The sequence below is a fragment of the Strix uralensis genome, chromosome Z (assembly GCF_047716275.1).
Source record: "Strix uralensis isolate ZFMK-TIS-50842 chromosome Z, bStrUra1, whole genome shotgun sequence".
NCBI lineage: Eukaryota > Metazoa > Chordata > Aves > Strigiformes > Strigidae > Strix > Strix uralensis.
The window spans coordinates 87475485-87717506 of NC_134012.1; the positions used below are offsets into that span (position 1 = coordinate 87475485).

The 242022-nt window shown below is 39.3% G+C and overlaps 5 protein-coding genes and 2 long non-coding RNA genes across 14 annotated transcripts; 4 read left to right on the plus strand and 3 right to left on the minus strand.

Moving 5' to 3' along the window:
• Positions 1 to 9166: 9166 nt before the first annotated feature.
• LOC141938069 (uncharacterized) lies at positions 9167 to 14680 on the minus strand. 2 transcript variants are annotated; one of them, XR_012627149.1, is made up of 3 exons: positions 13937 to 14680; positions 12721 to 12819; positions 9167 to 10198 (listed from the first exon to the last, which is right to left on the minus strand). It is a non-coding gene; the product is annotated as an uncharacterized LOC141938069 (long non-coding RNA). The 2 variants fall into 2 exon arrangements; XR_012627150.1 differs by having other exon boundaries at positions 12721 to 12837.
• Positions 14681 to 14756: 76 nt separating this feature from the next.
• On the plus strand, positions 14757 to 26024 carry PTGER4 (prostaglandin E receptor 4). The gene is made up of 2 exons (XM_074856336.1): positions 14757 to 16280; positions 23886 to 26024. Exons 1-2 carry the CDS (start codon positions 15450 to 15452, stop codon positions 24477 to 24479), a joined length of 1425 nt encoding a protein of 474 aa, XP_074712437.1. The 5' UTR covers positions 14757 to 15449; the 3' UTR covers positions 24480 to 26024.
• A 3599-nt stretch (positions 26025 to 29623) lies between these two features.
• On the minus strand, positions 29624 to 85225 carry TTC33 (tetratricopeptide repeat domain 33). Its single transcript, XM_074857251.1, has 5 exons — positions 85117 to 85225; positions 84175 to 84403; positions 55964 to 56045; positions 42151 to 42282; positions 29624 to 32430 (listed from the first exon to the last, which is right to left on the minus strand). Exons 2-5 carry the CDS (start codon positions 84393 to 84395, stop codon positions 32080 to 32082), a joined length of 786 nt encoding a protein of 261 aa, XP_074713352.1. The 5' UTR covers positions 84396 to 84403; positions 85117 to 85225; the 3' UTR covers positions 29624 to 32079.
• A 932-nt stretch (positions 85226 to 86157) lies between these two features.
• PRKAA1 (protein kinase AMP-activated catalytic subunit alpha 1) lies at positions 86158 to 111392 on the minus strand. 4 transcript variants are annotated; one of them, XM_074854990.1, is made up of 9 exons: positions 111238 to 111392; positions 104582 to 104723; positions 100712 to 100805; positions 98845 to 98989; positions 96943 to 97030; positions 95854 to 96078; positions 92681 to 93167; positions 92196 to 92322; positions 86158 to 89308 (listed from the first exon to the last, which is right to left on the minus strand). In XM_074854990.1, the coding sequence occupies exons 1-9, from the start codon at positions 111365 to 111367 to the stop codon at positions 89064 to 89066; spliced, it is 1683 nt and encodes a 560-aa protein (XP_074711091.1). In that variant the 5' UTR covers positions 111368 to 111392; the 3' UTR covers positions 86158 to 89063. The 4 variants fall into 4 exon arrangements, with proteins under 4 accessions (XP_074711091.1, XP_074711093.1, XP_074711092.1 ...); XM_074854992.1 differs by lacking the exon at positions 111238 to 111392 and adding an exon at positions 110893 to 110910; XM_074854991.1 differs by lacking the exon at positions 111238 to 111392 and adding an exon at positions 107680 to 107846.
• Positions 111393 to 121871: 10479 nt separating this feature from the next.
• On the plus strand, positions 121872 to 124171 carry LOC141938112 (uncharacterized). The gene is made up of 2 exons (XR_012627167.1): positions 121872 to 122284; positions 123055 to 124171. It is a non-coding gene; the product is annotated as an uncharacterized LOC141938112 (long non-coding RNA).
• An 8108-nt stretch (positions 124172 to 132279) lies between these two features.
• On the plus strand, positions 132280 to 169318 carry NUP155 (nucleoporin 155). 4 transcript variants are annotated; one of them, XM_074855827.1, is made up of 36 exons: positions 132280 to 132482; positions 134812 to 134949; positions 135270 to 135366; positions 136585 to 136655; positions 137182 to 137274; positions 138057 to 138223; positions 138656 to 138761; positions 139296 to 139369; positions 140438 to 140529; positions 140654 to 140751; positions 140845 to 140997; positions 142219 to 142319; positions 144675 to 144845; positions 145830 to 145940; positions 146829 to 146923; positions 147819 to 147907; positions 149164 to 149226; positions 150295 to 150357; positions 150464 to 150608; positions 151467 to 151533; positions 151978 to 152096; positions 152298 to 152401; positions 154238 to 154371; positions 156788 to 156979; positions 157623 to 157761; positions 158423 to 158558; positions 158983 to 159136; positions 159409 to 159513; positions 159650 to 159804; positions 162958 to 163087; positions 163353 to 163466; positions 163935 to 164055; positions 164954 to 165064; positions 166310 to 166446; positions 167203 to 167303; positions 168544 to 169318. In XM_074855827.1, exons 1-36 carry the CDS (start codon positions 132347 to 132349, stop codon positions 168683 to 168685), a joined length of 4224 nt encoding a protein of 1407 aa, XP_074711928.1. In that variant the 5' UTR covers positions 132280 to 132346; the 3' UTR covers positions 168686 to 169318. The 4 variants fall into 4 exon arrangements, with proteins under 4 accessions (XP_074711928.1, XP_074711929.1, XP_074711931.1 ...); XM_074855828.1 differs by lacking the exon at positions 149164 to 149226; XM_074855830.1 differs by lacking the exon at positions 166310 to 166446 and having other exon boundaries at positions 168544 to 168683.
• Positions 169319 to 171305: 1987 nt separating this feature from the next.
• Positions 171306 to 230932, plus strand: CPLANE1 (ciliogenesis and planar polarity effector complex subunit 1). Its single transcript, XM_074856063.1, has 53 exons — positions 171306 to 171414; positions 172141 to 172278; positions 173125 to 173260; positions 173451 to 173570; positions 174173 to 174399; positions 174751 to 174857; positions 176446 to 176602; positions 177384 to 177487; positions 177645 to 177827; positions 179072 to 179321; positions 180384 to 180536; positions 181425 to 182182; positions 184412 to 184596; positions 186143 to 186223; positions 187086 to 187250; positions 187960 to 188133; positions 191550 to 191778; positions 192017 to 192150; positions 194177 to 194394; positions 194704 to 194868; positions 195927 to 196065; positions 196446 to 196555; positions 197692 to 197853; positions 198012 to 198120; positions 198496 to 198802; positions 199249 to 200182; positions 201340 to 201503; positions 202492 to 202628; positions 203180 to 203262; positions 204378 to 204460; positions 205909 to 205977; positions 207479 to 207671; positions 208260 to 208517; positions 208699 to 209442; positions 210311 to 210477; positions 212762 to 212891; positions 213864 to 213918; positions 215016 to 215120; positions 215599 to 215691; positions 216687 to 216799; positions 217056 to 217254; positions 217514 to 217758; positions 219404 to 219497; positions 220423 to 220584; positions 221992 to 222022; positions 223435 to 223566; positions 225408 to 225573; positions 226030 to 226091; positions 226526 to 226690; positions 227841 to 227953; positions 228294 to 228377; positions 229779 to 229948; positions 230362 to 230932. Exons 2-53 carry the CDS (start codon positions 172198 to 172200, stop codon positions 230503 to 230505), a joined length of 9549 nt encoding a protein of 3182 aa, XP_074712164.1. The 5' UTR covers positions 171306 to 171414; positions 172141 to 172197; the 3' UTR covers positions 230506 to 230932.
• Positions 230933 to 242022: the final 11090 nt, after the last annotated feature.

Sequence of the window (242022 nt, forward strand, 5' to 3'; positions counted from 1 at the left end):
GTATATACTCTCACAGAGAAGACAAATTCTACTAAAGTCTGAGCTTCCTTCTTAAAGACTAGCAGCAGCATCTTCAGTGTGCTTTTTAAACAGTTCATTAAAGCTCAAAACTGGCAAAAAGTTACACACCTTAGTAGTCCTCCAATCCTGAGGATATAATCTCCACAAGTAATCTGCTGAGTCTATTACATCTACTGGAAATAGAGCTGCTCGGTTGCTCATTTCCCTAAACTGTTCATCTGCTGTCAGTCTAAATCTCTTGTGCAATATTTGAGCCTTCCAGTTACTGTAACAGCAATTTCAGCTTTCAGAAGGCTTCCCCTTCCTCTTAAAGACTAAAATTTGTTTTGCAATTCAGTTCATTTTATTTATAAATATTTAATTTTCATTTCCCTCCTTAAAATTTGTTCTGAGCGGATAGTAACATGAATTTATTATGAAGTGTATTTATCTTTCTGTACCTCATTAGTGCTGAAGAGTTCTGTTGCCTCTACTAAGCATTCTGCTAAACAAACTTCTGGAGGACGAATTCAAACGCATGGAGGAAATGAAGCATAAATTTAGGATGCGGTTCTTCTTTTATGCCCCTCTGCAATCTTCCTCAAAACCACATGCCCCACTGCAGTTCAGAAATGGCATTAAGGCTGGTGATCAGAAGACAGGAGACATGATTCAGATTAGTTTTAATTCCCCTGCTCCCTACACAAATTGCATGAACATTATTTCCAGGAATAGCCCAAAGTGGCAGTTTCAGGGGTTATAAACACACACTCAACATGAGGAAAAGGGTGGGAAAAATGTCAATCTTTAAAATGAAACAAGAAACTCTGAGTCAGGGCCTGTAGTTGTTACCCAATATTACTTTATACTGGTTGCTATCCAATATTATTTTATATTAGGTTTTCTCACATTCAGAACACAATTGAATGAATCGGACAGCTCAAATTGAATTTAAGGCTGATTAAAAAAAAAACAGAAGAATGAAATTAAGAACACACAAAAAATTTTAAGATTAAAAAAGAAAAAAATATCAAATCTCTAACATCCAGCTTGCCCGTGAAGAAATAACTGACAAAGAAATAAGGGAACTTTTAGCCCACTTCTGCATCTCATCATGACAATGGCTGATGATATTTTCAATGTACCTTTCAATTCAGCCACAGTTATCAAATATTCTGATAACATAAATATCCTGAAAACACTAGCCAGGAACAGCACAGCATGATTTCAATCTGTTTTGACTTAGGTGCATCGCTACAATTTCATAGGAATAGGTCACAATTAATGGAATTTTATTTTTTATTTTAAAACACTTATGATGCAATTTTCTTGGCTGGCTATCAAAAACTCTCTTACCTCTTCCCTGTTAGGGGGAAATTAGAGAGAAGTTAGTAACTGGCAATTCCAAGCATATCTGCATACTTTTCCCCCTAAGACCAGCATCACAATTACTGTACGTTGTATTGGTAAATTCACAAAGGGAATCAGATTTTCTCATTAATACTAAATAATTTGGGAGCTGGAGAGTAAAAAATGTAGAAGTTGTTAATTCAGTTTTGAATTATGATATCAGAAATCATTGCAATGATTTGAGTACAGTAACTGAGTACCTCAGTCTGAATGAAAACCATAGATTATACTTACTTTCACTTAATGCAGCACAGAGAAAAAAATGAACACTAAACATTTAACAAAAGTATTAAAAGAATAAAGTGATTCCTACTCTGTCTCTGCACAGATAAAAGGGCTAGATAATGTATGTTGGGGCTGAATGAAAATGCATTACAATTTTAAGTCAGTGGGAAAGCATATAGTCAGAACTACCTCTACTGACGCTCTTGAATGTCATGATGATCCATTTTCTTTAAAATGGACTGATATTAATATCTGTGTGTGCTTCAGATAAAAAAAACTAGTATTTTGAAAAGTTCATGCTGGTCTACTAAAATAGGATCCCCTTATCACTAAAATACCCATTAACCTGCCACACTGTGATATTTCAGACATCTAAACAGGTTTCTGCTTACTATTATAATGGACTTTAGATCAGGTTTTATAGTTTATAAAAGATTAGGTATTGCTCTAACACATTCTCTTCTTATTCCCAGACAAAACACAATGCTTAGAACAGCCAGTAAGGTCCTACAACAGCATACACATTTTTTCAAAATACTGTTCACTACAGATGCCTCTGGAACTTTAAGTTCCTTAACTACCTGAAAGGAGGTTGCAGAGAGCTGGGGGTGAGTCTCTTTAACCAAGTAATAAGTGATAGCACAAGAGGGAATGGCCTCAAGTTGCGCCAGGGAAGGTTTAGACTGGATATTAGGAAGCATTTCTTTACAGAACGGGTTGTTAGGTGTTGGAATGGGCTGTCCAGGGAGGTGGTGGAGTCCCCATCCCTGGAGGTGTTTAAGAGGTGGGTTGACATAGCGCTGAGAGATCTGGTGTAGTTGGGATCTGTCAGTGTTAGGTTAACGGTTGGACTAGGTGATCTTCAAGGTCCTTTCCAACCTAGATGATTCTGTGATTCTGAGTAGGAACGATTCCAAAAAGTGATGTCTTCAACATCAGCTTTTGTATTAACAGTGTCTGGATACCAGACATTTAGAGAAATCACATATTTTATTACAGAAAGTTCTGGGTTTATGTGGGGTTTCCTTAGCTACTGGGAGAGTCTTACCAAGCACACTATTTATTAGAAAAGCCTTGTGACAGTGAAAGCAAACTACCATAACCAGTTTAGCCTTCTTGACTATATCTAGATTCTACTAAAAAATGTGGTTTGCAGTAAAGTGCTAACTTTAACACCCACCACAATTTTTAAGACTGAAGTCACTATTATATGCTTAGTACATTACAACTAAAGTCATATCAGATTACAGCTTGAAAATACAATTCAGTTCTCACAGTTCATTCTGAACCAGTAGTAAAACTGGAAAAAAAAAGTATTATTTTCTTGATGGTCATAATTATTATTAAAGAAACAGAGCAAAGTCCTATAATCTGTATAGTTGCCAAATGTTGGAAGAGATCAGATCACTGATAAAAATGTGACTGGTACAGATCATTTCTACTATTTAAATCTTTATAATTTGTATAGGATATTGGATGATCCATTAATCTTTCAAAAGGTGACTACCAATGACTATCCAGTAAAATAATCAACAAAACTAGGATAATAATTCAGATAAAATAGATTGATCAGTTCCTGTAGGAAACAAAAAATGAGCAGAAGCAACACTGATACTATCATTGTCATACATTCATCAAGTTGGTTAATATGGTATCAGAAGACACTCCAATAAGGAAGTGATGAAAGCTAAAAACAACCTACAGAAACTATTGGTAAAATAAGCTCTGAACAAACACATGACATGCATATTTGAAGGAACAATTTTAGACATGGAAGCTAGCAAAAAGGAACTGAGAGATTCTTGCAAGAATAAGTGGCAACATATATGGAAATGGGAAGCCACAAAAATAGGAGACACAAAGAGGAGGTTTGAGAGATGTGTACAACACAAAAAGGATCAAAGCAATGAGAGCAGCACAAGAGATTACATGGGACTTTAAAAATACCTTAAATTTTCAGCACTGACATGCATGGTTAGATCAGTATAAGTATACTATAGATAGGCTTTAGCTGCTGGATTTGGTGCTTAAATTCTGAAATTAGATACTCAGCATCATCACTGCTACTTAACCCTGAGTATCAGCACACTCAGCTGCTATTGCTCAAGATAGCTGACATCTCTAGTACCATCTTAATTTTCATCAGTTTCACTTCTGTTCGTATCTATGGATAGTTCCACATTCCTCAGCTTCCCTCAGCTGTGACACCCTAATCAAGCACATCCTCAGAAAACCAGGATGAAGACAGACAGCAAGACGAATGGCAAGCATTCCCTGGAGCTAGGGCTTAAAACCCTTGTCTCTCTACTCCCAGATGTGTGAGCTAATCCGTAAACTGATCTTTTGCACTCCCAATTAATATTTAATTATTCCACGCAAAGCAAAACACCTTCAAAAGCAGACACTGCAACCATCCCACCTCTGAGTATTTTATAGCCAGGATACTTTCCTGGAAGATAGGAGACGCTGATTAGAGCTCCCTCAGGCAGAGGAAGGAACCAAACGCAAGCCTGCTGCCTTTTAACTGCTGAGCTAGTACATAGCACACGTTGGGAGTGGCAGGCAAGGAACAGAACAGTAAGAGGTTTTGAACAAAAAAGGCTATATGGCTAACTTCAGGAAAGGGATCCTGCGCTGAAGGAGACTATGGTATCCCAGTCCCAGACAATGACACTGCTTAAGGCACTCCCCCCCGTGAAGTTCTTTTTAAGATCTCTCCCAAGCAGCTCTCCATTCAGCTTACTGGGATTTACCATATCACTCTCCTTTTCGTAGGGGCTGCCTAAGCAGCTAACCTTAATGATGTTAATCTAACACTGAGCACCTAGGTACTGCAAAGCTCAAAACTGCAGCAACTTGTGCTTTTCTTTGTGTAGTGCCCAGCAAGGTAGAGAAGAGATCAAGAAGCAAGGTGTCCCTGCCAGAGTGGGGAAATATGCTGATGACTTGGGTGGCAGCACAATTCTGGGTGGACACTAGGCAACAGAGCTTAAAAGTGAGCAGCCCAGTCTGAGAGCACTTACCGTAATTCAAGAAAAATTCACAAGGGAATGGAGTGGTGAAAACCTTTTGGATATACAAACAATGAAGTTCAGAGAAAAAGAAGTGCACCTACAAAACAAGTCTTCTCCAGCTCTACTTCTCAATATGCTCCCGTTGTACTCCTTTCTTCCATCATTTCCAGTCTTATCGCCAAACCTCCCACAATTTGTACACCACATCAGCTGTCTTCTTGAAAGCTACCATCCTTCCACAGCCTTACAGATAATACCCCTTCTGTCATCACACTAATAAAATTAACATGATTAACCATTAATCATTAAAATAAAACATTCTATGTGTATCTCTCTCCCCGAACACATATAAAATTATTTTAAGATTATTTGTAACACAGATTGTAATTTCCCCTAATTAGGGATACTGGGTTAGATTCTCAGTTGTGATATGAATCAGTACATTTCCAAGAAACTATGTGATTTACATCACATGAGTATCTCGCTTGTCTAATTAATATGCATCAGGACATTATGCAGGAATGCTTTCCACATGGCATACATGTCCATGAACTGAGTGATACATCATGCACATTCCTTCCAGATCTGAGATGTCAGAGAGGGTATCCCATAACACTGCTATACTTGCACCTGTTCAGGTAGGTGTGGCTGAAGCGTTACTGCAATAAGCATATTACAGATATACATGCGGGAAGAAATTACAAACGAGATGGCATAAACCTTTGAAATTTCCATAACCCATTAACATCCAACAAGAAACACTACTCCTTTGCACTGTTTTCCTTTTTCTTTCTTGTCACCACGTCTCAAGGTGTCTCCCATAACACAGAAATACTTGGTACAAAACTTAATACATCCAGAGCTATCATTTTTCTGAGAACTGCTCAGTCATTTCCAGGATTAGACAACATGTCATGCACGTGAAAGTCAGTTTATCTAAGAAAGGATGGGAAGCACACAGACACTTCATTTACCATACTAAAACAAACAGTCCTAAAGTGTAATCTTTCACATAACATGATGGCAGTTTCAATCTTCTTTCTTTCTTCCTCCTCAGATTAGATAAGGACTGCAGCCACTCCATTTCCTAAACCCATCCTCAAGTTCTTAAATAATTTTTCCAACTAAAACTAAATAAAAACCCACAACAGCAAAAAACCACCTGTGAAGCACTGTAGAGACACTGTAAAGCACTTGGGTTTTGTGCTACATAACTAGGAAAGAACCATGTGGAGTTCCTTGAAAATGTTCAGACCTCAGCAACCAACAACCTTTCTAAAATTAATACTAGGCTCAGCAGCACCGCACAAGATATCACAAGCCTGTATGATCACAGGTAAATTACTCATACTCAGTGCCATTTGAGCTTTCATCACAATACCAAAACTGTTACAGATGCATACAGTAGCTGTAGCAACTGAATGTTTAGTCAAGAATACTTACATTATCTTAATGTCTCATCTGAAACATGCACATGTGTAAAATTCAGCTACAATTTAGCAAAATACATACTGAAATTATACAGAAAAGAGCAGTAACAATGCCAAGGTACATAAAGCAAGGTTTGTCTTGCGAAAAGTTACGATTCCTGTTGACATGTAGAAGTTCAGGCTGTTGCAATCAAAAGGCGTGTTTGCAAGTCTAACATTTATAATTACACAAACATTCCCCCACCCTTAATGTCAAATACACTGAATGCCTTTCCGACAGTGAGAGGCTTTCCAGCTGGTGAAGAAAACAGCATCAGGAATTCAATTTGTATATTATTTAAAACTATTATCTATCTACATTTCTAAAGAGAATGGAGTTCATTTTTGTTCCAGTCTGCTACTCTCCCATAGTCAGATGCTATAATAATGGATAGGATATACAAATACCAGACATATGTATGAAGATTCATGTATTAACTTAGTAATATTTTTGAGCCATTTATACTTACCTGTAATAAATGGTGAACTGTTTATTATAGAATGCAGTGGTTCAAAGTTTACTTATGCCTATTTAAATATATTAATTGCTAACACATACATTCTCTGTCTGTGGCAAGTTTAAAGTCTCAGTTAACCAGAAAATAGCCCTTTGCAAGCTGCTTACCAGTGAAACAGTATAAAGTTCAAACTAAATACATTAAATGAACTATTAATAGGTCTGACTCCTCCAGACAAAAATATTTCCACTTTGGAAGGCAACAGAGTCAACTGAGATTGCAAGGGACAGGCAAGTAACAATTCTGGCACTAACACTTTGTGTGACTTCGGAAAAGCTGTCCTGGGTTCCTCCACCTTCGTCTGTCTGGTGTTTAGACAACAGCGATGTTGAATCAGTACTCAGGCCTGGAATCATCCCACATTAGTAAAATACCTAACCAAAGTGCCTGCCTTGAGAGATTAATTGTCTAGGCTTCTTGTGTCATCAGTGGAGAGCATGACATAAATCTTCTACTGATCCGTTAAAAAGCTTTTCTGTATTCCTTTTATCATGTAGAATATGGGTTTAAAAACAGAAACAAGATAATTGGCTATATCTGTATTGCTCCAAAATAAGGAATTCAGATTATTCATCCCTGATATAGTCTGGGGGTTTTTTTAATAAATAGAAAACAATAATGTATTATTTCTTAAAGCAAATTCAAAATAGAAGGGGGGTAAAAAGGGTATAACACAGAGGGATACAGCTAGATTTGACTTACAGGCCTCCCTGACTCAGATGTGTATTGAAAAAAAGAAAAAAACAAGTCACATACACCACAGGGAAAGATCCAAGTGATAGCAACACCAAGATCAAACTAGCCATGGAAGCATTTCCATGGACATGATTGACACTAACCATATTCACAGGTTTCTTAAAGGAGTAATGTCTTTTTTTTTTTTTTTTCAGAGCAAATGCTACAGATGTTCAAAATCAAAATATGCAGCATAGTACTGATTATATCAGACTTCTGACCAAGACAAATGAAATTATAATTAGTTGTTATTATTTACTATCCAGTTAGGTGGTTTATCAGTGGCTGTGTTCAAAATTTCACGTGCCAGCTGCAAGATCCACAGAGGCCCAGATCAGCCTGAAGTACAGACTCATACTTAAGTTGTCCTCGTGGGGCTCTCAGAGCACACCCTGCATTTTCTTTCCACGATCAGTGGACCAAACCACTCTTTCTAGAAATCAAGTAAAAAGGCATGAGGAGCTGAAATGCTGCTTAGAAAAGAAACAAGCTCTGAGTAATAGGGCTTCATTGAACCATGGCAACAGAATAGCTGTGGATCGGCACGTCCCTTTTGTTATCCTTTCAAAGGTTTGGTGGTCACTGCCCTCCCTTGTGCTCTCACATCAGAAGAGTTTCTGCTGCACTTGAGGACTGACAGCCACAGAAGCTTACTGGCAAGATGGTTCCCTGACAGCTGATTTAAAATAAAATATCAGAGGAGAATTGAGAAAGAGTATCCCCGTAGTGACCACACACTATCAATATAGCAGAGAGCAGATGCAGGCAGGTACTATCACAACAATCAACATGTATTCTCCTTAACATCAGCTGCTGTAGCAGTGGGTAGGTACAGTGGCAGGAAGAAGTGTGATAGATACCACCACTAGCAGAACTACTCCCAACTTTGTACCAGGCTTTACATGGTGTGTGTCTCACTACCACAGCTAAAACACCCTTGCCCTAGAGTAAAGCGCTAAAACCAGGCACAATTGCATCAGTCCAGACCTCAAAGGGTTTTTAAGCAACTATAAACAAGCTCAATACTCTTCAACTAGAGTGATTCTATGCATTCGGCATAAAAAATGTTTCATGCTGTATCTACTTTACTAGCTGACAAATGAAAGTCAAGTAGCTCTTAAGCATCAGGCTGATAATGCAACAGTCCTCAGCATAAGCAAACTGCAGTAATTCTTGAATGCCAAATGAAGCGCTTCGTAGCGGGACAGAAATGGGACTACTGTTGAATTTGGCTGCCTTTCCCAGTTACAGCCTAAGAACATACTGTAGCCTAACAGTATGTTTCAGCATTTGTTAATCTGATGAGGTCAGTCTGTTGAAGATAATTTTTATTGTCCTATCTCAAATAAAAGGAAATGGGAATCATTGTTACCTTTCCTGACCATTCCTTCAACACACCTAGCTTCCAAGAGGATAAACTACCCTCTGCTGGAATAACAGAGAATTTACAGGCAAGAAAACATTTCCTTAAAAACCTTGCAGACCTTCTTAAAAGCATTCAGCTACAAATATAGCTTATCATTTGCTGCAAGCTCACTAAAGCTGGGGTTTATTCCAACGACTTCGCAGCCAGTGCCCTCTTAGTGAAAAATAAATGACTCACCTAATACATGAATCATTCCCACAAAATTAGCCTTTTTTCAATGAGCTTAAGTAGATTTTTCTAAGAACCAAGTTGCTGATTTACAGATAGTATGCAGTAGCTTGTCAGTTTGTATTATTTTTCTTGGTATCTTTCAGAATTCAAAGCTGAATTCTGAATTCACCCCATTCAAGACTTGATTACATACAGTAGTTACATAGTACACAAAAACTTTCTGAATAATTGCAATAGCAAGCATTTATAAAAAGGAAAAATCTTTCCCAAAGAGTCCAGCCTCAGCATTTATTAGGAGAATTCTTCACCAGGTAATGAAAGAGCCATTGCATTGCACTACTACTTGTTAATCCATCCTGACAGCTGGAAATGCTTTCAAGCCCAGCCCCATAGTGGGCAGGATGGTACAAGAAGCAACTTCTATTAACCTTTCAGCTGATCATAACTTACATCTAGCCTCAAATCACATGCCCAAGCCAGCCTTCATGCTGCAACAGTAGCATACAGCCTCAGCATATACTATAAAGGATTCTGCCCTCTTTCCAAAGATGGTCCAGGTACCTTCACAGAAGAAAACAAATTTCACCTCAAAATTACTGACAATCTTCTCGGAGTGCTTCACCAGGATAGAAACAGAGAACTTAATTTGTACAGAGGTAGTATATTTTCCAGAGAAACTTTATTTTACAAGGAGATGCTGAAAAAAAAACAAAGCCAAGTATGACAACAAAGAAAGGAATGCTACAAAACCTTGTCATGAGTTAAACCACTTCCATGACTGTTAATCTGGCTGCAAAAATCACAGGTCCACTGATTTCATCACAGGTGCCTTTGGTACACAGCTTTTAACACTTGATAAAAGTTTCAACTTTCAAACACCAATGCACAGCTTCAGGTCCTTGTTCAAAGCTACAGAATATGGCTGTTTGACACACTCCCAGGTCCTGTTATCACACCTCAAGAAAAAAAAAGAAACAGAAGAAAGGCTGCCACTTTCTTCAAATTTCTGGCACGCAGATACCATCACAGAATTACAGTCAGGATCCTTGGAAAGAGTCTTCAGTCTTCAGATCTCTTATGGAAAATCTGCAGAACAACACGGCTCGAATAGGACCTGCCAGATAACTACTTCCTGTGCAATGTTGGGTTGTTTCTTCTTCCACTACAGCCATTGATTGCCATACCCTGTCACAACAAAATGAACCACCACACGCAGCCAACTGCAGAAAGCTAAAACAATACAAAAATTTCCAGTTACCAATATTTAATTCATAACATTTTTTTCTGCATAGGGTATGACTTAGGTGTCTACTTGTAATTCACCTGGTAAAACCTGAAATAGCCAAAATTATTTTAAGGGCTGTACAATAAGAAAATATGTTGACAGCTAATTATTAGTGCACTTCTATGAACTTCCCTTTTATGCTGTTGGCCTCTGAAAGGAAAGTAAGAACTGCCAAACTTAAAAAAAAAAAAACAACAAAAAAAAACACCAAACCAGAAAAAACAGTATAAACAACAGTTGAGGAAGAAGCTATTTTAATCTATACCGGTCCAAAGAAATGGATTGAAAAAAGTGTTTTAACTGTTAATGCAGACTTCATATGTGTTAAAACAGAACTAAAGTACCACTGCTGTGACAAATGTTATTACAGAGGAAAAAGTCATTCAGCGTACTATAAAGATTAACAGCATCATTTAAACAGGAAAAAAACCCCAAACTTCAGTAGCGTGATTGACTAATACAGAACACATGACTGTGGAGTAAATTATAGAGCTGTGTTTTTTGGCATGATAGAGTCCTGCTGGAGTGCAGAGGTGCCTCATGCGCCAGCGCACCATCAGATCCCCTGGCAGTGGCAGTTTGCAGCTCTCCTAGAGAGTCATGCAGCAAGAAGAGCCAGGGGGGACTGGGGACAGACTGCTCTCTCTCCCCAGAGAATTTCCCCACCCCTGGAAATCCCCCATTCATCAAGATGTTTTATCAGGTATAAACGAAATGTGCCAGAAGTGCTAGTAATATTGCTAGTTATACTAGTAATAACCAAACCTCCTAAAATAAATTTAATACTGTTACTATCTGTGATGATTTTATATGAAAATATGTGGGCAGGAAAATATTATATGCTTTAAAATATAAATTTTTTTATCTACTTACAATGTTATTTTTACTCAAATTACATTACAGAATTCCCCTCTTCCTTTTAAACATTTTTTCAACTTACTCCTTGTATAATTTTTCTTTTCTAATGATTTATTAAAGACTATTATGTAACATTTTGTTCAGTCTACTTCCATTGTCTATTAATAATGATTTTATTTTGGCATACAGAGAGTTTAGTCTAATAGTTGTTTTTTTCCTGAAAAACCTTATGTGCCACATGCTTATGTGTCAAAAGCATGACAGATGAAGAAAAATTACGTAAAAAAGCAACAGGAAAGTTTTCCCATAGCCTTATTTCCCACCAAAGGAGAAAGGTTGACAACTGTTGAGTAAGTCCAGAATGTTACTGAACTTCAGATAGTTAATGGGAGTTTAACATGCAAAACATTTTTCAGACCTGCAGCATATTAAGTGCAGTCCAAAGTTTCCAAAATTGGCTGTATATCCACTCTTACTGCCTGCTGAACACATAGCTCCTCTGGAAGCGGATCTCACAGAAGCACATCCAGAAAATACCCATCAACTCACATGCCTACATGGGCATTTTGGTATTAAAATCACAGTTACATACAGCAGGACATCTTTGTATAGTTTATTTGTCTATATTTCAGATGCCCCCGAGCAACACAGGTAAGGGTTTGGAACGATCAGCTGGCTAAAGTTGCTTTATAAGGGGTATCACGTGGCAGCTGAGACATGCTGAATAAATATGAGCCTCTTACCACACCACGGAAGAAGAAAAAAAAGGTCAAATATTTTAATTTAAATCTTTCACCAAGCTAGAAATATGACCACAGTTATACAGCTCAACTAATCAAGCTATAGTAGTTGACTGGTGTTTCAGAATTAACCTTCTAAAAACTGTAACAACGTTAACATCAGAAGTTTACTCTGAGGCAAGTAAAAGTTTATCCTAATCATTTTCAGAGTCCATGTTTTCTAATAAACTATTTTTTAAATGAACTGGGGGTTTTTCTGTACATGACTATCACTCAAAATATTTCATTTTTTCTTTGTGATATTTTCACTTCTCACCTAAGTGGCTTCCACACAAACAGAAGTTATTTGGTGGTTATGCAAAGCCACAACGTGTGACACTGCTGCTATGACAGCACGACTATTCATGTTGCAAGTGGTATTTCTTTAGCTTTTTAGTTCCACTTTAAGTCTCTTCTTTGCTCTGCAGACTAAGGCTCTTGTGTGATTATGCTTTTCATCTTGACTAGGAATTCTGGATATCAGAAACATTAGTTCAAAGGGAAACTCCCAGAAGTTACTGAATAATTTTTATAATAACTCTAAAAGTTTTACACAATGGGTAGATACAGTAAATTAACATGCAACTTGTCCCACAATTCAATGACTGATTTCTCTTATATTCTCTAATTAAAGAACTAACACTATTTCACAAAACTGATCTTATTGATCACTGATCCTTGCACTCAAAACTATACTTTTGTTGTTTTTTCATTGATTTTCCTAGCTTTCCTGCATTTTTAATTAGTTCTTTAGATTTATCTGTTATAAGACAGACCTTATAGAATAAAAAATAGCATTCACTCCTTCACACACACACACGTATACATACCCACAGAATCACAGAAGGACCTGAGCACCCTCTCCTATAGATTGAGGCTTCTGAAGACACAGCCTGTTATGAGAGTCAAAATATCTCATAAGACTGGATCTGCAGATAAGAAAAAAGCTGAAAAAAAGGCAGCAACACAGAAACACAATCATTTCCTCCACCTTTAGTCTTTAAAACCTTTGCACCACTTCAGGAAAACTAGGTAATTCTTTTCCCATACTAGTAATGACTGCTGCACCTGTGTTAACTTAATCCCACATTATGGCCTCTAATACCAGAGCACCAAAGTCTCAGTGTCAGAAAGAGGGACTATTGAGAAAGTATGTGCAATTATACAGCCTGAATTCAGAGCTTGCTCTGTACCTGGGTCAGCTTTCCTGGAGCAGCCAGAAAACTGTTTAAAAGGTAAGAAAAAAAACCCCACCTTTGTGCTATGCTTTCTTTTGAAAATATTTTGAAGAGCTTATGATTTGCTTCTGATAATTAGGGAAACCTAACTGAGCAACCTCTACTCCCACATATAGCTTTGTGCTTGTGATGGAATGATTTTTCAATTATGTAAAAGGTAAAGAGCTGTCAATACTAGCAAAAAACTTTTTAAAAGTTATTTTCTCTGAGCAGACCAGACCACCACCACTACTACTATTATTTCTTTACCTCTGTAGGTGTTATTTCAAAACCATTTTTTCTAAAACTGGGTTTTCATTTTCAAAGCAGTTAGATAACACTAAAAAGCTGATCAAATAAAAAAAATCACTTTTTTCTTTATGTCTGCTCATACAGGATTGAAAACTGAAACTCTTTTTTCTCTTTCCCACAGTACACACTTGTTCTCTCTCATATATTTTGTTCTGTCAGTACTTTTGCTGTCAGTATGTCATGATAGCATTGTGACTGAATACTAGTAAGTCCGCAGGCATCACTTTTACAGGCTTAAAAAAAAAGGGGGGGGGGGGAATAGTAAGACTGAAAAGAGATCATATTTTGATAATATATTTAATCTTGGTGTCAAAGAGGCACTCGTAAGGATATAGATGTGATGTTTCAGGGCACAGGTTTTGTGTCTTTTGTGGCAACTGATGTCACCTAATGTACAAGAAAGGGCATTAGACCAGCTGGATCCAGGTGTCTGATCCACTACGACAATGTAAAACTTCATCCCTGACCTAGCACGGGTCACTGGTACTTTCCGCTCCAGAAACACCCACGCGCGTACCTGTTGCAGTGGTAGGTTTTTGTGGACATTGCAGGACTAGGGACGCCACCACCACTCGGGCGAAATCTGCCACATGGGCGTTGCGTGCAAGCGACTGCTGTCCTCCATCAGCCCAGCTAAGGCTGAACTACAGCGGTGCAGCTCCGCCGGCAAGTGCCTATTTCCAATTCATGTGTGATCCGCTCACGGTCAAGACAAAACAAGTTCTTCAAACAAACATATAAACACTTCCCTCGAACGTACACACACCCTTCCTGTGTTTAGTCACCTCGCTAAGAGGCCAGGTACAGGCAGTACATCAGGAGATGTTCTCTTCGGCAGCGGGACACCCCAGTCGTGCTCGCCTGATGCGAAAGCGCCCGCTGCCAGCCGTCGTGCTCTGGGCTATCACCTCGCTGCACCTGCTTATCTTCGTGGCAAAGGGCCCACCCGCTGCCTGACCCCGTGAATCAGCAGTCGGTGAAACGGCTCCGGGACGCCCGCCCCTTCCTCCCCCGGGGCGCGTCCGGCGGGGCCCGGTCCCCTTCTAGGGCTCCGCGCTGGAATATGGCGGACCCGACCTGCATCAAGCCAGCTCCTCGGCCAGCACGGCTCCCTCAGGGCGCCCGCCCAGCAGCACTGCCCTTTAGGGGAAGGTGCGAGGAGCCCTCGCTCCCATCCATTACAACCGAGGGACGCGCCGAGCGGGCGCACGGGGCCCTTCGGCCGCGGGCGAGGAGACGCAGGTGCCACCGGGCCGGCCGGCGCCCGCCGTCCGCTCACACACGGGCCCGCCGGCGCCCCGCCTCGCCCCGCGGGCAGCCCCGGGCGGAGGTGCCCGCGCCCGGCCCCGCGCAACCTGCCCTCCGCGGGGCGGCCAATGGGGCGAGAGGGCGGGGAGGAGCGGCGGGAGCTGCCCCCGCCGCCTCCGCCCTCCGCGGCGAAACTCGGCGGGAGCGCCGCGGGGAGTGAGACGGCGCCCGCGCCCCGCACCGCTCCGCTCCGCACCGCTCCGCTCCACACCGCTCCGCACCGCCGCGCCGGCCGGCGGGAGGGGATGAGCGGCGGCCTCCGCGCTCCGGCACCTTCCCGCGCCGCCCCCGGGGCCACCTGGAGCCGCCGCCGCCCGCCCAGGGCCGCCCCAGCGCCGCGCTGAGCCCTCCTCGGCGTCGGTGCGAGAGGCGGTGAGGCGGCTCGGCTCGGCTCGGCTCGGCTCGGCTCCGCGCTCGGGCCGCCCCGATCCCCCTCCGGGCTGGGCGGCGGAGCGCTGCCGTCTGCGCGGGGAGAGCAGCGGCGGCAGTCGGTCGCTGCCGGACGGCACCGCGCTTTGGCTCCTTTTTTAAAAAGGACTTTTTTTTTTTTCTTTTTTTAACAAAACACGCCACACTTTTTCTTTTTTTTTTTTTTTTTTTAACTTCTCCCTCATTTGAATTTTTATTTTCACGCTAGAGTACCCCCTCCCCTCCCTTACTCTGCCTTTCCTTCTTGGACCGCTTTAGCCTTCACTCGACTCCCCAGCGGCAGCGTGGGCATCATGTCCTTCGACCCCACCATCATGCCACCTGCGAACAGCTCTGCCAACGGGACTGCCAGTGGGGCCGAGGGCGGCAAGCCCCCCACCATCCCCACCGTCATGTTCATCTTCGGCGTGGTGGGCAACCTCATAGCCATCGTGGTGCTCTGCAAGTCCAGGAAGGAGCAGAAGGAGACCACTTTCTACACACTGGTCTGCGGGCTGGCAGTCACCGATCTCTTGGGGACCTGCCTGGTGAGTCCAGTCACTATTGCCACTTACCTGCAGAACCGCTGGCCAGGAGGACCGGCACTGTGTGAGTACAGCTCCTTCATCCTCCTCTTCTTTGGACTCTCTGGCCTCAGCATTATCTGTGCCATGTCAATAGAAAGGTACCTGGCCATCAACCATGCCTATTTCTACAACCATTATGTAGACAAGAAGCTGGCAGGGCTCACGCTCTTTGCCATCTACGCTTCCAACGTGCTGTTCTGCGCCCTTCCCAGCATGGGACTCGGAAAATCCACCTTGCAGTACCCTTACACTTGGTGTTTCATAGACTGGCGAGCAAAGGAGGCCACCCATGCGGCATATTCCTACATGTACGCTGGCTTCAGCTCCTTCCTGATCATGGTCACCGTGATCTGCAACATCCTGGTGTGTGTGGCCCTCATTCGCATGCACCGCCAGTTCATGCGACGCACGTCCTTGGGGACAGACACCACCTCCAGCCGTTTATCTGACTTTCGCAGACGCCGGAGCTTCCGTCGTATGGCTGGAGCAGAGATCCAGATGGTTATTCTGCTCATTGCCACTTCCCTGGTGGTGGTCATCTGCTCCATTCCTCTGGTGGTGAGTAACTTTGTGCAACGCTTCTTCTTTTCCATCACCCGCACCGCTGAGTCTTTTCTCCTCCTAGTCCGTGCTTGTAGGACAGACTCTATTTAGCTGGTGCTGCAAACTGTTATAATAACTTAAAGGCTGTTAGCATACGTGCATGGTGAAAGGCAGTTGTGTTGATTTATATTTTAAAGAAAAGAAACATGCTTATCCCAAGTCCTGGGCTCCTTTGATTGGTTAAATACAGCGCCAAAAGTTCTCAATAATTTTTCCACTGTTCAGCTGGAATCCACACAAATCTTACTGAGAGCTAAAGGCACTTTAAAGTTCACTTCTAAAATTAATTTGTGATGAGTGAGGTTTGGGTCTGGCCTGCATTTCTGGATGTTTATTGTGTTTTAAAAATGTGTACTCTGTTGCTGAAGGGCACAGCGGTCCTTGATCTGCAGAAGGAGGACAGAGCTCTGTTCCCTTGGCACCAGCAACAGGCAGAGTGCTTCACACCCGAAACCTGAGCGAGCTTCCCCTCCTGAGTGATTCACCCATCTCTGGGGTAGATCCCAGGCAGACATCCCTCCAGCAGCACTTTGCTGTGGAAGGAGTAAACTCAGTGGAACCACCCGTAGGTGTAGTGCTCAAATGAGAGCTGGAGGAATCTGGCCCACATAAACCTGGAGATCATACGAAAATGTCAAACAACATTACTACTAACCATTTGCTAATTTTCTGAAATGGCTGATACAATTAGTGTTATTAAACTGAACATGCAGGATCCATGTATTTCTGTTCCTTCACCTTATCTCCAAGGAATACAAAAAAAAAAAGACTCAGTTCTTGCTTGCCACCCACCATAATAAAGCTTGGCAAACTTCTTTCTTCTCTTCTGGCTCAGAGACATTAAACAAATAGCTGGCTTGCCTTATTCGCCACCTTCCAAAATGCAGCGTAGGGAGCCAAGCAGTGGTTGTCAGAAATTGGTTTTAGAGGACTGTTTTAAGGGGGGTTATTGTCATTAGGGTGATCCCTCTGTCATAGAGGGGCTACCATGTGTGTAAAATACAGCTAGCCAGCTGGAGAAGAGAAATAAATAGTGTATACCACGGTAAAGGACTTTAGAGAAGTACATGTGAACAGGACTCAAGAGGTCAGCGAGTCCGTCCCCCTGCTTCAGAGGAGCTGTAATCGCAAGGGTCAGGCCAGTTTTACCACATTACTAACATAAACAGGAGCCAGTGAAGTGTGGCTGTGCTGGAGCACCAGCACCCCGGCTGTCACCATAGGACGGGAGATGGCCTTCGAGGTGGTCACTTTGCATTGCACGGTGGCATGACCAAGCACGGTGCTGTGTGTTCATTGCTTGACATCTGAAGGAAGTCAAGAGGTGCTCTCTGAGCTGCACGCAAGATGTTTCCGGGTGGTACACATCTGTTAGATGGGGGAACCACACACAACCTGCCGTGCAGTCCGGCTCCAGAAACTGCAGGGGTAAGCCAGCTTGCTGCACTGGGAGGCATCAGGTCATGGAGTGGCCAAAACCCTGACAGCACCATGGGTTGACAGTGCTTAATTTGATTAATCTTGCTACTTCATAAAAGAACAATATTGCGTTTTCAAAAGAGATGCTGGTAAATGTAGAGAGTGGGTTCTGGGAATTAAACACAGTGTCGTAACATGATACAGGGCATCAGCTGATGGGCTTCAGCAGTTTCAGAAAAAAGCCAAACCTTATCCTGTGGAGGAGCAGCTAGAGGAAGGCTGCAAAGTCTGAACGTAAAATGCAAAATTAAATTGTTCATATCGGTTTGGAGCTAAGTAGCCTTTTACACAATACTAAAAAAAAAAAAAAAAAGGGGGGGGGGGAATCAAGAGGGAGGTGTTACCAGAAAGGGAACTGGATTGTTGGCAGTTAAAATTAACGAACCTGGGTGGGGCAAAAGGTTTACTATTTAAACGGTAGCCAGTGAAAAACTTGTATGTAACAAAAGGTACGTGAAGGTGCAGGTGATGAAGTTGTGTAGCTCTATCGGGCCTTGATCTCACTACTTAGAAAGACTGTTACCTTGGGAGTGTTCATGTCAGTTAGCTTTCCCCTGCTAAAGCAGCACGTTTTCTGTATCTAATACGAGGTGAGAGACTGTCATTTCACTTAGATGGATGACTAAGAAAAAAAGGAAACTTTCTTCTAAAAAAAAATAACCACACATATACACATCATCACAGTGTCCAGTGTGGTTAAATTTCTTCCTTGTTAAGTAGCTTTTGTAAGTCATTTGCCTCCCCCTGCGGGAATAAGCTATAGCCATATATGCTTCTTTGTGCCATGATGTACTGCAGCGTACACTGCTGTATTAAGCCCTCTGATTGCCTATAGACAGAGAGTAAGATTTCAGAAACTCAGAGAAGTGACACTTTATGCTATAAATCCCTAGAAAGAGCCACTAGCAGAGACAGGTAAATCACTAATATAGATGTACATTTTCATGACGCGGAGGAGTTTTAGGGAGCCCTTACCAAGCAAGAGGCTCATCTGTAAGAGGACAGCCTGACAGTCATCAGGAACATGCAAGTGGTAAGGTGGTGGTGGCGGCATGATTCAGATACACAAAGCAGGCTCAGAGGGTGCTTTGTGACTGAACTTTTCTGATGAGCTGACTTCCTACTGATGATTTCAGCTGAATAAACCAGCACTTAAGTCAAAGGAAAGCAAATTCTGAAAGAGACATAAACCTCTAATATTTTAGGACGAACACTTTCACAACATAATAAAATAGCAGAGGCAGTCCAGCAGGCTACATTTATTAGGGTGTGACAAAAAATTTTCAAGTCTTAAAATACTAAATAGCCCTGAAGTAATAAGGAAAGGCTTGTCTTGATTTAAAAAGTGGTTAAAGAACAGCAAGCTGAGTCACAGAGAACAGCAGTTTTTAATAATGAGATGCTCCAGCACTCAGTTTACAAGTAGGGTTGTTTAGTGTCTTAATAATTTATTCATAAAATCAGCAAAATTTTACAGTGACAACAAGTGCTATAACAAAATTGTGGTGGATTGTGCAAAACGCTGGATGAACTTGACAGAACTGAAGGCTGTTAAAATTTATCAAGGAGAGAAAAGTTGAAGGAAAAAACATTAGTGAAAGGAAACTTTTGATACAATCTCATGTACTCTCAATGTGCAGAAAGTGATGTGAAAGCCATGAAGAAGAATCTGACAATAGTTTAAAAATGAATTAAAATACAGAAATTGTGTGTTGACTCTTGTCTGCACTCCACACTGGTTATCTCATCTTAAAATATTGTGAGGTTTTGGAAAGTACAATTGGATAGAGTTAAAAGTAGGGAATAATTTATATTAGGAGGAGTTTTGTCAAGAACAGAGTAGAAATTATTATCCAACCTTTAAAAAAAAAAAAAAACCCAAGCTGTTTCAAGAGTAAATAGACATACACTACTCAAAATCTGTAATTCACTCCAGCAGTCTGTCAGATACTCTTTTAAGATTTTTAAGTGCATGATCTTTTTCTAATCCTAACCACTGAACATTGTTGTTAAATTACAGTGAGGTGCAAAATAAAATACAATGTTTCAGAGTGTACATCTGGTTGATTGCATGGAATAATCAGGAGTTTTTAACTTAATGTTTAATTGATCTAGAAGTTGGATTTTCTTTTGGCTTGGTTGGTTTCAGCTTTTCTGTTTAAATATTAAGGACTGTCTTGCAGCCAGCAGCAAGGTGGCAGACATGATTTTTGAGCAATGGTGTAGACACCAAGCAGACAGCAAGACCTTTAAGGGGAAAGGTTATTGGCTTGTAGAGCTGAAAAACTTGTTCCTGCTTATTACTGTATGGTTTTTAAATTTATCCTATCAGTATGTGGGGAGATTTTGAGGGCAGGTAGAAGCTATGAAGACAATTACCAGTGTGACTGTAACTATACAAGTCACATTATAGTTCTTCATAGGATTATAAATCATGATTTGCATCTGTAGTTAGCAAAAAGGAAGAGCAGCAAACGGCACATGGAACTCTGATCCTAAAAGTACCTATCACTCCAGCATAAACTTAACATACCTCGGAGCTATGTACTTCTTAACACAATGGCAAACAAACTCCTAGTACTTTTAAGGTACCTTGCCTGAATTCTACAGCTACAAAGCTAACATACAAAATTCATTCTTTTGAGATACGACTTTTTCTAGTTTGTTTCTTTTTTTAATTAGGATTTCAAATTGTACAAATTCAAGCATCAGATTTGCTAACTTAGTAGAGGATTCCACTTACTCGGCACTTAGATGATGCAAGGCAACGTCCTTTATCATGCTACTTCCTGCAGCAGAAGACTTGTGGCCAAAACAGGATACATCTCTTGCTGTTTTTGTAGGTGATACATTAGTAACTGCTGTCTCACCAGTATGTAAAGAAATTATAAAACTGACATTCCAATGCTGATTAATTTTTACCTTATTGTGATTAAGATGTAATCCCGGCAATAGGTCTGAATTGATAAATGCATTTGACATTCTGGGGGGCTTCTAATAAAAGACGTGGGACGTTTCTGGGGAAGTAGAAACAGTTTTGTACAGTCCCAAGTTTTAACTAAATAGGTCCACGTTATGGATCTTTCACCTACGCATGCCGCATATCTGTCAAAAGGAAATGAAGCATACAGAGATAACATAAAGCAAGCTGCACTGTGCAGTTAGTGATTGTCGTCTTCAGCCACAGATGCAGCACTTAAAGACATTTTTGTCTTTCCTTCTGTAAAGTCTGCCAGGTAGACAGAGAAAGGTGAAATAGGTACCTCAGTTTCATGCGCGGCTTATCGAAAGAACAATCCCACCATGAAATCACTGATGTGTAACTATAGTTTCAAGTTTAAAAAAAAAAAAGTCAGGTCTCCAAAGTTGGATTGTGTACTTCTTCAGCTGACTTTGAAGTGTATCTTCTGTGATCTGGATGAATTTATCAGCAAATACCCCTCCCTGTCACACCTCTAATATTCCTAGTAATGACTGCATTTAGTTGTAGGAGCTGCTAGAAGTCCTCTACTCCCACACCATTGTCCTTTGGACTCCTGGCTCTCCAGGCAGGCACCTGTCCAATGATCAACTGCTCAAACATACAGGCCAGCATTTACGCACTTTCGGGGTGTATTCCCCTGCATACGGAAGTCTCAGTACAGAAAAAGAAAAGGAGCATTTGGAAAGAAACGTTGTGGCATAGGTTAAATCCCCTGGGGAAGTGTGACCTTTGTATCTTTATACATTTGACCTCCTATCATTTTGGAGGGGAAAAAAATCTCACAGAAATGGTCAAGTAGGTACGTCAAGAAGCTGCAGAGCCAACCAGTGGTTGCCCGTTTCCATTCGCCATCCTCCCGCGGGACGCGGCAGCGGCAGCCCGTCGGCGCAGGGCGGGTGGCGGGGCCGCGGGACACCCGCGGGACACGCGCGCCACCTCGCGGCGCGCTCGGGAGCGGTGTCGTCCGGTGGGGTCAGGGACTGGCTTCCCTGCGCGCCCCCCCCACCCCCCCCGCAAATGGCAAGAAAGTTTAATTAAGGGCATTTTTAAGGAATCATCAAAGAATACCAGCCAAACTGTAGGGATTTAAAAATCTTGGCCTCTGGAGGGGCTGGTCTTCTCTCAGCCAGTGATACGTGGAATCATGCAGTAGCGGGTAGGAGGCAAATATAAAATAAATGATGAAAAAATTTTAAGAGAGTAAGGCTTAAAAGAAAAACCGATAAAAATAAGTTCAATATGCGTAGGAATATTCTTTGAAGTACTTGAATTGCATATTTGGCTTAACAGAAAAATAAGGCCAATAAATTAGTTGTCAGACATCTGCAGTGTTAGAAATCATTAGGAAAATAACTGGGAATAAAAGTCAAATCATTATATTGCTGTATAAATTCAAGATTTTCCCATATTTTTAAGTCTCTGGGCAGGTTTTGTTGCCCATAAACCTAGAGAAAAGTACTCAGAAAGAAACTACAGGCAATCACGGATTTGACAGTCAGTTTGAAAGAGACTATAGGCATAGGACTAATGAAGAGGGACTCCACATTATTTTAAACATACCTCATTGACAGCTTTGGAGCACACTCAGTCTCTGGCTTCTGACAAGCCAAATGTCACCACATTGCCCTGCTGCAGGAATATTTCTCCAAACAGAATTGTGAAATTTTTCACCAGACTTGGAGAGCTTCACATGCAGAGTTTATAATAAAAATTACTTAAAGTCTGTTCTAGTTTGGCTCATCTATTTAAACGCTTGTCTGCCTCCTTGTCTGTAACTTCCTAGCTAGGCAAGACTTGATTCATTTCAGGAGTCAAGGATGAGACTTTAAAAACCTCATAATTTTGTTACTAGATTTTTACTGTAGCAGATAAGAAGATAACCAAGGGATTTATTTTTGACTTACCTTAAGCAAGCTGAAGAAAACAGCATCTTCCATTATCAGTTCTTTTCAGTGGCATTCCTAGGCCTTACTATAATTGGACACTGTGTAGGTCTTGCTAAAATGGAGAACAGCTATTTGAGACTGATCAACATAACAAACACATGATGCCATCCTGGCTAGTGACACTGAAAAGATACCAACTGATATCAAAGAGCTGGACTGTGCCTTTCAGTAGCGTTTACAAAAGTGGCATCTAAACCAGGAGACGGACAAAGTTACTGTTTTTTTCTTGGATCCAAAGGAATAAGCTGAAGAAGACATTTCTGTATAGAAGACAGAATCTTTTAGTCTTAAATTTTGTGCATGATAAACTAAAATTGATGATTAAATGGTCACTTCATGCAGCAGCTTTAACACCTTAAATTCTTGACCATCTGTATTTTTGTGCTTTTGTAAGTAGAACCAAAATTCTGGCTCATGTAGGAGAGCAGAGCACTCCAGTCCAGTGTTGCAATCATCTCATCATTCTGACCTATTAAAAATCCCCTAGCTGGAGGACCTTTCCTTTTTTATTTTTATTTTTTTACATTTCTTTTTTCCAAACCATGCTGCAGCAAGCAAACAGTTGAGGGTATACAAATAATGCGAGTAAGGACAGGTGCCAGCAAAATGCATTTCTGCACTTGGGAATTGAAAGCTCTGGACATGTTTCCAGATTCTAGGGTACTTGGATTATAATCTGTGTTTCAATTTGTTTCTAAACCAACATTTATTAGACCTTTGCTAGAGGAACTGATTGTCCAGGTCTCCTTTGTCAGATACCTCTTTGCAGGTAGCATAAGACTTGAGGTATATCAAGGAAGCAGGATACATATCTGCATCTTTGCTCCAGAGTTCTACAAGGAAAAAGGAATTTTTAGAAACATCAGCCAAAAGTCAGAGGTTCAAGGATTAATTATGATGGAAAGAAGAGAGAAAGAGCCATTACTTTCCTACCTGTAACAAAGAAGACCAATTTACAGCAGATTCATCTCTCTTGATTTTTTTGCTATTTCCAAAAATAAACTCACGGCTGCCAATCTGAGATGCCTGGCTTTGCCAGCCTCCTCTCTTGTCGTAGCTTGCAGTAGAAAATATAGATCCCTGCTTTGAAATGTAAACTTTGATTTCCTGGTGTATAATTGTGTCTTTCTCTTCCCCCATCTCCTTGGGTAGGTCCGTGTCTTCGTGAACCAGCTGTACCAGCCAGAATCAGTGAGGGATGTGAGGCAAAACCCTGACCTGCAAGCCATCCGCATTGCCTCAGTGAACCCCATTTTGGACCCATGGGTCTATATCCTCCTTCGCAAGACTGTGCTCAGCAAAGCCATTGAGAAGATCAAATGCCTCTTCTGCCGCATTGGAGGGGCTCGGAGGCAGCACTCGGGGGGCAATTTCAACTGCGTGGATGGCCGCAGGACCTCCTCTGCCATGTCAAGTCAGTCACCCTCCTTCATCTCCCGTGAGCTGAGGGAGATCAGCAGCACCTCACAAACGCTGCTCTACTCTCCAGAGTTAAGCGAAAGCAGCACTGGGGGTCGCGTGCTGCTTCCCGGCCCCAGCGCCAGCTTGGCTCAGTCTGACACTACGTCAGTAAGGACACTGCGTAGCTCGGAGACCTCAGACTCTTCACAGGGACAGGACTCCGAGAGTGTCCTCCTGGTGAGTGAAATCAGGTCTGGTGGCAGGGCCAGCTCTACATCCAAGGGCAGCCCTCTCCAGGTCACCTTCCCCACAGAGACATTGAATTTATCAGAAAAGTGTATATAGATAGCCATGAAAGGCATCAACCCTGGGGATACTTCCTGGTACATTGGAAAAACTGGTGCAATAGATAGGTGTTCTGCCTATTCGAGGGGAGAGGGGTTCAGCTGTGCTCCAAAGGGCTATTTTTCTCTTGCCATGTGGATGGGTACATTTCTTTTAGACTACTGAGGACTGCATGGAACAGACACTGCACTTGGGGCCTGTCCTCAGAAATGGTACAAGGCAGGTCTAATGGGACTGGAAACATGAACTGCTTTGTCTTGTTCTGGGACACAGGAGAGCTGCTGGGCCTCTGGAAATAGAAAGACCCATCATTTTATTTTTTCTTTCTTTCCCTTTTCAAATCTGGTAGAACTGTGTTTTCTCTCCCCATGGTTGCTCAGCTATCAAGAGTTTAAGCTTCTGGTACTAGAGCTGAATGTGAGGCAGCTGCTAGAACTGGACACAGCTACTCTGGGAGCTGCCTGGGGCAGGATTTTAAAGTGTCTCACTAAAGCATGAAAATGTGAATTTTTACCAGTGTATATATATCAGGATTGAAAATATTTAAAAGTCTATTCTTCTCTATGAGAAGGTTTTTTATTAATACAAGGTATAAATGATTGCCAGCCTTCTCTTCCCCCAGTATTTCCTGCTGATAAGACATTCTTTATTTGTTGTCCATGCTAGATTCACAGCTGATGAGGTAATTCTCTAGCTGAGAATAGATAAGCACTTTCTGAGTGAAATGGGAATATGTGCGCTATTAAGAGAGAAAAACACATCCTTTCAGTTAAGAATATTCTTTTCAGTATATGTACATACTAAAAAGCCAGATTTTATTTATGTGCTGAGAATGTTTCTCTGTGTAACACATCCGCACCTCTCCAAGTACTTTGGCCCACAGCCTGCACACACTTAGGCACACACTTAACATCGCCCATCGGAGTAGTCCCTCTGCTGCCAGGGAGACTCCTTACATGTAAAGTTAAGGATGTATAGAAGTGCTTTCAGTATCAGGGCCTAAAACTTTCAACCCCTGGTTCATAGTCTTAATATTCACTTTAGTTAAAGCATCACTGATGTAATAAAGGTATTTTTTCATAACATTTATCATTTTACTTTAAATAGTGAATAGAATTTTATGACTGTGTAATCTGATACTCCACCAAATAAATGTACAAAACCATGGAAGCAGAATCTTCATTTAAAAGTATAGGTTATATAGAACCATATCCTGGTCTTGAACCCCTCGAAAATCATTTGTTCCTAGAGTTTTAATGGCAAACACATCACCAAAACCAGCTGTTAACCACTGACAAAAAGGAGTTTTGTGTTTTATGTTACAAGGGTTAGATCTTGTTTCAGAAACACTGTTTATCAAAATAATTCTGTACAGATATTTGGAGGATGTTTCGTCAAATATTAAGCATGTTATGCTGCTTAAAGTGTTTTCATGTGAATGCTTTATTGTAATGAAAATCTTGAGCCTTATGTTGATATGTTTGAACAATTGTACTGACCAAAGTAATTTTGGGGATCGCAATTAAATGGAAATGTTCTGCTTGATCTCAAATGTTTATATGAGTCTGCCACTCAGTGCCAACTCCTCACCTTAACAAGCCTCCCATCTTGGAACACTTTGTGCTCAGCTACTGTCAAAACATACTTTGTCCTGTAAGTTTCCAAAACACCACAGCATGATCAACATCAGCAAGAGGCAGCCATCTTCAGAAAGGTCCCCAAAAGCACCAACATAAATCCATGAAAATTCTTTGTGCAAACAAACAAAAATCATTTTCCTTTAACAGGGGAGCAGTTGAGCTTACTTGCCTTGATACATGTAGAAAGTGAAGTTAAATCTCTACACAAATATTTGCAGCAGAAGCCACTTTTCCACCAGTTAAGCTGGAGAACAGTGTTACTCAAGTTCCTACTGCAACTACAGATAAAGATCTGCCTGAATTCTTTGCAATTAAACCATTTAACTATGGTTTGTTGATTACTAGTGACCAACAAATAGAATACACTCATCGTACTTCCCAAGGCAGGAAACAGTACCTGGCAGAGTGGAAGGTGGGACTGCCACCTGCAGATACACCGCCTGTACCAATACCGGACCACACCTTTGCAGCCAGCCCAAAGCAGCACACCAATGTTATTGGTACTGTATGCAATGACAGAATTAAATATCAACAGTGTATAATAAGTATTTAAATAACCAAGGGCATATTATTATTTTTAATTGGGTTTTTATTTTAGTATTTTATTAATATTATTATTACTACTCATCATTACTGATGAGAAATACATGTGGTCTGGAAGAGCTTTAAGCAAGAATAGACCATGTTCAGTAGCTGACCTTCTAGCTTCCCTTAGCAAACACGTACAATAAGCCTGAGGTGTTCCTCCTGCCCACAGGATTGCTGGTGTGTCAGTAGTGGACTGGACTTGCAGCACACAACATCATCAACACTAATTCCTTCTGTAATGAACTCAAGGATTCCCAACCACCCACAGATTACAAAGCCTTCTGAGCAATACTGGAATTGCCTGCCACAACTCAATGGCAGTGCACAATGACAAAATGGGAGCACCTCTACTGTACAGCTGCAAACACAGATGGGTGTTCAGAAGTAGCCTGGCTGAAAGGACTGACTGGGCAAGTGTGCCTTTTTTTAGGGGTGACAGACTATTACGTCTCCCTCACCTGCCCGACAGTCCTGCTCAGCTTTAGCACCCTCCTCCATGCTGACCACACACATTACTGAATTATCTTCCTCAGCCTCCCTAAGCATAACAAGTCTTGTAAAATAAAGCTGCAAGTTTGTAGAGGTTGATTTGCCACATAGAAGTTTAAAGGTTATTTTTCTGCTAGGTATTATGAGTAGTTTCCATATGTTCAAAGGGGCTTTTCATAGGTTTCCTTCCACTCCCGATCCCCAGAGATCCATATGCCCCCAAAGGCCTGGCTTCCACATCTGCATCTACCTTCCCCAGTCCTCTGTATTCACAGAAAATACACTAATTTGCCATTCAAAAATTTCTCTTACCAAAATTGTATCTTCCTGACTCCATCCTGCTAGTCCTGGCAGTCCTGCTTCCTCACTTCCAGCAGTCTGTCCCACCCACACGTCCCAGACTACACTTCACAGAAACCTTTCCATCCAGAGGCAGTGCTACACCTCCCACGCCCATACCATACCTCAAACCCCAGTCCTAACTCAAGTTTAAGGCCCTGTCCTGTGACACAGCTTGGAGAATCTAACCATCACAGGATGACAGCCAGTAGGAGACAGTGGTTTCTATGAAAATTTGTAGATTATATTATCAATCAGAGATTCAAATCAAGTTAGCATTATGACTGGGCCCAGGTTTAGGGTGTAGGATATACTGACAGAGGGTTTGGACTATAAGGGTGGGCTGTAGGATCCTGTTTTAAAGGAAGCTTGTACATCTCCGCTGCCTGCAACACTCATGCTGCCTAACCCAAATTGGTGCTACAGACACAACGCCAAAGCACGAGCAAAACCAATGGAATCCACTATCTTCAAACAGCACCAGCCATCATCATAACCGAGAAGCTTTGTCTACAAAGTTTTTATTTCTGCTCCTAGACGAAACTGCAAGTCTACTCTACTTAAGGCAGCTTTACTCTTAGAGCTACTAAAGACCACCTGACCTTTCCACTCTTAGGTCTTGTTCTAGACATGCTAGCTTTACTGGATCTGGAAACCAACTGAAGCCTAAATCACCTTCTTTCTGAACTCAGTCAACCCATTCCCCACCTCTGATCTTTGCCCTTTATCATTTACCCTCTACAACCCTTAGAGCTCTTAGAGTTGAAGCTCTTAGAAAATCAGCCCTCAAAACCAGGCCAGCGCATCTGCCAGGATCCAGCACTCATGCATGCTCATAAGCTCTTCCCGCTTCTAAACTATCCCTCTCTGGAGATACCACAGGCCAAGGACTCCAATCCATTTGAGAACATGATGTTAACATGACAACGACCTACAATGAACACATGGTGTCTGTAACCCGCCAATAAACCAAGCCCACATGCTTCTGCTTTCCTGTGTCCCCGTTCTAACTACACTTACTACAGTTTTATAGCTATTATATGATCTCAAAATAAATTAAGAGAGCACCTGCCCTCAACACTAGTTTTTACCTCCTTCCCCTTGGTTTTAGGATCTGGGGAGCACTTACCTTGTATGGCCAGTTAAGTTTCCAATGCTACCTCTCTAATCTTGATCCCCAACACCAACAGATACACAGACAACTTTCAGGAATTAGAACAGTAGAGGAAACTGTTACATTTCCTTTTTTTCTCCTCCATAACTACTTTTAAAATCCAATCTCTTACGGTATTATCAAATTAGACTCACTGTTATCTGATCCATTCTTCTATCCTCTACTATTGTCAGAAAGGATTTATTCTCTGTCAGTATAATCTATGTTTAAGTTTTTTAAAGGTACTTATCTCTAAGAGTAGAATTCATCTGCCCTGTTTCAGCATTTGACGTTAACTGCCAGTCAGTGTCCTTCAGCTTCCTTTGTACTCAGTGGAAATAATTAGGCACCTTGGGAGGCTGATTCAACTCATTCTAAGATACTTATCTAACACAAGGCATATGAATGGCCCTCTGAGGCTGTGCATTTCTTTCCACTGGATATAAAGGGATTCAAAAGGAAAAAAATATATTTAAATGTTTAATTGTATATACTAAGCAGAATTAATCCACCTAACCTACTGTTGTTGAGATTTCCTCTTCAACAACATCGCAAAACTTCAGCATTTTCATATATGATTCACATGGAAAGCAAACACATAGAAGCTACTGCAGTCACTGCCACTACTGATGATGAAGAACAAGAAAAGTAAATTCCTGATGGCAGAGTGGGAGTGTACTTCACAGATATTCTATTTTTGTTAACAAAGGCTTTCTCCTTTGGGTCCCTCTCATTTGAATACCCCTGAGAGGTTTAAAAGCACTGAGCACTACCTTTTTTATATATTTTTCCTGATGTCTTTTTTTTTTTTTTTACTAACATGATAATGTGTTCAGTAAAGACAGAAGAAGCCAACTGATTAAATGAGTAACATTCTAAAATGGTCAGTGATAGCCTTTATTCGTGTTATAACCAAAAGAATAAACAAGCACCACTAAGCAGCAAAGAAGTCAGTATTTTATTCAAACAGATCAAAAAAATCCCATACATGCAAAACATGGCATGCTGTACAAAAAACAATATTGAAACCATCTATTTTTTTAACTTCTTCCCAGTTTGAGAATAACAGGTCACAAGAACTTACCTGCTCTACAGAGCTCTACAAAACACTACAGTCCTGACAATACCTAGAATTCATAACCTAATTTAATCAGAAGGAAAACACATTTAGTACACTGGATGGACACAACCACCCCTTGAACCCAGCATAGCCATTATCCCTGATGGTGTAGATGCACACCCCTCCACTCGTTTGGCCCAGCAGTGCTGAAGTCAACAGGAATTTTGTGAATCATTTCAGTGGAAACAGATTCTGTGATAACATGGACCTCTGAAAGGAAGGAGGCAGTCCTTCCTCTATGAGTAAATACATAATGCTGACGCAAGTATGAAGCGCAAAGAAAGAAAAGATGCATTGGATTATAGCCGAGCTCCTTCAAAATGAAAACACACAGCTTCTCGCACATTTCCTTTACTAGCCAGAAAATGTCTCTTTGAAGAAATCTGTTCAAATCCTTCTCATACTAACTCTTCCTGTGGCTGAAGAGATTGTATTATTTCAGTTGTTAGGAAAAAAAAGATTAAGAAATTCTTCACCAGGAACAATTTAAACTATCAAACTATATCTTAATCAAATGCTTATTCAGTAAGCATTTAAGACCTATTTCTGAACTGAATGAACAAATAAAAATGCAGCATAGTGATGTTTTACATTTCTTAATATATTTTAGTCACTGTAATTATAATTATTTTGAATACTCAGGACATGTTAAGAAGTGTAAATTTTTTGTGTGTGCGTGCAAGCACAGATATAAAAATTCACATATACACAAAAATATATTCAGGAAGAATCTAGCAAAAATTAATGAAAACTTAGTAAGTACAACATGGCAATTAAGTATTTGAAATGGATAATTCATTTCTGCAAAGACTGCAAGTGTCCTCTTCAATAAAGATACTAACTGAAAGTATGATCTGAGATAAATATTTCTACAAGACACTTTGTATTGCAAAAATCACTGTGCTCCTTGAGCAACATTATTTCCTTTTAAAATGTGTTATTTTCAAAATAGAAATCAGATATGAAAAATGCAAAGATGACTGATTTCAAAAGGTTTCACTTGTCTACAGAACTATTATTCAAATGTTTTTATCATGCAATATGTTATCAAAATCAAGTAGAACTGATGTGTTCCCCATCCTGAATTCTCCAGGAATTCCTCAGTTGACCATTTTTTCCAGCCCAGTTAGGAGGTGACCATCTCTACCACATCTCCAAGACAACGAAAAGAGAGCAGTCTCAGCACAGAACACATCAAAGAAACAGCCTGACTTCATTTCTCTGAGCTGCCTGTGTGAGGAACCAACCCCCACCTTCCCCTAAAGAAAGATGAACATTAAAAAGTCTCCTATGTTATGCCTCTAAGTTAACACGATGTGAATACCCACCACAGCATCCAAAATCCAAAAAGAATAAAAAGGAAGACTCAAGCAATGCTGCCCTGAAAAACTGGCTCATTAAGAACATACTTTAAATGGCTGGTCATAAGAATTAGAAAAAACAAATTTACTCCCTTTATCAGATAAGCCTCACTAAGAAAGAAAAGACTAAAAGTAACACACTTCAGACATACGTATTTCCAACTGCCACCATTGTGCTTTTAGTGATGTCTGTAGCACAGCACTCAAGAAAAGGAAATGCCAGTTTCAGTCTCAGCTGAATGTTCTTTCTTCTGGTGAAACATTTAGTAAACATTCAGGGCCTGGTTTCGTACAGCATTACCTTTTATCTCATCAGAAAGTGTTTAACCCATTCACTTATGAAAGCAATATAAAGGTTTCTACTGATTTCATTTGGCTACAAATCAGATGTCAGATCTATCACACACACACAAGCAAAATAATAATCCATCTCTGCTTCATATGAAACTTCTTTATAGAAAAAGTAACCATAATGAAGATAGAGTTCTGATAACAGAGAACACCTTAACTGGAATAAAAATGTTAATGAATAAGGATTGAAACAGATTTTTTAAAAATCCCTTTTTCTTTTACTGTTTAAATAAAAGCTTATCAATTACTGGGAAAATGTAGACATGAACTTGTAAAATTATGAAACACATAAAGATGAAAGCAGTTGTTAGAATGCAGTTAAGCATTTTAACATTACATTTGTTCAGAAGATCTTTAGAATTAACGTTTGGGTTTCTTCTCCAAAAATATGGATGGAACAACAACTCTGGTCATTGCTTTTTCAACTTACAGAAGAAAAATAACTCCAATTCTTTAACTTTTGTAGGTTCTCCCACTGCTTAAAAAACAAAACTAAAGCAAGCCCCATATAATAAATAACACTAGTTCTTAAAACAGTATGGCAACCCATAAGGCTGCCCTATCGAGCTCTGATGAAAAGGGTTTCATCAGGAGTTGTAGGACAATTCTCCTCCTCAGTAACAGTCTCTACTGTGCCTGAAGCAGATACAATCACTACCGTTTTAGGGGCTGAAAGAGCTTTCTCCTTCTCTGCGATGGCAGCACAGACTGCCACAATTTCATCACTTTCAAAGTCATAGTCTGGAATTGGTTCTTGTGCAAGCTCTTTTTCTTTTGCCAGTGTTTGCACTGCCTCAGTCTTTGTTGCCTTCTGCTGTTCATGTAGTTTTCTTGCCCAGGAAAGGTCCTCTTTCCATACTTCAGGGTTCATTGGAAAGATGTGTAAGGACACCTGGAAACTTCGGATTGCCTATAAACAGAATAGGGAAGAAACAAGGATTGGACACTTTAAAGCCTACACATTTCATCATAGAAATTAACAAAAAAGAAAATATGTACATCATTCAAGCAAAGACAAAAGTGATTGTACTCCACTCTGTCTTTAGTGGAACAATCCTCCCTCAGCTCTAAGTTCAAGAGCAGCGTTACCCCCAAACAACTGTGCATACAAGTGTCTGAAAATACCAAGAATGCATGAACAAATCAGGTACCTGGCAACAAGGACAGAAATAAGAGCTCACATGTCAAAAATAATATTTTAATTAAAAATGTAAAAGCAAAAATAATTTTTGCTTTGATGGTTTTCTATCCCACTTTTCTCCTATCATCAGATGTGCAGGAAGGCAAATGCAGAGAGATACGGTTTAAAGAAATACAGAAAAGGGATGACTGGGATTTGAAGTATCACTAATATTGCTGGTTTTAAATTACCATGTAGTCATTTCACACACAGACCTAATACTACAGTAATCCTAGCCCCATGATAAGCAGTCTCTGTAACACATTTGTGGTTGCAAACACGCTTACCTAAACAGGTAAAAGTAGACAAGCAAACTCCCAACTTGGAGAGTTGCTCCAAGAAAGAACTCCTATAATCTTATAAAACATGCAATACTAATACAAGTAAGTATAGTTGATACTGTTTCTCCTGTCTTTCAGTTCAGTTGGGAGAAGTCTCACAAATACTCAACATGGAAGTTGTTAAATATAAAAAAAGTGACCATCTAATCCAGTAGATGTGATATTTGGCAATAAGAAGCGATTGCTACAATACTGGAAAAATGCTAGACCAAGAATTACAACTGTATTCTATTTATTTAACAGTGAAAAGTAAGACTAACCTTACCTACTCAGACTTAGGCATGTGTGTATTTCACGTTTATGACTGTATGGTCGGTTATGGACCTGAGCGACCAAACTCATGTGACAATGTACAAAAGCCTTCCTGTAAGGTGGGAAACAGTGACAATACGGATTTGGATATTTGGGAAGAGTTCTAGCAACTTGCATATAAAGACTTTAAGGACGTATAAACAACCATAGAATTTCATATTCTGTTATAATTTATAAATACTTAATACATGCAACTTAATTTGAAAAATCACAACTTTTCATCTGCATTGACAGAAACTGCCAATTCATCCTTCTGCTGGCACAGATTAATATACAAAATCCATATGACATGAACTCAGCAGACAAGAGATATAAATCAGATTTAAGAAATGCTGATTATGCTACCAGTATTACTGCTGTTGTAATAGGCAGCCTTTCAGTTCCAGGAAAAAACCCAAATACTTTATTATTGGTCCAGAGCCAGTTCTGAAGTGTAGGAGCATGCTGAACTTTAAACAGAAGGAAGAGTGCAGTTTAAGTCTTGCAAAAGTGTCATTTTATTCAACTTTGCTAGCTTTCAATTTCAAGAGACAGATGAGCTATAAGTAAACACTAAATGCTTTTTTGGTATTTCTGTCGAAAACAAAATATAAACAAACATCATCTGCTTTTAATCTTTCCATGAAAGAGGCCCCCTAATTAAAGCCTGTCTATATAGTTATGTTCATCCACAATAAACAACATTAAACACAGTAATCAAATATAAGGTAACATTCGATAACCTTAGAAGCTGTCTTGATGATATATACAATACAGCATAAAACAATCACCTTTGTAAATCTATTAGAAAAAAGATCTTGTGTGTGACATCTTTATAAATAAATAACATAATAATAATAAAATAATAACTTTTAAGTGCTGCAAAAGATCAGCGCGATTCATTTTAAAGCAGCAACGTAACACTGAAAAATACAGAATTGTCATCCACCTAAAATTTCATGTTGCCACTGTAACTGCTTCTAGAGTCATTAATTTCTGTTAAACAGAAGAAAATAACAGTGCTACTTCTGATTCTCCCCTGATGGAGATGTAAATCTCCTTCTCCAACTGCCTGTCTGGCATTATAGGAAAATGTGTTGGCACTAGATAAACTTGGTATTTCTAGCCTCATTTTAAACGTCAGCTGTGGTCTTGGAGACCCTGCTTGTAAGGACTAGGGGATTTTAAATCAGTACGTAGTCATATACCTGCTTTTGCTTCTGTAGGGAAGAGAACTATAAAATCCACTGCAAGATGTTCTCATTTGCTGAATTACAATATTTGAAGAATTTGTCTTTTTAAAATATTTTACATTTTTGTCTCACTATATATAGGGTATTCTGTAGCAAACAATCTTTCATTTGTCGCATGAACAGAATCTCTTCTGCTGGTTTGCAGAGTCTTTAAATGTGAAGGGCAGTTTTGATCAGACAACACTTTTTATAGCATGTTTTTATAACACATGGACCTAGAAATTGTCACAATACAGTGACCCATAAAAAAGGTAAGGGAGCATTTTAAGAAGTTATGCAGTTCATATCTGCCCCCAAGGTTTATATTAGGCCTTTATGTTACATCTAACAGACACTATCTGACCTATTTCAAAGGATGTCCACCAGTGAAGATACGTATACAACTGTAAGTAATCCTTCTGTGTTTAATGAGCCTTAAATATGTTGGTTTTTTTTTTTTTTACAGCATCCAACATAATAACTGGGGGTACTGATGGATGAAAAACTGAATATGAGTCAGCAATTTGCACCTGCAGCCCAGAAAGCCAGCCGTGTCCTGGGCTGCATCAGAAGTGTGGCCAGCAGGCAGAGGGAGGGGATTTTCTGCTCCTCTACTCTGCTCTTGTGAGTCCCCACCTGCAGTGCTGTGTTCAGCTCTGGGGCCCCCAGCGTAAGAAAGAGGGTCCAAAGGAGACCATGAAGATGATCAGGGGGCTGCAGCACCCCCCCTATGGAGACAGGCTGAGAGAGTTGGGGTTGTTCAGCCTGGAGAAGAGAAGGCTCTGGGGAGACCTTACAGTGGCCTTCCAGTACTTAAAGGGGGCTACAGGAAAGATGGGAGGGACTCTTTCTCAGGGAGTGTAGGGATAGGACAAGGAGTAATGGTTTTCAACTAAACTAGTGTAGATTCACACTAGGTATAAGGAAGAGATTTTTTACAATGAGAGTGCTGAAACACTGGCACAGGTTGCCCAGAGACGTGGTAGATGCCCCATCCCTGGAAACATTCAAGGCCAGGTTGGACGGGGCTCTGAGCAACCTGATCTAGTTGAAGATGTCCCTGCTCATTGCAGGGGGTTGGACTAGATGACCTTTAAAGGTCCCTTCCAACCCAAACTATTCTATGATTCTATGGTAGTATTTTATTGGAATTTAAGTCTTATTTTCTTGTACTACTCACCATGAACATAACTAATTTTTATAGAAACCTTTAGCATAGAGACACTTACGAAATTTTAGTACATTTAAAGACTCCTTATTACATTTCTCTTCTTTAAACAAAAAAAAAAATTAAATTCATTCAGATATTTTCACTCTAGTTTAATAGATTATATGATATAATCTGAATGGTAAATGTCTTACCTATTTTAACTTTAAGCTTTCAAGCTGAACTTTTCTATGCAACTTTTCTGTTCAGATTATTTCTTCTTTTCAATAAAAATTTTCTCTCTGGAAATTTCTTTTCAGCAAAAATAAGTATTCTTTCTTCAAAAATTAAGTGAACACTTAGTATTTTGCAGTTCTTATGTTTACTAAATCATTTTATTCAAAGGTTCTGGTGCTCTCACGTTTTGGAGAAAAGACTTGAAATATAGCAGATTTTTCCAGATGTGAAAGGCTATTTTTGCCTTACACCTATTGGAATTTGGTCAAGTTATAAACCCACAGAAGTCTTTGTTCCTGTTTGGTAGACATCTGTGAGACCATGTTAGCTTAACTCTCCTATGCTGGAGGTTCTCCACTGCAGTGAATTTATGCAGCACGGATGAAGATGCATCATCCCCAGAGGTGACTCAGCCCATGTCCTCCCTGGGCCACAGCGACTGATAACTGCCAAGAGAGGTCAGAGGACATGTGCCTGAGCTTGGAGGGATGAAAAGAGAACAGGAATGTAATGGCCTGTGGCAAGTGATAGAAAAGATCTCCTCAGTTTCTCTGGCCCCAGGCACACATCTCTGTGCAGACCAAAGTTTCAGAAAATTTCACTGACAGCCGCTATGCCCACTTCAAGTTTCTCTTCAGGGTGCCTCTTCCTCACTTCCACAGCTTCCTTCTTCCTCTTCTTTCGATGAAGTTTCCATCCTCTTTTTGTACACTCTTTTGTTTTGGTGTTGTACACCCATTTCCCCAATGTCCTTTTGCACCAACTCACTTCTTCCCAGCCCTCTTTCCTCACAACGCTTACTACCTGTCTGCCTTTACACCTCAGTGAGCATCCCCACAAGACACTGCAGGAGTCACTGTTTCAGGCTGTCTCTACTATAGAGATCTCTATGCTGTGCTCTACTGTATGCATGGACATAATCCAGGGTGATCGAGGGAACAAAAAAAAAAAAAATCTATCCCATTCTAGAAATTGACATATTTAGCCCAGGAAAATAAAACCTGAAGTGATACAAGTGTTCCTAATTTGTAAATCAGGGAAATCCAGGAGGATGGAAAACATTCACCTATCACCAAATTATCCTGCTAAAATTATTACAAGTAATTTTAAAATAATGGTAAAACAACTTTCTTCCCAATCCCAGTTTGTCATATATTCTGCATCTGTTTTAGCTAACACTTTTAATTACAACGTCAAAATGTTGAGAAGATGGACTTCATTACCATGGTTAAAGCCTCAAAATTTCTGAGCATTCGACAAGAATAATTAACAGGAGGTGGTCAGCTAAGTTAGTGGGTTACACTCAGAAGAACTGAGTACCCCTGCCAGAAATGTAGCAGAAAGGGCATTTAAACTTTTGGAGACTTACTTGCCCTTCTGCTTTCTTGACTGGAAGCAAAAATCACCTCTGAATAGAAGATATTTTCATGTCTTAAAAAAAAATCATTGGGTGGGTTATCAAAATATTTATGACTTCCAACAGTGGTTTAAAAAAAAAAAAAGATTACACTATAGTAGCTGGAGACTGCAGGACTAACACGGGACCTCTGTGGAAGCTAGTATTACTGGGCATTAACTGGTATTACCTGTAACTGGGAAGGACTGTTTAAAGCTGTTGAAAAGAATTTAACAGAACCTCACTGACAAAGCATTAACTGACAAAGCATTTTATTTTCTAAATTAATACTTCCCAAATACTATCTGATAGACTGTGTACATGGCTGGAGTGTAGTTCAAGATGGAGTCAGCAGGACAGAAATATACCCTGCCATGTTTTATTTTCAAAATAAATATCTTTTATCGAATCCAGATACGGAAAGCAGTACCATTTAAAGTGTGACACAAAAACTATAAATGGAATAACAAGAAATTCTAGGCCAAAATTACAAAACAAATAGCAATTTTTAAAATTGCATTGCCTCTTTTTCATTTATGCACATAAGAAGAGTAAGTTTCAACTACATTAATATAAAGTTAAATATTCACTATAAAATAATCCAAACATTCTGTTGTACTTAGAAGATTACCACAGCAGTATAATTAAATATTTTAATTTCATATAAACCTATAAAAATAAAATCTGAGTTATTTATCCCCTCACGTTGATGGAAACACAGTTCGAAGCACAGACTTGATTGCTTTTCAGTGGAAAGCCAACCATCAGTTTCCTTTTGATTACCAAATTCTTTATGTTTCTATATGCTTACATTAGTAACATTTTGAAAAACTCCCTCAAATTCAGAATTAGTTATGTTAATTAGCTGGATTCCAAGAAGATGCAGTAATTCCTCTCTTTGCTAGTACATAAATCCCATCATTATGTAAAAGGCCTAAAACTTATGTCTTTCAAGAGAAATAAAAGGTCTAATGTGAGGATTCATATTGTCAAAATTTGATTCCTTTTACAAAACATAGTATCATACTTAAAGACTGCTAAACCACTAACTACTTAGTAAAAAACCACATCCTTCAAAACAACAAAAAGCATGCACAAATGGTCCATATTTACACATCTGACCAAGTAACTTCGTAATCTTCAGAATTCCAGATTTGACACAGAGGCCCCAGCCCACAACAGGGTAAATTTAAGTCACAGATTCACAGAATGGTTGAGGTTGGCCATTGGCCGGGACCTTCCAAGGTCCTCTGTGCCAACCCCCTGCTCAAGCAGAGCCACCTGGAGCTGGTTACCCATGACCATGTCCAGATGGCTTATGAATATCTCCAAGGTGGGAGACTCAGTCACTTTCAGTTAAGTCTTTGGTTTTTTAAATGCTGCTTTTGGGTTTTTGTTTGCTTGTTTAGTCAAAGTGTGGGGCTTACTCTGTCGCATGGGAAGAAGTGTTCTAATGAAGATTATCAGTGTGAAATTGTTACTGCTTACATTGTCATCACCAATATAGTAAATACCATTTGTAAAAACAAACATTTACAATTAAATGAAAGAAATATTACAAGCCTGACTATACCTCTACAGTTTCTACATTCCTGTTGCTAAGTTTACTCAGGTGTGTTCTTGCAAACTGATTTGTAGAATTCATGGAATTTCTGTCTTTACAGCAATAAAGTTCTGCCTGCTCACATTTAAGTATTACTGTTGAACTACCCTATTTAGTAAATTCAGAAAAAAGAGCAAATAGCTTTTGTAAAAGATAAATAGAAAGGGCTAATTTATCTCACTCTTTCTGTCACAAGTTTGACAAAACCAAACCAAACCAAATCTTCCTTTGTTTGTAAGAAATTAATATGTTATGCAGCTCATAATATAGATTAGATTTGTCTGGAAGCTGTATTTTAGACCTGGGAAACTTGAAATTAAAATACCGTGAATTTTTTCCTAAGAAAAAATGCATCATTCATTGTGAACTAATAAAAATATTTACAACAGACCATTTGGCAGGATGTGGGTAGTGAAGACAGACATTGTTGGGGGAGAAGTGAAACAAAGAAACAGAAGAAGCTGCTCTTGAGAAGGGTAGTAATTCCCCAATCTCAAACATTACTAAAAAGCCATGACATTTATGCTTTATTAACTTCTCTTTCTAAAAAATATAATGCAGTGAAAAATTAGAGAATCATGGTAATGAAAGGCTAATGGAAAAAGGATAATTATGATTTTGATCACTCAGTCAAGAAGTCTCCACAGGTTTAACAAAGGTTAAACGAAACCACTTAACCTTTTAAGACTCCTCCAGTCTTAAGCCTTTAAGATTCCTTAAAAATGGATTGGTTCAAAAACAAATAGCAAACATTATCTGCACTTTAGAATAACTCCCCAAGTTCTTCTCTGTAGGTGAGAACATATTCATCAGAATTCAATATGCCTTAAAGACAGAAAGGCAAAATGTAGAAACACCCAGTACTAAAGCACTGGAGACACCAACAGGAGCTTACCTAGCCCTGGGCTCCCTACTCAGAGACAGACAAAAAAATTAAGAGGGCAAACTACCTGGTGATAACTCCTCCTCCCTCTCTCTTCACGACACTGAGGTCAATATAACAATTACAGGAGCACCTATAGTGTTTTGTTTCAGATGAATAATGTGCTTTGATGCAAATCTCTGATTGTTCCCACCTAAAATGCTTTGGTTTGCATCATGGAATAGTCTCAGACTACATAGATTCCTTTCTGATTAAACTTGACAATGCACTCCAAGAGAGCACCTGAAGTGCTGCTCTGAAGTAGAATAAAATTAATATCATGTTAACACTGTGTCACCAGCACTATTAACTCAGGATATATCCACTCCTATGGGTGTGATGTGACTTGCCAATGTAGACAAAGCTTATAGGATCTAGTGAGCAGACCTGGTGGTATAACCAGTATGGGTATATCAATATGTATCATTCACATTACAGTAACTGTAGGATTTTTTATAGAATAAGCAACATCAGTTACCTAGGATCCTTGCAGGAAATCAAACGTTGAATTTCCTGAGACATTTAAAAATCTCAGACATAATTTACAGGGACAATTTCAGACACTTAAAAAGAAAACAAGAAAATATTTATTGATTGTAGATCCAGACAGGACAGACCATCTACTCTTACTTTCTACATCACAAAAGCCATGGAATATGACCAGTTATGTGATGCAGATATGCATGGATTTATATTAAATATTTCTTATTATGATACTGCAACACAAGGTAGCACAATACACATCAGCAACACACAGCTTTTGTTTTATGTTATTCTCACCATTTGGGTTTTTTTTGTTTTGTGGGGTTTTTTTAATAGTGCTCCTTACTACATTTTTAAAAGAAACTGATTTTGCATGATCTGCTTCCCTCAAAAAAATAATATTTTTTTTTTTATTCTTGAAAATTTTCGGTCCAAACATTGTAACTTTGCAAAAACACTCTAAATTAATGACAAAATTATTTATATCAAACCAGCACACAGCTACTTCTATCAGAAAAAAAATAAAGCCACTATTTTTTTATCTGAGAGCTCACAATTTTTCTGAAGGTCTTTTGTGAACGTGTCTGAATTAAATGAGTTCACTTACTGTGTTTCCACGCTAATTAGCAGAAAACATTATTTAGAGGCCTACATCCTATATGCAGAGGCTGATCTGACATGGGGGAAGAGTCTCCCTTTGCATCACATTACATAGTCAACACAGCACCATGGCATGCAGCTGCAGCTAAAGAAAAGATGCACTTCAGCTACTGCACAGCATCCCAGCCTCTTAGCTGTCTTATTAAGAAAAGAAGCAACTTCAGCCATCATTTAGGGTCAAGGAGCCAGAAGAAAGCATGAACAAGCACACAAGATTTGCTGCACCTGAAGCAGGGGAGTAGGAGACAGGGAGAACAAGATTCTAGAATTTTATTAGCAGGCATGTATATATGCTGGAGTGAGTGCAGAGGAGGGCAACAAAGCTGGTGAAGGACCTGGAGAATAAATCTGATGAGGACCAACTGAAGTTTGAGGAAGAGAAGGCTGAGGGGAGACCTCATCACTCTCTACAGCTACCTGAAAGGACATTGTAGAGAGGTTCGTGCTGATCTCTTCTTAGAGGTAATTAGTGACAGAACAAGAGAGAATGGCTTTAAACTCCAACAGGGGAGGTTTAGACTGGACATTAGGAAAAAATTTTTCACAGAAAGGGTGGTCAGACAGTGGAATAGGCTGCCCAGGGAGGTGGTGGAGTCACCAAACCTGGATGTGTTTAAGGGTCGTTTAGATGAGATGTTGGGGGATATGGTGTAGGGGAGAACTTTGTAGAGTAGGGCTGATGGTTGGACTTGATGATCCCAAGGGTCTTTTCCAACCTGAATGATTCTGTGATTCTGTAAGGAATAACTGAGCCCAAGTATCAACTGGGACTTCACAGTACCTTCATCTTTAAACTATGGTGAGCTGTGCTATAGCAGTACCCAGAATGTAGTATGTGTAGTTATGTCAACATAATTATTCTATTGCATAAAGCCACCATGTAAATATAGTATATAACATAAAAGGCTTTGAGCTAGGCAGGTCCTCCACAAGCCCAGCAACAAAACCACACAGGAAGCATTTGTGAAAAACAACAAAGTAGAGTGGAGATAAATAACAACAACCTTTTGCCTTGCCTACTTTCAGATTACATAAGGGCATTCAGCTACCTTGATATTTCTCTACTTTCATTCTCTGACACACAATTCAGAGGATGTGGTTTACAAGTTTAGCATATTAATGTTGTTCGTTTTCCTACCAGTGCTATCTCTCCTAATCCAAGCTGGGCACGTCCCAAAGTCTGCCAGGCATCCCAGGAACGTGGGTTTCTCTGGACAGCCATTTCTGCTGCATGCACTGCTGGGAACATTTCATGTAAAGACATCAGGACCTATGACAGAAGAAGAAAGATAAGAGGAAAAAGAATAAGCAAAATTGAAAACAGATTTAAATTTTCTGGGATTAACGAGGCAACCACTATTGTTTCAATAACTAAGGACAGGTTCATTTTACCTATCTTTTTCTAGTTTAAAAGTTAGTTGCCTAATCTCAGATAGTCAACCAGATGCATTCCATAGCCCTCAGAGAGAAACAGGCATGTTAGAGGATGATTCACCTGAACTATTTAAGCAATTTTATTAGAAGTAGATTAATCGCTTCTGAAGGTGTGCCTCTTCTCCCTTCCTCCCTACAAACCCCACACTCTGTAAAAGCATAACAGAATACACTGAAGGACAAGCACATTGAGAATTAAACACAATAAATAAGCAAGTATTGTTAAAAAATTCCAGGTTGTATTTTTTCTGTTTAATAGAAGACTGGAATCTACTAAATACAGTTGCAGTGAACATGATATAATTACAGAAACAATCCCTGTAATTCAGCATGGAAACAGCCCTGAACAATGACTGTTGTATTTGAAGAGTAAGCATTCTGCAATAGCAAAGCCTTAGACATGAAGTCACCTACATTTAAAAAAAAAAATAAAGTGGTTTCTGAATGTGGTAATCTCTTTTACTCAGCAGTACAGGTTAGTGTCAGCCTGTTACCACAGTATTCTACTCCTTGCATTGAATCTCCATAACTAAGCCTATAAATCATAGTTAACGATACATAACATGGCTCAAAGCTTGCCTTATTTTTCCAAGACCACCGTGAGATTGGCACATTACCTGAAAACCTGCATCAGTCTGAGATCATGATTTCAGACACCCACATGCTATGGTGATAGATACCAGTATAAGAAACAAATGACAACTGCATTCCTAGAGTATGATGAGAATGTCAACCACAAGAGTAAGACTCATGTGTGGGCAACCACTTTCATCCCAACTGACCCGCAAGTATGATGAATAATATTAGAATATATTAGGACTATTGCTGCAGCGCAAAAAGCATTTATTTAACCTTACTGTTCTATGATATATTAAATAGATAAATATGAGTGTGGAGTAGAGGAGGATTCAAATGCAATAATCTTGCATATTTAATTAACATAAAGTACTTGCAGAGCACTTGGGTGAGTACAATTTAAAAAAATAGCTTTACTACAAAAAGTAATCTTGTACCCAAGAAACACAGGAAGTATAGCTTTCAATAAACCCCTTTGTATCCATATTCCTGCGGTTTTAATAAGACAATTCTTCTAAAGACTAGTCCTATGGCTTCTCTTTAATTCCATTTAAAAAGGCTGGACTCTGGAATTAGAAGCTCCTAGAAATCTTTAAAAAACCCCACAGCTGTATGTCATGCCATTCTCCCTTTCTTCCTCAACAGTTCTCAATGACTGTGCTTTGTAAGCGAAGTTTGTAATGAATACTATGTATTTTTCCAAAACCTTCAGTTCAACTGCATTTTTGTGTGCAGTTTCTCTTATCTGCAGCAGATCTGTAAACTGAATCAAACTTTTACTGGTGGATAGGTGTACGTCCAGTCAAGACTAAATGACTCTGCATCTATCAGCTAGCTTTTACATTAATCTCTTAACGTGTTTATTATCGTAAGAGAAAACAAATCCACGTGTACACTCACCTGAACACGCTGAGTATTCAGTGCTTCCTACCAGTACCTTCTACTGCAACACAACTTCAAAACATCTTTGTAAGTATTTAGAAAATCTTTTCTACTTAATTCGTTTTTCTGCTTTGTTTACTGAACTGTGACCTCACTAATAAAAGACAATTATTCCACTTCCATCTATTTATGACTGTTGTGTGTACTAATTTAGACAACTGCTTTAAAAATGCTCTTCCAGATCATGGTGGTAATTACTGTGCTCCTAGTAACTATGGCATCAGCTACTCAAGGTACATTCAAACAAATACAAATTTGAATGTATATACATTTTGTCTGGCACATGTGTGTTTTTTTCAGTTATTAATAAAAGGACTCAGCTAAACTTGTCAGTTAAAATAATAAATTTATTAATGCACACTATTTGCCTGCACTTTTGTTTTTCAAGTGAAGAGATCATCAAAATGAACATACGATACGTGAAGCCCTGTCTTGGGTTACTCTACCTGTGATATTATTATCACTTTAATAAAACACCTCTGCATGCTAGATACCATTGTTACTTGAAAACTGAACCAGCACCCACTGAGTTATTCTACAACTGCAAAGTCATGCTGAAAAAAGCAACAAAACCCACCACTAGCATAAAGGTATCTTCCGCACAGATTTGACAAGAGTTGCTCAGTCCTTTTACTGCGGCAGGTCACATGGCTAAGACAAAGCCAGACAGGACCCACATGTGCTGTAGCCCCCTTTGTCATACAACATGCCTGTCACACACTCAACATGCAGCCATATCAAGCACAAAATATATGTGTATATACATCATCCCCCAACAAGACACAGACCAGTGTGGCCTCCATTTCACTAATATGGTAAGTACCTCAAGGGTTACTGTCATGCCTTACGTATGTTCCCCTTAGACAGGGTGTGTCTAAAAAGGGGGAAGCCAGGCAGTAGATCATAGGAATTATCAGTAACAAAAAACCCACAATCATACTTCTAATTCCATAGATAGCATTTCATGCACAACATATACTTCAGTATTTATACATTCTTGGATGTGATGTGATATGCTATGATATGCAATGCTATGCTATAATATGCTATGCTACGATATGCTACGCCACAATATAATATGATATGATACAATTACGATATGATACCATACCATATGATATGATATGATAATCTTGAGTTCTGCATGACAATACAAGATGTGAGGCTTATTTTCACAGATGCAGCTACTTTGAAATACTTTTATAGCATTTCAGATCTTCTTGCGAACTCATCACTAGTTTAAACATACCTAGAACTGAACCCCTTGCCTCCTTCCCAAACCATCTTAGTTTGTTTTATCTGTAGTGCTGTCATTACCATGACAGTATCATTTTTAATTTTCTCTTCCTTCACATAAATTTAGTCTACATTTATGCCCCGTGTAAGAGCAAGGCCATTTTTCTATTTGCAAAACTCTTTTCATTGTCTTGACTATGTTCTTTACTGTTGGTTTCCTTGATCCCTACATATCACACCATAATGGGCCAAAGTCCATTTGACTTAATAAAGACTTAGACGCTCAATTAATGTCTTGTTCAAAGTCTTGCTCCCACCTTCTACCACATACAACTTGATTTTCTCCTCTCAAGGATCTATATTATTTGTTTCCTTTTATTTACCTCTTTTTGAATAAGTTACTCTTATTTGCTCCAACACGGCATCGGCATAATGGTCTATTTTTCTGCTTCTTACACAGATGCCCCCAGGTCTTCTTTCATTTCAGTCTATGTGCTTGAAATACTTGAGCTGATGAGAAAACTATTATCTTTTTGTTCAGATGCATGACTGAAACATGAATCTGAAAGCCAGTAGCAGTCCCTACACCCAGTTTTAGCAGAATGCTTGCTGCTACTCTTACCTTTGCTCAGTTTTATCTCATCATAGTCATTTACTATCTTTGTAAATTTGTTTACACGTAGACATTTAACTTCAGTAACTGTTTTGAAATAGTTATTCTGTAGAAAATAAATAGAACACATCCCCAAGGGCTCCCTCCAAAATAAGCACTTTCTTTGATTTGGTTGAATTCCTTTCACAAGAGTAAAGTGAAGTCCTCTGTGTGGAGAGTGTTTATTGTTGGGAGCTCCACTGTACTCTAATGCAACAAACTCTTGACAGACTTTTAATCCTTTATGGCTACTTCAGTACAATTGACTAAACTGAAAGCCATCACCAGCATTAATCCAGACCTGCATACAATTACATTACTTCATCGGTAACTTTGTGCAATCTCTTTTGATTCAAGTTACATTTACACCTATTTCGATGTGGTTTTGGTGGGGTTTGACAGCAGAGATAACTGTCACCCTTTGTTAGCTACTTCCTGCAAAACATTCAGATTACTAGTAAAGCAGGAACAAGCAAGCATGACTCTAAAAAGGTCACAAACCATTACAGTACTCAGACATAACATTTATTTTTTAAACAGATACTCACTTTTTAGATAAACTAATTCAGTTGCATTAGGGTATTTTTCAATGATCAGACAAGGTGCTTCCCACAGGAACTATGTATCACCGAAAACTCCACTTAAATCCCTCTTCCTCAATGTTTTAGCATCAACTTAAGGGTCTTTAGATAGCCGTGCATTCAGAAAAAATGCACAAATATAACCTTGTCATTTGAGAATATGAAGATACTAAACTTTTACTTATCAAGATTATGTTGGGGAAAACCTTCATAAAAGAGACAAATCTACCAGCAAAATAGGTCTTTAATCTACTGTGATTGATGACACAGAAGTGCTATTTTGCCAGAATCACCTAAGGTAAAGATGAGGATGTGTGTGTTTGCTTATAAACACCCTTCTAAGAGCTGACACATTAAGACTCTATTCCTTTCCTGTTGCTCTCAAACTCGTATGTCAGACAAATTTTCTTTTGCAAACTTTATTAGCAGGATGGCAGTCAAGTTTCACAGTTAAGTAATCTCCTTGCATATTTGATTTATTTTCCTATTATAGTGATAACACTTCATTAGAAAACATTCTTAAAACTAATCAAACAATTAGAAGAAAGGATCTTACAAAGCAGAAAAAACATCTCAAGACATTCATGTATATTAAAACATGACTGGAGGGAAATGTCTTATAAAGATGTTCAGTAGGTGGATTTTTAGAACTTACTTTATTCCAACACAGACTTACCATTATCACATGCACTAAAACAGAACATCCATGACACTACAGTGACTTAGTTTAATAGATCTAGCTTTAAAAAAAAAAAATATGAGACAGATTAGAAGAATTAGAAGAACTCAGTGGCAAAAAAACATTTAAACATAGCAACTGTCATAGGGAGACTGACCAACTATTAAAAATCCAGGCAGCAGAATGACCCATCCTGTCCTACCCACAATATTTTGGCAGCGTTATGAATCTGAGTAAGTCTTGATGTTAGATGAGCTCACTAGTTTGAAGCTGAATCACTATATATATAGATACATTCCAAGTGCAGTGAAATTGACCCAATTCCTTCTTCCATCCAGAAACCCATTTCAAAACACTGATGAATAAAATTCTTCCTACCCATAAGCAGTTTACATTTATCCATGCTGTAAAGCAATTACTGCTGCACCACACAGCAGTGCTTTTTGCTATGTAACTGTCTGGAGTTTACATCAATGTTTTGATGGTAAACTCTTCTCACTACATCCCAGTTTTAAACAAACAAACAAACATACATTTAAAAATAATCAGCAATTAGCTGATTTGTTATAAACTATATTTGGGATTGTGAGTCTGGTCATGTCTTAGGAACCTTAACATTCTTAAGCAGAAAGAGGAATGGCTGGAATTTGGTATTATTTCTTCACTGAGTTCAAGATTAAAAAAACCTTTAGAAGAGGGGAAATGGAATGATTTGAATATAAGTATGATGGGTTTGGCCTATTAAAAAAGAAAAAAAAGAGAGACATGTATGTGAAATCCCAGACCTGATCAATGAATGCAAATTGAGGATGCAGGGTTCTACAGAAACTAGACCCTCAGACAGCTGATCACAAACATCCAAAAAGCTTATTAAATGGAGATAAACCTGACTGTTTACATTTGTATTTACTTGTTTCTATAAATACATATAAACAACTGTATTGTGTACTTTAAAAATCCTATCATAGTTGCACAGCATGTCTGACAATGTTATCTGAGATCTGATGTGGAAGTTATCACTGGACGAGCAACATGAACCATGTAAATTCTCAGGAGTGGTATAGAACAGCAGTACGCCTGATTCGCAAGAGAGTTTGTTATATAGATCAAAATGTAGTAAGTCCTTTGATATCTCTCTTCATCCAAGAAAGAGTCCCACATGGTCCAGCATACAAACATTCAGACCCAACTTCAAATAATTTATCAAAGCCTGTTTCTTCATCTTTGTAATTCAAAGCAGCAATAAAATAATCCAGTCAATGTTTAAGAAACTTAGCCCACAATGAATTTCAAGCAGTCTTAGTGATACCATTAATATAGATAGTCTTCATACACTCCTTTCAATATACTTACAATACTACTTATCTAATACTAGAATCAACACTCGCCTGTTGTTGGGGTTTTTTTAAGGATTTTTTTTTTGAAACAAAAATATAGAAATAAGGTGCTTGCATAAACATTTACTTGCCACTCATTGTTCTTGCAATGGGGGAGCAGTTTAGGCTGGTAATGGAATATCAAGTATACACACTGAAAGATCTCACATGCAAAGAACAGTTTAAGTGCACCCCTAACCTCTCTACATACCGTATTAATCTGGTTTTAAACGGATCAAAGAGTAGCTGACAGCAATGGAAAAAATCTCATTAATGTTTATGGGGTTTTGAAGCAGTTGAGCAACTCCACAATTCCCGTATGTTTTTCTGGAAACACACTTACTGCATTGACAACTGGGAACTTTAAACACTATTTCCGCTCTTCAGAAATACTGAATGACATTTGTCCTACATCTGTTAGAACACAGATCTTTAAGAACTTACCATAAATATTTACAGATTCCTACTGTGTCATTAGCATATTTATCTGAGCTGCATATTAAACAACAGGGTATTTAAAATGTTAAATTTGCTGCTGAGAAAGGAAATGCTAACGAACTGGGAATCTGCTATATAACCCAACATAAGATTATCTTAATAAATGCAACAGGATATACAGATATTCAAGCCCACGCAAAACACTCCATCCAATGTTAATTCTCAAAAGAAATTATTTCATGAGGAGACTTTTCCTCACTGAAAGAAAATTAGTATAGACTGTAAAGAATCTTTGCATACCACACAAGGTCATTCGTAACATGAATCACCTCCTCTAGTATGTGACTCACACACCAAAACAGACAGATTTTCATAGGCTCAATGCTGATCAAGCCCTTGCTGAAGCTGGTGTACAAATCTTCCAAATCTGGAGCTACCAAAACTTTCTCATTTAGCTATACAATAACAGCTGCACTATTTGTGCTGGTATGCTGGATTGGAATAACACAGCTCCAAAATAGTATCATTTAAATATTAACCACAATAGGTTTGGAATGAATTACATATTCCTATTTTGGCAAAAATGGATTTTAACAGCTCGCATTGGTGACTTTAAAAGTAGAAAGGTATCAAATTACACATTCTACTAATCAGCTTCCAGTAAGCATAAGTCATACTGCAAAAAAATCTGTAATAATTATTTGCATGTACTAAAGACATGTTACCAATTTAAAGATCAAAGGTTTTGTTAAAAAGATTCAAGAAATCATTTTATAAATGCATATTTTGAACATAAACTTTTCTTGTGTTCTCATTCACAGTATAACAGAAGTGTTACACAATATCAGAAAGTGAAATCAAAGAGAAACAGTGTAGCTGCCCAGCACTGCTCTCTTCAGGAAAGGAAGCAAAGGCATGGTGGAAGCAGAGGCCTGGGTTCCTTTATTCTTTCAGGTTTCATTACTTGCCAATGGTTTCATTAGACAGATGAAGATATTTTACAAGATGAATCAGAGTCACACAGCTGGTTTCTCAGCTCCTCCTGGTCAGCAAGAAAGCCATGTGCCTATTCCTCCAACTCACGTTTGCCATTTAGCTGAAATACAGGGACTGGGGTGCCGAGTAAGCAACCACCCCTTGGTATTAGGTACTGCAGCTGGAACACTGACAGCAGGCTGTCATAGTAAGGACCCGTTTGCATATGTCACTTCATCATAGTTCAGATCCAGATAAACGGACATAATTCCCTGGTCTCCTGTTATTTCCACCGTGAAATTATTTAGTATAATTTCAATTAAATAGAGTACTTTTGGAGAGCTAGCTTAATTCCTGAATTCATATAAGACTATAATAAAAAACTGTTATAAGAGAGCCATTCACTAATTTGTCCCACTGAGTATAACTGTCCTTTTCAACAGCTTTCTCTTGACTTTAACTCAAAAAAAAAGAAATTCTAATTGCAAAATAAAGGCTACTTCAAAAATACCCTGTGTTAAGGATCCAGCATCAGAGCACATGAACCATTTCTCTCAAACCTAGAAGAAACCTACTAGGTCATCTGTTTAATTAAAAACAGCGTTAAATCTTTAAACAATAGTAAAAAAAAAAAGTATAGGAGGGATACCATTTTTGCAACTCAACGGAATTTCTTCACTAGTGTAGTTAAAAATTAACAGCTAAATAAGTTAACAACCTTTACAGCAACCTGGAAAGATGCTAATTAAAGCCTAATTATATTATTCTGTCTCTTCCAATAGTGCTTAATTAGTATTTGGAACTCCTTGGCACACACCTCTGCAGATGCTAAAAGTTTACATGACAGCAGAAACCAGTCAGACAAATTTGTTGAAGAAAAATCTTTCAAGCACTTTTAAACACAGAAAAGTCCCAGGGCCAAAACTTGCTGGAGGCTGGGAAAAGTATCATGGGGAAAGTACTGCTACATGCTTGTACCATTTGAATGACTCTTTTCCACCCATCCACTGATGGAACTTGTCAGGATACTAGGCTAGACAGATCTTTCTTTAAGTTAGCACTGATGTAAATGCATCCAAATACAAGTAAATATTCAATGGACGTTTACATTTTTAAGATGTTTTCTTAACACAAAACTCTAGAATTATGTAGGACTCAAGCACCTAAATCATATAGGAAATCTGTAAATACTAATATGCTAAATAACATATAGATCTGATCCTAACCATGCCCAAGTTAAGAGAAAGTACCACTACAGAATTTCTACAAGGTTTGAACAACATGCATGAAGAGATTTTTAGTTTTTCTAAAACGATATATGCCTCCTGTTTTAGAAGTAAGGAAGAAATAATTGAGTACAAATCTAGCCTGGTGAGAAAGTGGGTAGAACAAATGCCCACTTTTCAGCACCATGTAGCATGTAGAATGAGAGAACTGCACTAGAAAAATTCAGTGATTTAAAGTAAAAACAACTACTGCATCTTATTACCAACACCATTCAAATTAGCAAACCAAGTGAGAAATCAGTCCTTCAAATGCATACCTCCCCAAGTTCTTCCTAACACAGTTAATCTGGATCCATTATAGGCATATGATGTCAACAAAGCAATCCAGTTCCCCCAAAATAATTCAGGAAGAGAAACCTCTAAAGACATAAAGTATTTCTCAAACCAAATGCAAAACCAAGTAAGGTCTAAACCTTCTGCAGCTACATAAAACAAAAACCTCCATCAGCACTACTGTATAGAAACAAGCTTATGATTATTCTATTAATTCTTTTGCAGAATCAAGCTTTCTTCACTTCACAGACAACATGAATGTGAAAAGGAGATATGACGGCATCCAGGAAAAGAAAGAGGAGTCACTGCACCTTGGAAAATAGCCAGCTTTGCTTCTTGGGTTCTGCTGGGGTTTTATTGGGTTTGCGATTTTTCGTTGGGGTTTTGGGGGGGGGGGCAGTTATTCTTTTTCTTAATACAAGAAAGGAATTAGAGGAACAATAAAGATCTTAAAACTAAACAATATAGCAAGCTTCCTAAAAGTTATATAACACATACACTGACGTACCATGATTTTACTTTCTCTTTTCCTTTCTCCTATATTTAAACAATGTATTTTTCAGCCACATTTTGAGTAGCTACCTCCCTAAAAATATTTTCCCATTCTAATTTGTTCAGCTAGTTAAAAGAAGCCAAAGCCGTACATTTCTTGTTCTCATTCTCAATCCAAATTAAAATCATTTTTGCAGAAGAGCATTTTTATTTAATACAGAAAAAAAAATATTTTTGTACCCTTTGCATACATATGGAGACAAAAGCTTCCGAGTCCAAAAAGAATCCTGTCACTTTTTCCACCTAAGCCACGCAAAGACACACTGAAATTACAAGCTGAACTCATAACTTCAGTGAGGCATTGATGGTTGCTTTAAAATAAAGCCTCAGATGAATTGACATCGTAAGTATACTACATTTAATGCTCTTTTCCCAGACTAATTAGTCTATGTAATACTTCATATGAAAACAGACTGGACATATCTTTTGCATACTGTACCCCTGTTTAATGTCAACAGAATCGTACCATAGAATCATAGAATGATTTGGGTTGGAAGGGACCTTAAAGATCATCCAGTTCCAACCCCCTGCCATGGGCAGGGACACCTTCCACTAGACCAGGTTGCTCAGAGCTCTGTCCAGCCTTGTCTTGAACACTGCCAGGGAGGGGGCAGCCACAGCTTCTCTGGGCAACCTCTTCCAGTGTCTCACCGCTCTCACTTGTAAAGAATTTCTTCCTTACATCTAATCTAAATCTACCCTCTTTCAGTTTAAAACCATTACCCCTCATCCTATCCCTACACTCCCTGATAAAGAGTCCCTCCCCATCTTTCCTGTAGCCCCCTTTAAGTACTGGAAGGCTGCTATAAGGTCTCCCCAGAGCCTTCTCTTTTTCAGGCTGAACAATCCCAACTCTCTCAGCCTGTCCTCATGAGGGAGGTGCTGAAGCCCCCTGATCATCTTTGTGGCCTCCTCCAGACTCACTTGAGCAGATCCATGTCCTTTTTATGTTGGGGGCCCCAGAGCTCGACACAGTACTCCAGGTGGGGTCTCTCCCCTTTACTCTGCTCTCATGTATCACCTCTCTTGACCTGGTGGCCACACTTCACAGAATCACAGAATCATCTAGGTTGGAAAGGACCTTGAAGATCATTCAGTCCAACCATTAACCTAACATTAACAGTTCCCAACTACACAATATCCCTAAGCACTATGTCAACGCGACTCCAGGGATGGGGACTCCACCACTGCCCTGGGCAGCCTATTCCAACGCCTAACAACCCCTTCTGGAAAGAAATGCTTCCTAATATCTAGTCTAAACCTTCCCTGGTGCAACTTGAGGCCATCACCTCTTGCCCTATCGCTTATTACTTGGTTAAAGAGACTCATCCCCAGTTCTCTGCACCCTCCTTTCAGGTAGTTGTAGAGGGCAATGAGGTCTCCCCCCAGCCTCCTCTTCTCCAGACTAAACAACCCCAGTTCCCTCAGCCGCTTCTCGTACGACATGTGCTCCAGACCCTTCACCAGCTTTGCTGCCCTTCTCTGGACATGCTCAAGTCATTCAATGTCCTTTTTGTAGTGAGGGGCCCAAAACTGAACACAGGAATCGAGGTGCGGCCTCACCAGTACCGAGTACAGGGGTAAGATCACTTCCCTGTCCCTGCTGGCCACGCTATTTCTGATGCAAGCCAGGATACCATTGGCCTTCTTGGCCACCTGGGCACACTGCTGGCTCATGTTCAGCCAGCTGTCAATCAACACCCCCAGGTCCCTCTCTGACTGGCAGCTCTCCAGCCACTCCTCCCCAAGCCTGTAGCGCTGCTGGGGGTTGTTGTGGCCCAAGTGCAGCACCCGGCATTTGGCCTTATTGAAACTCCTACAGTTGGCCTCAGCCCATCGCTCCAGCCTGTCCAGGTCTCTCTGCAGAGCCTCCCTACCCTCGAGCAGATCAACACTCCCACCCAACTTGGTGTCATCTGCAAACTTACTGAGGGTGCACTCTATCCCCTTCTCTAGGTCATTAATAAAGATGTTAAACAGGAGTGGCCCCAAAATCGAGCCTTGGGGGACACCACTCGTGACCGGCCACCAACCATATTTAACTCCGTTCACTTCTTTTGATGCAGCCCAGAATATGGTTGGTTTTCTGGGTTGCAAACACACATTGCTGACTCCTGTTGAGCTTCTCGTCAACCAACATCTCACGTCCTGGTCCGCAGGGCTGCTCTCAATTCACTCATGACCCAGCCTGTATTTGTGCTTGGGACTGCCCCGACCCAGGTGCAGGACCTTGCACTTGGCCTTGTTGAACTTCATGAGGTTTGCATGGGTCCACCTCTCCAGCCTGTCCAGGTCCCTCTGGACGGCACATCCCTTCCCTCCAGCATGTCAACTGCACCACACAGCTTGGTATCACCAGCAAACTTGCTGAGGGTGCACTCAATACCACTATCCATGTCACTGACAAGGATGTTAAACAGCACTGGTCCCACCACCAAACCCTGAGGAACACCACTCATCACTGGTCTCCACTTGGACATCAAGCCATTTACTGCAACTGTTTGAGTGCAACCATCCAGCCAATTCCTTATCCACCAAGTGGCCCACCTGTCAAATCCATGTCTCTCCAATTTATAGACAAGGATGTCATGCAGGACATTGTCAAATGCTTTGCACAAGTCCAGCTGGATGACGTCAGTTGCTCTTCCCTTATCCACCAACGCTATAACCCTGTTGTAGAAGGCCACCAAATTCATCAGGCTCGATTTACCCTTAGTGAAGCCATGTTGGCTGTCACCAATCACCCTTATTTTCCATATGCCCTCACATAGTTTCCAGGGGGATCAGCTCCATGATCTTGCCCTGCACAGAGGTAAGACTGACTGCCTATAGTTCTCCAGGTCTTCTTTTTTAACTTTTTTAAAATTGGGGGTTGTTTCCCCTTTTCCAGTCAATGGGAACTTCACCAGACTGTCACAGCTTCTCAAATATGATGGATAGTGGCTCAGCCACTTCATCCGCCAGTTCCCTCAGGACCCACTGATGCATCTCATCAGGTCCCATGGACTTGTGCACCTTCAGGTTCCTTAGGTGTCTCAAACCTGATCTTCTCCTACAGAGGGCAGTTCTTCATTCTCCCAGTTCCCGCCTTTGCATTCTACATCTTGGGTGGTGTGGCTGGAGCCCTTGCTGGTGAAGACTGAGGCAAAATTCATTCAGTACCTCAGCCTTCTCCATGTCCCGGGTAACCAGGTCTCCCACTTCCTTCCATTTCCTTCCCTAGTCTTCCTTTTATTACTAGTGTATCTGTAAAAGCTTTTCTTGATGCCTTTGATGTCCCTGGCCAGATTAGTTCTATCAGGGCTTTGGCCTTCCTAACCTGATCCTGCGCTGCTTGGACAGTTTTTCTATATTCCTCCCTGGCTACCTGTCCTTGCTTCCAACCTCTGTAGGCTTCCTTTTTGTGTCTCAGCTTGTCCAGGTGATCCTTGTTCATCCATGCAGAGCTCCTGGCATTCTTACCTGACTTCCTCTTTGTTGGGATGCCTTGTTCCTGAGCTTGGAGGAGGTGATCCTTGAACATCAACCAGTTTTCTTGGGCCCCTCTTCCCTCTAGGGCTTTACCCCATGCTACTCTGCCAAGCAGATCCCTGATAGTATTGACAGTATAAAGCCAAATCTTTAGAAACAGCAGACAGATTTTTAATGGTCAAATTTGCTAATCTATCTCAGTAAGGCTCTCCTTACTCCTCCCAATACAATTTTTAAATACTTCAGTTGCTTTTTCCACATTGTAACATCCTAATTCATGTCCTAACAAGGATGTTGTTTATTGTGATTGGCTGAGATAATAGCATTATTTTAATTCCTGTTAAAGATACCCTGTTGTGTTGGGAAAAACAAAAAACCTGAAGGTGCATAACAACTACACAATATTGCACAGAATCTGTTCACAAACACAATGCTTTCTTTTTTTAAATTCTAAACTGATAGAGAATTGTCATGCTTTACCTGCGATTTCATCTCATAAAGCGTAGCATCCTCTGGAGTTAATTGCAGTGCTTCATCCCACTTGTGAATAGCCTCTCGGTACCTGTAGTTAAAACAATTTTACAGTTTCATTATATCTAAAGATATTAGATATTTCTGTTTATATCCAGACATTGTCCTAAATAAAGTGCCATGGCATCTCATTAGTATTAATGATTTTTCTAACCAATTCCCTATAAGACCTGATGAACTGTTTTCAGTAAGTGGCTATTTGTTCTTCTGACCAAATGAATGCTAAATACTACTGTACAACTGGCCTCAAGTAAATTTACAAGTCAATATAGGACACCTATGGCAAAGAAATTACTTAAAACTAGAAATCTTGAACTGAGTCAAATTTCTCTCATTGTCAAAATCATCCTTAGGCATAAAAAATTATAATCTGAATGCAACATGCCTTCCTACAGGCATAATTTAATACTTCTTTCCAGTCTAAAAAGGCTGAAACAGAGGAGTTGCCCTCCTGCATTTCTGTACTGTAAGATACTAAAGACATCTGAGTGACTTCAGTATATAAATATAAGAAGGAAGTTGAAAGTAAGCAGCTATACTGAAATCACTCAACTTTGGGAGGGTAGACAGTAGCTTCATAATATGTTGCGCTTCCCTAGAAAACAGACCAAAACAGAAGAGTTGACCAAAAACAATAAAAATTAGGTTTTTGTCTGGAACAAAGAGGTAAAACTTGGACAAATGCATACTAGGGTTTTGAACCATACTGAAGAACCGTAACAACATAATAAGACGCAGTAACAGGGGTGCAGTCTTTCAGCCCTGAAGGTAGCCTCAGATTAACATTAATGAGTCTGTGGGGGGCCACAAGTTCTCTGAATCTGTTTCAAAATCCACCTTTGTTACAGAACTGTGTAGGAACTCCTATATTTATATTAATTTCACTGCAAATGTATGAAAACAGTTACTCTTCACAGATACACACACCAATTTTAATATAGTATAGATAAAACTAAAGTAATTTCCACACACATTTCATATGGAAACATTTATCTTCCCCTACTCTCCATTTTTCCTTCCCTTCCCCATTTTTCAGTCCTCTGGCTTGTATTACACCTCCAGGTTTTCCAGAGCAGTCACATGAAGACTTCAGAAAGTTCTGAACCAATTGGAAACGGAAGAATAGATTGGGAAAGCAATGCAGCTAAAGTTAAACTTTCATTATGAATCAGGTATTTAGTTTGTAAACAACCCTGATCAGTATGATGTTTCATTTAAGTGCTAAGCAAAGGATGTTTCAATAATTTTTCACACTTCCTCAAAGTTTAGCCATCAGCTGTTCATTCCCCAGGGGCAGGTGTTCACACTAAAGCCAACATCACCACATTTTCTATGTATGTCAGCAGAAGCCTTAAGCTGTCCTTTAGTTAGCAAGAACTACTTTTTGAGTAGAAGATTACAATTTTGTTCAAGACCTAGCAGAGACATAGCACAAAAACCCTACACGAGTAAGGGAAGTCCTCAGCTCAGTTAGGTGGTGTCCTGGCCATGCAGCAAGGCACAATATTGTGAGTACAGCAAAAAAATTTAGAAAAAGACATTTGGAAAACAGAGCAAATACAGTAATGACATCAGTAACCAGAAGGGAAAGAACAACACTGGCATTATGCAAATAGAAAGATGTAAGATAAAACTTGAATTTCAGGAATCTTCATTTTTCCTTCTATGGAGGGGACATCATTGCTCAAAGTGTCAATCTGAATGGAATAAAAATTCACAGCAAGAACATGCTACCTTTGAAGGGAGCACCAATTATAAGCAAATATTCCCCCAAATCCTGTTTGGTTTTGTTGTCAGCAGTCTGCCAACAGAATAAAGGTGGGCAAGAGAAAAGAGGTTGTCCATTCATAGAAATGCTGTGCTACATTTGTTCTGTGCATGAACAGTAAGTTACTCAGCTCTGTCTGTGAGCCTCAGAAAGTGTGATCCAAGAGAAGTGACAACAGAATGGTGGAATCCCTTCCCAGGACTGAGAACACAATGGAAGAGGGCTGGAGAAAGATGTGTCTGTAGGAACATGCTGAACCACCTGCTCAAAAAGACTGACTGCTGATTACCAGTTTACAGTGTGGAGATATCCATGTGGCTGTGAAATATTGATCTTTTCAGTGCATATATTTCCTTAAGAAGGAAGTCTGGTAAAACTGGACTGTTTTGTTCTTTTAAATACTCAGAAAAACAGATGTTTCCATTCTTATTCCAGGAAAAACTAAGGACTCTATTCTTATTAAGAGAAATTGAGACATGTTGCTTGCTCTAGTAATGCAAATTTAGGAAAAAATTCCTTTCTATAAAGATAGTCCATTAATCAAAGAATTTTCTACCTCATTTTGAAGGAAAAGATTATATACTGTATTTAATATGAAACACTTTACTGAAAAAGTTGCCTGGAGATACAAGATACAGTTGTAAAGTGAGTGTTCCAGTAAATGTTTTATGAAAACCATAAACCTTGGCTGAAATAATAAGTGAGCTAACACAGGGGTCGTAAAATAAATAATTAAAACACAGATCATTTTACTGTCTCTCAGCGTCTTTTCTGAGCTGAACTGTATGGGACCTTTACCATCATAAGGAGGGAGAACTAGTTTTGAAAAGGAAAACTTCAGTATAAATATGGCATCTGCTTTGGGTTTAATTAACACAAATTTAATGAGTATTTCATTTGCTATTCCCGTTTCTTTTCTTAACAAGTAAATAAGCTCACATACAAGCTTGTATGCATCAGCTGAATCACAAAAACTGCTATGTCATGGCTGGCAAAATGAAGTAATGAATTTTAGCTTAATGCTGTTCCACTAAGGTCTACCTGAACTCCTTCCCATATGCCTGATACGGAAAGAAAGCACACATGTTCAGAACACACGCTATGGCATAGCTGATGCACAGTAAAATGCATTCAAATCTTATATCACTTCAGAAAAAGGTATATGAAACATAGCACTTCAATAATTAAAGTAACTTGTATCAAAAATAACATCTCAGAAACAAGACTGAGACTCTAAAATCACAGATCCATCCACTGGTGATGCTATAAACCTTCTTCAGAAGCCTCTGATATTTATCAAAGTGGAGATTAAACCCTAGCTCCAGGTGGCTGGGGACTACTAACTGGAAAGCAGCTTTGCAGATAAAAGACCTGGGGGCCCTGGGGGACAAGAAGTTGAGTACAAGCCAGCAACATGTCCTTGCCGCAAAGAAGCCCAAGTGCAGCCTGGGCTGCCTTAGCATCTGCAGCAGACCTCAGCTCTGTGTGACCACATGTGGAGTGCTGGGTTCAGTTCTGGGCTACCCAGTATGAGAGAGACATGACATACTGAAGTGAGTCCAGCAATGAGCCACAAAGATGATTAAGGGCTTGGAGCATCTGTCCTATAAGAGGCTGGGAGAGATGGGACTATGCAGCCTGGAGAAGGGAAGGCTCAAGGCGGACCTTATCAAAGTGTAAAAATACCCAGTTTGGAAGGGCGACAGGGAGTAAAGAAGAGGGAAGCAGACTCTTATCGGTCATGCCCAGTGACAGGACAAGAAGCAACAGGCACACGTTGAAGCACAAGAAATTCTGTTTAACCACATCGCCATCACTGGAGATATGCAAAACCCAACTGGACAACATCCTGAGCTAGTTGACCTTGCTTTGAGCAGGAGTTGGGAGTAGAAAATCTCCTAGGGTTCCTTAGGATTATATGATAGTAAAACATCAGCAACCTCAGTGATACATGGTTTAAGATGAAATATGATTATCTCTTTGCAAATTTTAAGCAAATATAATCTTAAAACAAATAAGACTCATTAACTTCAGATGTCTGGGATTACTATAAAAACTTACCTCATGTCACAGTTAAGAAGTCACAGAATATTAATAATGGTCATATCTTGATTTTATAGAATACCAAATTAATATTTCCAACAAAAGTAAAATCCTGATCTGTATATACACAGTGACTAAGCATCTAAATTCCAGTAATATAAAGCACTTTTAAGAAAATACTATTACATTCTGAAGTACTGAATTACTATTTCTGTGAGTTCACAAATATACAATTATAACCATAACTTAATTATAATTTTCTCTTCTTTACTGCAATGCCATAAAAAGGAATAAATTGTTGAGAACTGGATACATCTGGGATGGCTTCAGTGTAGAACACTTGATGGATCTTGCCAATTTTTATTTAACAGCATATGAAAACCCATAGCTCCCTTCAAGTACTAAAACTGCTCTCTTCAGTCGTGCTACTGACCATCTGGGAGCTACAGACTTGGCACTTACTACAGCTTGCTAAACTTCTGAAACAAAAATCTCAGGCTTACACTTCACTTCTTCAACACCACTTCTCGGAAAACAGGATCTCTTGAACTCTAAAACAAAATCATTAAAACAAATTCATATTTCCATAAAAAATATTTAATTGGAGGCTTTTCAGTAAAAAAAAAAAAACAACAGTTTTTTCCAGTTACACAAAGATCAGCTTTTGACTCATACATATATATTTTATATATATGTGTGTATATATATAATATATATAAAGCTAAAAACCATCACTGCGAGATCATGCAGGATCTAGAGTCCTGTAGCTTTACTCCGACAGGCTTGCCACAGTTGATGTTTCAGGGACAGACTAAGACAGGGCATGCTCAGAGTGACACTGAAAATATCTGAAGATATACTGAAGAGAAGAGATGGTATCAAACTCAGACAAAATGAGACAGGCCTGTGGGAGAGAGGCAGAGGACAGGAGCAGAGTGTCAGGAGAAGGGATGAGGCAACATAAATCCTGGGAATTGTTAGAGACTTGGAGGGACACTCCAACAATGAGATGTGGAAAAACACGGTCAGTTAAGGAAGGGAAGAGGAAAACAACATTTTAAAAAGAATACGGCTTATTGTCAAATACTCATCATATCAGAGAATGAACGTGAACGGTCTGTGGCCACCAGAAACACCAGCTAGAACAATTTTAATCTAGCACAGGGTCAAATTCAGACTTTGGTGGAAGCTAGAGAAAAACACTGGTCAGTAATTATACAGAGTACATGAAAAGGAAAGAGAAATTAAAAGTAAAGCAGAAGTTGATTACAGGAATAAACTTCCCTTTTTAAACTGTGAGATGACGCAGGACTGGACTGTGGGAGAAAAGAGTCAAAGAACACATGAAGGAGGAAACTAGAATGAACATAACATGGCTTTTTTGTGTTTAACACCTTCAGAGTCCTCCAAGCCAGCTAGGTTTTTACAGTAAAATACTTCCTCTGCTGGGAGTGGGGAGGGAGGTGTATGGCACTTTATAGAAGCAACTAAAGAAGAACAGTGTGCAGGAACAGGCGAAAGGAAATTGTTTGCTTAGGTGTGCACAGAAAATTCTTGTCCATAATTAGTGCCATAGAGCATGTTTAACCTCACTGGTAACCTTCACAAGATTGGTAGGTCTTTAAAAGCATGAAGTACCATAGTACATGTTCTTCTGAAGTCTTAGCAACTCTACAATTTCTATTTTTTTTTTTGATTGCAGGCAATTCTGACACTATCGATGAATCATCTTTACTGCAGCTAAAAACATAGCTATTTTATGGTAAATAAAGTGTCATATGTTACTTCTGACTATGCAGGGAGAAAGTTAAAACTGAGTGCTTTACTATCTACTAAAACTTCCAATAAAACATTTTAATTTAACAGGTTGATTTAGGTATGGCCACACTAATCACCACAGGTGAAGAGGTGCATGACAACTTTTCAATGGGACCTGACCATACACAAACTTGCTGTAACTGCCCTCTCAGTAGGTAAACTAAACTGAACTGACCATGGGGTAAAATGGCATGCACATAGCTAATGCAGATAACTTCAAAGCATAAGTATTCATCAGAGTTACTATTCTTGCACATATTATACCCCCTCAATATCAGGTCATTGACAGCTGGACACTAGTAGTGCACATAGTGAAAATAAATCCGATTTATACAGATTAATCTTTTCCTACGCAGCAAATACAAAGTTCTGTTACAAGTAAATCTGTCAAATATACAACAAAATTAGCTACACAAATAATTCAAAGAGACTTATCTCGCTTCAGAACCTCCACACAGGAACAGATGGAAAATACCATTTCATCACATGCCAAAAGCAGTTACGACCTATCATCACACTAAACCACAAGATCAAGTTTGTAACATAAGTTCCAGTCACCATCTTCTCAATTTTTATTTCAGCCATACATGTAAATATGGACACTTTTTATCATTGCATCTATTAGGCAAACACAGTTTTGAAACTACCTTTGTCAAAGAAAAGGTATGAAATCCAATACTGGTAAAAGATGATCTCGTAACTAATATCCAGAAGTGAAAGCCACAAAATCAGGATTCTGATACTGTCTCTGACAGAGACGTCCTCTCTCACATGGGAGTAACATTTAATTTCCTCATGTACAATATGAAAAACTAATCTCATAAAAAATCACTACTACTTCACAACTGTTTTATTGAGACCCAGGAATGGAATATACTGTAGTAAATAATTTTAACAAAAAACGACAGAGGAACTAATGCAGCAGAGTACTAGATAACGATGGGGTGTGAAGAGTGCCTACACTTGACAGTCTGCCATAAGATGTCTTTCACAAATACATTTTATTGAATTGTGAGCTGAGGGCCCTGCTGACTTTGACTTATTTTATACACTTTACAATCTGATGGATCACTGATTCATGGTCCACCTCCCTCAGATATTGCACTTATCTGTAAGGAGACAAGAAAATTTGCAAACAAATGCCACACATCCGGCCTCTACTCAATTCTCTCACTGCTAACTGAAGATCACTTTCGTTCCTGTGTCTCTTACACTGGTGCTATCAGTGTGCACAATTTCAGGGCTTTGTCCTCAAGAAGGGCTTTGGAAAGCATGTATATGTATATGCATATGGTTGTGCTCATTCTTCAGACATGAAATAATTACTTCAGCCCTGATGAATATAGAATTATACAGCTGATTGACAAACACTGGTTGAAGGAAGACCAAAGCATATATTTTTCTTTTTAAAAAAAATCTTTATGTTCAGAAAAAACCCGAACAAGTTGCATAGTGCTAAACAAAACCTTAGTCAAACATGCCAATCACATGCAAAATTCTAGAAACAGGGTGCTCTACAGTTTTGTTTCTGGCCTTGCTGTAGAATCTCCCTGGACCTGGCACTGCTACTTCATATTTTTCCCCTGAAAATATGGATTTGATACAAAACTTATATAACACAGAGGAATTTACTTACCTGAAGTAAGATTACATCATGAAGACTCAGAAGCTCAAAGAAATACACTGCTAACCACAAACACTTCCTTATCTTTGCAATGATCCTAGAAAAATGCTCAAAAGAGTCAAAATAACTGTAATTTTATTTGACAAGTTCAGGTTAATTTTAATTATTTGTGGTAGTATTGAGAACTTAGTAGTGTAATTTTTAAGTGAGAATGGTTAATAGCATTAACAGCAAAGTTCTCTCTACAAGCTGTTAACCTAGACAGCAGGATATTATTCAGAGTGGAGGAAAAAAATTGAAAGAATTTTTTATGCTTTCTTCAATTAAGTGGTCATTCTACCAGTTTAGTTTTGTCATGAAAACCACAAGACCCTACTGTCTCTGACTGCATACCTGATTAACTACAGAAATATTAACAGAGACTGCAGTGAGAAATATTTAGATTTTTACCATGTAAAAGTTAAAAACTACAGTATGGCTAAATGTTTGACCTTAAGGAGGAATCAAAAGAAATAAGCTATTTCTACCTGGACCCTATTAACACAAAAATGTCAAGTAATTATAAAACAGAACATAAAGAAGTGTGTAAAAAATACACCGGGAAAGATCTTAATTCACCAGACAGCGTGCAGTATTTGAGAACTTCTTGACAGACAGGCAAATCTTTTACCTGTACTTTTCCAGTATCTATAATTGCAAGTTATATAGCATACCTGTTTGTCTTAAACACATAGCAGAACAATCATTTTTCTATTTAAAAAGGCAGTGCTAACAACAGAGCTGTTGATACAAAGGAAATAAGTTATATTCACATATACTCTATGTCAAGACCTTCCACACCCCTGAGAAATATTCTCACACAAGAGAACACTTAGTATGTTGTAAAACTACCGTGTTCATTTAAGAGCATTAAAAAGAACAAATATTAATTATATAACTAAAAAAAAAAATTCATTTTCAAATGCTTTCATGTTCAGCATTAGTGTCAGGTAAGATGACGACTGGTAAAAAAGAAAACATCTAAGAAAATCTCTACAGGGTCCAGAAGCTGCTTTGAAACCATCTATAAATATGTGGAGTACTTTGCTAAATCCCAGCCTTGTAATTTAACATAACATAATGAAAATTTGGTATTGACTCTAATTTTATGAGCGAGAGGTCTGTAGGAAGCCAAAATAAACAGTGACAAATAGGAGCAGAACTGAGGTTTACACATGGAAATTCAAATCAGGAACAGGAATAAAAGTTTTGTTACTCCAGAACAGGCCATTTCATTATTTAAGCAGTAAGAACAGACCGTCCTAACATTATAAGTGTCAAATGAGAAGTAACTGTATAGTTTCAGTGAAATCAATCCACTATTTTAGTATCCTAAACAAAAGCTACAAATTAATGTAAATCAAGTATCAGATATTGCAATAGTTATAATATTTTAAGTATTCACAGAGAAGTAATGTATTTTTACTGCTGAAATGAAGTTTTAAATAAAAAGCTTTAGTTCCTCAAAATAGTTTCAACAGTAGTTCCTCTGAAAGCAGAAAGAAAAAGGTAGAAGAAAAACTGTTATGCTGCATTTGAAGCAGTTTTGAGGTTGCATTCCAGTCTTAAGAATTATTTGCTCAGATAGCCTTTAGAAACATAGTAGTAGACCTACAATGATAGGTACCATCTGTTTTCTTCTTAGATAAGTACTCATTTAATCCTTTAACCTTTCCATTATTTGTCCACAGGTGGCTGACCATTCTCACTCTCTTACCTCATGTTATGATCCCAGCAATTCTCAGAAATCAGTCATAGAAACTAGAACAAGAAGTGAAAAGCTGTCAACAGCACCAAAAAAAGCACCAAAAAAAGTTTCTGGGATTTACATATTAGTGTTTCTCTATCCTTCTCAAATGACATTGCCAAAATAAGATGCTCAAGGGTAGGGTATTAACAGGTCAAAACATTTTGGGAGAGATGATACACAAAAAGCAATAGTCCACTCACATTCTATTCTGAGCAGTTCCATTTCAGCTAGTTGACATGCTCTTGTTATCTGCACTAAATGTAATTCCCCTTCACTGTCTTTCCATTACTTCTGGCCTCTTTACAATATTTGCTGATGTAAACATCACAGAGTAATAGTGACAGACCTTACATACAAAAACAGAGAGGAAGAACTAAAGACAGAATCACAGAATCATCTAGGTTGGAAAGGACCTTGAAGATCATCTAGTCCAACCATTAACCTAATATTGACAGTTCCCAACTACACAGTATCTCTCAGCGCTGTGTCGACCCTACTCTTGAACACCTCCAGGGATGGGGACTCCACCACTGCCCTGGGCAGCCCATTCCAATGCCTAACAACCCCTTCTGGAAAGAAATGCTTCCTAATATCTAGTCTAAACCTTCCCTGGTGCAACTTGAGGCCATTCCCTCTTGTCCTATCCCTTATTACTTGGTTAAAGAGACTCATCCCCAGCTCTCTGCAACCTCCTTTCAGGTAATTGTAGAGGGCAATGAGGTCTCCCCTCAGCCTCCTCTTCTCCAGACTAAACAACCCCAGTTCCCTCAGCTGCTCCTCGTCCGACATGTGCTCCAGACCCTTCACCAGCTTCGTTGCCCTTCTCTGGACACGCTCGAGTAATTCAATGTACTTTTTGTAGTGAGGGGCCCAAAACTGAACACAGGAATCGAGGTGCGGCCTCACCAGTGCTGAGTACAGGGGTAAGATCACTTCCCTGTCCCTGCTGGCCACACTATTTCTGATACAAGCCAGGATGCCATTGGCCTTCTTGGCCACCTGGGCACACTGCTGGCTCATGTTCAGCCGGCTGTCAATCAACACCCCCAGGTCCCTCTCTGACTGGCAGCTCTCCAGCCACTCCTCCCCAAGCCTGTAGCGCTGCTGGGGGTTGTTGTGGCCCAAGTGCAGCACCCGGCATTTGGCCTTATTGAAACTCCTACAGTTGGCCTTAGCCCATCGCTCCAGCCTGTACAAGACAAAGGTGTAAGGAACTGAAAGAAGTAATGACTCACTCATCGACACAGCAAACCTCAAGGACAAGCTGTGGCCTTTGGATTAATCTAAGGAACGTCACTCAAGGAAGCAGGAGTGTATCAAAGGATGCACCCCCCACTCCTTTGCAGTTGCATTGACAAACTCCTTAAATAAGCCTCAGAGGGGGAGACATGGACTAAACCAGGTGTTTCCCCTCAAGCAAAAGTATCACTAAGCCCAATACTTTGTCGCTGTATTGTGCAAGCCAGACACCATGCTTGCCTTGCTAATGACTTCGCACCTTTACCACTGAAGTGGTCACAAGACCTGATAAGAGGTGATCACCTCTAGGATGACCAATAAGATCTCTGGGAACAGAGGAAAAACCAAAGCTGGGCCACGACCTCCGACTCAACTGGAACTCACGTTCCACCTTTTTCCTCATCTCTCATGGAAATGAATTTGTGGAATATCTGCCCCTCCTCATCTACCACCCAAGATTACCGGACCTGAGACAACGCTGGATCCAGGGGTGGTGATCCAGATTTCTTTGATTCTCTTTCTCTCCTTTCTTTTTCTTTCCTTTTCTTTCTTTTCTTTCTTATAGATTTATAAGAGACCTCACTGCTTATTATCCTGTTCCAAGTTTAAATTGTTCTCTACTGCAAGTAAAACATTTTAACCGGTCATTTGGTGTTGTTTCACCTTAATTTAACCCGAGGGGATCACAGAACCCTTGCGATTCTCTGGGCTTCCTGTCTGGACTGTTACTAGAGGAAACACGTAATTCTCAATGGCATTTTAAGACTTAAGGGGCAATTTTAATTTATTTTTCATGAAAGTACCAATAAATTAAGTAGACAGGTACCCTATAAACCTCCCCAGATAGCTGAAGCTATTAGAAAGTGCTGATGTAAACTAAAGTACCAATGCAAATACTAGTCAGCAAAAAACATGAAGTCTCCTGAAATAAGTGAAATATAAATGTGTAATAAACAGTGCAATCTACCTACAAGGACATAATATACACATATACAGACCGTACAGAGACTGGATGTCACCATCCAGAACTAAAGGAATGTATCAGACACTTCTAAATCCCAAAATGACTAACATGCAAATCATACACATGAAAGTGGCAAGAAGAGTGCGAACTCTCACTGCCAGCATTGCAGGGACAAGGACTGGCGAGCCTTGGTGTCACTAGGCAAAAATGTTCTGTAAAGGGACAGATGAGGAAAGTTTGTGCTCCAATTTCCATGACACTGCTGGTTAGTCAGTTACAATGCTGTTACATGTCTGCTGATAAGCAACCTTGCAAGAACCAATAGATTCAGACTGATGACTTTTGTTGGCAGGGTAATTTTGCATACACATAATAGTGCCTATCGAAAGAGAGTAACAGCAAGAACTGTTTGAACAATCTCCTTCAATACTTCACATAGCACAGCATGAGATGTAAAATGAAACATTAAAGATTCAACAGAAGATTAATAATTTTTTTACCTACATTAATTACTGGATAGGAATACTTTAAGTCATTTAGTCCACAGTATCCTATGCTTCTGAATCCTAACTTCTAAAATTAATTCCTCCTTTTATTTTGTAACTCAAATGCTATGCTCTACCTAGCACGGAACATCTACAAAGAATATTCTGAGCTCTGGAAGGACTCCATTTCCATTTAACCACCCACAGATTTACAACACACTTTCAGAAATGTAAACAGGACAACAGACACTTGTTTGTTGCAATAATGCACACAGCTGTAATGCCTCTGTGAACTGGAAGATCCCTTCTTCTGGAGAAAAAAAAAGGGAAGCAATCAAAGCTTTATCGCTTCAGTGTTGCATCTGAAGAAAGGATCCGTGTCTCAATTAATTATAAAAATATGCTCTTTAATGTATATTCCTTACTGCCTTCATTCTTTAAACATTAAGTTGATCCCACTGATTAGATAAACATAATTAAGTCTGACTCGCAAAAGTCTTATCTGTCTACAAATCCTTTTCCTGGATTTAACAAAACCTACCATCCACAAACTCTAAGAGCATCAATGAATTTTCTTTGACTGAGAAATATACACACCTTGGTGGGTTTTTTTCCAGTGTTCAATATTTAAAATTTCTCTCAATTTATTACCAAAATATGATGACCAAAACTAAGTAACTTGGGCACCCTCATAATCAGTTAAAATATATTAAAAAACTATAAATTACCAAGAAAAAAAAGCCAGGTTAAAAGATTTTCCCCATAGATATGCCATGCTCCATGTAATAGTTGTTTATACTACTACTTTACATAAAACTTCCTTTGTTCTGTAAATTAATTAGGGCATTTTAATATTTACAATTCTAATTTTAGTACTAATTTCTTTTATTCTGTATGTCCACAATACTTCTAAAATTTTTTGCACTGTTGTTTGGAATTGCTTTCTCACTTTGAATTCCACAAAAGAAATCAGCTACTAAAATAAATAATTTCTGAAACCTCATTCATTCAATTCCACCCACAATACAGAAGTACTGGAATTCTGCCACACTTTTGAAAGGCAAATACAAATGTCTTAAAGTTGTAGAGTCATTCTAAATGAGTCCTCAAAAGTCATTCTGTACTCTCCTCACCTCAGTCTACTTTCTTGCCCTGCTTTGCACCATTATAAAAGCTTTTGCTTCTTAAACCAAATTGAAAGTCTAATTGAGGTAATGACCTGTCCAAATATTAGTTTGTTTTAAAACATCAAGCAGCACCCCAGTGTAATTCTCCATTTAGCTGCACAAAACACAAAGAGAGCTTTTTTAGGCAGCAGTAACACTGCTATATTTTAACGGTTTCACATCTTAGCTTTAACACCTCAGGTATACGTTTGGCTGTTGGAGAAGTTCACAGTCCATGCTTTACTAAACAAAACAAATGTTGTGATGGTTGTGAAACTGAATGCATTATAAAAAAATGGCATCTTTAGCAAATCGCTTCCTACCACCTTCATACTGAGAGCTCTACAAACAGATTTTTCGATTTGGCAGTGAAAGATGGTCTAGCAAGGGCTCAATTAAAACTTATCTTCTATACTGGAAAACTTTTATTTCAATCTCAACATGTGATCCTACACCCCAGAATGCTTTATACAAACGTTTTCTTTATTAAGCCCCTATTTAAGTCCTTTTTGAAGTCTCAGTATATATTAATCAAATTCAGATCAGAAATGCTCATTGAAGACTGAAAGTTGAAATACTTCACTGAACTACAATTCTATTTTAGAACAGGCAATACTTAAAAAAATATGTCCAGGAAAGTAAGTTATCAGTGAGCAATATCAGGGAAAGTTAGCCTCTGACAAACAGAAGAGTTTCACTGACAGACTAGATAATTAAAAACATCTACGTCAACAACCAAAATCACTGAGGGTGAATTTATCACCACAAGAGCCAATTGCCAGGAAAAGGAAAGCTTGTATTAAAGCTTCCAGACAAATACAACTTCCTACAGAGAAGTCTAGGCTGCAGAACTCCTGTCAGTAAGTTTATGCTATTATTTAACAGGTGTTTTCCATTTTTAACAGTAAAATAGGATTGTGGAGCCAGCTGAATACAAGCCATTATTCATTGCCAACATCACTTCTCCAAAGAACCCAGTCTGAAAAAAATCTACAACTTTGAACTGCATTTTGTCTTAACTGTTATTTCTTAATTTTTTCAGGAGACAGAAAGCTTAAGCCACAGTCTACTACATTAGATTTCTATTACCAGCTGACAGGTCAAAGATAAAACAAACAAAGTTTTTTAAGACTTGCCATCTAGTTGCTAGAGCCAGTACAACTCCAGAAACCAGCATGAAAACACATCCAATACACAGTAAGAATGGCAGCCTGTAAAAATTATCAGTTTGAACTGGCTAAAAAATAGTCAACTTCAGTTCTTCATGAAAATAAAATTTATATGATTGGTCTTCAGGAAGTAAGAAAGAGGGGAGAGATGCATTATCTCTGTGAATATATATGGTACTAGTGAACCACGCACAATTCCGAGGCAGAAAGGTATGGTTCAGCAGAACATAAGCAATCCAGGAGGTTCCTGGAACGCATTAACTTCCTTCTCCAGGTGATACATGAGCCAGTGAGAAGTAGTGCTATGCTGGACCTTGTTCTCATCAACAAGGAGGGGCTGGTGGGGAGTGTGAAGTTCAAGGGCAGCCTTTGCTGCAGTGACCATGAAATGGTGGAGTTCAAGTTCCTTAGGGCGGTGAGGAGGGTGCACAGCAAGCTCGTTACCCTGGACTACAGGAGATCAGACTTTGGCCTCTCCAGGGATCTGCTTCGCAGAGAAGCATGGGATAAAGCCCTAGAGGGAAGAGGGGCCCAAGAAAGCTGGTTGATATTCAAGGATCACCTCCTCCAAGCTCAGGAACAAGGCATCCCAACAAAGAGGAAGTCAGGTAAGAATGCCAGGAGCTCTGCATGGATGAACAAGGATCACCTGGACAAGCTGAGACACAAAAAGGAAGCCTACAGAGGTTGGAAGCAAGGACAGGTAGCCAGGGAGGAATATAGAAAAACTGTCCAAGCAGTGCAGGATCAGGTTAGGAAGGCCAAAGCCCTGATAGAACTAATCTGGCCAGGGACATCAAAGGCAACAAGAAAAGCTTTTACAGATACACTAGTAATAAAAGGAAGACTAGAGAAAATGTGGGCCCTCTCTGGAAGGATACAGGAGACCTGGTTACCCAAGACATGGAAAAGGCTGAGGTACTCCGTGACTTCTTTGGGCAAAGGCTCCAGCCACACCACCCAAGATGTAGAATGCAAAGGCGGGAACTGGGAGAATGAAGAACTGCCCTCTGTAGGAGAAGATCAGGTTTGAGACACCTAAGGAACCTGAAGGTGCACAAGTCCATGGGACCTGATGAGATGCATCAGTGGGTCCTGAGGGAACTGGCGGATGAAGTGGCTGAGCCACTATCCATCATATTTGAGAAGCTGTGACAGTCTGGTGAAGTTCCCACTGACTGGAAAAGGGGAAACATAACCCTCAATTTTAAAAAAGTTAAAAAAGAAGACCTGGAGAACTATAGGCAGTCAGTCTTACCTCTGTGCAGGGCAAGATCATGGAGCTGATCCCCCTGGAAACTATGTGAGGGCATATGGAAAATAAGGGTGATTGGTGACAGCCAACATGGCTTCACTAAGGGTAAATCGAGCCTGATGAATTTGGTGGCCTTCTACAACAGGGTTATAGCGTTGGTGGATAAGGGAAGAGCAACTGACGTCATCCAGCTGGACTTGTGCAAAGCATTTGACAATGTCCTGCATGACATCCTTGTCTATAAATTGGAGAGACATGGATTTGACAGGTGGGCCACTTGGTGGATAAGGAATTGGCTGGATGGTTGCACTCAAACAGTTGCAGTAAATGGCTTGATGTCCAAGTGGAGACCAGTGATGAGTGGTGTTCCTCAGGGTTTGGTGGTGGGACCAGTGCTGTTTAACATCCTTGTCAGTGACATGGATAGTGGTATTGAGTGCACCCTCAGCAAGTTTGCTGGTGATACCAAGCTGTGTGGTGCAGTTGACATGCTGGAGGGAAGGGATGTGCCGTCCAGAGGGACCTGGACAGGCTGGAGAGGTGGACCCATGCAAACCTCATGAAGTTCAACAAGGCCAAGTGCAAGGTCCTGCAGATGGGTCGGGGCAGTCCCAAGCACAAACACAGGCTGGGTGATGAGTGGAATGAGAGCAGCCCTGAGGACCAGGACGTGAGATGCTGGTTGACAAGAAGCTCAACAGGAGCCAGCAATGTGTGTTTGCAACCCAGAAAACCAACCATATTCTGGGCTGCATCAAGAGAAGTGCGGCCACCAGGTCAAGAGACATGATTCCCCCCCTCTATTCCACTCTTGTGAGACCCCACCTGGAGTACTGTGTCCAGCTCTGGGGCCCCAACCTAAGGAGGACCCACTTGAGCAGTTCAAGAGGATGCCACAAAGATGATCAGGGGGCTGGAGCACCTTCCTTATGAGGACAGGCTGAGAGAGTTGGGATTGTTCAGCCTGGAGAAGAGAAGGCTCTGGGGAGACCTTATAGTGGCCTTCCAGTACTTAAAAGGAGGCTACAGGAAAGATGGGGAGGAACTCTTTATCAGGGAGTTTAGTGACAGGACAAGGGGTAATGGTTTTAAACTGAAAGAGGGTAGATTTAGATTAGATGTAAGGAACAAATTCTTTACAAGTGAGAGTGTGAGACACTGGAACAGGTTGCCTAGAGAAGCTGTGGCTGCCCCCTCCCTGGCAGTGTTCAAGGCCAGGTTGGACGGGGCTTTGAGCAACCTGGTCTAGTGGAAGGTGTCCCTGCCCATGGCAGGGGGGTTGGAACTAGATGATCTTTAAGGTCCATTCCAACCCAAACCACTCTATGATTCTTTGTCTAAAATATCTGACTTATGGTATTTAAACACTGTATTAGAAAATCGAGCATGATATTATAAAAACCACGATTCTTCTCTTGAGATTTGGATGGATGCACTGGTCACCCAAATGACTGTTGGAAGAAAAATGTACAATGTCTATCATCTATTTCATATATGTTACACAGTTTACCATAAGTACTTGGCAACATATGTTAATAATTCTATCCTTTTATGACTCTCTGCACCTACCTGCTGTAAAAAAGTGTACATCAGTTATGTACTGCTAAGATTAGATGAAACAACTGCTCTGCATATTAACACCTTGGCACAGTCCCTTACGGGCTAAGTAAGACTAATTTTTTCAAGGTCCAGTGATAAAGTGAGAGAAGAATTAGACTCATTCTGAAGGAGACGAACATATGAAAAATGTAAAAACTGAAATGTCTGGCCTGTGATTGAAATTATATTCACAGGCATCCATTTCAAATTACAGATGCAATATAGTAACAAGAACACATGAGCAACAACTAGACAACAATACCACATAAGTGAAAGAAGGCTTGTCTCCATTTCCCTTGCTGTTTGGCCACTTACTCTAATACCTGTTCTCTCTCCTATTTTGGCAAAAGCATTTGTGAACCAGATCACAAACCAGAAAGAGGTTATTTTCTAGCTAGGCATCTTGTCCAGCCCAATGACAAACCAGTACTCCAAGTTGTCTCCCCCCAGGGTAAAACAAAAAAATGGGACCACTGCAAAGGGTTGGAAAGGAGACAGCAGGAGAAATGGGTCACATTGACCTTGACTGAAATTGGCTTAACCAGGGATGGAACTGCAACCTTTGACTAGGCACTTGACTTGTAAACCACCAAAGCTAGGTAGCATGTATACCAGCCCTTGTTTTCAATTACCTCAGACCTAATATAATTCAATAATTGTCAACAAAATGACTAGTTAACTCCCATGTAAATAAATGAATAAGACAAAGAGCAGTAGAGAAAAATCAAGATCCACAATAAATTAAATTTTTATTAATTTGATGACCACATCAAATGTGTGTCTTGTTAGTATACAAGATCCTTACAAATAATTTTTCTTGTGGTAATACATTATGTTGTGAAGTCAACTCTTAAAACAATTAGCAATCCTGTAACATGGAATATTTCCACAAAGAAAAAAAGACAATGTAACACCCTTGATTTTTCCCACCTGCTATCTGAACTAATCCTTCAAAAGCTTTTGTTCTGAGCCTTTACTACCAAGCATCCTTTCCAGTTTAAGGATACGTTCATGATACACCATAACATGTGGAGGACACCATTTAGAGAACTAGAAAACAAGTTGACATACCTATAGAAAACAAGATCTTTGCAACAAAACACACTGTCATATCCTACTTCTTCAGAACACTCCTGAAACAAATCCTGATGGGAAATTAGGACCCTTAAATTCAGTACATTAATTTTAGAAGATAAGGACAACAGGTACACATCATGTTCAACAAAGATCATGCAAGAGATACTAAATTACTGTTTCAAAATCAATTTCCATGAAACAAAGACAGTTAAAACAAAGGGGGTGGAGAGGAATATTATCTTTGTCAGCAACAGTAACTAGTCTTTGTTTAAGAGCAACTGCACAAAGGTATTAGATTAGGAAACCGCTTCATTTTTTTTCTCTATGAAGAGAAGTGGTCTTATGAAAAAATAATTTCTAAATACAAATGTTTTATTAGTCAAATAAAAGAAACAAGGTGTATTTAACAGTAGATCTGGACAATAAACAAAACCACAAAACTGTAATTTTAAAAAATTAAATACAATCATATTTTACAGTATGCCCGTCACAATACATGATCTCATTAATACAGGAAATCCTGGACACTGACAACAGTACTTCAACAGAGCAACTCTTGCTAGTGTCTGTCAAGCAAAGGATGTGAAAAAGGCCCCAGGTTGTACTTCTCTGTAAAAAATTGCTTAGATTAAAGTAAATTATTAGATTTTTTTAAAGTTGTATTATAGTATGTATATAAATAATAGAATTCTCTAATTTTAAAAGCTGCATTATTAGAATATCTAGCTGAAGTTATGGGGAAAACTTCAAGTCAGAAACATATTCTTTAACTTGCTAGATAGACTTTTTCATTTAAGTATTTACATGAATCTCTAGCTGCCATCTACCAGCACAGACCTGCTAGCAGAAGTTGTTTTCTGCAGGATGGCTATACTGCTCATTTTGCTGTCTACTAGTTTAAAAGATGGCCCCTGTCCCAGACAGTTTATAACAGCAATACACAGCAAGAAAAAAAGGAATGAAGACAGTTTCAGAGATCAACTATGAAAATAAGCCAACTTGGAGAGAAACTCGCAGTGGAGCACTTCATCTCAACACAACACTTAGAGGAAATGAAAATGCACCACGTGCACTCTGCTGTATACACTTATTATCCCTCATATACAGCAAAAGGTTGTTAATCATTGCTGAGGGAAAATGTCTCAAAGGCTGCATGGCATACACACACACAAGAAAAATCACAGACTGTCAAAAGAATAACGTAAAAACGGTAAAAATTAATGCTACTTGTGTATAATTTACAAGGCTAGAAATCTGCTTTCACATATTTTTAATTAATTTTTCAAGCACAGCTATATGTAAAATATTGTAAGTAACAAAAATAATAAAAATATTTATATTTTTACATTATTCATTTAATGTCCATTATGTTATATAGTTCCTTATAGGTTCTTAAGTAGTACTACAGAGTTATTCAGGGATTAGATGCAAATATTTTATTCGGTTATAAACAAAAGCTGTCTGGAAAAAAATGCTAGAAATTTCAAAGAAGACACAGAAACAGCCAGCAATGTAAAAATTCAGAAACCATTAATTCCTACCCTACTGATTACTAAGAAGAACACCCAATTTTTTTTTAATGAAATGTAAAAATCAGAGGCAAGTATTCATTATTTTCCAGTAACTTCAGGTGCATTAGAAGGATAGAGGAAAGTAATTGTCAGGCATGACTTCTCTACATAGCTATTACTATATACAAAAAAATTAATATATACTGATGAAACTTCTACTTAAGAACCGATTTTTTTAATGCTCCTTCAATTGCAGTGACATACTCTACATATTTAGCTAACTTTTTTTTTAAATAAACAGACACATTTTGTATTTCATGTATAGAAGGAATAGACCCTCTAAACTTAAATCCAAAGACAGGTAACACACAAATTACCCTCAGGTATTAGCAGTTAGGCCTGACTCATCTCACCCAAGTTTGGGTACCTAACCTCAAGCATTTACATGAAGATTTCAGTCATTCAGTAGCCTCACAGGCTGTACCCGCACTAGCACAGTTCCAGTGCCAGGCAACGCTCCCACACACTGGTACCTCAGCAGCATTACTCTCAGTCTTACAGAACGGTCCTTGGCATGGCTGTGGCCAGGCAGCACTCTCCCAGTTTGTCCACAGCCACCCTGTTCAGGAAGGCAAAAGCACCACAAAATGGTCCTGGTACATGTATAATATATCTATAGGGGTAACAGTGCTCAGCAGGAACCTCCAAGTTGCAATTCAAGCTCTTCAGTGAGATGAATTATGTCGATACCTCATTTTCCTTACATTGTGAAGACACCTTGAATAAATATAGATTCCTATCTGGGTTGACTCTAGTGCCTAAATTATATAGGATTATTTATATATACATATCAATTAAATTATGTTTTCTACTTAAGGAAAATACAAATATATGTATATATATAAAGGCTTCCACAGTCTACAGTTACTCCATGAATATTCCTTCCATTTATATTTACAAATATGTACCTACATAAATATGCACGCGTTCAAATACAGATGGATATCACAATGTCGCAATTCAATATCCTCAAGTACCAATAATTCTAACAAAAATACCCTCAAAATTATTCAAACTGTGTACAGTTTAAATTATCTACAATTCTTCTTGCACAGACTCTCAGAAAAATCTGCACTAAATTAGTAACAGTTTCAAAACTGAACTCCTGCTTTGCCAAATAATAACTAATTGTCGGAAAATAATCTTTTCCTGAACAAAAGGAAAATAGCTAAATTAAAGATAAATTGCAATTTAAACAGAAGGAACTACTTAAAACAAACATTCTGCAAGAACTTCCTCCTCAATGAGGGAAGACAACTAGATGCATCACCAGGAAGCAACAACTCTATCAATGAGGAAAAACAATAAAGCTAGCAATAAAAATTAACGTGTAACTTCACATGGCAGTTTACGGGAGGATGTTAAACACTGTAAAACACTCTCTGCAGGTTTTTTTTTTTTAATTCTGTAGAAAGGTTATGAAGCCTGAAACACAAATTGTATGTTCTGACTAGTAAGAGAGAAGCTGCAACATGTGCTTTTCCCAAAAAATTGAGGCAAGAAGTCCATACTTGTTCAGAGTCTTTTCTGTTTCAGCTCATGTGTTCCGCACTCATGAGTTACAGTTTACACATGCTTAGCCTCATTTTAGTGAGTGTATCATGCGTAAGGCATTCTCAAGGAAGCTAACAGCAAGGAAGTTTTATACATATACACACACACCCCAGCCGGTAATGCTAAACACTGAAAAACATTTGAAAAGTGATCAGATATTTTGATTAGAAGTCATGACTATTTTAATTAAGCCCCTATTTGTACTATACAATTTTACTTATAGTGATAAACCTACCTAATTTCTCTGTGGTTTTGCATGACTGACCTCAGAAAACACTCAAAGCTATAACTACTAAGATTTAAAATCTTCTATTTTGGGGGAGAACACTTTTATTGGTCACTCACTCTGAAACAGGTAAGCACTATATGGAATAGCTAATTATACCTGGCATGCAAATTGCATCCAAGACTGATACCGAACAGTTATTTTCAGCCTATAAGGAACTGTAGGAGTACTTACTATATTCTTCCAGTTTTACCATAAGCATTTTTCAGTGATCTCCCCTACACTTAATTACAAAATCCAACTGTGTAAGGCTTTCAGATCACTCTTATGGAAGTGTCAACATTCCTGATGCAATATACCAGCAGCCTAACAGAATTTCAGAATTTATTCTAGCAGCCAGAAATAAAAGCTAAATTTGTAGACTCCCAGATTATCTACTGAATCAATCCTTCTAATTTTCTAACATTTAAAATACATCTTTGCTTTAAATTAGGTCAATTACCAGACAGAGATGGTAAGAAGGCAGAGTAGACTGCCCACTTTTTGCATCTCTCTCTGTACCCAAAGCATTCCAACAAAGATATACGGACTAGTGAAACAAAATGAAAAATGAAGAAACATAAAGTTTCCCACGCACCGAGAAAGGTTCCACACCAACAACCTGTACAGCGAAAGTCAAGTCTGAGGAACTACCTTCTGTATTCTAAATGTTTTAATGGCATATAATTACAGAATGACCAAGATTGGAATAAACCTCTGGAGATCACCTAGTCCAAACATCCTGCTCAAAGCAAGGTCAGCTAAAGCAGGTTGCTCAGGTTATTGTCAAGTTGGGTTCTGAGTATCAACAAGGATGGAAAGTCCACACCATTCTCTGGTAAATCTGTCACCTATCAGGTTGGCCAAGCATGACTTCCCCTTTGCTAATCAATGCCAGCTATTCCCAATAACCTTCTTATACTTCCTGTGTTTCAAAATGGTTTCCAGAATTATTTCCTTCCTCACCTTCCCAGGGACAGATTTGAGGTTGATGGGCCTATAAGTCCCTGAATCCTCCTTCTTAGCCTTCATGAAGATAAGAAGCGAGATTTGCTTTCTAGCAGCCTTCAGGAACCCCTTTCTAATGACCTTTAAAGTACAGTTGAAGACTCTTTGTGATTACATCAACCAGCTCCCTCAGCTCTCATGGATGCACCTTATCAGGTGCCATGATCTTATATATGTCAGTTTTGTCTAAACACCAATCCTCTTCCACCAAGAGTAAATCCTCCTTGCTCCAGACTTCTCCCTCTGGTATCATGTACCTTCGCCTGTTCTGCATCCTTTGTCACTAGATTTTCTATCCCATTCAGCAGAAGACCCACATTTTTCCCAGTCTTCCTTTTGCTGTTGATACATCTGTAGAAGCTAGTCTTGTTACCTTTCACATTTCTCACCAGATTCAACTTCAGATGGGCTTTGGCTTTCCTAATCTCATCCCTGCATACTCAGACAGGGTCTTCTATGGTCATCCTGCGTCACTTGACCCTGCTCCCACCCCTTCTACATTTCCATTTTATGTTTGGATTTTGTCAGGAGCCCCATGTACATCTATGCAGGACTCCTATCACATGTTCTTGATTTTCTCCTCATCAGGAAGAACAATTCATGAGCTTGGAGGAGATAACTTGAAAAAATGCAACCAGCTCTCCTGGACCCCTCTTCTCTCAAACATACCCCACTTCTCCCAGGCCACACCACAATGTAATTCAGCCTATTAAACTGCTGAAATGCTTCTGCCAACCTTAGCTGTTGGATCGTCTGGGAAACCTTTTTATTAACACTGTATTATGTAAGTAAAATCAGTTTTATTGACTGAAATTGAAAGGCAATGATCTTTGCCTTTTGCCACATTAGATGCATCAAAATGAATTATCAAAATAATCTGAAAGCAATTTTATTACTTTAGCACTTTTGTATCTCATTAGTAATCAAGCACTTATCATAATCTAAACTTGAAAGACACAGGTAGATTGAACAAATACAGATGTTATAAGAACATGACAGAAAGGCTTTTCAACTTTATTTAAATAGGCATTACTCTTCTACTCCATTAGCTAAATATATGATTTTTTTGATAACACTTAACTTACCTCTACAGTAAACATACTTTGTAAAGGAGTGTGCCTCCTCATCTGACACTGACACCTTACAAGTCTAGTGAGAAAAACAAATTCAACTACAGTTTATATAGTTAAGGAATCACAAACTACACATATTGAAGTGATGCTGGCATATTACCATCAGGGGAAAAAGAGTCTCAGGTGCTAAAATGTGGAATAAGTAGCACTTCACAGAAGTTCAGGGGTTTTTTTAAATAGATTAGAAAATTAAATTAAGTCATTCTCAAAGAATTCTCTAGAAAAATAAACAGTTTCTTGACCTATTATCTGGTCTGCTCATAGCACTTTGACATGTCCTTATTTATTTTGTTGCTGCAAAACCTAAAGAAAAGAAAGATTAAAGCCTTATTAATCAGTCTAATATATACATCAAATGACAAAGCAACACCAAGTGACAGTAACACCACTATTTAATCATAAATGAATCTCTATAAGCTCAGCCAAAACATAAAAATGTTCCAGTTGAAACCATGATCTTCCCAATCCAGTACCAGCTTTAGAAATGGAGATTTCTTTAGTGCAATATGGGATAATAAATAAATATTATCAGAAGCGAGAGCAGATGTAACTTTTATTTAGCAAAATTGAAAAATTACATGCAAATCAATAAAAATGTAAACCCGATAGTGTCTATTTGCAAAAGAAAATTAAGTATTTAGATGATCTTTTTGCACATCTTCAGGGTACATTGAGAAGAACCCTATCTCCACCTACTGGTGCAGCTACAAAAATGTTTGCATTTTGAAAACAGCACAGTGGGATGGCAAAGCCATCTATCTGTATGAATATGCAACCCAACTATACTGAAGATACTACTCTGACAGAAGTTTTTCTTCTTGTTGCTGTTAGCTCTCTACATGCCATACGTTTGAGGACATACTTCACTGTTTAACCTTGTCTTAATCTGTTCTTAAATTTCTGTCCACACCCAAAGACCACCTACCTACCAGTCAAAATACAGTGTAATTGCAAACTGCTGAGTTCAAAATAGTGAGACTGAGCACATGAACTTTTATCCTTTTCAATTATACTGGATTTAAAACAGTCTAGGACTATCAACACAAAAAACCTAACCCAGATTATGGTTGTTGGGGCTTCTTTGTTGGTTTTTTTATTTTTTCATTTTTATTTCCAGTGTATATGAGCACATCCATACTGGTGTGTCAACCTGGATAATATGCCAGCTTTGTAAATTCCATATAAGCAATACCAATTTCTCCTCTGGAATATTCTCCATTCTTTCCACCAGCAGACAATATTCTGTTTCCAAAAAGACTGTGTATGCTTGTACATGTTTGTTTAATTGCTCCTTCCCACACACCTAAAGAGCACACAAATATAACTCCTTCTTCCACAGAGCTGCTTTTTCTTTCTATTCTGACAACAAGATCACTCACATTCACAAGTCACTTCAAAACTGCCTACTGATCAAGTTTCTATGTCAGAAATTCCTAAACCATGTCCCCAACAATAATAGACCCACTGGGATAATCAACTTAGTTTAACACCTGTTTCTGGTGGTCTCCCTATCTTTCTTCCCACCCACAAAAAGACTAAAATATGCATCTTGAACTGTTCTCTTCAGCACCACTTTTCCTCTGTGTGTCTCAATCTCAGCTTAACAGGTTCATGCACGCACACTACAGCACGTACAAATACTCTTCAAGCTGCTCCCACAAAAGCTGAAAACCCATAAAGGGATGCCACCTCCAAAACAATTCACCCATGCTATTCCTGAGTCTGTCAGTGGTCAAAGAAAGCAGCCTGTACAAATTCTGACTCCCAAGAAGTCTGTCTATTATTCCTTCCACCCAAGAAGCACTGAAACTCACTTTACAAGCAGAAGTCAATCATGTCTTACTCATCCACAGCAAGAGACCCTGCATACACAAGAACTAACAAAACCATGGTGGGGGTGTAACACCATCACTGCCTTCCCTTACCAGAAAAATAAGCTAATGGACTAACAAAGCATAAAGGTGGTAATGACTATTCTAGCTAATACTGGATCTGCTTATAACATTCACCTTTCATCATATTAATTTTGTCAAGCACATTACCTCGGAGTCTCTTTTCCATAAAAGGTGAACTTGAATTTACTACTTTCTGTTCTTCCCTTTATTTAGTCTCTTGTTTCTTCCCAAGCCTGTTTTCTTTCAGGATTCCCTTCTCTCCACTCCACAAGTAACACCTTAGTTACCCTCTAGTCCTCAGTCTTCAGTTTTCTTCTGAGTTTCTTCAGTGGAAAAGAACTTTTACCTAAATGCCACACAAACCAACTCAAATCTTTCTTTAACTGTTATTATTCTTTGATATTTCAGGAAACAATCTACCTTAAGTATTTATGTGAGTCTGCTTATGTTGTACAAATGTATATTCAAGAAATAGATCATTTAAGACTGAAACACAATTACAGCAACCACTTTCCACCACAGAGGATAAACGTTTCTTTCAGTCTGCTTCCTCAAGTTCCCTGTAATGGTATGTCAAATATTCCACCTGTTTAAGTACCAAATCTCTCCCGCTCTGAGTTTAGCCTCTAATCTAGGTGAGTTTGGTTTTTTTTAAGAGGAAGATCTGTCTGAAAGTTAGTATGCCTGACAGCACCATACTAACACAATTGCCCAAACTGTACAGTGTACTAGAGTAATTGATGGAAACTATAATTTCCAGTTAGAAGTTCTGTTAAGCCTCAGATATATGAGTGTTAACACGAAAGAGTGTGACAAACCACCCAAAAACTGCATTTTAATTTCTTATTACTTGTTTCTCATACCTGTTACAAGCCATTCAGTGCTTCTCAGTAGCTCTTACAAACAGTTCTGACGAGATACAGTTCTCACTACATTCACAAAAAACCTTCATGTTGATCCTTATGTATGGGTTAAGCTTTTGTATTGCTTTCTAACCAACAGACAAAGGAAAACTCAATCTTTAAGACCAACTTAAGATATTAAAAGCACCAAAAATTACCTACTGCTCGAAAGAACAGTCTGTATCTGCCTGCCCTAAACCACATTTACAACACATTGTTTTCTGCTGTTCAAGAGATTTATTGTACTTTACATAATACACAGAAACAAATAATCAAAAAAGAACACCAAAATCCACAGAGTAAAGAGATACAACCAAAGCAAAATACAAGGAAGGTAAAGGTAGAACAGAAGACAAATAAAAATCAATCTCTATTTAATATATGTAAGTACAGTAAGTATTAGTGATTACCAGATGCAGAATAAAACATTTAGAAATACTTATTTTCTCAAGCTTAAAATCACAATCTCTACATCCTGACAAGGACAGAATAGACCTACCTTTCTGCAGATCATTGTATGATTTATTTCCAGTGTTAAAAACAAAGCTGTTAATAGACTTAATTTGTGTATTCTGTGTTGTCAGCTATTAATATTAATGTCACTGACTTACACAGCTACTGCTTTAAAGGTGTTAACACAATGGCAGCATGCTTAAAACTGATTTAGTTTAATTTGGTTTAAATTTAAAGTCAACTTTTAAAGGCTTCAAAATTTTATTCAGGAATTACAAAACTCAGGAACACAAAAGGATGTACAGAAGTGAATCACTGCCCCTCTGGATAGTGTCACCATTTGAGTAAACAGGGAAAAGAGGAAACTGTATTTAAGTATTTGAAAACAAGCCTCTTCTCAAACACATTTGGTATTTATTTATTACTTCTTAAATCAGACCAGACCATACACACAGTGTGTTTATTATCATATATCAACTTGCCTGCTTAAACTTCTAAATTGTTCTCCATATCGTCCAGGAAATCCTTTTTTAGGATGAAATTTCTTAATACAAAAAGTTTAACAGCACAGGAGTGTGTACTGACTTATTATGAATTTCTCTCTACCAGGAAAATAACGTTATCTCTGATCTGGGACAATGAATAAAGCGGAGATGCTCATACAAGTAAAATCAGGATACAGATTTAGATATTAAGCATTCTGAAGCTTTTAAGGGGACTATTCCTGGAACTGCTTTTTCCCCCCACCAGTGAAGATCTAGACAAGTTATGTAGGTAGTATGTAATTTACAGTCCTTCTCTCCCTGTCTAGGACAATGGAACCATACTTGCAATATCCTTCCAGAATTGCCAAAGTCTCAAGACAGTACTGCTATCAGAAGATGTTCAGAACAGCTACCTGAACCTGACTTTCCAAAAGCATTAGACAGATTAGCAGTGCATTAGCTGCTTTGCAGCATTTGCCTAGGCACTGTACACATGCAAATAAGCTTACTCTTAATGAGAGTAAAGACACATTTACAAGAGAGGAGAAAGCTAATAGAGTAGCTAAAACATTACTTACAATTGCTTATCTCACTGTATGTTATTATTCCCTTTCAACTTTCAGATCCAGTCAGTCTCTCAACTCCCTCCTATCATTTGTTATGTGAACACACAAAAATGAGATTGAATACAGACTTCATTTCACAGCTGCCAACACCACCAAAAGAAACAATTTATTTAGTACCGGATAGTAAAGGCAGAATAAAAGAAATTATCCCTTTTCCAAATACGAAAAATGTGAATGTAGCTGCTAGCAGATTACCTAGTGTTTAGAAAAGGGATTAAAATGTCATTTAGCATTTATTCATTCAGTGAAAAAGAGTAAGATAACATTAGTACCTCCTATTTTCAGCCAAATTTGCACCTTCATCCTTCAGCTCTTTGCTTTTCTTCACACAGTCTTCTACGAGAATTTCCTTTCTTCTCTTAGTTGCATGCACCCAGTTAGCATCATCGTCATCAGCCAGATCCTCGTCATCTGCAGCTTCTGCTTCAAATTGCTGAGAAGTAGCTTTTGAAACTTTCTCACCAATCCTTCTCTTCCACCCAAAAGAAGCCATTTAGAGAACTAGAGAAAAATGTATTTTTAAGTAGTTAGGTAATTTAGCTTTTTAGTACATAGAAGAAAAAATACACCTTGCTCATCTTGCTTCTTAAACAACAATATGTAACAGACTGCCACTCCCCCACATAAATTCTGCTCACTGGCTTCACCAGAGATGTTGGTCAGGCAACTGTAATTTTGAGCCCAGCTGGAAAATGTTCTCTAGCATGACAAAAAAAGAAAAAGGAAAACAAACGAACAACAAAGCAGAGCTCTGACACACCAAGAGCCTTAAAACGTTGACGCCAACACACCAGAAACCAGACAAAAGAAGGAATCAACTCGGTCCAAGGTGAACGACGCACCATTGGCACGGCCGCTACCGCGGCCCGCTACGAGCCGCGCCGGCCACGCACACACCTCCCGCTGCACAGCCCTAAGCGTCTTCGGCCCGGCCACCTACGGGGAAGCTCCCGAAACGGCCGCTCCTCAGCCAGCGAGGCACCCCCGGGACGGGCGTCCCCGGCGCGGCACGGCCCACCGCTCACCCCGGCGGAGAGCGAGGCCCAGCACCACCGACGGGGAGGCGGCAGCAGCGGAGCAGCCAGCAGAGCTGAGGGAGACCGCGTCCTAGCACCAGCCCCACCCCAGCCTCCCCGCGGAGGCGGCCACGGCACCACCCCGCACCCCCCGTCGGTGCGAGCCCTGGGCTGGGCCCTACGGCCGGAGACCGTTACCTGCCGCTCTCCTCCGGGCACGGCTCTCCCGGCCGGAAGGCCCGCGCGACCCTTGACCCCAGCCGGCAGGAAGCGGAGGGGCGGGGCGGCAAAGGCGGGAAGCGGAGGGAAGGGCAGCGGCGGCCTCTCGCGGCGTCAGTGGCCCCGCAGGGCATGCCGGGAGCTGTAGTCTCGGGGCGCCGCTGGGCACGCCGGGAGCTGTAGTTCCCCCCGGACCGGCCCCCGCCCCCTGGTAGCCCCGGCCCGGGGCCTGGGTCAGGGCCGGCGAAATCCAGCTCTGCTGAGCCCACCGCGGGGCGCCCGGGCACCGCAGGGCAGCGGCAGCTCGGTGAAGGAGCGCCCCAGGGCGAGCCCGGCTGCCCTGTTCCCTGGTGCGCGGCGCAGGACAGGAGATGCGGCTTGGAGAGTTTGGATAAGCGGAGCGCGGAGTACATCACGCAGTTCGCTGCAGAAGTACTGCCTGCGGGAGGGCGGGCGGAGCGGCGACGGCACGCAGGCCTGTGGTGCCACCTGCTAGCGGTGCTCAGGCACCCCAGAGGGAGAGGCGAGGGCAGGCGGGAACTGCGTGTTACCCACGGCTCAACAGGACTCACTGCTCGCTGGGGGAGCAGCCACCTCCCTACGGGGGAGGCGGCTCCGGGAGGGAAGTAATACCAGTAAAAATAGCCAAGGTTGAAAGGGACAGTGTTCCTTTTTTTTTCCCCTAAAAGGAAGAAAAATATAAGATAGGCTACAGGGTTTAAAATTGCTCCCTAGTTACAGGGGCAAATACCAAGACAAAAGAACGATCCACGGTTTGTGAAAACAGCAGAGTGGAAGATGCGAGGTAAGGCAAATCACCACAGGGCAGGGCAGAAGGGGACTTTTACACTGAGTATTCAGTGTTCTTTCCATCTCAAATTCCTTTTTGCAGCAAGAGAGTTTACAGGATCTACGGGAAAACAGTCAGGGGGCAGGCTAGCACAGCTGGCAGCCCTAACAAGTGTAACAGTCCGCTGTTAGTTTATAATAACAGAAGATAGCATGCAGTTTCAGACAAGATAGTTCAGTATTTCACGTTTACTTAAGTTTTAAAGTTTTGAAAGTTTAAAAAGTATACAGTTATAAACAAGCATTTTTGCCATTCAGCTTTGTCAAAAGAAATTAACATAGAAGTAGGCACATCTTTATTAAAGAACAGGACTTAATATCTTACAATGGTAATCAACTGGTAAAATAAAATTTATTTCCAAGTTTGTATTAAACACTCATATCAAGACAAACATGGAAGTTTCTTCTAAATATTGCACCACCAAGATGAATTTTTATCCATTACCTAGCGAATTATATTGCACATGGACAATCGGGTTAATCCATGGTTTTGGAAAAATTACAATACAAACGCAAGATAATTCAACGTATATTTGCATAAACTGCCTCCTTGGAGCCCTAGCAGCTTTCTTAGTGAAGTTTTGTTTCACAGCTTATTGGCAGATTCTAGCACAATGCCAAAAAAAGCTCTGCAAGATCAGTAGGAACGTGAAGAAAGCAGTTTCAATAGCAAGATCTAGAAAGCATAAGAAAGTCAAGCAACAGACAGCTGTTCTGGGTTCAACTAGGTTGTCGGTCCCCCTTTCTCCCTCCCCCATCCCCTATAAAAATCTCAGTTCAATCAGAAAACTTTTGGCCATCAAAAGCGATTTATCATACCAATAAAGTTGACTTTATTTAAAACTACACATACAGTACACTTCTGCCAGAAACTTACTTTAACCTCCAGGTACCAAGACAAAGGAAAAACTATGGTTGTCTTAATGCACAAGAGGGCCAAAAAAGTGTATAAAAATTGAAAGTTATTTGCACCTTGACACCTTGCATTTGTGGTCAGCATTACAAGGAGCAGATACCATTTATAAACATTCAGTTCAACATTTGCAAGAGTGATCCCCAAACCAATTCCTGATGAGGAATTACTACAATTAAAAACCTGTGCGTCCATTATATTTGTGCAAGTGCAATATTTAACAATTTCAAAATAGAAGGGTAACAAAAATGAACACAGATTTATTCAGTATATCAGAACCGATTCTTACACGACTAAAAACAGGACTTAAAAGTAGGATTTGCAGCTGGTCCCTCATGTTGGACATCTCAATCCCACAAGTTTAAACCAAAGCTTTATCTCAGAAGAATCTTCTCCTCTGACATACAGTAAAACAATCTTGCATTACAGGGACTGTGTGTGACACATGAGGATAAAGAACTGAAGTTGTAACTTGTACCTACATACTAGACAGACCACACAGTTGCCCAGTTCAGAACACAATTGTAGCGGTTCTGGGGCTTAAAGCAGCTTTATGTTTCTTCAGATTCTGTGCATGTTCATAACAGGTGAACTTCTAGACTGAAGCCAGCTGGCCTGGATTAAACTGTTCTTGTATCTGTAGCTAGCAGTTTTCCATGGATGAAGTCTCAGTCATTGGCTAGAATTCCCATCCATTTTAAGAATCCAGGTTCCACTGTTCATGGTAATGCCTTGATTTCCATTCTCTCCCTGGGACAGCAAGCTTTGAAACTGAGTACATCATGAATCTTACTTTGAAGAGTACATAAATTCTTGAATGCAAAACTAAACGTTTTATGACATAGAGTTTACTGTTTATTAGTGACAGATGAAAATGGAACCGTGGCTAATTATATCCAATTTACAAGACATTAAATGTTTTTGTGCAAGTACTAGCAGTGATTTTAACATATAAAGTTCAATTTTCTTCCTGAAATATTGCAAAAACCGTAAATGCAGAAGGATTTATTGGTAATTGCAATCCACTGTTGAAAACCTTTTGAGAATATTAGCACTCAAGTTGTCATGATCAGTTTTCAATGCTCAACTGAAAAAAGTTTGACTATTTAATTTCACAATTAATTTAAATTGCAAAGTTTGCTATAAAGGTGGCCTGGGAAAACCTAACCTATATATGTAGTTTCAATTGCAAAGTGACTTCTATATAGTATATGCTAAGTTAACATGTGATAAACAGCTGTATCAGTTTTAACATACGTTTTAAAAAACTGTCAATTTCAGATTCTGGAATAGCATGCAACAGCCCTTGGGCTGTGCTCTTAACTAAATGCACATGTTTCTGAGGAAAAGGATTCTCAGCCTCCATTAGCAGTGGGGAGCTGCTGTGCTGCTACCACGCTAACATATATGCACAGATCAGGAGCTTGCTGACAAGCTCTTCATAGAGCAACATTTTGGTTTAGCCCATGGGGTGCCAAGTCTTCTCAGCAGCAAGTCTCTCACCTCTGTTGTGGACTCAATTGTTCTACTCAGCCCCACAGAATTTCACCCTTCACTGCGTTACAGAGCACCTACATGCATTTCCAACTGGTTCGATTTGCATCATTTAAACAAATTTACCAGTTGTTAAAAGTCATATATTGTAACGCATTAAACTGTTCTTTATCATTTACTGTCAAATAAGGGGGAAGAAACACAACAGTTTTAAACACATTACTGTTAGAAGTTTTGAGAGTTCTGACCAACTGACGCACAACTGTAGATGGTGACCAACAAGTCATACTTAGGTCACTGAACTAGTAAGTGTACATTTACTTACAGTGCATCAGATGTATGTATTATCAGTGAAAGAAACAAGAAGGTCTAACTTAAATGTTATATGCAGCCTAATGCGCACTCAATGTAAAATGTTATGAACACTGCCCCAACAGCATGTGATTTCCTGTACCTGTATTACACTACTGGACAGCAGACAATCAGAATTCACTCCAGCTTCATAATAATATACATTAACTGCCCATAATCACTTCAATCCCTGTCCAAATTGCATTCTGTGGCTAGCTTTTTCAGCGCCTTAGTTAATTTAACTTGATTATAATTGGAAGCATCTGACTATGATTTAGGCATGCTTATTGCTATAAAAGAAATAAGCCCATATTCAAAGTTACTGTGCAAGTATTTTAATAAGATTTGCACACATCTCAAAAAATTCTATTGTATGACTCCCTGGTCTTGGAGTTAAATCAGCTGTAGAAGAGTCAAGCGAAGAGCTCACTGATGAGGTAAGGGATGTATCAGCAGATTTTCCTTGCACATCAGCATCTGAATCTTTTTGACAGGATCTATAGTTGCTCACAGAACCCGATCTCTGTGGAGTTGCAGTCCCAGACTTCGCTTCCGTAATTTCATCTGGGGGGCAAGGGGAAAGAGGAGGAAAATTAGGTCTTGCTATCAGATCAATTATAGGAACAGCAAACATCCTCCCCTTCTCACACCTCTAAATCTTGTTTTTTAAAATCTTGGTTAATACATAAACACCTTTTGCAAACTGTATATATTTGATACAAAATAGAAGTTTATACATAACAGTAACACAGAAGCAAGTGTCCTTGTGCAAGTTATTCCTCTACTCTGAACTGTGTTCCCAAAACATTTACATCTAGTTTAGACCAGCACTTGCCATATTTTTCATGAACTAATTTCAACAGCTAATAGTTCAATTTAGGTTACTTAAAACAAGGACAGCATTGTAAGGTTAAGTCCAATAATATTTAAAACATTTTGTAGATGCTTTTTGCTAGCATGTACTTTATTTTTATTCTATTTTTGTTTTCTTTATATTTGGTTATTTTTAATTTGTTATTTGTATTTTTATTATAATTCATTGATACATTAATTGCTGGCATCTACATTAATTCATCTTTCAGTTTTGGAAGTTTTTCCCCTTAGTGTGTGGCACACAGATAAAGTCTACCTTCTCTATGAGGAGGAAATACTTTTGTCTTAGAAGTAATGTTCTGCTGAAGTATCTGTATTCTTACTTTAAATACTGAACATAAGTTTGACTCTCACCTGGCACTAAAAAAAGTTACTTCCAAGAGGAATTAGTGAACACAGGAGAGACTGCCTCTTCACATCAAAGCTATTTTAAACTACAGTTTGATAAGAGGAACAGAGACAATTAACTGGTGGAGAGAAAGGAAAGTCAAATCAGCTACACTGTGGAAGAGATGTGGCAAATCCATGCTCTTCAGTTGTATTTCCTCAAGAGCTGAAGCCAGGACAGCAGCAGGCTGCCCTCCCCCAGCTGCATGGCTCTAAGCAGTCATCTTCCTCCAACAGGGATGGCATTTGTCCTATGCTGCAGCAGGTCAGTACAGGAAAGTGATTAGTCCCCTGTATCAAGTACCACTGGATCTGAGCAAGAACCAGTATTGTCAGAAGGAATGAGGCAAGAACTGCTCTGCAAAGCCAGATCAGATTATACTGTCATCAGACACAGCCTTAGCCACCCTATACTGTAATCCAACCACAGTCCAGTAAATCCTTTTTCCATGCCACATGTTTTCCTAGGCATGTCATCTACACCACTGGCTGTAGGTAATCCTGCTTTAGTCTACTGTGCCCATAAACAAGCATTGTGGCCAGTCTCTATTAGCTCCTCCATTCACTTTCAGGAAGCTATGCAACCAGGATTTGTATGCTGTGTTACTGTCACTCTATAAAATATATCTTTCTACAGGTTAGACCAACTGCTTTCAAGACTTCAGTTACTGCAAGCATACAACTCCTATCTCAAATTTTGTCTACTACTAGCAGTAGTGGGTTGACTCTGCCTGGCAGCTAATACCTCAGTGCAATGGGGAAGAAAACTGGAAGTGCAGAAGTGAGAACACTCATGGGTAGAAATAAAGATATTTTAATAAGGGGAAGAAAAAAGGAGAGGAAAAGAGGGCAACCACTCACCACCTATCCAAAGCAGCCCGGTCAGTCTCAAGGCTACCTTCCCCAAACTCCAACCCCTCAGTTCCTTTGCTAAGCATAACATCATATGGCATGGAATATCCCTTTGGTCAACCTGGCTCTGCTCTCCAGGCTCCAACCCCTCCCAACTTCTTGCGAATTCCTGGCCTACTCATCGGGTAAAACAGAGTGGGGAAAAAAAAGACTAGATACTATGTAAGTACTGCTAAGCAATAGTCAAAACACTGGTGTGTTATCAACACTCTTAAGTCACAGATGCAAAACACAGCACCATACAGGCTGCTATGAAGAAAATTAACTCCATCTCAGCCAGGCCCAGTACAGCAATGTACAGTTCCAAGTTGTGAGAAACGTTCAGTTGCCAATTATCAACAGCTCAGACAGGATGCGGTGTGAAGCACTCTTTATTACGTTCTTGCAAGACCGGGCACCCCCATCAAGTGGACGCGCCTACCAGCCATCATGCAATGGTTTATATCCCTTTCTCCCAACCGCCAGTTCCCTCCCCTGATTCCTCACTGGCTGAGTACTACAGGGTAGTTTCTTCCCGAACCACCTACCGATACGCCCCTTCATGTATGTGTTCATACATCGCATGTTCATGGAAATGAACCTTGGCTTTCTCCAGGGCGGAGAAGTTAATATGCATGAGCTCATCATGCAAGTGTACTAAGATGGAAAAGTTCGCCCCAAGTCTTTCGGTATCTGCATCCATCTAAAGCCAGTTCCAAGTACTGGGTCATCACAGTTGACAAAAAGATCACTTGCCTTCTAGCCCTAGGCCAGGGATTTCAATGGTTGTGAATTGCTCTTGTTGATTGCTTTTGTGAATCGCTCCTGCCCTTCCCATCAGGCTTATTATGCGAAAACAACATTCTTTCCCTTACAAAGTCAAATTTAAATACCTAGATGCTAAGCTTTATCTTCACTAGGAAGTGTTATTCACATGCTTACTTGAGATCTAAATTAATGTTTAGATTTGGGAGTGATGCTCCAGAGGCAGTTCAGGTTAAGCCAAATCTCACCTCTCAGCCCTGTCCCCTTCTGCACCAGTGGTATTAGTTCTGGTGCAGACACCAATGGAGCAGTTCAAGATTTGTTATAGTAAAAAGCTATTAAAAGGATGAAGCAGCTAACCATCTGATCACAGGAACACTAGACCAGGAAGGAATAAAGAAACATTAAATACAGATCTAGATTGGCTTAAACTAATAAAGGGCAACACTTAGTTCACTTATAAACAATTAAGACATGTTTGCATTTAGCATTATTTCCCATACAACTACATTAACTTATGTAAGTCTTCACATACCATCAATGCTACGGAAGTCCAGTAAGTATGTTCTGCTGTCCACCTGATACAACTGTAGACTCATTTTGGAATATGCACTTGTTACTGGATTCTTCCTTCGAACACGCAGATAGTATGGATTTACAACCTAGTACAAGAGATTTAAGTTAGTTTCTAGAACTGCTTGAAAAGCACTGCTTGTTGGTTTTGTCATTTCAACTCACTGGTATTATCAAGTGATTTCAGGCTTACCTGTTGGAGTTGTAGGGGGTTTTTTTTAGCCAACAGAAGAACATTCCCACAACCCCAGTAGAAAAGTTAGACATGTTAACAAGACTTTTTTTCCTGTCAGCATCAACAGCCTCCCACAAAACCCTTCCTGCACAGCAAGCACAAGCAGTCAGCACAGGCACATGAGATTATTTTCCAGCACAGATCAGGCTATGTAACTACTCAGCTCAAACAAATTTACTGTTGTCTGCTATAAAGAGCCTTCATTCTTTTACCTTCCATTCATAATCCAGTTGTTTAATTGCTCGACAAACTTCAGCCATGATATCATTTGGTCGACTCTGACTCCTTATTCCCAAGTGCCACTTAGCTCTTCTTACACCTTGGTGTTTTGACTTCTGTGGATTCAGCTCATCAAGAGTATGGCGAGGACGTGGTGCTTCAGCTACTAAGAATGGCACTCTTTCGGGATGAGGGCGAGACAGATGGTGATCATCAAGAAAAGAATCCGGTGGGCTTGTAGCCAAGTAGAAGTCTTTGGCCTCATTCATTATTCTTCTATTATCTATAATGAGGTGATAAGCAACCGCTAAAGGGTCCTGATGATTTCGGCTATATAGACAACTTAGCACTTCCTCTTCAGTGCATTCAAACTTTTCACACACTTCTTTTAAGGCTTCATCATCAATCATGGTAGAGCTATAGGATGGATCTTCAGGAAACAAGTATTTTGGAAGGTCCTGCTTAAACCATTCATGTTCCCTAGATTTAAAAATAAAAAAACCTCTGAGTAGATGTATGTAAAGCAAGGCTTTTTAATATTAAATTCTTTAAAAAATAAAATGAGCTTAGTCTGTACAAAAAGAATCACAGTTGTCAGTCCAAGTCCTCTTCTGTGCAGCACAAGACAATAAACCAGTACACAAAGTAATAATTGTGTTCACAAGATTCTGCTAGACATTTTGCAAGACTGAAAAAATCCTCTTTCCTGTAAGTTTTTCAACTACCTGAGCTCTAAAATTATCTTTGTATAACTCAACCAGCTTTTTATATAAATAGCATATTTTTTACTGCCACTATGTTAGTTTTGAGATATTTTCAACCGAAATTCTTATACTATCCACTTGAGTCATCCCTCCCCAAGTACACACATAACAATACATAACAAAATTAAGACATGATGATGATAAATAATTTTTTGGTAGATGTCTGGACACAGATTTTTGAATGCTGAAGTCACATGCTCCCCACATCAAACAAGCTACCTATCATTTTTTCATTCAGAACACCCCCAGCTGTCTCTTTAAGACTTAAAAAGGTTGAGGGGAGCTATAGAAGGGTCGATCTGTACCTTTTTACTACTGTACTGGTATTCATTCATAAGAGGGAAAGATACAGAGGAATCAAATACTTACATTGCCCAATCACAGAGAATAAGTAAGATTGTTTCCTGCACCTAGAGTAAGCTGCTTAACTAACCAAAGGGTATGGCTTAACACCATTTTTGAAAGTATTCTAGGCGATAATGTAAAGACTTGCTACAGATTTAAGAGCAGTTATACAGATGTCATGGCTTAACCCCAGATGGCAACTAAGCACCACACAGCCAGGTGCTCACACCTCGCCAGTGGGATGAGGACCAGAAGAGTAAAAGTGAGAAATTGTGGGTTGAGATAAAAACACTTTAATAATTAGAAAGAATTTTTTTTTAATTTTAAGGAAAAACAAAACAAAGAGAAATGAAAATAAAACCCAAGAAAGACAAGTAATGCAAATGAAAACAATTGCTCAACTGACCAATGCCCAGCCAGTCCCTGAGCAGCAGCCCACCCACACCAACCTCCCTCCCAGTTGTACTGCTGAGCATAGTGTCATATGGTATGGAATATCCTTGGTCAGTTGGGGTCAAGCTGTCCCAGCTCTGTTCCCTCCCAACTTTTCTGTACCTCCAACCAGCTCACTGGCAGGGCAGTGCAAGGAGCAGAAAAGGCCTTCACACTGTGTAAACACTGCTGAGCACTAACTAAATCATCAGTGTGTTAGCAACACTATTTTCAGTACAAATACAAAACACAGCCCTATGCAAGCTTTTGTGAAGAAATTTAACTCTATCCCAGCCAAAACCAGTACAATGGACCAAGCTCTAGTCAGTGTGATCCTGAGAACATGCCTCAGCAGTAACGTATTGAGCCAAAAACACTTTCACCAGAAGCAACCAGTTAATTTGGAAGCAGAAAAAGCTTTTCCCGTACCTCTACAAAGCACAGCCCTAGCAGGATGACTGAGCCCAGAGGAATATTTTGTTACTATTCATTGCACTGGGCCTCTCCCCTTGCATGCAAACACACACTCCCCTAGAAGAATTAAGGTATTCAATTAAATTCAGTTTGTCCTTTAAACTCTGAGGTGACATGTCTTATGGTTAATAGGATAGAACTGTTTAGGATTCAAAATCCATCCATGCTCTGTAACTAACATTTTCTGACATCTTTTTCACACCACTTCTCTTCCAGACTTACTTAATGTGACTGAGTTAAGCTAAATTCCTATCCACTCAAGTTTTCCAATGCTTAGTTCTCACAGTGCTTTGATTCCGCAATAAAATACTTCCCATTGTAATACAGTAGGAAGGGGTGAGTGCACCACTTTCTGTTCTACTGAAAGAACATGAACATTGCCAACTTTCTAACTTCCAATCCTAAAAGAGGTAGCATTTCCACTAAAGTAGTACGTCAGAGCTCCGTCCTTAGAGTCTCTTACAAAGGAGACTGGAAAACCTAACTAAGCTGCTGCATGAAGTACAGCTCTATCAGCAACTGATTTTTTTTGTTCTACCCACTACACACTTGCTAAAGCAACCACCTTCTTCAGAGTCTCCTCTAGCAATCTGGAGCCCATAACAGCTATCTGTAACTAGAAGCTTTAACTTAGCAGTATTTGATGCAGTAATTATCACTCATACACAAATCCATGCAAGGGTTTTGAAGCTATAAAGTGCTGTCTTGCATGTGGAGTACTCACAGTCTTAAATGATTTTTCAGAGTCTAAAAAAATATTAATAGAAGTGGTAGTTATCAGATTAAAGAACCATAACTTCCTCTCAGACATTTACAGTACAGAATACTGGTTCTTAACAAAAGATGTATTTTTTTCCCAGAGAAGTCAATACAGTGTAGTTTTGCAAACCATTCTGCAGGTAAACAGCTTTGCTCTAGCAGTCTTAAACTTAGAGTTCCTCAGAAGTTCTGTATGTAAAGTATAGAATTTGTTTTACTGTGATGATACCTCATTGGCCAACTGGAGATCAGAACTATCACAGCTAGAGCCAAACCACAGGAAGTTGAATTTTTCATCTCAGTCTAAAACATGAATGATTTCTTTGTTCTGCCTATCTGCACTGAGATTATCGTTCCAGCATCCTGTGATCAGACATGAGTTAGCATTTTACCTGATGTCTCTGATTGTTGCTCTCTTCATTGGATCCACTTGCAGCATGTGCTTCAAAAGACTAATTACAGACGGATTCAGGTACTGAGGGGTATAAAAGATGCCATCACATATCTTCTTAAAAAGGGTTGGCACGTGATCATCATCAAATGGAAGCGTTCCACATAACAAAGCATAGAGAATAACCCCACTGCTCCAAATATCTACTTCTGGACCTGCATATAATCTGGGAAAAAGTTAACTATTAGTGGTTTGTGTTTAATACATTTAAATAGATTTTTTTTCTCTATTTTCTTACATTGTATCACAGTAATTAAAAGTGTATGAACTTGAGAGAACTAATCTGCAAGTACTATACTATTTCAGTTCTATTCTACGCCACCCTCCAAATATATAACAGGGCACAAGCACGTAGCTTTTCTCTCCAATGCCTAACAACAATCCACGAACACAATTTAAGACAATGGCAAACTGAAAGAAACTTGTACCTACTAAGAAAGCCTGTGTTATATATTGTTGTCACTGTTCTAGCAAAGTCATCTATCCCCCAAACCTGGGAGGCTGAAAAGTTTAAGGCAAGTCCATATAGCAGAACTTGTCATGTATTCTGTGCTACTGCCTGAATAAAACAGACATTTGGCCTCCAGTGAGCAAGAGGCAATATTACAGTGGGTAGCTGAACGCAGCATTTGACAATTGAGTCCCAAAAGGGGAAGTTACCTTCAGACTGAGTATCTACTCTGCAGCAGATATTTCACTGCTACTCAACTTGACAGTATACTTTGCCTGTAATTCTATCTGTACCTCTTCTTTCAAGATCTGAGCTGTAAGTGAAATTTTTAAACCAATTCAGGCACACTGTACACACTGGATTTGGAGCATCAGACATAACCTCCACCTTACAGGAAGTATTCAAAGCTAACTCATAGAAGCCTTGAATACTCATGAAAAATTACCAAGACAATTAGAAGTTCAGCCCACGGTTTCCCAGCATCAAGCCTGCCAGCTGAACTAGTTTTGTAGCCTTTAGAATCAAGCAGCAAAATGACTGAAGTACATGCACATATGTATCCAATATAAAAGAAACTACCTTCCTGAAATTACTTCTGGTGCAGCATAGTTAGGGGAACCACAGCTTGTCCTTAAAAATTCTCCATCTGACATCATATTTGATAGACCTGAAAGTGTATAAGAGCAACTACTAAAAATTCACAGAGTAAGATGATTTCATACTACATATACGATCTAGAACAAGTCACTAGTAATTCCAGATAGAAAATTAACAAATTTATCTCAGTAAAGAAGTTACATTGTTTGGAATTACAGAAATTTTTATGAGGATGTCACATAATCCCCCATTTAGTTTACCAGAAATTTGAGTAAAATCAATCCATTATAGCACACAACCTAGAAATATTTGAGAACATTTATTCCAAGACAAAAAACAGTCAAATTTGGATGACACAGGCATGACAGAGAACAAAGTTGCTCTAAGGGAGATGGAGCAGCATAGCAAGAAAGGATTTTGGTTATTAACAAGGAAGTCTTAAAAGCACATTTGCTTCTAAATGCCGAAATAAAAGGCGCTACCACAGAGCTACCTAAAACTCTAACAGGTTATATAGAATATGGAAACTGAGAGGTACACATGACTTCACCACAGTTCAGACACCAACAGTACACAGCTGGTTCCGGAATCACTGGAGTTCAGTAGTTTGATTTTAGATACTCTGTAAGTAAAGTGTACTTTAGAACTCGGCCGTATTCATTCACCAGACCTCAGTATATTCTAGTATCAGTAAAGAACTACCACTTCTAGAATAGCCATGAAAAATACCTTCTAGTTTCCTCAGTGGAGGCTGCATGATCAAGACTACCTTATAAGCCAGAAAACTCAGTCTCCAAGAAGGAATGATGCCTCTTTACTGGGGCGCAGGGGGAGATGAAAGAGTACAGATCGGCTAGCTTTTGTATTTTAGTACACAAAAGCTTTTATTAAGCTCTTGTTTAATACACTAGTCATGATTAACTGAGTGCTACAGCTTTGCTGATACTTAAGTTATAGGAAGATATTTTTATAAGTTACTGTACTTTATTTCTTCACCACCTAAGCCATTTCACCCAAAGCATTTTCTACACATAAGAAATGAAGATGATTCTCAGTGCCCATACACCTGAACACCATACTTGTAAAATATACTTAGAATACTCAGCATTATGTAGCAGCTTTCATTGGAGACCTCAAAGTGCTTTACAAGGGCAGGTATTATCTGCTATGTCTACAACAGATCTATCATGATGACATAACAGTATGGATATCTCATTATGCTTATATGGTGAGGTTTTCCGGTTCAGCTAGTTCCAAGAACTAGCTGCCAGTATCCTCAGCAGTTGTGTCACAAACAGCTAGTTTAAAACAATTAAGCCTTCCGATTAGTTAAGCAGTTATATAGCAAAAAAGCACAGGAGTTTGCAAGATAAACTGTTCTTATTCTGCCTTTTATGCTTTAATTACATTTTTTCAATCACATCTTAGATTTTTTTAAATTGAGTTAGAGTTGTTTAATAGGAGGACTAGTGTGTTTTACTACAGCAATGCATGATGAGCTGCCCTTGCACTGTACTTCCAAGAGAGCTAAGCATCTACATTTTACAGACGGGGAAATAGGCAAGAGGAATGTATTTTGAAGTGGAAAGGTCAGGAACTAAGTATATTTAGCATTTCAGAAACAATATTGTTAAGCAAAACCAAACAGATCAGTTTACAATTTGACCGACTCACAGAAAATACCTGAAAAGAAAGTTTGAGAGAAAAACGAGTTCTACATATGTGCAATAATATAATTCTGCTTTACGTTCATGCTCTTCAGGTTCTTGTATTAAGTCCTACCACCAGGATATTCAAATATACACATTTTATTAAATATTTCCCATAGTAATTAACAGGATCTAAATAACAAAATGTGATCAGATATAAAACAACAACGCTTACCGAAGTCAGCTATCTTGGCGTTCATATGTGCATCAAGCAGCACATTTTCAGGCTTCAGATCTCTATGTACTACCATATGTCTGTGACAGTAATCCACGCCAGAAAGGATTTGCTGGAACAGACGTCTACTTTCCTTCTCATCAAGCTAAGACAGGCAAAGGTTTTAAACAATTATGAGACAGTGGAAGGTAACTTGTTTTTCATTTATATGAATTAAAGGAAATTTTCCTATGACCTGAAATTATCATTTATAGCTTTGATACTTTATACAGATTATCAGAATTTGTAGCAGAAAGCTTCATAGCTTACATCATTTTGTTTGTACCACAGGTCTAAAATGACTAAAGCAAAACATACCAACTGACTCAAAGCCACTGAAATTTCTCAATCAACCTTTTGAAATTGATTTGGCAGATGTTACATTCTCAGTAACTAGAAACATTAGCACCCAAATACTAATTGATACTCCAAGCAGGCAGAGTTAACTTTGACATTTAAGCACAGCACAAGATTAAGTTGACAAAAGCTTCTGACATGCAGCACACAAGCAATAGATTTTTAGATGCTATTTATGCTACTAGCAGCTAACCCCAAACAGCAGACTTAGCTGGGCACTTCCTATGAACACGCCCTAATCCATGTCAAGGTTTGTTCTAACAAAGTTTGTTCTAACTAAAAGTACCCTGGCTATCTAGATGGCTTGTCAAAAGTGCCTTCAGAGCTGCCACAGAAACTGTTCTACTAGTAGAAGAGGGTAGTAACAGCACAATCACAGCCTTCCAATAACGGGTTGTATTGAACAAATAAGTTTACAGCCACTCCAGCTGGATACATATCCATTCAGTTTGTACCCAGTAACTGTAAATTAACATATCAGTATCAGTAGAGAGGAAAAATGCTATGACAAAGTCACACATAAACATCTGAAATGTGTTAACATATAACCATTTTTACTTTTAGAACAAGATGTAGCAATAAAGTTTATTTTAGTTGCTAACAGCAAAAATTAATGCTGAATACATAAAAACAAACTTTCACTTAACATGGTGTGACAGGTACTCCCCGCTCCCAGCCCCCAGTAATGTGGTTAGCCTAACTAACACCATTTTAAGAGGCAAGCAGCCATTTTGTGACCGAGTCATGTATTTGTGCCCTTTCCCTCATTATTAGTTCCTGAAGGTCTTGTGAATCACGTAGATGAACCCAAGCCTTCTTCCCTCCCTGCTGGCCTCAAGATTCCTGGGCATCAGGCTGATTGCTTCCTTCCTTACCGGCCTTGAAGGTCTCAAGCCCTGGGCCAGCCAGGTGGTGGTGATCCCATCACAGAACAGGGCAGTGTAACAGCACCCCGAGATTGTCCGTAAAATCAGTTACAAGTGCTAAACAGGGAAACCCAGACCAGAACTGCTGCTGAACAGTGAGATCCGTGACCCCCCAGTGGCCTGGAACACCTCCACCATCCCCTCCTTCCTCTAAGGACTGGGTGACTTGTATTCTTTCATATCATTTTTGAGTCTAGGCTGTGATTGCTACATTGATACAGCAAACCATGTATTAAGATCTGACCCAATCTGCAGAGGGTCTACATGATCAGAAATCGTAAGTTGTATTATAAATTCTGTATTACACTACTTATAAATTGTACTACATTGATTCTGCTTGTAGAAACCCTGTGCCACTCTAATCATAAATTCTGTGCTACACTAATCATAATAGCCTGTTAAGAAATAAAGCTTTAATTATATCATTCTGCCAAGGAATCCCAAAAAGAACCTGTTTGTCCCCCCAGAGTTGGGTGACGTAGGGATGTTGCAAAAGCAGTAACAGAATGCAAGTCACTGATTTGTAGAGTTGGACTACTTCTTACCCTTCCATTTTTACAGATATAATCAAACAGTTCTCCTCCTGAAACATATTCCATCACCATGAAAATGTCAGTTGGTGTACTGATGACCTGGTACCTGATAAGAGAAGATATCTGTTAGTCTACACACTCAGTAAAAGAAGCTAGTTACATTTAGTTAAAACAAAAGTTGTGCAAAGAGTCAGATAAAGTATACTTTAAAAAATTTTTCAGCCAGTTTAGAGCTATTGGAATGACAGTATTTTTCAGAAGTTATTTCCTCTCCTTTCACTATGTGATGCCTCATTGCCAAGACTAGCAGGAAATTTACATTTCCCACCAGGAATATCAGTCTTTGTACTTTCAGAGGACTAAGCTTAGTCTAAACGATTTCTATGAAACTATTTATAGCGCTACCTCGCAGACAGCTTGGTGCAGTGAGGAAGGAACTCAAAAGGACTCTGTTAGTGTCTCAAAAACACACACTTTTCAACCTTAACATGCAAAAAAACCTGACTTGCCATACCAGAAAAGCGTACATCAAGACAACCAAAAGACTGCTCTTAATAATCATTAATATAATCTTTTACAAAAAGACCTAAATCTGTCATTACTATTTAATAGTATCAACACTCATTATTGTATTTTTATCATCCTACTTCAATTAAGTTTCAAAAAACCCCCAAAACTTTGAAGTTCTGAAATAACTAGTTTATGGCCAAGCTCCCCATTTAAAAGAGTTTGATTTTGTTCTACATATCCTTACCTAAAAGTTGTTTATTTTTTCCCCCTTACAGCAGTCAGAAGTGATTGATTTTTAATGGAACAAGAAAATGAACACTGATAACTCTTCAGCCAAAATCCAGGTACCATACTGAGAAGACAGGTATTATATTGAGGTAGCAATTAAATGAAAATGAGTATTTCAAGGTACTACACTTAAGCATGCAAATATCCAAACTGTAATAAATAACTGAATTCACATATACTCTACAGAACTGCAATGTTCTTCAAAACACTGATTCCAAGACAAGGGGGAAAACAGACGTGCTTCAGCTAAGTGAGACAAGTTATTCTTGAACTACATGGACAGCAATGAGTTCAGACTACCCAGATGAACATGTGAGTGCACATATATTGTGTTTGTATCTATTTTAACAGCTTAGTATTATAGTGCAACATTACAACAACCTCAATAGCTTTGAGGCAGTTACCAACAAGAGATCTTCAAAGTTAGTTTTACCTAAAATTTTAATAGTCCAAGATGCTTTACCTTTACCAATTTTCTCTCCAACACCTTGGTTGAAAGTACATCAGGTACTTAAATATCAACAATATTCTGAAGTCATGGTTAAGACACTACAACAGAAATAGTATTTTAACCCTTTTAATCCAAAAGTTACAGCCATGTTTCTCTACAGTCAGGTCATTTTTCTGGTTGTGGAAAAGGAGGTTGTGGAATAGTTACATACCTATAATATAAGTAAGGTTATCAAACTACACAGCACGGATGATCAGAATGCAAAAAGAAGCAATTTTATGTAGGAAAGCAAGATGCATTCTATTGCTAGAGGTCAAAAACTGCAAGAGGAGATGCTCCAAAGGTTTTTATTTCAAGTATTGTACAGAAAGAAAATCTTACTGCAACAGGCTTGCAATATATAGTGCTAAAATTGTGTATGAAAATTTCCATAAAGCACAGCAATGTTCTAAATTAGTCATTGTCTAATTTGTAATATTAAGCTGAAGAAATCTGTTTACGTTTATCCAAATACCTTAAGCTCCTATCTAGCAGTTCCCCAGTCTAGTTCCTAACAGCAGAAGCAGCAGAAGCCTAGGTTACCAGCAAGTCTACCTGCACAACAGTATCAATTACATCTCAAACACTATTTACATATAGGCTAATAAACCTTCTGCTTTAGAAACGCAGGCTGACCAAATAAAAAGCTGGGGATCCATCAATGTTTCCATCATCTCTTACATCTTGTCCCTTCTCTCCACATGCAGGAGAAAAAAACATCTCCCTGTAATTCCCCAAGAAAAAAACCTGTCATTTGAAACCTGTTAACAGTTTAACACCACCAAAAGCACATGTTCCTGTTCCACCCTCCTATCTCAGCTGGTACACTGACACTTCCTATTTTGTTTTGGCTACAGGTATGTCCTTTGGACTCGTTCATGAACTCTAACTGGCAGCACTAGCAATTCTGCAGCCAAATCAGCTCAATAGTCTTCTGAAAACTAACCCACTGAAGAAGTTAGTGAGTTGATCTTAAACAATGCAATTCAGCTTCAGTGTAAGAGCTGTTGCCAAATTAAAGGGAGTGTATAGAGATTGCATCTGTCAGTGGCAGTGGGGTTTTAAGCCAAGACTCTGCCAATAAAAAAAAAACTAACACCAATACCACGATTAAGACAGTGAAAATCACCCACACTACAGAGATGCAGGTTAGCTTTACAGGAAATGAAAGTAAAAAAAAAAAAGGAAAAAGCCATGGCATTTATAATTTATTTCCTCAGACCAGACACGAGGGGTCTACTCTCGGACATATTTAATTGTACTATGAACTCCACTGATGACCTATTAGTCAACTAACAGATGTAAACAGACACACTGTAAATACCATAGACAAGTGGTAGCAGCTATATTGAAGAATTCTGAAATATCAACCACATTTAGCAATCTGCACATCCGCAATTCAGAAAAATCTCAGCACACCATCTACAGTGGAAAACCATAGATCACTGACCAGGACATCAATAAAAACATATTTTGAGTAAGAAAACACAATAAACTTACTAAAGAAATGCCCTTTACAATCTTGCTGTTAGTAACTCATTTTCTAAGTAGAAAACACACCAAATATAACCAGGGAAAAAAAAAAAAAACAACCTGAAGGAGCAACTAAAACCAGAGATGGATGCTACTATAAGTTTCTATCGTGCCATTACCTTTTATACACCTGTTACTGATTTGATATGTTATTGATTTAATATAGATTAGTATTAATTTGTTTAGTTTTAATAGGAATATAGAAGATATTTAGTAAAAATCATATGCTGCATTTGCACTCTATACAGGAACCAAGGCTACTACGAACTCCCTTGTACAGCCCTGTACCAAGGCCGAAAGAATTGGTCAGAATCACCTAGTAGGAACATTTAGAACTAGATAACAGGCTTAAGATTCAAGATGATTTATATATATAACATTTACTTATAAGGTATTTAATAACCTGAAAGAATGCAGAGAGATGTCAGAATCCAAATTAATGGGAAAATGAGGAAATCGGCTGAAGCAACATATAAGTTTAAGCCAAGAACAGTGTCCTCAAGCAATAGGTAATTCCGACAGGGGGAGATCGCGACCACCGACTCATTAACCACCGACTCACATTACACCCCAGACCCATTTCCAGGTGTTTCTGGACTCTACGGCGCAGAATCGGAAATAGGAGGAGAGTATGATAATGATTTCCAGGAATTGTTATGTTTATGCATGAATACATAATGAATATGTATGAATGAGCTCTATATAAGATGTATGATTTTGGTGCATGGTGTGCGTCGTTGGTGAAAGGATTCACCCGCGCACCCGGCCGTCAATAAAGAAGTGTCTGCTTATCTACATCAAATTGGTGTTGATAAGTTTTATTCCAAGTTTTTCGGTAACACACCTGTCCAAAGAATTTGTAAGCAAAGACCTAATGGAAGCTCTCTGGCCTGCAGAGGAGATCAGTTTTGTGCAGATGCATTACAGAGGACGCTGAAAATGGTGCATACTTGAAAGCTGGTTACTTTCCTGACAAGATACCACTAGTACTGCCCTTTAAACATGTTTCAGTTCAGTGACAGCAAAAAGAGATATGTTTGATTATGGCAGGCAAAACTTACAGTTTAATTATATGAGGATGCCTGAAGAGTTTGAGGTTCTGAATCTCTCTGCGGATTTTTCCTACAACATCAAGACTGCGAATTTTCTGTCGATTCAGGATCTTCACTGCAACTTTATGCCCAGTTAACTCATGTTTCCCAACTGCAAGGAACAAGGAAGTATTTAGTCAGGACTTTCAATTGCTCCATAAAGACATTAATTTGCCCATTTCAACTGTAGCCAAGAAATACAAGCTAACATGTTAGCATTCCACATATATATCCATCATCTTTGGGGAGGTTGAAAATCAGATGGCACACCATTTCTTCTGCCCTACTGCAACTTCTCCCACAATTCTATCATTAGAATATGAATGGGATATGTAAGAAAAACCTTAAACCTAACTCTCAAAATTTTGTCTGGCAGCCTGAGGACATTTTTGCACTACTGCAAATAAGACACATCCCAAAACACTGCCATCCTCTCTAATTAGGCAGACCATTTTCTCTCCCTGTGTAAGTCACTCCAAGCTTTTGGCTCAGTTGGTAACCCACTCAAGACATGTTTTCCTGAAGCTCTTCTACTTTACCTGCAAGGATTGTTCTTATTAAAGAAAGAAATCACTGCTACCCTTCCATCAAGAAGCCTGTTTCAGCAATTACTCTGATTTACCACTAAGAGCATCAGATCAGTTTACTTGAAAAACAGTTCTTTATCTGTCCTTGGAGCAGTCTGACCCTATACAAGCTCCACAGTCTGTGCAGTAAACACCAGAGCTTTATTATACAAAATAAGCTGCAAAAGCTACAGGAAATGCACAAATTCCAGTAGTAACTATGAGAAGCAATGCAAACATGCAACCTCATACATTCCTCAGTGTCCTTCCTACTTCTTGGAGAGTTTAAATTTTCCTTCAACAGAGGGACTCAAAAAATGTAAAATGCTTTCTAGACAGTTACTCCTCTACAAGTCCTTAATTTTGCAAGTGATATTGGTAGCAGCCACGGAGTTGCTAAGAATATTTTTCTTAAATCCAATGTTGTATCACAGATAAACAAAAGAAGTTAAGTATCTCTTCCACTGGCAGGCTTCGCTATCTGCCCTGGTTTCTGCACACTGTGATTTTTAACTACACCACATTCATTCGCCACCCTCATTCCTACCTGTTGAAGGTAAGTCAGATTCCAGGGACACCTACATGGCTCATCCCTGTCCACTTCAATGGATGCTGCTAACAGACCTGTGCTGAACACATTACTCACTCATCTGGGTGCTTCTCCCCACTTGAGAATTTAATTAAGCCCCAGGCTTCAAGCTCTATTTAAACATATCCATGGGAAGCTGTGATAAACAGCAGTCATCCACAAAAATCTTTCTGCATTCAACAGATAATTTGGATAGAACTAGCAAACACTTATCAATCTGTAAATCTCATTCCCAACACACAGCTTTCCCCGCTGCCTTTTGCCTCTATATTGAGCTAAAAACCAATGCAAGTGGGGAGAAATTCTTAGCAGAGACAGAGGTAATGATAACCATCTGAGTGATTATTTTTACACCAAAGATAGCCAATTGTGTAAAATAAAGCAGTTTAGATAAATTCCTGTAGGAAAGTAACTAAGTAGTGGATTACCCAAAACCCTGAACCATCACAATGCAGTGGTGAGATGCCTTTTGTACCTGAGAATACAGAAAGGATCCAACCGCAAGGTGAAAAAACACATCCCCTCATTCAGAGGAGTCATTACCTAAAAATGGCCACAATAACAAAACACTGGATAGGCACATTTGCACTGCTGAGAAACGTGGAACAAAGCCCACATCCATCACAAGTTCTATACAGACCACAAAGCATTGGCAAGTGAGTGCCTAGAAGTGTAAAATCATGTCACCTATATGAATTATTTGTTTTCAACCAGATCTAAAATTAAAGCAATCACAAACCCTTTTTTTTCAGTTCAAATGCGACTGAAGTTTTAAAGGAACCCAAGAAATCGTATCACCTATGTTCAAACTTTACAGAGTAATGAATCATTAACATAAAACATTAGAAAAGCAACTATTCCATTTGAATTACAAAGTCTTTGCCTTTCAATAATGTGAACTGAAGCGAGAAGTATTTAAAAAAACGACTTTAGTAAGTTAAAATTTAACATTAATTTTGCCTAGTAAGAAACAGCATCTTAGAAACTAACCAAAAATCAGACACATAAACTTGCATCTTCCTTTGCTTTACAAAGTACAAGCATATATATTTGAGCAATTCTACAGCTTAGTATCAGCCAATTTGTTTTGATTCGTCAGTCTCTCTCAGATGAAAACTGAATTTCATTAGAACTCAGAAAAACAATAGAATGCAATTTATTAGCTACAACAATCAATGCTCAATAGGCAAGGCACATAAAGGAGTTTTTCAAAACACATTTTTCATTCAAAGTAATTAAACAGTAACAATTGAAGTTGACTGAAACCAATTCTAGCTGTCACAGCCTTCAAGATTGTGTGCCGCCACAAGCCTTGATTTAATTCATTGACTGTGAGAAAACAAGATTTTCTGCTTCTTCAACTCTGTTTGCCAACTCTGAATAAATTATCATAATAAAAACATACTGTGGTTTTGTGTAGGTGCAAAAAGATCCTAAAAGGCCTGTTCACTTGCTTAAGACATTTCAAATTGAATCAAAGTTTTCTTCAGTAATTTTTGCCTCCCTTTTTAAATTCAATTTAAAAAGCTAGATTTGTTATAATCTTAAAATACAAGTTTCCAATAACCACCTACTTCATGCAATAAAATTCTTCTTGGATATGGTTCAAGGTATCCATTATCAGTAAAACAGCAGACACTAACTGGTAACAGACTATGCCGAATTCAAAAGTAGTCAGTAGCAAGACAGAACTGAGAGCAAGACCTCAGATAACATCATGTAGAAAAGTAAGCAAGCCAGTGCTATTTTTACAAAAACTACGTTGTATTACCTCTTGACAGAAATTTTACCTATAAAAGGGAAGGGTCACAAATTAGAAGTAATCAACATGTATTTATGTTAGTCACCCTAATCTTTAACCAGCCATCAGTCCTTCAAAAGAATCACTAGATAAAGAATTTCACTTTACAGACCTAGTATTTCCCTATACTTCTTTATTCTCTGATAATACCAACTGCCTTCAAACTTCACTATGGCTGTGCCTAGCACCAAGATTTCCAAAACAGTGACAGAGTCTCAAAGCAGCAGTGACTTCTTCTAGCTGTTGAAATGCAGGAACGACAGCATCTAAACGCAGTTCAGCAGGTCTTCAACTGGAAAAGAAAACTGATTACAATGTCATCCAGAGTAAACACAACATTCTTACAAAATACAGGTCCCAGTCATGAAGTTTGTAGAAAAAAAAGCTGAACAAGCATATGATGTATTTAATGAAACATTTCTGCAATAGGCCAAAAAGCCAATCCGAGGCTCAGAGGAAAATAGTCTTTAAAACTGTGAGCTGAACAAATGTTTTCACTAACAAAAAAATCCCATGAGTTAATGCTGTGCAAAGGCATACTGGTGCACAGCATTAGACAGCAAACTGATCTTCACTGTCCATTTCCAGGTCTCTTATCATTGCCTTGACCAGCATCACGTATTTACATTAGTTTTTCAGTCTATACAGACCAGGGTTTTTAACCTAGTTCTACAGAGTGGCACAGTTATTATGTATCTATAACTGGAAGCCTGACTACTCTTCCTTTATGAAAGCTAACTTTATTTCCAAAAATATCTGGAAGTAAAAGTTTGCATTTGATTTCAGCAAGAAACATCAGCAGTGTGATTGGAGAAAATACAGATAGATGTTTTACACTGAACCCTTGTAAAGTTTAAGTAAGAACGTGTCTCATAACGGATTTATGTTCATAGTCTTCTACCCCACAGCTTTTCATTTCTGTCCATCTGCGGCACAGTCAAGTGAATTAAGTTATTCAATAGTTAATTCAGGCTAGTACAGCCAGATGAACAGTTAAACTGGAAAAACATCACATCAGTAACAGTTATTTATGAGGGTAAAAGGGTAAGCAGCAGGGTGAATTCACCCAAGACCTACCTTAACAGCAGAAGCCCTTTAACAATTAAATAAAGCACTGGTTTTCCAGTTCAATCTTTGCAGGCTGCCACCACCCTTAAAATTAAAGATCCACTTTCAAGAAGCCATATGCCTGACCCCCTAGATCACGTGAGCTCAACAAAAACTCCTAACCAAATTTAAAAAATTAACACATTCGCTACAGTTTTTCCACTTTGTTTTTCTGTAATACTCATCATTTTCCTTCTCTGGCGACTCCGATATGGTTTCATCAATTGACAATAATCATAGATCTAGTATTCAGTGAAGAAAATATGTGCTAGGAGGAAAACCAGTGCATCATAGATAAAATATGTCCTTTGAAGTACGTAAGTACAGCTAAAGCAAGACAAAACTCACACAGTACATTTAGGGACAAGGAAAAAAAAACCCAAAACTTATATATGAAAACAAAGCATTAGTCCATTAACACTAATACTTGCTTTCAGATCCTAAATAAATTCCCAAGCCACTTAAGGAACCTATTCAGGATGCAGAATGATGCTGCATTTCCCCACAAGGTGATTTCTCCCCCATCCTTAACAAAAAATACATTCATACATGCATATGTGTACTCTTCATATAATCAATAATTACAAAGCAGCCTAAAAGAACACCTAACATTAATCAAATAAGGCAGACAGGGGGATATTATGGAAATAAAGCATTAATAAAACTGGCAACTCTCTTTTTAATTATTTCAAACTAATTGTATTTCATGAAATAGAAATAGTAGTGACATCCAATAATACAGTAAAATTGTAACTAGCTCCACAAATTGGCCATCTTTCAATGTTTCAACAGACATGTTTCTGTCAATACAGATAAGAACAGAAGCAGCAGTGCAACAGCGCTCTATGAAATTTACGAGCAAATTAGAGCATTTATGGGTATGCCAACCTTACTTTTGTGCAGTGAACTGGGGAAAAAGAAACAACACATCTTTGACTCCTCCCCTCAACCATGTAGTCCCTTCATGAGGAAAGAGAACCTGATGCCTGTCTTCTGCCTTATCTCATTTTCTCTCTATTTAAGGAGGTGCTAAGTTCCCAAGGAAAGGTACTCCAGCTGCCAGTTGGGGGTCACTGCTCCCAAGAGGCTGGGGGTGGCGGTTGTCACTTCGAGTGTGCTTTTTTTCAAGGCAGGCTTATGAAGGGCTCTACTCTCAAAATATTTTCCGCTGCTTTCCTAGATATTCTTAAGAAACACGTATACTGCTATTTTCCATACATTAGTAATTTCTTCAGAACATGCCAACAGTTGAAAGAGCTTGTGCAGAGAACATACAATAGGAACATCTACCCTGAAAAAAGGTATTGTGTTAAAAGTCAGCTAGCACATTAGATACAACAGGATAAGCTGTGGTTTTTTTACTGGTTATAATCATGAGTAATTCCTTAGGTCAACCATAAAAAAAACCTTACAAAGAATACAACCTGACTCTAGCCTAACTCATTGTGGAAGGATGCTTTCAATTTGCAAACCCCAGAATTTGAACGATTCTTGCAAACAACACAGCAGGAACAGTGTAAACTAATGCACAGTTTTTCTACCGGTGGTGGACGGCATCATGGAAAAGTTTAATTTCTATTTTATATCTACTAGGCTTCAAATTTACAGCATGGCATCTGCACCCCTACTGGGAAAAGTTTTTACAGTCTGAGCTGAAAAAAACTTTGATGACCACTAGTCAACTAGATCTAACAAAATCTTTCCATATCTTGCATCCGTCACAGCGTGTCAACTAGATCTTGCCAGCTAATTCAATAATCCCAGATTCGTCTTTTTATGCTTATTTCTCTGTACAGGAAGAAATCTTGCCATCCTTATAAGGACATCAAGCGTTAATGCCTGGGCAGCAAAATGCAATGTACGGGCAGCTCAAGAATTAAGACTCCTTACTTTCGTTACATGCAGTATCATTAGCGTCCAGTAATTACTACCGTAAATACCGAAGAGAAAGCTGTTTCTGCGCCAGCCCTTACCTGCCGCTGCCGGACAAAGCCCCCCACCCGCCCAGACCCGCTTTGCGAGGGGCGTTCACAGCGCACCAGGCACCACCTCCACAACGCCCCGCTCGGTCGGCGGCCCCCACCCCGCGGCCACCGCGGCTCGGGCCGCGGCTCCCGCTAACGGCCCGGGAAACGCCTCCCGGCGGCTGCCCCGGCCGGCCTGCGGCCGCTCCCCGCGGCCCCTCGCCCTCCGCCCGCGTCGGACCGCGGTGACTCACCCGGCCCGGCGGGAAGGGCCGGGCAGCGCCCAGCAGCTCAGGTTTCCCAGCGTCGCCCTCGGCGAAGCTCGGCCCGCCGCAGCGCTCCGGCCGGAAGGCGGAGCGGGGCCAAGCCCGGACTGGGGCTGCGGCCGCCCGACTCCCCCCCCTCCCCAGGCCCTCACACGTCCCCCCATGGCCAAACCCCAGCGGCCGCCCAGCCCCAGCGGATCGGCCGCCGTGAGGTGACCGCAGGCGGCAGCCCCAGGAAAGACCGCGCTGCCCAGCGCGACAGGCCCGCCCCGCAGCCCGCCTGGGCCGCGCCGCTCGACGGGGCAGGCGCCCAACCCGCTCCCCGCCGCTCACCCTTGACTTTGCCGAAGGTGCCGACGCCGAGCGTGTCGCCCAAGATGTAGTGCCCGATCTTCACCCGCCCGTGCTCGTGCTTCTGTTTATCCGCCGCCGCCATCTTGAGCCAAGGACCGAGTCTGCGCATAGTGCCCGCCCGCGCCGGGCCGGGCCGGAGCGTCGGCCGGGGAGGAGCAACCACACAGCGCCCGCCCGCCCCGAAACCCGGGAGCGAAGTCGGCACCTCCCGCCTTCCGCCCTCCCCGAGGACGAACCATTGCGGTGCGCGGGGGAGGGACGGGTCGGCCCAGCGGCGCCCCGGAAGCTGCGGCTCCTGCCGGCGGGGCGGGGCGGCGGGATGGGAGAAGCAGCCCCACAGGCAGCAGAGCGGAGCGAGGGGCTGGCAGGGGCCCGTTTTTTACACACACCCACCCGAGGAGCAGGGGGATTCACCCGGGACCGGGAGGGAAGGAGGGAGCCGCGCTTGCTCCTCAGTGGCGGTGGTGGGTCCCCTCAGGGTCGGCGCCGTGCCAGGGACTGGCCGGGACCCGCCGGTGTCGGAGGCGGCACGGCTGGCGGGTCTGGAAACTGAATCTCCCCCGTGTTGCCGACTGGAACCGCCATCGCCGCGGGGCTTCTGCCCGCGGACTGCGGGAAGCTGGGGCTAAGTGCTCCCCAGAGCCCCGTTTTCCGTCCTCACGGTAGTGAGGAGATGTAGGGAACGTGCACATACTTTTAATTAAGAAATCGTACCATTGCAATGAGATCGCCCGGCTGCCTGCATTGCCGCAGCCGCGGGGTGCCAGGCGGTGCGCTGGGAGGCTGCCGGTGGAGAGCCCGCAGCCCCTCTCGATGGGGCGGCAGCGGAATGCAGCCGCAGGCAGGGCCTCAGGCGCTGGTAATGTGGTATGTTAGGTGCCACTCAAGATGCAGTTGTTTGCTGATACTCTTGGCTCTGCCAGCGATGCCGAGGTGGCTGATGGCCAGCAAACCAGTTTGCGCAGGGAGCACACTGTGTTTCCAAACCACCCGTGCTCAGCAATGAAGAAAGGTCGATGAGTTTTAAGATGAAGCAAGCTACTGTAGCCATGTTTCCACCTCTCTCCCTGGCTCTGACATAAAGGAAACACCAGTCCAATCTTTCATTATGGATGGTCGCACTCAGATGTGGTCAACAGCTCAATGTCCCAAGTGGAGAGGGGTGATGAGTGGCATTCCTCAGGGCAACCCCTGAGGGACCAGCGCTGTTTAACATCTTTGTTGGTGACATGGACAGTGGGATCAAGTGCACCCTCAGCAAGTTTGCCGACGACACCAGGCTGTGCGGTGCAGTCAACACGCTGGAGGGAAGGGATGTGCCATCCAGAGGGACCTGGACAGGCTGGAGAGGTGGGCCCATGTGAACCTCATGAACTTCAGCAAGGCCAAGTGCAAGGTCCTGCACATGGGTCAGGGCAATCCCAAGCACAAATACAGGCTGGGTGATGAGTGGATTGAGAGCAGCCCTGAGGCAAAGGACTTGGGGGTATTGGTGGACGGAAAACTGACTACTAGTGAGCAATGTGTGCTTTCAGCCCAGAAAGCCTGGACTGCATCAAGAGAATTGTGGCCAGCAGGTCGAGAGAGGGGATTCTACCCCTCCAATCTCATGAGACCCCACCAGGAGAGCTGTGTCCAGCTCTGGGGCCCCCAACATAAGAAGGACATGGACCTGCTCGAGCAAAGATGATCAGGGGGCTAGAGCACCTCCCTTATGAGGACAGGCCCAGAGTTGGGGTTATTCAGCCTGGGGAAGGGAAGACTCCGGGGAGATCTTGTAGTGGCCTTCCAGTACTTAAAGGAGGCTACAGGAAAGATGGGGAGGGACTCTTTATCAGGGAGGGTAGGGATAGGATGAACGGTAATGGCTTTAAACTGACAGAGGGTAGACTTAGATTATATATATAAAAGAAGTAATTCTTACTGTGAGGGTAGTGAGACACTGGAACAGGTTGCCCAGAGAAGCTGTGGCTGCCCCCTCCCTGGAAGTGTTCAAGGCCAGGTTGGATGGAGCTCTGAGCAACCTGGTCTAGTGGAAGGTGTCCCTGCCCATGGCAGGGGGGTTGGAACTAGATGATCTTTAAGGTCCCTTCCAACCCAAACCATTCTATGATTCCATGATTCTAATTATAGTAATTCAGGAACATAACCTGCCAGAAGATCAATTCTGCTAAAAAATGAGTATTGGGATCCTGTGACAGAAAACATAGCCACCCTCAAAAAATAGACCTCTCAAGTCTCTGTATTTCCAATCCACCTTGTAAATTAAATCTCTTAGTTTTCCTCCCGCTTCTCCCTTCCTCTTCCCTGGTCCAAATCCAGACCCTGTTATGGGAATATGAGAAGCAGCAGGACCTTCTTAACTCCTACTACCTTGACCAGATAACCTGTCCTCCAGTTTGTCTTGCCAACTCATTCATTCACATTGCATTTAGGCCAGTAGCCTTCCTTCCATTCATGCATTGTGTGTTTTCTACATACCAAAGACCATATTCTTTTATTGTTGACTATAACTGGACTATTTTTTAATCACTTTTCAGCCCTGCCTTCAAAGAAACAGATGAACCTGGAGAAGGAGTGACAACTGGATGGGTATTTTTGCATGGAGAGATCACTGACTAAAGAGGAAGGTTACAGGCAACTCCCATTCCTTCACGTCCTTACCCTAATTCTCTGGACTAAGTGACTGATATCAACTAAAATTCTTTCTCTTCACTACCCTAAGTATAGCCCCTGAATGTGTTTGCAAGTAGATAAATGTATTACAGAAACAATATAAAGATTTTTAAATCAGGAAGTTAAACAACTTTTTCTAGTAATGGTCCTAAATCTGATTTAGAGAACATTCACTATTCTTATGTTACAATCATTTATTTAACAGAAAGTTGGAAAACAAATTCTGGTCCTTAGAAAATCTTTATATTTTAAAACATCCTTCTACCCTAATGGGGTAAAAAATTAAAACCCATCTGTTCATTACTATGAAAGAAAAAGTCTGAAAGATCTCATAGGAAATATAAAGAATTTTTTTTTTTTTTTAAATTTGATAAAACCAAGTAATTTGTTCAGCCAGTGCCAAAACATAGGCTGGTAAGCAATGTAAGGACTACACACAGTATTTGCCCTGTTAAAATTTGCATGATGTGAAAGAAAATAACAAATGGTAGAGTAGTCAAAACAAGGAAAGTAAAACTAATACATGATTTTTATTTGAGTAACTTAGAATTTTAATTTTAAACATTTTCATGAGGATAATCTTTGAGCAGAAAATATGAGAAGCTTTCAGCCTGCACTAATTGACCAGTATAAAGCTTTAATAGAAATGTACTAAATTAATGTTAAAAGATGGTATGTAATGCAGGAAGAACAGGTGCTAGTGTTCCTCACTAAGCCTGCGTTAATATGTAAAGGTGCCTGATTTTTCACTTCCGGACTTCTGAATTACACCCTTTCTGGACATCATCTAAAGAGAAGTATTCCCACAGAAATTCTAATTTGAATCACAATTCATGCTCAGCATCAGTAGGCTTGCAAATCACATTGCCTCAGCATATGTACAGAAAGAGCATGGAGGGGAGACAAGCAAGTATCAGGCTTTGCACCCATCTGTATCCATGTGATTTCCTACTGTTCTGCTTAAATGGAAAAGGCATCCCCTAGTTTTAAGGAAAAACAGAGCAAGACCAGAGCTATTAGCTCCCACAAACATGGCTTTTAAATTACTTGAATTTCTAAATAAAATGGAAGTTCTAAAATAAAATGGGGCCTTAGCTTTAAAAATGCAGACATTGAAAGGTTTTTCACAATGACTAATGTAAACTCACCAACTTTTTACTTTGTGGTGTATTTTGTTCACCAACACTCTGCCTCCCATATCCCACAGCAGAAAAATAATCAGCATCAGGGCCGACATTGTTTTACGGAAAATGTTTTCTGCAGGTCTGTTAGTAGATTCACATCTGAGAAGCCTTCAGTGGTGCCATAGAAGAATCTACACAAGGTAGGACCAAGAACAGTTGGCAGAAGTCACAGAAACACAAAACCAAATGTAACTAAAACCAAAAGTTCAGTTCCAAGAGTTTAATGCTGCTCAGTGGGATGTGTTTAACCAAGTGACAGCTGGGACCATCTGCAGCTACTTGGGCCAGCAAAAAGCTTGAAACAGTCTACCAGTATTTCTAAGATATATGGGGAATGTATAGTAAGAATGCTCCTATTCAATAAAACAGCTGAAAACAATTCCCGTAAGTGTACCTGAGCAGATGACAGGACTCCAGTGATCAATTACATTTTGAATTCTGAAGAGAGGTCAGACCTTTATAGGCCCTAGTCCATAACAAATATGACAAGGCATGCAAAAGGCTGCAATGCTTTTACTACAGTGTTAAATCCTTAATTTCTTTATTTGGAATCTGTTCACATTGTCACAGCTTTGTTCACATTTTAGAAGAATGATCCTTGAGTATAAACCATGTAGAAAGAGCTTTTTTACTTTTGTTCACAAACATTTTTTAAGAGTAGGAAACACACCCACACAAATCAGAATATAGAAACTAGCATAGTTCATGATCTGAGATTTTGAGGAAAAAATATTTATTGTCAGGCCATCAAATTTCAGGGTCGAATTGGGTAATAATCTAACATCTTCTGTGTTGCAAAAAGTATGACTAACCTTTTGGAAAAATTCTCTGCAGTATGAGGAGAAAGTTACGTATTGGAAATCATATTGCTTATGGGACAAATAGAGTGGATTAAGCCACACCTGGCTGAGGAGACAAAAATTGTATTTGAAATGTCTCCAAAGCTCATTAGTACCTTGATACCAAATGATTCAAAGCTATCTTTGACTTTAACTCAAGCTGTTGTCCTAAGCATGGCAACACAATGACAATTAAAAAAGCTCCACAGTTGTGTACTAGAAAATGATACTGTTTCATTAATTTCATCACTTAATCAAATTAAAAACTTGTTAAATAATCTTTTTGATACCAGAGCATTTTGGAAAATGAAAAAGAAACAGACAAAACCAGATGGGAAACAGACTATAGCAGCCATTCATTACCCTTACATTTACAGCCAGGAGTGAGTACTACCAGAATAGTTTGTTCATTTGTATATGGACTTCTATGCTTACATCACTGCATTCAGTTTTACTCAAAGTTCGTGTAATACCTCGTCCATTAAGTTGATTTAAAAAAAAAATAAAAACAGAAATCTTACAATATGTAAAGTCTCCAGGCTGAGTCAAATCAAGCATAACCTAGCCTAAGACTTTGGTCAGACTTATAGTCAGATAACAAAAGGATAGATACTTGATGCATATATACAATACAAATCTACACAACTACTTGAAATTCTACTCACTGTAGAAGGTAGTGATAGAAGCTTGACAATACTAATTAGCAGCACTTCTTCCTTCTTCATCTTTTACTTGTAAGAATCATATCCAAAGACTCAGCTTTTTTGGCCCATACTGCAACTCAGAGTAATGTAATGTGTGTGTTCACATGCTGTGCTCAGCTCAGAGTTGTCCATTAGATGAAGAGTGTGGAGGAAGAAAAAGATGATTGCCACAGTCACTGGCTCACCATCCTAAAACAAAACAACACTCAGAACCAAACCAAACCAAGCAAACAAACAAAAGAACAAAACAAGAAGAGGCAAACATTTTTTTTATCATCATACTTTCTACACAAGACTCATCTGAAAAAGATGCAAACTCCAAGAAACAGGAGTATCTTAGGGTGAACTGAAGCATAAAAACTGCCACTGAAAAACAGATATTCCTGCAGTATCCACACAATTCTGTACCTTCGCGATGCTGCAGACTGCAAATTGTGAATGATTTATTATGCTACTTTTTGCCCTAATAACAATGCTTTAACTCACCAATGCAAAAAGCAAAGAGATACTGTTCAGAGACAAGAGAATCCAGTGAAAACTGAATCTCATTTTGCGTGGAAGCCAAAGGTCTAAAGGATTTCCAGGCACACGCCTGTTTGAAAGGCAGAACCGTATTGCTTTGTTTTTCTCACTCTCTTACTCTCCCTCCTCTCCTGGCCCTCCCCCAGCCAAATCTCAGGTTTGTATTATCCAGTCCATGCGCTCCAGGCTTCTAGTGGGAAAACAAACACCCTTTGTTTTGTTCACACATTTACATATTACACGTGTAAATACATGCAAATTCCTGACCTTCTGACCAAAAATCACTGGAAAGTTGTTGATTCAAATATCCTTTTTCAATGCATCATCCCATGTTCTGGCCTTAAGGGAAGAATGTTCCTTTTACATGATGTGTTTCAGAACTTCCCTAATTGCTGGCACAAAATAAGTCTGTTCTGCAATCATTGGCAAAATGGCCGCCTAGTTTCAGTGAACACAGGCTTTTACAATAGAAGCTTAAAAGTGCTTCTCCTGAGATGTTCTCCCACATCCTACACTGCAAAGTTTGAGTTTGGCTGGTCAGATTCTGACACCCATTGCTTTTCTTGAAGTACAGTTCACAAATAGCAGCCCTAAAGCTAATGGGAGAGTTTCAGAGCTTGCTCCCTTCTCCCTACCTTCCTTCCCCAGGAGAAAGGAATTGCTTTCTATGTAAGTGCTGGCAGTTACAACAAAATCTTCCTGCTCAGAAGTTTAAAAAGAAGTAATTCTAAACTTTCCACCTGTTGGGATTTCCTATGCCATGGAAATTTTGTTTCCTAGTTACGCATGAAAAGAGATCCCAGCATCCCAATTCCAACCTAATGATGAGACAAATCCTTGCATTTATCATTTCAGACCCTGCCTTTTTTGTGAGTTACTTTCTTGAAGGAAATGAAGGGGAACTGGTGGAGCTCATTCACGAAGTCCCTGAAGCACTCCTTCCTGTCCCATCCTTGCCTGTAAGAGCAGATATGGGTAAGAGTAATAATCTTTCATCTACACTAGTGGGTTACATCAGTAGTTTTACATCTTAGCATTAAAAATTATAGAGTCATAGAATTGTTTAGGTTGGAAAAGACCTTTAAGACCATCCAGCCCAGCTGTCAACCTAACACTGCCAAGCCCACCACTAAACCATGTCCCTAAGTGCCACATCTGCAGGTCTTTTAAATACCTCCAGGGATGGTGACTCAACCACTTCCCTGGGCAGCCTGTTGCAGTGCTTGTCAAGCCTTTCAGTGAATAAATTGTTCCTAATATCCAATCTAAACCTCCCCTGGTGCACCTGGAGACCATTTCCTCTTGTCCCATGTCTTGTTACTTGGGAGAAGAGACTGACACTCACCTCACTACAACGTCCTTTCAGGTAGTTGGGAATCAGGGTGCATGTGCACTGATGCCAGGCTGGCACTTCTCAGGAGCCTGCAGGACTAGTGGTATGGTGAATTCCTTCATGAACATCTCAATGACCAGCATAAATTCAGAGTCACAGAGAGTGCCATCACAGATTTGTCTCTACCTTCTTTGGTCTGAAGTGCAAAGCTAGTTGAAAATGCAGCTGTCCATAATGTGATTACAGCTGCTGTTTCCTGCTTCCTGTGGTTTTTTGCTATTTTATATACAGCAACTAGAAGGGCTGCTCTGGGTATTCATGGTATCAGCATTCCTGGTGCAACATTTTAGATGGAAAGAAATCAGCAGTAAAACTTGCAAGTATACTCCTGAAAGGAGTCAAAATCTGTCTTCCAAGTTTGTTTCCTCCAGTTTTCCTCTGGATACTTCTCTTTATTTTCGGTTTGCTTCTACCACAATCCCGCCAAGCAAATAACATGTAAAGCTGCAGTGACTTAGAACCTCTCCTTCTAAGTGAAGTTTGAACAAATCATTTACCTATTGCAGCCAAGTCACAGTTTCTTCTGGCTTTGACAATATAACCAAGTGGTAGGAGCACTGGGGTTGTTGAATTTCCTTTTAAATTTAATTTTTTGTCTTTCTTATGATGGAAAAAAAGAATCACTTTTTCTGAACCTTGCTGGATCTTGCAGTGCGTCATCTCCAAGGAAAACAGCAATGGGAAAGTTGAGTCTGAATGCCTGCAGGTCTTTAGGAACCAAGTGGAAGGGAAGGATTTTCTACACCATGAAGTATTAATTGGTGCTTTCTTCTGGGAAGTCAACACACAATCTGTGGTAAGGAGCAACATTAAAACTTTGAGAGTCTCCTCACATTAGTCTGCTCAATTTTCATTATGGAAATGCTAGATTCTGCTTTCCTTCATCTTATTAGGCATTCCATTTCTCTCCAGGGTCTTCCTTAGTGTTTTCAATGCCATCACTTCTGGGTTTAGGGAAGAATAAAATCAACAATCAAAAAAATCAAAACAAAATGGGGGAATGGGGTTGGGGGTTGGAAAGAGAGAAAGCTCAAAGCTGCTGAAGTGCTTTGTAGCTGGGGTTGAAATCCCTCTGTTCTTTGCATTTTGGAATGTGACAGTCTCAGAACTGCAGAGGTGTCACAACCTCCTAAGAAGGAAAATGTGCTTCAGACGCAGATTCTATGCATACCATTGCCTTTGCTTCCAAGGTGAAGATGAAAAGTAAATCAATTGCCTTGTCTTTTGGTACAAAGCCACGTGAACTAAGGAGAGCAAGTGTGCCTGAGACCTTGGCCTTAGTTGCCCAAGGACCACTGTGAAGCACCTGCACAGGGAGAAGGAAAAACTGGCAGCTGTACTACCAAGACCAAAGCTGCACATAAGCCAGTGTCCTGTCTGATAGCAGCACATGGGAAACGACCCGAGGAAGACAGCAAGCAGCTGGCAGTCTTTCTTCCATTGAGTCTTACCTTCTGGCTGTAATGGGGTCTACCTCTGTAAGCAGAGAAGGTGTCTTCCTACCTGATGGTCCTTGGAATTTTCATCCCTGAACATGTCTGGAAGGTCTTAAAGATTAGGTTTCTAACAGGTGCAAAGTGCCCTGTGCCAGCCATTATGACTCAATGAAACGACATTTCCTATGGCCGGAACCTGGCCCTGATTGCGTGAGCACCACGCACCGTGCTGAGCACACACAGAGGCCTATCGCTCTCTTTATGTCAGTGCTTTCCTTTCAATTCATCATTGAAATCATGTTTTGTTCTCTTTGAGCCCAGCTCTGCATTGAGATCTGCAAACACCTCAGCAGTTTTGACCTCCGCAATTGCTTTAGGCAATCAGTGGTGCATCAGCTGCAGTAAAGGAGTGACATTTTGCTGGTACCCATAGAGACAGATGTTTTCCAGTCCCTCCGTGAAGACTGGGTCCATGTCTACTGACACACAAATCAGAAGAGGGTGGGATAGGATGCGTGCTGCCAAAGAACTGAAGATTTATCTTAAGTATTCTGAGCTCAGCAGGAGTCCACTGTCATCACCATCGAGAGAAAAGGAGTTGAGCCAATGCTAAAGGCTTAGGCAGAGCTGAGGCAGGGCATATTCACAAATTGCTACAGCTCACCACATCATCTCCTTTTCTGGAGAGGGATGATGTTCTTGTCGCTTACCGTCAATAGTTCTCAAATAGTCGAGGGCTTTGAAGCAGGATGAGATGTCTTGGGAGAAATCAAAGACATCAACAGAATGGCATTTGGTGTAACTTTAAACAGTGAGGCTGAGGTTCAACCAGCCTGCTTGGGCTCAGGAAAATTAGGTCCTGGTTGCTCCCCTGTAGTTGCCACATAACCAAAAAAGCTGTTTCCTTCCCTGCCTCAGGTTCCTCGTCAGCACCAAAAAGAGCACTGCCGGGTCAGCTGGTGGCCTCGAAGAGTCTCCAGAGCTCAGTCTTCCCCACGTAAACATCTCTCCATGTGCATTTGCTGGTGCCGGGCAGTCAGGTCCTGCCCGTGTCTTTTGGATGCTCCTTCCCATGGGTCACCTCAAGACCTGGAGGCACGTGGGGCACAGAGCCCCCCATGAGAGGCAGAAGAACTTGCCTTTCTCAGGGGAAGCAGCAGCTCACTGTGGCTCTCGGTCGCTGCTGCATGGGAGAGGACAGAGACGAAGGAGCCCGGCCATCGGTGGCTGCCCGCTCGCCCCGCTCCCCCCGGCACAGGCCTCCATCGCACACGGGCTGTGGGCCGAGCAGCGGGGAGTGGGAAGAAGGGCTGGCGGCACCAGGAGACGAGAGCCCAGGGCCTGCCGAAGTGGTCTGTCACTGCAGGCCCGCGGCCTCCTGTGGCTCGAGCGGCACCTGGCACGGGCCGCGGGGACACCAGGCCCCGGCACTTGGCCGAGCGCTGTCCCCAGTGCACCAGAGCGGCCCTCGGGAGGGCGGCACGGCCCCCGCTCCTGCCGCATCCCGCCGGGCCGCGCCGCGCTCGGGGGAGCCGGATGCGGCCTCGGGGGCGGGGAGCGGCGAGTCCCTCCAGGCGCTGCCCCGGCCGCGGCCTGGCCGGGCGCCGCAGGGGTTCGGGGCACGCGCGGTGTCTGGGGGACGCGGGCGGTGCCGGGCGGGGGGACCCCGCGGAGCCCCCGGCGGGTCGTGTCGGCCCCGCGCGCAGCGGCCGCGGACGAGGGGCGGGGCGGGCGCAGCTGCCCCCTGGCGGCCGGCCCGGCGGCTGCGGGCGCGCGAGCCCCGCCTGAGGAGCGGCGCGGGGCGGCCATTTTGTTGGCGGTCCCGGGGCGGTGCGGCCGGCGGGGTGCGGACCCGGCGGGGGTCTGGCGGGGAAAAGGCTCCGCCTGCTCCGCTGAGCCGCGCTGTGGCTCACGGCAGGCGGAGGCGCTGGGGCTGTTTGGCGCTGCGTCCCCCCACCCCCCTCGGACACCGAGCGATGGGTTCTGATGTCACCGAGGGATGGACTGCGACATTCCCAAGCGATGGATGGTGACCACGCGTCCCTCGCTGCTCGAATCCGGGCACCAAGTCTCACCCAGCAGGCTCGTGCCCGCGCTCCAGCTGAGCGAGTATGCGAGGTTGGAGTGTTGAGCGAGGCTTTTGCTGGTGCGGCGGGAGTTCCTCACTGCAAGTGAGGTCAGTGCCCGACCCCAGAGCCATTGAAGGATTTTCCCCGGCCCTGCCTGGTTCAAGCAGCCGTGGCACCCAGGAGGCGCGCTTGCAGCAGCAGAGGTGAGCTGTGCAGGGAACTGTCACCCGGGGGAGCTGGGAGGGTTTCCTTCTTGAAACAAAGAAATTAACAGTCAGAATCCAGTATAACTGTTAAGCAGGTATTCTTTTATTTGCTGCGCTGGGGTTGCTCTGGGGATTCTCCACCATAAGGGCTCCGAAGAATTAGCAAGGGACAACAGTTTACATACACACAAATCAGACATAGTCATTAGATTTCCTAGAAAGGGGTATCTCAATGAGTTCCCGGAATGCATTTACATAATCCGGGCATGAGTAGTGAAAATAGGGTGAGGGTCTTTGGTGGTCGAGGGAGGAAGTAAGTAGACTTCACAGTTTGCTAGTTGACCCTCTTTCCAGAGCATGTGCTGTAAAGTCAAGTCCAGGTGTCTCCTTCCTAAATCAGCAAAATCAGTTTCCCTATAACAGGGTCTCTGTGCCTCTTTGTTCAAACTCCCCCTTACCTCATTCTAGGAATTGCCCAAGTGTCCACAGAAGGCCTTGAGTCTGCTATCAGTGATTTACGTAGGGAGCCTAATGAGTGTTTCAATCTTAGCTAAACAGACAAAGGGACCTAAGGAAACAGTTGAGAAGTCAAGATTCCTTGAGAAACAAATGAAGCAAAACACAAGCAAAGCTTTCATACATCACATCACGTTATAATTGTTAGAAATTCATTTGTTTGAGCCCTTTCATTCCCTTTCAGGGGCCTGGACATTTCTTCCACCCCTCCCTGGAGCAGCAAATGACTGTGGCCTTTTTTCCTTTTCTAGTGTGACTAGTGTGCAGCGGCAGTGAGCAGGAGCAGCTCGACATCCCCAGCTCCCCCCAGCCCACCGCAGCATGTGGAGAGCATGGCCACGGAGCTGGAGAACTGCTCTCCAGTATGCCTGGACAGCTGGGAGAAGCCCAGCTACGTATTGCCATGCCTCCACCAATTCTGCTGCCCGTGCATCGTGCGGTGGGCTGAGAACAAGCCCAAGTGCCCCCTCTGCAAGAGGAAGGTGAGATCCATCTTGCACTCAGTGTGGGCAGACGACAGCTTTGAGGAGTCATCACACCACCTGCAGCACCATCACTTATCGTCCGCCTGACAGGAGGAGCTCGCGGACACCCAGCCGCGCCCAGCTGTCCGTGGCTCTGGTGGGCGGCTTCTGTGCCTACGTCTGGGCATCCGTCTTCTGCGACTGGCCCGCAGTCCTCCATCCCTTGCTGCCCTGACTGCATCAGGTGCTGGGGCAGCTCTTCAAGGATGCCCAGGAAGCAGCAGCAGTGCAGAGCCTCGTCTTATCTAGCCTGCACTACTTTGGCCCGGATAAGGAGGCTCTGATCCAGCTGCTGTGGGACACCCCAGGCAGGCACATGAGGAGCTTTGTCCATCAGCTTGTGCACACCGTCGTGTGCCGGTGCAGCGGGGAGGCCGGACGTCAGATAGACCACGGGACGCCCGTGCTGCCGGGGGGTGGGAGGGCAGCGCCAAGGCTGCTCCCCGCCCTGCTGCCTCCCAAGGGGAGTCTCCTGCCCCCAGCCCAGCCCTTCAGGGGGGCCCAGCAACCCCCCCCAGTTACCCCATTCCCACCTATGGGGAGCAAAAAGAGCTGCAGGAGGACCCAGAGGAGGCTGTGCCTGGGCCCTCCACTCCCAGCTGGGGCAGCCAATGGTCCCCTGGGGGGCCCCAGTGAGCCCCAAAGAGGAGGGCGGGAGCCCTGAAGACCCCTCCCAGCCCCGCAAAAAGCCCCCCTCCCACCACCAGTGACCCTGGGAGCGTCCCTCAGGGGCCCTGGTTTGGCCAGGCCGGCAGCTGGGGCTCAGGATGGTCCCCAAGAGATCCCAGCCCCCTAACTAATTACTGTACAATAAAAGAATAAAGGCATCAAAACTGCAGAAAAAGTCTCAGTATTACTAACAAAGCAGGTGGTGTTGCTTTCCACATGTGTGGGTGGGGTTTCTGGGAAGAAATTCGCAGTCTAGTCTTGTCTTTGGTTTCCAAAACCAAGGCCTGCAGCCATGAATGACATGTGTGGGGGGCTTGTTCTGGCCTGTTACAGTTCAGAGCCGGCAAGGAGACCAGCAGGCTCTCAGTAGTCTAGGTCTAACTATTAGACAGGAAATAAAGGGTTGAAGACAACAGAAAAAAGTCTTCACCTTTACTAACAATACAAACAACCCCAGCTCTCTCAGCCTCTCATAGAGGGGGTGCTCCAGCCCTCTGATCATTTCTGTGGCCTCCTCTGGACCCGCTCCAACAGGTCCAGGTCTTTCTGGAGCTGAGGACTCCAGAGCTGGACACAGCACTGCAGGTGGGGTCTCAGGAGAGCGGAGCAGAGGGGGAGAATCCCCTCCCTTGATCTGCTGGCCACACTTCTCTTGATGCAGCCCAGGACATGGTTGGCTTTCTGGGCTGTGAGTGCACATTGCTGGCTCATGTCCAGCTTTTCATCCATCATATTCAAAGACAACTTTTTTGGGCCATAGTCCAACTTGGACTGTGTGTGTGTTCACATGCTGTGCTCAGCCCAAAGTTGTCCATTAGTGAAGAGTGCAGAGGAGGAAAACACATGACTGCTACAGACCCGGAAATCAAAAAATTTACAAGACTCCTTTATACCACAGAAGTCCATGGCTGACATGAAGGACAGCTCTTTGGCCTCTCAGCATAGCTATAGGAACAAGACAGACCAGAGGAATTACTCCCTGAGTCTTTGAAGCTGACTTACTTTCTGATAACCTCTTCATTACATTCTTTACCTTGAAAAGTCCATAGTCTACTTTAAAACCACTTTTTTCTGCTTATTCACACTGAGCGTGCCTCTATTTTTAACAATTTATAAATCAAAAAAATGAACTCAGTTGACAATGATTTTTGTAAATGATCTCTACAATCGTATTTTGAGACAGAAAATTGCCGCTAAGTTCCTCTTGTACCATTAATTTCATTTAAATGTAAATTATTTCTATATTTTCATTAATTTATTCCTATATTTGGGAAGAAGAATAGACCTTGAATCTAATCAAGTCTGCTGTATGCTAAAGGTAGGCTATGGAATATACTGGTGAGAAGAAAATTAGCATGTCTCCAAGCCCATTGTCCTGTATCGCTGAGGTCTCCCACATACATTTTTAGTCCATTTGGCTTCCCAGAATCATACTTTTCCTCCAGGAAAGATTCTCATACAGTAAAAAACTACTGCCATGAGCCTCAATAAATTTATTTCAATCATCTGACTAATACCTCAAGAGATATCTAGGTCTAGCAACAGCTGCTAAAGCTAGGAAGGATATATGGGGTATTTGTCCCAAGTCGTCTGTTTGAGGGTCTTGTTCTTGATACATCAATATTCTCAAAACACTGTCATTAATATATCACACTCAGCTTTTGCTATTTGTGTTCCACTTTTGGGAGTGATGGGATGTAACGTAAAATACTGCCATTTTCCTCAATACGGGATGTAAACCCAAAAACTCCGTCTGAAGGTTTTCTTCTTTCTGGAAAAGAAGTTTCATGGGAAAATGCAAACATAGGTATTTCTTTGGTCCAATACATGCAATTGCACAATTTTTTCATTTTCCCTATGAAAAAATGAGTTAAACAGTACTAAGACATTTCATCCAGATTTACTGCTGGGAAGCCACGTATTTAACAAAGATAGTAAGCTGGCCAAGCTAAGGTGTTGTGTAATGTAGGGCAGACTTAATTAACCAACTTCTGCCCAAACAGATTTTGAATGCTTTCTTCTCCACCTCATTGTGGTTTATCCTTACAGACTCTGGCCATTCTAATGGATTTAGCCAGAACTACTATACTGCCACAAATATAAGGGGACTTCAAATACAAGGCCATTCTCATTTTTCGAAGGACACACAGAAAAATTAGCAAAATCTATTAAAAAAAAAAATCCCCCCTGGTACTCCTCAGACCATCTCCTCCAGCCACAGTCTCCAAAGCCCTTCCTACTCATGCAGCCTGTAACACTTCTTACTTTCAGCATTCAATAAAATATCAAATAATAATCAAGAAGGCTCCATTAAAACCAGACAAAAACCAGTGGAAGAAGGAATCAGAAAAGAACAGAATTACTCTGGAAATTACCGGGAATTACTGGAAGTTGTTTTAATAAACTAAAAATTAAAAAAATCAAGCAGAATCTGCCATAGTGTAAAACACCGTAAGATACCATAAACAAAAAATACTTCCTATATATACAAAATATTTAATAAGAGTTTAACATACATTTACAATTTTTTTCTAACCTGCTTATTACATTTTTCAAATATAGACAAAACATTTAAAAATATACATAAGTATGATGAGGAATTCGGTCCTTACAGACATTTCTGAAACAAATTAAAAATCCTTTGTCTATTTAAGCAAGGACTTCGCCTCGCTACCAGATCTGATTTCAGTAGGTATTAAAACAAGAGCAACCTCAATCATTTGTCTCAATCATTATTGTCATACAATGATATAGGCAGGAAGGAACCTTTGGAGGGCATCCGGTCCAACCTCCTGCTCACACCAGGGCCAACTAGTTGCACAATGGTCACTGTATTATCTCTCAGCTGTCCTGACAGGTATAATGTGAACAAACATACCATTAATAAAGTTTAAAATAACGGAGCACTGTAGTAGCTTTGACTAGTACTGTATACAGTTTAGATGTACATTTTAAAATGTGCACAAAAAATCCTGCACACTGTTTACCCTGTTGCTACCAGCAGGCGTCTACAGCAGCAACCGACCATGTATCATCTACGTGCAGCTTACATCAACATCACTTTGCTTTTGTGAAGTATAAATCATTGCACCAATCATGCTTAAATGTTCAAACGTAATTTAAAGTTCTCATTATCTGTGCTATATGGTATGCCTTTCATGATCAAAACATCTTTGTCTTTATAATTTTAATGAGATTTCTCTTGAATGTGCCTAGAGAAAATGCTGAATCTCCAGGCTTACTTTATTCTTTAGTTTCCAGAGCCAAAAGGGAGACCTCCTTCATTAGACTACTTTGATACTTGGGTGGCACTTGATTACTCTGGGTGATTTTGTGCAAGTCATTCCATCACCCTGGTAGCAGTATCACACAGTGCCAAGGCCTCTCTTCCAACAGTGGTTTCACTATTTATGCTTGTCTATCTCAAATTATCTACAACTGTTACTTACAATCTCAGAGCTGGTACAAACCTTGATTAACTCATGTAGTCAAAGAACATGGAGGTCCTTTGTAAATAGTGAAAACTAAACATAATGCAGTGGTAAGTATAACCATGTCATATAAAATGGTCACTGCCAGAGTGGCAGAATAAGGAAACAGTCACTAATGCCATTATTGTCATTATTATTGTTGCCATTAGTTGTACTAACTAATTTGCATTAATGTCAAAATAGTGTTCTTAGGTTCAAACAACTAAAAGCAAATTTTTTTAAAACTCCTACCTAAGATGACAAAGAATTACCATCAATGTGCAGTCCTTTCCTTGTCTTCCACCTCTGAAGTAAACCAGTCATAATTGCTCCATATATATATACTACCCAGTAGCAAGATCTGTCATGGCTACTCCTGGTCTAACTGGCTCACTATCCTACAGAAAAACAACACTCAGAACCAAACCAAACCAAGCAAACAAACAAAAGAACAAAACAAGAAGAGGCAAACATTTTTTTTATCATCATACTTTCTACACAAGACTCATCTGAAAAAGATGCAAACTCCAAGAAACAGGAGTATCTTAGGGTGAACTGAAGCATAAAAACTGCCACTGAAAAACAGATATTCCTGCAGTATCCACACAATTCTGTACCTTCGCGATGCTGCAGACTGCAAATTGTGAATGATTTATTATGCTACTTTTTGCCCTAATAACAATGCTTTAACTCACCAATGCAAAAAGCAAAGAGATACTGTTCAGAGACAAGAGAATCCAGTGAAAACTGAATCTCATTTTGCGTGGAAGCCAAAGGTCTAAAGGATTTCCAGGCACACGCCTGTTTGAAAGGCAGAACCGTATTGCTTTGTTTTTCTCACTCTCTTACTCTCCCTCCTCTCCTGGCCCTCCCCCAGCCAAATCTCAGGTTTGTATTATCCAGTCCATGCGCTCCAGGCTTCTAGTGGGAAAACAAACACCCTTTGTTTTGTTCACACATTTACACATTACTGAAGTGCTAAGGCTTGGACAATAGGCCCAAGCCAGAGTTGACCTATAGATGAATCCTGTATATTTTATAACTGATAACCATTGTGCTAGTAGGTATTGTACTAAGTTATAACAAACCACCTACTCTGATGTAAAAGGTGGAAGTGTTGAAGCCTGAGCAACAGGCCCTGAACCAAAACTGTTAACTCAGTATGTAATCATTAATGAAATATGCATGGAGGATGTAGCTATGATGAATGTATCTTTCCCTTCCTTTGTATATGAGTAGAGTAACAGAGTCATGGAGGCAGGTGTCTATCCTCGAGGCCTGATGTGAGACCTTGCGCATAATCCAATCCGATAAGCAGAGAAATTCCCTTAGTTTCTTCCTTGAGCCCTGGCCAGGCTCTGGGGGGAACCTAATGTGAAATTTAAACCAGATATTTCTGCTTAAAACAAAGGTGCCAGCTATTCTGGCTTGCTGACTTTTAGCATATAAGGCTGGACCCGCTCACAGCGACTTTGGAAGCCTCACCTACGGGTGGACGCACCGTGTAGGATTTCCCACTTGCCGGGACAGGCTCTGCAAATCCTCGCTGTAACCGGGGCTGCCCAGCGACTGCGGATCTGGATGATGGTAACGTGTGCAAGTGGTGATGGATCTTTCTTAATCACTATTCTCTCCCTCAGGTAGTAATGATTTGATGCATCACCCTGTATTTTCCTATTTGTTTAAGTGCACTATTCTGTCTTTTCTTACTGTATGTTTTCTGTATTATTCTGTTATATTATTTAGTTATTTCTAGTAAAATACGCCTGCTCTTTTCATTCTGGTGTCTGAGTTTAATTGATATCCCTAATCAGCAAAACAATTACACATGTAAATACATGCAAATTCCTGACCTTCTGACCAAAAATCACTGGAAAGTTGTTGATTCAAATATCCTTTTTCAATGCATCATCCCATGTTCTGGCCTTAAGGGAAGAATGTTCCTTTTACATGATGTGTTTCAGAACTTCCCTAATCGCTGGCAACAAATACGTCTGTTCTGCAATCATTGGCAAAATGGCCGCCTAGTTTCAGTGAACACAGGCTTTTACAATAGAAGCTTAAAAGTGCTTCTCCTGAGATGTTCTCCCACATCCTACACTGAAAAGTTGGCTATCAGGGCTGCAAGTGCACATTGCCAGGTCATGTTGAGCTTCTTGTCAACCAACATCTCCAAGTCCTTCTCCTCAGCGCTGCTCTCAATCCACTCATCACCCAGCCTGTATTTGTGCTTGGGATTGCCCTGACCCATGTGCAGGACCTTGCACTTGGCCTTGCTGAAGTTCATGAGGTTCACATGGGCCCACCTCTCCAGCCTGTCCAGGTCCCTCTGGATGGCACATCCCTTCCCTCCAGCATGTCAACCGCACCCCACAGCTTGGTGTCATCGGCAAACTTGCTGAGGGTGCACTTGATCCCACTGTCCATGTCTCCAACAAAGCTGTTAAGCAGCATCGGTCCCAACACTGACCCCTGAGGAATATCACTCGTAACTGGTCTCCTCTAGGTCATGGAGCCATTGACCGCAACTCTTTGAGTGCAAACATCCAGCCAATTCCTTATCCACTGAGTGGTCCACCCATCAAATCCATGTCTCTCCAATCTACATACAAGGATGTCATGCAGGACAGTGTCAAATGCTTTGCACAAGTCCAGGTGGATGACGTCAATTGCTCTTCCCTTATCTACCAAGGCTGTAACCCTGTCGTAGAAGGCCACTAAATTTTTCAGGCACGATTTGCCCTTAGTGAAGCCATGTTGGCTGTCACCAATCACCTCCTTATTTTCCATGTGCCTTAGCACAGTTTCAAGAAGGGTTTACTCCATGATCTTGCCAGGCAGAGGTGAGACTGACTGGCCTGTAGTTCCCTGGGTGTTCTTTTTTCCCTTTTTAAAAAATGGGGGTTATGTTTCCCCTTTTCCAGTCAGTGAAAACTTCACCAGACTGCCACAACTTCTCCAATATGATGGATAGTGGCTTAGACACTTCATCTGCCAGTTCCCTTAGAACCCGTGGATGCATCTCATCAGGTCTCATGGACTTGTGCACCTTCAGGTTCCTTCAATGGTCTTGAACTTGGTTTGATGTCCTTCTTACACTGAGGCACCCAATCCTGCACACAGTACTTGAGGTGGGGCCACACCAGTGCAGTGTAGAGTGGGACAGTCACCTCCCTTGACCAGGTGGCAATGCTGTGCTCGATGCACCCCAGGGCACAGTTGGTCCTTTTGTCTGCTAGGGCACACCAGGGCACACCACTGACTCCTATGCAACTTGCCATCAACCCAGACTCACAGATCTTTTTCCACAGGGCTGCTCTCCAGCCTCTTGTCCCTCAATTTGTACGTATAACCAGGATTTACCCGTCCCAGGTGGAGAATCCTGAACTTGCTCTTGTTAAAGTTTCATACAGTTAGTGATTGCTCAGCTCTCTAGTGTATCCAGACCAAATCACAGAATTTTGCAATCATTTGGGTTGCAAAAGATCTTTAAGATCATTGAGTCCAACCATTACCCTAGCACTGCCAAACCTACCACTAAAGCATGTCCGTAAGTGCCACATCAACACACCTTTTAAATACCTCCAGTGATGGTGACTACACCACTTACCTGGGCAGCCTGTTCCAGTGCTTGACACCTGTAAGGCCTCTCTACTCTCAAGGGAGTCCACAGCTCCTTGTAGTTTCATATCATCGGCAAACTAAATATACATGCGATTCCTACATCCAGATCATTTATAAAAACATTAAAGAGCACTGGCTTTAAACATGAGCCCTGATGAACCCCACTAGTGACTGTCTGCCAGCTTCTCCAATCTTCAGAAGACACAGGGAGAATTTCCCACTTTGCTATGTAAACACTTCAGAGTTTAGGTCTTCACTTCAGGTTCTCCATTTGGAAAGTGGGGAGGGCAGGGAGGGATTTCTCATGCCAGGTGCCTCTCCCATATATGAAGCTTTCCAGAATGAGTGCTGGACTGATCCAGGAGCAGAGAGTCAGTGCAGTCAGGGCAGCAAACATGATTTACAAACCTGGCCCTTTTCCTGAAATCTGAATTTCACTCAACGCCAAGACTTCCTACAATGGTTTGGGAATGCCTACGCTGTCTAGAGCAGACACATCACTTAACAGAGGCCCAGCCTTGGTAAGTTAACAGTCTGCTACAGCCACATTGATGTGGCATCTCAAATTCTGAAAAAACAGCAGCCACACCAGGTCAGCACGGTGCAGAGGTGGCTTACTGTTCTTCCACACCTTAGCTCCAGTGACCTTTGAAGGGGTTTTTGTCTTACATCACTACACACAAAATCTGTGTATGTTTGGATAACTCTGATGAATACAGTCTCGCCACAGTATCACATCAGGCTCACAGTGTAAAACATCTTTGACTGGGCTGTCACTGGGAGCCCCCCCAAAAGCTACAGTGACCGCCGAGCAGACAAGCAGGCAAGGAACCGCCGAGGGCCACACACCACTGACAGGCACCGCTCCCCGCTGCTCTCCTCGAGGCCATCCTGTGCCTCTGCGGGCCGTCACAGCAGAGCACGCCTGGCCCTCAGGGACGGCGCGCCGGGCCACAGGGCCCCTCGGTGAGGGACCGCGTGGACGCCGCAGCCTGCTCGGCTTCAGTCGCTCGTCTCCAGCAACGCCGGGCCCCCAGCGCCAAGCGGCGCTGTCTGTCGCCTCCCCGCGGAACCCGCCGGCCAGGCCCCGCTCGCAGGCACGCCCCACCCTTCCCGTCCTTCCCGGCGGCGGCCGTTGGCGCGGCGGAAGTGCGTCACCCGCGCGAAGCCTGCTGGGCTTTGGCGCGTGGCGCGCGCGGCTCTTCTCTCCGCGCGCGGAGCCGCCCGAGGGCCCGGGCCGCAGGCCGGCCGTCGCCATGCCCGTCGCCTTGATCCCCACGGCCCCTTCCGCGCAGGAGGCGCTGGAGATCGCAGGCCGCAACATCGACCGTCAGATCCAGGATGATCGCTGCTACCCGGACTTGTCCGAGCTGTTGGCCGTGCCGGAGCCTGGTGAGGAGCCGTTGGTGACCCTCTCTCCCTGGCCCTCGTCGCTTCGACCGTCGCCTGCCCCCGCCGCACTGCGACCCTTTGAAGGGCTGCCTTGGCCGACCACGCGTGGGGGCCCTCGGTGGGCAGCCTGCCGGACACCACCCCCTCCCCTTGGCGGCTACCGCCCCGGCAAGGCCCCGGGGATAGTGCCTTCTCGGGGACGGCGGCAGGGCTGAGTCTGACAGCGTCTCAGGCTTGACGAGGGTCTGGGCGTGTGGTGGATGCTTTCGTGGGTGGGTGAAAGTTGTGGATGTGGGATCTCTATTATAGGAGGAGCACTGCAGGAGGAATGGGTTTAGGTTGCCTCCTTGGACCCCTCTCCTTTCAGATAGTGGAGAAAATAGCACTTGTTTTCATTTTTGTCTGTTGAGAAGCCTCTTGCAGAATGCTTTTAGTGTCACTAAGTGCCCAGCACCATCCCTAAGTTACAAGGAGTCTGAAAATCTCTCTTTGCGGGACTTTCATCAGTCTATAGCTGTGTTATGTGTAGATATGATGTAACGTATACCTTTTCTCAAACACTTGTTTTGTTGTCCTTAAAACATCAAGACATCATTTCCTACTTCATTGGTGCCAACTGACTGGCAAAGTGGGCTGTTAAGAGGGAGTTGGGAGCTGTAGGTGACTTCTGATTTTGGCTGAGATAGAGGTAATTTTTCTTCTTAGTAGCTGGAATAATGCTGTGTTTTGCATTCTGTATGGGATTTAGTTGAATATTGAATGCTGATAGTACACTGATGTTTTAAGTTATTGCTAGGAGATGAAGAATGTTCCAGCTTTCTATGTCCTGCCTGTGTGCAGGTGTACAAGAAAGTATGAGGGAGCATAGCCAGAACAACAGACCCAGATTGGCCAATAAACTATTCCACATTGTGTAACATCATACTCAAAATATAGAAGAAGGTTGGCTGGGAAGGGTAGGGTTTCTCTTTCGCTTCCAGGATTGTGGTTTCGGTATCTTGGCTTTTCTGAGATCACTGGCCAGGAACCAGCTGGGTATCAGTTGGCGAGTGGTGAGCATTCACATTGTGTATAACCTGTTTGTACTTTCTATTATTTTTATTATTGGTTTATTTTATTTCAATCATTAAACCGTTTTTATCTCAACTTATAAGTCTCCCTTTAGCCCTGCAATTTACCCCCCCATACCCTGGCTGGGGACGGTGAGTGAGCAGCAGCGTGGTGTTGGGCTGCCCGCTGGGTTTAAACTATGACAATTCCTTGTGGTGCCCAGGGTGCAGGGCAGGAGGATAAGGATAGTAGTTGGGAGAAGTAACTGGCAAAACTTGGACTGAATCCTGTTAGCGGAATAATCAGAAGAACTGTGGTAGTTGTAATTGTGGTGGAGGGACAAAGGGTGGATTGTGCACAGTGTCATAATTTGAAGCTCATGAGTTAGTTCCTCACACAGGGCACCATGTACTTTCATTTGATATTGTAATAACGTTATTTTTATTTTTTGTGTGGGAAAGGTTTTTTTTTTTGGTTTATGTGAGTTAAGTTTGTGAATATTGTGTGATGAGTGTGGATTTTAATGATAATTCTTAAATATGTAGGCAAGGGATGGAATGTGTTGGGTTTGTGTGTGTGGTGGTGGAGGGGGCTACAGTTGTGGCCCCTGTGAGAAGCTTCTCGAAGCTCCCCCAGCTCCAAGTCGGACCCACCGCTGCACCAATGCTGAGCCGATTAGTGCTGGTGGCTGCACCTCTGTGATAACATGTTTAAGGGGAATCTGAGAGGAGGAGTGGGAGTTGTGAGAAGGAGCTGTAAGGGGGACACCTATGCAAGCACCAAGGTCAGTGGAGGACAGGAGGAGAAGGAAGTGGGGGCAGTGGGCAGGAGCGGAGATGTCCCTGCAGCCCACGGAGGTCACTGGTGGAGCAGATGCCCACCTGCAGCCCGTGGAGGACCCCACGCTGGAGCAGGTGACTGCGCCTGAAGAAGGCCGGGACTCTTGAGGGAAGCTCACGCAGTTTGCTCATGTCTGATTTGAGATTTAGATTTATTGTTTATGGTCTTGTTCCTACAGAAATCTTTGTTCACCCATATCTTGTGAGTAGTGGTATTTAGATGCTTAAAGTCTCTGCAGTATCAAGACATCTTTTCTGTGTAGTCTGAAGATCCGTATTATTAATCTGAAGTCAAATGGGAAATGTGATTAGTCTCATCTAGATTTCACACATTAGGAAACAATCAGGTAGAAGTAGAAAAGGAGAATATAAACCTTTTTTTTGTAAATTTCTCATTCCTTATATGACGTCTAACCTTTTTTTGTTATTCTTGCTTGCAGGTAGCCCTACTGTTTCTGGTATGTCAGATATGGATTACCCTTTGCAAGGACCAGGTTTGCTGTCAATACCTAATCTTCCAGAGATCAGCTCAGTCCGCAGAGTCCCACTTCCCCCAGAGTTAGTGGAACAGTTTGGACGTATCCTTATGAAAAATAGGTGTTAAGTTGTGTAAGTAATAATACTAGAAATGAACTTTTTTCTCCCATGATCTTCCCCAATCTTTCTGTCACACTCTCAGTAATGAACTTTAGTGTTGTTCACATTCCCTTCATAACGCTCCAAGTGGTAAGAAGGTTCATTTGTGTAGAGTTGCTGGTCGATTTAGTTTCTGTGTGAAGAACTTTGAATGTTTATGGTACACAGTCTGCGTACTACTGTATGTAAAGTAAATGCTCCGAAGGGGATTTTGCCCTTCGTAGCTGAAATCCATTTAGTCCTTACATCAGCAGTGCTTCAGATATGCAGTGCAATTGTATGATGGGAGTATTTCCAGAAATCAGCAGAGCTTGGCTGACCATTGACAGTGACATCTTTATGTGGAACTATGAAGACGGGTATGTAGAGAACATGTTTCTGATGATATTTTATTGATACTGTGCTGGAATTAAGTGACTACAGCAGTGGGAGATTGTTTACTGGTGGCACAGGGGTGTGCTATTCACTTTAACTTGTCTTGATTCCTTTTAGGTTTTACTAAAACTTTTGAATAACTATTTAAGGATTTTTAAGAGTTAGTAACATTGCTGCCAAATCATCTAGCGATGAAAGAATGGAAAGTTAATTTCTTAGGGTTATGCATAGCTAAAATCCTAAGGTTATTGCTGTATTTATGCTAGGGCTTTGCTTATGCCAAAAAAGTAGAAAAAAATTATACTAAGTACCTAACCTTTCTAAGTAGATTTAGTAGTTACTCTGATGCATGTACAGTGGCCAGTCATTCCCACAATGTTAAATAATATACATTCCCACAATGTTAAATAATATACATTCCCACAATGTTAAATAATATACATTCCCACAATGTTAAATAATATAGTATTAGTACTTTGAAGTATTGTGATTGAAGCTCTCTTGCCTAGCTTATTTTAAGGATGCATAAAACTGAAAATAATTTCATTATATTTTCAAATGGCAGTGGTATGTTTATAATTTGCGGGTTTGCTTCTTTATTTGCCTTTATAGTAAGAATTCTTTTAATAAGAATTGCTTTGTACATATTGTTGCATTTCTTTAGAAGATTAAAGTTCAGATTGTGGCTCACATAGCTCCTATACATACATTTACATTGTGCCACAGTGTATTAAATACATTCCCCAAATAAAACAACACTGCATGGTGTTAATGATAAGGTTCTGGGAGGAGGTTGGGAATTCTTGCTTTTGATAGTTTTCATGGGGGTAAAAAATGTCGTATAAGTTCCTCCATTTTGATGTTAATCAGCATTGCAGATGCTGCATTGTGTAATTCAAGTAGACTGCATGAATTAACAAAATCAAGAAATATAAAATACTGCAGCTGGGTTTGAAACTCAGCTGTAGGGGCTGTAAGTAGCTCAAATGACTGCCGATACAGTTTTGCTGTGAAACTTCTCTGTCACTCCGTTCTGCTGGATCTGCTTTCCCCAAAGCAAAAAATGTCGATGCCTTCAGAGTGTTACAATAAGTATTAATGATTTTTAAACATACAGAATCTGATTTTATTTACTTTGATACTATGTGGTACCAGGTTACAGATTTTATTCCGGCTTTTCTTTTTTTCTTGTTTGTTGACAGAGGAGATCTGGCTTATTTTGATGGCCTTAGTGAAACTATTCTTGCAGTTGGTCTTGTAAAGCCAAAGGGAGGTAAGAAATATATGACAGTGACTAGAATTAGGCAGCTATTGAAACTTCCTTATATGTTTTTTTATATATGCATATGTGGAAAAATCTGTTTTGTATGTATATATATATACCAAAAATATTGTATAGTTTAACAATCATACTGATAAGCTTGCATTTTTTTAACCACATAAATTTACACATTCAAGTGATAACTTCCATGAGATCCTGGTTTCTAGCCTCCCACTTCTTTTGGTAACTACTGCTTACATAATATTGAAGTCAAAGTTGAACTGGCAAGAGGGTTGAATTTAAAAGAGGCAAGTTTATAAGAAAAATTTATTTTTAAAGATCATGTATTTCATGAACTGGAAGGTGAACTGCTGACTAATACTCCTTTCTAATTCTAGAGTTTCACAGATCATTGGGTCTTAAATATGACTATTCCCTCTAATCAGTTGATGTGTCTTTCCAGTGAATACATTGGCTACATCGTTGTGATCTGAGAGGCTGGCTGCAAACTAAAATTTTATTTTCTCCCCTTCTTTAGGTATCTTCCAGCCTCATGTACGACACTTACTTGTTCTGGCTACCCCTGTGGATATTGTGATTTTAGGGCTCAGCTGTGCTAATACACAAGCAGGTAATTCTCTTCCTTCATTCTCAGTGGTGTGCTAACAAGTATACATGGCTGGTTTATTAGCAGCCATATAAAAAAGGAAAAAAAGAAAAAAGAGAAAAACAAGACCATGTGCTAAGCACCTTGCTAATTTTTAAATGATGTTACAGACAGGGGGAACTAATTTTTATGGGGTGTGCACTTGCTGGATCCTGGACTCCCATAGGAGTTGTCTTATTCACCTGTTCAACATAAAAAGAGCTTTTGAAACAGGTACTCCTGTTAATTATGCAGCGTGTTGGAGAGGGAAAGAAGAGATGGGTATGAATCTTGACCTGGTGAATACAGTTCATTAAGCTGGTTGGCATTTGTATTCCAACCACAGAAGTTGAGAACCTGATACCATTTTTTAAATGCCATATATATTAATAGAGAAAATGAAGAATTATTTGGAGAAAGTGAGAGGATTACAATCTTTTGCTCTCTTTTTATACTATCTTGATGTGAAATAGAAAAAAAGTAGAAATCTATGGTTTAGACTTCTTGTGATTAGAGGAGATGCCAATGTCTAGAAATGAAAAACATTGCATTTCCTTACTTGGAAACAGAGAGTTTACTTTATCTTTTTTAAAAACCAGAAGATTTGTTACTCTGCAGTTCACTTTGGAGAATAGCTATTCCAGAATGTGCATAGCAGCTATGAAATTTTCTGTAATTTTTCCTGTTTTCCAAAATGCTTTTTATCACAGACCTGTAATATTTATTAGAACAACTTAAACTAAAGTGGATTTATTTATTGATTTAAGGTACTGGATCGCTCAATGACAGTATGTCTGGTGGAATGCAGGTGCTACCAGATCCTCTCTATTCGCTCCCTACTGACAATACTTACATTCTGGCGATAACATCCACTGATAATGGACGTATCTTTTTGGCTGGAAAAGATGGCTGCTTATATGAAGTAGCATACCAGGTGACTTACAGGTTTTACACACAGACATTTTTCATGGTTTCATGGTTGTGGGATAGAGGCTCTAAGAGTTCTAAAACATGTCAGGTTTGCAGTCTTTTTTCTTCCATAGTTATGTTGCACAGCTTGGTTGAACAACAGCTCTGATGTGTTAGTGTAGGTGTATTTTATTTGAAGAAGTAGTAATTATATGAGGAATAGCAATGCAGCTTTGGTCAACTTCAAAAATAAAATTGTGACATCCTGTACCCTTTTTCTTGTAAAATTTTCCTTTTAATGAGCACCTGTTTCTTTCAATTCAGTAGTACATATTTTTTCAGTTAAATCAATGGTCTGTAGTTGGATTTTTACATGTTTTCATACTTGTTCTGTTTTTTTAATATTAGTTTGGGGTTTTGTTTTTTCGTTCAATGCTGTATTTGTTTTAAATTGTAGGCTGAAGCTGGCTGGTTTAGCCAGCGCTGTAGAAAAATTAATCATTCAAAGAGCGTGCTGTCTTTCCTTATTCCTTCATTGCTACAGTTCACATTCTCAGAGGATGGTAAGTACTGATGTTAAAGACTTACCCAGTAATTGAATATAACCTTTTAAATAATATTACCAAGAAGACAGTCCTTATTCAGAACATTTAGTCATCGTCAACGAAACTTGCAGTGGTTGATAATTATAAAAATCAGGTCACTTGTTTATGTGTCTAGTTCAGGATATAGATACCAGAGCCTGGAGAGTTTGACAGTTATGACTAAAGTTAGTGTTCTGTAGTACAAACTTAATATGTACTTAGCAGGATCACTGCAAACAGAATCCTTAAGTAAATAATTTTACCCTGTTTCACTGTTTAGCGAAAAATTAATTTGAAATTATTATACATTTCTTTGCCTTTTGTTTTTTTAGTTTACTAATAATTGTGTGAAATTGATTGCTGTTTTAAATCACTTCCAGTAGGAGCCCCTTGTGGGACTCCTGCAGTTTTTAACTTACAATTAACTGTCTTCTAGGTATTCTGTCTTAAACTTGTTTTCACCAAATGCAGTGTTGATTTGCTTGTTCTCCCTTTTCACCGTCTCGTCCCCAGATCCTGTAGTTCAAATCGCCGTTGACAACTCTCGAAATATCTTATACACCCGCTCAGAAAAAGGAGTGCTGCAAGTATGTGACTTCTTCTAATGACTGTTGGCTATGTTACTAATATTATTAGTTACTATGTTACCCCCAGCAGCTACAGGCTTGGGGAGGAGTGGCTGGAGAGCTGCCAGTCAGAGAGGGACCTGGGGGTGTTGATTGACAGCCGGCTGAACAGGAGCCAGCAGTGTGCCCAGGTGGCCAAGAAGGCCAATGGCATCCTGGCTTGTATCAGCAATAGTGTGGCCAGCAGGGACAGGGAAGTGATCTTACCCCTGTACTCGGTACTGGTGAGGCCGCACCTCGATTCCTGTGTTCAGTTTTGGGCCCTTCACTACAAAAAGGACATTGAATGACTCGAGCGTGTCCAGAGAAGGGCAACGAAGCTGGTGAAGGGTCTGGAGCACAGGTCGTATGAGGAGCGACTGAGGGAACTGGGGTTGTTTAGTCTGGAGAAGAGGAGGCTGAGGGGAGACCTCATCGCCCTCTACAACTACCTGAAAGGAGGTTGCAGAGAGCTGGGGATGAGTCTCTTTAACCAAGTAATGAGCGACAGGACAAGAGGGAATGGCCTCAAGTTGCACCAGGGAAGGTTTAGACTGGATATTAGGAAGCATTTCTTTCCAGAACAGGTTGTTAGGCGTTGGAATGGGCTGCCCAGGGAGGTGGTGGAGTCCCCATCCCTGGAGGTGTTTAAGAGTCGGGTTGACATAGCGCTGAGGGATATGGTGTAGTTAGGAACTGTCAGTGTTAGGCTAATGGTTGGACTGGATGATCTTCAAGGTCTTTTCCAACCTAGACGATTCTGTGATTCTGTGATTCTGTAATGTGTATACAACTTTTTAAGTTTCATCAGTACCTGGGTATTCTCTGTAGATATGTCAGGATATTATTCCGATTCATCTTTTTGTAACAAAGTGCGTGCTGAAGACCTAAAATACTTTCTTCAGAGGAAAGAGTAGCCTTTTGATCTTGCCTTCAATTATATGGAATCATGAAGATGAAGTAAAAATAGAGTTTGAGTTGCTGTTTGATAGATGTGACTGTATTAATTAATTCAACCATAAATCACTAAGCTGTATTATTGAATTGCAGGTTTACGATTTGGGACAAGATGGTCAAGGAATGACGAGGGTTACTTCTCTTTCGCAAAATGCCATAGTGTCTGCTGCTGGGAGCATTGCCAGGTATATTTATGTCAATTGTAAGAGACGTCCTTTAAGACCAATAGTTTTACGCTATATTTTTGAAGATTGTTTGCTTATTTCTTTGGGTTGAGAGTGTATGGGGTTTTTTTGTTTTGTTTTTTAGAACGATAGATCGTTCTGTGTTTAAGCCTATTGTTCAAATAGCAGTGATTGAAAATTCTGAATCCATAGACTGTCAACTACTAGCAATAACACATGCAGGTAAGAAAGCAATGCTAATTCCCCCCTTTTAAACTGATAAACAGTGTCTGCACAGTTTAGCAAAATTATGACCTTTTTTTATCTTTTGTTCAGGTGTCCGACTGTATTTTAGTACTTCACAGTTTAAGCATCCAACAGCTCGTCCCTCCACGCTAACCTTGGTTCATGTCCGTTTGCCACCTGGATTTTCAGCTTCTTCTAACGTGGAGAAACCCACAAAGGTTCACAGAGCTCTTTATAGCAAAGGTAAGGAGTGTAACACAGCTCAGATGAGACTGATTTTTTTTTTTTTTTTTTTTTTTTTGGTGACAGTTGCTGTCTCACTATTTTTACATTATCATAGAATCACAGAATCATCTAGGTTGGAAAGGACCTTGAAGATCATCCAGTCCAACCATTAACCTAACACTGACAGTTTCCAACTACACCAGATCCCTCAGCGCTATGTCAACCCGACTCTTAAACACCTCCAGGGATGGGGACTCCACCACCTCCCTGGGCAGCCCATTCCAACGCCTAACAACCCGTTCTGTAAAGAAATGCTTCCTAATGTCCAGTCTAAACCTTCCCTGGCGCAACTTGAGGCCATTCCCTCTTGTCTTATCACTCATTACTTGGTTAAAGAGTCTCATCCCTAGCTCTCTGCAACTTCCTTTCAGGAGGTTGGGGCGTTCAAAGCTGTGGGAATAACTGAGAACTAAGCATGGCTTCTGCGTGTTAATGGGAGACTTTTTGGAAGTGGAGGGTTGTACTATTTTTCAGAATTTAGTTCTGCAAGGTACAGTGTTTGAGCAGAGAATTCTGTTCATGTGTGGATGAGCCTTTTTTTTCTTCTAATCTCCCCAAATAATGTGTTCAAATTCACCTGCATGTTTCCAGCCATGTGTGATTAGTCCTTGAAAGCAGAAGATAGAATAGGCTTCTTACCTATTTAGTGCCTCTCATGCTGAATTTAGTTGAATGAATTTAGTTGAATTTAGCTGAATGTTGCTTATTTTTTAACTCATTTAGCTACTGATACCATGTAAGATACCAAATAGCTGCCAGATAGTTCCAGCTTTGTGTCACTTCTGATTGTAGGCTGAATTTTTAAATTGCTGCGGAAATGGAGGGCGGGGGAAGTGTCTCTATCTTGCTGACCTTTTTAGTCTTACATACTGATTTTTACCCTTGAAGTCATTTCCAGATGTTTTTTCATCCATGATCTCTTTAAACATACTATTTTTGAGGCACGTTCTACTTATTTTAGTCTTATTTTTCTACCTGTTAGAGAAGATGGCAAATGGTGTTAAAGTTGACCTTCTGAAGAACACTGTGACATACAAACTGAGGAGATATTATTTGCTGTTCGAATTGTATGGTTAGGACTTAAAGATTGATTTTTACTAAATAAGGAATGAATTAATGAATTTGCATCGAATGCGTGGTTATTGCTTCTAATACAAACAATATTGCTGTTCTTACTAGGGGTCCTGCTGATGGCAGCTTCAGAAAATGAGGATAATGACATCTTGTGGTGTATCAATCATGATTCTTTCCCTTTTCAAAAGCCGATGATGGAAACACAGGTACTAAAGCAAACTTTTTTTATAATTTTGATGGAATCTAGATATTATTTTTTCCTTTCTGATAACAGATACTTGAATACTACTACCTGCAAGAAATGGGTAGTTCACAGAAAACTTCCATGTGGCGTTTGGAAATGCTTATCAATCTACTAATCAATATACTTCAAAGAAAAAAAACAGTAGGCAGTTTTGTCAGTGAATGGGAAACTGATCTGTTAGTAGGAATTTCTAGTTCAGCCATACTTTCTAACTTAATGCAAGCTGTGTATCAAAAGCAGTTGCCATGACTTCTAAGACTTGACTTCTAATTAACATATTTGAAAATACTGTTGCATATTGTGCACAAGCACAGGAAGACATGGTTCACGGTCCATAGTGGTGTTTGTTGATGAGGATAAAATTTGGCAAAGATTGTTTAAAATGTAGATGTAGAGACTTCAGGTTTTTTTATTTAAATTGATATTCTGTGTCTTCATTAAATTTCAGAAATGGCTGATCTCTTCATTATTTGACAGGTTTTTTTCTGATTTTCTTTTCCCCAATTGTTATGTAAGTGGGTTTGTAAGAGGGATTTGGAGGGGGCTAATCGCCTTATGCATCAGTTCAGGGAGAACATTTCATGTATTCAGCTCTGAAGGAAGTCTGAAGTCTGCTGAAGTAGAGGAGTGACATGTCAAAAACAGTGTTATTGGAGGAGCAGTAGTAGAGCTGGAGTGAATGGAGAGACTGTATAAAAGTTTCAGAGTCAGGTTTTGATTTATCTGTTGTGTTAATAACTTAAAAAGGAGCTTTATAATTACTGCAGAAACTTTCCCTGCCAAAACTTACACATAAATATCCCAAGTGCTGATGTCTCTTTTTTTTCAAGGCATTTGACAGTGACAGCTAGGTTTCCCAAACAAAACTGCAGCGTGTTCTTGAGCAGTTTTTCCTTGTTAGCACATGTAGTGTTCTGGAATGTCTTCACTAGTGTATGTCTCTTCTTGAGTTATATTTGAAGTACTGTTGCCAACAGTGAAAGTCTTGTAAACCTTTATGATTTCAGTTGCCGCATTTTTTGATTCTTTAAGAAATAACTTGTTCATGATACCTTTGGTACTTTGTTCTGATATGGTTAGCAGGTTGTTACAGAATCACAGAATCGTCTAGGTTAGAAAAGACCTTGAAGATCATCCAGTCCAACCATTAGCCTAACATTGACAGTTCTCAACTACACCATATCCCTCAGCGCTATGTCAACCCGACTCTTAAATACCTCCAGGGATGGGGACTCCACCACCTCCCTGGGCAGCCCATTCCAACACCTAACAACCCCTTCTGGAAAGAAATGCTTCCTAATATCCAGTCTAAACCTTCCCTGGTGCAACTTGAGGCCATCACCTCTTGTCCTATCCCTTATTACTTGGTTGAAGAGACTCATCCCCAGCTCTCTGCAACCTCCTTTCAGGTAGTTGTAGAGGGCGATGAGGTCTCCCCTCAGCCTCCTCTTCTCCAGACTAAACAACCCCAGTTCCCTCAGCCGCTGCTTTTATGACATGTGCTCCAGACCCTTCACCAGCTTCGTTGCCCTTCTCTGGACATGCTCGAGTCACTCAATGTCCTTTTTGTAGTGAGGGGCCCAAAACTGAACACAGGAATCGAGGTGCGGCCTCACCAGTACCGAGTACAGGGGTAAGATCACTTCCCTGTCCCTGCTGGCCACACTATTTCTGATACAGGCCAGGATGCCATTGGCCTTCTTGGCCACCTGGGCACACTGCTGGCTCCTGTTCAGCCGGCTGTCAATCAACACCCCCAGGTCCCTCTCTGACTGGCAGCTCTCCAGCCACTCCTCCCCAAGCCTGTAGCGCTGCTGGGGGTTGTTGTGGCCCAAGTGCAGCACCCGGCATTTGGCCTTATTGAAACTCCTACAGCTGGCCTTAGCCCATCACTCCAGCCTGTCCAGATCTCTCTGCAGAGCCTCCCTACCCTCGAGCAGATCAACACTCCCACCCAACTTGGTGTCATCTGCAAACTTACTGAGGGTGCACTCAATCCCCTCGTTTATATTTTTATGTTTATATTGTAGCAGCATTAAAGGATCCCACTTTGCAAGTTGTTTTACATTTAAATACAAAACGCTATCCCTGTCCCCCAAAAGAAACAGTATATATATGCTCCTAAAAGCAGCAGTATATATATATAACTGTAAATGTCATGATAACTTTCTGTTAGACAATGCAAGAACTTGCTGGTTTTTCTTGTGTCACGAGTAGATTCTGTGTAATTTTAAATGGTAAATAGTAAAATATCCCCATGGATGTGCAAAATTCATGTCTGTTACCAAATTTTAGATAATATCTATCTGTTGTTCAGATGACCACCCGTGTTGATGGACATTCCTGGGCTCTTTCTGCTATTGATGAATTTAAAGTTCAGAAGATTGTAACACCACTAAATAAAGACATTATTCCAATAACTGATTCACCTGTTGTTGTGCAGCAACACATGCTGCCACCTAAGAAGTTTGTTCTGCTTTCAGCCCAGGTGAGTGTTACTTTTGTTAATGTAGGAAATCAGAAGAGTAAGTATGAAGATGGAAGTCTAATCTAAACCTGTAAATGTTTATTCACTTTGCATATGTTTTAAGGATTATATCTGGACATGAATAAGGAAGAAGATGGCTGGAACATCTGTACCTGTTTTAAATTTACTCAAAGCTATTGGGTCAGCTTCTCTTGTACAGTGTACTAATAGTTTTTGTTGGTCTCCAGAGACCCTTGTAGATACAGATCATCTGATAAGTTTTTAACCTTGGTTATACTCATGATTATATGAAATTGAAACAGACACTAGCTGCCCAGAAAATGTAGTTTGCATAAATATTGTTGGCAATTGAAATTCAAGTAAATAATTTCTTCTTTGCTATAAGAAATCCACAAAGGGTTGAACTTCCCTACTTCTCTTTTCTGATTACATTTAACAATGTTTTAGGGCACTTAAGAAAAAAAGTGTAATCATTAGTGTCTTGCAACCTCTAGACTCCACCTGCATTTGTTTAATGGCAGCTGTTTTGTTAAAGACAGTAATTGGACCCTCTCCAGTAGTTAGTGTGGATGCATGAAAGATAAGATTGAGTGTAAGTCTTACCATGCCCTTGATCCTGAATTGTTCAAGCACTTTTTTTCCAGGCATTTTTGAGGATTTGTAAGATAACAAAGCCTTTCTTTTCTGTGTATACTTGCTATATGCTTGTATTGTATGCTTCATGTTAGGCTAAGAACAGCAAAATTAACTCCGTTTATGGAGGGTTTATAGCCGTTGCAGTATTTTTCCTGCCTTTCCTAGACTCGCTAGAGAATTTTCTGCATGTGAATGGGAACTGGGCTTTAGGCACCATTGACATTACAATTTGATCCAATAGTACAGCAAAGGAGAATTCAGAATGCTAAAGATAAGCACTGTGGGACAGAGGTGTTGGGATGGCCAGAATAAAGGCAACTTTATTCTAACTTATTTTGTTACTTTTAGGGGAGCTTTATGTTTCATAAACTCAGACCTGTTGATCAGCTGCGGCATCTGCTTGTTAGCAATGCGGGTGGAGATGGAGAAGAGATTGAAAGATTTTTCAAGTTGCATCAGGTAAGAACTTTTGACCTTCTGAAAATGGAAGTTTTCTAATATTTTATGTAAATCTAATCACTTTCTTTAGCATCTTTTTGTTGTTACTATAAACTTGTAGTTAACATTTCATTTATTAAAGTATTAGTTTTTCTCCTGCATTGTCTATATAAAACAAGTCTGTATAATAAGAAATAACTTCTCATTTTATATCTAAAATGGAAGTGTAATTCACTTTCCCGGAAATTCTTGTGTGTCTTGTACACAGAAGCATAATGCAGTTCTTAGTTTAGGAAAGGGGTTCATTTAAGAGCAGGGAAGGAAGAGTTTCTAAAAAAGTTAAATTCCTACCACCACAACAGGTTTTTACATTTGAAGGCCAGTAGAAATGTGTATAATTGGTCTATTTTTTTGTTTAAGGTAAATAGCAAACAAGCAAGAGGGAAGCTCTTTTAATTTGACTAGTACTGATTAGTATCTGTAGTGAATGTTCACTGTAATCTATTCTCTTGTGATTTGATAGGACATACTAAGTGACATTTTGACATGCTATTAGAATATGCAAACAGCTATTTGTATAGATTTTTTTCTTCAAACACAATCTTAATTTATGTTTCTGTAGAAATTGCATGAACCTTAGTAATAATTAGGTGACAGATGTGGAGATTGTTTCTTACCAGTAATCGTACTGAGTTTGAAAAAACTGTGTGTAACAAAAACTTACCTGCTACGGTGGGATGCCTCACTATGCTTCACTTCTTCTCAATAATTGGGAAGAGCTGATTTCCTTGCCTTCTAAATAAAATGATGCAATAAGTATTTACTCTTTCGTTATTGAGGAATGTAACTTCAATACGTTTCTTATCAACTTGATATAAGCTGCCACACTAATAGTATAATACACTCTAGGAGGATCAGGCTTGTGCCACTTGCCTTATCTTGGCCTGTTCTAATGCTGCATGTGATAGTGAAGTATCTGCCTGGGCTACTCGAGCATTCTTCAGGTAAGTTTCAATTCTCTAGGTTGTTCTGAATATTATGCTCAGGATCGCTACAGCCCCTAAATAATTGTACAGGCTCTTTAGCCTGCTGCCTGAGTAAGCATTGTTTTAAAATGAGCATAAACTGTTAAACCTGGTGGAATATGCTTTTGCGCTAGTTTAGGGCTCATCAGCAAAGGAAGCTTCCTGTAATGGTGATTTCTGGTTAGTTCCCCTCTTGGAAGCTTGTATTCCACATGTAGAGGAAGCTATTGAAAATGTACTTTAATCGGCTTGAAATGCACTTACCTATACTTCACAGTATCCTAGTTCATTGAAGTGCAGTGTGTAGTAATATCTTTAATGAGACCAACTTAGACAGCTAGAAAAAGACCAGACAAATTTTTAAATTTCTGTGGGGTTTTTGAGTTTGGATTTTTTGTTTTGTTTGTTTTTTTTTTTTCTTAACAGCTATAGGAGAGATGGAGGGATACTACTTGTGGATGATAGAAGGATAAGCATGGGTCATCTCAACTGTGTCCACTTTACTGTAGAAGCAAACTTTAAAAAGATACTAAAGCATAAGCCTGATCTTGAGAATTGGTAGATTTCTCTTCAAAGCCTGATCATGTCATATCACCACAGAATTTAAAACAGCCACAAAAAAATCCCCTTAGTTGTTCATCTAACTTACCTTTGCAATTGCATATGTTAATGCTTTTCACATAGCATATATTCAGTTAGTTTTCTTATGTTCTGCCAAAATTATCAGTTATAAATATTTCTGAAAAGTTATGGTGTTTTTTTTATTCCCCATTTTAAAAGAATGCCAAAATTGCTGTTAATTCTCAAAGACATGAAAATTAAACGGACTGTGTATGAAGTGTGAGGAATTTTTTTCTTTGCATGTAAACTTTAGGTATGGCGGAGAAGCACGAATGAGATTTCCGTCGGCTCTGCCTGCTCCGAGCAACATTGGGCCTCTTCCATGTTCTCCTTTTCCTTCTGGTAAGTAGCAAGCATTTCATGGTTTTGGACAGGGTTTTTTTCCTTAAATATGTTGTATTTTGTCTTCTCATGAGTACCTGTGTTCTTTTTGTCTGATATAGTCCTTGATTTTCCACTCACTGGCTAATTTAATTACAGGGTGTTTTTTTTTTTTCAATTACTCTCAAGTGTTTTTTGAATTTAGTGTGAGGGTGATGTGATCTCAAACTATGTCTGGATGTTGTATATAATCTCTTAAGATTATGTGGAGAAGTTATACATTTGTTGGTGCCAGAGGCACTTGCAGCAGCCAGAGAACAATTTATAGATACTACAGTTCAAACTTAACAAAGATTAGTTGGTGGTTGTGTGGCTATAACAGAGTATCTTCTTACAGTGTCATTGTCACACCTCTGCAGATACTGCTTATGAGAAGAAAAGAAAAATTTTGGACAAGAAATGGGTTAGTTTGTTGGAGTGATTTCTCCCTGTTAAAAGCTCTAGCTTCAACATTTGCTTTCTGCTTAGGTCTTAGTGCCACCTACAAATGAGGATAATGCCTGTTCTTTCTCCTCAGAACTTGATGCTTATTGGAGTGGGTGCCTTTCTGTATTGCTCAGATTCACTTAAATTTCTACAGTTCCTTCAGGAAGTTGTCCCTTAATATGTGTTACTTCCAGATCTTAAGGGTTTTTTTAAAAAGAAATTTGTAAAGATGAATTTCGAACTCTGAGTTACTGAATTAAATTATTTTTTTTAAAAATCAGGAATTCGTTGATCCTTTATCTTTACCCTTATCTTAACTTGATTGCGTGGAATGCAAAGAAATTCCATTTCAGTACCATTTTTGGCATATATCCAAATTCATAAATATTGCAGAAAGGCCCACTGAACTGGGATGAAGTTTTGGAAAAACAGTTGACCCTCTTTTTCAGAATTCTTAACTAGTATTAAAACACTAAGGAGAGTGGCTATTTTTAAGGCATCAATGGCATCACTTTCCAAGCCTGATGGTGTGGAACAATAGCAATGTGGGCAGGAGTTGAGAAAAGGCATAAGAATGTAAGATTTAATCTGAGTTGGAGAGGGCAGTAGCTATGAGGAGGACAGGTGCTAGGAGCCGACTGAGAATGAAGGTAAGGTATGGGAGAAATGACAGGAAGCTCTGTAATCAATAAGGTGACTCCTTTTTGATTTTTTTGATGTTTTTATCATTTGCTGTCATGTATGCCTCTTTGAAACCTAGTATCAAAGCACATGTTTCCATTTTGCTTCAGTGACAGGTCCAGGTGGAAGATGGCACCATTCTTCTGCTACTACTTACTCCATTTGCTCAAAGGGTAGAGAACTGTCATGTGGAATTAAGATTCTGTCTGATATTGTGGATGTCCCATGTGGTGGGTCAGACAATGCTGACCAAAATAGATTAAAACACCTTGAAATTTAGCATGTGAAACTACATTACAATAATGTTAACATTAAAAAGTGAGGCACTTTTAACTTAGTTTCGTTTTTCTCACTGTTAAAAGTCTAGTCATGCATTTGCATGCTGCTTTTCTGCAAGCCTGTGCTTTGCTTGGCACACAGGAGAATGTGCTCTGAGAATGCATTGGCACTCTTTAGTGAAGGATTTTGTTATCCTTTGCACTGTTGAGAGAGCTGTAAGGAATAAGGTAAGAAGGACTGATTCTTTGATAAAAAACAAATTTTCAGAGTGCCAGTTTTCTTGCCCTTTCTGTGATGTATCATCCTACATGCTGATGGTACATGGACATTTTTGTAGATGACCACATGTGTTCCTCATGTTTTGGGTTCTTAGGTATTCAGACTTAATTTGCAGAAGGGTTGAGCATTCACAGCTGAATCTGATGCCGTGGACAGTCTCAAACTGAATGTTCCAAGTTAACAGTGTTGCTGTAGTGTTTGTCCAACTGCCCTATGTAAAAATAAAGAGTAGTAGTACCAGTTTCTTTCAGTTGAGTGCTTTGAAGTAAAATTGATACTCTTTGAAAAGATCTAGATGCTGAAAGTGAGTGCTTTGAGGATGGGTGCCCATATCAGGAATGGGAACAGTCAGAAGGTGAAGAACAAGAAAAAGTATGTGGACAGTGTTATGTTCAATGCAGGGAACAGATGGTGTGCAATAAATAACACATGAATGCTGGAAAAAAAATGCCTAATAACTGCTCTTGAAAGAAGCGTATCCATTTGGTTCACTTAGAGTGTTGCATTGATAAGAAATGAGTGCAATTTGATACTTAACTATAAATGGAAGTTGTTGGAATGGTTCTAACTTTAAGGTACTTTAACAACTTTGCTGCTTTTGCACAGGAGTTTTATGCGTTACATTTTGGTTAGGTTTTTTATCTGTTTTTAACAAACTTACCTTTATTTCTTTTTCCTTTTAGGTTTCCCCTTGATTTTTGATAGTCCATATCCTAATTTTAGCTTTTTGGCAGCACCTGGGCAAGGTAATGCCTTGTTTGCCTCTGCTGGAGAAATGCAGATTTTTTTTTTTTTCAACTAGGCTTTTTTATTTGCATTCACATGAGTAATATTTACCTACTTTTACCCTAGGTGTGCAAGCTACGTCAACTCCCATGTTTCCTTCTGGGAATTCCATGTCTCACCCTGGTACATCCATTAGTGGAATGATGGGTCCTGAGATAGTATTTTCTGGAAGACACAATGGCATCTGCATATACTTTGCTCGGATTATAGGGTAAGGTGTTTGTGTAAAAAGAGATTCTGTCGCTCAATTTGTTTCATAGTTTTTCTTAATGATAGTAGGTGGTGAATTCTATCTTAATAGCATTTGAAATTTGAAATTAGTAAAGTGCATTTTTATGCTGTGTTTATGAAGTACCTGTTGATATAATACGCTCTCTTTACAGCTCTATGAATAATAATACATTCAGTAAACGGCTAGGACAGGAAAGCTGCATTGACATTGATCCTGCAATCAAGTGTATATGCATAACTCTGAAAACTGCAGTTTTATTTTTCAAACCTATGTTTCATACTCCTACTAAAGGATGAAACAGAAATGCAGAAGGACTTACAGGATCAAAGTCCTGGCTTGAAGTCTTTCCTGTTAAGACGTTTTAAACAGAATGCTCAAATCAGAGCAATGAAGCAAAACTAAAGAGGATTCTGTTGCCTGGATGTTGAGTCCTGTGTTACTAAACACCCCAAGCAAGAACAGAGCTCTTCATATGTTAGTCATCTCTGCATGGTGGTTGGGAAAGAAATTTTTTGTTACAACAAAACATTTTTTTTTGCCTACACGGTATTTCCAGAGAATAATATTGGCCTGTATTTAAAGTATTTGAGAGCATCAAACTCCATTTAATTAAAGTTTTAAAATTTGAAATTTTGTTAATTATCTATATCTGTACCATTCAGAAATTTATAATGGTAACTTTTTTTGAATGTTTAATTTTCATCCAAATCAAATGTTTACTGTAAACCTTGAAGTAAAAAGTATTACCTTTTTATTTTAAGAAATTATACATAAAGACTTGCAAAAATAATTGCGTAAATTACTTGGCTTTTAACACAGTATTGTTTTGTGTTGCAGAAATATTTGGGATGGCAGTATAGTAGTGGAGAGAGTTTTCAAAAGCGGCAGTCGAGAAGTTGTTGCAGTATGTAAAAGACTTATATTTTTGAAAGTTTCTTAAAGTATGTCTTAAGCCCTGTTATACTTCTGTTCCCAATTATACATTGATAAGGAAAAAAAAAAATCATCATTTCAATGTTTTCTTAAGTGCTGTGCTCTTAACTGAGGAGTAATTGTAGGTTTTAAATTTTTTTAAACTGCTGTTTTGGATTTACTTTTAAAGAAACCTAACTGTAATTTGATCTCTGTTGTTTAATTTGTTGTAACTTGATTTTTGTAATTGTAATTTGATCTCTGTGACTGTGGTATAATAATGTTGTGGTCCAGTGATAGCATTACTATTATGCTATTTATTTGTTGTACACTCTTTGTGTTTGTCATTTTAGTAGCTTTCATTTAGAATTGTAAATTTTTGGAAAGGAGTTTGGAAACTTAAGTTTTCTGTAAAAAAGTCTGCTTTCTTTTGCAGGTAGAAAGCAGTGTTCCATCCCATGTGCTGGAATGTGTACTACAAGAACTGAAAGGTTTACAAGAATTTCTGGATAGAAATTCACAGTTTGCTACAGTAGGAGCTCTTGGAAACCCAAGGTATTATTTATTGTGTTAAATTTACTAGTGATATTTAATGTCTAGCTCTTGAAAAACTACCATGCATATCTGTGAGTTGAAGTATATGTATGGTCTCCACCTTCAACTATTCAGATGCTAAAAATGAGTTGTTAGACCTCATCTTTAGAAGGTGCAGTATTTGTAATCATATTAGTATCTCTTTTTATTTTGGAATTGAAGTTTCAGCACACCAGCCAATCTGCAGCAGAGACTCCTGGGTTTCATGCGGCCTGATGGTGGAAGTTCTCAGCAAGTCCAGCAAGAACTCCAGAGGAAGTATCATGGTATGTAATTACTTTTGAAGACAAAGTATCAGGGAATGGTGCATTTGGATGTTGCCTTTCTCGCTTTTTTTTGTTAAAACCTCTGAATAAAAATACCTTTTTTTCCGTACGAATTTGACATGAATCAAGTAATAAGTTCTTCAGAAAAAGCATGGTAGTTTGGAAACTAACTTTGCTCGCACCTTGCTCTTGCTTCCTTACCATATCATACTGTTCCACCAGGAGCAGTGCTTCTGCAGTGACGTGGGTGTGAAAACATCATTTACATAGGACTGTACTAGAGATGAAGTATATACCCAGAATGAGAACTCAACTCTAGATAAAGAAACATTCCAGCGTTTAGATTGACTGTGGCAAGCGACTTCATTACACACTGCAGATGATACCTTTCAGTTTGATACTGAAAGCTTTAATATTGCAACTAATTAAAGCAGTCCACAAAGGAGAATATCTCTCTGTGGAGAATCTGGGTTTCAGCACAGTAACGTCTAGTGGTCTTGAGCCATTGCAAAACACAAATTTTATCTGTCAATTTATTAAGCTAAAATAAAAGTGCTTGAACTTCAGAGCACTTTTAAACTTTTCTCTCTCGTACAAAAAATTAAATTTCTATTCTGTGTAGATACATGTCCTCTTTATCCTATTTTCCCCTTTTAGACAACCTTGAAATACAAAACCAGAGGTTTCTTTGCACACTTACCTGTCTTAGATTTTTTTCTTCCTAATGTTCTCCATATTTCATAAGATTGTTTCATCTCCTCATTACAGTACTTAGTAGCTGCACACCAATTTACATTTTCACCATAGCATTTGGTAAGCAATTCGTTTGTGAGACAAGTCAGTATGTTGTCCTATTAAAAAAATACTGTAATGGAAGTTGCTGAAGTTACAGTAACTAAAATGTCTACAAAACTTTGTTTAGAAATAAGAGGCTGTCACTCAGCCCATTTGAACTCACATCTTCCTATAGTATAGCTTTTGCCCAGCACTTGCGTTGCAAGTTGGGACATGTTGCTGATGTTTATACAGAACTGAAGATGGTTGTGGTTCATGTGGGTATCATCCTGGGTTTTAATTTCTACTTCTTTTTCTGAGCTGCTCACTTTCAGTAGTGTGAATGTACATTTTTTTTTTTTAAAAGTCATTATGTAGAATTTGGTAGACATTTAATAATTATTTTTAATTTTTATGCATTCTGAAGCCCATAAACCCTTCTGGGTTACTAAATGACACAATATAATTATTGCTGCCCCATTTCTGAACTGTAAGCACTCAAAAGTAGACATAAATTTTTGCAATTATGTTCCACCCAAGTGATAAGTATGTCCATATTATTCTTTCAGTAAATATAATACGTATTACCAGATTTAAATGTTACTAGTTTTTTGTAGCAGTTGTTCCCTTAAAGATAGTGTAGACAGTGTTGAACAAAGTTGTAATTGTTCTTTCTAAAAGCAAATACAGATAATCAAACAAAAAGGGCATCTGTATGGTTTTATTTTTATTTCTTTTATGTTCATCATAAATACATTTGTAATAACTATTTATGAAAAAAAGCAAAAATTAAAGACTGATATGTCAATCCAGTGCACTCACACAGAGCCATACTTCTTTTTCAGAAACTATACCTCCTGTGTTGCATGGTTGGAAATATTTGTTTTGGGGAAATGTTAACATAACACTTTCCTAAAAGAGAGCTAGACAGCATTAATCAACAATGGAAGAGAGAAAAAAAATAGAAATTTAAGGAGATTATTATTGTAAAATCTCAAAAATTTACACACTAATTTGAAACATGTAGAACAGTTACTTATTGACAGTCTCTTTGCTTTTTAGCTGAGGCACAGCTAACTGAGAAGACCTCACTTCAAGGCATCCAGGAGCTTGTTTGCAAAACCTGCCAGGCATTAGCTTTATGGAAGTTGCTGTGTGAGCACCAATTCAGTGTTGTTGTAGGTGAACTTGAGAAGGTATGATCTGAATCATATGATTTTAATTTGTTTGTATTTAACATCTGAATTTCTTTTGCTACCTAAACATTACCAAAGGAGTATTACTTTAATTCACTGAGGAACATATAATAAATTTTAAATCACACAGGGATTTTTATTCAGGTTGTGTTTATTTTTAAGAGACTGATGTATAGTATTGACCTCATCACCCAATTTTAGCAGATTGAAAATGTCACTAACAATAGATTTTATTTTACTTTTATTGACCATTAATAATGAGTCTGGTTTTACAAATTACTGTGTTTTCACCTTAAGCACATTCTGCAAAATGTGCCAAGAGGAATAGACCAATGTTGTCTAGCTGAGAGGAATTCACTCTTTGCCTTGGTGTTGGTAAAGGTTTAACAGTGGAGAGCAGTAGGACTGTAGAGTCTCAAACCCTTGCACTTTTAAGTAGAGGTCCAGAATGTATCACAGAACAGCTGAGGTTGGAAGGGACTTCTGGAGGTTATCTATCCCCTTTGCTCAAAGCAGGGTCAGCTAGAGCAGGTTGCCCAGGACTGTGTCCAGTAAGGTTTTTAATATCTCCAGAGATGGAGACTCCACAGCCTCTCTGGGCAACCTATTCCAGTGTTCAACCACCTTTGGAGTTGTCCTGGTTTAACCAGGATAGGGGTAAGTTTCCCCAGCAGTGGGGGGGAGCTCTAGCCGGGTTATTCAGATACCATGCGGACGTCACATCCTGGCAGGTCACATTTTCCTGGCGCGGAGCGCGGTGCACTCGTGGTTTTGTACATTGTGCTTCAAACTGCTGTATTTGGTAGCTATTTTGCTCTGTTCATTGCTATCACTATTACTGTTATTGTTGTTGTTGGTTGTGTTGCTATTGCATTGTTGTATTAAACCTTTCCTTATTTCAGTCTTGGGGCTTTGTATTTCACTCCCTTTGTGGGGGAGGGGCAGCGGCCGGTGGTCTCAGACCCCGGCAGGGGCTAAACCACCACAACTTTGGCGCCCAACGTGGGGCTGGAGAAGACTGAAATAAGGAAAGGTTTAATACAACAATGCAATAGCAACACAACCAACAACAACAATAACAATAACAGTAATAGTGATAGCAATGAACAGAGCAAAATAGCTACCAAATACAGCAGTTTGAAGCACAATGTACAAAACCACGAGTGCACCGCGCTCCGCGCCAGGAAAATGTGACCTGCCAGGATGTGACGTCCGCATGGTATCTGAATAACCCGGCTAGAGCTCCCCCCCCCCCAACTGCTGGGGAAACTTAACCCTATCCTGGTTAAACCAGGACAGGAGTAAAAAAGATTTTTCTTATCTTCAGGTGTAATTTCCTTTTCTTCAGCTTTTGGCCATTGCGTCATGACCTACCACTGGGCACCACTGAGAAAAGTCTGGCTCTGCCTTCTTTACACCTTCCCATAAATATTAGTAAGATTCCACACACTGCCTCTGGAGCATTCTTTTCTCCAGGCTAAACAATCCCAGTTCTTTTAACCTCTCATTGTTTGTAAAGAAGGAAATTTACCGAACTGTGGCAGCTACTCCTGTGTACCCTTTGCTAATGTTGAATTTGAATCCAGCCCTTGAGGAAGCTATTAATTTGAATCCTAGGCATTCTGTCTTAGCACTTCATAGGAAAATAGATTATTTCAGAAGTTATATTCTTTGATAAAAAGAACAATTTTTAAACTTTACAAATGCACAGAAGCTGGAGCTCTTCACATGATTTCTAACACAGGCAGCTTTTCTCTTGAGTTGGACAAGGAGTTAACTAATTGTTTAACAAATAGAACCTTTTCCTCTGTCTTCAGTAGTTTTAGGTTTTTGTAATAGTATTTTCATGCTGTTAGTGGTCATCCATAGACACTACTACAGTTCTACGTCAGCAAATATTCTTAATAATTAAAAAAAAAATCCAAACACCTTCAATGTAATTTAATATAAAAAAGTATAAAGACCTCAAACTTTTTAAATTCCTCCTTTTTATGCATGTCTTTTTTTCATCTGTGACAGTACTCAGATGGTTCCCATTATTAAAAACTGTGATATACTCATTTTATAGTGACAGTGCCCTGTGAAGTATGGGAAACTGCAAATTCCATTCTTACTCGCAGAGATCTGAAACAAGTGACATATAGTGAAGATGGCAGAGGAAGTCTGCTAAGAGGAGTTCTCACGGTCCTTTGGTATCCAAGGGTCTAGTGCCTTCATTGATAGGGCTTGCTTTATTATTTCCATTTTGCTATATAATGTGTATTTTAAATAATGCATTTCTATGCTGTGCACTTTAGTCATTGGTGTTTTGTATTTATTTACTGGAAACAGTTCATTTTGCTGCTGTAACACTGTGACATCTCTAAACAGAATAATGTAAACACTGGTAAACTAATTAAATTCTGTCTATCTTCAGGAACTTCAAGAACAACTGAAGATTACTGCTTTTAAAGACTTGGTAATTAGAGACCGAGAGTTGACTGGAGCACTCATTGCTTCTCTCATGAACTGTTATATCAGAGATAATGCTTCTGTGGATGGCATCATTTCTCATTTGCAAGACACCTGTCCTTTTCTTTATAGCACTGATGATGCTGTGTGTTCCAAGGTAAGTGCACTTCCAGATTTTACAGCACCAAAACACAACTTTAGAACATGTTCAAATGAGATAAGTTGGACAGTTTATAAGTCATTACAGTCAAGTCATTCCAGGAGAAAAAGAGCTAATGCAGGCAGGTTGTGTGCATATTTATGTCTTGTAGTTGATTAATGCTGAAGATGATACAATCTCTGGTTTGCAGCATCTGCAGTTATTTGTAGTGTTCATAGGGCCTCTACCTTCAGTGTGATATCTAATAAAACTGTTGTCTTGACGTTGATAAAATGTGTTCTTACTCCAGTCTTTCTTCAGCGTAGTCTCTTGTTTTCTGTCTGTTGCCTAGTTTCATGGAATTTGCGGGAAGATAATTGTGTTTAAGAACTTCACTTTTTGAAGCTCTTCAAATAAATTTGAAGAAAGTAACTGGTGAGGAGAGAATGGGGAATCGGTTGCTTAAGTCTTAAGTCATTCTCTACTGCCGTTGTACAGTCTTTCTGCTGGAAACTTGGTGTTACTAAGTGCTTTTGAGAGGATGATGTTTCTACTGTTTCAGCTCTGAAGTTTGGAATAATAACTCATTAACTTACAACAATATCCATGATCTGTTCATTATGTGTGCATGTGAATCTGTTTTCGCATCATTTGTCTTTAGGCAAATGAACTGCTTCAGCGGTCTCGACAGGCTCAAAGCAAAGTGGAAAAAGAGAAGATGCTAAGAGAATCACTTCAACAGTACCAGAAGATCAGCAATCAAGTAGACCTTGCTAATGTTTGTGCACAATATAGGCAAGGTAAGAGGCAATCACTGAGCGTGTTCTGGTAAATAGTTCCTGTAGTGTCCTTTTGTGCCATCTTCTTTTTTTGTTTTCTTTACTAACTTTCAACTCATTTTGTAGTGTTTCACCATAAATAGTTTCTTAATAACTCTAGCAATTAATATATATCAACCTGTTCTTGTTTAAAGCCTTTCTAGATTTCAACAACCAATTAAAAATCCCATTTCCGTATAAAAACATGCCCATCCAATTATTTCACATTACAGCATCCATTTGTTTCATATATGTGGTAAACATGTTTTTAGGAAAATTGTTGGACTGTATGTAAGCAGAGGGTACTTCTGCAGGTAAGGTTTTATACCAAATATGCAGTCTTGAAAGATGGTTTTGAATCCGGTTTTGTGCAATAGAAGCTAGTACATACTTTAAATGTAGATATAACTGTTTTTAACAGTCAAGATTCAACCTCTGTACAAATATGTAACTTCAAACTTGCATATAATCCCACAGGTTAGGTACAAGCATAAACCTTTATATGATACAGACTGGAGTGAACAGGGTTTATTTTTTCTTGCTTGCTAAAATGGACAGTGTTTGATGTCACATACCATTTTGTCATAGATTTAAAACAACAATGAATAGTGATATTTGTTTGTTTTTTTTTTTCTTTTTCTAGTGCGTTTCTATGAGGGAGTAGTAGAACTCTCTCTTACAGCTGCTGAGAAGAAAGATCCCCAAGGTCTTGGCCTTCATTTCTATAAAAATGGAGAACCAGAAGAGGATGTTGTTGGACTCCAAGCTTTTCAAGAGAGGTGAGTTTTCAGGATACCTTATTTCCATTACATGGGGTGCTTCATTTCAAGTGACTGGAGAAGGACCTTTTTTGGGGAAGGTTTGCAGGGTAATGACAAACAAGTATTTTATAACAAGGGACACAATATATGTGTTTTTGCCCAGCATGCTTTCCTTGATCATCATTAATATGGTACCAGCTTAATCTGGAAGAGAGGGTAAACTGATAGATGTAGTAAACATTGTAATCTGAACATTACAGAAATAATTGTTAGAAAGATGACTGAGAAGGAACTAGATTGTGGCAACTAGTTGACAATACTTGACCTTTTCTAAATTTTAGTAATTGTATTTACAAAGGCATCCAGTAACATTTGAGAAGAGTATTTCATAGATAGTTGCAATGAAAATTGTGAGGCTTTTTTTTTTTTTCTCTATGTACAGATTGAACAGCTACAAGTGTATTACTGACACCCTTCAAGAGTTAGTGAATCAAAGTAAAGCTGCTCCTCAGTCTCCCAGTGTACCCAAAAAGCCAGGTCCTCCGATGCTGTCATCTGACCCCAACATGCTAAGCAATGAAGAAGCAGGGCACCATGTAAGAAACTCACAGAAAAGTCATGACTGCACTCCAGAAAACAGTGTTATTTGAAGCACTGTAGATTTTATTATTTTTTAAAAATTATGGACTAGTTTAGCAAAGTAGATAAAAGTCAAGATTTGTCATGAATTGGTTTCTTTACATACAGAGTGTTCATAGAATTGATGTTATGCAAATAATGTGAACCTAAGTACTGTCGCATACTTATTCAGTGCTTGATGAAATGTGAGCACTTCTGGAATAACAGCTTTGGCCTTTTCTTCCCTTAGTTTGAACAAATGCTAAAGTTGGCTCAGCGTTCAACAGATGAACTTTTCAGTATTGCACTTTACAACTGGTTGATACAAGTTGACTTGGCAGACAAACTGTTACAGGTGAGCTCATCTCTATACAACAAAATAATTTGTTGGAGGGTTCTACTGAACTGGAAGAGTTAATTGTGATAATGCTGATGCTTTAAAAAAGAGGAGAGAGCAAGAATTATAAACATTATCTTTATGACTTTTGCAGGTTACTGCCCCCTTTTTGGAACCCTACCTTGTGCGGATGACCAAGATTGACCAAAACAAAGTCCGTTACATGGATTTACTGTGGAGATACTTTGAAAAAAACAGAAATTTTAGTAATGCAGCCAGAGTCTTGGCTAAGTTGGCTGACCTGCATAGGTATGAATTATGTGTGATCTATGGCATATATTGAGGTAATTGGGGAAAAAACAAACAAACAAAAATCAAAACCTTATGTGTAGGTATTTTAAGAAAAGGGCAAGGACAAGAAGATGTTTGCTAAAATTTTTAAATGAATGGAATATATTAGCTTTTAATCCAGGCTGTTACTGGAAAGAAATTATGTGTTTATTCTATGTATTATACATCAGCTTGAAATTATTTTTCTTTATAAGTACCATATGCTAAGTGGTCATTTCTTATACAGAATTTTATAATGCAATGATATAACTGTGGAGTGCTGGGTTAAGAAGTACACTAAAACTGAGCCTGCAACAAAAATAGGATTACATGGTTGGATTATGTCCTGCATGATTATGGAATAATGATCCCTGGTGGGATGGCTCCTATGACTGTAGTGTTGGAATGGAGGGATACAGGCTCTTTAGGAAGGACACGCAGGGGAGACGAGGAGGGGGTGTCACCCCCTATGTCAGTGACAGCTGGAGTGCAGGGAGCTCTGCCTGCGGATGGATGAGGAGCTGACCAGGGTTTATGGGTCAGGATTAAAGGGAAGGCAGGGACAGGAGATGTTATAGTGAGGGTCTGCTGCAGGCCACCCAACCAGGAAGCCTGAGCAGGTGAGCACCTCTATAGACAGATAGGAGCAACCTCATGTTCACAGGCCCTGGTCATCATGGCGGACTTCAACCACCCCGATATCTGTTGGAGAGAGAACACAGCAGGGCAAATGCAATTCAGGAGGTCCCTGGGATGCATTGATGATAACTTCCTTCTCCAAGAGGTAGAGAAGCCAACGAGGAGAGGTGCTATGCAGAACCTTGTTCTCACCAACAAGGAGGGGCTGGTGGAGAGTGTGAAGTTCAAGGGCAGTCTTGGCTGCAGTGACCATGAAATGGAGTTCAAGATCCTTCGGGCATCAAGGAGGGCGCATAGCAAGCTTGTTACCCTGGACTACGGGAGAGCAGACTTTGGCCTCTTCAGGGATCGGCTGGGTAGAGAATGTGGGGTAAAGCATGGAGAGAAGACGGGCCCAGGAAAGCTGGTTGATATTCAAGGATCACCTCCTCCAAGCTCAGGAGCGATACATTCCAGCAAAGAAGAAGCCAGGTAAGAACACCAGGAGGCCTGCATGGATGAACAAGGATCACCTGGACAAGCTCAAACATAAAAAAGGAAGCCTACAGAGTGTGGAAGCAAGGACAGGTAGCCTGGGAGGAATACAGAGACACTGTCCAAGCAGCGAGGGATCAGGTTAGGAAGGCCAAAGCCCTGACAGGACTAAATCTGGCCAGGGATGTCAAGGGCAACACAAAAACCTTCTATAGGTACATTGGTGATAAAAGGAAGACTAGGGAAAAAGTGGGCCCTCTCTGGAAGGAAGTGGGAGACTCAGCCTCAGTCTTCACCATCAAGGGCTCCAGCTACATTGCCCAAGACACAGAATGCAAAGGCGGTGACTGAGACAATGAAGAACTGCCCACTGCAGGAGAAGATCTGGTTTGAGACACCTAAGGAAACTGAAGGTGCACAAGTCCATGGGACCTGATGAGATGCATCGGTGGGTTCTGAGGGAACTGGGGCATGACGTGTCTAGGCCACTATCCATCATATTGGAGAAGTTGTGGCAGTCTGGTGAAGTTCCCACTGACTGGAAAAGGGGAAACATAACCTCCATTTTTAAAAAGGGAAAAAAAAGGAAGACCCAGGGAACAGCAGACCAGTCAGTCTCATCTTTGTGCCTGGCAAGATCATGGAACAGACCCTCCTGGAACTATGTGAGGGTACATCTTAAATAAGGACATGATTGGTGACAGCCAACATGGATTCACTAAGAGCAAATTGTGCCTGACAAGTTTGGTGGCCTTTTACAATGGGGTTACAGTGTTGGTGGATAAGGGAAGAGCAACTGACATCATCTACCTGGACTTGTGCAAAGCATTTGGCAATGTCCCACACGACATCCTTGTCTCTAAATTGGAGAGACATGGATTTGACAGATGGGCTACTCAGTGGATAAGGAATTGTCTGGATGGTCGCGCTCAAAAGAATTGTGGTCAATGGTTTGATGTCCAAGTGGAGAGCTGTGATGAGTGGTGTTTCTCAGGGGTCAATACTGGGAGAGGTGCTGTTTGACAGCTTTGTTGGAGACATGGACAGTGGGATCAAGTGCACCCTCAGCAAGTTTGCTGATGACACCAAGCTGTGCAGTGCAGTTGACACACTGGAGGGAAGGGATGTGCCATCCAGAGGGACCTGGACAGGCTGGAGAGGTGGGCCCATGCAAACCTCATGAAGTTCAACAAGGCCAAGTGCAAGGTCCTGCACATGGGTCAGGGCAATCCCAAGCACAAATACGGGCTGGGTGATGAGTGGATTGAGAACAGCCCTGCGGAGAAGAACTTGGGAGTACTGGTGGATGGAAAACTCAATATGAGCCAGCAATGTGCGCTCTCCGCCCAGAAAGCCAACTGTATCCTGGGCTGCATCAGAAGTGTGGCCAGCAAGTCGAGGGAGGGGATTCTGCTCCTCTACTCCACTTTTGTGAGACCCCACCTGGAATACTGTGTCCAGCTCTGGGGCCCCCAACATAAAAAGGACATGGACCTGTTGGAGGAGGTCCAGGCTGAGACTTGGGATTGTTCAGCCTGGAGAAGAGAAGGCTCTGGGGAGACCTTAGAGCGGCCTTTCAGTACTTAAAGGAGGCTACAGGAAAGATGGGGAGGGACTTTTATCAGGGAGTGTAGGGATAGGATGAGGGGTAATGGATTAAAACTGAAAGAGGGTAGATTTAGATTAGATGTAAGGAAGAAATTCTTCACTGTGAAGGTGGTGAGACACTGGCACAGGTTGCCCAGAGAAGCTGTGGCTGCCCCCTCCCTGGCAGTGTTCAAGGCCAGGTTGGATGGGGCTTTGGGCAACCTGGTCTAGTGGAAGGTGTCCCTGCCCATGGCAGGGGGGGTGGAACTGGATGATCTTTAAGGTCCCTTCCAACCCAAACCACTCTATGATTCTGTGATTTAGTAAAATCAGGGTAAATTGTATACTAATTCTCAGAGTCTAGTTAGAATAGAATTAATCATCAAATAATTACATTAAGTACCCATTTTAATTTGGTTATTTGTTTTGCAGCACAGAAATTTCTCTTCAGCAGCGTCTTGAATACATTGCACGTGCCATTTTGAGTGCCAAAAGTTCCACTGCCATATCCTCTATAGCTGCAGATGGTGAATTCCTACATGAACTAGAAGAGAAGATGGATGTAAGAAAAAATATTAAATCTAAGACACACCATAAGTGCATTATTTCATTTTGTGTCGTTGGCACATGACATTTTTACTACTAATTCTGTAGAAACAGTTTTGTGTGCTTGCTTCCTGATGTGGCAAAGTTACATAGTTGATAAGAGACTCTGAGGTGTAAGATGGTAACATTTCTACATTTAAATTATTTAAAGTTAATTCTGGCTGTATTCTTAAGATTTCATTAAATTAATCCAATCTTGAAATATTTTCCTTTTAAACAAGGTTGCGAGGATCCAGCTTCAGATACAAGAAACATTACAACGGCAGTATTCCCATCATTCTTCAGTGCAAGATGCAATCTCCCAGCTTGATGCTGAGCTGATGGATATAACCAAGGTGATTAAAATTTCTGTATTAAAAGTCAAATTTATCACATTTGGGAGGAAAAAATGTTTTGCAAAAATGATCCTATGCTGACTAGGAAAACTAATAGACACTTTGGCATTCCTGGTCTCAGAATGTCTGTTAGCCTAGACTTTTTCTGTACTTTGTTATTCCTTCAATCTTCAGTACTTTAATTTTTTCCATATGTTTATCTTCTTCATTAAGTCTCTTAGATTTCTTCATTTATTGGGAAAATAGTTAGAAAATTAAGAGTATTAATTATAATTTCATATAAAATTGGGGATTGTATTTAAGAAGTGAAACTAAATGTAGTAAAAAAAAAAAATCATTTAGTGTTTGACAGCAGTTACTTCAGATGCACCTTTACTAATCTGATGTCTACCATACAAAATAAAGAAAAGCTGATTTCAAAAATCTTTATCCTACTGGAAGTGTAAAGCCTGGTAATTTTTCTTTCAGCTGTATGGAGAATTTGCTGACCCTTTTAAGCTTTCAGAGTGTAAGCTTGCAATTATACATTGTGCGGATCATGCTGATCCTATCTTGGTGCAAACTCTCTGGCAAGAAATCATTGAGAAAGGTAGGTCTTAAAGGACTAGGAATGGTACAAGCTAGAACTATAGGAAAATAGTACAATTAAAGCTTTTAAGGTGATGTGCTGCTACTGATGCTGTCCAAATGAGATGCATCTTTTCTGGACTATTCTGTAACATTTTTGGTAAGCATAGTTAACTAGTAATTTGTTGATTGTACTACCTTAGGCTTGTGTGCCTAAAGGACGAGAAAGTAATAGTTTTACATATACATTGGAGCATATTGCATGTATGGCTTGAGTAATTCTTGTTCTTAGATGCCATTATATATGGACTTCAGAATACCTGTGAAATTTTGTCTGCAGGTTTTGTTAGGAAATTATAATAAAAATGTTACATTTATCGTGACAAATATTAAAGAATCTTTTATAATGTTGGAGTGGAAGTGTAAGGGTTTTGTCCATTTCTAGAGAAGCAGAGTAGTAGGCACAGCTTTGCAAGTCTAGCCACTCAGCTGTGATAATCTGCCTCACCCTTTACCATGAGAGTTGGTAATTCACTCTCTTCCTGGTTGGTTGTTTTCTCACAAATTTTGTGCTCGAGGTTGCCATTGTGCATACAACATAGACAGCGAGGGAAAAGCTACGTGGTATTGAGTTTTTTGTGGGTTTGTTGTCGTTGGGTTTGGTGGTGGGGCTTTGGGGGTTCTTTGGGGTTTTTTTAAGTAGATTTGCATAGAACTTCAAGGAAAGATAAAAATTTGTGAATATATATGCATACACACCTGAAAAAGTTGTGTTTGCACTGACACCTGCTGATTTTTGCACTGACAATAGTGTAAGATTTTGATGTGTTAGTAATAAATTTAAGTACCTCAGTGTAGTCATGTATAAATGTGGAACATTTCTCTGAAGGTCTTTCTAAATTGTTTCTTTTTACTTTCAGAGTTGAGCGATAGTGTGTCTCTGAGCCCCGCTGACAGAATGCAAGCCCTTAGTCTGAAGATGGTATTGCTTGGAAAGATATACGCTGGCACACCTCGTTACTTTCCTTTAGGCAAGTTGTTTAGCCAGCACAGTAAATAAACATATGCAGTACATGAATGGGTCTCAGCTTTCTTTTTAGCCTCTTAAAAAAGTTTTAACCTAAGAAATGTCTTTTTTTTTTTTTAGGAAAGAATATGGATAATTTTGTGATACGTTATTACGTTAGTAATTTGTTGTTTCAGCTACAGTGAAAAATTTCACAAATAATTTCAACTGTCAGTAGTGATGGAGTTGATTTTGAGGGTAGCTGCATAGTACTTTTCAGTTTTGTCCAGGAAATTAGGAACAAAAGCTTTGTGATACTTGCTCATTATTACAGTGATTTTGACAGGGGATTGAGAAGAGGGAGGTTTGACAAAAAGTAGAAATAGAATTCCTATTGGCCTCTAATTTTGTAAACACAGTATAATTGTATCATTACAAAACCATTAGTTTTTACAGGTGCAGTTTTTCCTAGAATTTGTCTAGGGATTTAACCAGAATTGAGATTTTCACCCTGAATGGGAAGTAAATGAAGCTTAGAAGGCAGCAACAGTTCTTTCTGGATGGCTGTGCAGATGCCATTTTAGAAAGTAGTAAATTCTGTTTGTATCAAATACAAAGTAAAAATGTGTATTCACACATACAGTAAGATTCTAAGCAGCCACATTTATCTGCTGTCTTTTGATGGTATCTACTGCTATCTGCAGGGGCAGATTCTAAAAACAATTCAGGAGATTTCAGGATCCTTTTTGGAGCTTCTTTCCGCTTTTGAGATGCTCACATATTTTGACAACTTGGTACTATATAAAAACCTGGAGAATATATTGTAAAATATTTTAGTATTGTAATAGAAAAATATATTGTGCTGAACAATATATTGTTGTTACTGACACTTAAACATGATAAAAGATGCAGTAGTGTTGCTGGCTATTCTGGCAAATGAAATATGTTCTTTTGTGCTGAAACAAAAGTTAATAAACGTTTCTGAACAGCATAGTTCCATGGCAGAACTGTAATAAAGTACTTGGTACTGAGTAATCCCTGTCATGCATTGCTGATAGCTTAATACCATCTTTGGAGGTAGTTACATTTTGCATGTCCTTCCCTCACTGCAGACTGGGGGCAACTATTATATGTGCTTCACAGGAGAAAGGTACAAACTGTGAGGAAGACAGAAGATTAAACTTAGAGTAAATCACTTTCAAATGCCTTTCTTTGCTAGACTCCCATTAACAAGTTGGAATCTAAACATCCCATTATTTTTGTCCTCCAGATTTTTTAGTGCAGTTTCTAGAGCAACAGGTCTGCACTTTGAACTGGGATGTAGGTTTTGTAACATATACCATGCAAGAAATTGGAGTGCCATTGCCAAGGCTGCTTGAAGTATATGACCAGTTGTTTAAAGCACGGGTAAGGAAAATAGCCACAAAATAAAAATTTTGTTTTCAGCTACTATCAAGTTCTGTCTTTAGTGGGAAACATAAAATAATGTAAGGTGTGATAGATCAAAATATCAGCTTCATATCCTTCTGTTCTCTTTCTTCACTCAAAAGCTCTTAATGCTGGTTTTTTTTTTCCCTGTTGATTTTATTCACTTCAATCCTAAAGTATGAGGAAAATAGTTAATCCTTTTACTTCACCTAAATCTGATTTAGGATTAAATAGTATTAGAATTGTTATGTTGCTGGAGAAACTGCGTATCTTGAATATATTAATTTTATTTGTTTCCTATTAATGACTAAAATTTGCTATATTACTACATCTTGTCTAATCTATTGATGCAATAGGCATAAAGAATAGGAAGTCATATTTTTAACTTTTTGTTTCTGGAACAAACAAACAGAATTAAAACAAAGGTAATCGACTTGCTGCTTTTTACTCAGATTCCTTGCAGTGTAAGGAATTCAGAACTTCCTAAAATCTTACTTTACGGACTGTTAGGTAACGGAAAACTGAGTTAAATTCATATGGTTTGGTACTCTAAACTCAAAATAGTACTTAAATATAGACTTAATATAGATTAAGATAGAATTCCCATTTCTCTTACATTTTTGTTACAATTAATAAATAATTACCACAGCTGACAATTTGTGTGTACACACACTTCTCTTTCTCCTTGTCTCCTTAATATTTGTCTCCTTAATATTTTGAAATCTTTTTTTTTAGGACCCATGTTGGAACAGAATGAAAAAGCCTTTACACCTTTTAGAGTGTATTCATGTATTATTATCAGGATATGTACATGATCCAAGCAGAGTACTTCTGAGGTAAGAGAGGCAACTATATCCTAGTAAATAGTGAAAAAGATAAAACATTGCACTTCAGCAATCCCCAAAGGTTTTCTTTTTTTTTTTTTTGCTGTGAATTTAGTATTTCTTTCCTAGCAGTGAGTACTGAGACTCCTCATCCAAAAACAGTTGGTAGAAATTTGTAGGGTCCTCCTTACAAACTACTTGAAGTTTTTTCCACTTCATTGAAGATTCATGAGGTACTCAGAGGAGTATTTGTAAATTTTGGCAACATACTTTAAGAAGTAGTACAGACAAATCTGAGGTAATCCGGGAAAGTGGGGAAGAACAACAATCAGGCATTTTGTGTCTGAAACAGTGAACTCTTTAATTAAGAAAGGCTAGAAGCTCTGAGTTCTTGTATTAAGGAAAAGAGAAGCCTAAACATGGGTATAGATCTTCCCAAATTGTTTTTAAGAGGTGGGTGGTGAATCACTCTCCACAAGACTAAAATTCAGCTTAGTCTGCAACAGGAAAGAATTTAGGTTTAATATTAGAAAAATTTTCTAGCTAAAAGAATAGTTATGTACTTGAACAAATTGCATGTGTATTATGGAATCTAGCTTTGGCAACTTTTGTGAATAGACTGTACCAACTTTAGTCAGAACTGTCTTGTCTCAGAAAGAACAAGCAGAACTGGGCAAAGTCTTGATAACTCTTCTAACCATAAATTTTTCTGATTCTCTTAAAAATACATGTAAATACCCCCTATTCACATACAGAGTTAATATTCATATTTTCTTACTTTTTTTGTCTTTTATGGTTAGCTACTTTAAGTACTCTAACTTATTAGAACAATATTTAGAGAATATTGTCTAATTTTAGTATCTACTTAGATATTAGTACCTAAATTGTGATTTGATACTAATTTTAGTTATTTAAATGGCTGCCTAAATTAATAACGTATACATTGATTGTGTTCATATCTAAAATAATAGCTAAATATTAAATATTTCATGTTGCTATTAACTGTATCGTGTTTTGTTTACATTTAAAATCATACAAATAGTAGTGATTCATTTATTTTCCCATTATACCTTAGTCAAAGCATTAGATTTCAAAAGTCAATTTTTCTAATAAATGGTTAAATACTTAAAAGTAGCTGACAGATGTTTTGCTGATATGTTATTCCATTAAGACTCAAAGAATACTCACTTTCTATTTTAGTTGAATTCAGAAACAAAAAATAGCTTGTCATTTTTCTATGTTTTCTTTACAGGCGACAATTCACAAATGTTTGCTTGGATGCTGTTAGTTGCTACCTGGTTGAACTTCAGTCTATGAGCCCGACGCTAATGGTGCAGACTAATATTGGGAATTTTAAATCACTACAGGCTAAATTAGAACGCTTCACTGATTGACAAGTACAGTAACAGAATTATTAGCTCAGATAAAAGGAACTGTGAAATAAAAGTTCAGATGTCTGCACTGAATTTCTGGAAGAACAAATCCTCAGAAGCAGCTTTCTCCGAATTTCCATCTCCTGCTGCAGTTATTATGTGGCCTGTATTTGTGCTACACAAAAGATACCTACAAATTTTAGAATGTAAATGTGACAAATGGATTTTTTTTTTACTACTACTACCAAATTGTTTAACAATAGAAAGCTGCTTTTTATACTGTTGAAATAAAATCTTTCTCTTGAGGATTAAAAATATTTGCAAAATACTTTTCTTAAAGTAACAGATGTAAAATCCTAGATGAGTCAGGTTGTAAATGTGGCCATTACTAGGAAGTAGTGATGCAATCATAACTCTGCATGAGTTTATTGGCAGATCTTTCAATAACAAAGATAATCATTATTTCATAACTGTCACTTTAAACACAGCCTGCCTCTGTAAATAGAATGTTTGGGATTAAATTGCAGAAACTACCAATCTAATTTGTTTTGCAAGTGAAAGAACAGTATTAAAAGCCCATCAAATTATTTTCTCTATTCTATTTTAATAAATGCGTTGTATCTGTTAAAATCAAATAAAGAAGTCAAGAAGTGACTTCTGTCTGCTTTCGTTACATGCACACAAGCACCAAACTGTGTATATTCCTTAAGAGGAGCAAAGCTGATGCATCACCCTGTATGCATGCTTCCTAAGATCTTAAAATCTCATGCTACAAGGAAATTTGTTTTGTCTCTGTTTTACTGCTGTGCATTGTGCACATATTCAACAACATAAACTGCATAACATGCACAAGAAATTAAAAGTTCCTGCTGGGCTTCAGTCTTTCTCAACTAACTTCTTCATGTAAGTAACTAATCAGAGAGTTTGGAGAGATTTTTAATGGGGGAGAGAAGCACATGTCTTTATGCCTACAGAGGAGATTAATGTTTTTTTCCAGGAGAATGAGTAGATAACACGTTATCACAGGTATTCAAAAAACAGAAAAAAAAGAAGTATGGATTAAGACATATATTTACATGCAGGTTGTCTACTTGGAGGCTTTACTACTGGATCTGATTACTATGCTCTAAAGTTTAGTTTGAAGTACAACCATTAAATTTATTTCCCTGTGAACTGCCAGGTACATTCTGATGATTTTCAGCCAGAGAATGCACCCAGTGAAGTAATATGTAAATTAAAAGACATATTTACCTCTTGTTAGATCAAAATAGAGCTGAAATCTTAATACTGGCTTTTCTTTTTTGTCAGTGTTGAAATTTCCTCAGAAAATATTTAATTACTTTATGTCGTGGGAAAAAATTTGCATCTTTCCAGATAAAGTATACTATCTTTAGATATCACAAGTTATTTTCTGCTGATAGCTGTGTTTCACACTGAGGATACCATATACATTTACCCCAGTCTTGTTTATTACAGTTGTTTATATGCCATACAAGTGATGTCTGAGGTCTTGCCTGATGCATTTAACTTTTATTTCTAAATTCTAATATTTGCGCAAAAGTATGTTCTGTTGAGCCATATTCTGTAAACTAGGTAAGTAGATTTCAGATCTGGAGAAGTTGGAAACAGGCACAAGTCACAGTGCTTTTTTCCCCCCATTAATATAATATTGATAGAGGCATTCTTATTCTGAGTTTTTCAAAGTGTATTTCAAAGCATATCAAGAGTTATCTCTGATATTTTCAGATAATTGCAGGTAATTTCAGTGTAGACATACATTGCCTTTTGTTTTCTTAGCAGTTGCTCTCCTCTCAAATGCAGAAAGGGTAGTTGGAGCAATGTGGAAACCAGAGATCGGAGGAGTGGGTGGATTAATGTAGTTGATGAAACAAATGGTGATGAATACAGGGAAGTAACTGACTAACATCAGCGTGAACCACTTCATTAACAAAATTATGAACAATTGGATTACTTTTGTTGGTTGTATTTGTTTTTTTCCTTCTGTATGTTACTCAATCACGATTGTGGTTAAGGAAAGGTAAAAAGGAACTTGGTTTAAGGTGGTTTGAGGGACAAGAGCCAGTTTTGAGGGAATAGCTGCTTTAAGGGAATCAGGCATTTCTTCAAGGTGATTAAACAAAGTGCTCACTCCTTTTATTTCACCTAAATTCCTGTATTTGATAGGGAGCGTTGGTCTCTTCAGCTGTGTTTCCCCCTCCCCATCTCCGAATACCAACGACGATGCAAAATGTGCCCTACGGGCCCACACCCGCGTGCCCGACTGCCCCCGGGCTCTCGCCACAGGGCAGAGGCCAGGCGCGCGGCGTTCCCCGCTGAGGGAGAGGTGCCCACCGCGTCTCCGCGGGCAATTCTCTCCAAACGCGGGAGACCTCTCCCCAGCCTCTCGGGTCAGCAGGTTCAGAGGCGAAGGCGCAGAGGGCAGTCGTGGGCTGGGCCCGGCCAGGGGACGCGGGGCGCCCAAGGCAGACGCGGCGGGGTGGAGGGGGGAAACCCGCCGCCGCCACGGCCCGCGAGCGCTGCCGAGCGGAGACCATCGGCCGGGCGGGGCTGGCCGCGCGCCTGCGCGTTGCGCTGCCCGCGCGCCGCCTGCGGTTGCTGCCTCGGAGCCGTTGGCGGGGGCCGGTGCGGCGGCGGGTGAGCGCGGCTCGGGCGGCGGCGGCGGGTCGGGGCTCGGCTCCGGGGTGGTGCGGCGGCGGCGGCCCGTCAGCGCCCTAGCTCGGCCGGTTGTGGTGAGCGTCAGTTTGGGCACGCATCGTCGCCCTTTGTCTGTGTCCTGAGAGCCGGAGCTAGCCTGAGGGTCCGTCTCTGCCCTGGCTCGGGCGAAAGCGGCGGTGGGATTCTTGTGGATGGCGCCCGGGGGAGGGAGGGGAAGTCCGTGCCCCCTGTACTGCCTACCTAGGGGTAAGCGGCTTGCCCGTGCTCTGCTTCTCTTCGGGGGCTCTGCCGCCCCCCAGGTAAGTCCCCCGAAACGTGCGGCAGCAGCCCGGCGGCTGGCACCGACCCCCGGCGCTGGGGGGCCCTGCCGCCTTCCGTCACCCTGCGGCCCGAGGCGGCTCCGGACGGGGATGCCTTGCCCCTGCTCAGTCCCTCTGCCTGGGACCGGGTCTGAAACCCAGCCGGCCCTCTGTGCCCAAGGAGCCCAGCTGGTACATCGCTTGAATTGATGATACATTGCGCTTGGGAGGCTGCAGTATGTTCTGCTCGCTTTCTGCCTTCTTATTAGAGCTTCTAGCAAGGTACTTTTTGTGTTACGGCTCTTTTAACTCCTTCTGGAACAAGTATGTAATCTGTATACAGCTAGACTGCAAATAGCTGTTTTAGTTTGGTAAGCGTCTGTTGTGTTCAGCAGGAAGCTGCTGTAGTTAAAAGAGTTTGTGTCTAGATTCCTGTCTTCTATTCCCACCCCCCAAATAATAAAAACTTACTTCATTTTTTTTTCGTCGAATTCTCTATAGATATGTGAAAAAGCCCCTGTTTGCTCTTTGTGCTGGTTACCTATTGGTTTAATAAGAATGGAGATTAAGCTAGATGTTCTCATCTCTACGTGTATCAAGCAAAGAAAACCGTGGCCTCGCATCTCATGGATTGGACAGGTAAGTGTAATGAACTTTTATTCACAAAACAAAATCCTGCAAAGTTTTAAATTATATAATACTTTGTACTTCTGTTTATAGGGCAGGGGGTAAAAAAGTCTCAGGAAGTCATTTGAATGTATCCCAGTTAAGAGCTATTTAAATAAATGGCTTATTTTTTGGTCTCATTGACTTGAGGCTGCAGATTCAAAATTTCTCAGGTAAACAGTGGGGAATCTTTTTTATTTTCCCACCCCCCAAAAAAAGACCTGCCCCTTACATGAGATTCTTGTTTTGATTTCTAGTTTTTCATAACCTTTTTTGCAGTATGTTGTTGGAAATCGTCAACAAAACCTTTTCCCATTCCATCCTGTATCTGTTCAAAGACATGCTTTCTTAAGCTTTTTTGATGAAATGAGACTAAAGTTTTTTTCTTCTCTTCTAATATGTGATTTGAGTTTAAGAATATATTAAGACCATATAAGGCCAATTCCTTCTTCTATTGAAATCACCATCAAAAATCTTACTAAATTAAAACACTACAGGATGAGATAACTAGCATCTACTTTGTTGTTTTATTTGTTGGCAAGCAGGTCAGTTGAGGTACTTCAAAGAACTTTCTAATAATGATTAGTTCAATAGTTTGAAACACGTGAACTGAAGTCATCATCATTGTAGGTTGATGCTACATGTGATGTTGTACTGTAAAGCAAATATGCCAAAGAATTAAGTTAATACGGTAACTGCAGATGTAACATCTTTTTTAAAATTATTTTTCCCTAACATTTTTTATTTCAGTATTATTTTGCAGACTTACGTAGAAAATAACATTTTAAAAAGTGAAATGCTCTTTTTTTTTTTCAACAGGAAAAGGAGGCTATTTTTCTTCTAGATGATAAACATATAAATGAAATTAACCTGACATCAGGGAAGACAAAGAAGAAAATCCCTCAGCTGCAGCCATTGTTGAAAAATGTAGTTGTTTTAACAACATCAAGAAATGGTTAAGTAACATATCTTACATATTTTAAACATATTATTTTATTTGTAGTTGTAACGTTTAGTAAGGTAGACTTTCTAATGGATCTGCCAGTTCACTGTCGGCTTTAGAACTGTGGCCAAGATGGAATGGAAGTAATTTTAAGTACTTCACAATAATATCCTCCAAAACATCTCTCCCCTGATGAACACAGGTGCTTGGTTGGCAGGAATACTTACAACAGGAGAACTATTTCTTTGGAATAAAGATCAGGACTGCTTGAAAATTGTGCCAACGGTTGAAGAGTCTAGGAAAGCAGTTGAAGCAGCACAAGGTAGGTTTTTTCAATTAGTCTTTTGAAAAATAGAATAGAGCAAAAGTGGTTTGTCCTTTTCTTAAGTGTTACTGCACAAGTAAAAGCTGTATTCTCATATCATTTTGCATTTCTATGATTTGTGTGCTAGCTAAGGTTTGGCAAATGTTATGTTTATCACTTGAATTGTGCAGTTTTTTGCATTTAGTAATCTTCTGTAGATTGTAATTTGTTTTTAGATACGGTAAATATTTTAATGTTTAATGGTTAGTTTTTAACTGTAGAAAAACTTACTAGAGCACTTAGGCATTTATTAATAGTTTTCGTGACAGATGGATTTCAGGAAAGACAGTCTCAGGAAACAAACCTAATGGTTGAGTCTTGTGGGAAGGATAATGCATAAAATGCATAAAAATGGGTGTCCCATCTGACATTACTGGTGCCCAAGGCCTACTATCAGTGATGAAGCTGGAAACAGATATTTAAGGTGGCAGCTTGGATTTCTTTTGATAGAGAAGAAAATAAATTTTCTTCCTCTTTTCTTTCTTTTTAAATCTAATTCTAACAGAGGAGAAGAAACAATTCTGGCACATTGTGTGTGTGTTTGGTTTTTTTTTCCCCAGAGTGTTTAATGAGATTGTACTTGTTTGTATCTGGAGATGGCAGAAAGGCACTATTAACTACTCCTACAGCATGTGTCTTATTGTGGGAGAGCACAGAACATGAAAACACATCCTCTCATAAAAATTCTTCTGGCCGTTGGACGCAAATTTTGCCTGATGAATCAGTCATGTTGCCTTCTACTGAAGAAAAAGAAACTGGAGTGCATGCTGCTTTCATACAAAATGAGGTAAAAAATAAGCCCTAAAATAGTTATTTAATCTCTTCAGTAAATTAGACCACAGAAGCTACAGTGAATTTTGAAAGCGTTGTATGCCTCTTCAGTGTTGTGTGTAGGCTTAATCATTCAGTTCATATTAGGTTTTATGACAACATAAGAACAGCCATACTGCATCAGACCAAAGTTTATCTGGCCCAGTGATATTCTGACCAGCCTTTGTATTTCTGAATGACAACATTATGTTACTTAATCTGAATTGTAATATCTATTGACCTAAATGTATAAATAATTAAAGAGAAAATTGTGTCTAACCAGGTTTTTGGGTTTGTTCTGGTTTTGATTGTGTTCCTTTTTCCACAGATACTGGGTGATTGCTGTTTGTGCTCCTTTGTGTTTTACTCTGGAGAATGTTTGGTGCTCACATTTTTGATTATTCGATGGCATGAAAACAGCTTTAAATATGTTAGGTAAGTTCAAAGATACTTAAAGTTACATTAACTTAAGATTTTATTATGAAGTGCTTTTAGAGCTGGGATTCAGAGCTGCAATTGAACACATTTACATTGATGTCCAATTAGCTTATGGTTAAAAGCACCTACCTAAGTTGCATATTTATGTTCATAGTGTGCTGCATTATATATGCATATATGTGGGCAATATATGGATTTATGTATGTATTCCATACTTCATCACTAACTTACACCTAAATAAAACTGCGTGTATTTATGACGGTGTGTAGGTGGCTATGCCTGCACACAGACGTGTGTTAGTGTCAGCCAGTTTTTTGCATCATGCTAACAGAGTTTCTTTTATTACTAGTGCGTTCGGTGCAGCCATGAATACCCTGAATACCTCTTTCTCTTTTTTATTATGGATACTTGTATATTTTGCTTTCGGTTCCCCTTGTCATCTCACGCCTAGACTATGTAAGAGTGTGTGTGTGAGTTTCCTTATCTGTGCTGGGACCATATACTGGAACAGTTATACTGATATAACCACATAAAAATGCAGTTGAAGAATAATCTTGAGCACATTATAGTCCATTCCGCTTCCTAAGGGAGATACACAGATGTATGAAGTTAAATGGATATATCCTCTGCAGATGTAACTTGGGTAACTTACTAAAATTTTGCCCTACACTTGATGTGGTACAATTGCTTTTGTTAAGTTATGCTAATTTAGTAATGATCCTCCTTGCCCTATGAAGTGGCATCACTCTTTGCTCAGTTTGTCAGTAGCATGGTGATGCCTTTCTGGTAATCCAAAAAATGAAATAGAGCATAACGTTGCCAGTGTAGAAGTGTGCATATATATACTGTAGTACTTGCAGCCTGAAATTGTAACTGGATTTCTCAGGCGTGTTACTCACAATTTATGCCAACTATTGCTCAGTTTCATTGCTTACTATTGTTTAATTCATTTTTTTCATGTTAATGCTTTATTTTTTGGTCTGTTAGGTGTCATGTTTCCAAATGGAATCTTTCTTGTGTTTTCTGTCACGTTTTGAATCTTTTTGGATCATAGAATGGTTTGGGTTGGAAGGGACCTGTAAAGATCGTCTAGTCCAACCCTCCCCTGCCACGGGCAGGAACAACTCACTAGATCAGGTTGCTAGAAGCCCAGTCCAACCTGACTGAGCACTTCCAGTGATGGGGCATCCACAAATTCTTTGCTCAGAGCAGCATACTGTTGATAGATTTTAATTTTTGAATTCTGAGTATTCCTGTGTTGGATGATGTTACGCTGTTCCTGACTAAAACATAAGTGCCTTAATTATATGGTATGCATCTGTATTTATTTGCGTGTTCTGTACATATAGCCCCTGTTTATGTCCCATAAAAATAATTCTCAGTGACAAGACATAATTTTTAAACTTATGTAAATACAAAATATTTTTCATTTGTAAGGTTTTTGAAGAAAATAGATTTGTTTTTTCTGTATTGTTCATGCTCTATGTGTTTTTTTGTCTTGGATGGTTTTTTACTACGTATGAATCATCCCATTCGGCATTAACTAATTAACCTTTTGGTTTTGTTTCCTTTTTTTGGTATTCAGTTCTTTTCCATACCAGATACACTGGGTACAGCAGACTTGTTCTCTTGTTGATTTGGTTCCTCAGTGTGTGTCTGTAAAGTCAAGAGGAGCCTTGATATGTGCATTTGCAAGAGATGGACTTCTACTTGCAGTAGCTGTTAATCAAACTGACCCACAGGTATGAGTGATAGACAGTATGTCATTTAAGCTAATATTTCAGTTTGAATGAAGTGGTAACAAGGATTTAATAATGTTTTTTCAGCATTCTTACTGATACATGTGATTATATTCACATTGATAGCCATAGCTAAAAAATTCTGCCACAACTTGTAATTTTTTGAATGCTGTTCAGTTAAGAAGTCCATGTAAGCTCATGTCATTTCTAATCTCTTAACAAGTAAAATAATAAATAAATGAACTTCAGTTCCTGCATGGTATCTGCAAAGATTCTAGATGATTCTCAATCAGGCCTCAGCCTAACATGTATTGGAGGTTATGTTCCTACTTCATAACTTTATTACTTCTAACAACTCAGAGGCCAAATCTTCATGTAGTTTTTAGTGCTAGTGATGACAGGGAATATGGACAGGTTTATTTAGTGTACCAGGATGCGATGATGCAGTCCTTCAAAGCTCCAGTTGTTATTCACCAACAAGACTGGAGAAGAGTGATCTTTTTATTATTTTGAGTGTCTTAGAAAAAGTTACGTTAAAAAGAATATTGAATTATATATTGAGTATATAATAATCTAATTATTTTTCAAATGTAGAAGTGGGCATAGAAATTAATAAATACTCTAAATAGTAGTAAATACTGAAGTACAGTGTCACTTTCATGTGTAATAATGTTTCCAGTACTTCAAATGTAATGCATAACTTGCTGATAGAAATTGTTTTTTACAGTAATGACACTTTGGTACAAATATTTATGTTTTCTTTATAATTACTTTTTCTTTCTAGGCAACTCAGATTTTGTTTTTAAACACACTGAATTTTCTGACTGTTTCGGGTAGCCTTAAAGGTTGTAGTTGCAAGAACAGCATGGTCCCATCCAAGTTTGTTAGGTCAGTAATTGATGTTTTTGCTGCTGTTGTGGATTTTTCGGTTTTGTGTGGTGGTTTTAAGTGTTTTGCTTAGTTTTTTTTGTTTTTTTTTTTTTAACTGTTCTAACCTTTTGATACATAAGTTTGACAGAAAAATATTTTTTCCTGCCCAATTTAGATCTTACTGGGTTGGTGATATGAGTTGGACTCCTGATAGCCTTTTCTTGGCTTGCATGTTAAAACGTGGATCTTTGATTTTATTGACATGTATGGGTGAATTGCTGACCTTGATTACTTCTGGCTGCTCTGTAGAATTTGGACCTGCAGAGTTTATTCCATTTCATCCACTAATAACATACAGGTAAAGGGGTTTGAAAATGTATGTATGTTTTTGTCATATGATCGTTTCTTACTTTCTAACATATTTTTACAATTTTACATGAAATTCATCTTTCAAATTCACTCTTTTGCTTTTCATGTGTGTTCTCAATATCTGTTTCTCATTCATAGTTCTATTTCTTATAATGGGTTTGTTGTCATGAAAATTGGCATTGTGACAGTGTAAGTATGCATTAAGTGATTGTTTTTTTGAAAGTGTTTTGATTTAATAGTAATTAAAAATTAAAGTGACAGAAGTACTATAAATGTAGATTTATTTTAATCTAGCAGTGTTTCTCTGCTATTTAATTTTACCTATAGAACTTTATATCACATTTCCATATCAAATCTTGTAAATAACATACTTGCATGTAAAATCCTATTAATTTGAGTGACTAAAGCCAGATAGTGTGTAAATGTAACATCTCATGAAAACATTCAAAGCATTCTAGTACCTTTTTACACTGTCTGGTTGAAAAATCAGATACTAAAATATATTAACATAATTTAATTATGGTTATTTATGCATGTATGCAGCTACTTTGTTTTCAAATAATCAACTAACTTTCAAACTATTAAAAAATAAATAAAAAACCCCAGTAATTTTACAATTATTTCAAAGCATTGTAGGGCTAGTATTAGAGTACATGCACAACGCAGCTTTCTGGAACTCAGTAAGGAGTGATTTCTTTATAAGAAAAGACTTTGTAAGATCTCTTTTGCAACGGAAGACCTGTGTGTTGATATGAAATATTTCTGTTGAGTGTCTGAACTGAGTCTGAAATAGTAAGATGTAGACCTTGAGGGATTTTTTTGGTTTTCATACATGACTTTATTAGAAGCTTCTTAGAATTTCATGTTCAAGCACTTGGCATACACAATAAGACCTAGATAAGAAAGTGTGATACAGGAATTTAAAGTCAAATTCTGGAAAAATACATGTAATACTTATTAATGAAATAATAAAAGAATATTGAAAGCTGGTTTTATTTTTACCTAAATTTAAAAAGTTGCAACTACAGCAAAATCCTGGCACCTTGCAGGCATAAATAGTGTTAGTCAGAGTGGTCATCCTGCAAAAATTCAGACACTTCCTTAGAATTCTGAATGGACCTGTTGGGACAGTAGTGTGAGTGGTGTTAAATGTTCTTAAGTTATTTTTTCTCTATTCTGTTGATGATTATTACATATGATAGTTGCTGATTTTTTTATGTATCTTTATTTTAGACAGCAGCACTCTTTCTGTCAAGACTCTAGTCAGTCTCTTGGTTCTTCAGCTTCTGAAAGTGACCTTATGAGACAGAGATTCTCTGTTGCTTCACATTCAAGATTACCGTACCTTATCGTCTCTGATGGATACATGATAACTGTGCTCAGATTTCCTAACAACCTTTCACCGTCAGGATTTATAAGATCTCTTTTGCTTGATTCAACCCAACGTCTTGAAAATATCCGTCAGAATCTACTGAACTCCAAGGTAAGGTTATGAATTATTTTGTAGGCTTTAAGTAAAAAGCTTCATGTGTATAAATGTCTGATTTTTAAACTGAGTGGCTCAATTTAGTTTACTGTGATATTTGTATAAATTCCTTCGAATTATAAAGTTGTTTTGATAATACTGTTGTTCTGGAAAACAATGAATACACAGATTTCTCTGAAATTTTATTCCTTTGATGTCTGGGTGACATTCCAGTAAAATGTAGTAAAGGGGACAATTTTAACTGCCACTATGTATTCTTTCTGGAACTGTAAAAGAAATTGGGATTTCTGTATCTATAGAGTTGGTTCAGAGCATTGACAGGAATTAGGCTACTCTGACCAGCTCATCCTTTCGGAACGATGCAGAAAGGATTCTGTAAAATCTCTCTATTTTAGGCTACTGCTGTTTTAGAGCAGTCAGCAACAGTCCCGATGGTGCTCTGTAACATGTCCACTACGTCCTGAGTTGAGGTTGTCAATTAAAGCTTGCTTAAAGCATTTTTGTTTATTTTTCTGTCACTTCTAAATTGAGCTAAGTCTGTGAGAAGGGAAACCTTTGAAAGAAGAGGTCCTGCAACTGTTGCCAACCACATAAGATATAATATAGTAAGTTCAGAATTTTTGCAGATGGAGTATAACTTTTCTTCCAGTTCAGTTCGTATTTTGGATTTTTGGAGTAGTGAGTTATGATGGTGTTCATGCATAAGCTAGAAGAGTGGGCAAGAATTTGGGGATTTTAAGAGATGTATTCCTAATAAGAATGCAGGAAAGCCCTACGTGCTGGCAAACTTGTAGGATCATTTCAGGGATCAAGAAAGCAGATTCTTGCAGCATGAAGCAAAGTAAAATTGTCTGGTGCTGAGAAAATTCTGCATTCCTGAAGCATGTTCAAATGATAGTTTCTATGCAGCATATGCCTGCTGACCTGTTCTCCCCTTCTGTCTGGGACTTTTAAACTGAAGCTTTTTACAGAAGGTACCAGTTTCCTTGTTTTGTATAGAAAGTGTCTGGTTTGATCTTGCTAGAGAAAAATGTTTTGTGTTATTGTTATTTCTTTTAGTCTAAAGGGAGACATCTGTGTTTACGATCGCTGTTGTCTTTAAAAGCTAGTCTTTTACAACATGCTCAAAACCAAAGTTCCATCTTTTCCACCATTCCGAAGTTCCTGGAAGAGGGTACAACAGAAATGAGTGAGAAAACCATGGATTTACTGGTACTTAATAGCATTTTTCCACTTAAAATTATGCAAATGATTTAGTTTTGAAGTATTCTAAATGTAAAGAATAAATTTTTTTCAAATAATACAGGTATACTTGCTCTTATTAGGTATATTTTAAAGTAATTCAATATTGGTTAAATTCTCATTTTCTTTATAGGTTCCAGGAATATAGTTATTTTTCTCAACTGATACCTGATTTTTATTTTCAAACATCTTATTTCTTTCAGCAGTGCATTAACTTTTTGAAAAATACGTACTAACCTACATATATGTCACTTTATTGTAGTTTAATACTTTAGCTTCACTTTATAATAAAATGTAATATTACAGTAGTAAATATACTGGGGCTGTAAAGTATATTAATAAGAAGTACAGTATCCTTATTAAAGAAGATACCCTGATTTTTAGAGGATTCTTCCATCAATTCCAAAATTTGTACAACTTTTGGAAGAATGGCTCTGTGATTAAAGTTACTGGGTAGTTTTTCCTAACTCCATTTCATGCTTTTGGTTTTTGATTTGTTCTTTGAAGTTTTTGAGCTTTTGTTGAATGGCGCTTATATCTTACAAGTAGCTGGCAAAAACTCTTCCTCATTCTCTGGGCTTAATAAAAGATACGGTTTCACTTTCGGTTGTATTTACAGTGTAATATTTTGTTGTTGTTGTTAAGTATTAAATTTCTGTCTACACAACTATTCCAAATAGCTACATTTAGTTTGAGATCTAGATGAAACTGCTGTGAATTAAACTTATTAGCAATTAAGAAAGTTAATTAAGCATAAAGATTTTGTTTGTGAGACTGACTGGTGATTTCTTGAAGACTATGCTCTCTCTCAACAGACTGGAATTAAACTTTTTTTTTTTTTCTAATTGTCTGATTTAGGATTATGAAGAAGAATCAGATGACAAAAAGCAGTTTTGCAATAGCCCTTCCAGCTTCTGTAGCCAAAGAATACATTCATTTGTTGGTAAAGCTGATGAAGGCCACTTAGAATTTGCATCAATGTTTGATACTATCCATGCAAAAGACAATACTGAAGAGAAAGATAAATTATCAGTGGAACTACATACCATTCAGAAAAACCTCCTTGCTGCATGGCAGATAGGTATTTCAAAAAATGTGGAAGAGAAAGATACTTTGCTGAATTACACAGTGAACTGCATTGTCCATTTTTTCAACATTCTTCAGTTTGTGAAATGTTCATTGCTAAACCAGGATGCATCTTTAAACAAGTCTGTGAAGAATACTCACTGGATGCGTTCTGTGCTAAGCTATTTTCAGCAGTGTTTAACTGTCTTGTACTGGCATTCAAGAGCCAGTCTGACTGGGCATGTGACAAAGATGACATTACAAACTTTAAAACTAATGCTTATACAGCAACAAGATCAGTTGTTCTCAAAAAACCTTTTGGCATGCTTCTGTCTTTTGAAAATGGTTTCTCACACTCTAAGTAGCATGTGCATACTACAGTATGAGAATTTTTTTGCATCTCCTCATGGTAATCTCATGGAACTGGACTCCCTCACTGTGCCTATTTTCCTAGTTCTTGATGAGAATACTCCTCAGCAATTCAGCTCACTGAAATCTCTGCTTAGAGAGCCTCCTCAAGCAGTAAACCATGATGCAAAAACAGAAAAAAGGTATGAATAACCCGTGCATGGGGAAAAAAAAATACAGGACAACCAGGTGATGGGGCAGGTCCTGCTTAACTAACCTGATCTCTTCCTGTGACAAGGAGAGCCGCCTGGATGAGGGAGAGGCTGTGGTTGTTGTCTGCCTAGACTTTAGTAAAGCTTTGGCACATTTCCCACAGCATTCTCCTGGAGAACCTGGCTGCTCCTGGCTTGGACAGGCGTACGCTTCGCTCAGTGCTAAACTGTCTGGATGGGTGGGCCCAGAGAGTGGTGGTGAATGGAGTTAAATCTATTTGGTGGCTGGTCAGAAGTGGTGTTCCCCAGGGCTCAGTATTGGGGCCAGTTCTGTTCAATAGCTTTATCAGTGATCTGCATGAGGGGATTGAGTCACCCTCAGTAAGTTTGCAGATGACACCAAGTTGGGTGGGAGTGTTGATCTGCTCGAGGGTAGGGAGGCTCTGCAGAGAGACCTGGACAGGCTGGAGCGATGGGCTGAGGCCAACTGTAGGAGTTTCAATAAGGCCAAATGCCGGGTGCTGCACTTGGGTCACAACAAGCCTGCAAAAAAGGAGGCTGAGAGGCGACCTTATTGCTGTCTACAACTACCTGAGAGGAGGTTGTAGTGAGGTGGGTGTTGGTCTCTTCTCCCAAGTAACAAGTGATAGGACAAGAAGAAGTGGCCTCAAGCTGCACCAAGGAAAGTTTAGGTTGGATATTAGGAAAAGTTTCTTCACTGAAAGGGTTTCCCTGGAACAGGCTGCCCAGAGAACTGGAGTCACCATCCCTGGGGGTATTTAAAAGATGGTAGATGTGATACATTCAGGACATGGTTTGGACTTGATGATCTTAAAGGTCTTTTCCAATCTAAATGATTCTGTGATTCTTTATGTTGGAACAGCAATTTTATTTTTCAGTTATACAGTAATTACAACATTCTCTGGTTTCTTTTCTGTGTTACACTCTACAGAAAAGCATGATAATCTATTAAAGCATGCAGATTAGGGCTCAGACCTATAGTTCAATATAGTTCATTTATGGTGACTTAACTAATTACTGCCAGTCAGTTCAGAGATAATTGGTGGGTTAACAGCTCACACCAGGTCTGGGAGTGCAGCATTGATCCATGTGCTGCAGCTTAAGAAACTTTTACTGTCCATTCCCCTCCTTTCTCTAAACTATGGAGCTAAGAGGCTGCTCATACACAGTATATCTACAATGTCAGTTTAGTCAGCAAAGTTTGCACTTGATGATGCGTATGGTGTTGCGGTATAACAAGAAAAACCCCAGTGTGTAGAAACTTATTAAGCTATCAGAGCTATTTCTTCTTTGAATATATACACATAAACTTGAAAGATGCTTAAACTGAAGTGTGCTATCCAACTATTGGGAAAATGTATCATCACTGGAGTATTTCTCTGCTGCAGAACTAAAATTAATCCAAGGGTGTTAATCATATGAGCAAGCTGTTCCAGAGATTTACAGCCTAAGAAGCATTATAACTCACAAATTTATTCTTAGTACAGTAAAGTGCATTTCTTCAATAAGCTTAAAGTATAGTACTGTGTTCATTGCAAATTTCAGTTGTCTCTACAAAGGTAATCCACGTTTTAATTAAATGTGCTCCAGGTACTGAGCAGTGTGCATATGACTGACTCTGTATGTATTAATAATCGAAGCAGTAGTGCTAGAGAAGAAGATACAGATGTGTTGCAGTTCTGTGTGAACTTTTTCAAGTCCCTGGCAATGTATATTTGCTTGTATCAGCAAGTTTATTAAATCTCTGAGCTGATACATCTAATAGTACTGTGCTGGGCAGCAGGGACTTGGCAGCAACATGCTCTGCAGTATTTTGTTTCCCTGTCTTTGCTTTTCTGTGTTATGCTTTCATTGTGTTTTTAATCAGTTTTGTCTATAGAGACACTGATACATGTTGTGAGATTTATCTAGGTTATTTCATTTCCCCATAGTTTTGATAACAAGGGATTAATTTTGGGTGCATTTGGGTGCTTGAAGTAGATTGCTATGTTTACGCAAATTCAGAATAATCAGTGTTTGTTGGTCAAAAAAGCAAAAACCAAGGCAAAAAGTGTTTTATTTCTTTCCCTGTCATTGAAGTAAAGGAAATAGCTAACATAAAATATAATTTAGTTTTCAGATACATAATGCAAAATATAAGAAAGTAAGAAATCTGTGTTAACTTCTGATTTTCATAGTACTATACTTCTTGAACTACAGGTTGATCATACTGTGGCAATTACTGTATAAGAAAGTGGTTTGGTATCAGATGCAACTGAACAGAAAAGTGAGCAAGAATGCAGAAGAAGAGTCTGTTGTCTCATCGCTTTTAAGTCATATACAAGCAACCCTCCAATCTTCAGGAGCGACCTTAGAAAAACATTTGAAGATTAATTCTGTATCTGGTTAGTACTTTGGAACAAACTAAAAATGTTAGGTAGTTGCATGGTAAAAAAGTTAGTAGGGAGACTTTTCTGATCAGAACTCCCTTGATGTCCCAGTACACCTGTAGATCGTATTATAATCTTTAGAGCTTGTTGAGCTAAATAAAAGACTATATTGACTTCAGTTTGCTTTGAATCATGTCCTAGAGAATCTGAACACAGGATCTGAATTCTCATTTTATTTGTACTGTGTTATTTCCTCTGAAGTGGATGGGCATCACAGTGTGTTTCTTACTGGATTTCTGTGTAGAAATCGTGTTCGCTCCATGTAATCACTGTGGACATGAGCATGTTGTGTACATGAATGTAGACAGCCACCACTAAGCACCTAATTTAGTATAACCTAATGTAATAGACTTAACCTAGCATATTAATCTAATGTAATAGACTTAACCTAGCATATTTATTTTGCAAACAGTATGTTTCTGGCTAATTTCGTACACATTACTGTCCTATGCTCTACCTTCCTTTCCCCTTCCACACTAATAAGCCCAGCTTCCCAATTATGTCTCTCACCACAATTCTGTTTCCTCTCCATATTCTTGAACTCTCTCCTTTAATGATACTTCTATCTTCTCTTCCTACATCACTCCGTACAATACATTAGCTCTTTCATGTCTCTTTCACTCATCCTGACAATACATGCAACTTCCCACCCTTCCTTTCTGCCCATTCCTTATATTCTTTGTTTACATTCAGTTTGCCAAATAGCCATGGCACAGTTTATGGATGAGCTAGAGTAATGTATATGCTGATGGGCCAGGCAATACCTGAACTGGCTAGCTGCTGGTAAGCAGGCTAGAGTGGCAAATTTGTCCTTGTCTTTTCTTCTATGGTAGCACTATTTTTTTTTTTTCCTCATTCTCCTTTGCCCAGGAGCTGTGCTCTTTTACAGTTACGTTTCTGTCAAAATATGTAGGAATTCACCAATGGATTAAAAATTGGAATGGGAATAGAGGTGGAGAAGTGACATTTAGAAATATGAAATGTGTAACAGTCCATAGACCTATTGTTTGAAAGTGCTTTTACACTGAAAAAGAATCTATATGTTCAGCTTGCTAAATAATTTTACAACTGCTTTTTACAATGAAAAAACACCTTCCACATCATAGGAAATATGAAAACAGATAAGAGAAAATGCTTTTACTCATTAATAAACTAGTGTGGGTTTTGAATACTGAAGTTTCTAACTATAGTTAACACTTATAACCTTGTGTAATCTTAAATAACTTAATTACTGAAAACCTTGTAGGAGTGATTATAACCTGAATTGATTTTTTCATTTAAAAGTGATTTAGCAATTAAAAGGTGGGAAGGGGTATTCAAAGTAATTTTCTCTTAGATGCTCAAAACTTAAATTTAGCTCTGAGAATAGAAATTTGCTGGAGACTGACATATTTTACTCTGCTTTTCATAAATCTGTAATATTGAAGTAAGTGCATATGTATTTGCACATGTAAACCAACTATGCAGAGCTTTTAATTTGTTATGTATGTGACTTTTATAGGAGAGGAGAAGTTCCTTTTAGGCTCATACAGAGAATCTGTGGACATTTGGAAGAGATCTCTTTGTGAAATCAAGGCAAAAGGTAAGGGATAAAATCTTTTTTTTGTGGGGTGGAGGGAGTAAATTGTATAATCTTTATGTAGTTATTTGTGACTCTCTGTTTGCCCTTCAGAAAAAGGGAGAAAGACACATAAAGGATGCATATTTGAAATGAAGCTGGGATTTGAGTAGAGACCAGTCAAAAGCTGAGTCTGATTGCCCCCTGAGAAAATTCCATGCATTTCTATTCAGAGTTTTCTCGTGATTATGAAGTAGTTGGTAAAGAAAAGCTCTAGGTATATTTCTGAGCAGGAAAGAGACAATGAAAAACAGGTGAAGAAAAATCAATTCCTTTAGTAGCTGTAAAATCTAAAGACTTAGTGTTTGGGAAGTAACGAAACAAAATAATTTGTGTTAAGAGTTTATTTACGAGCTGATTTGAAATAGGTATTCCAGAGTCTCTTCCCAAGGATCATAAGAAAATTTTTTTGCTGGTTATTGTGATGAGATTATCGTGCAGAAAGTATTCAGGATATTGGAAGCTTGGTGGATGTCTAAGCAATTTCACTGTTCGGGCATCCCTTCTTTGAAGGCTAGGCTCCCTTGAGCTCTCCTGGTTTTGTCTCTGTCTTAACAATTATACACTGTATTGTTTTGAAATCTGCCAGATCTCTGGAAGTAAAACTTGTGGATGAGCATTAACTCACTAGTAACTTAGAGACTGTAGGAGGATCATGTATCCTGAAATAGCTGCTGCTGATTTCTGCTTCTTCTTACAATATATGTTTACATAGCTATGTTTCTGGAGACAGAGGAACTAGTACTTTCAAACTGATGTGTCTGATTTTGTGTTTATTGTTTCTTTTCCAACTGGACTTCAGCGCTTTTTTTATCTTTCAATGCAGGAGGAAAAAGAACATGTTTTCTTCAGACTAGATACTATCTTGCAATATTATTTTGCCACCTGTATCAGTACAACTTGTGTGAGGCTCAGGGACTCTGTGATCATCTGGTAGGAGAGATTCTAAGGCGATCACAGCTCTCAGTGAGTCTGATGGAAAAATTTTCTGGTATGTTTATATTGCGTAAAAGTATAATAAGGTATATTGATACTGTTTGAATAATGTATCTAACTTCTGTGCCATCACATGCACGCACTTGACTGCATGCTTTTCTCTTTACACTGGGCTCAAGTCTGCTTTTGGTGACTTTAAAGATCTTTTTCCCATCCTCAGATGTTTTTAGGTGCATTTGTTGGAGTGTTTAGACAACTTTCAGTGTATAATTAATGGTGAAAGCATGGCCTGTTAAATGTTCTTAGATTCAAAGCTGCTCAAAGAAAGACTTTGGATGAAAAAAATAGGGGCGAAATGATGTGATTTCTTTTTAACATTTTTTTTTATGATACAACATGATAAAATAGTGGATTTTAGATTGATTACCAGTCCTAAATTGGCAGTGGGATTTTTTTGCAGATGCTTGTAACTTTTTTTCTATTAAGTCAGAGCATGAAATCTAAATTTCCAAATTTAAACAGGTTTTTTTTGACTCAGCACTGATAGAAATTTAGACACTAGAGGTCTATTTAATATTAATGTAATGTATAATTAGTGTGAAAGATTAAGCTCTGTAAGTCCTGAAAGCTTGTTATGAAATTAAGTAATACCATAGTTTGCTTGTTTTAAAAAAATGTTTTATCAGCTGTGATTAAGCAATTTTAGCATTCAAATTTAAAATAGTTTTCCTCATAATGTTTTAATTTTATATCTGTTTTTTTAGATACCAAGTATGTTCAGCATGAACTATGGATGGTAACAGATGTTCATACTGAAACTGCTATGGCTGTGATTCGATCCATGGCACGATTCATGGCCGCTTATTTCACAAATCAGCTGCTCTATATCTTTCCCCCACATAATGTTGACATCCTGCATCCACTTCACATGGAACAAGGTATTTTCTCTAAAAGCAGTTTAATTTTCTGGGCTTAACTCTTACTATACTTTACATGTATATCAATGCTGTCTGTTATGCTTTAACTTGGTGATTTATAGTTTCAGCACCATTAACTCAAAAGATAAAATAACTTGTTTTCCAGATATTTTTGTTGAGGGGTGTGTTTGTGTGTGGGATTAATGTTTTGCATCACTTGATTATTGAAAATGTTTTTGGTAATTAAAGTTAATAGTTGATGTGTGCAATTGAATTATGTCATCCATAGAATAGAATCACAGAATCATTTAGGTTGGAAAAGACCTTTAAGATCATCGAATCCAACTGTTAACCTAGCACTGCCAAACCTACCACTAAACCATGTCCCTAAGTGCCACATCTACGTATCTTTTAAAAACCTACAGGGTTGGTGACTGCACCACTTCCCTGGGCAGCCTGTTGCAGTGCTTGACAACCCTTTCGGTGAAGAAATTTTTCCTACTATCAAACCTAAACCTCACTTGGCATAGCTTGGGGCTGTTTCCTCTTGTCCTATCACTTGTTACTTGGGAGAAGAGACTGACACCCACCTTGCTACAATCTCCTTCCAGGTAGTTGTAGAGAGCAATAAGGTCTCCGCTCAGCCTCCTTTCCTCCAGGCTAAGCAACCCCAGTTCCCACAGCTGCTCCTGGTAAGACTTGTGCTCTAGACCTTCACGAGCTTTGTTGCTCTTCTCTGGACATGCTGCAGCACCTCAGTGTCTTTCTTGTAGCGCAGGGCCCAAAACTGAATACAGTATTTGAGGTGCAGCCTCACCAGTGTTGAGTACAGGGGGATGATCACTTCCCTAGTCCTGCTGGCCACACTGTTTCTCATACAAGCCGGGGTGCTGTTGGCCTTCTTGGACACGTGAGCACACTGCCAGTTCACATTCAGCTGACCAACACCCCCAGGTGGTTTTCTGCTGGACAGCTTTCCAGCCACTCTTCCACAAGCATGTAGCATTGCATGGGATTGTTGTGACCTAGGTGCAGGACTTGGCACTGAGCCTTGTTGAACCTTGTACAGTTGGCCTTGGCCCATCGCTCCAGCCTGTCCAGATCCCTCTGAGGAGCCTTCCCTACCCTCAAGCAGATCAACACTTCAGCCCAACTTGGTGTCATCTGCAAACTTACTGAGGGTGACTCGATCCCCTCATGCAGGTCACTGATAAAGCTATTGAACAGAACTGGCCCCAATACTGAGCCCTGGGGAACACCACTTCTGACCAGCCACCAAATGGATTTAATTCCATTCACCACCACTCTCTGGGCCCACCCATCCAGACAGTTTAGCACTGAGCGAAGCGTACGCCTGTCCAAGCCAGGAGCAGCCAGTTTCTCCAGGAGAATGCTGTGGGAAATGGTGCCAAAGCTTTACTAAAGTCTAAGCAAACAATAACCACAGCCTTTCCCTCATCCATTAAGCAACTCACCTTGTCACAGGAAGAGATCAGGTTAGTTAAGCAGGACCTGCTTTTCATACACCCATGCTGACTGGGCCGCATCAACTGGTTGTCCTGTATGTGCCATGTGATGGCACTCAAGGTGGAGATTCTCCTTAACCCTCCTTTTTTTTTAATGTATTTATACAAAAATTTTTTATGGACTTTTATAGCAGTAGCCATATTAAGTTCTAGCTTGGCTTCGGCCCTTGCAATTTTCTCCCTGCATAACCTCATGACATCCTTGTAGTCCTCCAGAGTTGCCTTCCTCTTCTTCCAGAGGTCATAAATTCTCTTATTTTCTTTTTTCTGAGTTCCAGACAGAGCTCTCTGTTCAGCCAGGCCAGTGGTCTTACCTGCTGGTGATGTCTTTTGGCACATAGGGAAGGCCTGCTCTTGCACTTTTAAGATTTTATTGTTGAAGAATGTCCAGCCTTCCTGGACTTCTTTGCTCCTCAGGACTGCCTCCCTTTTTTTCCCATGCTTTGAGGTTAGTGATCTAAATCTGATATTCCGGTGAAAGGATGCTGTATTTTTTTCACCTGAACTAGACAATATTAGAATTTCATGGTTCTTGCACTAATTTTGCCTAAAGATATGGCTCTGAATTATTTTGATCCTCCCAAAAGTGCAAGAAAAGCAGTGCTTATCAAATAGTTGGATTGGGTCTGTGATATGTTATGACCCAAATTGAAAAAAGCCAGGGGAAAGCTTTTTTTGCTTATTTGACAGTTAAGCTCTTGGAAGCCAAAATGCTTCAGACACTGTATCATCAGAACAAGTGGGAATGTCAAGTTAGTTTGTTGTTGAACCCAAGTAGTACTTGCTAGTTTAAGTCCTGTTTTTCAGCATTTTTCTGAGAATTAGTATTTATCACAGTGGGTGGTTTATCTCTTTTTTCCAAGAGATTCTGTTTAAAGGTTTCCCTTGTTAGGAAAATTTTGGTTACAGAGTTAATTTTTCAAAGTGATATAGTGTCCAAAGGAATGAAGAGTTATTTGGAAGCACTACAAGTATTCTATTAGTAAGTTGATATTGTAAAGCCGGATACTTCTCTACAATATTAACTTACTTTTATTGATTAGATTTTCTGCAATGTAGTAGAATACGTTGACTATTCTTAATATTTCTGTACTACAACATGCATTTGCATATATTTCTTCATGGTCTTTTGGATGTTTTAATTAGACAACTTTCCAGATAAAGCCTACAAAATAAGATCTGATTTTAATACTTGCATTAGCCAAATGTCCATGTACATGGTGAGACAGTCTTGAAAAAATGCATTGCACAAGCTGGTTTAGTGTGAATATTTCCCTAAATAATGTCATTGACTCAACAGTAAACGGAAACTGTGAGAGAAGCAAATAGTTCCTTAGAGTTAATGTTGATCAGCACTTCTCTAGGAAAACCAGGAAGCAAAACCTTGGAAAACAAATCCAGCCCTCAAGAAACAAGGAGATACTAAATTTGTCTTCAGTTTGTCTAGATACACTCTCTTAAAATAATGTCCTGTTCTTTCTCGAAAATGCATTGTAGCTTCCTGTCTTCTGCAGTATGCAGCACAGTGAGTACAAACAACATGGGTACACTAGGAAAACTCAGAATTTCCATTTATCTCCATTTACCCCTTGGAATATCCTAAGTGTATGTAGCATACCTGCAAATGTTCCATCAGTGTGATTAAATCTTTTAAGTAAGAACAACACGCAAGTTTTGCATATGCTTGTATATCCACATCATTAAGCAGAAAAATAGCCTGCTCTCTGACAAGTTATATCATAGCATGAGTTGCATCTGCCTGCTGTAGATAAACCCCATGGTGTGCCTCTAATAAAGAGCAATTGTACACTGAAATGAATCCAAAAGAAATGTGAACATATGAATTCTAAATTATTTGTCTGATAGCATGCAGATTTATTTAAACTTTAAAATGTGTTTTTTGTGTCACAGTCTTATCTTCTCGTATTATTCCGCTGCAACACTGTTTGGTTACCAGAGCCGTCAGGAACCAGAACCTTTCATCTGTATGGACAGCTGAATATGCTCTTGATTTGTTCTTTATTGGTGGACTCATTCCAGAAGCTGTGTGGTTAACACACAGACTTGGGGACTGGAAACTGTCTGTTTCAATTGGTGTAGCCTACCAGCTGTATTGTCAGAACTCTGATGACTTCTCAAGGTAAATTTGAGCTTGGAATTAGTATACTGTATTTTGATATTAAAGTTGTTTACATGAAGTTTATTGTAAAAAGACATATCCTTTGCCTCAAAAATTTATATTCCCAGGCTCCTAGTAGGTGCAGGACCTAACATGTTAAGATCAGTTATTTTGTCTTAGTTATTCATTTAACAGAGCTTCATTAGATTATCTGTGGGTTTTACTTTGTTATTAATGAAGTTTCTTGTTATACCTTCAGATTGAAAAACACAGAGTGTCACCTGCCATTAAGCTTATCACCAATGCAGACTTTTCAGGAAAAGTTACAATCTCTGTTAGGAGAGCCAGTTACTTCTGAAACATCAGGATGTATTAAATACAAGCAGTTTACAGGTACATAAAATTATAAAGAGTTGTGTCTATTTTTCATGTTATTTCACTACATATTCTGTGTTACACACTGTCTTGAAAAGAAACAATTGCCTCATCTTCTCCAATGTGTGTATTACTGTTACAACGTATTCAAATACTTCAATTTTATAGGGGCTTGTGTTCTGGCTTTGATCATTTCAGAAATGGACCATATTATCAATCTTGTCTTCTTTGTGTGTATCAGCCAAAACCTTATTTGACTATATTTGAGATTAACTTCAGTTTGCAAGAAAACTGAGTCTTCATTAGAACAAACAAAAAAAATGCCCTGAAGCGTATGTGAATGTATTTAACAGTATGGAAAGCATTGTCATACTTAAACTTAGTTACACAGTGATGTTTAATTTTTGAATTTCCTTCCTGTTAAAGGAGGAGGGTGGTGGTATCTCATAGCCTGACAGCTCCATGCTCTCAGGTCCAACAGCTAGCAAGGCTGAGAATGTGCTCCCAGCAGGCACATACACAAACACACATACACAACAGCTGTATGCAGTTGGCCACACAGATCAACACCTACAGACAGGCTCAGCACTTGCACAAACAGCACCAACAATTCCATGCCGTTTCCCTCTCTTGCTGGTTTGAATGAAGGTCTGCATATACATAGCTGTATATACAATGTGGATCCCTCCAGTAGCTGGGCTTAGACCAGTACCTGAGTCTCCCAAGTTGCTGGTGCCTGTATATAGCATCCTCCAAAGCCAGCCCCACTCCATTGTCTGGTACAGACCCACTCCCCCCTCATGTGTTATTCAGGTTCCCCCACCTGCTGTTGTCTCAGTGCTCCTTTGTATGTGTATATAGGAGCTTTTTTGTCACATAATCTAACGACACTATACTGCTGAAATTTCCCCAGTTAGCTAGATCAACCTGTCCTTGTTTACATTTTGCAGAAAGTTTACTGGCACAATATCTATTCAATACTCTTTTTGTGTATTTGGAAACCCCATTTCAAGTTCCTGTCAGCAGGTGGATGATAATTTATCTAAGCCATATCCCAAACACTGTGTAGATTCTTCTTTTGTACTCATTTCCAAGGATTTCACTTCAGACATGCTGCTGTGTGTAACATGCTGTATATAACAGTATGTAAGTATGATAGGTAGAGAAAAGATTTGGCAGCACATACTTCAAGACACGCATGAGGTGTAGAAATGGAAATAGAGCAGTATAATATGCGAATTTCAGGAGCCAATTAATGATGTATGTTAAAGGTCCTGCTACTTCTGTGAGATGAGGGAAAAATGTAATAATATTTAAAAGAGATCAAACAAATACATTTCTATTTCCTTGATCATCATGCTGTGGTGGTTTAGTCCCTGCCAGGGTCTGAGACCACGCGGCTGCTGCCCCTCCCGCACAAAGGGAGTGAAATACAAAGCCCCAAGACTGAAATAAGGAAAGGTTTAATACAACAGTGCAATAGCAACACAACAACCAACAACAATAACAATAACAGTAATAGTGATAGCAATGAAGAGAGCAGAATAGCTACCAAATACAGCAGTGGGCAGCACGATGTGCAAAACCACGAGTGCACCGCGCTCCGCGCCAGGAAAATGTGACCTGCCGGGATGTGACTCCGCATGGTATCTGAATAACCCGGCTAGAGCTCCCCCCCACTGCTGGGGAAACTTACCCCTATCCTGGTTAAACCAGGACACGTGCTCACTGATAAAGGAGTTGTTACAGTTTATGCCTGCTTGGTGAGAATGATTTGCCAGAATTTTGGGCCAAGGAAATGCATGTCTGAAAAGTTCAGTTCTCTATCTAGAAAGGCAGTAGCTTCCCCTGTAATGTGCCAAAACTAAATAACTGAATACTGATTTCAAATGTGAGAGATCTTACCTTAAAGCAAGTAGATGTGATGTATACACTATAATAGACAAATGCAAATTCTAAGAATGTAGGCTTGTAATTTCAGAATGAAGGCCATGTATTAACTGAGTCAATTAATTTGTGTGTTTCTGTGCTTAATAATTTACAGATCCCATTGAAGAGGAAGATGCAAATGTTCTTTATAGTTCAATACAGGAACTACTGAAAGCAGCTGTTATGGCAGATACTGATATTCTCTCAGAGACAATTCAGCTTTTGATGAATTCTGCCAAGGATCTTAGCAGGAAATTGCATGGTTTAGTTCCAGATGGGCTTTATCTTCCAGCACCACCATTATACTGTCCTCAGCCAGCTTCTCTCAGTGAAGTAAGCATGCATGATAGAAGTTTCTTGGGTCTTTGTTTGAAGGTATTTATGAAATAATCATGATCTTCACTCTGGTTCCTTTCAGCGCATTTTTCTGTCTGCTTTTTCCATGTCCATTCATTTACTTAAGGAGCATCATAGTGATAAGAAAGTATGTGTGCCTCTGTGCTTTTTTCATAAAGGATATATGCTCTAAAGAAGAAGGGAAATATTCTTAGGAGCAGAAACAGTGGTTAGGTCAGATTCCTTATTGTGTATGTCCTTTCTAATTTTGGGGCTTGTTTTTCTCTTGGAATTTTCATTTTTTAGGAAGACTGCAATGACATTCTCTTAAAAATTGAGAGACAAAGTCGTCACAAAGTGTCAGGAGTTCTCCAGCGGATTATCTTGCTCTTCCGGGCTGCTCATTGTTCCTACCCTGCAGCACAGTGGTATATTGCACAACTGAAGTGGGCAAGAAAAGTTATGCAAAAAGTAAGCATTTAATTTGGGTTTTTGTAACTTGATTATCAGTCATAAATATTATTGACAAGCTTGCAGTTGCATTGCAGGAGCATTCAGTCTCATCTGGACTTTGATGTCATGTTTTTTGCATGTTGTCTTCTAGTTTTACACTCCATATTCTTTTCAGAAACCAGAACTTAAAGATACAGGGTATCTGCTTCATAAAGTGTCTTCTAATGTGTTTCTATACCCACTTGGTAACATGCAAACTAGTTTCTTTCAAATGGAGAAAAAAATAAGCTGATTTTAATTGGGAGTTACAGCTGTTAACTGGAAGTGTGTTCCATATCACTTAAGGTTGAATATATATGCTCACTTCAGGTAAAATGACCATCCTAGTGCACAGAGCACAGGACTTACAAGATCTCATTCTACTCATGTGCATTTTGTTTGCACAGAATATATTAATTAAAAAATGTTGTGTAAACTCGGCCTTTTCTAGGGTCATTGTTACACAGCCACTTAAAGAGGCTTGAGTTGCTAGAGAAGGGGGTGTATGTAACTGTCTGCCTTCCCTCAACTCCCCTGTACCAGCATTCATGCAGTGATCTAGATCAGGAGCTGGTCTGACTGACAAATACTTCCCTGTTTGCTCACTGCATGGTCAGATGCTTGGTGCTGGCATGGGGATGTGATGAGAAGTACCAGCTGAAATGGGAGGGAAAACTAGTCTGTCCTGGTTGACAGCAGCCTGGCCTGTGTTGGATTACACTGGTTTCTTAGTTGTGATCTTAGTTCTTCTTATACTTTGTTTCTCTTGTATTTCATGGTAATCATGAGTATCGTGAGTACCATGCAAACAAAAGCATTTTTTCTGCTATAGCTCATCCTAAACATATTTCTTTAAATGAATTTTCAGAATACTGATTTGAAGAAAATGTAAAGTAAGCTTACAGGAATTTTATTTATCTTGGCAGTACACTGCTAGTAACTGAGAGGCTGTACATTTAGTGGTGATGCATGTAAAACTTGTAACTGAGTTTTACTTCTATTTTGATTATTTATTTCTTCATTTTTACTATTTATAGATACGACAGAAAGCATCTCTTCCTTTGCTGAGTCCATTCCCAGAGACTTTGCTTCGTTACTGCAATTTCCGCACTGTTTTCTGCAGACGTACATCTTCTGGAGACCATCAGTTTGATGATATTACCTGTAAAATTTTAGGTCTGTATGCATTAAAGTAGAATAATTTAGAGTTGGAAAAAAGAACACAAGTGAGAATCCACAGGTGCAAAGAAACTCTTACTAGCTTGAAATAGTATACTGCAGTGTGTGCAGAAACATGGTCCCTTTTCAGCTTTTCTGTTAGTTATCAAAACTCTTAATCTGAAAGCTACTGTTCTGGATTGTTGTGAAGTGAAAGAACATGAACACAGTTGAATTTAAGGGCTTAGCTGCAGAGCAGTATTGAAAACTCAAGAATGAGTAATTTTTTTGACTACTGTTAAGATAATGTTAATTCCTTTCTTCTAGCTAAACATCTCAAGCTGGTTTATTTCATTCATTTAAGTAGAATCTGACCATTTTGCATGCTTGTGTCGTAGGTTGGTTCAGAGAGCTATGTGCGTTGTGTTGGATGTTTCATGTTCGTGAAAGATTATCTGACAATTGTAGGCGGTACCAAACCGCAAGGGAAAATAATAGCAATCAGAAGGTAATTATATTACTAATATAGTAAAGATATATTTTAATTGCATAATGCTGTAATAAGAATTGTAAAGGTCTGCTGTAAATTTCTGTTAGAACTTTTATTTGCTTAATAGGACAAAATTAACACAGTATTATACTGTGCAGTAAGTATTTGATGCTACAGAATAGTGTTGTCCGTGTGAACTGCATCTTTCTAATAGTATTTCTGTTGAGCTTTTGCTTGATATTTAGCTCAGATAATTGAAGAGATTCTGCCAGAAGAGCACTAGTTTCTACACTTGCTGTCTAGCTAAATATTTGCTACTTTTTTTTTCATGAGATTAAGATACTTCAGGTGTTTCCTGACTTCAGAAATAATAATGGCAAATATTAAAATTTAATCATATTTTCTCTACTTACACTCTCAATTGATGTCAGAGGTCAAAGAAGAAAAAGAAAGAAACTACTAGCATGATATTTGTCATATGTTCTGTACCAGTACAGATGTTGATTTTTGTCCTATCTAGTCTGGCGACTCAGCTGTCTTTAGCAAAGGTTGCCTCCTTTTTAAAACAAGTCCAAAATTTCTCTTCAACAGAAGAATCAAGCTTCAAATAAATGGGATGTCTCTGTTTCAAATAGTAGAATATTCCGTGAAGATTTTTCTGTGCTTTGTGCAACCATGACAAAAGGGATAGAAAGCACTGACTGTTTCAAAATAAACTGATCCATCGTAGAAGCCTCTTGTCTGTCTTAAATATCTTGGTTCCAAGAAATAATTTATGATACCTCAAGTTACAGTTTACTCCACCTTGTAATGCAGTATATTTAATCAGTTATGGCTAGGTTAGTCATATCCTCAAGTTTTACTCTAAATGACTGTGAAAAGACTCTTCAGCAGAGTATTAATGGAATCATTTCCTAAAATAGTTTAAAAAAAGGTTTTGGGGTTTTTTTTTAATGTTCTGTAAGTTCTGGTCCATTGCAACCTCGATCTGTCTCCCAGAGACAGATTGTATTGTATACTTCCCTGTTTGGCCATTACTTTCTTATTTTCTATTGACCAGGGAAGAATCATTAGAATTTGCAATGTATCAGTAATTCAGCTGAAATATATTGTTTATATCAATTGATGTTTCTATAGCAAGGGGTTTTTTTTAGGATCTGAAGAAGGATGAATATGATGCCTCCACAGTTGAGCATTGTCTGAAAGCAGTGGAGTGGGCTTGTCGAATGCTTCCTTTCTGCAGGTTCTTGAATGTTGAAGAATTAGTTCAAGATGTTATTTTGAGTCTGCTTGGAGAATTGCCACCAGTGAAAAAGGTAAAAGACATTAAAGCTAGAATAAAAGCAATAATGATTATCACAAATATTTCTTCTTGTAAAAGCTACTGGATAGACTTTCTGGTGGTGTAAATTCTGTTGGAAAATATACCTTACTTATAAGTTAGCTACTCAAAAAAATACTTCATTTCGTGCAGGTGGCAGAGATTTTTGTAAAAGCATTTCCTAATCCAGAAGATGTAAGAGTTCCACTAAGAGATAAATATCATGGACTTCAGCAGCGACTCAGACAGAGTACTGTAAAAGGTGATGTGAATCCTCTTTTAGAAAATATTAAACCAACTTTCTTCTTTACCCTGCTTATTAATTAACTTGTGACAATACCTTCTTTCATACCCCGTGTAAAACAATTATTATAGTTTTCAGTTAGACAACTTTCAGAGCATTTTGTGGCAAATTCTGTATTTTCTTTCTGTGTGTATGTATGATATGTCTGTACCAATAACAACATCATGACTTCCAAGTTGATGTTGTTTCTTCACTTTATCCCATTTTCTGTCTGTATTTCTAAATGGCTATATTTTATGATGATTCAAAGTTCATTCATGTCTCAATTTGAGAGAATAATTGAAAACTGAGAAGTTTACATTTAAAATCTCTTGGTTTTCTTTCTTTTGGTAGGTCCTGAAGGTGAAGAAATTATGTCTGTTGTTATCCAGGCTACTGAAAAAGCGAGGATGAAGGCCTTGAGACTTGTGATAAGGAACATAGGCCCCATAGAAACTAATATTTGGGAGCCAGCAGAAGAGGGAGTAGCAGATGATGAACAACACTGTTATGACAAATTCTCATCAGGCACTAGTCTAAGCAGAAGCACACTTACTGATTTTGGGAATCCTCAGGTATATAGTGATGCTGACACACCAGATACCCTTTCTGAGGATTTGTTTACTGAAGAAACAAGAGCTCAAACGCCTTCACTTCAAAGGTATGAAAAAATTTACAGCAGAAAGCTTTCTATTTAAATGTAAAAGAAAAAAAAAGTTGTCTCTTACTGTTCAAGTAATCTTTTCAGCAAACAGGATGTCACTTTGTGTAATTTATCAAGTGAAGAATTACAAATTTACCAAATCTTAGAACTACCAATGTTATATCAGTTACTGTATGACTAATGTGTTGTTGAAGTGTAAATAATTATCAGCTATGAACACCTTCATACATGATACTGCTGAGTTGCTGTTCATGTAAAAACTATGGATTATGCACTTGATTAAATTGCCATCTTAATGTTGTATTAATGTAAATTTGGGTTTGTTGGTTTCTCATTTTTAACAACAGAAAAAGAAAAGGAACTAATGTTGCATTTATTTTTTCATGTAATTCTTCTTAAAATGGATTTTCGTATTAACAGTACTTATGTTTGTTGTCTTACAGGGATAATGAACATCAGAGACAAGGAGAAATAGGTAGCAAAAATATCATATGGAAGATAAAAGCTCTTAACTGGAAAACAAAACATGAAGACAAAGTTTATGGAAAAGACATGCATAATCAATGTAATTTGCCTATAGTTGGTGCATGGGAATTTGAACGTGATGATGATGAATATTTTATTTTTTTAGAACTCTTTTTGAGTTACATTCTTGAGAGAGACCTGATAAAGTACAGTGACCTTGGAATTCCATTTCTTACTAGCTTTTCTGGACTTCTTCGAGAGCATGAATTGAACTCTCTGTTTTTTGATGTTCATACAACACTAAAACGTCGACAAAGCAAAACTAGAAGCCAGAGTGTGTTTAGAGCAGGGTCTTGCTATACTGTTACCCTGGCATCTTGTGATCCTGAAACAGTGTCTGTCTGTAATGAAAACCAAAATACTTTTGAAAATCCAAAAGTTGTACAGTCCGTTGTACAGACAGCAGAACGTTCTGTGCATAAGCTCATGAAAAGACTTAAAGAAGGATTATTTGGTTTAAAACACAAGTCAATTTACAGAGCTCAGCGTGACAATCAAGGAGTCACTGTTGCACCAACAAGCCAGGCCTTTCCTAACCATACTTCTTCTAGCCTGCAAACTCAGGCAACTTCTAAATACATTTACAAAACTGTTGATACAGGTGATATTGTACCAGGAGAAGAACTAGCTATAGTTTTGATGGATAAATTGAGCAATATTGCAAAATTGCTTGAGTGGATGATCAGATGGTCTGATAAAAGACTACTTTGTGGTACCAATAAACAAGATTCCCTAGAAGAGGTTTTCCCAATGATACATGTGAAAACATCAGCAGCTGCTGTCCTTACTTCTTTGTGGCTGTTGGAACAGTTACACAGAGATGGATCTCAAGAAAAGAGCATGAAATTTAAGGTAAGAAAGAGGATGGACCAAGTGTCAATGAAATGTGTGAGTTATGCCAATAAAGAAGATCACACACGTTTACCTCATAGTTCTGTTCTCAGTAAAATCTGAAATATTGATCAATAGGCTTTCCTTTCAGGGTTGCTAGGAAAACAGAAACATTGCGGGAATACTGAAATTCTGTCTGTGGGAAGACTTTGGTCTTGGAAGAGATTAAAGTTCTCTTTGGAAGTCCTGTTTAAAATCTCATTCATTGATCTAGATACCACATTATTTGAGTAAATTCCTACAAGTTCAGTCATTGTGTCTAGTTTTAGACGTCTCATCTTTGAAGAAACCTAGTACTGGAGATAAGAGTGTGGAGAAACAAGATAAATAATAAAGAAATAGTTTCTCTGGGGACACTTGAATTTAAATTCATTTGTCTTTCAGAACAGTGTAGATACAGTCTAACTGGAGTATTTAAACTCGTTAAAGATTGAGGGAAAGTGAGTTTTGAATTTCTATGTAGCACTGTTACACAGAGTTGAAGAATGTGTGTTAATATAAAAAGAGATTTGCCAGAAGAACCTGATGAGTATTGCTTTATTTTATATTTAGGTACAACTGGATCACTCTTTAGTTTAATCTTCATGAAAGCCTTTGAGGGGAGAGGGTTGCGGGATTTTTTTGAAAAGGCTTTTCTCCCGTATCAAAAGAGATTTTATCTTGGTTTTGGTTTGTGTTTTCTGACAAGTGCCACCTGTATTTTACTTAAAACTTACTGCCGAAATTTTGGTTATATATGGCTTTTTGCCTCTCATACTGTCTTCAGTGATAATTTTAGAGTTTTGTATAACTCGTGATGAATGCCAAATCTTACTGTATATCTTTGTATAGAGTATATTTAATTGTCACATAGCATCTTTGACAATTGACACTCAGTTGATGCTGACAAATCTCTTATTTTATGTTTTCTTTGGATAATTCAGAGGACCATTGCTTCCCTTAAAGCAAAAAGGGGCAAAACTCGAGTTCCACAGCCAACTGTAAATCCAGAATTTCTCATCTCTGTAACAGAGAAAAGGATATAAGCATATACATACTAGATGAATTCGTTGGTTTTTTTTTTTAAAGTATCAGCTATGTTTTTTTTAACTACTAAACTTTCATTATCATTATTATAGAGTCCAGATAATCAGTATCAGAAAGAATTTGCATCTCTATCAGAAGCCCAGTCTAGGACAGAGAAAGGAAGTAGTATGGACAAAGGCTCTTCCATACTGAACAGTCCTCCTCTTGATGTCCACAGTGTGCAGCCCTATGGTGATCTTTGTGAAACTGGTTTTGGGTAATTACATTTTTTTAACCTAAGAACTCTAGCTGGTCATAATTCCTCAGCTAAGCAGCATGTCAGTATGCAGAGTTCTACTGTTACTACATGTTGTATACATGTTTAATTTTGAGTGCAAAGTCAAACTCATGCATTTTGTTTACAGCTGTCTGAGGCAGATTAAATGTTCATTATCACATGTACCTCTAGGTAGAAAGCAATGTAGCTGTTGTATATGAAGTGAATTGTAAGTAGTTGTTTATAAATTTAGTGATGTGGAAATGGAATCTAGATTTCTGATATAATTGATATTACGGTTTTCTGAAAAAATCCAGATAACTTTCACTCTAGTGTAATTTTCTTTGTGGAGATGAGAGTTTACAATGTTAAGTTTATTTTTCCCTGGATCTGTAATCTAGCTATGTTCATATCTGTGCATGTCAGAAAAATAGATGGAAAAGAGTACATATTTTATTTGTTAATTTGTTAATTTAATACCTTAGACAGTTCTGAAGGTGGAGATTCCTTAACCTGAAGTCCTTTGTGACGTTGATCTTCTGCTGCACTAAAGAATCAAAAGATCTTTTGGTATTAGTATTCAGAGACAATATTGTGTGTCTTCTCTGACAAGAATTTTTTTTTTTAATAAAGGAGGTTTCTGTGAGGGAGATAAATGTAATCTTAACCAGATGATTTTGAAATCATGGTACAGTTTATGCCTTCCATTTTTGGTAGATCATATGTGTTATATTTTTCTGGAAACAGCCCATCTGAAAGGCTGTACCATTAATGTCATTAAAATATCACAGCTATACCAAAAATTATTATTAATCCTGGTGTAAGTGAAATTCAGAGAGGAAATTTGTATGAACATAGATTATATCACAGCAGTGTTTATTTTGCAATTCTGCACTAGCCTGCAGTCTGAGAGAAACAATATACTTAAACTAGTCAGATACTTGTATTATTTCTATTGTTAATTACCTTTTGTAATTCAAATTACCAGAATGTCTACAAAGTCGAAATATTCTGATGAGAAGGAAATTAATTGCGGGACTTATTCTGTACCTCATATGACTGAAGATCTTAATGAAGTGAGACCATTTGTTCAGGAGGAGTTAGGTGTAACATCAGAAAGAGAAGGTTTGTTTTTATGGTATATTCTTTTACTATGGTCTGACACATAAACAGTAGGAATTTTGCCTGAATAGGATTATATGTCCCTCTGTTATTTAATCAAAAAATGGAAATAAGTTGTTCATTGTTCTGCTGAAATTATTATTGTATCTGTTTTGTATTATAACTAATTGTTATACAATTGCTTTCTCAAGACTTTCTGGTCAGTTTTTTGCTTACGTAACTTTCTGCTATAGAAATATTAGCATATTTCATCCCCTCATTTCTTTTCATTCCAAAAATAGTCATGCAACTGTGTAAAATGATTTGAAAACTGTAAGAGCTGAATATGTCTAGGTTAAGTTTGTCATATTCCTACCATGAAAATAAGCTTTTTTTTTCAAGTACATGCATCATCACTAGTAATAACACAAATTTTGAATTTGCTGAGACATCTCTCAAACCCTTTCTTCTTGCTATGGAAAAAGTGGACTCATGTGACCAGCTGACAGAAATCACATAACAGTGCTATATGTCATGTAGTTTTCTGATTTAGAGTAATTATGTTTATTTTATAGAGTTCTTTGAGGAGCCATATGAAACTCCAAAGAGCTCTGATGGCTCTGTCAAGATCAAACCTGTAGAACATCAAAGAGGAAAGGCAAGTCACCATCTTGCATAGAAGCATAAAATTATTATGAATACTCTTTTCAAAATACTCTGAATTCCTCAGTATACTTAAGAAATTGAGGGCTTAAAGCATTTAGGATTGGTGAATTTTTTTCCCTGTTAATAATAAAAGTCACAAGTAATTAAGCGGTGGTAAAGTGAGATCTGCTGTAAGCGCTATTGAAAACTGATTCATTGTTTGTAAAACTAAATGTGTATATGCCTACATATTTAGTATGTAGTGTTATACATTTTAACATATTAATATAAAATTACGTATGCACACATATATACAAAAGCATGTGAATTTAAAAACATGGTCTTCTGGTTAATTGACCAGATTTTCATGTGTATTTTGTTATACTAGAAAGCTGTATTAACAACTTTTTTTTTTCTTTAAAAGTGTGTGCTGTCTCTGAAGTTGTCACAGGGTGATTAAGTAAAGAATCTACCACTTACTTGTTTTTAAATTAAATATATAAAGATGTTTATTTTGCTCCTGCCTGAAGACTCAAATCTGTAAACAAGCCTTGTTTTTTCATGTACCATCTTTGGTCATAAGTCTGCTTTCTTTGAAGTTGGCTAAGGGCTGTTATGCTGAAATGTGGATTGCAATGCAATCAGTTTACTTGCCTGTAGTACTCCAGATTCAGTGCTGTTAATGGGATTAAATATATTGTGGTCTTCGATGCTACAGTGCATATTACTATCGTGAATCTGTGGCATGTGTAAAATCCTACATTTGTTTCAGTTTCTTAGTCTGTAGATAATTTGTGTGTAATAGGGTTATTTCCACATTTTCGTCTTTATCTAGGGGATTCAAGATTAGCAGACTGTATTTCCAGGGTACTATACAGATAGGAATTTGAAAATAAAATCTCATAGTAATGACTTAAAAAGAAGAATGATCAGATGAGTCATTAGGATATCTTCTTGTTTCTGATCTGTAGCTGTCCTCTGATAAGTATGTAATTTTGATTATTTTCAGTGAGATTTTTTCAGGTGGCTGATTAATTAGAAGTATGTTTGCCTTAGGCTAAGAAAATAATACTTTCTTGCAGCAGAAGTGGGATATAAAATTTACAGATGTATCTTTTTGTATTACAGCAGGTCTCCATTTCAGATGTAGATAGTCCCCAGGAAGATCAAGAGGTGGAAGAAACAAAGGAAGTAATGGCTGAACAGAATGTGTGAGAGACCTTTTTTTGTTGATTTAATTTCTCTTTTAACTTTGCTTAAAAATCTAAAGTAGTTTTATAATTATGGTATCCAGTGAAGTCTCAGTGGGTTCTTCCTGTTGTTTATAAGCAACAAACTCATAATTTGAAACAAAATCAGTTATATTCTGTTTCACATAGACAAAGTACTGGGTGGATTATTTTAGTAATGATGAAATAAAAGAGGCATGGTTTGTGGGAAGGTGTATTTTCTATCTGGGAAAAGGATAGAGAATAACTGGAAAAACTTTCAGATGCGCAATTTCTGCTCCACACCTGAAATAGGAGCAGCATCTTCAGGCTAAACAGAGGTGGAGAGCTGTTATTCTAGGAAATTTTAACAGTTAATTTGTTACACAACGTAGAAGTAAGAGAGGTTGGTGTCTAGAAAGCAGAAGGTGAGATAAAAAGGGATATGGACAATAAGCTTGTTAGCTCCTGAAAGAGGGACGGAGGTATTTTACAAAACTTAAGAAATTTTCTTCATTATGATTTTTTTAAAGTGTTGTGTTTTAAAATATCTCTACATTTATAAGATAATCTATATAAAATCATAGAAACAGTCCATAAACCTGATTGTCACATCATCTGTTAGAATAGATTACTGCTCTGTTTCATTTCTCCAAAGTTTTTCAAGGGAAGAAACTTTGAACCCTGTGTTTAGATATTCTGTTATATTTACCATGAGGAATCTTGGTGTTCTGAGATTTTTTCATTTGTTTTAATGACAGAAAAATATTGACCTGTTGTTACTCTTTCAGTTAGCTTTCTTCTTGAATCCACCAAATTTGTAGTAATGAAACCTTTTCCTCTGATATACATTGCCTGAATATCTTAATATTTAGAAAATCTTACTAATTGTGATGGCATATAAATAAATATTCCTGTGTTTATATAATGTTTGTGAAAAACTTTCAAATGGCTTATTTCAGAAAGAATCTTCTGCTGTTTTAAACTGATATGTTTTTGTTCTGAAAGAAACAATAACTGCACATAAGATGTCCCGCAAGGATTTATGATGATACTGGCTTTTTAAGGAAGGGAGATTGTAATGATATTAACAGTATTGCTTAAATTGTATTTTCTCCTCTTTTGTCAACTCCGATCAACCTCTTTTTTGCCTGCTGTTTGTGTTGAATAGACAGAACTTTTCAGTGATTTTGTTTGAGTCAGTTTCTAATTGCTAGGGAGACAAAGCATGAATGTCAATATTTGCCAGCTCAGATTGCAGTGTAATGCAGTAATTAAAGCAATGCAGATGAGTACAGCTCTGATCAGATGGCTTGCAGGTATTTCATGTCATACTAATTCAAATAACGTTTCCAGGAGATTATATATATACACACACACATATAAAATGAAAATAAACAGCATAACAAATATTGTAGTGTTTACAATACTAATTTTGTCTTTCTTTATAGCATGACTGAGGTTGTTACTAGCACCATTTCTCACTCATTCTCTTTAGAGCAAGACGCAGAAGTTCCCAGGTAAGATAAACCTATGATGTTTTATATAATAAAAAATGGTCTATCCCTTTTAAATTTTCAGTCTGAAGTAAGATGATGTGTAGATTTGATTACGAAATATTTGCAGGTGTAATGTATGTGTACCTGCAAACTGTAGTACTAAGTAGCCTTCCCTGAAACCTTGAGGATCATACACTCTTGCATATTGTCCAGAATACCACGTGAATCAAGCATGTTAATTCAGAGGTACCAGATTTCAAGAGAAGTGGTACTTTTTGTTTTCTGGTTCCAGGCAGAATCATTATAATTATATAATATTACTGTAGAAAATACATTTTTACATAAAACACCTGAACAATAACATCATAAACTGATTGATATTTTTATAAAAATATTAAAATGTATATGTCCTGCAGCAATTGCTAGATAGACATAATATTTATATAAACAAGGAGAAGGTTGAAACTGGGAAAAGGGGTCAGGGGTCAATCTCAGGCTTTCACTTCTAGAACAGTCCTCTAGGAGTTTTTTCAGTTTAGAGGAAGATAAGAACTATGCATCCTTCTGGATTCCATTTTCATGCATCTCTAATCTCGTTTCCTTCTTGAGATTTTCATGACAACTTTTAAAAAAAACCTCTTCTCAAACTTGGAGTGTTTTGGGCCATAGTTACGCATTCTAATTGTCTTCCAAAAGATTTCCTGTGCCCCTTCACAACTATTGCACATACAAAACCTTTTCAGTATTACTTACTAGTCATTGCTTTATGCTTCTATTTCTTCACATCCTTGGGGGCCATCCTGTTCAGTTGTGAAAAATCCTCCCAACGGTTGCCTGTACCCATAGCAATGTCAGCATTTTTCTTAAACAGAGAAATGTCTTTTGAATCAATTTCTGTTGATGTAGGTAAAGCCCTTCAGTTTCTTCGTTACTGGATGTAAATCCTACCTCTCTCTTCTTCATTTAAGGACTTCATCTACTTTATAGTCTCTACCTACTAAAAGATCTAATCATTTCTGTTGGAAAATTCTGTATGTTGTATCATCTGGTACATGTTACTTTAATTCTGATCTGACATTTTGTTGTTGAGTTTTAATTTCAAGTATATAAAGGCACTTATTTTGTTAAGTGAAAGTGAACATCTGCCATCTCTCTTATTTCAGCTAATCATGTCCTTCTCCATTTTCAGCTGTTTGCTTTTATGACTAACCAGGCCCTCTTTCTGTCCAGGTGTTTTCTGCCTGTATCTCTAGTGAAGATACCCTCGTGACTAAAAAAATCAAATAGAACTTAAATCTTTACTACTGTTTTTCATTCATATTAGGAAGTGTTAGGAAAAGGATGTCATACATACTCTTCAGTGAAGATTGTGCAGGTTAATTATTAACTTGTTCCTACAAATTAATTGTGCTTTAGAAAAATGAAGATATCTGTAAAATTTTCTGGATTGATTTAAGACAACTTTATCTAGGTGTTCTGAACTATGAATGTGTTTCATAGTTTTGGTCTTTTCCTTCTTAAGTAATACAGAGATTTCTCCAAGTGATAGTCAGCCTTCTCAGACCATTGTGTCAGCTATGTCAAGTGTTGCCTCCAATACTTCCATTTGTGCAAAGAAGCAAGAAGTCAAGGAAGAAGTCCCTACAGAAGAGAAACAAAACACATCAGAAACTGTCAGGCAGATGCTCCAAGATGAAATGTTTAAGTTAGTTCAGGTGAGAACATCTCATTATTGAAAATAGTGTTCACAGTACAAAACAATGGAGATAATTAGTTTTAAAGGTATTCTGCCTGTGGTTGTTTTTGAAAGAGATCTCTAGTTCTATGTAAACCACTGTGAAAACTTATTTTAGACTTAACTCTTGTTTTTGACTCAAGAAAATGAGTAATACGATAATAAAAATTTGAGTGTGTTTTAGTTCACATAACTCAGAGTGCTCTAATAGTATAGATTAGGAAAAATTCTGAATCTGTAATAACTTTGCAGCTATACTAGGATTTAATTTTTGTTAGTACATTGAGACAATTTTATGTGACCTTACATTTACTCAAACTTCACAAAAAATGTGAAGGCATTTGTCTTGCTGTAGCATAACCTGTCTGTGGCAGGTATTTAATGTATCTGAAAAGAAAGCCTAGTACAATAAGTGTAATCATAGATAGGAATTGTTATTGAAACTTTGGGATGTTTATTTTGTCACCTGTATTAACAGGATAATGAACAGTTATAACATAGACTAGACATAGAAATTTTGTTAAGATTAAAGTTGTTTACAGTGTTAACTTTTTATGTGTGTATCCAGCTACAGCAAATCAACTTCATGAGTTTAATGCAAATAGTGCAGTCATCCTTTGCCAACCTGCCAAATGTGCAACACATTTTGCAACAGCATCAATCTGTTCACCTGGAAGGAAGCCAGCCTGCACACACTGCTGAAGGCAATGGCTCTCTGAAAACACAACTGCCCACTCAAGACGATAAAGGAAAACCAGGTCGAAAGAGCTCTGATTTTCAACCAAGGAATACTTTAAGAGATGAAAGCAGCAATGGCCATATAAAAGTAGGCATATCAAAGTGTCATTTATGAAGACTGTTCTGTATATCTGATATGTTATCTGTCCTGTTAAATTAGGAAATGTTTTTGCTGTAGACAAAAAAGATACTATTTTTGTGCATATTTAGTGCATGGTTGCTATTTCAACATATGTTTAAATGCTCTTCTGTTTGCTTCTCTGATTTAGAATCATCTGGATGTGAATGTTTCTTTTAACCTGTTAGAAAGCCACAGCAGAGAAACAGGATTTATGATACCGTCTCAAGATTTGCATTCTTCAGCACCTACTGAACCAGTTCCTCTCCTAGCTACTTCTGCAGACATCCAGAAAACACCAAAGCTTATCCCTATTGAAAAAAACCTGAATTACTCAAAGGGATTTCCGTTGCTTAGGCTTAAATCAGGTTATCATTCCAAACCAGAATTTTTACATCCAATAGAAATGTCATCAGCTTTTGCTAGACCACCCCCAGTACCACGAGTAGCTTGGGGTTCATCAGATCCCTTATGGAACCATCAGTCATCACACACACCAGGAAAGAGTAAGTCAAAAGAAGATTTGAACATGAGTAGATATGAATCTGAGATCCCAAGGCAAATGCATGAGGAAAAGAAAACATGGGCAGAAGCAGTGCATAAGGGACCTCCCAAACTCCTGAGTCTAGGTCAGCATGAAGGACAGCAAGAAGTTTCACCTGAGCAGCAGTTCTCTGCAAATGTGAATATGGACAAAGCACTGATCACTCAGAACCTGTCTGGTATTCCACTATTGCGACTTGACCCAGTGCCTAGAGTTCCACCATTTGTAAGGCAGCCCATCACTACTACTTTAATACCTGTTAAACCTGCAAGAAAGGAGGCTGACTGCAGAGAAACAGTGCAGCGCACAGGAATAACACTACTCCGTGCTGATTTATCTCAAAAAAAGAAGGTACTGGATTTAAATAATATATTTTTCTAAGTTCTAGGGTTTTTTCAGTTTCATGGTTTCTTATTCATCAAAAATAAGTTAATGTTTCCAGACTATGAAATATGGAAGTGTTCAGCACAGCTAACAGAAAGGATCTGAAACTAAAGTACCTTCTTATTGGCATGTCAATATGAGGCAGGCTGCAAGCTTGAAAATGTTTTTAATGACATTAGATTGATTCCACATTCCATAGTTCATTGACGCCACAGTTCATTAATAATGAATGTAAGGAATTTACTATCTGAAATACTGGATAATATTTATATGGTAAAAAATAGTTCTGTTTTTACAGAAATTTAAATTAAATTTAAAATCAATGCAATAAGAAATCCTCTTTTGTAAGGACAGAAATGGAATGCTGAAAGGCTTGGTAAGAAAATCTTATCTTCTGGATGTTGAGGACCTGATGTTTTGAAAAGTGTTGTTGTGATAGACTCATATGCTTGCGCATTCCAGTTGGAAAGAATGGAAATGTTTTTCCTTGAAAGGTCCTTCTTTAGTCCCTGTCTACACTGCACAGTTCCTACCTTCATCCTCGACTACATACATTAGAAATGCAAATACTAGTGAAGCACATTCTGTGGAGAAAATGCATATATTTTAGTTTACTTTCAGAAAATAGTTTACACATGTACACATGAGCTGAGATTCTGGTCTGATGCTGTTAATACTACGTTTTCTTTCTCTACAAATTGCTACAGCAGTTGTGTTTGTTTAACTGAAATTCAAACTGGACCTGCTCTTTTCATCCAATCTACTTGGAGTTCCCCTCTCTGCTTCTGCACTGGTGTTTCATGTTTGCTTTTTTCTCTCTCTGAATACTTTTCAGGTACCAAAACTCATTCCAGTTCAAGATATTATTGCATTTGAGCAACGCCGCCAGCATCATACTGTATCCGGTTCTTCCTTTGGACAAGACCAAACTAAACCTATCCAGTTACTGAGAATTGATGTTGAACCTTTCAAACTAAGAGATGTGCAGAGTAATAGAAAAAGGCAAGCCAAACTTTTAAAGTGGGTCTTCATTTTGAAAGATTTACTGGTAACTTATACCTTCTAGCTTTGAAATCAGTGGGAGTTTTTACAGCAGCTTCAAATAAAGTGGGATTGGATGTAATTCTCTCGGTGGAGAATGAATCTTGATGGCAAATATTAGTGACGATGCAGCAGGAGAAGTATAGCATTAGGGCATGAAGGGGTTGTTGCTGTTACCAGGCTCATAGGGTGAAGATTCATGCAGAAATGTTTTTTATACCAATGTCTGTGATTTAAAGTCTTGTTGTTACCTGGCTCTTCGCTACGTACTTTTTATGAAATGCTTTGCTGCTTACGCAGTGAATCTTAATAGACTACTGTCTGCACTGCATATTGTCACTGTTTGGAGTAATCTTCAAGAAGGAAGGGATTACACTTTTTCCATATAATTCATGGTACAGACTCTGTTTCTGAATCCAGAAAGTGATTAGCAAAATTCCTGCTGAAGGGATGTTTTATTTTGTTTTGCTAGGTACGTTATTCATTACCTTTGAAATTTGATTTATTCTTTGTTAATGTCATGGTTTGAACCCAGAGGGCAGCTGTGCAGCACGCAGCTTCACTCACCGCTTCCCCCTCAGGAATGGGAAGGAGGAAATAAAGCAAAAGGCTTGGGAATCGAGATACAGGAGGGATGACTCACCCATTATGGTCATGGGCAAAAGACAGACTCATTAGGGGAAGAAGAAGAACATAAATTTAAATTTAATTCAAACACTAACAACAACACCTAACAGAGTAGGACGGTGAGAAGTGTCACCACATCTTCAAAACACCCTCCCCTACCCCTTCCTTCTTAGGCTCCCGATTTCTCTACCTCCTACCCCCCAGTGGTGCAGTGGGCAGGGAATTGGGGGGTGCAGTCAGTCCTGCCTCTCCTTACTCCTCAGGGGTAGGACTCCTCACATTCTTCCCCTGCTCCAGCGTGGGGTCTCTCTCACGGGAGGCAGTCCTCCACAAACTTTCTCTGACTTGAGTCCTTCCCATGGGCTGCAGACTCTTCCTGAGCTGCTCTGGCTTGGGTCCCTCCCACATGTTGCAGTCCTCCCAGATCCGAACTGCAACGGTTGGGGCTTCCCTCAGGCCTTCTTCAGGCGCAGACACCTGCTCCAGCGTGGGGTCCTCCACGGGCTGCAGGTGGGCATCTGCTCCACCGATGACCTCCATGGACTGCAGGGGCACAGCCTGCCCTCTCACCATGGGCTGCAGGGGAGTCTCTGCTCCGGTGCATCTCCCCCTCCTCCTCCTCCTCCTTTCTTCCACTGACCTTGGTGTTTGCATAGGTGTCCTCTTTGCAACTCCTCCTCACAACTCCCACTTCTCCTTCCAGGTTCCCCTTAAATACATTATCACAGAGGTGCAGCCACCGTCGCTAATTGGCTTGACCTTGGTCAGAGGTGGATCCGACTTGGAGCCGGGGGAACTTCGAGAAGCTTCTCGGAGGGGTCCACCACTGTAGCTCCCTCCCCCACTACCAAAACCCCCCTGCCACACGTGCAAACCCAACACAGTTATTTGATTGCACAAGCAGTTAAAACAGTTTGTTTAAGCTGCATATATATCATTGTTCAGTTCTCATATAATCTTGAGAGATTCCTAACGTTTCACAGAACTGTGGAAGAGTTAATGGCATTGCTGCATCTGGAACAGAACACTTGCTTCTGATCACTATGCTTTTAACTCTGGCAGTTGGAAACACAGACTCTTTGAGTTTTTCACACTTAAGGTGAGAAACAATTGATACATAAGTAACTGCAGCTGAAGTTTAGAATACCTGTTTTGATATTATCGGCTTGAAGCTACAGTTGTACTTATCTGATAATAAAGAAAATTTGCAACTTTTTGAGTGAAATAGTTAATTAGAAAGTTTCAACGATAACAGAGGTTTGTTTCTTGCTGGAGTACTTCTTACAGGCATTTTGTGTAGCAATGAATATTATGCACAAAATATAGATATGGAATGTTACACAGTTTGTAATATTTGATATAAATAGCTTATTAGACAATTTACAGATTTCGGTTGATTGTTAAGTGTTTTTATGAGTTCCTACAACAATTTTATGTAGGTTTCTGATAGGCAAAAATAGTGCTTTGAACTGATCTGTATGCAGCAGTTGTGTTTCTCTTTCCACATTTATTTCAGTGTATATTTCTTAATAGGTAAGATTTCTTAGAAAACAATAATAGGTATTTTTATTATTTCAGTGCAGTTCTTATTTTTTATTTGTAATTATTATGTTGACAGACAAAAGAGGCGTGATAAGAAACAAATGAAAGAGAAGGAGGAAAAGAAGAAATCAAGTGTGTCCTTCCATCCTACTGACTCCATCGTCAGTATTAGTGATACAGTGATGGTTGTTGAATCAGGGACTGAGGTATAGAAGAATGTTTTATTCTTTGCTTTTTTCCATTCAAGTATTAACAAGAAACAAAGAAGTAGGAAACTGTAAACCAAAATGATCGTGTAAATCTCCTCCAGGCTCTAGCCTAGTAACAGTATATGTCTTTCATTCATATACCTGGCATTTCCTGTAAACAAGATTTATTTTTATAAAGTATTTTAAGGTTGCTTTTGTCTTTCCTGGGACACGAACTTGTCTATTTTGATAGGATATTTGTCTGTATGTACTTTTAAAGTAAATATATGCACAAACACTAATTGCTTTAAAAAAAAAAAAGTTTAGCCTAACAGTGAAGCTAGGACAAATGACCCAGGCATTATTGTTTTCACATGAGGCTAGGTGATGACAATATAAGAGTGAGGATGAGGAGCACAAGGTCTTGTTTTTGTCTCAGCCAAGAAACTGAGAAGAGAAACTTTTGTCAGGCTGCATTTTGATTTATGCACTTCTGCTGTTTGTTTGCCTAGGCGTTTTTGATATCTTTAACATACTTGGGGGTTATTCTTGCAAGTACCAGATTTCAAGTTGGAATGCTACCAGATTTAAAGCTATCAGCAGGCTCTGTTTCTGGTCCGTACCATACCTTCTTTGAGACTTCCCTGTACAGCACAGAAGCTGGAGAGCCTCAGCAGACCTGGGAGATGTTAATTATGGTACAGCAGAGAGAGCATATAGTCAAAGAGGAGTGAGGAATTTGTTTTACTGCAAATCACCCCGAGGTGGGGAAGTGTGTTACGTAGTCAATAATTCCTGACTATGTAACTAAAAGTTGGAATGGATCAGAGGAATTAAAAAAGGGAGTAAGAAAAGTACGTTACAATGATTATTTTTTTCTTCCAAATCGTTACTCAGAGGAGGTATATTGGAAAATTTAACATCATCAAGAAAGCCTTTAATTGTCATTGGAACTATTTTTAAAGATAATTCTTTTTCTCCTTACATTAGGATCAACAAGGAAAATCTACATCTTCCCTTCAGGATAGTTTTTTCATTTCAGTGGGCAAGTACAAGTCTTTTTAATGCTTTGAGTGCTTAAATAAAATAAATCGAGGAACAGAAGCTTGTTAGATTTCAAAGGAAAACTCTATAGTCATCAATATGTTTAAAAACTCAAATTGTGTGGTCTGTGTGCAATACAGCATAATGGCTTATGGGATCTTACCCCAGGAAATTAAGACAACCTTTCAGGATGTGCAACAGATACTCAGTCTTTTTTGGGGATAGTCAGTTTTTAGGGGATTGATGTAGAGGGAGAGAGATGCAGACAAATTTAAGATCCTTTATTAATTATCTATAAACTCAAATTAATTCTCCTGAGAATTATAGAAGTATTTTAAGTTTTCTGAAAAATAAGTGATAATCTTGTATTTATGGTTATAAACAATGGACTTCATGAAATAACAGTATGTTCAGTGAATTTCAGTAACTGTGGTTCACAGTGATTTCTGCTCATGTGATTCATCAGAAGAATGCTGTAAACAATGCTTTGAAATTCTAAATCTGTTTTTAAAAGGTGTTATTCCAATTTTACTTGCCTCCATAGTCTAATTACATGAAATTTAAGGCTCTTTTAAAAGAAAATGAATGTTTACAATATTTCTAGATTGCAGATGAAGACCGTGCATATAGAAAGATATGCTTCTTTCTAGACATTAATTCAGCACAATGTTTAGTCCTATCCAAGGACAAAATACACAGTCCATTCTCTGAACTTTGGCCTTAGGGAAATACTGGCTTGCAAAGCTCTGTAGAAACATCAATAAATAAAGGTATACATATCATAAATATTTCCCCCCTTTTAAAATATGAAATAGATTTTTTAAATTTAAAAATTACATGTCCAAACTGAGCCTTGATATTACTTCATTATAACATTGTAAGTTTCAGTACAGTTGCATACTCACATAAGGCAGGTAGTAGAAACCTTTCTTGAAATCATTCATGAAGTATGCTTAGAGAAAGGTTTACATTTTAATCTGTCAGAAATGCAAAGAAAAATCTGTTGGAGCCCTTAGTTTTGACTTAATATAATTGGTTTCATAGGTTTCTAATTCTTGCGTTATTTGTAGACACCTATTGTGTGTTATCACATTTTAGACACAATGGGGGAAGCAATCACTACTTCAGCAGATCTACATTACATGGCTTCTACAGGAAAAAAAACAGCAGAAACTCAAGATGCAAGTACGAATACTCACCCAGGTAAGGGCTACCTATGTGACCTACAGCAACCAACTATTTCTGGTATTGCTTCTTGTTAATTGTGATATTGGGTCAGTTTCCAAAATGGAGTAAGTTTTTAAAGAGAGTAACATTTTTTTGCACAGTAACTTTTTGTTTCAAAAAGTATTAAACCAGGAGATACTGGAATACAAATTACAAAATATTAGTTAAAATAATTACAAAAAAAAGTATTACTGATGCAATTATGTAAGAGTCTCTACATGCTTTCTGTAAGTTCTGCTGTGGCTTTTTTCTGAAAGCTCCTTTTAACTTAGCTTGACTTTATCTAAATGTATTTTAGACAACATTTCACATGTGACTGAAATTGTTTTCTTGCCTCTTACCCCAATTTTGCTTTGACTGTGAGCTGGGAAATCAGAAACATAACATTCAGATAATGCCATTGGTGTCTTTCCTTAAATTCATGCATTTTGGTTTTGTTATTTTTCCTATCAAGCGCTCGATTTGTATCAGGATGTTGGAATCAGTGCTGGAAATGAGGTTTCTGAAGTTCGAAAAAATGAATCAGTCATGTCTGTTCCTGTGTCAGGTGTGGCTTCAGTCTTTCTCAACTTCATTTTTTGTTTGGGAAGTCTATAAAAATGTTACAATTTTAACATGTTTTTGTCCATGGGTAGCTTAATGCAGGATATAGGTAAGAAGATGCTAATTCATCTGACTTCTTGAGGCCAAATGTGGAATACTACTATATGAAAATTTTGGCAGGAATTTTTCATGGTGCAATGGATTTAAGCTTGGGTTTAGTGCTGCTTAATCTTGGGGAGTTGGTGTTATGTAGACCAGATGAATTGATCAGTGGGATGTTGAGACAGATCACAGCTGCACATGAAGTAGAGCTGTAGTAGCTCAACTAATTGTATGGTTGTTCCATGGACCTGCTAAGTTGTGTAATATCTATATGTCAAGTAATAGTGTTTCAGTCTCAAGTAGGAATTTTATTCCCAATCACTCATCTTTTGGGTCAGTTTGTAGAACAAAAAATAGAAGGTAACTGATTTTGGACTGAAGAAGATTTATTTCGGTTTCGGTTTTCTCCCCTCTCCTTGATAAATTGTACTATGTAGAGTTCAGTACTAAGAATTTTTCCTTTCTTTTAAAATTCAACAGTGTTTTTCCATGTGGAAGATTATTTTACTACATCACATGACTTCTTTGCAGATAGTTTATTAGAGGTCTTTCTAGCTGAGTAGTATCATTTGGATCAAATAAAGATGCAGATTTTTTTTTGACCTATTCAGGAGGGAATTGGAAATGAATAGCAATTTAGATAGCAGCATGTTGCTTTCATTTTGATCCTTTTGATTAATTAATGCTAATTAATCACCAAAATGAAAAGTAATTTAGTAACTTATTGTTAGAAGCAAATATTAAAGTATCCTGTTAAGCTACATTGTCTATTTTTTAAAAGAGATGCTAATCAAAGCTTTTTTATTTAGAGAATTCAGACCTGTTTCCAAATGGTTTGTCTGAGGTTTCATGACTTTTACTGTAAATATAATGCTGACTATTATTCTTTTCTCATAGAATCATCTAGTGCCCCTGAGATACTACCCCCAGATATGTATTTAAACCTGAGACTACCCACTGAAGTGAATGAGACACCTTTACCATCCTTTCTGTCAGATGCGTCTGATTTGGTTAGTGGTCCAATGTACATACAGTTAAAACACATTTTAAGTATACTGTTCTGTCTTACCTCACGAATTTGGGTTCTTTATATCTGGATGAGTCATTGTATAATACTGTAGGGAAGATTGTAGTTATTTTCTCCAAAACAAAAAGACTTTCAACTCAAAGTGGTAAGAGGTAGACCCAGAAAATGGTTACCAATGTACTGTAAACAGTGTATACAAAACACATCCTGTATTTCTTAATAACTTTGTTCTTGTTCAGAGTGAACATGAATATATCAGTGTGATTGACATTGAAGACAGGGATATCCTTAACAATTTGCCCATGATACCTGAGTCTGCAGAAGAGCTAGCTACTGCACAGCAGAATGAGAAGTTTGAAATTCCATCTACTGCAAAACTTCATCCCATGGCAGCTTCTGTTACTAATGCAATTCCACCCAAGGCACTTCAGAAGAAAGGTAAACCATTTCGTTTTTAAATCAAATAAAAAAGCTATACACTTTTGTTGTCATACTCTTGCCTCCCACAGAAAACCTGCAGACTTTCCCCAACTCACATCCTGCTTTTTTACTTTTATACATTTGACTTCTTTTGTGACAGTTCCTGCCTCCTAAAGCATACTATGCAACATACAGCACGGCTATGCCTAATTACTTGCAGTAATTACAGTTTTGAAGTTTATTTAATGATGTTGGTGTGCTCTTTTTTTATTTCAAGATGATCATCTGAAAAATGTGTCAAGCCAAGTGCAAAAGGAAGATAAGAAGTCGCCTTCTGCTAGAGATAGTGTAACCTGGGACGTAGTACATGAATATGACAGAACTACTGCTTCTTCAGGGCTTCCATCCAAAGTAATTGGCAAAAATTACTTTTCCACAAAGCAGCAGGAAATGTATATGCGGTTACAGACGCTACAGAACATAGCAGAAAATATGGAGGAGGATTTCAGAAATACCAGACTGGTGAGTTCTGACTGCTAACTGTTGTGTCTGAAACTATTTGTCTTTCAGCTGAAGACAAAATTTATGTTTAGGAATGATGTATTTTCAAATCTGCTTAGTATATGTTGAGAGAGATTGAGAATAACGTACACTTCTTTCACATGTAGTGTTGCATCTGTTAGTTGACACGGTTACTTAAAATAGACCAAATACTGGCCAGAATGGTGATGTTCTTAGTGAATGGGCAGAATATATTTAATTTTTCTGTTACTGCTAAAATGGAATAGCACAAAAGTTCAGGCTGAGCAGGAGACCTTTTTGGCAAAGATTTCTGCAGTTATACCTCTGCAGACTATTAATGTGACTATTTCCGGAACCAGTTCACATTATTTCATAAAATATTTGCATTTTTAACATATTTATAAAGCTAAGCATAGAAGTAAAATAAACTGCATTTTGGACATAGTGCATTGAGATGATCTTAAAGTATAATTCAGGAATTACTGTTTTATAGGTCATGACAGAGATAACAATAAAAAGTAAAAATTTTCAACAGACTGACCTCTTAATACTACATCTAGTTTAATTTGTCCAGAACTTCAGGTGTGGCTGACTTTAGGTGTATGTGAAATGGGGAATGCTGGCAATTACTTTTTCACATTACTTTGACCTTTTTATTAAGTTCAGAGCAAACTGGGAGTGACTAATTCAAGACTGAGCCAGTAGGTTCTGATTTTACCCAGCTGGTAAAAAAAATTTCATCTTGCACATCACGAAAACAGAATAATTTTCCAGTTCCTGTAGATATGGCTTAATACAGAACAAATGCAGTAGCACTGTGTAATTTTAGAGCATCTACTTCTTGTGTAATCATTCAAACTAGTAGTGTCCATTGCCTGTCCTTCATATGTTCACAGAAATGTAAGGACCTCATTGTGTTGCCTACACACAGTTATTACACTAAGGTGGATTATTTAATCAGTTTACATCCTTCATCAATGTGATTATCTAGCCAGATTTTTGAGAGTCGGTAGTGAAGAAAAATCTTCACATATCCTTTCTTTGTTTCAGCATTTCACTGCATTTGGGTTTTAAAATTTCTTCTGGATATCTAGCTAAATTCTGAAACCCATTTTTGTTTTTTTCCCTTATTTCAGTGCACACCAGTTGGTCATTCCATTTGTAACAATTTCTTATGTATTAGAAATCAGTTTTGAGACCAGGCCTTTGAGACATTTTACTCAACAATCTGGTTGGTTTTAGTTTTCACTTTCTAGTTTTAAACTCCTTACTTATGAAGAATATGGAAATATTTTTATTTCTATGTTTTTTTAGATAAGATATATTGGAAAACTGCAGCTATTTTAAAAATAAAAATGTGATCAATAGGAGTAAAACTGTTCACAAGAATAATACAGTTCATATGTATTTTTCTCAGAGTAAGTCCAGAAGATTGAACTCTTTAGATAAAATAAATCTGCTTGAGCTACTTTGATTCTTGAGATATTTTCTTTGTTTTGAATAAGGATACTCCATTAAAATGTTTATAAGATTCAGTGGAGGAAAATGTATTTAAAGCAAACTTTGCATGAATATCTGTGATGTAAGTCTCAGAAATACCTTGAAGAGAATGTATCATTACTTAGTTTTTGGGTTTCATTTATAGCTAGTGAAAATAATAGAAGATTTTGAAATGGCTACTAATTCAGACCTTGGTACTCGTCCTTCGTTTTCTGAAGATGATAAAATCATTGATGATGGTATGTATTAGTTAACAGAAGGATAGTAAACTTGCAATTGTATATTAAACTTTACTAACTTTTAATTACCACTGAAGTTTAATGCAGTCCCAAAAGGTGTTACTGAAATATGCACCAACAATCAAAAGTATGAGAAACAAAATGAAAAGTTAGAAAATGCAACAAAAATGCATTTGAAAATACCAATATGCTTTGATCTTTTCCAAAACCACAATACAGGACTTGGGTATAGGATTTTGAAGATGATAGGATGTATTTCTGTTGTATCATAAAATCAAAACATGGTGCTTATGAGTGCTTTGCTTGCTGATATAAAAGGATATTAAATTTGTCCTCAGTGTTCTCTGTGCATGTAAAGAAACCTTTTTCATGCATCTTTGGTGGCTATTTAGTTGTAATATCTGGTGGTTTTGTTAAAAGCTTACATCAGCTTAACTGTTTGCTAGAGCTGATGTATTGAATAACTTATGGTTTATATAACAGTTGATTATGTAGTGCCTGTTTACTTATAGCTACTGTACTGTGCCAAGAAGGAACATGCTGGGGTACATACCATACCACAGGTCTCTTTTACATTCACACCAAAACATAGTCTAATCTACCTATGAAGTTAATATGAAGGCAAGTGGTAAACCCAAATCTCTGCTATATCTGTATAAGACAGTACTTAAGATGTTGATTAGCCTCACACAGAACAACTCATACTTTAGTCTTCTAGTTCACATGTACAGGACTGATAGATACATCACAGCTCTGGTGTTGCCCTTTCATAGCAAGGCGCATCTTACCTAGGTTCAGGTTGTTGTAGGTTTGACAAATAAACTAAATATGCAACTAACAAATATGTATGAGGAATAGTTTTTGCATTGTGGGGTTTTTGTGATTCGTCTACACTAATTACTGTATTACTTTTTCACGGAATCAGAACATTATTTGAGGGGCCTGATTTTTGAAGATGTTACAGATGATGAAAAGGAGCGTTTAAACTCGGAATATCCTGTACCCAGTTATACTACATTGGAGGTGTCCTCTCCTGCCTCTGCAGCCTCTGCTTCTAACTTTCCTGATGGCATAAAGTCATCTTCTGGTATAATCTTCAATGCTTTTAATGCTTTAATACTTTCCCCTTTTTCTCATTTTAAAAATAAATAAACCTTTTCTTCCTGGTGTAATACTTTCTCTTTGCTGTTATACAGAATGTTATGTAATGCCAGTGAGCTCATAAAAGTCAGTTGTCTTTCTAGATTGGATTACTGAGAGTGGCTTCATGGATGTGCATTGATAATGAGTTTATATGTTAATGATGGAACAGTATCACTAAGCTTTGAAAACAGTTCAGCAGTGAATTATACTTGCACTCAAATTCACCATTGAAAGAAAATGAATAACTTCAGGTCTATTTCTGAACCCCATCACTGTGCTGGTTTGTAATTATTTAGTAAGTGTATGTGAATATAAATAGGCACAGTGCCCAGAACACTCACAGCTTCTTCCCAAAGCTGTCTTTATCATCTCTGTCATCCTCCTGTGTTCTAGAGATGTAAGATCTCAATTAAATCCAACTGACATCAGCAAATAAACTGGTTTTTATCACTATACAGCAACTACTGACTGTGTCCTAAAACATTATTTTATGTAATTTTGCAAACTGACAATAAATTGGTTTTTGCGATTATGAAGACTGCAGTAGCATTAGAAGGAGGAGGGAAAAATCACACCTGTTGCCTATGTTTAAAAATGTAGAGTGTCTTATTTTATCTGCATATTGCCTACATTGCTTGCATTCAAGCTTCTAAAAATGACACATGCTTTGTGCAGGTGAACATGCCTTTGACAGTCACATTTGCTGCAATCTATCTTAAAAGGTGTTAAAACGTGGTTCCTATATCTGCATACAGCAGAAGTGAATTTCAAATGGCATGCACATCCAGATAAATGTTATGAACAGTAACACCCTTACAGTTTTCTCTTTAAGTATAAACTTGTTACTTGCAAGCTAAGAAAACTGTAGGTGGTACTAAGTTGCAACTATAGTTTTTTGAGAGTACAGTTTGGCTTAGGAAGGGTGATAGTGCTTCTCCTTCTAAGACATCCATAATGCCCTTCAGCTGTATTTCCTGAATCCCAGGAGTTTGTAGTCTGGCTTCTTCAAGTGACTGGCAATTGTTAATTTTCAATAAAACGCTGTCTAGTTGGAACTGATAAGCTTAGTTTGATCATGGCAGAAGACAACAGTGATCTTGTCTTCCTAGCAAAACTATCAATGTCAGTCAGGGAGCTGTTAAAAGTGGTGAAGATTCTGTGTTAACGTGGCAGTTGATGACATGCTCTCTCTCAGGTCATTAAGCCTGTGTACAGTACTCATTTGTTTTTAATGTCAACATATTCAGGTTGATATATTTCTGTATTTTATCCTGCAGGCTGTTTAACGTATGTATTACTAGTTTGTGTGGAAGTGCAAGGCTTTTGTTAACAAAGGCTGTTTCTCTTTCAGGCTTTCACGAATATGGGGATCTGTGTGATAGGTATGTATTTGGACATAGGTTTTGTTGAAAATTTTGTTTACTTTAAACTTAGAACAAAAGGGGACTGTTAAGGTGGAACTGTCACATAAAATCTAGGCATTCATTTTCAGACTGAACGGAAGCCTGTTTATTAGTTGATTTCAGGCATTTACTCTGACTTTGGTAGTGCCTGTTAGATTTACTTTATACAAAACCAGAAGCATTTGAAGTTGCTTTCTAGTTACAAGTAACAGAGCTGTTAATGTAGATGCTGCTGTTGTCTATGTGCATTTGTTATTTCTCCTGTTTGCAAAGCACTGTTTCTGAACAATTACGTGTAACTGCTGCTAATAGTTGTCTACTGAGGCCAGCTATCACCAGAAAGTTTTTGGAAGTCTTGCCATATGAACAGTGTAAAGCAGCAGACTGAAGAGTTCAAAACTGAAATGATCTTATGCATTAAGTAAAATGGTCTGACATACATATTTTTTACTGTTAACTGCTGTTAGTCTTTTGGATTCAGTTGTGCAGTAGAGAACAGTGGCTGACTTCCCTTTCCTCCTGGTCATTCTGCTCAATTACCCACCTTTATTGTTTTGCTTGAAGCATAGCAGTAAACTGAATGGCTTCGTTTATTTTTGAAGTATTTTAAGTGAAACTGCTTGTGACTGAAGCAGATTGGGGAGTGATTATACAACCTTGAGGATGGGTGTGAGGTAATAAACTTCAGCAGATGGTGATTTTTGCATTAAGGAGTAACTTGAAGCGACTGTAGCTTGTAATCATAAACTACCTGAGATTTATTTTTTATTGAGAGCAACTGACTAAAAGAGGAAGGAAATGGGCAGAATTTAGGTAAAACCATTCTCTCACACTGTTTCTTGCTCAGAAGGTCATTGAGAGTTGGGGTTCCTGAAACTGGTAGCATCCCACAGCCTTATCTCAGCATGGGCAGCAGTACAAATCCTGTGGGTGCTTCTGGCCTTCTGGACTGCCAGGTTCAGCCTCCTCTGGGTCAGCCATATTCACGCACCCCAGTGATGCTCAGGCAGTTCAGCTCTGGTTGGGGCCATATTTCACAATGGTTTATTCAAAGCCTTCTTTGCTGCTATACCCCTGACATATTCAGGTCTCACTCGTTCTGTCCCATTCCCAGTGGGGAGCTGCAGAGTTGGGTAAAGTACATGATGACAGCGAAGCTAAGGTGATGGCTGGTAACTTTTTTAAAAAGACAATGCATCTACGCACATTATCCAGTTAGTGCTTATGTGCACTAACACAGTGAGATTAGGGGGAAGAAAATTCAGTCCAAAGACTTCTGGTAAAACAGTCTGAATATTCTCATTTTAAGCATAAAAGGAAATATTTTAGCTTGTTGTTCTTACAGGCATGTTCTACTTTAAATTATTAACATTTTTTTTCCCCTGACTAAGCTCTTTGGAAGATCCCCTGCAAATTACTGGTCTGAGTGCTGTTACTGACATCATTAGTGATCTTGTAGTAGAAAGTGACATCTCTCCATCGGAGCTGGACTTTACAAAAATAACACCTAAGAAAATCTCTAGGTAATACCATGGCTGGTTTTATTATGTGTTAGTTAAATCATTTTAACCCAGGTTATTATTCTCATAGCTCACACCTTGTAAACGATGGAAGCAAGCATGTGATTTGAGTTGATGTTAATGGGACTAGATTAGAACTGTTTAATAGCCACTGTTTTACTGTCTGTTATTGTTGAATTTGCTAATAGGTTTTTATTATTTTGAAGTTCTTTCCTTCCTACTTGCTTGTTCCTCCTTCTACCAGGTATAAGCTGAAGCGCAACTCTCTTATATGTACAGCAGATTCAGTTCAACCAAGGGGACTGGAGCCTTCTAAAGCAGTTCTGAAAGATAGAATAGAAATTTTGTGTCAGTGCCAAAGCAGCTCCAGAAGCTTCCAGCTCCAGACTCCAGCTTGTCATGCTCTCTTCCCTGATAGATTTCTGCATCTTCCTGTCAGTTGCACAATCAGCTGTGTTCTTTCCTGAGATAGGTTGAAATTACAGCTGTTTACTACTCCTGTTTGTGGTATCAGTTGCCTACAAGGCCAAAATACAGCTGTTCAGGATGCCAGACTATCTGTTGCACTGGTGCAATGGCTCACGCCAGTTTAAGCGACCTGTTTCAGGATGTTCTAATGACTCATTTGAGTGTAATGCTCTGGTTTACTTGGTCTAACATTTATTTGAATTGTAATTCAAATTGAGCTTCAAATCTAAATCTGTGCACAGATTGTAATGTCCATGTGATCCTTTGAGAATTCCAAATATGTTAATCATTACTACATCAACACATAAATGTTATTAGCTGGACTGTTTTGTGCAATTATGTGAATATTTTCAAAATTACTGAAAATTTCAGAAATTTATTCAAGTAGTATTTAATCAAATTTGACCAAAGACCTAAAGTCAACTCAGTTTCACATACTTATTTTCACATATGACTGTGAATAATTCTGATAATGACACTTTCTTTTGCCCTAAAGTAAATCACTTTCAAATGTGTCAAAATTATTGTAATCCCTGGAGAGCTTTAATGCTTCAATCCATAAGCTTCTGGTTGAACTGCAGCTACTAGAGATACCTTGTTTTGCCACACTCATATTTTCTGTTGATTCTGGAAGTATTAGTGCCTGCCAGTTTTGAAAATGAGAAGTTTCAAAATGGGCTGCAAAAATGAGGCATTTAAAATTGAAACACTACTCTTGGAAAATCTATTTAATTTTTAGATCAGTGCTTTTAGTTTTACAGTGAAGAAAATATTTATTACCTAGCTGCTTACCTTAAAGCCGATTGCAAGGGAAATTAGTAAATATTTCTGAAGAACTCTTGAGGATGAAGTTATGTTAGCATTTCTTATTGGCTGTGTTTTTCTGTTGTTAGTATTGTGAGTTAGTGTTTTTAAAATTACTTTGTACAGGTGGACTTGTGAAGGAGCTCGCAGGATGAGAGGAGGGATCAAAAAGGATGATAGAATCTTATTGGTCTGTTCTTCTTTTTAGATATTTACACCATACACGCTTAAAAATGAAAGATCAAAGCAAAATGACTTGCAGGTTTTTCTGTGCCAGTTATCCTATAAAGACAATAACAGATGGTCCACATTTAAAACTTTGGTCCTATTATCTGAATGTTGTTGACAAATAGAAGAAAAATTTTAGGAAGTGTCTTGGAAATTACTTGTGTGCCAGGATTTTATGAAGTAAAATTTTACAGAAGAAAATGTCCACATTGTTCGTTACTTACGCTTTCAGCTGAGTCAGAAGTTTAAAGCGATTGAAGTATTTTTGTTATATCATGTGTAGCTGCCATTGTTTGTAATTTAAAGGATGTCCTAGATTATTTCCCATTTATGTCTGCTCTTAGGGTTCATGATTCTGCTGCTAGACATTCTCAAAAAACAGAAAAGAAGAAGAAAGAGATACAAGCGTGGATGAAGAGAAGGCAAAAGGAAAGAATGAGAGAATATATGAAGAAACTGGATGAACAAAGACAGAAAGAGCATAACCCATTCAATCTAAGAAAGAATGTGGTAAGAATGTTGTGAATATAATGGTTTTTTAGAAGAAAACATTCAAAAATTCAAATTGTACTCTAGCAAACACAGGTCAAAGTGCAACCTTGCCCTGTTTTTTAAATTAATTATTGTTAGGAACGTCAGTGATAATTTAGGAAACCGAAGGTGAGGCCATTTGAAACTTTGAGCTTGACAGTGAAGACATCTCCTTAGGAATGTTGATATTTTAAGCATATGAGCTATGCAAGGTGTGACTGCAAGCTATCAGTATATCTTTAGAAACTGAACGTTTATAGAGACAATCTTAACTGAATTTCCTGGTAGAGCCATATGCTTTCATACTGTTTTTCATTCTGGACAGTGTCTTAAACAGTAACTTTCAAGTCAAATAGGTGTGTATATTGAGAGTGAGAGGTTGGAGTGAGACCACAATACAGAATAAGTTAATGATTATTATACTTTCTTGCACAGCGCTGTAGTCTTACTTCAAAGAATATTAAATTCCTCCAGAAGAAGAAAGAAGAAAAAGACAAGTGAGTTGCTGTAAATCTAACCTGTGGTATTCTTATTTATGTATTAATTTTTCAGTCATAAGGAAGAGGTAGTTTTAACTATCTTGTCTATGAAACTTCAGGTATGAGTGGCATTTCAACCAAGAGCATTAAAAATTGTTTGCTTTACCATTTAGGAAAACTCTGAGCATGTATCATCCTTTGACTGTATTTTTCTTTTTGCAGATATAACTTTTTTTTTTTTTCCAACATTGACTCATTCATTCAGTCAAACCCATTGTTAATAAATGTTTTAGCTTTTTGCTAATGATCTTTAAAAGGGCTAGTATATCTTTTCATAAATTGCAAAAACGTGTTCTTTTTTCTGGTTACCATGTAACCTTACAAGACACAAAAACCAGCTGCAATTAAATGGGTGATAACATGAGTTAATATGTAATTTTATTTCTCTATAGAGCCCTGTTATCTGAACATCACAGTATGAGAATATCACAAGCACTTTCTCTGATGAATGAAATGTTACCTGAAACAGTGGTGTTACCTGAAAATGAACATAGACCATTGTCTAGGACTAGATCACCTCAAGAGTACAGAAAAGGATATTTGGCATCTACTAAAGGGTAAGAATTTTAATCAGTAACCATGTTCTGATGTATTGGTGTCTTTACCACACTTCAAATTTGTCTGCAATTTTTATCTAGTTGGTATAAGATTAGCTTCAGAGAAGCTTTTTATTCTGACACAAACAAAGATATACTTTGTCTGGATCAGAAGAGTCATAAGTTCCTGTACCAGCCTTCTTACACCCATTAGTGCAAGTCTTAGAGGGAGCCTTAAAAATGCCTTTCAGAGCATAGAATAAGCCAACTCTGGAGTCAGAGCTGTAATCAGTGTCCTAAGCCATTCCACTTAACAGCAGTTTGACTGGGCTATAGCCAGCAACATAGTTAATGATCTGAAGAGCATCTAGTAACAAGCAAGAAGCAAATAAAAATACTACTGTGCATGCATATAGATTACTTAAAGTTCAGCAAACTCTACATTTACTCTCTTCCTTTTTGACTTTATTACGTAGAATTTTACTTGCTCTTTCTTCTGCACTTTGGTGCTTATTGCATATTGAGGAGATAATGGTATTTAAGTATTATATATTGGTAAATTTATTCTACTTATTGGCATTAATGTCACATGTGTGTATGTGTAATCCAGGTGTGTATTGCAGTATACTTTTTCTTCTTGTACACAGAATTTTATGTTTTCCAGAATAATAGGAGGAACTGTGTACTTCAGATAATCCTGTAACTTCCAGACTTAAATATTTCTACATCTCTTTTTAATATGTAAAGTTCCAGGATAGAACATTAAAATGAATGTAGTCGTCACTGTGCAGAGCCCGCTGTTAGTGTCCAAGAACAGTTTAAGACATCAACCCTTGCATAATCAGAAGCGCTGAGGAATATCATGCAGGAAGCCACCTTAGGAGTGGCAGTAACTTCTAACTAATAAGTTTTGTTGGACCTAAACTGGCTCTTTGTAAAGCCAATTTGATATGTCTACACTGTGATGGCCAGCAGTTCTGATTCTGGGAGGCTTATTGGCCCCAAAAGCAGCGTGTGATGCTGATCCTCAGCTAAGTGGGATTGAAGGTAATTTCTGTGGCCTTTTTGTCTCATCTGAATAAGCCCTGTTAGATTGAAGTTGTGTGGAGGAATGGTATGTGGTAGACAGTGGTAAGTATTTGGGCTTTGTTGGTTTTTTTTTTTGTTGTAGAGAGCATCCAAACAGTCCTGTTCTGTCAGAAAGGAGCAGAATTGCTGCCAAATCCAGCTTTCATCAGAAAGTACACCGTTTCACCCCAGCTCTTGGTTTAATACAGTCCAGGGGTAAGAACAGAACTTTGTTAATGAAGGCACATACTGAAGATGATCTTCAAGTTACTACTGGATTTTGGGGGGGAAGAGCTTTAATACCTATGTAGAAAGTCAGATTTATAATCCTGGAGATTTCCTGTCGTGGGACTTTTGTAACTGTGCTGTCATTGGCCTGTCAAATGATGACAGTTACCTTTCCTTACCATCTCTCTAAATCCAAAGTAGCTTAATTTGCCATAGCAAGGGCACTGCGTAATCTCGGAAGCAAGCTCACAGATGAAAATTTTGAAGCATCTTTTGAGTAGTTTTGATCTACTGCACCTAATGGGAAATGCTTTCTTTGTCTTTTCAGGAAACGCCTATATGCTACCACAGAAAAGTACTTCCAGGGGAAGAACAAGAATTGCTGCAAACTGTCCTGTTAATTCTAGACACTGTAAGTTACAAAGAACAATGACAGAGTACTGTTCAGCTACATAATACAGGGGAAAAATAAGACACAGAGAACACCTTTCAGAATACATTCTGGGTGGAATTTATGCAACACAGACCTCAGATGCAGCATTAGTTTAGAAGAATAAAAATCATCAGCTTTCCCCCACATAAAAATCCTTTTCATTAGAAACTTGTGAAATATTTTAATCAGTCACCTCTGTTTACCTCCTGAATGGTTTTAGACAGATGGCAGTTCCAAGATTGCTCAAACAAATGTGCTAGATTCCAGTGATTTCCTGAAACAAGCATTATAAGTCATGAGGGACAGAGGACTTGAGTCTATCTTTCAGGTGAAACCCCCTGAGAGCAGTACGGTACACAAGTATTGTGCCTCTCCCTTACCTTTCTATGCTGCTTACTTTCTGAGCTCTTTAAAGTAGGAATTTTCTTTGTTATCCCCCTGTACAGTGTCTCTTTAAGATACTATTTTGTCCTAATGTTAGAGTGGAAAAATGTAAGACTGAATTTTAAAAAAATAATAAATCAGGTTTTTAGTGATCCTTTTTACCTATGCCTATCTGTGTAGGTCTGGATCCACAAAAGTTTCCTCACATAGATGCTTCCTCCCAATCAGATTCTTTAACAGATACAGGACTTGACTACAAGAGCAAAATTTCTGATCAGACCAAGAAAGACTGAGGAGAGAATCAGTCTGACACTTGGGAAATACTGTGGGTTGATTCCACTCTCCCTTGTACCGGAATTCCATTCTCCCTTGTACTAGTGGCATAGTAGAGATCCTGATTGGCTGGTCAAATGTCGATCTTTTTGAGTTGGCAATGCTGAAAAGGGAGAGAAGCAATAGTAAGCAGATAGGTGTTTTTTTCCTGAATCACTGACTCACCTCTACATGTGTGAGAAGTCATTTTCCTCCTCCTTTCCATACGTTTTCTAAACTCTAAATACAGGTAGATTTCTCTGATTTCACATCACTTTCTTATATCCCATCACTGCCAAGGGTTTCAGTAAAGTTCCATGTCTTCTAAGAGGCACAAATCCAGAATTTACATAGTTTTATTCATCTATCAAATAAGGTAGCAATGCCCTTTTATGGGGACTGCACCACAGGACCTGGATGCTGAGGCACCATGCATAGTCCTGTTCTACTTTGTCTTCTGCCCTGGGAAGACAGTTCAGAGTGTGAGGCTGGAAGGGACCAGCAACATTTTCTTGCCATAACCCAACATCAGTTCAAGATAAGGGTTATGCTGTTTTTACATGTGTTTACACACAGCTTCAGTTTTTAGAACTTGGAGCTTCTGTTCTTGGAGAAGTTTCAAGATACTCAGAAGATGACAGCCAGAAATGTTACAGTGCTATGGTTGACTTGTTTTCTCCTCAGCTGCTGAGCACAGAGTCAGCAGAACATCAAAACAAAAGCCTCCACACGTTGCCACTGCAGTTCAGACAGAAGGTGTTGATCAAGAGACTGATCGAGACATAGTAAGTCCTTGGACTGTGCCTGATGATATCCAAAGAATACTTCAAGATACTCATGACTCCTTGTTTCAGGTAGGATGTCTGCTTATTCTAGGAATGGTTTGATACCTGCAATTTACCACTGTTTACTTCTGCTTTATTTAAAACGTGGTTCTCTATTCAAAACGTGTGGATGAGATGGATGCAGAGGGACATAAATGATAGTGATTCAACACAGCTACATTTTGTCTTTACAAGCAGAGTAATTCCTGTGGGCCTTGAAAATGAATGTTCTTTATAGCAACTGTACAGGCACGTTGTCTGTCCAGGCAGTGGATGCTAATGGGAGTGCATAAACGGGAAAATAAACCTCATTTGTTGCAGAATAATCAGGTACATAACTTGATTAGGACATGTTTGAAAAAGTGGGGTCATTTCAGCTGGCTGCACAGAGGTCTTGTCCATGAATGCTATGCAGTGATTCAGCTCATCTTTTCATCCAATAGGCCTCTGCGCTGCATCCTGTGAGTCTCTCTCCTGTTGGAGATGTTATTGACACAGATGGTGTTTCTGAAAGCACGGGAAGTATCCTCAGCAAACTGGACTGGAACGCAATTGAGGCTATGGTAGCAGATGTGGAAGACACGTGAACAAAATTTCTCAGCTGCTGTGCACTTTCAAACAGTTTCTGGTGTTTGGTTTCATTTTTTAAAATAATCGTTGTTCTACTTAGAACGGATTGAGGCTTGCATTGATGTTTTTCTTAAGCAGCACAGAAACTCTCACTACTTTCAGTCTTGCCTGGATGAAATTCAGTTCCTTAACATGTAGTTTGCTTTCCTTCAAATGTCTTCAAATCAACAAGCACTAAATGTTGTTGGTAAATGCAGACCATATCTTAAACAAGAACCTCTGGCTTGGCTACTTTGCCCCTCTCAAATACATGTGAAGTTTTACTCTATTTTAAGAGTGCTGCACAACTGTTTTACCTTTGTATTTAACATTGTTATAGATTAAGTTATTTTTGTAAGTTAACAATTGTGATAAACTGATTTAATAAAAGTGAGTTTATTTGTTTCTGCTATAAAGTGATTTACACACAGCACTGTTTTTGCTGGGTATCACTGACTGTACATGCGCTCATGCACTACCCTAGTATTTTAAACCCAGCTTACTTGTACAATAGTTTAGGGAAATCTGAAAAGAGTTTGAAATACTGATAAAAAGAGGTACAAATAGGCAGCAATAAATGAAATACAGACTTCTGTTAGGAGAGTCACTAGTATAAGAAACTAAGGACAAGTACTTACTGAGGTAAAGAAAAATACCACTGTTCATCCATCTATATAATGCTGTCATGTTACAGTGCTTCTAGCAGCCCCCAGATGTTTGTAGAAAAATTTACCGCATGTTCAGTGGCCATCAGCTACTTGCGGTAGCCTGAGCCAATACAGCTGTGGTGACTCTTTCCCAACAGCTGCAGTTTTAATTTTTATAGTAAAGAAATCTGAATTTTTCATGGAAGGCAAATGTATTAAGTTCCAATTCTGTAATGGTGTAAAAAAAAAAAAAAAAAAAATTGCATGTTTCTGAGTGAAACTGCAACTTGGCAAACAAGAAATACAGTTCAAAGAAAGCCTGTTACAGGATTACACACATATCAGGATAGATGTGTATTTTCAGCAGTCCTCAAAATCAGCATTGACTTGTCCCATGGGAGTGGCCAGAGTGCAGAACTTGGACTGGGAGCTATCATCTCCAAAGGGAAAGGTCAAGTACCCTCAAAGAGCCAGCCCAAAGTGTGAAACTGTGACTTTACTCAGTCTCAAACTGTCTTTCTCCAGAGTGTCAGCAAAGAAGTCATTAGTAAGTACCTTCTGTTCCTGGTGGAAAAAAACCTGAAAAATCCTGGTTTAGCCAAGTACGAAAGTCTCCTTATGATCACAGCTGGCTGTGAGAAAGAGAAAGCAGTCAGTGACAAGACAGTAACTCATAAACCTTCTCCTTTAAAGGGCTTGTGAAAATGGACTCGGTGTTCATTTCAGATGATAGCTATAGCATTGCAGTCACTAAATGTTAATGGATATGCTGTGATGCACAAACATAACAATTTTTAAAAACTCTCCAGACAAGATTGGAGATAACAAATGTGGTAGTTTGCTAGCAGTTGAGTTATCCAGGTTACCAAGACAGTGTGCCAGCTTCCGTGAAGGGGCTTTACTTGTTTTTAGAGAAAACTTGGTTGTAAAGAATTCAGACCTTGACAGTAGATGTCTGAAGATGAAATTGTTCAGGTAAGTTTTGGGAGGGGAAGAAACACAGAAACAAAGTGTAAGAATGCCATTTATAAAAAGGGCGTTGAAGATGTTTGAAGGACCTTTACAGTCTTTTATCATGTATCTTACTCCTTAATACTGAGTAAGATGGCTCATCCACTTTCTTCAAGCAATGTATCGGGTGCTAAAGGAAGAAAAAATGCACATGAGCAGTTAATTTCATTTTAGCAGTGGTGAAGGAAATCCTTTCTTTAACTGCCTCCTCATCCATAGCGTCACAAATCACTAAAACAAGGGCAGAGAGGCAGTTCAAAGACCTCCCAACCACGAGGTCAGTGCTAAACTTGGGCTTTGCCTGAAATGTGATGGAAGCAGGTGCCTGGGCAGAGCTGTACCTGCAGTGACAGCAGCATGAAAAAGCACTCAGACATGTACAAATAGGATCACTGAGAGCTATCTCAACCCTGCTGCTTCCAGACCGAAGGGAAGTTTTCCTGCCCTTTGTCTTCTTCCATGATGCTTTTCTTCTTAGGGCCAGAGATGAAAGCTTTTAGTATGTATTTTTCTGAGAGGAGCAGATAGTGCTTTTGTCTCTGCCAATCTCTAAATTAAGTTCTGAAATACACATTAAAAAATACTACCAGGAGTGTTTATTCTCAGAAGCTATAAGGATCAAACAAGTTAAAACCCATTAACTCCTGAAATCATTGCATCCTTTTGGAAGAAAATTTAAAAATATTTTTCTCTAATGCCTTAGCAAAGATTTCTAGCTGAAATGCGTCTCTACATGTATATACAAATTCCACCTGTTTTACAATTTAGTTGCCTTATTATTAACTTTCCAGGATCAAAGTCAGGCTTGCAGAGTTGAAATAGAAGTTATTCACAGAATCACAGAATCATCTAGATTGGAAAAGACGTTGAAGATCATCTAGTCTCTCTCATGCTCACGGTTGTCATGGTTTAAGCCCAGAGGGCAATTGAGCACCACACTGCCTCTCAGCCCTTCCCCTTCAGGAATGGGGAGGAGGAAATGAAGAAAAAGGCTCAGAAATTGAGATAAGGAGAAGGAGTGACTCACCCGTTGTGGTCACAGGCAAAGACAGACTTAGGGAAAGAAGAACATCAATTTAATTTGAACACTACCAACACTAATTTTCCAACCAGAGTATGACAGTGAGAAATACAACCATATCTTAAAAACACCTTCCCCCCAACCCCTCCCTTCTTCCCAGGCTCAGCTTTGATCCTGATTTCTCTACCTCCTCCCACCAAGCAGTGCAGGGGGGCAGGGGATGGGGGTTGTTGTCAGTTCATCACCCATTGTGTCTGCCGCTCCTTCCTTCTCAGGGTGAGGACTCCTCACACTCCTCCCCTGCTCCACGGTGGGATCCCTCCCATGGGAGACAGTCCTCCATGAACTTTCTCCGATGTGAGTCTTTCCCACAGGGCTGCAGCTCTTCACAAACTGCTCCAGTGTGGGTCTCTCCTGCATGTTGCAGTCCTCCCAGCATCAAACTACAACAGTTGGGGCTTCCCTCAGAGTCCTGGCCTTCTTCAGGCACACACACCTGCTCTGGTGTGGGGTCCTCCACAGTCTGCAGGTGGGCATCTGCTCCACTGGTGACCTCCGTGGGCTTCAGGGGCACAGCCTGCCCTCTCACCACGGGCTGCAGGGGGGTCTCTGCTCTGGCCCACTTCCCCCCTTCCTCCTCCTTTCTTCCACTGACCTTGGTGTTTGCATGGTGTCTCCCTTACATCCTCACGACTCCCACTCCTCCCCTCAGGTTCCCTTTCTAAAATGTTATCACAGAGGTGCAGCCACCGTCACTAATTGACTTGGTCTTGGCCAGAAGTGGGTCTGACTTGGAGCTGGGGGAGCTTCAAGAAGCTTCTCAGAGGGGTCCACCACTGTAGCTCCCTCCCCCATGACCAAAACCCCCCTGCCACACACAGAAACCCAGCAGAGATTCAAATTTGAAGGCTTAAGATTCTCCAGAAACACCCAACTACAGAAGCTGAAACTTTGGAAAATGAAGTTCATAAATACCATTTTTCTTCTTTATCCAGCTCACGTCCTTTCTGCTAGTTGAGTTTTGAGTCTGCCTCATATTTGCCATCCTTTATTTTTTTTGTCCTAGCCTCTTACCTCTAGACCACAGAATAGAGTCATAGAATGGGTTGGATTGGAAGGGACCTTTAAAGGTCATCTAGTCCAACCCCCCTGCAATGATCAGGGACATCTTCAACCTAATCAGGTTGTTCAGAGCCCTGTCCAATCTGACCTTGAATGTTTCCAGGGATGGGGCATTGTTGAGGTTTGAACTCAGCCGGGAGCCAAATGCCACATGGCCAGCCATTCACCTCCCCCCTTCCCTGATGAAAATAGGGGAGGGACAAAAAGAAGAGAATTTGTAGGTTGAATAAAAAGAAAGAATTTACTAAATATAACAAGAGAACAACAGTAACAATAGTGAGTCCAAAAAGAAATGGGTAAAATGTAGCAGTGGTGAAGGAAAGCTGCTACAAGTATACTTGAAATTGCTAATGTACCTTGTTTTGATCCCCTTGTTTTGGCATTAGAAAAGGATAAAAAGAGGGAACAGGGAAAGTTGAATGTTTAGCTGCAATGACTGAAACTGAGGAACAGCTGGTTTTAAAAACTGCCTGAACCCATGTGCAGGCTCAGATTACAGCTGAAATGCTGGCAGGGGGAGTCGATCAGTATGTTCCCCTGAATGACCCGAATTGGGATCCAAATGATAATATGGAGTATCACATATTAAAGCGATATCAAGATTGGATAAAATTTGGATTGGAGAATGCAATCCCAAAGGCTATAAATTAGTCAGCACTTTATACGGTGAAGCAGGAGCAAATTGAAACCCCTACAGAGTTCTTAGACAAATTACGATTAGCAATGCATAAATATACCACCTTAGACCCCTCATCTGATGTAGGGCAGCAACAATTGGTACCATTGTTTTTGGGCCAATCGTCGGAAGATATTAGGAGAAAACTCCAGAAACTAAAAGAGCCTGAAGCACGCGATTTGGAGAAGTTAATTGAAGAAGCCTGGAGGGTATACAGAAACAGGGAAAACAGTGATAGGAGAAGATTAAATAGAACAATAGCCATAACAATTGCATCATTAGAACGAAGTGTGGGACCTCAGAGACTCCCTAGATGCAGAGGCAAAGGAGAACCTCCTGCGGGAACTTGAAGTTTCCAAACAACACTGAGACCAGATCAGTGTGCTTATTGTGGAGGAGGCGGGCACTGGAAAAAGGAATGTCTGAAACTGAGAAAAGTAAAGCCTGAAGTGACTGCTGAAATGGAATGATGGGGACACAGGGAATCTATCCCAGTGAATCCACCAGTTAAAGTGAAGCCAGGGAATCAGAATGAGGAGATAGAATTTCTTATAGATACAGGTTCCTCATATTCTGTATTAAATCAGGAACTAATACCTGTAGGTCACGATTTTATAACTGTAACAGGAGCTACCAGCCAGAAAAAGAAGGCCTTCTTTTTACAGCCAATTGAATTTAAGATTGGAAAACAAATGAGAATTCACAAATTCCTTTATTTACCAGAATCTCCGAAATCCTTATTGGGACAGGACGTATTAGAGCAATTAGAGTCACAAATAATTTTTGAAAAGGGTAAAATAGAACTCAGAGTAAAAGATGATCGACTAATTAAAATTTTAAGTTTGGCTATGATTCAAATAGAAAAACAAATTGAGGGTATCCCAGAGCTTGGAGAAATTTTAGATCAAGTGTATCAGAAATTTTAGATCAAGAGTATGGGCCTCTGAAACTCCTGGTAAGGCCAAAAATGCTATGCCGGTGAAAGTAGAATTAAAACCTGGTTCTGGTACAATTAAAATAAAGCAGTATCCTTTAAGATTGGAAGATTGGAAAAGTATAAAAAATAATTGAAACATTCTTAAAATTAAGGTTACTGATAGAATGTGAATCAAAATTTAATACCCCAATTTTACCAATAAAGAAGCCGAATGGGAAATATAGAACAGTACAAGACTTTAGGGCAGTTAACAGAATTGTAGAAGATCTATACCAGGTAGTAGCAAATCCATACACCTTATTAACTAGCTTAAAAGAAATATATGAATGGTTTACAGTATTGGATTTAAAAGATGCATTCTTGTGCCTCACCTTGGACCCTGAAAGCCGCCATCTGTCTGCCTTTAAATGAAAGAACCCCCATTCGGGGCATAAAACTCATCTCACTTGGACAGTGTTACCCCAGGGTTTTAAAAATAGCCCTACAATTTTTAGAAACCAATTGGCAAGACAACTAGAACTTTAAGAAAGGCCTCCAGGTAATGGCATCCTTTTGCAATATGTAGATGATATCTTGATAGCTACAGAGATGAGAGAAGACTGTAAAGAATGGACTGTGAGCTTACTGACTTTCTTGGACTAAGTGGTTATCGAGTGTCAGTACAGAAAGTTCAAATCCTGAAAAAGAAGTGCTCTATTTGGGATTCCTGATCTCCAAAGGACAACGACAGCTTAGAAATGAAAGGAAAGAGGCCATCTGTAGGACTCCAGAGCCAACTACGGTAAAGGAACTTCAAACTTTTCTAGGAATGACAGGTTGGTGCTGTCTATGGATTTATAATTATGGACTGATGGTAAAACCTTTATATGAACTACTGAAAGGTAATCAAAAGCAATTAATCTGGACTGATGAGGCCAAAAGAACATTTAAAAAGTTAAAATTAGAACTGATAAGAGCCCCTGCTTTGGGCTTGCCAGATGTGACTAAGTTTTTTGGTTGTTTGCCTGTGAAAAACAAGGAGTGGCCCTGGGAATTTTAGCCCCAAAATTGGGACGCTACAAGCGAGCAGTAGCATATTTTTCCAAACAATTGGATGAAGTCAGCAAAAGATGGCCAGGATGCCTTCAGGCAGTGGCAGCTGTGGTCATAATCATTCAAGAGGCTCGCAAGTTTACCCTGGGGCAGAAGATGATCGTTCACACTTCCCATGCAGTAACCTCAGTTTTGCAACAAAAAGGTGGACATTGGTTATCACCATCTAGATTTTTAAAATATCAGGCAGTCCTAATGGAGCAGGATGATGTGGAAATTATTGCATCTATAATAGTTAACCCTGCCTCTTTTCTAAGTGATAAACAGGAAACTGACCCCATTATACATGAGTGCATAGAAACAATTGAAACCATCTACGCGAGTAGACCTGACCTAAAAGAAGAACCGTTGGAAGAAGCCGACCATACCTGGTATACAGATGGAAGCAATTCTGTGAAAAATGGAGTCCGAAGGGCCAGGTATGAGATGACAATGACAGATCAGGTAATAGAAGCAAAACCTCTCCCAAAAAGGTACATCAGCACAGAGGTCGGAGATAATTGCCTTAACAAGAGCACTGGAACTTGCTGAAGGACTACATATAAATATATGGACAGATTCAAAGTATGCCTTTGGTGTAGTGCATACTCATGGAGCAATCTGGAAAGAATGAGGACTTTTAACTACACAAGGAAAAAATATTAAACATGCAGATATAATATTATGACTTTTGGAAGCAATCCAACTTCCGACAGCTGTGGCCATCATGCATTGCAGAGGACATCAAAAAAGTAACACTGACAAGGAGGTGGGTAACAAATTGACTGGTTATAAGGCAAAGCAAGCAGTGGAACAAGGTGAGGTATTAAGTTTGATTCCTGAAAAAATCTGTATCATTACCTGAAACAGCAAAATATAATGAAAAAGATAAAAAGCTAATCAAGGACTTAAAAACTAAGATTGATACATCAAATTGGGCAACAGTAGAAGGCAATTGAGTAATAGTTCCCTTTAGAATATTGTGGACATTAGTAAAAATGGAACATAACAAACTCACTGGGGAACAGAAGCTCTGTATAATTTTCTCTCTAAGCAAATAATAGCCCGAAACTTGTTTCAAACTGTCAGAAATGTGGTTAACAGATGTGAGACATGTTTGAAAAATATCCCAAAAGTAGAGCACCGAGTAAAGTTTGGAAATATTAGCAAAGGATGTGTTCCAGGTCAAAGTTGGCCAATAGACTTCTCAGAATTGCCTAGAAAAGGGGGATATAGATATCTGTCAGTATTATTAGAAACCTATTCTGGTTGGTCTGAAACATTTCCCTGTCGAACTAATAAAGCTTAAGAAGTGACTAAAATTCTGTTAGCAAAAGAATTTGCTTAGAGAAAAGGGGGAAAATGAAGGGAAGCTGCTACAAGTATACCTGAAATTGCTAATGTACAGGGACCTGTAAAATAAGATATTTAGTTTTAACGTTAGACATCACTTATGTTTTACTAGCTTTTATTTTTTTCCTGTATTTTTCTGTAATGTATATAATTTCATTTATACTTTTTCCTAACTACCCTCTGTAGTTGTTACCCAGTTACCCACTTATAAGATGTTTTAAAACCTTTAACTCCTTGCCTAGTAAAGATAAGACAGACCTTAGACAGTGTCGCGGATGAAAGTATTGACACAGTAATGATTTAGTAAGAAATCTAGGTTTATTAATAACTGACAGCAATTTATTATTACAAAATAATTCAGAAATACTGAAAGAAAGAAAAGCGTCTTATTCACAGATTCTAAAATGACAAGATTCACACTCACTTACTTAATGGTACCTTAATTTATACATATATACATGCGCATACACAAAACAGACAAACACACAGAAACAAAGGTGTTTGGATTCTGTAGAATGAACACAAAACGGACAAACACACACAGAAACAAGGGTACGTACCCACCCACCCACACACCAACAAACAGAGAAAGAATGGGTGAAAGAGAAGCTAGCTCAAAGAAAATTTCCCTCTTGAATTTAGAGCAAATACTCACAATGCCTTGGCATTCCTCAACGGGCGATAATCGAGACTCGAGCGGGGGACTTCGCCCTGGCCTTCCGTCTGGAGCAGACGACACCTGAAGGGTTTGGTACCTGAGAGGCGTCCCAGCTCAGGGGAGGTGCTGGTCACAGGCCCACTGCGATCCAGGAGAGCTCAAAGGGTCTCCCCTGTGATCGCAATTTATAGGGTCCAAGATAGTTGACTTCTGTCAAATACCTTCTGGTGCCTTCCAGCAGTTACACAAGAACTTGATGAATGTGCAACTCAGTTATTGTTTCCATTTGACCACATCCCAGGCACAGGTGTGCCAGGCCCTTAAGGAGATGAGGGGCCGTTATAGCCGTTTCTGAGCAATGGCAGGGGGCAGGAGCCAGGCTCATTAACGTTATCAGTCCTTATCTCCACAGACTGGTGTATAGCTCGGGGATGTGGGTGGAATCGCACCTAGCACCAAGCAGCCCAACAAAGGGCGGGGGGGGCGGGGGGGGGGGGGAAGTGGGGGGTAAGAATTGCACCACCACAGACAGTCTGAAAAAGACCTCCCTGAGTACATCCCTAATAGCAGGAACCTAAAGAAAACAAATGCCTAAGAAGATGCCAGTGTCAAGATAAGTGACCGAAAGCTGGAACAAACAGGAGCTGAAGGATGGATGAAGTAACTCTATGACCATGTACGGACATGAGAAACCTAAAGTTCACTAACGGACAGTGTGAGAAAGGCTGTGTGGACCCCTAAGGAGGGGAGAAGACCCTCACTCTATTTTTATTATGCATGCTCAGACTATGTAAATGAATTCCAAGAACCCATTAGCATAAGACTGCCTTTTCTAATAAATCTAATGCATATGTATGCTTTTTGTGTATATTAGTCAGACAGTTTTGTTAGTAAGGTGGCACTTGTGGTGGAGCGATCCCCAGTGCTGCCCAGCGCTGTGAAAAAGAATACCTGCTGAACAGTTATACTCAATCCTGACTGTTGAGTGAACCTCTTTTATTTCAGTGGCTTACCAAGCGCAGCGACTGCCCCCCACCCCCCAGCAACAACATGACCCAACTGGACAAACGGAGAACCCGAGTGAGAGCCCACCCACCCCTATCTCCATGGTATGAAATACTCCAATGAAAGTTAACTCCATCCTGGTTGAAACCAGGACAGGCATCTACCACCTCTCTGGGCAACTTGTTCCAGTGTCTCACCACCCTCATCCTAAAAAATTTCTTCCTTATATCTAGTCTAAATCTACCCTCCATTAGTTTAAAACCATTTCCCCTTGTCCTGTTTCTACAGGCCCTATGAAAAAGTCTGTCCCCATCTTTCTTATAGGCCTCCTTTAAGTATTGAAAGGCCACAGTAAGGTCTCCCCACAACCTTCTCTTCCCCAGGCTGAACAACCATGGGAGAGGTGTTCCATCCCTCTTATTTGTGTGGCCCACCTCTGGACCTGCTCCAACATGTCCATGTCTTTCTTATGCTGAGGGCCCCAGAGCTGGCCACAGCACTCCAGGTGGGGTCTCACCAGAGAGTAGAGGGGCGGAATCCCCTCCCTCAACCTGCTCGTCACACTTCTCTCGATGCAGCCCAGAATGCAGTTGGCTTTCTGGGCTGTGAGCGCACATTGCTGGCTCATGTCCAGCTTTTCATCCATCAGTACCCCCAAGTCCTTCTCCGCAGGGCTGCTCTCAATCCCTGCATTCCCCAGCCAGTATTGAAACCAGGGCTTGCCCCAACCCACAGGCAGGACCTTGCACTTGGCCTTGTTGAACCTCATGAGGTTCACATGGGCCCACTTCTCAAGCCTGTCCAGGTCCTTCTGGACGGTATCCCATCCCTCAGGCGTGTCAACCGCAGCACTCAGCTTGGTGTTGGCTGCAAATCTGCTGAGGGTGCACTCCATCCCACTGTGTCACTGATGAAGATATTAAACAGTACTGGTCCCAGTACAGACCCCTGCGGGACACCACTCATCACAGATCTCCATCTGGACATTGAGCCATTGACCACTACACTCTGGATGTGACCATCCAGCCAGTTCTTCAGTCACCAAACAGTCCATCCATCAAGTCCAGCTCTCCCCAGTTTAGAGAGAAGGATGTTGTGGGGGATCACATCAAGGCCTTACAGAAGTCCAAATAGATGACATCCGTAGCTCTTCCCTTGTCCACTGATGTAGTCACTCCATCAGAGAAGGCCATGAGGTTGGTCAGACAGGACTTGCCCTTGGTGAAGCCATGCTGGCTGTCTCAAATCACCTCCCTGTCCTTCATGTGTCTTAGCATAGCTTCTAGGAGGATCTGTTCCATGATCTTCCCAGGCACAGAGGGGAGGCTGACAGAACAGTAGTTCCTAGGGTCCTCCTGTCTACCCTTTGTAAAAATGGGTGCAATGTTTCCCTTTTCTCAGCCTCCGGGGATTTCACCTGACTGCGATGACTTTTCAAATATAATGGAGAGTGGCTTGGCAGCTACAGCAGCCAATTCCCTCAGGACTCTGGGGTGCATCTCAACAGGTTTTATAAACTTCTGTGTGTTCAGGCTCCTCAGGTGGTCTCGAACCTAACCTTCTCTTACAGTGGGAGGGACTTTGCTCCCCCAGTCCCTGCCTTGAGGTCCATCCACTTGAGAGGTGTGGGAAGAGAGATTGTCAGCAAAGACTGAGGCAAAAAAGTTGCTGAGTACCTCACTCAGCCTTCTAGTGCATTGTTACCAGTTTGCCAGTGGTGTTCATCATGGGGTACACTTTCTTTTCCCTTCTTTTCTATTGGGGTCACCATTAGCCGGGGTCCTTATTTCTCCGTGTGGGAACAGAAACGACACAACACCAATGTGATGATCAGGTTGTCCATTTTTTTTTATTATTTTTCCAATCCTGATTACATTTATATTCTACTAAATTCCGTACACGCACTCATCTATCTTCTAATAGGCTACAGGTCATCTACACGCGCTGTTCACACGCCTCTACAAGCATTTGCATTGGTTAATTGCAATTAGCAC

Bases quoted from the DNA above. Each gene is read 5' to 3' on its own strand.
- PTGER4 (XM_074856336.1), top strand. From the start codon at position 15,450: ATGTCCTTCGACCCCACCATCATGCCACCTGCGAACAGCTCTGCCAAC. The intron at 16,281-23,885 runs GTGAGTAACTTT...CTCCTTGGGTAG, and splicing joins TCTGCTCCATTCCTCTGGTG to GTCCGTGTCTTCGTGAACCA.
- TTC33 (XM_074857251.1), bottom strand. From the start codon at position 84,395: ATGGCTTCTTTTGGGTGGAAGAGAAGGATTGGTGAGAAAGTTTCAAAA. The intron at 56,046-84,174 runs GTACTAATGTTA...TTTTAACTACAG, and splicing joins AATTTGGCTGAAAATAGGAG to GTACCGAGAGGCTATTCACA. The intron at 42,283-55,963 runs GTAAAGCATGAC...CTTCTGTCATAG, and splicing joins TTTATGAGATGAAATCGCAG to GTCCTGATGTCTTTACATGA.
- PRKAA1 (XM_074854990.1), bottom strand. From the start codon at position 111,367: ATGCGCAGACTCGGTCCTTGGCTCAAGATGGCGGCGGCGGATAAACAG. The intron at 100,806-104,581 runs GTAAGTTTTGCC...TTCTCTTATCAG, and splicing joins CATCCTCATATAATTAAACT to GTACCAGGTCATCAGTACAC. The intron at 97,031-98,844 runs GTAAGCGTTGTT...ATACACTTTCAG, and splicing joins CGCCAAGATAGCTGACTTCG to GTCTATCAAATATGATGTCA.
- NUP155 (XM_074855827.1), top strand. From the start codon at position 132,347: ATGCCCGTCGCCTTGATCCCCACGGCCCCTTCCGCGCAGGAGGCGCTG. The intron at 134,950-135,269 runs GTATCCTTATGA...GCAGTGCTTCAG, and splicing joins GTTAGTGGAACAGTTTGGAC to ATATGCAGTGCAATTGTATG. The intron at 158,559-158,982 runs GTGAGTTTTCAG...CTCTATGTACAG, and splicing joins CTCCAAGCTTTTCAAGAGAG to ATTGAACAGCTACAAGTGTA.
- CPLANE1 (XM_074856063.1), top strand. From the start codon at position 172,198: ATGGAGATTAAGCTAGATGTTCTCATCTCTACGTGTATCAAGCAAAGA. The intron at 182,183-184,411 runs GTATGAATAACC...CTTGAACTACAG, and splicing joins GATGCAAAAACAGAAAAAAG to GTTGATCATACTGTGGCAAT. The intron at 191,779-192,016 runs GTAAATTTGAGC...TTATACCTTCAG, and splicing joins AACTCTGATGACTTCTCAAG to ATTGAAAAACACAGAGTGTC.